General features: G+C 39.4%; 1 protein-coding gene and 1 pseudogene across 2 annotated transcripts; one reads left to right on the forward strand and one right to left on the reverse strand.

Annotated features, from left to right (window-relative positions):
- Positions 1-33,915: 33,915 nt before the first annotated feature.
- Positions 33,916-179,448, reverse strand: STIM2 (stromal interaction molecule 2). 2 transcript variants are annotated; one of them, XM_019743897.3, is made up of 13 exons: positions 178,801-179,448; positions 122,399-122,529; positions 98,034-98,148; positions 64,261-64,372; positions 60,617-60,732; positions 53,960-54,137; positions 53,138-53,315; positions 48,976-49,143; positions 48,698-48,721; positions 48,176-48,276; positions 47,708-47,946; positions 38,584-38,857; positions 33,916-35,606 (listed from the first exon to the last, which is right to left on the reverse strand). In XM_019743897.3, exons 1-13 carry the CDS (start codon positions 179,201-179,203, stop codon positions 35,129-35,131), a joined length of 2,517 nt encoding a protein of 838 aa, XP_019599456.2. In that variant the 5' UTR covers positions 179,204-179,448; the 3' UTR covers positions 33,916-35,128. The 2 variants fall into 2 exon arrangements, with proteins under 2 accessions (XP_019599456.2, XP_019599457.2); XM_019743898.3 differs by lacking the exon at positions 48,698-48,721 and having other exon boundaries at positions 178,801-179,446.
- Positions 179,449-195,237: 15,789 nt separating this feature from the next.
- LOC141568447 (DNA-directed RNA polymerases I, II, and III subunit RPABC4 pseudogene) lies at positions 195,238-195,485 on the forward strand (annotated as a pseudogene).
- The last annotated feature ends 60,607 nt before the right edge of the window (positions 195,486-256,092 follow it).

The following is a 256,092-nucleotide window of genomic DNA, read 5'->3' on the forward strand; positions in this document are numbered from 1 at the left end:
GCCTCTGACCCATCGGCTCTCAGACTTGAGCAGCTGCCAGAATGCGGTGCAGGGCTTGTTAAAGCAGATTGTGGCCCCAGCTCAGAGTCACTGGTTCAAGCAGGTGGGGCCCGGGAATTTGAATCCCTACCATGTTCCCAGAAAAGTGATTCAGCTGGAGCATGAACCATCCATGAGAATGGTGGCTCCAGTCAATTCAATTAAACCTGGTAAGACTCTCAAATACCATATGGCTGCCAGGCACTGTGGGGACAGATAAATAAATAAGACAGCGTCTATCCATCCAGGGACCTGAGAGCCAAACACCTTTCCTGCCTCCTGCCAAGATGCTTCTTATGCTTTTGAGATAAGGTCGTGTTTCCAGCACAATCACTCAGAAAGCTTGAAAATATACAGCCTGCTAGGCACCTCCTAGAAAATGCAGGATTCGTAGTAGGCTCTGATGGTATCTGGAATTTTCAACAAGCCCCCCAGAATGCCTAGAGTCATGAACATTTAAGACAGACTTGACTGAAGGCCTGGTTTTCCAGTAAGCTCAGAATTTCTGCTACAAGAGAGGTCGCAGGGTAACCCATGAGTGCTCCTGTAACACGGGGCGGCCTGCGGGGTCTCTAGTCCTACTCCCCACATAAGAATGCAGGACATGGTGAGGCCAAAAATGAACAGCCATGGAGCCATAGATAGGGGAGTCATACCACTATATTCTCGCTGGCAGCTGGGTTGGAGACACAGGAAGCAGGAGCCACACTATCTGCAAACTGCCATCCACTTCTCTCTGCCAACCAACCTCACTTGCTAACTGCAATCCGCTCTTGCTGGCTCAGCCACCATCTTCTTGCTAGCCCCCATTTTCTGCTAGCGTAGCCACGGCAGTTATATTAGTGGCCAATGGCTCACTGGTTACAGCTGACGGCCAACTAGCCACAGCTGATGGCCATGCAATCACAGTTGATGGCCATTTGCTACCTGAGCCAGCACCTTTCCACGTAAGGCCGAGAGCCTGGGAACTGCACTCCTGGCTCTGTCCCCACAGCTCCCACTTCCGTTATGTATTATCTGGCACAAATTATTCCAAATTAAGCTGGTTCTTTCCCATGAAGCATCCTGAATAAAGTGCTCTGGAATCACAAGGGAGGAGATTATAAAAAAGCAGTGAAACCAAGGAAAGGTACATTTTATTTAGCCTGGACAGGAGGCATGAGATGCTGAGAAGTGTCCGGAGGTAATCTGGTAGATTGCAAAATGGCCGCAATACTTTGTAGCTCCACCCCAAAAGAAGTGGAATCTATTCCAGGGGTGGAAAACCCCTGGTCTCTGAGCTGGCCTATGACCTGCTTTGATCAACAGAAAGTGGCAGAAGGGACTCTAGGAAAGTTCCAATCCTGTGCTTCACACAGGCCTGACAGGTTCCCTTCATGCTGTACTTGGAACCCTGCTGTCATCCTGAGAACAAGGCCAGCCAGTGGGCTGGAAGATGAGGGACCACATGAAGAAGCCCTAGTCAAAAGCCACTCTAATCCTGATAAACCAATAAGCACCAGCCATAGACCACAAATGCCTGAGCAAAGTGGGCCAGACTGGAACTGCCCTGCTGAGCCCAGTTCAAACTACCTGCAGAATTATGTGCTAAAGGGATGGCTGCTATTTTAAACTGCGATATTTTGGGGTGGTTTGTTACATAGCAAAAGTTAACTGAGACAGAAGGGAGGCCAGAAAGTGTCAGGGGGACCCCGAAACCCAGTTCCATCACTGGAGCATTTTGCTTAGTCCAGATCTAAGTATTGGGCGCCTGCTGTGTGATGAGGCTGCCTTCGGGCCACCCCCCCCGCCCCACCCTCAAATTCAGAGGTTTCCATTGAGTAGTGAACAGGAAGATCAGATCTTTCTAACATCTCAGCCTTGCTCATTCATGGTCCCATTGCCTTGGACTCAGTCCTCAGTTCAGTTTAGATGGGATGCAGCTGCCATTTCATCACTTGTCTCTATTGCCATCTAAGAAGGCAAAGCAGCTCAGTTCCCTGTACACACACATCAAACAAGTGTCCTGCAATGTCTTGTGGATAACTGAACCCTGAAGAACTCTCTTCAGTGGGCTAATTCTTAGCAAATGTGGTAGCTGAGAAGCAGGGGGTAAGGTGATGGAGAACAGCAAGCAAGGGACCAGGGTTCTGGAAACCAGTCCTGCCTGTTCCCACTGGGAATTGGGATAGGCACTCCACTTCCCTGGACTCCAGGTCTTCTGTGGTTGGAGTCGATCACCAACAAGTTTCTATGGATCTGGAGAACGGGGCATGAAGCTCAGCTATGAGATCTGGGCCGCAGTTCTGGGAACTGGCGCTGTGGGTGTGCAACCCGCACAGCCACACAGAGCCCAGGCCCAGAAGAGCCCCACAACTAGTATAATGCTCAACTGCTGTCATCTTGAAATTCTTTTTTATTCTCTCTCTCTTTTTAAGTTTTTATTGGGGAATATTGGGGAACAGTATGTTTTTTTCAGGACCCATTAGCTCCAAGTTAAGTCATAGTCCTTCAATCTAGTCGTGGAGGGCGCAGCTCAGCTCCAAGTCCAGTCGCCATTTTCAATCTAGTTGCAGGGGACACAGCCCACCATCCCAAGCGGGAATTGAACCGGTAACCTTGTTGTTGAAAGCTCACGCTCTAACCAACTGAGCCATCTGGCCGCCCCTCCAGAAGCTCAGCAGCAGCTCATTGTCTTCAGTCTAGTTGTGGAGGGTGCAGCTCACTGGCCCATGTGGAAATCGAACCAGCAACCCTGCTCTTAAGAGCTTGCGATCTAACCAACGGGGCCATCCGGTCACCCATCTTGAAATTCTTAATAATTGTATCTTTGAACTTGGGTTTTGTAAGCAAACTCCAAAGGGCCAATGAGCAGAGATCTACACAGTTCCTTGATGCCATATTCACATAATGCTCATGGTTCCCCATGAGCACAGACTGTCCGTTAACCAAAAGTGTGGGGACGTTAGCACGACTCATGTCTATGACTGAGTAATAGGGGCAGTGACAGCCCTGAGAGGTTATGCTTTCTGTTCAAACCAGAACTTGCTTCAAATACAGAAAGAAGGCAGTGAGTGCTAAGAAACATGAATGATGAGTTGAACGTGTATCCTCCCTCCCAAAACGCATGTGCTGCAATCCTGACCCTCAGAATGGGACCCTATTTGGAAATAGGGTCTTTGTAGATGTAAGTAGTTAACATGAGGTCATACTAGGGTAGGGTCGGCCCTACTCCAGTATAACTGGTATCTTTATATAAAGGGGACATTTGGGCACCGACATGCACACAGGAAGAGAGCCATGTGAAGATTGTAGCGATGCTGTCAAAAGCCAAGCCACTATCAGAAGCAGGAGAGAGATTTGGGAGGCCCTTCCCTAGAGCCTTCAGAGGGGGGTGGCACTGCCAGCACCTTGACCTCACACCTCTAACCTCCAGAACTGTGAGACGATACGTGTCTGTTGTTCAAGCCACTTGGTTTGTGGTACTTTGTTACGGCAGCCCCAGCAGAGCAAACCAGAGCCCTAGCTTATCCTTTCTTCTTCACATTATTTCCCTTCGTGAGTCAACCACTAATGCTGAAAGTGATGACACAGAAGGAAAGATAGGCAGCTCATAATTCCTTTTCCTTTCCGTCCTTCCTTACTCATCAGTAGGCCAAAGGTAGAGAGTATGGTACAACGGACATGTGTCAAGAAGTGCAATTTTAAAATAGCTGAGTTTGGTTTGCACAGCATTTCTACTGTTCTGGTCGGAACAAAATATATATGCAGATATCAGCTACAAAATAGGAATTATGTAATTTTGGTGATTAGATGAGTTAAATCCCTCTTATATTTGCATTTAAAAGAGGCATTGTACACTATAAAGATGAACAGTGAAATTCATGTTGATAATTAAAAGTTTAATTTTAACTTACTTAGAACAACATTAAGAGCATATATAAAACACCATGACAAGTTGAAAAAGAGACCATGAAAGAAAGGAAAAAACCTTTTTATTTTACTACCTTTAATGGCACTCTTTTCTTGCTTTAAAAAATAAAAAGAAAAGAAATCTGCATTTTCATTTCGCACTGGGCCTGCAAATTACATAGCTGGCCCAGTTTTAGAATCACCCAAGCACTGCAGGAAATGATATTTCTACTCAGGTGCTCTGAACTTTTGGCTTTTCCCCAACTCCAAAATCTGGATATCCCTGATATCATTTCTTATAACTATTTACATGTATATAGCAAACGCAAATGTTTACATAATCGCAGTGCTCAGGGGTATGAAATGTCACCTCATTCATATCTCCATAACTGATACAAACTTAGTTCTTGAGATTTGATTTACCACTGATGGCGGAGAAAAATTGCCGAGGTAAGGAAACTCAGTGTCTCGGAGGTTTGAACTCAGCCAATTCAGTATACTCTCCCTGCAAACTACACACACACACACACACACACACACACACACCCTCCCCAGGGAGAGATTAAAACCTGGGAAGAAATTCCCAGCCTGCCGTCACTAGCGTTCACCTATGCTGACTTGTAGAAACATAAAATTCCCTGTTAGTCTTTGTCTCCAGTCTTCATTCCTCCAGAGACGTAGCTGAAGTGTTGGAGGCCCGCCCTGCCCTCCAGTCTACACAGCTCCTTCTGCGTCTTCGTGCTCACTGCGAAGCCCTTCAGGGCCCAGGAGCCTCCGTCAGCCTCTTCTCACTTCTCCTGCGGCTGCTGGGTGCTGGGGACTCAGGGGTTTGACTCATGTCATAGCCTAGACCAGAGGAACAGCAAACATGCCCAGGGACCAAATCTGGCCCCCTGCCTATTTTTATAAATTAACTTTTGTTGGGACACAGTCAGACCCATTCATTTACACTTTGTCCATTGCTGCTTTCACTCTACAATGGCAGAGTTAAGTAGTTGTGACAGAGAATGTATGGTCCACAAGCAAAAAGACTTATCTGATTCTTTGCAGAAAGTTTGCCAACCCCTGGCAGAGACACACTGGCTGTTACTTCTACCTACTGTTATTTCAGTGCAGTAGATGTTCTTTTCTTCTTTGGCAAGTTTCCTGCCCCCTGAGGAAGCAAGGCTTATGTCTTCTCTGCTTTGTAGAACCCCCAAACATACCTAGAGTTTCCATCCACCCCTCTAGGAAGGCAGGGCATTCATCCATGTCCCAAGATGAAGGTCTATCTTGTCTTAACCTTGATGACATTCTCTCTGCTTTCCCCTACCACCAGTAAGCCATCAGATCACGTGCCCTCTCTGTTCAAGAAAACTGATTGTACGTCCTCATGCGTTGGCCATGTGTATTCGTTAGCTATTGCTGTATAACAAATGATCCTGTACTTAACAGCTCAGCCAAACAAACACTTATGATTTCGCAGTTTCTATGGGTCAGCAACCTGGGCATGGCTAACTTGGTGTCTCTGCCTCACAGTCTCTCCCAAGACTACAATCACACTGCTGTCAGCCGGGCTGCAGTCATCTCAAGGCTCAACTGGGGGAGGATCTGCTTCCAAGCTCCCTCAGGTGGATGTGACAGGCCTCAAAGACCACTTCCAAGGCCACACACATGGCCTCTCCACAGGGCAGCCTCACGGCACAGCAGCTGGCTTCCCACAGAGCATGCAATCCAGGAGAGAGAGTGAGAGACAGTTCCCAGAATGAAAGCCACAATCTTTCTCTATTATGTGCTTGGAGTGACATCACATCACTTCTGCCATATTCTATTCTATTTGATCTATGTGCCAGATTCCTTTGAAGGATGTGGCCTTAAAACCACCACATCCCTCTAAGGCTTTTGACAAACTCTGCCTTCAAAATACCTTTCGTCAAAAATAAAACCAAAAAACAAAACTCTTGCAGGAGAAAACCTGGCTATCAGACAATTGCGTCCACTACGATCTCTGAAATTGCATTCACAAAGTTGTTTGAAAACCATTCAGTGATGTCTTATCACGCCCCTGTATCCCACTCCTCCCCGGGTGGCAATGAAAACTTTGTGACAAAAACAAAACAAGAACCAGAAAGAAAAATCTAATTTCATCGTACCATATTTACTTGACAAGGCATTTTGGGTGTCTGAAATCTAGTTGTTCAAGCAAAGAAATCAAATAGATAAGATGAACCAAGTGAATAGGGATTGCCAAAACATGTGCCATAAATACTCCATGGTTCTGAGCACATGACTATTTGAGTAAATATTTAGAGCCACATAAACATCTTAGCAAGTCTTTCAGGAACAGAATTGGAAGACATTAGCTGAATAAAACCAAAGTCACTGCACAAATGGAGTCCATTCTACGGAGTCCATAGACATATATATTTTCTTCTCTCTGGCTATTCCAGGTTCCTTACTCAATCCCACGTCAGCAAAAGTATCACCCTGTCCACTCTGAAATCTCAGCCTTGATGAAGACTAAAGTTAAGTGGTCTTCTATCATCAGGATTAAAAACATTGTTCACAATAAGAATAAGTAATTAAAAATAACAGCTACTGTTTCTTCTGTACCTATTGTCACTTAACTTGGTTAGGCACTTTACATACATTATCTCATTTAATTCTGATCCTCACAACTACGTTGCCAGAGAAGTATTATCTTTATTTTCCAGATAAGATGACCAGCTTAGAGAAATTACTTTGTTTTTCCACAGATCATACAGCTCTAAAACGGGGAAGCCAGAATTCAAACCCATATCTGTCTGAATCCTGAGTCCATTCTCTCTACAATATTACCACTCAAGGAATAAAGCTGATACACAAATCTTACTGAAGCGTCAGCTATCTATAAAGATTTGGGGGGAAATATAATTTCTGTGTTAAAATAAACATGAATATATTATGCATAGGAAAAATTAATATGTATTGTTAAGATCAGATAAATGCATGCTTTTGGTCTGTAGGATTGGACCACACATTGAAATCTCTGGAGAGATGGGTTTCCTCTCAATTGCCCTTGAAGTTTTCACCATAAAAAAGTTCAAGAAGCATAATACTCCCCCACTACACCACGCCTCCCCACAAGTACGCAAACAGCAAGCTAAGGGCTAAGAGCAGCAATACACTAGATAAAAGTTTTTGATTTTTTTGTTTTTAATACAGTTTTGATTCCTTGTGGGGCTTTCTCAACACAGCAACTACTACTGTACAAATGAAAATGAATGATTGTTTTTTTGTTGGTGTTGTTTTTCCTGCCCCACCCTCCCTGCCTTTGAGTTCTGATACAATCCTACTGAGACATTTACAGGGGAATGAGACATTTTGATTTGTTTGTTGATTTCAGAGGCAAATCCCTGGGAAATACCACAGCAATTGTGTTCAAATTCACCTGAGTAAAATCTTTTTGCTTATTAGAAAACAATCTTTGCAACAGGAGGAAGCCATGCATAAGACGCAGAGATCAGGGAGGAGGGGGCCAAACAGAGTCGTTCTGAACGTTATTGATAATTTCTTGAGATGTACGAATGGGCCATATTTGACATGAAAGTGAAGGGAGCAAAGTGGGGCTATTTGAAAGAGTACAATGCAATAATTTAGAGTCCAGTCACTGATATTTTGGACATAGCCTGAATAGACAACTGCCATTGAGAGGGTGACTACATGCCACCAAAGCTACGTGTGTGGACCTCATCTATTCCTCACAACTCTTTCAGGTAATAATTGTTATTCCCATGTTACAGGTAAATAAAATGAGGCAAAAGGTCCAGCGCCTTCCCTCGGTCACTGAGCTACAATGTAGTATGGCGAAGCTCCCCGGGGGGTGGCACACCCAGGGCGGGAGGGCATGGAAGCTCCGTGCCCCTCCCCTCAATATCCTGTCTGTACAGCTCTTCTATTTGGCTGTTTCTGAACTGTACCCTTTATAACAAACCAGTACACATTAGAGAGAAAGAAAGCAGCAAAGTGAAGCCTCCTACTGGAGTCCGGTTCTGCAGAGACATCAGTCACAGACGCGTGCCATACCCTAGAAATTCCCTTATTATAACAGTCATCACATTCTAATGTCTGATGTAATTGGATATCCCCCCAACCAGAGGTTTACACATCTCAGGGGAAGCGAAGGTCAGGGAAGCAGCTGCTGGAGCTCATAAACCCAGCAAGTGCCCGGGCTGTGGAGTAGCTGCCTACAGCCCCCAGGGGGGTGATTTCTAAGGGTTCCGCCCAGAAACTGCTACAAACCTCATGCCAGCATCTGCCCACACTTCTGCCCACAACTGCCCTGAAGGACGATAGCTTCGCCTTCTCTTCCACTTTCCAAATCTCACTCGTGTACCTCTGATTGGCTGAACATAAGCTGGAACCGTATATGGAGCGGAATTGGGGGGCATGTAAGTTCCCACTTCTTCCCACAACACAGAAGCGAATGGACAAAGAGGCAGCAACGATACTGAGCTGATCACAGCCAATCCGGCCAAAATGCTAAACAGTCCACAGGTCACCAATTTATAATCCCAATGTGTATATACCTGGGACTATTAAAAGGAGCTTTTTAAAATGGACGCCATCAGTGTATTATTAATCTGTTGCTGCATAACAAACCACCCCAATCTTCGTGGTTTAAAGCAACAATCATTTGTTTGACTCACACATTTCTGGTCAACAATTTGGACTGCACACAGCTGGCCTCTCTCATTTGTCTACGATCAGTTTCCTTCCAAGAATTCAGATAGCTCTGTTGGGGGTGCGGGGGTTAGCTGGTTTCTGGTTGGGGCAGTGGGGGACACAGGGCCGCGTATCTTTCATTCTCCAGCAAATTGGCCCAGGTTCATTCCTCTAGAGGCTGGCAGGTTTCCAAGGGTGTGACTAGAAGTTGCAAAAACTCTTGGTGCCCAGGCTCAGAAATGGGACAATGTCATTTCAGCCACATTCTATTGGCCAAAGCAAGTCACAGCCCTGCCCAGATTTAAAAGGGTTGAGAAATCCACTGACCTACTGACCAGAGGAGCCAATGGAGTCACCTTGCAATGGAGGGGAGGGGCACGTACACGGAGCAGAATGTACACATTTTGTAAACTTCTGCAAGACGCATCAAATAATTTTGGAAGTGAGGTGATACAGCTCACCATGTCCTTAAAACCCCTCACAGGCCTTTAGCACATAAAAATAGATTTTCATCTCCAAGAGGATATGTGTAGTGTCCCCACAAAGCCCTTTAGGTTTTGTGCCTCCCGTGGGCCTGGTGCTCTGAGAATTGTCACTGGGGACACCACTCGACCTATTGTGACTCCCCAGCCAGAATCAAGGCACAGATCTGCTTTTATAAATTAGGGGATGGAACATCATCGAAGGGGCAGAGATTGTCGTGGGGGAGAATGAATGCCGGTTTAGAGTAGGGTTGACGGGAAATAAAGTTCCATGTAGCCCGTCCCTCAACCCTTGGTTTCCACGGCGTGTGTTCCCACAGGCTCCCTGAAGTCATTATTGCTTCAGAGCCAGCCGGACTGCTTGGTAATAACAATTCTCTGCACTTACAGAATGCGTTTCCTCTGAGGAGTGCCAAGTAATTTACAATCACTTATTAATTAATCCTCAGCCCCCACATGAGCTGAGGATGGGTTATTACACGTCTTTGACAGATGTGTGAAGTGAGCAAAGGGAGACAAAGTGACATTAAGCTTCTGCCCAAGGTCACTACGTTGTCAGACTCACTGGACACCTTCCCAGCTCCTCGGACCTCACCATTCATTTTGTGAGCCTCTCCCACAGCCGCATGAGAACTCCTCGGGGCTGGGTTCTGGCCATTTCAGAAAAGTCTGAAGTTTTCAGATCAAATGTGAGGATGTGGTTCCAGTTCGTGGGTGGGCGTCATGTCATTTTTCCTGTTCTGCTTTTGGTGTTGGTGTTGATACGAACAGCTTTAAATTCACCATTTAGGTGTCCATGAAGAGTTGGTTCTAAGTGCATTTCTTTTGCACTTTGTTCAGACGCGTCACTTACTCAGGCTGTGAGGTCCCATCAGATGCCGTGACAGCTCACATGGGGTGCAAGAGGGACTGAGGCAGGAGGAGGGAGGCACGCGTGGTCTATACAGGGATCGTATATTTCCACAGCATCGTCCAGTGAGGAGGTAAACACTCCTCGTAGAAGATTTGCTGTTCTAAACAGAATGCACTCACACCAACACTTCCCTTAGCAACTGAACACATTTGCAGAAAAAGCTACTAGCTACGGAGGAGTCTGTAAGATTACTTTCAGGCATTGTTTCCCATTTATTTGCAAAAGGATCTCTTAACTAAGTATGTGTTTTTCCACATACACAAACTAAACCAACCAGAGTGGGCTTGATTTTGTATCAGGAAGGAACAACCTGTCACATTGAAAGAAATGGTACACAGTCCTTTGAAAACCCAGAGACTGTGAGGTAAACAACCCGACGATGAGGCAGCGAGAGCCCCGGCCACCCTGCTAAGCTGTCCAACCCCAGCTGACATAAAAACCTAGGAGCCACTAAGGAGTATATACTAAGCTTGCTGCCTTTTAGGGTCAATTAATGGAAGAAAGCTTCGTCATGTTCAGAACTTTGAGAAAGACTTCCTGGGTTTGATACAAAGTTGTGACAACTGATGGGACTCTTTCTTTCCTTCCATCCTTTACTCGTTCATTAAATATGTATTGAACACTTACTTTGTTGAAGTCCCTGTTCTGCGCCTCTGGACTTAGGCACCCAAAACCGGCAGCCTGCAATAGAACATTCAATGAATTAATATTCTTGGGCTCTCTCTTCCTCCCACTCCTGTCCCTTCAGGCCTGTGTGTCATTTGGGCTCTGCCTGCGGATGGTATTAGTCCCATTCCTGGCAGCTTAGGATGTAAAGAAGAACCGTGTCCTAGGAAACAATCTACTAAGGCTTCGTGCAAGTCCCAAATACTTCAGGTCTCAAAAGAAGGAGGCCACGGTGGGGGAGTGGCAGTTAGAAGGGCTGCCCTTTTTGTAGAACAGAAGTGGGGTCACCCATGAGTCTAGATGTGGTAGGAGCACCTCAGCTGCCTGGGCGCATGGTGGGGAGCGGCATGGGGAGGGATTGGCCTGTAGCTTGCAGTTATTGGCTCATATCACGAGGTTCCTATGTGATCATACCAGCATCCCTTTATACTTTCTCACTGTGAGCTACAACACTTCTTTCTTATTCCTGAGTCCTCAAATTAATCTTGCATATGTCTGTGTATGACAGGTGACTGTATATCCTCACATGTGTTTTAACTAATTGCTCATTACTGAGTGAAATTTATTATCTTCAACACATCCTCTTCCCTCCCATCTGCCCGCACTTCCTAAATCCTCTTGATTATATCCCAAAGCCATATTTGGCTGGTTCCAATCTCAACTCGGAGGCGGCCTGTAGCTCAGTTGGTTAGAGTGCAGTGCTCATAACACCAAGGTCACTGGTTCCATTCCCACATGGGCCAGGGAGATGCGCCCTCCACAACTAGATTGAAAACAATGACTTAACTTGGAGCTGATGCATCCTGGAAAAAACACACTGTTCCCCAATATTCCCCAATTTAAAAAAAAAATTTTAAAAAGAAAAAAGTCTCAACGTGGCCACTGCATGACCCTGGGTGAAAGATTTAATTTCTGAGTCTCAGGGCTTGCATCTAATATCTGTTTTACAGGGTCATTGTGAAAGAGAAATGAAATGACCTGTGTAAAGCACTTGGCACAGAATCTGCCATCAGTAAATGTTAATTCTTTTTATCCGCTTTCCAACTTCTTTCTCTGTGTTCCTGTGGCAAGTGACTCATACAACTATACTTGACTTGGGTGATAGACCCTTTTTAGAAACGTTAGTGACAACTAGCCCTTTATTGATGATGAATAATTTAAAGAAATAGGAAGTAAAATCTATATTGACTATAAGGTAACAAAGATAGAAATAAGAGGCACAGTCTGGGCGGGGGTGTGGGAGTGGGGACAGGAATCATATTTGATTTACACATGCACATTTACCAGGGAGCCAGAAACCAGTCATTTGTTTATTATCAAATCCTATAATTTCAAATATTTACAAAGCATGTATCAAATCAACACAACTGTGTTTTGGAAGGTAATCTTCCAGAAATTTGCCACACAAAAATTTCAGTCTATATTTAGAAAGACAAAGGGAAATGACAGATAATGGAAAAAACAAGTTGCTACCAAAGGGGATATCAATATGATACAAAAGAACCCAAGAGAGAATAAATTTGTGACGTTGGGAAAGGATTTGCTGGCTTTGGGTAGATCTTTGAGTGACTGTCAATATCAATTTATATGTAAATTAATAAAACATGTGCCACATAAAAAGCCAAGTTTGGCAGACATCTGAGAAGTAGCAACTGGTGGATAATGAGTTAACGCATACTCTACTTGGAGACAACTCTATTTTTTCTGACCTATTTGGAAACGGAGGATCAAAAAGAAGAGCCTACAAGAAGCACAGAGAAATTCTAGCTCTTCACCAAAACCTAAGCTACAAAAGTGCCAGAGAAGGACTGACTAGCCAGCATCTAAATTATCCACCCCTCTCCCGAGTGACCAGCTGGGGCAAAGCCAGAAGCCAAGCTTTACCTATCCTCCTGCGTTGAGCCCTTCTCAATACAACAATATTTCTATAATTCTGTGCTCTGAGGGAAAGAAACGTATCTTCGCCTGAATGTTATGCTGAAGCAAATACACTTTGGGCAAATCGAAAAAATGATTACTCACTGTCCCCTCCATCCCCAGTAAGCAACAGGGTATGGCTTAATTAATGGCACTACAGACTCTGGGGGCAGAAAACACATTAGAATCCTAAGCCAGCCCTAGCCTCGCACTCTCTCACCAAGCAGGAATCAGGAAAAACAGTGAGAGAGAAAGACCAGACCAAAGGTCACCACACCAGGCGAAGGTGACCCCTCTCTGATTTTAAAAAGAGAAGCAGAAAAGACAGGAAACAGTAGCGGTTCGTCCCCAGAGCTGTATTTGTAGTTGACCAGGGAGACAGGGCCACACAGATGACAGACGTCCTTCCCACAAGCAATACACATGGTGGGCAAAATCAGGATATTTGTGTTGGTAAAGATGCTTGGGCTACACACACACACACACACACACCAGAAATACTTTCTTTAAAGAGATGTCTACAAATGAAAAAACTCTGATTTTTCTCAGCAAGTTCAGACCTCTCCCACCTTCTGCCTTGAAGGCTTCCTGTGATGAATCTGGGCAAACACAGCCTCATCCCGGTAAGGGCGCGTGCCAGCTTCAGGTGGGCAGACCTTCATTCAGTCCCCGTAATGATGGATGGTTGTGTGATTGCAGCTCCAGTTACGGGGCCCAGTGTCGAAATCCCCGGAGTGCCCACAGGTCCCCTTGCCATCTATCACCAACTACATTGTAGTGGGACAAACACAATAGATTTCATTCAAATCAACTGCAGAATTGGGAGGCAGTTTTAAATTTTGTTCAGTGACGAAGGTGGCTTTATTGTTGAAGCTACTGGAAGAATACAAATTGGCCAGAGTTCGGGTCCATAAAAAGGCCAGCATTAGAGTCCGGAATGTGAAGTTGAGACGAGGAACTCTTCTGAAGATTTATGTGCAAATGAAGTTAAAGTGCAAATCTGGGAAGCTGGGCTCTTTAATATGGCTCTTTTTTAGAAATATTTATACAAGCCTTTGAACTGAGCCCAACAATTCAGAGTTGCTACTGCGCAGTGTTCTCAAAAACTTATGAAATATTAAAAACCCCATTTTGCAGAAAAACAACACTTTACATGCTGAAAAGGCAGAGTCATATTTAAGCAAACTTCCTTTTGTTTTCTACCAACAGAAACTCGGGCATTTTTTCCACCCTTGACATTCTATGAAGGAAGATTTTTTTCTTTTTTTCTTTTTCCTTTTGTTGCAAAATCGGTAACAAGCTGGCAACCTAGAAATTTTTACTACATTCATCCTGGACTCGGCTACTGGATGTCAGTCAGCCTCTGAGCAGTTATGGAGCACAGCCCTGGGGACAGGCAGGGATACAGGAAGGATGGAACTGGTCTCCAGGGGTTTCCAGTCTCGCTCTGAAAGATTTAGGCAACGGCGGTGCTCATCTGTGTCCTGAGATTATCAGTGAAAGCTTTCAGAAGAAGGCAAGAATGTATTTAGCTGAGCCTTGAAGCAAAGGGAATGTGTAGATAGTCAACTGCTTCATATTTCCATGTCGTCACATACTATTCCTTCTACCTGGAGGCCCCTCTTCATTTCATCTTCTTGGAAATCACCTCTTCTCCTTTAAGAACCTCTAAGTCTACAGTCAGGCCACCTTCCACCAGGGCTGCCTCTCAGCCCAGTTCTTCCCTTTCTGTTCCCTCAAGTCATTCAGCCTCTGCAAATTTTGTCAATTACACCATGAGCATTTGACAGGAGACCAGGGTTTAACACAGGACTTCCAGACCTGAGGCGAGACCAGATTGTCCCAAAGTGGCAATGTAGACCTCATGTTTCCTCTAACAAGATCCCATTAGCCAAAGGCTATAGTGTTGAAAACACATGCTACCATGTTTCCCAGAAAATAAGAGTGGGTCTTATATTAATTTTTGCTCCAAAAGATGCGTTAGAGCTTATGTTCAGGGGATATCATCCTGAAAAATTATGCTAGGACTTATTTTCTGGTTAGGTCTTATTTTCGGGGAAACACAGTATGTATAAAAAGGTGACTTGTCTTGAAATTTTTCTTGAAACTAGAAAGGTTGCCAGAATTTTAAGTGCTCCGGAGAAAGTAGATATTTATATGCTCTCATTTAGATTCCATTTACCCAGGGGTTAGAGCCACTGAAAACCTGGAAAAAAAGATAGTCAGGCCTCATACCTGACTGGGGACTCTTTCAAATTATTTCTGATGGGGTAGATCGAGGACCTGGAGACATTCCAAAAAAGAGAAAATTATGTTGTGGAGAGAGAGGTGTGTCCAGGAAAGCTTGATTAAAGACATGCAGTCTTAACTTAGGCCCTGAGGGACAAAGAAGGGAGAGGTGGGAAAGATGCAGGAAGGGTGTTTGGAAGGGGCGGGGGTAGCAAAGTCAGTATTGATTCCGGGTCTGGCGGGGGTGGGAGCTGTATACACGGAAGTCAGGCTGCTTCTCTGATTTCACAGGGGTAGGATCCAGCTCATGCTAACAGAGGAGAGGCCTGAGAGCCGCAGCTACTCCTGATCTTTCCTCTGGACATCTTACGTGGGTGCTGCCAAGCTTGACCCAAAAGCCAGACTCGGGGTGGCTGCTTAGCTCAGTTGGTTAGAGCATGGTACTAATAATACCAAGGTTGCCGGTTCAATCCCCACATGGGCCACTGTGAGCTGCGCCCGCCTTAAAAAAAAAAAGAAAAAGCCAGATTCCATTCAAGATGTGCAAAGAGGGGTACGCCAGTAGTGGAACAATGGCAAAAGCCAGCACTTGGATCTAAGATTTAAGGCATTCATTTCAGGGGTGGGGGCGAGTCTGGCCCCTCGAAGTACAGCTGTGTCTCTTATATATAGTAGGACCAGATCACAGAGGACTCTGCAAGCTGATGCTGCATCAGCCCAGGAAGACCAGTGGGTGTCATCCCACAGAGCCATTTCTAGTGAAATCACAGTAACTGCCTGGGGGGCTGTATGGGAAGGTCCCAAATCCTGGAGGTGGCCTGCAGGGCTCTCTCTACGGGCAGCATCCTGCTCCGCTGTCTGCCTGCATTTCCTTCCTACTGCTGCCTTCCCCTTGGCTCCCTGAGGAAAAAGGTGTGAGGAGAAAGGCCCTCAGTTCTGTCCCTCATTGGGGCTAGTGTAGATGAAGGGGCCCCTGCAGAGATGAGAGAACCAGTCTGTTGGGAAAAGTGAAACACCTGAACACTGGATGAGAGAGGACCCCAGGGAGTTCTTCCAACACTAACATTTCAGGATGTACTCAAGGTGATGACAACAAGAAAGCTTAAATCCTCCTTAGGTTGGTCCAAGATGTAATTGACCAAGCTTGTACAAAAGGGGCCTGCAGCCTCCCTGTTTCACACTCAGCTGTCAAGTGGATTAACCAGAACTAAAAAGACGGAGCTTTCAAAACCCAAAGCACCAAAACCAAATAATTAAATCAGTGAAATATTAGTGGGTTGTGCTTGAAGATAAAAATGGAGTACTTAATATTTGTCTGTCGCATACCAAAGCAAATTACACAGAATAACTCAAAATGAAATATTTAATTAGCTGCTCTGAAATGGATTTGTCCTCAAACCATTAATCTAATTAACACACAAAACTTCCGTTTTGCAGCACTTGCCTTGTTTATGCATGAGGCCGACACACAGCTCACATTTGTCTACTTATGTATATGTATATCTCTAAGAGCCTCCCCTTTGTAGTACAGACTATTTTCTGCTCCCTTGCCTGCCATAATTGTGGGTAACATTCATTATCCACAAAATAAAATAAAGAAATTGCTCCAAATGAGAAACATTTGATGTTTCAAAATGCACAGAGAAGGGCTATTTTTCCAACGTGCACTGCAGATGTGGCGGCTGAATGCATATGCACACGCACACTCCAAATGAACAGCCTGCATAATCGTGACAATTACACATTGCAATATGTTCTGTTTCCACTAATCAATTCAGGAAGCTCCAAGAAAGGGGGGGGGGGGGGGGGCAGAGACTGTCTTTTTATTCTTTTAAATATTGCATCTTATGGACCCTAGCTATTTACTGATAAGTTTTACATTATTGAAAAAATACTGCAATAAATTTAGAAACAAAAATTATTCCCACTGAAAAATTATGTAATTAACATTTTGAAGGTGGCTGGAATGGGAAATAACCGAGATAATACCGGTGCGATGCTGCCATCTAGAGGAAATAATAAGAAACTACAGCCTCTCTTTTGTTTTTCTGAATGCTTTGTTCCAGAGACGTAAAACAAGCACAATAAAGGACTTTGCTGGCATATCTGATAATGACAGGAAAAGGAGACTCGAATTTATGCATAATGAGATCTCTATTATTCTAACACAGCTTACATCAGAGCTCTCTAAACTTTTTTTCACTTCCATGAACCCTGGGGTATTTGAGAGGTTGACAACCAGCAGAGGTTTTGACCACAAGTCACAAACTCTGACATCCAGCAGGATGGGCAGGAACCTAAATGAATGGCGGACCCAGGATACTAACGCTTGGTGTTCCTCTGTTTTTGTTCGTTTGTTTAAGGAAAGCTGAAAATTTGTGTTTGTAATATGAAACCTCAATATATTTTGATTTGGCAACTTTTAAAAAATGTAACTGTTTAGTCTGGATAAAACATGTCTGAGGGCCAACTTTGGCTCAAAGGGCAGTATGTTTATGACACTTGAAATGGATAAAAATATATTACTGGTGACCACTAACCAAACAAGAAAAGAAGAAAGAAGGTAGGAGGTTATTACCAGTCTGGAGATTTATAAAGTGAGAATTTGTGCCATATCCAAGAAATGCCAGTCAGTTAGGAAGACAATATTCTAACATAGTGTTAGCTTTAGCTATCCCACTCTGTCAGCCATTGACTTCTGTGGTAAAGGCCTTCATGAAATGTGCACAGCCTTCTACATGCAAATGCAATACCTATTTACCCACTTTGTCACACATGTAAAAGTGCCCATAATGCTGAATCATGAGTGTGTTAGCCCAGGCCTTTCTCCTAACCCTGGTAAATCTGACAAATCTCCCTCAAGAACTGCAAACCAGGTGATAGAAGACACAATGGGTAAGAAAAGAAGAAAGCTTAGGAAAAAAAATGCTAGAGGTGGCTGGTTAGCTCGTTGATTAGAGCGTGGTGCTCTTAACAACAAGGTTGCTGGTTCGATCGCCACATGGGCCATTGTAAGCTGTGCCCTCCACAACCAGATTGAAACAACTACTTGACTTGGAGCTGAAGGGTCCTGGAAAAACACACTTAAAATAAATAAAAAGTTTTTTTAAAAGAGAAAAAAAAAATGCCAAAGGCAGAGAAAACATGGGCCAAGAAGAAAACAGGGGTTTTTGTCCTGATATTGTTTTCAAATAATTGCAACGAACAAGTTAAAAACCCTAACTATGGCCACAATATCAAATGACCAAAAGAGAGTTTAAAAACAAAAAAGATTGTATACAAAGTGAGGCCAAACTCTGCATGTGTCTTTATAGAGCAAATACATTTTTGCAGGTGTCAAGCAAAACACCAGGCAAGCTGGGACGTTACAATTGATTTGCTCTCTTCAGCTGACTTGTTCCAAAGGGCTGAATGTTCTGTGTTTTCCCTCTTGATTAAATAATCTCAGGTTTATACTGTCACAGCACAAAGGGAACCATGACTTATGTTTCATAATTTATTTAGCTTATTCCACATACTTTTGATAAATAGAGGGATAAAGAATATTTCAAATGTATGTAAGGGAGAGACCAGGAGAAGGAAGGTCACGGCAGTGTAGGTGAGGGAGATATATCTCCCCTCCAACTTTCTTTTCTTTCTGTACTGTTTTTTGGGGTTCTTTGTTTGTTTGTTTGTTTGTTTGTTTTTGGGTTTTTTGTTTTGTTTTGTTTTTCTGTCTTCATCAATTTATTAAAACAAGGTGTTAAAATCTCCAATTAGAACAGATTTTTCTAGTTCTTGCTTTAATTCTGTGAGGTTTCCTCCCATGTATTTTAAAGCTCTAGTATCATGTGCATACATACATTTTTAGGATTCCTACACCTTCCCGGTGAATTAACTCATTAGTATGAAATGTCCTTAGATATGTCTTTGTCTTGAAGTCTACTTTGCGAAACAGGCTGGTCCCAAACCTCCATGTGGAGGTTGAGAACTGGGAGGGATATCTTGGCTGTGGAGTTCCCTGAGAAGCCAGGGACCCCAGCCGCAAACAAGTCTCCCCAGCCTGGAGTATTGGTGCCAGGAAGAGGAGCCCCACAACAACTGCCTCTGAAAATCAGTGGGGATTCTGACCACCAGGGTGGGACGAAAGGTTGCAGGAAACCCAGACATCCTCTTAAATGGCCCATGCACAGATTCTCACTCACAGGCACTCACCTTGTGTTCCAGCAGAGGGACAGTAACTCAAGGAGTGTTGGAGACTGAAGTGTGTGGCTTTGAAGCGAGGGCTGGAAGACAGTCGCCATTTTCCCTGTGTGGTGCCTTTCTCCTGTGCAGCTGGCAGGTGGGTGCCATCTTTCTTGTGTTGAGCCCACCCCTACATGGCCAAATCTGAATCTGATTGGCCTGGTGAGCTCTGCTGCTCCACCTTACTGACTCACTGGGACCTCGCTCCACCCAACTCACCCAACACCAGAGGTACTTTCTCTGCGAGCAACAAGCCCCGCCCTGCATTGCACTCTTTCTTGGAAAACTATCGATTCCACAGGTCCCAGGTTGGTGACAACTGGCCTCAGTGTGCTCTGAGACTTTTGCTGAGTAGCTCTAGGATCAACACTGGCACCAAATCTATATTAATCTGCCGACCACAACTCGTCCCACTCTAGTGACTCCCTGAGACCCTACTTCACCCAACTTGCACACCACACAAGGCTTTATCAGTGGCTGAATCTTAAGGGAGCTGGCAGGTGGCAGCAAGCCTTGGGGTTTCCTGCCATATTGCAGAGCTACCCCAGACTCAGTACAATAATTGAAATGAAGACTGCACTGGAAGGAATAACCAGCAGATTAGATGAAGCAGAGGATTGAATCAGCAATTTGGAAAACTAGGTAGCAGAAAATATCCAATTGGAACAGCAAAAAGAAAAAAAGAATTTAAAAAAATGAGGATAGTTTAAGAGACCTCTGAGATAACATCAAGCGTAACAACACTCTCATCATAGGGGTACCAGAAGGAGAAGAGAAAAAGCAAGGGATTGAGAACCTATGTGAACAAATAATGACTGAAAACTTTCCCAACCTGGTAAAGGAAACAGATATACAAGTCCAGGAAGTGCAGAGAGTTCTAAACAAGATGAACCCAAACAGGCCCACACTAAGGTACATTATAATTAAAGTAGCAAAGGTTAAAGACAAAGAGAGAATCATAAAAGCAGCAAAAGAAAGGTAACTAGTAGCTTATAAGGGAGCTCCCATAAGATTGTCAGCTGATTTCTCAACAGAAACTTTGCAGGCCAGAAGGGATTGGCACAAAATAGTCAACGTGAGGAAAAAACAAAGACTTACAATCAAGATTACTCTACCCAGCAAAGCTATCATTTAGAATTGAAGGACAGATAAAGAGCTTCCCAGACAAGAAAAAGCTAAAGGAGTTCATCACCACCAAACCAGTGTTACAAGAAATCTTAGAGGGACTTCTTTAAGATGGAGTGGGGGGGACGGGGGGAAAGATCAAAATTATGAATAAAATGGCCATAGCTACATATACATCAATAATTACTTTCAATGTCAATTTGTTTAAATGTTCTAATCAAAAGACATAGGAGGGCCAAATGGATAAGAAAACAAAACTCTTACATATGCTGCCTATAATAGAATCACTTCAGATTGAAAGACACACAGAGACAAAAAGTAAAGGAATGGAAAAAGATATTTCATGAAAATGAAAATGAAATTTAAAAAAAAAAAAAAAGCTGGGGTAGCTATATTTATACCAGACAAAATAGACTTTAAAAGAAAGGCTATAATAAGAGACAAAGAAGAACCCAGTAATTCCACTTCAGGGTATTTATCTGAAGAAACCCAAATGCTACTTTGAGGGGACATATACATCCATGTTCATTATAGCACTTTACAATGGCCAAGATGTGGAGGCAGCCTACATGTCTGTCAATGAAAGAATGGATAAAGAGTAGGTGGTACATATATAACAATGGAATATTGCTCAGCCATGGATGGGAATGGATTCTTGGCATTTGTGGTGGCATGGATGGACCTGGAGTATAAGATGAGAAAGACAGATGCAATGTGATTTTGCTTATATGTGGAATCTAAAGAACAAAATAAACAAAACAGAAACATACTCATAGATATAGAGAACATATTGATAGTTGCAGATGGGAGGGGGTTAGGGTAAGTGAAAAAGGGGAAAGGATTAAGAAGTACAAATTAGTTGTTACATAGTAATTCTGGGGATGTAGGGTATAGCATAAGGAATATAGTCAATAATATTGTAATAACTCTGTACAGTGTCAGATGGGTACTAGGTTTACTGGAGTGATAGATGGGAGGTGGGGTGGGGGACAGGGTGAAAAAGGTGAAGGGATTATGAAGTACAAATTGGTACTTACAAAATAGTCATTGGGATGTAAAACATAGAGAATATAGTCAATAATATGGTAATAACTATGCATAGTGTCAGGTGGGTACTAGACTAGTCAGGGGGATCACTTCTTACATTATATAAATGTCTAACCATATGCTGTACACCTGAAATAATATAAAATAATACGAATGCAACCGTAATTGAAAAATTAAAAGGGGGTGAAGGTGAAGGGGAATAAAAGGTTCAAATTTCAAGTTATAAAACACTTACGTCATGGAGATGCAATGCACAGCATAAAGACATTCCATTCTAGACTGGCCAAACTTCAGAGTCTCACAATGCTGTACAACTGCAAGCCCATCAGCAGCCATTCTGTCCTAAGCTTCATGAAGCCTCCCCGTTTACGTACGGTCCAGCTCTCAGCTATGGACACATAAGAAACCCCTAGGCACCCCCATACCCCATTGAAGCCCAATGAGTGCCCCAGGCAGAAAGCTGGTGACTGTGGTTCACTCAATGTTTCTCTTCTGTCAAGGAACAGTCTGGCATCACTTAGTTTTCAATGCCTGAAACTAATTTCCTTGTATGTATTTGACATGTTTTATATTCGCTTATGGCAGATCAGTTTCTCCATCAGGGTCAAAGAGGATGTTCCAACAAGTGCCATTTTAAACATGCTGAGTTTTTAATAATTCTTAGACCTACAGGTGGAGACGTCTAAGGGGCTGAGTATGAGGATGGGCATGATTTCAAAAACACAAATTGCTAATCTGTGACACTTGATATTAAATCAAGAGAGAAAAATCACTCCGAGAAAACACACAAATGATAAGAGAAACGGGCAAAGGATTGAGTCAAGAGGAAAAAACAAAGGTGAGAGCTAAATGCAAAGAGCTGTCAAGTGAAAGGGGCAGCTCAGACTTCCCTGGGGTAATTTTCTCTCTGAGGTCATACATTTTAGGAATGTCCCAAAGAGTGGTCAGTGTCCTCATTGTCTGTAAAATGTTCTTACCGCCAGGAAAAGCATTGATCCAAATCTTATAAAATAGTTATTCATTACATCATCCTTGCAGATATTGCTCTCCTCCATCCTAATATTGTTGAGTACTGTAAAAAAAAAAAAAAAAGAAAAGAAAAGAAAGAAAAAAAAAGTACCACCACCATTCACTCTTTACATCAACTTTCTGGCTTTCCTCTCATGCTTACCTGAAGAATTTGCTATAAGCTATAGGCTAAAAAGTAGGTGTTCAGCCAAAATGGACATCCTCAGAACTTCAATGCAAGGGACAAGGTAATCTTACCTACTGACATGTAAGTAATAGAGTCCTGGGTACAGACTTCAAACTGACACCATGTAGACAACTGCAGATCAGCAGGGGACTGGGCCAGGATTTCCAGGACTCTTTTTTAGTTGAAAATCAGCCACTTTGTAAAAGCAGACTGTAGACGCAACATCCAGTGCAACCAGTATTAGTCACATGGGGACTCAATTAACTGAAAAGATGACTATAACTGTGGCTATTGTATGGGGATATTCTTTACCTACTACGTGTGCATTGGTATTATTTTTAATGTTCTGTTTTCTTATAGGCACATGATAGAGCCCTTGCTCCTCTTTCCTGATCTGTTTCTAACCTTTATCTTAAACTGGGGATTAGCAAACTTATGGTACATGATTGAAATCCAGCTCAACACACGTCAAATCTAGTCCATGGCAAGCCCATTTGTTTACGTGTTGTCTATGGCGTCTTTCATGTTACACAGCAGATTGGAGCACAGATCTTGCAACAGAGACCCACGGTCCACAAAACTAAAACACTTATTATCTGGTCCTTTACAGAAAAAGTTGGCTGCTCCCTGTTTCAGACTATGCTTTTGCAAACTGAAATGAAACCTTATTTAAATAGTGTTTTGTTCTCTGACACCTTAAAATTTGGAGACATTACTGTCTCTTTGCTTTCAAAAGCAACGTAGTTTTCAAGGTATCAATAAATTGCTTTTGTTTTAAGCAGGGTATCGTTAGAAAAAATCAAATTTGTATCCAAATCTGTACTTAAAGTATCACATGAAAATAAATCTCATTTCATCAGGTATGATATACCTCCCATTGGGGACCTGGGGTGATGCTTCATATTTGGAACTAAGGCTCACAAAACCCTCCTAGGAGACTGTTCTGGTACCTGTTCTACAGCTTTTGGGGTCCAGAAATTTAGGTAGAGGAGAGAATCATTTCCTGGCAGACAAAGTACCTCAGCAGCTTTGTGAAACCTCACAGTGAAAGAGAAATTCATTTACATTTACAGGTATTCCAGGCAAAACAGGTAGAAATGAATTTCTTGGGTTTGTTTCTAGTCTCAAAACAGGGGTGCCAAAAAGAATAATAAAAACTTCTCTGGCTTATGGAAAAGAAAATATAGATGCCATGTAAGTTCTCCAGACAGAGGTTAATTTTTTGGCCTTAGTATTTGCTTAATACCTCATGGTACTGGATTTGCTGACCATACTTCAAGGAAATTTATATATTTAATTAACACTTCTGCCCCAATGTTAATGAATCAGAACAAAATAAGACTAGCCTTTGTGATGAAGAATAATCTTCAGGAATTATTTATGATCACAGAGGATGATACCTGTTAGAAAGTGTCCAAAACCTGGAAAAAGGTGAAGGGATTCCCACCTGTCATTTCAGTTTTGTGTTGAACGTTCTCTAGCAGCCCGCCCAGTTATTTCGATTCTCTAGGCGTGTACACCTTTATTTGACTTGCTGTTTCCTACTCAGGCTATTTTTCAACTCTGTAAGGGTAGATGTTAAGTCCTAGTAAACAGATAGAAATGTAAATTATACTTGTTCAATAGGAATGAAAATGAAATGTGTCTCTGGAGAGATGCAAATGAAAATATTATAACCCAAAAGTTATGGTTATGGTTTATTTTATACATTATTTAGCAAGCTTATCCCAGCATCCTTTCAGTGACTTTATATACCTAGTCCTTTAAATTTTCTTTGAACCAGCTTCACCATTCTGCTGAGTCCTACATTAATGAGTTAATAAATCTTTGACGCAGATTCAAATATATATATATATTCGACTTCCTTCCTAGATGCTTGGGTAAAATGGGAAAGCAAGAGAGAGTTAAGGATTTTGTTTTATTTTTCTTTTAAGATAATAAAGATTGGAGCCTGTTTCACCATGTAAAACAAATAAAAGCCATGGAAAGAGAGATATTGAAGATACAGTGAAGAGGAGACAGCTGATAGGTGTGCGTATGGCAGCTGCTCTATACACATCATCTCATTTAAGAGAACCATGATGAAGGACTCATTAGCATCCCGACTTAGATGAGCAAACGGCTCTGAGAGGATGTTATCTGCCCTGCATCACAGGTAGGATATGTCAGGGCTTGTACTGAGAGCTATCAAGACTCCAAAGTCCATTTCATAATTACTACAGCATATAGTCCTCCAAAGAATAAGGAAATAAGGAAACAGGATTCAGGAGAGGGAGAGAAGAGGGAAAAGGTACTTAATTTCTCAAGACATAAAACGGAAAGCAACAAACGAACACGACAAACAAAAACACATAGACAAACAACAGTACGGCGGTTACCAGAGGGTAAGGGGGACGGGGGTATAAGAGGGTAAATGGGTCAAATATACGGTGATGGAAGGAGAACTGACTCTGGGTGGTGAATATACAATGCAATATACAGATGATGTGTTATATAATTGAACACTTGAAACCTATATAAACTTATTAACCAATAACACCCCAAGAGACTTAATGAAACTTAAAAAAAGATGTATACTCAGGCATCCTGTTTTTTCCAAAGGGGAAGGAAATACCAGGTACCACGACGGTACATATCAATGTCCATACGAAGAAATTAAGATAAAAATATTGGAAATCCATAAAACAAACATACCTTGGAAATACAAAGACAAGCCAGGGATTTGTAGCTGTTTTTCCTAACTGCTCTGCCTCTGGCGCTCCTTTCCAGGTGTTTGCATGTCTTTGTCCCTCATTTCCTTCATGTAATTACCCAAATGCCATCTTCTTAAGGTTGGTCTTCCCTGAGCACTCAATGAAAACTGCAACCCACCACCTCAACCATCCCTTCATTTAAGGTATTACACACGTCATTTGTTTACTTCATCCCCCTCTAGAATATAAACTCCATGAGGGTGGAAGCTTTGTCTGGGTCTTTTTATTATTTACTTATTTATTTATTTATTTATTTATTTATTTATTTATTTACTGCCATATTCCCAGCATCTAGAATGGTTTCTGGCACGTAGTAGAAACTCAAATCGTTTAAAATTTATCTCAAGGTCAAGCAAGTGCCCAATGACACCCCCCTACACTCACACACACCTGTCCTAGAGAACAGAGTTCCGAGGTAAAGCCAGACATGAGAATTCAGCTTGTCCCTGTGGCAGGTATTTCTAATTCTTTACTCAAAATCCACCCACCACCTCTTTCTTATCAGTAGAATTGTGTTTGAGGGCAGCAGCATACGAAAATTAAATACAGGTACCCATAACAGCGTACTTCTATAACACGGTTTCGCTCTAACACAGTTTGAGACTTAGAGAAATCCCCGAACAACACGGAGCATAATAAGAGCTTTTATGAGCAAAAGATACCTCATTTGAAATTAGGGAAATCCCTGAACAACACGGAATGTAATAAGATCTTTTAAGAGCAAAAGATACCTCATTTGAAATTTTTCATTCAAGCGTGAATGTCATATCAGATTTGACTGCAGAATTTTAAAATTTATTAGAATTTTAAATCCATTTTGTTTGTGGAGTATTAAGTTCAGAAGATGAAGATATCTTGTCAAAAAGAAAATGCCCTCGGTTAATGGTGCTTAGTAGTGACGATGCTTAGTGCTTAGTAGTGACGATGAAAACATTATTTTATATTAATGTTATACTTTTGGTGAAAATTGCTTTAATAATTTCTCTTAATTATAAAATATAATAGTATTTTTTAAAATTTTTTGGAACCTAACCTCCTTTTTTGTGCTAGTTCTTTGTTTTGGATACATGGATTCGCATAACACGGCACTTTTTAAGGAACCTAACAACCGTATTATACGGGGGTTACCTGTACATACATACATATATATACACTAAACCACTCCATCTCCCAGCGTTCGAGCTGAGGATGGCTCTGTGGCGTTGTTCTGGCTGATGAGCTGGAAAAGGAGGTTGCTGGTGAGGCTTCTTGAAAAGCTCTTCACAAGGCGGTCAACAGGCACACACCACTGTGCTTTGCCATTCTGTCTGCCTGGCGTGTGACTGTGATGCCAGAGGTGGCAGTTACCTCGGGCCATGTGGCAGCTCAGGATGGCCAAGTGGAAAGAGCAGAGGAGCCTATGGCAGCACATGGCAGCTCACGCCAACCTCCGGCTGCTCACGACAGCCCAGCACCACGAAGAGTTGTTGTTCACCATCTTAGCTGTAGAGGGCGCAGCTCACTGGCCCATGTGGGAATTGAACTGGAGACATCGGCTTAGGAGTACCGTGCTCCCTACTTTCCTCTTCTCCACATCTAGTCCTTGCAATGCACTCGTGGGAAACTTAGGTGTGCTTGGCACCCACCCAGCCAACTATATGGAAGAGTGTGGTTTAACAACCTACCAGTCATGGCAGGACAAGTAATAGAGTACAAGAGAGTGAAAGGCCAGCTGCTTTTCCTGTGCAGGCCTATAAAATGTTGGGTTCTCTCAAATTTCTCTCATCAGGAAAAAAAAAAATCCCACAGAAAGCAGGAAGAAGAGATGAAATATCTCCCAAATGGAGAGAGGAAGGGAAGTGAGGGGAGGGGAGAGGGGCGAGTCCCTAGGTTTACAGGCAAGGAATAAAATGCAGAGATAATATTAAGTGCTCCCTGATGCAATCAGAATCATCTCAGGAAAAAATTTGAAACGTGTAGATTCTGACTCCCTAGCCTAAAATTGAATAAAACAGAAACTTCCAAGAGCAGTCACCTAAATGCCACTCTGAGGAAAGCTCCCTAGTGCGACCGACTTAAACCCTGGTTGAGAACCCCTGCTCCAGTGGTTTCATGAAACCTGTTACGGGGATGAATTGTGTTCCCCAAAGTTCATGTTGAAGCTCTAAGCGCCAATGTGATTCTATTTGGAGATAAGGCCCCCGAGGCGGTAATTAAGGTTAAATAAGGTCATAAGGTGGGGTCCTAATCTGATAGGACTGGAGCCTGTGCTCTCTCCCCCCCCCCCCCAATTCCCTCCCGCTGCTGCACATGCGCACGTGCTACCTCCCTGTGAGGACACAGCAAGAAGGCAGCTGCGTGCGAGCCAGGAACAGGACTCTCACGAGCACCCGACCAACCATTCTGACACCTTGACCTCAACTTCCAGCCTCCAAAACCAGGAAATAATTAAGCTTCTGTTGTTGAAGCCACCCAGGCTGTGGTATTCGGTGATGGCAGCCCTAGGTGACAGAGCTTCTAACTGAAGGTGGTGACCACCCTGCTTACTTTACTTCCCACTGCTCCCCACATTCTAAGTTCCTTCCTAGTCTCCCGGAAGATCCTGCTCATTCTCAACCTCATACACATCTCCCTCTGTTTAGAAATCAAATTGCTAAATATTTACTGAGAATCTAATTTAGTGACAGGTGCTAAAAGGGAATTTAAGGACATATAAACCAATGTGTTTACCCCTGAAACTATCTGGAAGTGATAGAGGTGTATAATTAAAGGAATTATTTTCCCCACGCTTACCCCTCTCAATGATTTCCCATTGAGCTCAGGTTCAAGAGTAAACTCTTCAATACGGCCTGCACGGCACTGCAGTCTTGCCCCTTTCTCTAGCTCCCTCGTTACAATCCAGTCCTACCAGCCTTCATTCAGCTTCCTGAACCCTCCAAGCATCTTTCCCTCTGGGAGCCTTCTCTACACATGCTGTTACCACTGCACGGGCCACTCAGAGACCTGTTCTCTTCTTTGTCTGCTTCCTACTAATTCTACAGGGTTAAGTGCAAATGTCACTTTCTCAGCAAGGCCCATCTTGACCTTCAAGGGAAGTTAGACCTCCACTGAATAATTCCATAGCCTCATGCACTTTTTCTTCATAGCACTAATAACACTCACGGTAATTTAAGTAATTACTTAGAGATTTGTTCAATAAGGTAGGCAAGGGCTATGTTTATCTTTGTTACTGTTATATGTCCAGCACTCAGCACATTCTATGTTCTCGCTGTATAACTACTGAAAGAATAAGATCTAATAACACAGAAATCACATTAATTGCCAGATATGCAGTAGAGCCATTAAACGCTGACCTCAGGAGAAGCAGTGGAGCACCAGAGGCTAAGTAATGGTACAGAACAAACACCTCAGTGCAGCCTGAAAGGAAAGCATCTGTGTGTCCTATTAGGCCTATTCAGACCACATTCATCATGCAGAGTCCAGCTCGAAGAATATGTTTCCCAAAGAAAACATACTAGTGACTCCATGCCATCCTCGGTCCCTTCCTTCCCTGGAACCCTCCGTAGAAGACAATGGAAAGAAAGCCTACAATGCTCATTTGTATTGGGCCATAATCTTGAACTGTTTTCTAATCATTAAACGTGGGAAATCCCTCAACAGTCTGAACCTTGCAGGCAGCAGGGTTTGTTATTCATTTGTTCCTTCCTCAGTCATGTTATGTATTCAATGCCAGTCCATGGGAGTTCATAGCTAGATAAGGCAGTGCCTGCACTCAAGCAGTTCAGTTTATTGGACAAACAAGTAAATAGGTCGTCGTGATATGACGTGACAAGTGCATAATAAACACAAAGTTCTAAGTGGTATCGCACCCAGGTCGGGGACGTGTATGGAAGGCTTCCTAGAGACACCTGAGTTAAAGGTTTAGTTAGTGGCCCAAGAATGGAGAGGACGGTCCAGGTAAAAGCAGCAGCCGGCGCAGGCAGGGAGGTGGGTGGGAGCAGCCTGGCTCGTTCAGGAAGCGGCCTGAAGTACCGAGTCACGGGTTGGTTATGTCCGTGCTGGCCACGACGCTGGAGGCTACAGGCCCAGAACATCATGGTCTTTTGCTAGTGGCCATTAAGTTTATATTTTATCCATAAGCAATGGAAAGGCATAGAAAGATTTTAATGAGAAAATCCATCATGAGGTTAAGAAAGCTCACTAACAAGAGGATGAAAGGGGTGAGGCTGGGTTGTTAGCTCGTTGAAGTGAATAAAATGAAAAATGAAGAAGGCAAGGCCCTGAGCAGTAGACAGGCATTAGCTGAGACTCAGGGATTAAATGGACAAGATTTGGTGATTTGACAATAAATGTACGCTTTCCCTCCCTACCTCCCCTCCTTTCCCAAATTCCGTATTTCCCCGAAAATAAGACCTAGCTGGAACATCAGCTCTAATGCGTCTTTTGGAGCAAACATTAATATAAGACCCAGTACTATTTTACTATAAGACCGGGTCTTATATTAATTTTTGCTCCAAAAGACACATTAGAGCTGATGGTCCGGCTAGGTCTTATTTTTGGGGAAGCATGGTTCCTATGCCCATCCTATTTCCACGTTTGTTTTCTTACGTTTACTTTAAAGGTCAAAGGCAACCTCGAGTACAGTAGTTCACTGTTGCACCCAGGTTTCGTTTTATCCACCTCCAACCCTACCTTTCTTTTAATTTCTTGTCACTGTACTTTTTGGCTACAGATGCATATCTTGAGTGTTAATAGAAACCTTTCTCAAGGAGAAAAATCCAAGTAGAATAGCTGGTACTTGGAAAACGAAACATAAAAGCTGCATTCACATTCTAGAAACCTTTTCCAGCTCCTAAGTGGATCCTTCAATCTCCTTAGAAGCCCTGAAAGTGCCATCACTTCCCAGGAACCACAAGTCTGTAAGAGTAGTTCAGAAATTAGCATTCCCACACGTGGAAATTAGCCCATGTGGATATTTTAGTGCTGAGATGCTTCCGTTAAAGAGTTGGTACTTAAGAAATAAACACAAGCTATTACTAACAGAACTGTGGCACTGGGATAGCTGCTATTTGAAACTAAAATGTGGCAATCTGAAGCAAGAGCTGGGTCCAATGTTGACCCAGATAAGAATTAAGAGTCCTGCTTTCACAGGGAACGAGCACCTGCCTGGGCAAACTGTGAGGAACGTGAGATGGGAAGCAGCACTGCCACTGCTCAAGGTCTGCGGACAGAATGGTTGAGCCCCTGGGGCTCGTTGGTACGGACGGACAGAGCTGCTCTCATGAGGTAGATGGAACCATCTGCCTTACCTTCTGGTCACTGCTCTGTTACTGTTGGAGGCTGATAAAGACATTGCAACATACCCAGTGAAAAATGGAACATCAGGGTAAATGGAGAACCTGGCAGCCAAAACTCTAACTCATGAAAGGATCCTGGGCATTCTGTTTCAATCTCTTCACAGGGACAAGAAATCAAGATTTGGACTGAGGTTCCCCTACAATGTCCTAGGGGACATGTCCTACAATGTTGCTGGGCCTGCAGCAAACACTGTCATACAGACGAACATAAAGGGCCACTTCGGAGACCTGTAGGTAACTTCAAGAGAATCCCAATCACAGGACCAAGGTAAATCCTGAAACTTGGCCTGAAGTCAAATTTCAAGATAGGATCTGAAAGTGATTCAAGATAGGATCACACTGACTTGGGTAAACCTGAAGGAGAGTATCTTTCAACAGAGAGTATCCTGATTTAGGGCTGGGGATGTGGAGGAGTCTTTTATTAGTACTATGAGGCTTATGTAGGGTCGCTCAAATGCTGTGTTTGTCTCTGGTGAACAATTTAGCTCCAAATAAGCAAGCTCACAGCTATGACTGGAACTCAGGAATTTCAAACTCATTTGCTACTAGACTACTATTTAGTAGAAGCCCTAAAACCAACTTGCCCATTTCTGCCATAGCAGAAACAGAGCCTGTATGTTTCTGCCATAGCAATTCTCTCCACATCTTTAGCAAATTAACACCTTTATTCTTCCCCCCCCCTTCTTCCACCTCCCCCTGCCCCACACTCCTGGTCTTATATTAATTTGTTTCTCAGTCTAGTTGTGTAGGACACAGCGCCAGTCGGCCATCGGCCGCTCAATGATGGCTGCCGGCCATTCACCCTGGCTGCCGGCCGCTCATGGCAGGACACAGGAGCCCGTGGCAGCACATAGCAGCTGGCAGCAGCTCACGCCAACCTCCACAGCAGCCCAGCTCCAGGGAGAGCTGTTGTTCACAATCTTAGCTGTAGAGGGCACAGCTCACTGGCCCATGTGGGAATCGAACAGCGTTAGGAGTGTGGCGCTCCAACCACCTGAGCCACCAGGCCGTCCCAAGTTATTCTTAATATATACTTATGAGCTACATAATCCCTCTACCTATTAGCTCCTATCTCCCCAACATTTGGTTTCTGTTTCCATTATTGCCCTTATTTTAAGGGAAATTTACTCTCTCATTCAAGACCTAAAAATAGCACAGTAATAAGACTAAAACTTAAATCTAAAGTTTTCTTTCAAAACCTAGATTTTTTAAAAATTAAAATGAGAAATACATATGATTTTAAAAATCAGTTTTAGTTGGTAAATAAAGAATACAAGAATTGCTACATTTGAAAGACTGTGTTAAAGACTTAGAAAAACACTAGGACGCCAAGAACTTAATGGGCAAAAGACATGAACAGACACCTCATTGAAACGAAAAATGTGTAACATGAAAAACTTTCCAACCATACTAGACATTATTTACTTATTAAATTAGCAGTTTGAACCAATTGGTAATTCAGAAATGATGGTGTGAAGTAAAAGGGTGCTCCTACACTCAAGTATTGGGTAAGATATAAACATAGCTATTTGGTTATACTCCAGTATGCGAGACTGTATGTGTGTACATAGATTCATATGTACTTATAAACTGAAAGTATTTTTATGCTTTTATATACACTTCTAAAACTATATATTCTAACAAATCAAAATGTTGACCAGAATTGATGTGACATAACTTGTAAATTAACAACATGGTTCTGCTACTTACTAGCTGTGTTGCCTTCAATAAATTATTAATTTTCTGGGCTGTTTCCTCATCAATAAAACAGTAATTTTAAAAAGCAAAGATAAAATAAAGTACCTACCTTACAAGGTTGGTGTAAAGATTAAATGAAAATATGTATTGATGAGTTTAGAACAGTGCCTGGAACACAGCGTGCTCAATAAATGTTAAATGCTATCAGTCCACATATCAGAAATTTAGAAATAGCCCAATGATTAGTAACAAAAGAATGATTAAAGAGATTTGGCTAATATATAAAATGGCATATTATAGTCATTAAAATGTTGTTCATGAAGAGTTCTTAATGACATTGGAGAAATGCTTAAGTGAAAAATCATGTTATAAATTAAATATATACAATCAACATATAGAAAATGATCTAGTAGAAAACATACCAAAATATTAAGAGCAATTATTTGGGCAGTAGAATCACACCTGCTTGCTATTGTTTTTCTTCTTTGTAGTTTCTATCATGAATTGTTTTTTATAATAAGGAGCTATTGCTTTAAAAATCAGAGAACCCCATGGTTTTATAATTAAAATAAGGTAACAAATAGGTAACTTTAAAAATGTATATTAATGTCCAATTCTTCAGATGTAAATGATGTAAGAGAAATTATCGTGGCTTTCCATAACTTATTTACTTTGTTGAATTTACAAATATAGAGCATTGTACTAATGCGAAGTAATTACAAGAAACATAAAGCAGTAAGTATTCCTTGGTTGGATTTGTTTATAAACGAGTGTGAAATTTAGCACAAACAATGCATTCGCTGACTTCAGATGGCACACCCTGTACTTAGGCCAGCCTCTCCGACCCCCCACCACAAGTTCTAGCATCCAGTGGTTCTGACCCGGAATTCCCTTCTAACCTTAGACAAGCCGCAAGCCACGCTGGAGCTCCTAGAGCCATTCCTCCTCCCAGATTCACTCCATGCTCCAGCGGCTTTTCCCTTTGCTAGTATCCGGCAAACTATAAAGTTCTCACCCCTTCTGCAGTTTTCAAAGGGAAGAACTCCTGTCTGGTTGTAAGAAGGAGAAAAAAAATAAAGTATTCCCTTCTCTGAAGAAACTTTCCAGAATGCTTTTCAATTCTTTATGTACAACTTTTCTTCTTCATAAACAGCTTTAAAAACCTATGCTCCTCAACTCTTGAGCTTTCAGATTATTTTACCTTATACTTAGTCTGAAACACTGTGTTCGTTTCAATCAATCAATTTTTGTCCTTACATCACTATTAAAAATATTAACATCCATGTATAAAAACAGCATTCAAGACCTCAACAGTTTTTATGAAGAGTATTAAAAAGAATACACAATCAACATTTACACACTTCAGGAAACTGTTCAGATTGTTAATAAAGTATTTTTTAGAAGCAAATCTCAAATAACCTTCCTGTTTATCAATTCAACATTTTCATCTAAATAAGACTGGGGTGGACATTCTGCATTTAAGCCATAATGATTATTCTAGCTGTTATGTTACCAGTTGTTCAGTCAAACATCCATCCACATTGTATTACCCAGATCATTGATGACTGCATTTTTAAAAGAAGCAGTTTAAGCAGAAACTCCCCCCATGTTAATATACTCTGCTGCTCTATGAGACAATCTTCACAGTAAAAACTACCCATAGAATAGCCTACCCATTTAATAAACCCCAAACTTTACAAATTAATACAACACAATCTAAATGCACCATAAATTTATATTTGTTAATCTTGGTATTAGAACATTTAAACATTTAAACTACATAAAAATATGACAAACAATATAAAATAGAAAGAAATTTGTTGACAACTTACTTCCAAAACATCACTATTTCTTTCTTATATTGCAGTTAAGCAACAAGACAGCTTACATAGCTCTCCAGAAACATGTAGTGTTTTTAGTGGAGTGTTATCAATGAAAATCAGCACAGTCCCACACAATGATGTCTCCGATTTATTATCTTTTCCACAGTACAAATTTTTCACAAACCGTAAATCCTTTGCAGTTATTCAAAGTCTGTAAACAAATGTCTGAATCCCCACAACCCCCACCTCAGTTTAAGCTTGTGAATGTTTGAAGTCCTTCAATCAAGTTTTAACTTCCACTTGCATAAGGAATCAAGAGCCTTCTCTCTTTAAATTATTTATATTTATCATACAGCCTGCAGTGCAGTAAATCACAGTGAAAGCCCTGGGGAAAACAAAACAACATGATCTTTACAGCAGGACTTGAAACTTTATAATATTAAATGCATTTAAAGAAGCTTCCCATAATAAAAGCGTGGGTTTTCATTTCCAGAAATCGAGTCAATTAGAAACCCTAGGTTCTACTTAAAAACCCATTTGATCTAAAAGTGAAAACAGTCCCCTATCCACAGTCATTTTATAAACTTTATACAGTTTCACTTGCAGAGATTTTTTTTTTTTTTCCAGTCTGGAAAACAGTAGTGCAATTAGTTTTACTTCTTTTAAGTTATTTAGTCCAGGATGTCAATAGCTCTGTGGAAAGATAAGAAGATGCTCTGGTAAACAAGAAATTTTTGCAAGCCCATGCTGGCTTACTAGTCCATTAAAGCTTGTAAGTCCATAGTGGCTTTCAACAAAATGTTGTATATACATCACTAATAACAAAGCAGAAATAAATAGGCAGAAATGACTGTAAACTGTCTCATCTCTTAATGACTTTTCAGTAAGAACTGGCTTGACAAATTGGTTCTAGAGTCATTTAAATAAGCAGACAGTAGACAGCTGCTCTGAAGGGCATTTCACTACGGCATCCGGTCTGGAAAGCCCCAATGGAGTTACATTCCTAAAATTAAAACAAGAAAATGGTGGGGGGAGGGGGGATTAGTGGTGGGAGCAGATAAAAGTTTAGAGATGCCACTTGAATGGAATTCCATCAAGGCAGCCAGTTCACTTAGATTTCTTCTTAAAAAGGCTTTTAATTTTTGATGGCTTTTTGCTTTTCTCGCCATTATGACAGAGGTCATGTGGGATGCTGCTGATCCTGGCCACATTTGGGGTTTCCTGAACTGGCTTACTGTCGTTGCCAGCGGAGGAACAGGACGTGTGGCGAGGTTTGGGCAGCGGGATGCCACTAGAAAGCTGGTTCATGCTACAGGATTTCTCCAAGATGCCATTGTACACTTTGCTTGCAGGACTGAAGATCATGCTCTTCGTTTCTGTCAGACCGACACAGTCAGGAGAACCCCGAGAGATATCCGCAGTTATGGGCGAGTCTCCCCTGGAGGAATCTTCTAGGGAAAGCTCATCTCTTGATATCTTCCGAGGAGACAATGTTTGGTACATCTCAAGGCTTGAAGGAGGAGACTGCTTCCTTCCAATGGAAGAATTTAAGGAGTCACATTCTGAAGCTGTGTCTGGCACTTCCCTGGATGAGACAGACGCAAAGATAAAATTCTAAGTCAGTGTGGTAAGAGCACCAGCAGACCCTCCAATCCTAATTAACACAACTTCCTCCATTTCATCTATCAAAATGCAAAAAGGGGAAATGCTAAAATGCATACATATTTCAACAAAATTAGAAAATTACTACTTTAATACAAGTTATCAAAACTCAATGTGTAATGTTTAACGTGAACTATAATAATGAAATCTTCCCATCCAAGAAACATTGTTACACCTTCTTCAACTGTCAGAGAAATGAAAATGTTTAAATTTTGCAGATTTAAAATTTGCAAATTAAAATCTGTCAGCTACTTTTGTGTTTAGTTTCAAATGAGCATTTTTCTTCCTAAATCACATACTTGACATTATAAATTTGAAAATATGAATTTTGGTCATTGCTTTGCCCTTTAACTTTTTAATCATTAAGTTGATGAAATATAGCTTCCTAAGGAAGAAAGAATTGTACTAAGCAAAAACATAAGTTCTCCCAAGTTTAAAAACAGAGGGAAGGATGTTGAGGTATAACAGCGTGGGGAAGTGAAAGGAAGGCTATAATGCTATGGTTTAAACAGCAGACATACAATAAACTCTCGCAGGTTTACGCCTGTGTGATTTTCCCTTCTCCACAGTGAAAAGAGAAGTAGAGGAATGAAACAATCAAGTTCACAACGCCAAAGGCAGCGATAGTAAATGCCATCAGCTGTTCCTTCGACCCCACTTCTGACTCCCCCACTACCAGCCCGAGTGCTACAGCTTCCTACTTGGTCTCCCTGCTTCCATTCTTGTTCCTCCCTCTTAGTTACTTCTTTATACAGACTTTAAAGTGGTTTTTAAAAACTCAATCAGAGCACATCTTTTCCTCGCTCAGAACTTTCCAATGCTTCCTCTCACACTCAGGCTCAAGTCCAAAGTCCGTGCCAGGTCCAAAGCCCTGTGTGCTCAGGGCTGTGCTGCCCCTCCAAGCTAGCTGCACACCCTGCCATCTCTGCCTTCTCCTGGTTCCTCCCATGTGCCACTCTTGTGACATCCTCAGGGCTTTGGCACTTGCTGTTTCCTCGGCCTCACATTTTCTTCCCCTCCATCTTTACGTGGCTTACTTCTCCATGTCATTCCGTCACTGCTCAAATGCTCTCCCCAGAGCTACCACCCCTAACCACCTGATCTAAAAGAGCATTCTTTTGCCTTCTACCTATCTTTGTTCAGCAACCCAGAATGTACCACGACCTAAAATGATATTTTACGTTAACCTGTTCACAGTCAGTTTCCCCAGAAGAAAGGAAACTTAATGAGGACAGGGTGTCTTCTTTACTTCTGTATTCTCTGCACTGGGATAGTGGCAAGCTCACAGTGGGTATTCAGTAAATATGTAATAAATGAATGGAAGGGTACAAAATCCCTTGGGCAAATAAAGACTTAAATAATGCTTTTTAACACAGTTACATGTGCTGCATAATTTTCAAATGCTTTTATAATTTGATAATGGGTAGTGCTCACAGACGGTAAAAGGCAGTTCTGATAGGGAGAAATGACTCAAAAATCAATCACTGGTAGGGAGTTTTCTGCTAGGCTTCTTTCTGGAGCACATGTCCATTAATCAAATACTACATATCACTGTTTTCTGAAGCTGTTCAGCTTCCAGAGTTAGAAGCTGATTTAGTTACAATTTTATCAATTTACTGTCTATTTTGCTATGTGGTTTGGCTACTGTGTGTGTGTGAAATTCAAAGCTAGGTTAAAAACATTTCAAAATCTAGTGCCTAAGGTCTAAAAAAATGTGTGAAAAGAATACTGATCTAGTTGGGAATACTGTCCTGGTCTTGCCATTAATTAGCTGTACAATCTCGGGCAAATCACTTAATTTAACCAGGTCTCAACTGTCCTATCTGTTAAAGTAAAATAATTTGATTAATCTCTAACATTACTTCTAGTTCTAACATTTTTATGCCAAACAAATACTCTGTATTGTCACTTCTTCTGCGTAACTTTTGGAGTGTACATATAGTATAGCTTAAGATCTCCCATTTTTTTCTAGAGCATTTATTTGGAATATTGAACTTAATTATGTGTACTATCTATGTTATTTTTCTGTTTCTCTTTTTTCCCCACAGTGACATGTAGCTGAATTCATTTAAGTTTAATGCACATATAACAAGGCTTAATTCAAGGTGAGATCTAAATGAACATATGTGTGCATAATGCACAGACTATAAAAGATCAGTAAATAGTAAATGTTGTTATTATTATTTTGCAAGGATTCTGGTGGTTCAACACTTAAGAGACTGAAAATGGAGAGTTTGACATTGTTATTTAAAATGAAGACTAAATATTTCCATCAACGTAAAAAGTTCTATCGGACAGCAGATCTCTAGAGTTTTCCTACTAATTTCCAGAAGCCATCCCAAATTAGTTTTGTCAGTAAAGCCATCTTGCTAGTGACGACAGTTATATAGCAAAGGTTACGCAAACAAGCTAATCATAAAGTACCAACCAAGCAGAACTGTGCCAAACTCTCCAGCTGCAATGAAAATACACAATGTGGACTATATCTCCTTAGCAATATGCTATAATGATCACTTGTGAATCACAGAACTTTCACTAGATGAAACTACTACGTATGAAAAGTGATTTGCTGATGATGTGACTAAAGAATCACACGACAGAGAGCTACATGGGATCAAGGAGAGTCAGCCAGCCCCATGCCCTCTGGTTTTGTTTCTCATATGAGAACAGTTAAGAACAAAGACCAGCAAAGACCTTGATTTTAGCCTTGTGTGACCATGAGCAGAAAACCCAGCCACACAGAACTGAGAGCTCATACAGGGGTGTTGCTTGAAGCCTCTAAGTTTGCGGTAACTTCCTGTGCAGCAACAGAACACACAGGACACGCCACTCCTCCCCACCCCACTCCCACCTCCCACACACCAGTCCGACATATATTGTAGCTTATTCGCTGCCAATACCATTGCTTTTCCGCCGAGAAGTAAATGGCCTCCTCCTCGTCGTCATTGCGATAAAGAGCTGGGCAACTTGACACCGAGAGGATATCTGGATCAGGGGAAGGCAAGGAGTGCTGTGAGTGCTGGGGGTGCGGCGGCAGCCGCGGGTGCGACGGGTGCGGCGCATGCGCAGCAAGCTGAGCGCGCTGGGACTGCGGGGACGACGGCATGATGCTGCGGCGAGAGCGGCACAAGCTGCTACTTCGGGCTAAGGATCCAGCAGGTTTAGCCATGGTCCCTGAAAACCAAACATAGATAAATAAAAACTGAAAATATCCAGTGCTCCTTTTACACACACGACAAATACCAAAAAGAGCTGACGTTACTAACATGTCACCATTTCATCGATCTTTATTGAAGTAAGCAACTGTATAATTACTACCATCCTCCATCACCTGTATGGCTTATCAGAAAAGTTAAGAAATAAAAAATGAAATGTAACAACAATGAAAGCAGATCTAAAAATAAACAAAAACAAATATAAACAAATGAGACTTAAAGATAAAATTTGCTATTACTAACCACAAAGACTTAAAAATTTACCCAAGATAACAACCCCCTAAATTAAAAAATCAATACAGTGTATTTATAAGGAATCTGGACTCTGCTGCAAAATGAATTTTAACACTAAAAGGAGAAAATTATCAGTAAAAAATAGGTTAGATTTTTCCACGGGTATCTCTTGAGATAGTGCAATTTATTTTAACTTCAAGTTTTAAATCAAGGATCATTTAAATACTGCATGTTTTAAATCAAGGATCATTTAAATACTGCATGCACAGTCTTAAAAGCGAGTTAGGCAGAGGTCAGATCAAAATTTGTTTCTTGAAAACTGATTATTGTGGAACTAACCACAAATCTTAGATCTTCTTGTTTCTGCTACCAGTCTCGGTCTAGCCCCACGCAGGTAGTACAGAAACTTCCTCCACACGCTTAATATCTCATTCAATGCACATTCCTTTTCTTTGCCTTAATTGAAGCACAGGTCTCCCAAGAACAACCTTCTCAAGCTGACCTTGTCCCCTCTTGTATACCTCACATACTGCAGCATTGGAACGAGGGGTTGATGGCCTTCTCGCTCCCTGGCCGGTATTGTCTGTGAACCGTTACCCCTACACCCTTTTGGCGCTCACAGTAGCAAGCCACGTGACTATTCCACCTCCCCTTCACTATTCACTTCCCAGTTATTCTATCTTAGCAATCCAACTTTTCATCAACTTGAGCCATCTCACTTTTAAGACCTAGCCCTCACCTTAACTAATTATGGCTTTCATCTCTTCTCACCAGACATTTACCTCTACTCTACTCCACCACCCATTTTCACACCTTGTATTGCCACCATTCAGAATTACTCCATTTTTGAACTTGTAAGTCCAAAACATCAATTTAGATTCTGACCAAGCTTCTACCTTTCAAGTTCACACATTCTGTTCCACTTATCTGTCCCATTCTCTACCCCAAACTCAAGGACTTTATTCTGTTGGCTATCCCTTCTGCTACATTTATTTTCATCTTCTCTCTTTCTACAGTATTTAAAAATCAATGCTTTAAAAAACAAACAGATAAACAACAGTAACAACAAAGAAACCTCCACACTCAGATTGTTTTTCAGCCAGCATATCTCTCTTCCCTTTTATGAAAAATAATTATCTGTTACTTTCTCCACCACTTCATCTTTACTCAATCGTGAAATTGTAAAGTGCTTACATTCAATTTCGCTGCAACTATTCTCAACAAAGTTGTGATCTACTTTCTTGTTGCTAAATTCAATGACTACCTCAATCCTTCTTTGACATTTGACCAGCACCTGACATTGAGTATTACTCTGTCCTTTCCTTGACTTCTCTATCCACAGTCTCACCTCTTCCTTTACCTGTCATCTTCCAAGTTCTGTCCTAGACCTTGTTCTATTCTCGTTCCACTTATTTATCCTGAGAAATGTTAACCACTTCCATGACTTCAGTTATCATTCACGGTGTATAGAAGCCTGAATCTGTAACTCCAGCTTTAATCCTTTTTCTAAACTTTACAACCTTATGTCCAACTACCTACTACTGGACATTCGATGCCCCACAGATACCCAAACAGCGTTCAACATTTTCCTCCCCAAACCCAGTCCTTCTTGTTCTGTATCTTGGTAAATAGCAACAGAACCCACCCAATTATCTAAATTGGAAACACAGACATTCTTGACTCTTCCTACATCATAACCCATATATAGTTAATCATAAAGTATTTTCAATTCTATCTCCTTGACATCTCTCAAATGTGTCCACTTGCCTGCATCCCCACTGCCCCTGTATGATGCAGGACTATTGTACCAGCCTAATAACTGCTCTTTCTCCTCCAATTTATTTTCCACACTACAGCCTGCATGATCACTCTAAAATGAAGAAGAAATATGACGTTTTATTGCTTAAAACCTTTAAATGGTTCCCCATTACTTTTAGGATTAAACGAAAGTCAAATTCCTTAAGATGACTTAGAATGCTCTATTTATCTAGCCTCTGTTTTGGAACTAGAGTCCCTCTTCTGTTACAGAAACACTAAAAACAGAGTTTCTACCTATCACAGCTCTCAGAAGTATATGCAATATTCTCTCTCTTGCCTCCACACCTCTTTTCTCCATCTCTCCCCTGACCTCTCATTTCAGGTCTTTGTTTAAATGGAAGTTCCTCCAGGAAGTTTCGTGACCCCTCCAAGTTGGAGGTCAGTGTTTGCTCTCTGGTGCTCACATAGCAATACCACAGTACATTTTCCCATCACATAACTTATCTCAATGCATTGCTCATGTCTGTCTTCCATTAAAGAGTAAATTCCATGAAGGCAATAATTGTGTATCATGTTCAACATTACATCTCAACAACTAGCACAATGCCAGGCAAAAAGTAGATGCACAATAAGCTTTTCCTGAGTAAATCAATGAATGATTCAAACAGGAAACATCACTAAAATAACCTGATGGATTGAAAAGGAGAAAATGAGGTAAATTAAAAGAAATATTTCCAGAATATTTGACTACCTCCCTCAATACTGTACAAAGCTTTTTCCAAACACAAATTACGTAATATAAAAATATCTGTAATTTAGTAGGCAAACATTAGAAATTTTCTCACTTACTTATAATTCACAAATTAGAGAATGAAGAGATCCTAGAAATCTTTAGTGTGATGTTCTCACTTTGCCAAAGAAACAATATCCTACCAATACTAAAAGAATGTGTCTAATGACACAGATAATTAAGTTCTACAACTCTCAGCATATGCTGTAGTCATTTTCATCAGTCACTTGTTATTTGGAATATGCAGCAAAAAGTTGCCATTCAGGCCTGACTGTAGGTATGATAAAAAGGACTGAAGAGAATCAGGATTTGCTGCTTGTGAAAATGAGTACTACTCACAGAAATGGGAAAATACTGCATGAAGAAGTTTTAAGAAGGAAGTAAATAGTTTATATAAGGAAAATTCTAAGTAATCCAATAAGGAATGTAACATAACGATGAGCATCAGTAAATAGGTCACATCTAGAAATTGTTTATAACTCTACAATCTTTTCCAAAAATTTTCTTCTTATATATGTTGCCATGTCTTCTGCCTGGAAAAAATGTATGAATCCCTGTATTAGAATTATATACACTTGGAGTTGAGCCCTTCTTCCTTGTTGCCTGAAGAAGCCTACACAGGGCTGAATACAGTTATAATACCATAAAACTCAAATAGTATTAAAAAAGAGTGCACTCTGACCTTATAATAAGCTTTCCTTTACATAATGTGAATACGTTTTATGATGTTCAGACTATTATTAATTCCAAATGAAGGCAGATGCCCACTCCACCTGTGATTTGTAAGAGTAGTTACATAAAACATTAAAGTTCACTATATAGAAATTCATTTCTGAGGTAATTTTTCATTTTGATATCAATAATTACATACAGACGCATAACAATTTAATATGATCCTATTTTGCAAAGTGTATTTTCTTATAGCAGAGAAAATATAATTTTATTTTGCAATAAGGGATTGCCTCTGCCACCAACAACAAAAAATAGTAATATATGGACTTCTGGTTCTAGCAACAGGCAGTCAAAGATTACCTGACGATCATTTCCCAGCCTCCAACAACACAGTTTAAATACCCTCAAACACTTTGGTATGATGAATGAAGTATAACAATAGTTTTAAATACACAGCTGAGTTTGCAAGGAAGAAGAGAAAATTCTCAGATGCCAAAACAGAGAGAATGAAAGTAAGAACTAACAGACCTGTGAGTGATACTGGAACTACTGTGGAGGTTATCAGACTCAGTAATTTAAGGGTTTGGGTTTTAATTTGGGGATACAAAAGACATCTTAGGCCCACATGAGGTAAGGAATAGGAATTGCAAGTGAGTGTTCTGAATAAAAGCCTGGGCCTAGATGGGCTATATTCCTCAGTGAAAGGTATATATTTTTTTTTAAAAAATCCCTTTAAAATAGCTCAAGAAAAAACTATAAAAGAGGAGAAAGGAATAGTTAAAAGTGGTCCTTAGAGGAAAATTCATAGCCATAAAAACATATATTAAGGAAAATAGGACTAAAAATTCATTAGCTAGATGTCTAAATATTAAAACAAACAAGAAATTAAATTTCAATAAAGGAAATAAAAGCAGAAATAAATGAAGAATATCAAGTGAACACCTTCAATTATGCAGAAAAAGAAGTTGGTAAAATTTAAATCCACTAATTTTATAAGAAAAATAATTTAGCAAAAAAAAAAAAATTCTTGGTAAAATAACAAAAATTAATTTCCTTAACTTAAAAGTAATCTGCCAAGGGCAGGCCCAGTGGCTCAGGCAGTTGGAGCTCTGTGCTCTTAACACCTAAGGTTGCCGGTTCGATTCCCACATGGGCCAGTGGACTCTCAACCACAAGGTTGCCTGTTCGACTCCTCAACTCCTGCAAGGGATGGTGGGCTGTGCCCCCTGCAACTAACAACAGCAACTGGACCTGGAGGTGAACTGTGCCCTCCACAACTACAATTAAAAGGACAACAACTTGACTTGGAAAAAATCCTGGAAGTACACACTATTCCCTAATAAACTCCTGTTCCCCCTTCCCCAATAAAATCTTTTTTTAAAAAAGTAATCTCCCAAAACCATAGAGAGAGAAAAAATCATATTTCATGATGAAATATTGGAAGCATTCTCTTTAAAGTCAAAAATAGCAATCACTATTGCCTGCAATCACCACTTTTATTCAACATTTTACTACAAGTCTTAGATTGGACAATAAGAGGGGAAAAGGCATAAGCGTTGGAAAGGAAGAAAAAACCCATTATTATTGCCCACACAAAACAAATCCAAAAGACTCTCATAAGAGAATTCTATGTTTCTGTATATAAGATCAGCATACCCAAATCAACAACATTTCTCAACATATCAGCCACAAGCAATTTGAAGTATTTTTTAAGAAAGATAATATCTGTAACTACAAAAAACAAGCTGTAAAGTACCTAGAAATTAATCTTTTAAAAAAGATATGCAAGAATTATACAAAGAAAATTATAAATTTTACTTAAAGATATAAAAGCAGATCTCAAATGGAATTTATGAATAACATTTCTTCCCAAATAAATCAATAAATTCAAAGAAATTCCAGTAAGAGACCAACAGAAATTTTCATGGACTAAGCTGATCCTAAAATTCATACCAATAGTAGCAATTCTGAATTTGAATAATAAATGAAGATTTCAACCTATCAAATACCAATACTTACTATGTATGAAGCTATAAATAGCAACTAAAGCAGAATGGGACCAATGGAACAGAAGCATTTCTATGTCTATGGAAAAAAGTGGTATCACAAATCAGCAGAGATAGAGCAGGAATGAGGCCGGGACTACTGTCGATCCATACATCAACGGATATATTTAGATTCCTAACCTCACAATATGAACACAAATAACTTCTAGGTAGATTAAAAGACTAAGGGATTAGAGAAGAAGGTCCAAGACGGCGGAACAAAATGAAAACAGAACAACAACATAAAAGACTAAAGGATTAAAGCAAAATTTAAAAACTTTTAGGAGAGCAAACAACAATCTACCATCTGCAAAAAGACATAAAAAGCATAAATCAGACTCATAAATTTGTCATTAAAATGTGTTTTAAAAACTCATACTCTTTTGATTACAAAAGAAAATAAACTACACAACAGAGTAAAAAAGTAAAGCCCAACTCTAGGAGAAGATACCTGCAACCCTCAAATAACCAGAAAATCATAACAAACTCTTCCAGATCAGTAAGAAATCTTGGAAGGATTCCATAGCAAGAAGGAACAAGCAACTCAGATGGAAGAAATCTGAACAAATGCCAATAAATGATATGGTACTCAATCTCAGTAGTCATCAAGGAAATACAAATTTTAGTAACAGTAAGGTATCATATGATACCCATTAAAGTTACAAAACAAACAGATCAGATCATTCCAAGTATTGGTGAGGATACAGGCAGACAGGCACTATTAAGTACTATGGGTGTGTAAACTGATAGCATCATTTTGAGAGCAACTTGGCAATGACTAGTAAGAGATACCTTCCTAACAACTTAGCAATCCATTTCTCGGTGTCCACGCAGAGACACTCTCAAAGCTATGCACATGGAGATAAAGAAAAGGATGCTCATTGCAGTATTGTTTTGTAAGGGCCAAAAAGTAGAAAGAACCTATCGTCGTAGAAAAATGGATTAACTGCAGCTTATTATTACAATAAATATTAATAGATAAACTGTGGTTAACTCAGACTAAACGGTTGCAGTGAATTTAATTTATATATAAACATGAAAAAAATTTAAAACATACTATGAGCAAAAAGGTTGCAAAACAATACCTGCAGTTTGATAGCATGAATGTATATTTTAAACAAACAACTGTATCTATTACTTATGGGTATATCTGCATGTAATTAAAGTACAACAGGCTTTAGAGGAGTGGGAAGGGGAGGCGATGTGGTGTTCTTCCTGTAATGGTTTATTTCAGAGAAAAAGAGAGATGAATAAAGCAAAATGTTAATATCTGTTTACCTTTATAGCATGTGAGCATATTATTTTCAGTATTTTTAGGTACATCTGAAGGGTTTTGTAAGCAATTTTAAATAAATGGCTGCCACATTCCCACTATGAACATTTAGCAGTACTGTAAAAGAACTAACAGGAAAACAAACTATCATCTGTTCTCCTACTGCCACACAGCTAACCTTTGATAGTATTTTCTTTACACATAATTAAACATAGACAATATTATGCTGTGTATGTATAGTTTTACAATTGTAACATATCACAGCTATGTTTCCTTGTCATTATTTCACACTTATACAATTTACATATCCATAGTACAAATTTAAAACCGCTCAGAGGGTATATTATGAAAGGCCTTACTCCTATCCTGGACCCTCATCCTACTGCCAAGAGGTTCTTCTTTATCAGGTCCAGAAATTATGTTTTTATAACTAAGCAGAGTGGAGTGTTACTATTGTGCCACTGGGTGGAGGCAGAGCTCTCCAAGTATAACCTTTGGCATGAGTTGTATTTCAGAGAAATAAACTTGATCACAGCATTTCTAAAACATTACACTAAATTTAAAATCAACTCTCATATATTTTTCCTATTTAAAAGTTCAAATTTCTCTTTACGTCACAAGCACTGAAAACTTCAGATAATTATTTGTATTTAGTGTTAGGTGTTTTAATGCACATGATTATCTTTTCCCCAAAAAAAAGTACTTAAAAAAGAAGCAAAGCAATAATCTAATTAATTTAGGGAATACATCGTCACACACACTTCTGATATTGAATAATTATGTTCTAAGGAGGAATTGCAACTTTCAAAAGCTTTACTTTTCAAACAAAATCATCTACTTATGAATCAGTGCTGCATCTGGCAAGCTTAGGGCATGCATTTCAAATAAACACAAGTTGACAATATGCAAACAGCAGAGCTGACCCAGATCTTTATGTCCGTAACTTTGCAACCATCATATCTTGCAGTATGGGGCCAATGAAATGAGTGAGGTCACACACTTCCGGTGTTCCTTATATTCACAATGTGTCCTCTCCTCCTTCCTCTGGTAAGTTGAACGCCTCCCCAATCTGCCTGCATTATCTGCCCGCCATTCAACCAGAGAATTAAAACCACAGAAATGAACACAATCACATAGTCACTGACTATTTACCTGCAAATTTAGAGCTTTATTTTATAAAATTGTTTTAAAAATTAAACCCTTTCTAAATCATAACCTCATGAAAGCTGTAACAATTGAATAGTAAAATTCAAACTGAAAAATGCTCATATATCATGATCTGACTCAGACTGAAATTTCCATGTAAGTTTTCAACCAATCAATGATTAAATTCTGTTCTTCATTCCTTGGAATCCTGTTCTATCTACACTGTTTCAAAAAAGTCAGAAAGATTAGGAAAGCTAATCACTCAGGCAATAAGGATAAAGAGTTTTTCCAACGATTTCTAACACATAAGATATACTATTTTAAATTCAAACTCTCTACAACTTTGCAAAAATTCCAAATATTAATAAACTATGAAATTTATTAATAAAATCTAAAATACTTAATTATCACTTCTCTACCAAAACGTATTCTTTACAATGTAAAAATTTTCAAAGAACAGAGCATAACAAAGGAATATAATGAAAATTGCTCATGTTAAAACCACCTTGGGGAGGAGCTCCACTTTCTAGCAACAAAAAAATATACAAAATTTTCTAAACATAAAGTTTTATTTTGTATGAAGGTAAATTGATTTAGTGCTTCATGAATTAATACTATTTCAATAAAAGGATAAAATTGGAAAAGCAAAATAAAATGATGACTTAGCATGTATGATGTCTTATTATATATGCATATATGTATACATACATGCACACATATACCTCATATAGTATTCTCAAACAATAGACACAAATTATAAACAACAAAAAGAGAAAATAAAAAAGGAACAAAATTTTTATCATAGATTTCAAAGGAAATGATCCATAAACGTCATGGTATGACGTTATTTTAAACACTGTACCAAATCTGCCTTTTGAACTCACCACTTACCAGGGAACTGTGATACTATTGGGGGTGTGTCTTCATCTAAGTCATCGACTCCCCCAGCGATAGGATAGGGAGGAATGGAGACTCTGGGCATCACCACCCAGCTGTGATCAGAGTAAAGGGAAGAGGTCAGGCTGGGGAGTCCCGAGTTGTGAGCGATCTGAAAGCCACAGATCTTCTCAATCTGTTGCCAGCGAAAAAGTCGTTCTCGTAAACAAGTCGTCAATTCCGAGAGAGCTTTCCTGGAAAAACCAATATAGGAATTATTGCTTCAAAGAGTCTTTTCTATGTCACTGAATAAAGGCAGCTAGAAGAACAGACCATGGCAATGAACTAATTTCCAGAAGAAATTAAGTACACTTAGAATGAGTATAAATTATGTAATTATACAAAGTTAAATGACAAATTAAAATATAAATTACACGTTTCAACACAATGAAAATAAACAAACACCTAAAATAGCATTCTTACTTTGCTTCCAGAATTTTGTGGTCTACCTCATCTAGGGAGGAGCTATGTGCAACATGCAGCGTCCCAAAGACTGTGCTTCTCTTCTTTTTAATTTTCTCTGCCTACAAACCAAAGGAGAGAAAAATTAGGTTAGGTCTGGGGATAAAACACACACACATACACACATACACACATATATGAATGAAGTTTGTTTTGTTTTAAATATATTAATAATCATAAAACCAGTGGAGAACATATAGCCATATTTTCCAAAAGAGAAAATAGATGAGGGGAAAAAAAGCATGCTTTCCTCAAGCCAATCAATATGATTCAAAACTTTGTTCTGGAGAATTTTCCTTATTTCTATGGTTCAGAAAGGCCTGAATTTTCCATTAAAACTAACAGAATGACATTATATCCTACTGTAATGGAGGTGTTAGTGAGTGAACCAAGCTTTTTTTTTTTACTAGAAATCAGATTAAGACTTAATCTTATTTCACACAATTTAATAAAGTCAGACATTAATTTCTAGTAACTACTGACCTGAATCAGATATGAGGCAGCAACCTGGAGGAGAAAAGCTCTGTATAAAACATTTATGATAATGATGATACGGAGATTTTTAAATGACACTGAGGTCATTCTGAAACGCACATACTACTCTAAATAATTTTACTTTATAGCCTGTGATTATGAGTCAATTTATGCACTAACTTTCAATTCAAGAAAAGAATCCACAATAATAAAATCTTATTCATTGTTGTATCCTAACCGGTTAATGTTCCTGGAAACTTAGTAAGTTTTGAAACATAATAGAGTACCTCATCCTTAGCAATTGCTAACTGCATTTCAGCATTCTGTCTTTTAATATTGTAGTACTGTACTTCTACTTCGTGTGTTAGCTGAAGCCATTTCTGAAGTGCATCTGGAACAGACCAGCTGCTTCTGAGTTCAAATTCTTTTTCAGCCTTTTTTAAAGCCATTCGAACCTAGGCAGAAGGGAGGGAGGGAAGAGGGGGAAAGAGAGAGAGAAAAATTTAAGATATTTAAATTTTTCAAAAGAAATTAATACATTTTTGTACCAAAATTATGAGAAAAAGCCATTTTAATTATGCTCCTTTAAGTATCTTAAAATCACAAAGTCTAAACAATATTATCTCTAACATTAAAACTAAAGCTGAAGTTTTAAGGGCACCTGAAATTCACTAAGCGAGCTGTAAAGCCAAAGGATAGATGGGGCTTACATATACCTTAAGTTGCAATATTAATTTTCATATCTTACAGCCAGACTCACTGAGAGAGAAAGGGCATATACAAACTAAAAATGATCACGCTTTTCTCATAAAACCCTACTACAGCCCCCTAACTATACACTCACTTTTTAAATCATACTATTTTTTGAAGTTTTTCATGACATCTTCTTTATGGCCAGTTATTTCTCACTGCTACAAGCCTATCTGCCTACTTCAGTGTCTTTTACCACTTCTATTTAATTCACTGCTTCTAATATACCGCAAAAATACTGGATAAATCAGCGTTGGCAGACCAAATGTAAATTTTGAGAAAACAGATTTGAGTGCGAGTCTGCTTGATTTCTGCCTGAGAAACTATGCAGAGCCTTTAGAGTCAAAGTCTTTCTTCCAGCTGCCCTTTAGGGGAGCCAGATAATAAACAGAAAACGAAAACGCTTAGTGTGTGAGGTGGTATTAAGTGCTAAGGAAAAAAAACTCTTAAGGCTCACTAAGTAAAGGGCACAGAATAAGGACAACCCATTCTAGGAAGGATTCAGTTCAACTAGCAAGAGTTCAAACCAAGGATATGCAAAGATACATGATGGAATTTATGGAATTATGAACACACGCTCAAGACCTTCAGACAGAGCGATGAGTGAACTATTCTACTTCTGGAACACCATAACTGCAAATCAATTTCCCTCGAAGTTAAGTAACTAAAACTCCATTTCTAAACGAATGTGCAGAAGAATGTTTGATCTGAACAAACACAACTTATTTAAATAAATTTTATCATGTGCCAGACTAAGCTAAGACGAGCACCATACACAAACTTCTGATAAAGAAATAGAACAGCTGTCAGATACTGTAGGAAAAGAATTACATAGAAAGTATTTTTTAAAACTCCAAGAATTAAAAAAAAAAAAAATTCACAACGGGATACCCAGTAGACAATTCAAAAAATAGACCTTCAAAGCCAGGATAAGGTAGCTCTTACTCACTGACAACAAATCCTAAGCGACATTTCCCTGACAATATGTGCAATGTGCTTGGGACAAGCCTGTTTAATAAGGCGGTTGGCTAAGCTGTGTGGCGTCCCTGCTAATCTCTCAGGAAGAGAGAATTTGAGCTCAGGTCCTGTGACAGGCAGGCCCATATAACACCACGAAGTGTAGGCCTCCATGTCCTTCTTCTTACAAGAGTTTAAGGCTAAAATTTCTATATAATTTTCATTGCCAAGGAAGTATCCAGGGAATCTGAACAGCTTCCACTCAAGTTTTTCTCTTTAAAGACTTTCCTTAGTGTTACACCCATACATTTAATTCTCATGAAAGAGCTCAATAAATACATTTCACATAATTGATATATTTCTAGCATAAACTGAGGTTGAACAATGTTTTGATTGACTGTCAAATAATGTCTCAAAAATTTAGAAACGCTGACCTTCCAATAATAGCAACTATTTTAACTATTTTCTCTGCTATTATTCAGATGTTTATCATTTGACCTAAATTCCAATGCTTAAGTTTGAATTACATTGTTATTTACAGGAAAATAGATACGGTGAAAATTAATAGCTTTTACAAATAATCATTAAATTGTTTTCAAAAACATAATTATTTATGTAATTTTTTTTTGTCTTAGGAATAAAATAGCAGTAAGTCAATACATGTTATCACAGAGGAAAAATAGCTTAAACAGCCTTTGAGAAGTTGATTAAGCCCCAGACAATATACAGTAATGCCTCAAACTATGTGGAATTATAAAATGACATATGTAAATAAATTAATTTCCCAGTTAAACGCTTGTATATAAACAAAGATTTAATAGCATTAGGGGAAAACATGGACTTTAGAATAAGACACACGATACCTTGCCTTTGCCACTTAATAGCTGTGTGACCTAAGGCAAGTTATTTAACCTTTTTACATATCTCATCTTTAAATGAGGGTAATATCTATGTAATGTAAAGATTAAAATTTAGGAGCAAACCATTTGCAATATGCATATGAACACTCATAAAATTGTGTTTCTTACTTCTATAATCATGTTGGACAGAGTTCTTAAATATCCATTTCTCTCCTTTTAAACCATCTCTTTCTGATTGTGGCTCTCATTAGGATTATTAGTTTGTACAGGGACATCATATAATGGCAATCTTAGGGTCTGCTAAGTATAAGTCTTTATGCCAAAAACCTCAGATGAGAATGTTAGTGATTCTCAAGTACTCTTTTATATTATGTCTTCTCTCTCACTGTGAGGCATTCACCTGCAAAATACTGCTACCAGGTATGTCTCCATAGAAGAATTCCCATACTGCTTTCTGATTTGCTCTTTCTTATCTACAGAGTTCAAAAAAACAGCTAGCCAGCTTTTCAGTTGAGTCACAGGAACAAAGCAAGAGTTAGACATCGCAGGGGGAAGAGGCAGGGAGTTCTCACAGGTGTAGAGGGCATCCTATCTAATTCTTGGGTACAGAATACATTTGGGTGGGCCTTTTTTGTTAACTTCCTGTTCTTTGCTACATTCTGTATAGAGGTTTGTCAGGTAAATAGGGCCTGACTGCAAAATATGTCTAGGAAGCAACTTAAGAGAACAAACTCCTTACAGGGAAAAGATTCAGAAAACAGACGTCTGGGGTTTGAGGGAGAGAATAGTTAACACTTAACAAAGAGACGGCTTCGCAATTCAGTCAAAAACAACAAACTTGAAGGAAACAGTAATGTACACTGAACATTTTCTCAGAAGCTGAACTGAAACTTGTTCATCACATAATTTTTATTTCGTATTCGGCACTTGACTGAGAAAGCAACAATGCGGAAAGCTAAGTGGGAGGCAGGAATACCTAGGTTCTGGGCCCTGCTGTACAGCTGAGTCACTCTCTAATCTTGAGCAAGTTTTCTCACCCTCATTTTGTTCCTCAGTTTTTTTATCAGTAATGAAAGAGTCAAAGTCAAAAGAAGCAGAGCCTGAAGTGACCTGATTTGAAGATGAAGGAAGGGGTCATGAGCCAAGAAATGTAGGCGGCCCCTAGAAGTTGGAAAAGACAAGGAAAGAGATCCTCCCTTGGAGCCTCCAGAAGGAATGCAGCCCTGCAGACCTATTTTAGACTCTGACTTCGAGGACTGTAAGGTAATAAATAGGTGTTATTTTAAAGCCATTAAATTTGTGGTAATTATTTTATAGCAGGAATAAAAAAGAAATACAACAGCCTATAATTAAATTCTCCCAGAACCACCCCCCTTTCCCAAAGGACTGTATAATGTCTATATGCCACCTTGAGGGAATGCATAGTAAAAGCAGGTATTAGACGACATCTTTTAGATAACCTCAGAATTTGTATCAGATTTTGTTCTAAAACCATTTAAAGGGTCCAAACGGATGTTTAATAGAGATTCCTTACCTTTGCAGAGAAGTTTAACATTACATATATTTTACTAGGTTACAGGTGGAAACTGAAATATATTATAGATGTTAACTTAAATGCCTTGAATTTACTCAAGACAATTAACATGGAATGGGGTAAGATTTCATGAATGAGTGAACAGGATGGCAACTTTATCTTTTAGTTACTAGTTTTTTATTTTGCTGTCTGGATTTTGATCAATGTTAACAATATGAACAAACGATTCTTTTATTAACTAAACAAGAGCATACAATGGAACCAAATGTGAGAGACTAAACAAAAACAAATAACTCCTCCGAGTGGCCATGCAAATATCCTAAGAGTACTTTTTTCCAGCATAAATACCTGTTCCAATTCCTGCTCTGCATACTGACGCCTGCTCAATTCACATTCAGCTCCCTCCCTCAGCTCTCTCAGACGGCAAGCCTCCTCCTTCGCGTAATTGATTTCATCCATCATTTTGCGCTCTAGATTTTGCTTCTCTACAGCAACATTTCTGTTTTCTTCTTGTGCCTTTTCAAGCCTTGTAAAACAATAATAATGAAAATTCCTCACAAGTTTCCAAAATTTCATTTTTTAAATGAAGAATAAATATGTATCAAGCAATAGGATACATGATTCAAACAAAATTCAAAGCATTTTATATTAATCTTAAATTGGGATAACAAAAACATCAGGTAGTCTACTACACAGCTGATTTGGTTATCTGGAGCTCAAAATACAGGGAGAACAGGGAAACACCTCAGCAAAAAAACTTTTAAGAAATACTCAATTATTCAGATGTTGTTAAAAAACATAACTCTGTAACGATAACGATATATACCGTATTAGGTTGGTGCAAAACAAATTTCAGTTTTTGCAATGGTCACTACCCGTTTAGTGCATACATACACTTATAATAACTCTGTAACGATAACTATATATACTGTATTAGGCTGGCGCAAAAGAAATTGCAGTTTTTGCAATTATTTTTAACCTTTTAAACTGCAATTACTTTTGCACCAACCTAACAATACTTTTTTAACAATATGAAATGAAGTGTACATACACTCCTGATGTGTGTACCGATCTACATATAAGTGTGTACACATGTGCCCACATTACGTTTTCACAAATTGCATTCTCCTACATAAAAAACAAGACTTACACCTTGTTTTACTTACTCACCTCTCTTGTAAGTCCATTAGACTTTGTTCTGCAGTTTGTAGACTCTCTAAGTCCTTCATCATTTTTGCAACATGTTCTTTTGATGTCTTATTCTGCGTGTAAGCAAACCAGCACCCTCCAACACCAATTACTATAGAAACTGTGAGGATAAAATCCTTCATCCAGTTATGAGGAGGTCCTACGAAGAGAATTACAGATGGTTAAATTAATCTTTGAGTGTAACAGAACCTCAATACAGAGGTTCTTTTAAAAAAAGTAGCAGGCATCTGAAAACAAAATGAAACAAAATGTGAAGACGTACCCCCAATATATAAGCTCTAGCTTTTTTAAAATTCTTTTGTCAAATAAGCAATATGTTTATTATAACTACCTGATATACTAGACTTACAGGAGGAAACAGATAAACCCTCATGGACACATCGTACCCTTGCTGATAGAGGAGGTAGTGACAAAAGTCCGGGGACCCCTGAAAAAGCATCTCCCATCACGCATTGTGAGAATGGTCCAGTGGGTGAAAGGTGTCATATAGAGTATTGCCATTATAATGTCAACTTCTTTCCTTTAGTAAAGTTAGGCAGCTGTCATGTTATGATACACAAACTGGAATCCTAATCATTCACCAAAAATCTTCCCCAAACATATAGCCATGTAACTAATTAAGATTAATCAGTGATTCTCAATCGAGGGTGATACTGCCCCCAGCATATTTTTGACAATTTTTACTTGTCACAATTGGGAGGGTGGAAGGGGGCGGAGGGAGTTGTTACTGGTGGGTAGAGGCCAGGGATGTTGCTAAACATTGAATAATGCACAAGACAATCACTTTCCCACCCCACCCCCTTCTGCAGGTAACAAAGAATTATCTAGGAATTATCCAACGCAAAATGTGAACAGTGCCAAGGTTAAGAAACCATGGGCTACATGACCATAGTAATAGTTTTAGGTGGCTCTTTGCCAGGGACATCTGAGTTAGAGAAGGAAAGACTAGGATAGCCTTCCGGCAGACGCCAGGCATGACAGTAACCCCCAGCATTGTTTCTAAGGAAGGAATAAGAAGCCAGGGCCTACTGTCTGCAATGATACAAAACACAGAAATCACTACTCAAATAATTTCCTAGTTTACTCAGAACTTTATTAGGACCATCAATACACACTAATTTTCAGGATAATCTCTCAAGGGAGACACAATAACTAATACAATAAAATGTATTATTTGCTCCAAAGAGATATCTGCTAAAAGTACCTAACTGCCCAGGCCTCCAGCAGGAAGACAGTTTGCATGTTTCATGGGATGAAGAGCTCTACAGAAATGACAAGTTCCTAAGCTTTTAAGTCTAGGGTTCGTACATGTTTATATAGTGTGGTAAAGAGCACAACTCTATGCCACAGACCCTTGGGGTCGCATATTTCCAGAGCGCACGCCCTCACCGACAGTGAAAGAGATGCACTACACAAGGCTCAAGGCTCAAAAAGATTTATTTTTATTTCTGCCTCAAACGGAGAGGTTCAGCTCAGGTTCTAGTTCAATGACGAGCACAGTTCAGGCTGAAATATAATCACTAGAAATAACAATAGCTAGATAGACAAGTCCCAAAGTACAGTAAACACCACAAACTGGAAAAGATTTCAGTGAAAATTCCTTTAAATGTATCTCTGCTTGACAATGCTCATTTTTAATACATCTAATGTGGGTGTTCCGACTGCAGGGCTCATTCTCTCACTAATAATCCTAAGACAAACACATTGAAGAGGTGATGCGTCATTAACTTCACTGGTTTGCTTATTAAAACATTTGTTTTCAACATTCTTCGGGACCAGTTTGGTTCCTTTTCAAATAATAACTTAATACTGTTTGGGCTTGCAGGGTGGTTTGTTCCTGGATTAATAAAATATAAATATTCCTGACCAAGTTATATATGGAGACAAATTCTATAGTTTAATTCCTATCTTCATCAGTAGGTCCTCTGAAAAAATTAGAACCTCACAGATGACAACCCCCTATAGATTCAGCTGGAAAATTAGAACAAGGAAAAGGTTAGAAAGGGTATTATCTCCGAGGAATGCTCAGCATTTCAGTAGTGTTCTATTTCCTAGGGTTTGTAATTTCCACCAACAGTGCATTTCCACCAACTTTCACAAAGGGAAGTTCCAGCTGTTTCACCAGCTGCTCTTTTAGCCTGTGCCAAAAAAGAACCACCAGTAAAGTCATGGAATCTATCCAACCATTCCAGTAACCTTTTTTAGCAGGGCCACCCCCAAGACAGTATCATGGAAAGCTACAAATCTCCCAACTCCAAGAACTAAGGTAAAACAAACATTAGTTTTCTAACTTATCATTTGTGGAAGCCATTTTTCATGTATTAGTTTTTGGATTCTGAAAAATAAAACATAATTCTTCTAAAATGTATACTCTTCAAATGCTTTTTCCCACAGCTTTCTGAAATTTGAAATTAAATGAAGTAAACATATTAAACTTTCCTTCTGAGAAAAAGTATTGTCAAATTAAAGAAAGACAGGTTTATTTTCTTGCCAAATATGACAGAGCAATTTCTTAACTGTTCTTCAAAACAATATAAAGAATAATCAAATAACATTCTCTACCTTGTGGTTCTGCCAGGATAGTCTGTCACTTTATATAAAGTTTCAAAGTGGGGTCTTTGCTTTTGATCTGTATCTAAAAAATTATTTTCTTCGTGATTAATGAAATCGAGTTAGGCTCTAACTTTATGCCATGAAGATGGTTAAACTGCACCATTTTTAAAGGCATTCTTCAATGAACATCCAGCTATAATAATAACATTAAAACTGCAAAAGTGCATTATATACCTACCTCAAGAAACAAGAAAAATCCCAAATAAACAACGAAAATTTCATAGTAAAGAACTAGAAAAAAGAACAAATAAAACCCAAAGTCAACAGAAGGAAGCAAATAATAAAAATTAGAGCGAAATTAAAAGAAATAGAGAAAAGATAACAGAAAAATTAATGTAATAAAGAGCTGGTTCTTTGAAAAGATTAATACAGTTGACAAACCTCTGGCTAGACCCACTAAGGAAAAAAGAGAAAAGACACCAACAAAATCAGAAATGAAAAGTGGAGAAGTTATGATGGAGACCAAAGAAATACAAAAGACCATAAAAGAATACTATGAAAGACTATATGCCACCAAATTCAATGTCCTAGAAAAAATGGACAAGTTTTAAGAAACATACGAGTATGACCTTCCTAGAGTGAATCACGAACAATTGGAAAATATAAAGACTGATCAACAGCAAGGAAATTGAAACAATCATCAAAAACCTCCCTAAAAGCAAAAGTCTAGAACCAGATGGCTTCACTAGTGAATTCTACCAAACATTCAAAGATGATTTAATACTGTCCTTCTCAAACTCTTCAAATTATTTGAAGAAGAAGCAATACTCCCTAACTCATTTTATGAGGACAACGTTATCCTGATACCAAAAATTGGTAAGAATAACACAAAAAAAGAAAACTATAGACCAGTATCTCTGATGCATACAGATGCAAAAATCCTGAACAAAATACTACCAAATCTACTAGCAATCTACTAGTAATATTACACATGAAAAAGATTATAAATCACAATCGAGAGGGGTTCATTCCATGGGCACAAGGATGGTTCAACATATGCAAATCAATCAATGCGATACACCATATAAACAAAATAAAAAATAAAAATCGTATGGTCATATCAATAGATGCAGAAAAAGTATTTGACAAGATACAAAATCCAGTTTTGATTAAAATACTTAATAAAATGGATACAGAAGGAATGTACCTCAACATAATAAGGGCCACATACTACAAACTGTTAGCTAACATCACACTTAATAGTGAAAAACTGAAAGCTTTTCCTCTAAGATAAGAAAAACTAGACAGGATGGCCCCTAGACAGTAACCCCTAGCACTGTTTCCAAGTAAGGAGTAAAGAGCCAGGGCCAACTGTCTTCAGCGACACAAAACACAGAAATCACCAATCAAATAATTTCACCACTGTTATTCAACATAGTATTGGAAGTCCTAGCCAGAGCAACCAGGCAAGAGACAGAAATAAAAGGCATCAAAATTGGGAATGAAATCAAACTGTTACTTTTCACAGACAACAAGATTCTTGACATAGAAAACTCTATAGAGATTGCACCAAAAATCTATTAGAAACAATAAACAAATACAGTAAAGTTGTAGGATACAAAATCAATGTACAAAAAATCCACTGCATTCCTATATACTAAAAATGAAATTTCAGGGAAAAAATTTCTTTTGCAATTGCAAAAAGGAATAAAATACCTAGGAATAAACATAACAAATTATGTGAAGGACCTATACACTGTAAAGTACATTAAAATAAATTGAAGATGACACAAAAATATGGAAAGATATTCCATGTCACGGACTGGAAGAATCAACATAGTTAAAATGGCCACATAACCCAAAGCAATATACAGGTTTAATGCAATTCCCATCAAAATCCCAATGGCACTATTTAAAGAAATACTACAAAAATTCATTAGATCTATATGTAATCACAAAAGACCCCGAACAGTCAAAACAATCCTGAGAAAAAAGAACAAAGATGGAGGTATCACACTCCCTGACTTCAATTTATACTACAAAGGGATAATAATCAAAACAGCATGGTATTGGCAGAAAAACAGATACACAGACCAATGGAACAGAATTCAGAACCCAGAAATAAATCCACATATATATAGGCAGACAATTTTTGAAAAAGGAGCCAAAAACACTCAATGGAGAAAAGAAAGCCTCTTCAATAAATGGTGCCAGGGAAATTGGAAAGCCACATGCAAAAAAATGAAACTAGACTGCTGTTGATTACCCTATACAAAAAGTAGCTCAAAATGGATCAAAGACCTAAATATAAGACCTGAAACAATAAAATACATAGAAGAAAATATAGATAGTAAACTTATGGTCCTCGGTCTTCAGATTTTATGAATTTGACCCCAAAGGCAAGGGAAGTAAAAACAAAACTAAATGAGTGAGACTATATCAAACTAAAAGGTTTCTGCACAGCAAAAGAAACCATCAACAAAACAAAAAGGCAACCAACCAAATGGGAGAAGATATTTGCAAACAATACCTATGATAAGGGGCTAATATCAAAAATATATAAAGAACTCATACAATTCAACAACAAAAACCAAACAATCCAATTAAAAAATGGGCAGAGGACCTGAACAGACCCTTCTCCCAAGAAGACATATGGACAACAGATACATGAAAAGATGCTCAACCTTACCAGCTATTAGGGAAATGCAAATCAAAACCACAATGAGATACCACCTTACACCTGTTAGAATGGCTATTATCATTAATAAGACAAGTAATAACAAGTCTTGAGAGGATCTGGAGAAAAAGGAACCCTCAAATACTGCTGGTGGGTATGTAAACGGGTACAGCCACTATGGAAAACAGTATGGAGGTTCCTCAGAAAATTAAGAACAGAACTACCATATGACCCAGCAATCCCTCTTCTGGGTATCTAACCCTAAAATTTGAAAACATTCATCTGGAAAGATATATGTACCCCTATATTCATTGCAGCATTATTAATGGTAGCCAAGACATGAAAACAACCTAAATGTCCTTCGACAGATGTCTGGATAAAGAAGATGTGGTACATATATGCAATGAAATATTACTCAGCCATAAGAAAAACTGAAATACTGCCATTTGCAACAACATGGCTGGATCTTGAGATAATCGTGCTAAGAGAAATAAGTCAGACAGAAAAAGTCAAGAACCATATGCTTTCACTCGTATGTGGGACATAAAACTGAAAGCAACAAACAAACAAAAACTCACAAACAGTTCAGTGGTTATTAGAAGGTAAGGGGAGAGGAGGGTGGTAGAAGAGAGTAAAAGGGTTCCAATATAAGGTGATGGAAGGAGAATTGACTTTGGGTGGTGAACACACAATACAATATACAGACAATGTATTATATGGAATTGTGCACTTGAAACCTATATAATTTTACTAATCTATGTCACCCCAATAAATTTAATTTTAAAAAAAGAAACCATCAACAAAACAAAGAGGCAACCAACCGAATGGAAAAAGATATTTGCAAAAAGCAAACAAACAAAAAAACCAAACTGCTATAAAGATCCAGAAATTCAAATCTAGAAATTTAATTCTACATTATCAACTAACATAATTTATGCAACTTTTTACATCAGTAACCAACTTTGAAAATTTCACAGTCTATATTTCAAGGACAAAAAATTTCACGCCAGATGGCTCAGTTGGTTAGAGCATGAGCTTTCAACAACAAGGTTGCCGGTTCAATTCCCGCATGGGATGGTGGGCTGCGCCCCTGCAACTAAAGAATGAAAACAGCAACTGGACTTGGAGCTGAGCTGCGCCCTCCACAACTAGACTGAAGGATGACGACTTGGAGCTGATGGGCCTTGGAGAAACACACTTCCCCAATATCCCCCGCCCTCCAAAAAAATTCACTCTATAAATCTCTTAAGAAGTATTACATTTCTTTTACACCTAATAGATGATTCTTCTTAGTGGGCTACTACCTTTCTTACTTTTTCTTTCTTTAGATAACAAATATGATGTGATTAATCTTTTTTGCATCGTACTCTGGGAGGGAGAATACTAACGTGTTAGAGGTCCAAACAAAACCACATCCAGTGCCTTGAGCTGAAGTTTTTGTCTGTGACTCCGGTCGCTGATTTTCAACTGAGAGATCATAAAGGAAGTTTCATGCACTGCTATCCTGTTCATTGAAAAAATACAAACATATTAAATGCAAATATTTCTAGTATGTAAATTTAAATATTTGAGCAACATATTTAATACTTTACATATTAGTGATGGTTACTGTAAGAGCTCTTCCATGTGTGACAGAATAGTTTATTACATGTATCAAAAACCTTGTCAGTGAAAACACAGCTGTACAAACACTCCGGTATATTAATAATTTCGTTGCTAGATTGATATTTTTGTTTTCTAAGGTTATTTTATGCTATAACTTACTATGATTTAAAAATTTATAAAATTCAAAATATTTTATATAATTATAATTACCTTTGACATTTTACTATCATTTCACAAAGAACAAGAAAATTGTAAGTAATTTACTTAACATCAATAGCTGACTTTAAAAAATATTTCTCAATTTAGATCATGTTGCTTTTCTTTGAAAGTATCTATAAAGTCCCCATCTTTACATTATCATGTTTAAACTATTTAACAGTTAAACAAAGTCCACCAAAGTCATAAGTGGAAAGTAAGAAGTCATCACTGGTTGGGGGAGTAAATTGAAGGATTTATGTAATAAGAAATACTGAACCATTTTATTAGCAATGAAGAAAGCATGTAAGAGGCCAAAGGCACAGGTAAAATAAGGAAACAAAGTCACTTTGTTTTAGACTTCAAATCCAAGTAACCCAGTAGTCAACTAAGATTCCTTAACAACCAAGTATGATGCTAATAAAGATCTTAATAACACAAGTCTAACAATAATAATATAACTGTTAATAACAATGACAATAAAAACAAGCATGTACTATGTGCCCGATCCTGTGTCAAGGGCTTAATTAAAATAAAATAAAAAACACCTATTAATATATATAAAATTCCCATTTTATAGATGAGGAAACTAAGGTAGTAAGAGATTGAGTAACTTGCCCAAGTTACATAATTAGTAAAAAGGCAGAGATTCAAACTCAAGTATGTATGATTCCAATGACTCTATCTGAACCACTACATTTTATTTAGGGCACCTCTGAGTACAGAGAAGTTACAGGAACTCCTATAAAGCTTTAGAAAGTAAAGAACTCTAACTTTCTTTTTACAAAATGCCTTCCTTCATCTTCTCCACAAGTACCTCACATGACGCTCTAGTCACTCCTTTAACAGGACACTCATCAAATACCCTGAAGGCAAAAACTCTTATCTCTGCATCCCCACACCTAGCACGGTGTTTGGCAAAAGTAGATGCTTGATAAATGTCTGTATAATAGATGAAGGAATGCATGGATGGATGCATGAATAAATTCATAGCCACACTATCAACAGACTAAATTTAAGAAAGACAATGAGATGTAGTAAAAAGGAAACTATATAACAGAATTTTATGCAAAGTTCAACAGGAGCCCAGAGGTGGAAGTGATTCTACCTGAGTGGGTGAGGATGTCAGGGAAGTTCACACAGGTCTGAAAGGAATGAGGAGGCATGTATCAGGTGAAGAGAGCCTTTATACGCTCTGCTAATAAGAATTACAGAGTATAGAAAATACAGTAAAAGGCTTCCGATAACCATCGCAACTAATACAAAACTCACAGAATCTGGGCTACCTATTCCAGAGGTAACAATATTTTAATGTCACAGAAATTTGGAAACATAATGAATTGTTTTAAGCATGTGTACATCCGGAATGTGTAAAACTTTGTCTTATACATTCTTATATCTAAAATTACCCCACAAAAAAACTCTGTAACTTACATTGTTGTTTAAGTTCATTGATAACTGCTCCTTTAAATTGACTCACTAATTGCATTACCATGTAGAGGGGCTTGATGAAGGGTATTCCAGTTTTCTTTTCTCTACCACTCAAAAAGGCTCCAGGGGGCTGACCTGAATACTTCTACATTTATAACTTTTCTTCTGTAGGAACATGTTCACTATTTTTAAAACTTGACCTTGATTAACTGTGTGATATTATCTCAACAATTCTACCAGAATTTGAGGTATCTCTGATAACCTTTCCTTAATCAAAAATGGCTACAACATTTATTGCCAAAACATAGAGCAGGCTGTTCATTTCATGTTGTTGTTATATAAAGAAACTTCCCAAAAGACAACATAAGAAAAATACTATGGGTTCCTCATGACCAAGGTAACATGCGTTAACTCGAAAAACCCTAATCCCATTTTAATGCTCCACTATCCTGTTCCGTTTTAACTTAGGAACCTGTCTTATTTAAAGGCAAGAACTCTCTCTTATTTAATTTTTACTTCTTTCCAGAAGCTATTTGCACCATGAACATAAAAGACACTCAATACGTATTTGTTGAATTGATTCTTAGCCCCATAATTTCATCACTATAGTCATGTGTGCAGTAAAATCAGAAATACTGATGTTGCTGTTCTGATCACATTTACGGAAATATGAAAACTTTCAACTTGATCCGAAATACAAACTTCAAAGCAACGAAAGCCACTTGTTTAAATAGGGTATGTAAGCAAATTGATTAGAAATACAATGCGCATTTCATCACATATGATTAGACAGTAAAAAGGGGATTAGAGTCTTTTTTGATATACTAAACAATCCAGAGAGGAGAGGAACATGAGTGATCTTGCAAGGGTCAAGTTCTGGTAGCAAATCACTGCCAATTTTAACACTTAAATCTAAAGATTATTTAGGTTAACTAATGAAGATATAGAAAATATAATTTAAAAAACTAGTAACAATTAACTCCAGACATCTAAAGAACAAATCAGCATCCTAAACTCTAGTATCAGATCTGCCTGGGTTCAAACACTGCCTTGGGCAAAATACTTAACTTGTTTCTGACTTGTTTTTTTTTAATCTGTAAAATGGAGCTAACACTTCATGTTAATCATGAAGCTTCAATGAGATAATACAGAGTACCTCTATGTAATATATCATTTAAAATGATTAGTATTGTTTACATTTTGTTTATTAAACTTCATTTTTTTGAGGTTTAATTTACGGCCACTAATATTAAGTGGTTATTGTTGTTATTAAAAGACTACCCATTAAGAAGGATCTGTAAGTTAATCCATTCAAATAGCTCTTTTCATAAAGTTGGACTGTATCAAATGAATGTTTTTTGCTATATTTACAAGGTGGTCAGAGGTGGGCCCTCTGATGTTATCTAAAAAAGATATAGCTGGCCCACCTTCTAATTCTCAAAATTACTTTCCTTGGGTATAAATATTTTAAAGGGCCTGATTATTTTGACAAGAAAAAGTGACTGAAACTTGTAAATTCATACCTTAAAAAAATTAAAGAATGGAGATACATATATATATATATATATATATATATATATATATATATATACACACACACACACATACATACATTATATGTATACATACACATATATGTATATGTGTGTATATATATACATATACATACATATATATACACACACATACATATATATAATATTTCCTTTGAGCTCTTAGCTACAGAAGTAACTTGTAGATTTGGCATTGAAAAATAATTCTCCATGAGTGGAATGACTACATTTGGATAATAAAGACTCACCTGGGAAGTGTTGTCCCTTTGACATTATTGTCTCTAAAATTCTTCTCATATTGGGGTAGTTCAACAAATTCTAGCAACCACTGAAGCGTGTCCTCAAGGGTCCAATTATGAACTACAAGAGATAAAAAGGGAAAGCATATTTTATACAAATCTGCTTTTCAGAACTTATATATAAATTATATCTATCTATATGTATACACACATACAGATATATATAGATATAGAGAGATATAATTACTATACATTCAGAGGAACTAAAAATGTTAGATTGAATTTTTCAATTCGATTCAATCAACAGTAAGTACTAAAATGGTACTTAGCATTCTGTGAGAAACTAAAAACAATGGAGACAAACCTCGTACCCTTACAGGCTTATAATCTAGAACAGAGAAAACACCTAAGAGAGACAAAATATTATTAGCATGGTTAATTCTAAAATAAGCATCTATGCGAAGTTTGTACAGGATAAAATAACCCATTATATCCCTGGTTGTAGAAAACTTACCATCCTTTCATTTAGCCATCCACCCACATAATACTGTAAACCCTCTGAGTATCAGGTTCCATTTTAAGCACTGAGAATATGGTAGTAAACAAGATTAATGAAGTCCTTGCCCCGAAGGAACTTAAATTATTTTGAGAGTGGGGAGGGGCAATCTATAAAAGAAAGAAAAAAGGGGGGTCAGAAATTTCAGGTACTGATAACTCTCAAGAAAGAAAGGAAAGATGCCAGGGTAAGCCTCCATGAGGACCTGTTACCTAAACTGAGACCTAAAAATTGCAAGAAGCCAACACTGTGACAATCTGGAGAAAAATATCCCAAACGGAGGGAAAAGCTAATGTAAAAAAGGCCTTAAGATAGGAATGAACTAGATGTATTTGAGACATAAGAAGAAAGCAGTCAGAGGGGTCCTAGGAGATTTTCAAAAATTCTCAGTATTTTTCTAATTTCAGTAAGGAGGAGGTAGGGAAAAGTAATCTCTGTTTCTAAAATCTTCAAAATGTGGAGAATGCATTATAGGAGACAAGACTGGAAACAAAAAGAAGAAGACTCTTCTTTACGTAACTGTCCAAGCCCTGTACTGTGGTGCTGCTGGGGAATCTGGTGACACGTGATCAGACTCAGGACACACGTAGTCTAGGGATAATGCTGCTAGATGGGCTGATGAACTACAGAGGGAGGTGTCATTAACTGAAATAGGAAAGAAGGGGGAGGAATAGACTGGGAAGGCAAGAAAGGGCAGGTGACAAAGATCCGAAGTTCTCTTTTTAGACATGTTACGTTGGAAGAATTTATTAGATATTTAAGTATAGATATACAGGAGCAGTCAGGTATACAGACCTGGAACTTAGTAAAGAGTGACGTTTGGAATAGAGATATAAACCGGGAGTCATCAGCATACAGATGGTCTTCAGACTGAATGAAACCTCCCAGAAGAGTGAAGATACAGCTATTAACGGATTCTAGGGGACTGGCTCTGTCTACAGCATGAGAAAATGATAGCTAACATCTCTTCTCCTGGACAGATTTTGAGTTAAGCCCTTCATATGCATTTTTTTTCCCTTTAAGCCTTAAAAAAACAAACAAACAAAAACCCAACAACAACAAAACCGTTGGCACCAACATGATTATCTCCATTTTGGAGATGAGAAACTGAGAAGTTAGTAGGACCAAGATAGTAGCAAGACTGGATATGAACCCAGGCCAACTGATCTTAGGACCTTACTCGATGCTACTCTGAGAGCAATAATATTAAACAACAGCAGAGATATAAACAAGCAGTTAAACATGAGAAACAACTCAGACTCTTCTGCTTGAAGAGTATGAAGGACAATGACAGTTTATCCAAAGGTAAGGATACAAGTGTGCTTGAAAAATGAAGAGCTCCATAATATCTTCATTTAATTCGAGGGTTTGGGGAAACGAAGCACCTATATACCACAAAAAAGGTTAAAGAAAGTGAAGAAAACAAGTGAGCAATCAAACCAGACCTGGGAATCCATCTGGGTAAAAATAAATCTGAGAAAGGTCTTTCTGATAAACTGCAGAAAATTATGAATTCACTTTTGCAAAACCAATTTTTCACAATCTACCTTTTTCACTGAGTTCTTTAGTGAAAAATCTTAAATCATTAATTAAAAATTAACAAAAATTCACTTTAAAATTACATATGATAACTGATAATTTTATACTGAGACAAAGCTTTGACTACTTTTTACATTCACTCCTTCATGTGTTCCGCCATAAGCTTGGACATGTGCCTGAGGCTGCTGTATCCATTTAGCCAAACAAAATATCAGCTAAAGGTTCAGGCCCTGGCTGCTTTCCACTGAAATTAATACAGTCAAAGTAGTCTTTTTACTTTTAAATTTCTTCCTATTCAAGATGAACTCCATTCAGAACTGGCCCTGTCTTGGCTGCCAAGAAACCGACAGTGCAGCTGCACCTCACACACCCACACAAAAACCTCAGCCAAGAAAACAGGATAAGATTCTCTCTGTCATTTCTAGGCTGTTCAACTGATCAACAGCAAAAGTCCCTGATGTAAACACTCAGGCTCATCAAAATATTCCCTCAATTCCCAATGGGCCAGGATAGAAAGAAAGTAAAATGAAATGGAAAAGAGTATCTATTACTCTGCCATCAAAAAGAATGAAACCTCAGGACCGGACCGGTGGCCCAGGTGGTTGGAGCTCCATGCTCCTAACTCCGAAAGCTGCCAGTTCAATTACTGCATGGGCCAGTGGGCTCTCAACCACAAGGTTGCCAGTTCAACTCCTCGAGTCCCGCAAGGGATGGTGGGCTCCACCCCCTGCAACTAAGATTGAACACAGCACCTTGAGCTGAGCTGCCTTCCCGATGGCTCAGTTGGTTGGAGCGCATCCTCTCAACCACAAGGTTGCCGGTTCGACTCCCGCAAGGGATGGTGGGCTGCGACCCCTGCAACTAGCAAAGGCAACTGGACCTGGAGCTGAGCTGCGCCCTCCACAACTAAGACTGAAAGGACAACAACTTGAAGCTGAACGGCACCCTCCACAACTAAGATTGAAAGGACAACAACTTGACTTGAAAAAAAGTCCTGGAAGTTCACACTGTTCCCCCAATAAAGTCCTGTTCCCCTTCCCCAATAAAATCTTTAAAAAAGAAAAAAAAAAAAAAAAAAAGAATGAAACCTCACCATTTGCGACAACATGGATGGATCTCGAGGGTTAGTATTATGCTAAGTGAAGTAAGTCAGACTGAGAAAGACAAATACCATATGATTTCACTTATATGTGGAATCTAAAGTACAAAATAAACAAACAAAACAAATAAACCCATATATACAGTCAACAAACTAATAGTTCCTAGATGGCAGGGGGCTAGAGGACTGGGTGACAAAGACGAAGCGGTTGGGAAGTATCTGCAGGAGCCACCATGATGTGGGGTGCAGTATGAGCCGTATAGTCAATGATACTGTAGAAACTGTGTGTGGTGCCAGATGGGTGCTGGACTTATCGCGGGATCACTTCACAAATTGTGTGGCTGCCTAAGCACTATGCAATACACCTGAAACTAATATAAAATACTATTGAATGTCAACTATAATTTTAAAAACAGTCACAGCAATATATAGTACAGCATAGGGAATATAGTCAATAATATTCTCATAACTATGTACAGTGTCAGGTGGGTAATAAGACTTATTGGGGTTATCACTTTGTGAGATATATAAATGTCTCATCACTGTGTTGTTTTGTACACCTAAAACTAAAAGGAAAAACAAAAACAAAAAACAAGAGTACATAGTATTACTCTACCTAGTAAATAGATCACTGTGGTTCTAACGTAATTTTCTTTGCAATGAATCTTTAAAACAACAAAATTCTAATATGAGCACACAGTTTACTTTAGGGGGCCGTTCACTTCTTGTGCTGTGTTTTCTTCAGTGATGCCTACTAAACACAAATACTTTCACTTCTCTTCTCACGACCAGGACTTGTATTTCGTATTAGCTTTTTCTGCTCCACATACACTGTGTCCTTGCTCCGGGCCTTCACACATGCTGTTTCCTCAGTATGAGACCCTTTTCTCAATCCCTGTGATTCATCTTCACCTATTTATTTTATTGGGTCTTCATATCTCAGTCAAAACTTTGATTCCTCAGGGGAACCTTCCCAAACATTGCTATATGATCAGAAATCACTTTGTACTTTTTATGCATAGCATTTAATTAGTACATAATTATTTATTTGTATAATATACTATTTCAACATCTGTATATTCCACTAAAGCATAAGCTTCTTGCTCACCATTCCATCCATAGCACTTAGTACACAAAATGTGTTCAACAAATTATGTGTTGTATCCTCTAGAACAAATGAAGTAGTGTGTAAATAACTAGTATGAAAATCTATTCTCACATTTTAGCAAGGAGACCCAAATAAACAGACATCTGTAGAAGTAGTTCTTGATGGCATCAAGTCACTCAGTTTAAGATTTATCCGGTTCCTTACTGCCTGTCTCACTGCTCTTTCACATGGGCTGCTGTTAAATAGCACTTCCACCAGAGGGTAGGCAGAGGATACGGTATTCCTTTTACAAACAGATTTCCCTACCTGCAAAGCTACAAAAATGCCAAAGCTACTGAAATACATTGTTGACTTACACTGTTTCCGCAATAACTTGTGGCCAACGCTATAGGTTCGTGTCTCTGAGTGATTCGGGGCAATGTATTCCAAGACCAATAGAAAGACGTCTGGAAAGGAAAAAGGCCTGATTCTAGTCCCCGCTGTACCACTAACTCACTGACATCACAGCCGACATCACAGCCAGGTTATTTAACTGTGACTCCGTTTCTTCACACACAAAATAATGAAATTGATTTAGATAATCTTTAAAATTCATTCAAATTCTGTTTCTATGATTCCATTATAACAAACAGAATTGGTGTTTAAAACATTGCTGAACGGCCTAGAACAGTAGGTAACAGGATACTGAGAGGGAAAAGGTAACTTTAAGAACTTCCAGAAGAGCAACGAAAACTGCTGCTAACGTTTATAATGTTGTTTATTAAACACCAGGAGATTTGCAAACATCATTTCAAATAATCCTTGCAACAACCCTCTGAAGTAGGTACCTGTATCATTATATTGAACCTAAAAGTTTATGAAGGTGAAGTTCTTAATTAGATATAACCGATTAGTAAATGGTCCAACCAGGTTTCAGACCAAGTCTGTTTCCAGAGTTGTTAGCTACAGCACAGTAACACTGCGTCTTTAGAGTTAGGTAAGTGGTCTCGATAATCAAAGTAAGCACTGCAGGTAGACAGTTTATGCTTCGGTCATCCTTGCAGCCACATTTGCAGCTTTCTGAATGTACCATATTGTCCCATGCCACTCCTGCAACGTGGGATGATCTGCCCTCCTTCTTCTTCCTTACCAGGTTTGTTCTTCCTTAGTCTTTAAGACTCAGATCAGGAACTCCCTCCTCCACAGTTTTCTCTATCCATCCATTTCCAGATTACAGCTGCTCCTCTTCATGCCTCTGATCACCTGTATGTATTTCTGCCCGAGGATTTATCACATACTCTAAATGTATTAGGTTGGTGCAAAAGTAATTGCAGTTTTTGTAATTATCAACCTTTTAAAGCTCAATCACTTATGCACCAACTTAATAACTGTTCATATCTGTCTTACATACTAGACAATGAGTTCCTAGAGGACAGGAATTTCTTTTACCTAATACAGTGATTATTAACACCATAATGCCACATCCTTTGATATATGATTTTACATTTTATTATAGCCTTTCACATACATTCCCATTTAACCACCACTCCCCAACCACATTTGAGAGAGAACCGTTACCTCTACAGTCTGTGCAGAGAACCTTGGCCAAGAGTCCCAGTAATCACACACGTGGTCACACATGTCTTGTAACTGGGAAAGCTACAATACGAACTCTATAATCTTCTGACTACAAGTTCAGTGCCAATATAGGTGGCTCTTGACTTGGAATAACTCACCGTTTAAAACTTGAAACACAGTTTCTCTTAGAAACAAACCTTCCAGACATAGAGTACTAACAGTAATACACGAGTCAAACATTAGATGTGAGCAATCTGTCATAGGCAACCCCATGAATGGATTCGGGACTCCACAAGAGACATCAAGTGCACACTGTGGGCTGCTGAGAGCCTGGAGCTAGTAACACACCTCCAGTTCTTCATTACAGGGACGACTCTGATGACTTAAAAAAAGGGCAAGACTGCAAAGAGCCAGGGGATTCAGAGCTGGAGCAGGGTTCAAGGGCAAAGGAGTCAGTGGGGGCAGGGGGCAGTGGGGACAGGATGGTGCGCAGAACCGAATCTCCAGGAGATGAGCAGGTGTGAGGACGCAGGGTGCATGAGTGGGACACACGTTTATGGATTTTCACAGGAACTGAGGCAAGAAGAGGAGTCTCCTTTTCATTTCCCTCCCTCTTGCTGCTATCAACAGGGCTATTTCTATCATAGGGAACAACGTTCCTGAGTCTGCACCAAAACCATGTCTTGTTCTTCCCTTACTCCTTGTTACTGGCAGTATAACACCTTATAAGTACTTTGGACCAGCACTTGAAAAAGATGAAAACTGATAACTGGGCCTAAGGGGAGAAAGCTTTTAGGCAGCAACAGTGTCTGTAGGAAGGGAGAGAATACAGAGACAGGAAGGGCTAGAAACAGCCAACACCCGAGAGGTAAGGAAACGAGCATTCCCGTGGTCACCGCAGCTACATCCTCCTTTGCTCAAACCAAGTTATCAGCATAAGAAACACTCCAACTGGAAGTGCTCTCTCCCTCCCCTGAATTTCTATAGTATCTACTATTAATATTTCTACCAAATGGCGTGTCATATGTGCTGCCTCATTTTGTAACTATTTGCATAATTACATCTTATGTTCCTACTGTATTGTAGCTTCCAGAAGACAGGCATCATGCAGCCCAACGTGAAGCTACCACTGAAGTATGAGCTGAGTGTACAACTGACTTTTTTCTTCCTTGAAGACAAGAACCTGCTTTGTGTTAATTGTCCACTTTTCCCTAGTTGTGTGAAAGACAAAACAATACTGTTTTCATGATATCTCATGTCAAAGCAACACTGGAAAATCCTTGACTCCAAAACAGGATCACAGGGACCTATGTAACATAATGGAGGTAGAAGGTGCCAATTTAGAGCTGTGTGTGTGAGAGTAGGAAGAGAGAAGAATCTGTGTGCTTCCAGTACAGCCCTGCCTGAAGCAAACGTGATACACAAAAATCAGTGTGAAAGATAAACTTCGAAGATTAGAATATCCATGTTACTTGCTCCTTTCATCTATAAAAGGCCATCTTAAAAAAACCCAATGTACTCAGTGCACTTATCCATATACTTGGATTAAGTTACAGGCCTAAAAATACAAACAGCTTAGTAAAGTACCACCATATAAGTTTTCATCTGTTATATCTCATATAAGTACATGCTGTCCTAAATCCCTTCAAATTTGTGAAAGCACCTAAAAATTGTGGGGGAAAACTACCTTGTAATTATAAAGCATTAGTGTGCACGTAGGGATATGTTAATAACAGCAGTAGTTAATGTTTTGTGAGTACGTGGCAATTTCCAGTAACTGTGTGAAATGCTTTACGTGAATTATCACATGAAATTGTTTCAACAACCCTATGAAACAGGTTTTCGAGGTAGTATTATAATCCTGGTTTGCAGATCAGGAAGCTGTGGCTCAGGGAGTATGAGCGGCTTGTCTAAATGCACACACCAAGTAAGTAGTGGAGACAGGTTTCAAAACTATGTCTGCTGACTTCAAAGCCCCAGCTCTTAACCATTAAGCTCCTCCTCTCCTTCCTCAGCATGCTCAGAAAACTTCAAAACACAGCCAAGTTCACCATCAGCTGTGTCAGACCGTGCGTATAACAGACACACCATTACATTAATTCTGCATTTCATAAGAGCTCTCCTACTCTTTAAAAACTGCTGCTCGTATATCATGAATTTATGAATAAAACAGCATTTATAATGTTCTTACAGTTAAGAAAGCAACTGGCATAACAGTTTCTTTTGGCAAACTAATGTATTTTAGAGAAATCAAAACCTGTGATATGGTAATGCAGTACCACATAGTTAGATAAAGTACAATGAAACATACACTCACTACTTTCTATGAAAGCCTGAAAACATCTTTGTAAGTACCAAAGGTCTGGTGGGAAATCAGGGAGGAGAAAGAATAAAGACTATTAACGAAAGTAACTGTGTTTAAAGTTGGCCATGTGAAGTGGTTACCGAAAGAAGTTCTGCATAGTGAAGATTTGCTGACAGACAAGTTAAAAACTATTCGCAGTTTGAAAGATATTTGAATTATTGGCATGTTTATATGAAGTACTGTATTCTAAAATATGGGTGCACGGCAGTATTCACCACTTTTCTAAATTCAATTTCAACTGAGAATTTCAAGTTATAAAAGCCTCAGAAGTTTTCTTTACAGTGACAGATATAACTCATCACGGGAAAATGCAATTAACCTAAGTTTCAATATAGCAGGACTTGGATGAAAAGCAACTTTCAATGTAATATAAACATTTAAAAAAGTAACTTTAAAACATGAAAGATGAAAAAGTTTCAAGCCTTCTGCATTTCATCTTCGCTCAGTCAGTTTATAGACTTGGTGGTGTCACTTCTGAGTTGAGACTTTAGATGAGCAGCTGCTCAGCAGTCAGGACAGGCTTATCTTTAGAACAGTGCCAGAATCTGTGAGCTCCTCGTCCGCACGCTGGTCAGCGCAGCTTGTCTTTGTAACGTGGACTAAATTCCTGTCTTTGTAACGTGTACTAAATTCCTGCTGTACGTTATTTGGACACCTAAAAGGCCCAGCCTGAACTTGGGAAAGTCCAAATATTAGGAGCTGTACCAAGGAGAACAAATACACACTTTCTTTACTTGTTACTATGCAAGAATTACATGAAATTTTTAGGCACACTAGGTAAATGCTGGTAACTGTCTGAACATTCAGAACTTAAAAACTACCAGGATGTTCTCTTCCCAACACTGGGACAATGGTCACTAAGGGAAGGCATCACTACTTTTTCTCTTGTAAACTACAATCTTATTATCATTAAACAGAGTGTACTATCAATACCTAGTTTTGTGAAGATGGTGAGAGACAACAAAGACGTATCTTAAAAACTGAAGTTGGAGAAACAATGAGTCTCAAAAGTGTATGACTGCTCAGAATGGTAAATGTCCTCTACAAATGTAAACTATTATCATAATAAAATATAGAATCAGAAATTTTTGTAATTAAGGAAATTCTAGGACTGCACTTTCTTTATAAATGATTCAACAAAACCAGTGGACTCAATGGCCATAAGGGAACTAGCTGTTTAATCAGTTGGTTCTCAATGTCTCATTATGTATTGACGATATCACCTTAGGGACAGAGTGGCTGAATCTCTCGTTATTCATTCTTTCGTTTTACACTCAGCCCTCAGCCACTATCATCTTTTAAAACAAAACAAAACACTAAACTGAGAATAAAAAGAATTAGTTCACATTAAATGAAAGTAAGTTCTTTAAGGACAAATTTCTTATTCATTTCTATATTCCCAACATATTATATAATGCCAAAAACTATAGCAGGCATTGAACAAATGTGGAATGGCAGATATATCGTAGGAATTCAAATAATGCATCAGTGACTGGATGACAAAATGATTCTATTAACCATGGCTGCCAGAAAAATGCCACTTTCATTCACTCTTTTTAGTGGCATTTCTAGATAAAGAGACACACTCTTTCATAAGTATGATTAAGCTTCATAAAACTGAGAGAATGTTGGTTTTCAAAGAATATGTTTAACAACAAAAATTCTACTTGTAAATTATAACTTCACAAAGATTTCCTTTAATTTTCTGCTATTAAAATTATCAAAAATGCTGTGTTTTTTTCTCTTGAAATTCAAAGTTTCTTCACAAGATTTTCTGTGCAAGTAAATAGGGATTACTTTATTCAGCACATATTTATTTAGTACATGGTAATTACTACTGGGCACCGGATAAAATAAATATCAAACATCAGGTCAAAGAATTATTGCCAAAACTAGCAGAAAGCTCAATGTTTAAAAAAAAAAAAATGAACCCCAGTTATTAAATACTTTCTTTCTAAATGGTATTAAAGGCCAGCTAAAAATTGAGCCTTCACAGTTTGTCACATAATCTCCAGGTAAGAAGAGACAGTACAGATTTATTAATCCTAATTTCTTCTAGAATAGAAAAGTTCACCAATTCCAATTAGAGAAACATTTTCAAGATAATTTTACTCAGGAAATTTTGTTTTGATCTGCAACTTTTTCTAGTGCACTTAACATTTAAAAATCTAACAGTTCACAAATACTACTGGCTGTATTTACTTGGTATATAGCATTTTCCAACTTACGCTTCACTTACTATACACAGTAGTGGTTTAACTGATTATTATTAATGCCAAAACAACCTTTAGGAAAACTTTGCTTGTTTTGTGAGTACTGGACCTATGGTTAAAACATTAAAATACTAAATAGGCTCCCCATTCACATAAGCTAGAGTTATGTGAGGAAGGAAAAATGTGAATAATGCGCTTTTGTAATAAAAATAAATTCCTAAAAATGGACTCATTCACACAGTGTCACTATATAGTGCTCACTCAGACTTCCCAGTTTTTCCAGCTTTCCAATTCATTTCAAAATCTCTCAACTGCCCAGCAATAGGCAGGTTGCACATGAGGATGGGAAGACAGGCTAGTGGTGGCCAGAGTCTGCCTAATGGGGACACTGGGGTGGTGGCTCTGGGAAGGCAGAGAGCCATACAGAGCAGCAGTCCTTTGGACAAGGTAACAGACCAATGGGGTCAGGAGACTGGCTACCTACGGGGGGACTGAGCAAATAAGAAAATATATTGATGGTAACAGAGCTAGGTTTTTCTGTCAGTGAAAGAAGTTACAAATAGGGAAAGAGGTTAAGCTAGAATTAACCCAATTAGCGTTGGAATCAGTGTGAACTGGTACCATGCATCAGTGTGAACTCATTACTTTCAATAGAGAGAAAGAAATATAGAGGTATGTGTTTCAGAGCTCTGTCAACTGAGAGGTCCTGAGAACAACAACATCTCGGTAGCAATAAGCACACCTAGTGTACAAATCTTGGTTTCTAACTATCATCTCAACTAAAAGTAAACAGGTCTCCTTGGAGAAATGGTTGTTTCCAGGGCTAGAGCTGAGAAATAACAAAATGAGCCTGGAACATCTTTTCATGCCAGAAAGTATGGAAGGGCTCAAAACAAATGATGGAGACATACATATAAAAGCATGTAAAAGCCAGCTTGAAAGGCTTCTCACTAGCCAAATTTGGAATAATTTGAGCCTCAGAATAATGGTAACAACAAATTATAACTCCACGAATAAAACAGGAATCCAGGAGTCCACACTGATGTAGATGAATAAACGCAGAAGCTCAATCTTCAGAACAGTCATGAGATTTTGAAACTATTTCTACAATTTCTCTTTTCCAGTCATGTCTGTTATCTACGACCATCTTCAAAGGAAAAGGGTTGATAATACACTCTGTTTAAATCTCTTCTTTACAGAATATAAATTAATAAATAGAAAGAATGATGGAATTTTAAAAATTGCAATTTGGCAACCATAAGAATAATTTAGGCAAGAAACATCCATGGATGCTAAAACTAGTGGGTAAAAATGATACAAGGCTGTGATTTTACAGTCTCCAAGTTTCTCTTCACAAACAAAAAAATACATATAATAATACAAAGGGGGGGAGGTAACTTTACATTTACAAAAATGTAGTAGATACTACACTTTTTTATTATTAGTTTCAGTTGTTCAAAACAACGTAATAGTTAGACATTTAAACCTCTCATAAAGGAATAACCCAACCCGCAAGCTACTACCCCTCTGACATCTTATATAGCTATTACAATACATCGACTATCTTCCTTATGCTGTACTCCACATCTCGTGACTAAATATACCTATATATTTAGTTATAGTTGACATTTAGTATTATTCTACTTCAGCTCTTCAGGTGTATAGCACATTGGTCAGGCATCTACACAGTCTATGACGTGATCCTCCTGATAAGTTCAGTGCCCATCTGGCCCTTACATGATCTTTACAACATTGTTGATTATAGTCTTCTTACTGTATTAGCTATCAATTTACATTTCTTAACACCTTCACCTTTTTCACCCTGACCCCAACCCCATTCCCATCTGTCACCCTGACTGATCTAGTACCTATCTGACACCATACTTAGTTATTACAATATTGGTGACTGTATTCCTTATGCTATAACCTACATCCCCACGACTACTGTATAACACCCAATTTGTTCTTAATCCCTTCCCCTTTCACCCGTCCTTAACCCCCTCCCATCTTAAAGAAGTCCCTCTAAAAGTCCTTGTAATACTAGTTTGGTGGCGATGAACTCCTTCAGCTTTTTCTTGTCTGGGAAGCTCCCTATCTGTCCTTCAATTCTAAATGACAGCCTTGCTGGGTAGAGCAATTTTGGTTGTATGTCATTGCTTTTCGTCATTTGGAATATTCCCTGCTACTCCCTTCTTGCCTGCAGTTTCTGTTAAGAAATCAGCTAAAAGTCTTATGGGGGCTCCCTTGTAGGTGACTAACTGTTTTTCTCTTGCTGTTTTAAGATACTCTCTTTGTATTTAACCTTTGGCATTTTAATTATGATTTATCTTGGTGTTGGCTTCTTTGGGTTTATCTTGTTTGGGACTCTGTGCTTCCTGGGCTTGTATGTCCAGTTCCTTCACCAGGTTAGGGAAGTTTTCTGTCATTATTTCTTCAAATAGGTTTTCAATTCCTTGCTCTCTCTCTTCCCCTTCTGGTACTGCTATAATGCAAATGTTGGTATATTTGATATTGTCCTGGAGGTCCCTTAAACTCTCAACTTTTTGGGTTCTATTTTCTTTCTGCTGTTCTGGTTGGGTGTTTTCTGCTACCTTATCTTTTACATCGCTAGTTGGATCCTCTGTTTCATCTAATCTACTATTGATTCCCTGTAATATATTCGTTTCCATTATTATAGGCCTTATTCCTGACTAGTTCTTTTTTATGGTTTCCAGCTCCGTTTTTATGAGATCAATGAGCATTCTTATAACCAGTGTTTGGAACTCTGTGTCTGATAGATTGCTTATCTCCGTTTCACTTAGTTTTTTCTGGAGCTTTGTTCTGTTCTTTCATTTAAGGCATGTGTCTTTGTCTCCTCATTTTGGCTGCCTCCCTGTGTTTGTTTCTATGTATTAGGTAGGACTGCTATGTATTCTGGTCTTAGTGAAGTGGCCTCATATATTAGATGTGTTGTGGGGTTCAGTGGCGCAGTCTTTCTGGTCTCCTGAGCCATGCACTCCAGGTGTGTCCCTTGTGTGGGTTGTGTGTGCCCTCCTCTTGTAGTTGAGTCTTGGTTAATAACTGCACATCAATTTGAGGGACTGACCCTTGGGCTCACTGGTTGTGAGGACTGGCCGTGACTACAGTGGAAGAGTTGTTGTGCAGGGGCTGATCCCACATAGCAGGATCTGCCTCAGAAGGGCTCTGGTGCCTGCCCAATCCGCCCCTTGGGTGTGTCGTACTTGGAGATGGCTAGGTGATGCTCCAGCTCGTTTTGAACCTGGACACTGCGGGTGCCAGCCCCAGGACCACCTTGGAGGGGATCCACTGTAGGTCTACTTCAGCCACAGCCTGTGCACCACCATGGCCAACTAGTGGGTGCCAGAAAGAAATCCGCAGATGTCTGCCACCCATGTTGCGTGTGGAAGAGACTTGAGAGGCCAAGCCATGAACCAACTGCCACTAGTGCCAGCTTAGAACTGCTCAGCCAGAGGTACAAGACACGCTCAAGCCAGATGCTGTTTGTCTGGGTTCCACATACCTTTGAGAGATCCTAGAAAAGAGCAGCTTGAGCCAAGGCAGGCGGTCTGCATGAAAAAGCCACTGAAAGGAGCCTGGGTGTGCCCAAAAGTTGGGTGGGGCCAGGTCTCAAATCACCAGGGGTGGCAAACAAACAGCTGAGACTCAGAAATGGTGGCCACCTGTGTTTGCGCAGCAAGGAAGGTGGAGGGCTCAACAAAGAAACAATGGCCCCCACCAGCTCCCCTGTCCAGAAGAACGTCTCTCCGGCCCGTCTGAAGCCAGACAACTGAATTCCCCACCATATGACCCTGCTGCCTTTCTAGCTGCTGCCTCAGCGCTGGAGCTCAGAGTGAGTGATTCCACTGATGGGTAAGTCCGTGCACAGTCCTTTTAAGAGAAGCGCCTGAGAGTCTCACTCAGTCATGATCTCTGCTGTTTTTCCCAACCAAATATTATGGGGACTTCTCTCCCTGTCACTGGAACCCTGGGTTGGGGTGGGGCTGGTATCTCTCACTTCTTTAGGGGTGAAATAGCACTCCCAATCTTTAATGGTCACACATGGATGTGGGACCAGCCCATGCCACATCTCTGACCTTCCTACCAGTCTGGAGGTGGCTTCTTCTGCAAATCCTTAGTTAAAAGGCTTTAGTTTAGGTTGTTTTTAGGCGGTTCTCAATAATGGCTGTTCTGTAGAGTCGTTGTAATTTTGACGTGATTGTGACAGAAGGTAAACACAACGTTTACCTACTGCACCATCTTGGTTGTCCAGCAGATATTATCTTAAGTGATCAAAGGTAATACCACCGGTAATAGGACAAACTGACACCATGCGCCACTCGAAAGACTGTAATGAAAAGAATCATTTCTGTAACAGTCCAGCCCAAAATGCATGACCTGGATATAATCATATGAAAACATGAAACAAATCCTAATTTAATTACAATCTACAGAATGACACTTTTGAAAATTAGTGACCAAAGACATGCAAGTCCAGAAAATACTAAGAAATTGTTCTGGATTACAGAAGGCTACAGAGCCAGGTAACTGGGTATAATGCCTACTGCTAGATCCTTTAGCTATAAAGGTCATCATTAGGACAAATGACTAAATTGGAATGAGGATCTCTGGACAAAGTGTGTATGAGAACTCTTTGTTCTGGTACTGCAACTTTTCACTAAATTTGAAATTGCTTTCAATTAAGATATTAAATTTTAAAAAGGAATCTTTCAATTCATTTTCAATTATGTAGGTAGAGAGTTCTAATAATTGCTAACTTCTCTATTATTTTGTAGCTTGTGGTTTTCGTCCAGAAAGTGTGGTAACCTTTTAACACTAGCAAATACCGTGTTTCCCCGAAAATAAGACCTAGCCGGACCATCAGCTCTAATGCGTCTTTTGGAGCAAAAATTAATATAAGACCCAGCCTTATTTTACTATAATATAAGACCAGGTATAATATAATATAATATAATATAATATAATATAATATAATATAATATAATATAATATAATATAATATAATATAATATAACATAACATAATATAATGTAATATACCAGGTATAATATAACATACCAGGTGTAATAATATACCAGATAATATAATATCATATCATATAATATAATATAATATAATATAATATAATATAATATAATATAATATAATATAATACCGGGTCTTATATTAATTTTTGCTGCAAAAGATGCAATAGAGCTGATGGTCCAGGTAGGTCTTATTTTGGGGAAACACGGTAGTAGGGACTTAGAATGTTTATCTAGCAAAAAACAAACAAACAAAAAAAGAATAAACTACTACAAAGTATTTAATACCCTTTGTAAACTAGACTTAAAGGAAAATCAATTCTTCTCTTGGCTTTAGTTGTATTCAATAGTAATCTGAAATTTTAGTAGTCTTTTTTGGGAACATTGTGATTACACTGGTTTAAATTACTAAAATATTTAAACTTTACTATTTCTCAATTTTTATGAGCTGGAGTTGAAATAATCTGTTCCATATTTATTTCGCCTTTTCTAATTGTCTATTCAACAATTCCCAGTTTTATTCATTTATATTTCTTTGTTCTCTTGCAATTAACTTATTTCCCAGATCCGGAAGTGCTTTCCTGTTTCAACTTTTTTTAAGGCCTCAGCTGTGCCAATGGGGAAGAAAGTAATTCTGCTTACTTTGGTGAAACAGTGCTGCAGACAAACCAACAAGTTATTACCAAATAATTAAATTCAGTGTTCTTAAATTACAAATTGCTGTTTCTTATACTTGTTTTCCATGTAAACAAAATACTTTATTATTTAGTAAGTAACGATTATTTATTTTAGTGGAAGTGCTGACAAACCAAAAACCATAAAAGTGACTTCTAAATCTTGCCTAACAAGATTTTTGCAATTTGCTTGCAAAATAAATTCTTATATTCTAGAAGACAAATACCATAGCCATTTGTGGTCTGTGAGTATACGTGCCTTCAGTCTTCACAAATGCTAATAAAAATACTGTACCAACTTTGTTTTTCAGAAAATTCTGCTCCTTGTTTCTTATTAATGTAAAGAAAAATCAAAGGTATTCATAATAACATCAAATTATTTTTTTTTAAAATACCACCTAAATTTTTCATTAACAAATATGGCAAAGACAGCACTTGTAAACTATAAAACTACCATTTCTTACAGTAGTCTAGGTCACATAAATGTATTGCTTTTCCTAGAACTGATAACATCAAGATATTACCTATATCTTAAGTCAATTAAACACTTCTTGTAATTTCACAAAGGCATATCCTCCTAGACAATTTTCTGGATGGCTTTATAAACTGTATATTTCTTGGTTCTCGAATGTTGTATTTGTTCATTTTCCCTATTGAGGCGGCCTCATTTGGCAAAAATTCATGAGTAACTCAAATGATAAGAATTACAGGACATCAAGACATAGCATTGCAAAAAGCTCCCATACTCTCAAGATGTACAGTAGTTGGTATCCGTAAACATTAATTGTGATTAATAGTATTTGCCTTTTGGGGGTGTTTAGGTCATGTGTCAACAATCTATTCCTTGAATGTACAGGCATTTGGAGGGCATCTCTTTCTCAAGATTTCTCAACTGATTCAGAATGGGCAGGGTCTAGTTTTTGCCACCTCAAATTCACTTTTCTGCTCCTCTAAAGATACTTTTAAAACCACCTATGATCCTCTTCGGCAGTACAGACATGTCTGGTGATCCTAGGTGAATGCAGTCAGTGTCACCTTGTCAAAATGGAAAGTGCTACGCAGTAGTGCAAATCTGTAATAGTCAGGAAGATTTTGGAAAGGGGAGAGGTGGAGCATATTTATAGTTTCCAGTGTTGAGAGCTATATTAGCTCATTTCATTAAAATAACAAAATGGGATTTAATAAGGCATCTATATTTGGAAAATAATATATACAACTTTCATAAAATTCAGAGTAAGCCCAAAAGAAGTCCATGAGAAAAACCTATTTACAGTCCCAAAGTTTTGGACTGCAAGTGTCAAGAACATATCAAATTTTTTCTGAAGGAATAGCTGTATATCACGTGACCCATGCTGCCAGACCCCACCCACCCACCCCTGAATCCAGAATAGCCTTTTAAGGTTTTCTTCTAGCTACTCTTCTCAAAGTCTAGTTTCTCTTGTTCATCAATCTGTTTTGGCTATTTGTCTGCTAGATACCCATTCTCTTCTCTCTGTCTTCTTCTGAGACACGACTCAAGATCACCGGTGAGGGGGGTCAGGGGAGGAAGTAATCACAGGACTCCATCCTGGAGGCCACAGTGATAGGTCTAGGTATGGCCACATAACCTAAGCCAGTTACTTCCTGAATGTTTTCTAACTAGAGCTGGAAGGAAAGACTCCTATTTCTCTTTGGTCACGATCCTGGGAAAACGTAAGCCTACAACTTCCAGTAACCACAGAGCTAGCCTCTAGGAAATGCAGTAGGAAAAAATAAAATCAAAATTCAGAAAGAAACAGAGAAACAGATAACCAGAGTGGATTAAGCCCCTGACTATACACCTACACCTTCCCACTTAAATAAGGATAGTTTTGTTGTTGTTTTTTAATTCAGGTAGTTTGATTTTTCTGCTACGTCAATTCATTCTCAACTGGGTCATTCATTAATATATAAACACACTATAAATCCTTCCATCTTTTAGAAAATAAAAAACTTCCTTCACATCAAACTTATCTTCAGGTATCATAGCTCCATTTCTCTTTTCCTTTTGAAAGTCAACAAAATTTACTATCTTCACTTTGGTTGTAATCAATTCCAATCAGACTTTCATTCCCACCACTATAGCACAACTGCTTTTCCCAACAACTTCAACCTCCACTTTGCCAATGCAATGGAAAGAGTCTCGTCATCTTATTTGCACTTCTTGAGCTGCGGACACTAACTGTACCCTCTTTCTTAGCACATGTCCTGCACAGGTTTCCAGGACCCTATATTATCCTGGTTCAGCTCATATCTAACTGGTCATTTCTTCTTTCTTCTTTCTGGCTCCTCCTGTTTCCTGACCTCTCAGAATTAAGTCCTTCACTTCTTTGCAGCATGATCTGTGTATTTTTCAACTTTTTTCTTTCATTATTGACCCCCTAACTCAGCCTGTTCAGACTTTTTTGCCCCCATCACCTCCATTTCCAAGTAATTTTAATACCACAGGTATATAAAACCTAGGCACTACCCTTAATTCCTGTCCCAACCCCCATCAACTTCCTGAATCCAACCCAACAGCAAATCTTATCAGCTATTCCTTCAAACTACAGCATAAATCAGACCTCTCTGCTATCTCCCTCTCACGTGTCACCACAGGAGCCCTAACAATCCTTCCTCCTCTACTGCTGTCCCTCCTCCTCCTCAAGAGTCTAATATCCATACAGTAACTACAATAATCTTTGCAAAAGATAAATCACATCACTACTTTGCTCAAAACTCCTAAATGAAGCTAGACTTGCAATACACATACATTATACTTACAATAAATCCCAAACTTTTTCATAGACCCTACAAGGTCCTGAGATGTGTCCATGTCTTTCACTGATCCTGTCTCCTACCACTCCCCTCACCCGTACCCCTTATGACCTTCTAGCTATAATGCCTTTTTTTCCCCCCTGGCTGCTTGTCGTTTATTTTCTGTACTGCCTTCTTACAGTCATGCCAGCCTCAGGATCTTAGCCTGGCTGATCCCTAAACCTGGAATATACTTCACCCAGACCTTTCCTTGGCTCACTCTCATCACTCAGATTTGTAACCAAATATCATTTCTTTGGGGAGTTCTTCCTTGACTACATTACTTAAACAGCCCTTGTCCTTCCTCGTCATTGTGTGTTACCCTGCTTTACTTTTATCATATCACTTATCTGTTACAGCAGTCATGTGAATGTGTATATATCTACATGTACACGTGCAAACTTGTTCACTTCTATCTTCTGAAAAGTGTTAACTTCATGAGGGCAGGATATCTACTTTGCCCAATGCTCTAGCTCCAAAACCCAGTATAATGCCTGTCTCACAGGAAGAACTAAATAAAATTTTGATGAGTTAATGAATGCATGGAGCAAGTGAGTCTGAATTTTGTCACTTGCAATTAACCAAATCATTGATGATAGAGTATCCTTACAACAAATTTTCCATTACTTAAGGTAATTTGAGTCTATCTCCAGTCACTAAAAAAAAAAAAAAAAAAAAATTTATTAAAACAGATAAACTGCTGAAACTTTAAAATAAAGATCTGTAGTAAAGTAAAAAAAAAAAAAAAAAAAAAAAGACATAGTATACTGCAATTTCAAGCCACTCAACAAAGCATATTGAACAATCAGTTATGCACGGGAATTTATTAAGCGTTTAGTTTTGTGATAAATTCAGCCTTCAATATTTAATATAGTGCAGGTTCCATTAGACACTGGAGTGATTACGTTTTTGGGCATTCCTGAAAACCACTCAGAGAATCTAGACACGGTCCTAAAATATATAACCACTAACTTACAACTTAGCCTTTCTTTTTCCAGAGCTTCCAATTACAGATCTACAAGAGAATGCAGTGTAATGTCATGGCCACATTCATGCAATTGAGCATGCTCATTAAAAACAGACGAGAGAAATTTAGACAATTACCAAAGCAGATCAATCTTCAACTATCTCACACTGCAATCTGGGACATACTTACCTTTGCTAAGGTCACAGGCTCTGGATCAGTGGGTATGCAGCTAGTACACAGAAACCTACTATTATTCACTGTAGGAGAGCTGTAGCACTATCATTAAGATTCTGCCACAAAATATTTGGTACTGGTCAAAACATGGAAAATAATGATGTTAGAATTCTATGTTCTTACAACATATAATTCAGAAATCAAACAAATGCACAAGCAAATTTGAAAGGTAAAGGATATCCCGGGCTTCCCCTCTCTAATTACTCTCCCATTTCCCCTACTCCCGGCCCACCTCCATCCCTTCCAACAAGTTCAAGACATGGTTTTAAAAGAATTGTGATTTGAATTCTTCATAGGAAATAAATTCTACGAAGGATCTGAAAATGGTTAGCGAAATATCTGTAAGTCAGCGCCATCGAGCAGCAACAAGCTTCTTGCCTCTATTAGCTTAAATTCATTTTTTATGTACCTAACAGTATCTTTTCAATCCACAAATCAACACAATCATCCATAAAGAAAATAAACGTGGACATTAAATGGAAAGATGTAATAAGATGCAATCCCAATTACCAACCCTTAAGCATAGTGGTAGTACTTTCTAAACAAAGTACTTGCTGACTTAAAAAAAATTTTCAAGTGTTCAACTTTTTAAAATGTCAGTAGAGTGCTTCTCTTTTTCTTAAGCATAGTCATATCAACCAATTATTAAGTGAACCTTTTACTTGATAATACTACCCATTTGTAACTACCATTCAATTCCCCTCCATTTTCTTGCCTATCCCGTAAGTAGGTTACCCCCAGTTTCTACTTCATACCTTGTTTCTACTTCATACCATGTTTCCCTGAAAATAAGACCTAGCTGGACCATTAGCTCAATGCGTTTTTGGAGCAAAATTAATGTAAGACCCGGTCTTATATAAGACATGGGATTAGATTAGATTAGATTAGATTAGATTAGATTAGATTAGATTAGATTAGATTAGATTAGGACCTGGTCTTATATTATATTAAAATAAGACTGTGTCTTATATTAATTTTTGCTCCAAAAGACGTATTAGAGCTGATGGTCCGGCTAGGTCTTATTTTCGGGGAAACACAGTATTTACTCATTCTCTTAAATTATTTGTTTAATGTGGTAAAATACAATATAAAATTTACCATTTTTAAGTGCAACGTTCAATGGTATTAAGTATTCATATTGTGGAACCATCACCACCATCCAACTCCAGAACTATTTTCATCTTGCAAAACTAAAACTCTGTATCTATGAAACAATAACTCTCCACTCCCCTCCCCCAGTCCCTGATAAACCACTATTTTCCTTTCCGTCTCTATGATTTTGACTGTTTTGGGTATCTCATATAAGTGAAATCATACTGTGTTTGTCTTTTTGTGATTGGCTCATTTCACTTAACATGATGTCTTCCAGGTTCATCCATGTTGTAACATGCAAGAATTTTCTTCCCTTTCAAGGCTGAATAATATTCCATCGTATGTATATACCGCATTTTGTTTATCCATTTATCTGTTGATGAACTGTTGGGTTGCTTCCACTTAAATCTTTAAGACTTATTTTTTGTGTGTATGCGACTCAATTCCCCATACTAATGTTTAAATTGATTTCCCGAAGGTTAATGATTTTCTTCTTGCCAAATCTAATGGCTTTTACCCAATACATTGTATTCTCTATATAAAAACTAGTGGTCACTTTTTGTCTCTCCTCTCTCTATCCTCCACTGAAAGAGAGAGAGAGAAGTGACTTAACAAAGATTCATATACTATTGACCCTTAAACAACACGGTTTGAACTGTGTGAATCCACATACATATATATTTTTTGCAATATATATATATATAGTCGGTCCTCCGCATCCCCAACTTTCGCTCTGTGGATTATACCAGCTGTAGATGGAAAACAGTATGTACCTTTGCTCCACAATTAGGAATCTGTGGACGCAAAGGCTGACTATCTGCACTGTTCTGTACCATTTTATATAAGGGACTTGAGATTTTGGTATATGAGGGGGGTCCTGGAACCAATCCCTGACAGACAATGCGGGATGACTGTAGTTAGTTAAGTTTCTGGGGAGTTAAAAGTTATACATGGGTAACTTGTGCAGGGGGTTGGTATCCCTAACTCCCATGTCGTTCAAGGGTCAACTGTAATATAAAGAGAATAAAACACAAATAATGTCAATGCACCAGGGAAATAAAATGAAACAAAGAGTATGTACTGAAAATATACATGAGATCCTTAATAACAAACAGCTACAAAGGAAACAAAACCAGTCACAGTGTTCGCATCTCCCCAGGAATATATGTTTTCTTATTACAGTAAGCTAAAAAGAACATTCTTCATGAGGGCTCTCGATACTTTGCAATATGGTGTACTATGACCTCAACTATACAACCATCCTTCACTTCCTGAAAACTCTTCTCTAAACTTTTAAGACACTGTACCTTCCTGATCCCATGTCTCTGATGGCCATTACTCATTTCATTAGCTAATCTTTTGTTTTGGCCTTATTGGCAGTATTCCCAAGGAGCTGTTCTTTCTCTTTCTTTCTCTTACTGAGCTATCAATTCATATGACTTTAACTACTATACGTTTATGAGATTGAAGCACAACTGTATTTTGTTATTTTGTTTTAGAACATAGCCCTTAAGCAGTCTAATCTTATAGTGATAAACACCTGTTTTATACTTTTTTAAAACTGATTACATGGTAAGGAAAAAAGATGATGAAGTAAACACTTAATTTCCTTCAACGAGATTGATATTTGCTGTTTCTTTTTATCAGACAGATCTGGAGTCTTAATTTTAAACTAGTAAGTAAGTAGCTGATTTTTAAATACTGTGAATCAAAAATATCTAAATGGTCCACCATTTTCAACATCCTGGAAGAATTCACACTGATGTAAAGAGAAAGAGAAACAGAAGACTGGCCAAATGTTAGAAGAATGCTTATTAAGAACCTCCAATTGACGAACACCTTGATCAGATGAGAAAGTTAGACAATAAGCTTTATTTGTATTTAGTACTCTATTTGAATAGAGTAATGATTCATCGAGTGAGAAGATTTGAGACATTATTACATATTATGTGATTTATCCTATTTTTTGGTCATTCATTCCCTCTAAGCCATAAATTTATACATATAACATAATGCGTGTGTGTGTAGTCCCGAATTATGGAAATGTTTAGAATTTTTAGAAATAAGCCATCTTCGTATTCAAATTGAAATAACTAATATCTTCGAAATTCTTATTTTCATTGTATTTATAATTTATATTATTCTATTACAGCTTTTTCTAAATTGCTAAATAATTCAATGGAATAGAAAAAAGTGACTGAAGGAAACGTAAGACTTGTTAGAAAAGTAAACAGATTTTTGTAAAACTGATCATCTTTGAAGAGAATAGTATCATCAACAAACAATTCCCTTATCCAAAAGAGGAGTAAAATATGCACTTGAGGGAGAATTTAATATAGTGAATCTCCTGCAATAACATAAATTTTAAAATCCTGAACTATAACCAGAGTCCCTCCTACCCAACCCCTTTCCAAACCAAGGATTGGTAAACCAAAATTTACCAGACATCCATATGGAATTGATTCCCAACAGATGGGGAAAGGGAGGAAAGAACAATAAGACGTTCAAGAAAGCCTACTGTTTTCTAGATAGTCCATCACAGTGAAAAGTGGACAGCCCTCATTTTTACCTCCTGCAGGAGGTTCTGTTACTGTACTCCAAACTTGAGGTATCCCTTGAGTCTGTGAACACAGTAGCAGAGGAGAAATGTAGAACTCAGGCGTATAGAAAACCATAATAAGGCAAATTCACAAACAATTTTAAAATAGTGCTTTCTTAAATTGTAAGAAAAGCTTTATCACACGATGAATTACATACTGGAAAATTTGTTATTTGAGGAAAAAAGAGGCTCACTTCACATCTATTTCACGTGTTCCTCCAGCATAGAAATTGTCACGTTTTCTAGAGCCCAACGTACAGAGAGATGTTATAGGCAGTTGGTCTCTGCATCCTATTCTAACAGGTGGTCTATTTCAGAATAAAACCAAGGAAAGATCTGTAACAGGTAGACAGAGCTGTCTGAAACTCGAGGATCTTCCACAGATTAAAAAGGCATAATTAATCCTAGCAAATCAGTCTATGCAATGACCCTAAATCTCCAAAAGTCAAATGTCAACAACCAAAGAGAAAGAGAAATAGCAAAGAAGACAACTGCTCCAACAAAAACCAGAACAGTTAGCCCTAAACGAATAGATTTGAAACGATGGGGACAGAGACGAAAATGCTAACACAGGATTCTGATGAAGAAGGATTAGAAACTCAGAGTGCCCTTAACTCACTTGAGTAATTTTATAATAAAAACAAAGCTATTTGATCACACAGGAATTAAGGACACACTGTATACAAAGTACAAAAATCAATGCTGATTAAAACAGAACAGTGTTTTGCAAATGGATCAAGTAATCTGCAAATCAAAGTAACATTTATGCTGCTCCTCGGGCAAAAGCCCACGTTAAGCGTACGGGTATCCCTGTTTTTCCAAAGTTCGCAGTTCGCTACTTTGCTTTTACGAAAGACCTACCCTAGTACCTGAGTTTGCTAACCAAAAGAAATGCGAAGATTTTCGCTTTTACGGAAAAAGGTGAAAAGCGAAAAAAGCGTTGGGTGTGTGTTGGCAACAGCAGTTACAGAGGCAGCGAGGTGTTGCAGAGCCCCTCCCCGGGAACTACACTCAGCAGGCGGCCACCACAGCTTTGAACCCTGCGAGCATCTGTGCTTCGTCCCAACTTACCTGGTGCATCCCTTAGCAAGATGTGTCCTAAGGTGTCAGAAAGCCCTAAAAGGGCTCGTCAGGGTGGTACACTTAGCCGCAAACTGGACTGGTAAGTAAGTATTTTAATTGTTGTGAATGAAATAAAGATACTGGACCTGCACTGAACTTGCCTGTGTCCTCCACTGGTACCACGTACAAGCAGAAAGAAAGACTCTTGGCAGCTCCAAAGATACCACGGGTTCTGCTAGTAGCAAAGCGGTCTCTTTAGGTAGGAATCCAGTAATGGATACAATGGAAAGTCTATTGTTTGAGTGAATACCTGGGTGTGTAAAGTGTGATGTGTATTTATCATATATCATTCCTGCTTTTACTACCTGTTAGTGTTATTTTAGGTTTAATGTGTTATTTGGGATGATTTGTTAGGTCATTTTGGGGGTCTGGGGATACTAAAAAAAAATTTCCATATAAATTAATGGTAATTGCTTCTTTGCTTTACTCCATTTCGGCTTATAAAAGGTTTCCTAGGAAGACTTAACTTTCAGATAGCTGGAAAAACCTGCACTGAAATGTTGGTTGATAGAGTAAGTGAGCAATACGTTTGAGTCACCTGTTCTCTACCCACAAGAAGCTGACGGCTTTTCTTAGTAGCACAAATAATGGTGTTTGTCATTCTGAAACTAGCCTCTACCTCGAGAACAGGCCTTCCCTTGTATAAACTGCTTTCCATGGACAATGAAAACTCCGTGGCTCTATAGGTGGCTAACAACAGCTTCTTCTAGAACTAACAGTATCGTATAAAAGTGGGAAAATGTAATAACCTGAGTTGAGAAAACAGCACAAGTGTTTGAAGCATACTAAGGGCCCTGTGTTTCTAAAATGTGCTGTATTAAATTACAAATATCCCGAAAGCTGGTCATCCAGCCGCGTGCCTCCCAGTGAGAGGGGACACGAGATGAAAAGCAAATTGCCTTTAATGCAACCACCTCCTCTGCCTTCTCTGACCTCAGTAGGCAGACCCACACACTTCTTCTATGGCCCCCTCCTGCCTCTTATGCATCTCGATTACAGAGCTTATCACATCCTTCAACTCCTTGTTAAGAGACCTTCCGCCAATAACAGACTACGGACGGATGGGAGACAGAAAACGTACTCTTTATCTGTGCATCTTCCGTACCTAGAACAACGCCTTGCTCGTAAATAAGCATTTACTAAAAATAATGCCCACTATATGAATCCGTTAAACGACTGTCCTCAAGCCGAATGGGTCCAAAAATCACAAGAAATATGAGGAAATGGAACTCACTCTGAGCAAAGGGGAAATGTTGGTTCAAGTCTTCCTTAACATTTCTCAGAATTCAACATTTTTCACTCTTCCCACGCAAATCCACATTCTAGTATTAAACTCAAAGCTAGTCTTCCCATTGAGTGAATTAATTATCCTATAACTCTTCTATATTATAGGCTTTCCAGAACAAGAAGCTGTAATAGCTCCTAATAGTGTGATGATGATAAAAATGCAAAAATACTCTATCACCTCCCACACATAATAAATACTGTTAAGCAAAAATTTCTAAAATATATTTCTCTTTGCTACTGAGACCAGACACAGGTCAAAAGCTTCCTTAACACAGTGCTGCTCTAGGCAACCACTCTCAAGAGACAGTCACCTAGTACTTGCTCTGTGTTAACCACAATTCTTGGCGCTTTACTTGTACAAATTCATTTCATCCTCAACGATTTGATGTTTAGGGCAGATGACTTTTAACCCCATTTAACAGATGACAAAACTAAGACACAGAAAGGTGAAGTACTACATGTTAATAGCAAAAAACATATTAAAACAGTAATTTATTCTTATCTCACACACACTAAAAAATTATTGTATTTCTGACTTGTGCTTATTTGACGGATTTCAGATTTAAGACTGAAATTACACTTATTCATTTACTCATTTTAATGTGCTAACCTGTATATCCCTCTGTAACTTTCCCATTTCTAAGACAAAATGTGTCTCTTTCCAATTCTTACTGAAGGTCATCTCCCTAATGAAGGCTTCCCTATAATACATTTGTCATTCTCTAAACTCCCAGCATAGCTCCACTTACCTAGTGTTTAATCAAACCTTCTTGCATTATTATTTAACATTTCATCTGTTATATTGTATTGTTATTTACTGTATTGCTATTTAACATTTCATCAATATTGTAAGCTCCTTGAGGAGAAAGGCCTTATCCTGTACTTCCTTTTAACCTACCACAGTGAATGCTATGCACTTTGTAAATATGCAAATAAATATTGTGTTGATGGATGTCACAAAGATAATGCTACCTTACTATCTGCAAGGCTTACATTTTGAATTACTCTTCTGAAAATGCTGAACAATATGTACTGATCCTTTTACTTTTTATTTTCATTCCAGTTTCATTGTAACCAATAGTATATACCAAAAAAACCTGGTACATTTCATCAATATTTAAAGATCCATTTACACTTTCAGACTCAGAAAAAAATCCTTACGAATATTAAGGATCTATACAAAGAAAACATTTATAATCCTCCTTTTATAAATTTAACATCCATGGCCAGGAATTTTTTTCCATTACCTATCCTTTTATGTAACATTTACATTTTTGTTTTCCTTAACAGAAGAAAATAGTTAGTCATCTCTCTAGCTAGTCTTTATATGCACTTGAAAACAGCCATTATTAAGTGCCTAACTCTCTCTTCTCTCAGCCAATTTCAGTTCTTTTAAATTTCTAATCCAAAAAAAAGTAAACCTTTTGCAAAATTTCCAAGTATCTATTCAATTTGTAAAGCCCAAAATTAAACAGTGACCTCAGGTGAGATAAGATCCCTGCTGAACAGGATGGAAAGATTACCTCATGGTTGTCATATGTTATAATAACTATTTAATCCAATGAGTTACCTTTTTAAAAACAGTATATTACCTAATCAGTTTTTTATACACTATGATCCCTAAATCTTATACATAACCAATAATTTTCTATCTACATTTTCCTTCATTAGGTATCTGGCTACTATTTAATTGCATTCACTAATTCTAACAACATATCCAGTTTATCAAAATCTATCTGAAATCTAATACTAGTTCTTAAAATAGCTCTCATCTGCATTGGACTGTTGCCCTTTGCGAACTGACCAAGCATTCTCTACAGAAACCCAAAAAAGTGCATTCGGGTCACACCGAAATTTTTCTCTGTGAAATCAGGATCAATTTCTGTGCAACACAATTTTACTTTTAGTATGCTGACAACACTTCATAAAGATCTTAGGCACATTTCACCCTCCAGAGAACTACATACTACGATGGTAAGTATTTATCCTAATAGGTCTGTTTATTTTATTAATAAGTATTATGAGATGAAATAGAAAACCTTACAAAACTTTAAATATAGCTGAAACATTCTAGTTTTTTCAGCTCTATTACAAAAATAAGTAAACATTTGCTGCGTACCAGGTGTTGCCAGGAATTACGCCAGGCACTTTTACTACATTACTAATTTATATCACGTAAGAATTGCACTTGATAAACGAATTTTACAATGTGCCCAATGTTTTAATGTTCATAAACAGAAGGGCAGGGAGGTAAATTTGTCCAGCTCGCAAGCCCACACTTCTTATATAGCATGCCGCCTCCACTCGCACTTGTAGCAAATGTTCAGGCACCTAAAAAGGAGGAGCCATGAGGGGCTACCACTTAGGGTCTACCCGTGCATTCCCTTCCAGAACTCCTGGTCAGCCCTCACAGACTATGCCAACACCGCCTTCTGTGCACGGTCCTTCCAGTGAGCTATCTCGGTATCCCACACTTCCTTCTATTACTGTATATATCACTATGTATTGTAATTATTTGTTTGCTTTGTCTTTTCCTTCTCAGGTATTTACTCCTTATAGCTCAGAGAACATTTTAACTCACACCATGAATACCCAGGCGCTCATGACTGCTTAGCACATAATAGACACATCCTGTTCTGCTAACTTGTGCTTCTGTGACATGACTTATCTCATGTGCGACTTATCTCATGTGTGACTGGTTAATAAGGGATCGTGTCAATATAATATAAAAGCCACATTGTTTCACATGTGACTTTTACTCACACATTATCACTTTACACTGTCAGGTAGCAGCAAATGGATACAAAGAATACAGAATGCCAAAACAGCAACCTATGAACTTCACGTCCCCTCACCACTCTTAGCTCAGTGTGGCCTCAGCCTCTGTCTTCCGAATGAATGTTTGTTGTCAGTTCTTGTCTTCAGGCACTTAGCCTTTGTCTTCGTAATTTAGCAACATCACCCCTACCTAACACCTCCTTCCATTAAGTTATCTTTACTTATTTTTTAAGGTAAAGTCCTACGTCTACTACAGTATTTACTGATAATGAATTTAACACATCCTTTCACCTGCGCTGGTATTTGTATTAGTACTGTTAGGTTCCGGTTACACAGTTGCGTAGGTTTTTAGTATTCTGCTTCAACTCCACTTTTTCCCATGAACTCTGTAATTAAGTTCATAATTTTGCAAAACATAAGTTTTTCAGGAATGCATATATTTCATTTTGACAGAAATGCCTGTACTCAAATAACGTTTGATGAGTTGAATATTTGATGAACGGAACTACTGAGTATCCAGTGCTCATCAGGCATGATACACTCATGCATTCAACAACTATTTTCTGAATATCAAATAAGGCACTGCTCTAGGCATGAGAGACACGACGACGATGCACAAAGTATAATTGTGTATGTTATATGCATGTGTGTGTGCACGTGTATATTTGTATTCATATTCAACTAAACAACCTTGAATTAAATAGTATTGCTAGAGGTACATTCTAATCTCTATATCAACAGTTTCTAAACCTTTACACAAGAATCATTTTCTGTTTCCCAAGAGAAGTCTTAAATAGAAACTAAATATACCAAATAAAGCAGAACCTTGCACATTCAGCATGCCTGGTCCCTGAGATATCTCCAGGCAACTGGGGCTTGTTAGGATATGATTTAAAAACCGGTGATCTAGCAACAAATGCCAAGCCTTTACATGCCCCGTTTAGTAAATAAAGACTCTGACGTGGGCTGAGAAAATGAATTGGGTCACTATAAAGCTTCTAGTGGAGGTTTATTTCACTTGCCTCCTCTCTCTTCCCTTTCATGCAGCTATTTGAGTAAGAGCCCCAAGACTTTTCTGCCCGTACCCTAATCCCCTAAAAAGGTTGTGTAAGATATGTTTGGACAAAAAGCAGCAGAGAGGAAATGAGACAGAAAAAACAGTCGGCAGTCAGGGACAGGGCCGCGGTGGAGGAGATTAAGGAGGAGACCATAACAAGGCCAGCGGAAATCACTTAAATAGCTCACAAAGCCATTCAGGCTGCAGAGCCCGCCAAAACTATCAGCTCAGGTGCAGGGGGAAGGGCCCATCAGCTTGTAGTCAACAATTTCAAACTGCAGAGAACTTGCGCAGTCTGAAGAGCTAAGGTAATAGTCCCATGTCATTCACAGGTGTCAATCAAGTGGTCCCACACCTGGACAGAAACAGCCCATCCCAGATAAACCCCCCCAGGCCCTTGCGAGCCACACCTTTTTGAGCCTTGCCTTTGCTTGGGGGCTGCTCCAAACCCTTTGGGATGTGCTTTCTCTTCTAATCATGGCCTTGAGCCACTGCTTTCTGCTCTGGCCCACTTTTTTGGAGTGTACTTTTCCTTCTAATAAACTGCTTTTTCACTAATGTACCTCGGTATCTCATTCGATTCTTAGCTCGAGATACCAAGAACCTGGACACGGCACCCAGGAGGGCCCCCTCGCCCATACACATCATTTAGGACAACTCTGTGGAGACTTAGGGGGAAATCTCGTCACCATAAATGTAAAATATTAGAGGGTGGAAATTAAGGTGAAAACATAGGGAAAAAGAGTTTCAAGAGACTTTTTTCAACTTGAAAAGGGCTTAAGCTAAAAAAACAAAAATAACATTTTTGTGTGATCTCACCAAGCTCACTAGGGTGGGATGCCAAAATGGGGCTTAAGGACAGAGATCCCTTGGGTTTGGGATACATTAATAAACAAAATAGACAAGACCCCTGGCCTTCTGAGGTTTACATTTTTGGAGGCAGGGGTGAGAGAGAAAGGAGACAAACATATCAAGTAAGTCAATTATATAATACCTTAGAAGGTGATACATGATATGGGTAAAAGAAAGTGTGGAGCTGAGTAACAGGGATCTAGAGTGCCAAAAAACAAGGGGGGAGGGAGTATGGTTTGCAATTTTAAATAGAGCGGTTAGGGCGGGCCTCAGGAGAGAACAGCCCTGATGCAGACTTTAATGAAAGAGGTAAGGGAGTTAGCCGTGAGCACATCAGCATTCCTGCAGTTACAGAATAGCTAGGAGTCTGGCTAAGGTAGAGCACAGTAAGGGAGAAAGACGGACTGGACAGAAAAGAGAGAACGGGGGGTGGGAGCAGCCAGGTCATAAAGGCTTACAGGTCTTTGTAAAGATTTTGGCTTTTACTCTGAGCCATTATAGGGAACTGAGCAGCTCTGATTTATAAATAGGTTGGTTACTCAGCTAAACTAAGACTAGACTACAGCAGAGCACGAGTATACACAGGGAGACCATTAAGTGGCTACTGCAGTTACCCAGGCAAGACATAGAGGCTGAACGAGGTGGTAGAATAACGGGATGAGAAGTGGTCAGATCTTTTTTCCTTCATTCAAATATGGTTAAGTGGGCTCTGTTCAACTCATCATGTAACAGTGACCCTGTATCTTCTATTTTTGAAATTTAAACCTCTGCTGTAATTGTTGTGGCTGCTCGCTCCTGGGCTGTGAAGGAATTCATAAGTCAGGTAGAAATACAGAAGGAAGATTTATTAAAGTAAGAGAAGGGTGGGCTGGGCAGAATCTGCTGGAAACTACTGCGTGGAGTCTTTGGTGTCAAGTTTTATATTTTCTAACCAGGATGTTACTGCTTTGGCCTGTAGTGGAGTTTTCTATTGAGTTCGGTTTTGTCCCTTGAAGTGGGGGAAGTGGTTAAACTGGTTATCACAACCTTTGCATACGTTATGTAGATTTAAGTTGGAGCTAGGAGTGGATCTCACATAGATGCAAAACCTTTCCCAAGTTCCAGGGCCAGCAGGCCGAGTAAACAGAAACATTGAAACTGGTATATATAATAAATGTATAGAAAGCAGAATCATTAACATTTGGTGGAAAGGAAGCCAAGAAAGAAAAGAAAACTTTCAAAAAGTCGCAAGTTAAATTACACTTGTTAAATTATACCAGAGATCCAAATCTCAAAATAGAAAATGTAGTGCCACCATTACAATCCCCCTGTCTTAACAGTAATTCAGTTTGACAGTGGTTTGGCTTGGGACTTTTTGAAAGTTTTTTTTCTTTTCTTTCTTTGCTTTTCTCTCCTCCCCCCAAACCTTGAAGACTCTGTTTACTGTGCATTTACTATGCAAACCAGTTTCAATGGCTCTGTTTACTTCGTACCAGTGGCTCAGTAATTTGGGAGTGGTTTTTTGCATCTCTATGGAGTTCACTCCTGACCCTGGGGCAGAACAGCCTCTAGAAAACACTTTTTCTGGAAGTTGCCAAGCCAACTTCTCCTTCCTTTGTTCTGCCTTTCTTTGCTTGTCTATAAAGCCTTTTGTCAATATTAAGAGAGGAAGGCAGTCTTCCTGACAGGTAGTCCACTGTCTTCCCTTAATGCTGGCATTTTGGAATAAAAACTACTTCTCTTTCCACCATGTCACCTCTCGAGTTTTGGGTTTTCTGGGTTTTGGGGTCCAAAAGGTTTTTTGGACCTTTTGCATGATAACAATCACATACACAAAATCTAAAATAGACTATTAGCAATAGGCTCTATAATGGATCTCCAATTCCTTTCGTAATATGTACATATTAAGATATTTTGTTTAGATAGATTATGCCTTACTGAGTTTCCCACTATTCTAGCACTTTCCCACATGAAATTTATATTCATTTATTCCTATCCCTAACCAAGTTCATATTACTTAAAAACGGTACCGGGAGGGAAAATGGAGAGACAGATTTCTAAAGTGTATGTATCTTTCATTTAAGTCAGTATTTTTTACCTTCTTTTTCTTCAACACATGCCTCGTTTAAAAAGTGAAAACAAAAATGTAAGGAAGATGCAAACATTTTACATAATAAAAACACAGCATTGGTGGGATGGTTTTTGTGTATTTTCCCATTTCTAAACATTATCATTGAGTCTAGTAAACTATATATTCTTTATATTCCCACTTTGTAATCAATTTTCTTTTGATTTCATTTCATTATTCAAACTTGCCGAGAAAAATATACAACATAATTATTTGCTGTAAAAACAGAAATACTAGAAAAAGACATTTTGGTTGACTCTTACTCAAAAATAATAATAATAAGCTTAATGGGCTGCTTAAAACTTTTTAGTAGCTTTCCCGTATTAGTGATCAAGTTGAGGTTTTAAGTCATGCACTTTTCCAGCCCTAAACAATTATTGTTCATAAAACAGTTTGAGGACTTAAGAGGTAAAAAAGGAATAAAATGTAAATTATACAACTTTATCATACAACTATGAGAAGACTTCATAAAGGGTTTATTTAAGGAAAAAGCTTAAAAGTTCTATGCCTTATAAAGACTTTAGGAACTGGTCTCTATAACTAAAGAGAAAACTTTGGAATCCATATGTTTATTTGATAAATGATTACTTACTAAAATAGAAATATCCTCACTGAAATGTTACTTTGATTTTCTGTAAGATCATATGCAATTAATGAGTTAACAATGGGAAGCACGGCAGAGGGCAGGGAAGGGATCCAGATCACAAATGGTCTTCTTACCTTCTGATGTTTTCCATCGTTTCCATAAATCTTCAACAGTTATGTGCTTATCTTCTCTGTGCAGATGGCTGTGTTTATTAGTAGCATCTTTGTATTTCATATCTTCTCTGATAAACTATAAAAGAGAAAACACTAAGTTAAGTATACAAGGTGTGATCAAAGCATACCGAGAATGCTGCTGCCAAGTGCCAACCAACAGAAAGGCAGGGATTTTCAATGAGGTAAGTGGCACGTCAAACCTTATTAACACTGTGTGACAAGTTTCAGCTTGTTCAGTGCAGTTAGTAGGATGTGCGCTACGGTTGAGAGAAGGTGTGTTTTAAAGTGTGCTGTAAATCACCCTCCATCATGACAACGCTCCGTGTCACACATCGCTTCTGGTATATGGCAATTTCTGTCAAATAAAAACATTTTGGTGTGTCCTCGTCCACCTTATTCACTGGATTGGGCACCGTGTAACGTCTGGCTCTTCCCCCAAGTCAAAATGATTCAGGACATGGAGGAAGCCATGACAGCATAACTAAAGACACTCACGAAAGAGGACTTCCAGAACTGCTTCAGAAAATGGCAAGAACGATGGGATAAGTGTGTTTGAAGCGAAGGGGAGTATTTTAAGAGGGATTAATGACAATGCGTCTTTTACTGTAATAATTTTTTTAATTTAAACATTCGCCATATTTTTTATCACACCTTGTACTGAAATTATTTTAGTCTCTATAAACTGAGAAAAGAAAAAAACTGAAATCCAGTGGGTGGTAATTTTCAGATAACAACTGGTTCATTTTTGGTATTTTATACTCCCATTATTTTTACATGTTTATATAATTTACTTAACGAAATGCCTTCTACTATTAATCATGAGAGCAGGAGCAGTAAAAGTACTTATTTAATGCTCATTATTTGCCAGGTACTACTCTAAATTATTTAATAAATGTCTATATACCTATAATAAAACACACGAGAAAGAGAGAGTTATTTAACTCTTAGAAGTTCAATATTATGCATCCCATTCTATAAATGAGAAAACCAAGGCTCAAAGGCGTTGCCCAAGGTTGAAAAACAACGAACAGCAGAAGTGAGATTCCAAACCAAGCAGTTTGGTTATGCTCAACAGCATAATATACTGCCTCAGTATTACACATTTCCACCCACACTTAGTAACAAGGGTGTTTCAAAACACACTAAATACTAATCTCAATTACTGCAGTCATATTTAGACAGGATAGTTAGTATGTTGCTAGGTAGACAGTGGGGTCCCTGGTGGAAGAAATGAAAAAGCAGCCATATTCTGAAACTCTAGGTCCTGGAGTGTCTCCTTCACTGCAGGACAGAGACATGAGAATACGCCTTGAGGCTAACAAATAATCCCAAATCCCTTCTGGCCAGAAAAAGGAACAGATCTGATAGATAAGAATGGCTTGGTTCGTTAATCCCTTCAGGATGAGCAAACAGGACAAACCTAATAGATGAATTCCATTAGAAGGCTCCAGCCCCCTTCCCCAAGCAGGCAGGGGAAGGTATAAAAGTAAAAGCCTTTGCCTTTGCTAGTGGGCTTCCCGGTTTCGGGGACCTCGTCCTGCTCGGGAGCTGCAACCTCTTCTCCTGCCTCTAATAAACTATCTCCCTTTACAACTCTTTGCCTCTCCCTGGTCCGTGTGTCCATTCTTTGGCTTCACAAGACTCGATCCCGGCCCTCACCCAGAAACTGTCGACAGATCCAACATCATTTACATCAGTATTTCTCTGTCCTCCTACCTTTTAAGCTATTACTTATAGTTGAGAGGAATTCAAAGAGTGTTTAGAACTAAAGTGAAGTAGATCCTAGATCCTCAATCTTATTTTAAAATAGCATAGAGAGAAAGAACTAAAATGTTCTTTGGTAAAAACCAGCCTGAAGTATATATTACTTCATTATATAAACATTTTTAATTGTTCCCCACTGCCTACCAAATAAAAAGCAAATCCTTTTTACGGCCTACATACCACCTCCCAGGCCTGTCCTTGACAATCTGTTAGGCCGTATCTCTTGACACTTTCCCCACATAAACTCATTAATCTAATTATATGAAACTAATCATTTTTAAAATTATTAATGCTTTTTCTACCTCAATATGTATGATTTTTCTTGTTTTGGTATTGTTTTACTTGGTATTTTTATTGATTTCCTTCTGATTCAAAAATATAAGATCATATGAAAGATTACTTCAGAAATCCACAACGCAGAAAGTAAAAATCCCCTATTGTCCCAAACCGCAGAAGCATATTTTTCTGACTTTTATATACTGACAATGAACATTACCTTCATATAAAAGACCAAATTTTGCTATTGACTAGAGTTGTTCTCTACCGAAACTAAAAAAGAAAATTGTAACAGTTGTATACTATTGAGCTAATTATTTCACTTTCCTGAGTTTCAATACCCTTGAGTGCAAAATGAAGAAGGTTTTAGGATGGAGAGTAGTAGCTATTTAGAAACCTCACAGCAATTAGACAATGTTTTCAAAGCATCTGACCCAAGCATATGATAAACGTACTTACCATGTATGAGTTGAAAATGAACACTGGTCCTTCACCATATATAATTTGAAAAGCACTAATCTAGAAGTTCTTTTCTAGCACTTATATATTCTGTTGTTCAAAATAGCATCTCATGTTTTTTTTCGTTCCATAATGCCCCCTTTTAAAGTTATTTTTAAAGGGCCCTGCCTCATTGACCCAACTTCTGTCTATTTCTATTTCCCTTTTTTCTGCCTACCCTTCCCGGTCTTCCGGACTGATACCTTCGGAATCCAGTACATATGCCTGGGAAAGTCACTGCCACTGAGATACTCTGCAACTGCCCTTATCTTTGAAAAGGTCCAAGAGTTAGAGATAAATTCTAAATTGAAAAACCACGATGATGGACACAGCAGGGAAGAAGCCTGTCTTGGAAATGGTCAAGTCAATTAGAACAATTGGCAACTGTTTCATTTATGTAATACATTAAAAAACAAACAAACAAACAAAAAAAAGTCCTAGGAAATTCTTTTCACTACATGAACACAAAGAACCCAGGAGCAGAGTTCTGTAGCTTCGGGATCAATATATTTCAGAAAATAAAGCTAATTTCCATATACAGACTAGAGGCGGCATTCTAGCTACTGAGCTATTTTACAAAGCCTAGAATGAGTGTATAGCTAGCTAGCTGCCAAAATATATGCTTAATGAAATAAAAGAATATATCCAAAAAAGCAAGTTGAAAAAAGCTTCTGAAGATATCTATAGCTCACTTTGTGTAAAAGAACTATCTGACTCCTAAGAAAGTTGACTGAAAACTGAAAAAGTACACTGAATTATATTTTCTCTGGAATTATCATTTAAAAATATTTACTTTTGTTTTAAAACATGAGCCCAAGATAACACAATTCACAACAAACCACATAAAAGTATATTCTATATCTCATACATCTTCAACATTTTGATCATAAAACGACTAGAAAACACTACGATTAAAGTTATGTTGAAACTAAAGTAGAAAATGTTTAACTGAACTTTAGTTATGCACTAAATATCATCAGCTTTCATTAAACCTCCTTCCTGATATCTGACAGAAGAGCAGATCATTCTGACCAGACTTTTCTAAAACTTCATAGAAAACCACAAATTTTAGAAATGAAGCAGGCTAGAGAAATTTTAAAAACCTGAAAATGCATAAGCAAATGACAAATACTTCTTATTCATTGAAATAGTGAATTAAGAAATTGGAAAACAGAATCTGAAATTCTTCAAAAAGAATCTTCAAATAACGTACAGCAAATAATGTAGAGATCCTTGGTAGCATATCCAATTATGCAAACCAACTATAGGAAAGCTTGACTTGATGATACAAACAAAAGAGTACTCAACAAATGACTACTGAATATTCTTTTCACCCAGATGATTCGTTAAAATAAATTCTTCTAGTTCCATTAAAGAAATTACTTACCCAGTTTTAGGAAGGTAGCTTTTAAATGATAAACCGATTTCAGTTTCTTCTACCTATCATGTATATATATTATTTTGTACTTTGCATTTGTGCTATTATTTTTGTTGTATTTATTTTTGTTGTTTATGTTTTATTTGTATGTTATGTTTGTTGTATTTGTATTTTGCATTTGTGCTGTTATTTTTATGACACTGCTTTAATATTATCTAATCATATTAGTACAGTAAGTCCTCATTTAACATCGTTGATAGACTGCAGTGAGACGACATGTAATGAAACCAATTTTACCACAGGCTAATTAATATAAACGAGAGTTAAATTCCTACGGCATCTCATCAACGTTATACTGAAATGACGCTGAATGACACGATGTATTCCAGGACCTATCACCAACAGACCTTTTCGGAGCTCTGTTCAGCCTATACCTCTTCTCCCGAGAACCACCTACCAAAATGGGTGTAAATCCCTGAATGTGCGCAGTCACCCCCTCCGGCAACCTATCACCCACTGCCACAGCTATATGATCAAAGCACAGACACCTGACCGGGAAGAAAACAATCCAGAGCCTGACCAGGTTGACTGGATTCTATCTCACAGGAAACTGTAATTCAGGTGATGAAAAAGGTCACTCGGCCATGGCTCTGGATTTTTAAGGTTATAAAGACACTGGTATTGAAGGTACCATTTTATGGGCAGTCAAGATGGGCCAGGTGATAAGGAGAACATTGGAAGCCAATATGATCAGAGAAAATAATGAAAGAGAACAAACAGAGGTGAGAACAGGGAGAGAAAAAAATGACACCAGGAACTGCCACAGTTCTTGATGATTTTCCACTTTCAGTTCCTCAGGAGGCCTGGGCTACACAATTCTTGTCCTGGTTTCCATGAGACAACAGTGATAAATCTGTTTCCTCTTTTATTTTTCAATACATAATTTTAAGACCTCAGTACCCAGGACAGGTGATTTACCATCGCACTTAGGCCCTTGGACTCTGCAGTCTGACAGACTATATTCAACATCAGACCACTACTTAGGGTCTCCTTAGCCTCATATTTCTCCTCTGTACAGTGAGAAAAATAAGACTGTCTACCACATATGGTTATGAAGATTAAATCAAAATGCATAGTGCATAAAAATGTTAGACAATAAAATTATATTAAATCAAAATATTTTGAGTGGTTTTTAAGTATCAATGTTGCTATTGCTGTTGAAGTTTAAAGCCTGAATAAGTGAGTTTCACCCTGACTATCCAGGCTTAATACACGTTTAGGGGAATACCAGACGTATTTTGTAAAGCTAATACTACCCAATATTCTTGAAGTACCATTTCAAATACTCTGAAACAACATATATAACAGAGATGGAGAGAAAAACCAGTTTTTTCCCTCACAATGAAAGCAGAGACATTTCCAAAGGACACATGTCATCAAAACAAAACAGGTCTGATATGTGAGTCAGTTAAAGCAGATGGGCTCCTTAAAAAAACTGCAGGATCTTCCTGTGTTGAAAGTAGTAAATTGCTAAGCATAATGTCTCAGAGGAAACAATGCATAACAAGTACTATTGCTATTCTCACTTTGAAAGAGGAAAAAGCAAAGGCTAAGGGAGAGTTAGTAATTTATTGTACTTCATATAACTAGGAGGCCTAAAACAGGAAGTAAACTCTAAAGAATTCCAAAGCTTAAGTTCTTCACCACCATCCTACCAGGGATGTTCTATAAAAATGATTCCCAAACTCTTAGAAGTGACAGCATGCTAAAAAAGTATGAATTGCCCACGTTGCTCTCTTCAACCCCAAACTGTTGTATCAAACAAGTTGCACAGTGGTTTAAAGCACAGACTCAGTCTCTAGACTGCATGCAACTATTAATATATCCCAAATCTATTATTTATTGTATGACCTAAGTAAGTTACTTTACTCTCCGTGCTTCAGTTTTCTATTCAGTAAAAATGGTAATAAGTCATACATCAAAGGGTTGTGAGGATTAAGTGATTTTTTTCACACGAAGTGTAAAAAACAGTGCTTGGCATAGCATAAACACTCAACGATGTCAGCCATGACATGTAAATCATTTATTTTTTTAAATTATGAGTTAAATTTTTTCCTTGACTTATACACTCTGTATCATATTTTGAACAACTGAGATATTTTGAGGTACTCTCTTAACTTCTAACCTAATACATTGCCAGAGTCTTACTGAGATTAAAATTCTGTCATGTGTTTAACCATTTGTATTTCTTTTATGAAATGTCTATTATATACTTAATTTATATCTGGGAATGTGTGCTGTTTTCCTCTCTGAGAAAACAAGAGAGATAGACATAAAGGGAGAACAATATCCCTTCAATCTGCTAACATTTGATGTTACCATGGGAGGATATACAATGCTTGGCGCTATTACAGCCATTTCCAAACAGGAGTAGAAAGCCAACGAGATGAAAGAAAAGCTAACACATCATTAAGCTTCTGAATTAACCTTGAAACCATTTACTCCCAGACTTATGGTAATGTGATTTCAAATATTAACCCCCCTGTTGTTTAAGCTACGTTAATTCAGGTATTCTATTAACTTGCAGCCAAAAAAAAATCATCCTAAAATACACAGTAGTCCCTCCTTACCCACAAGAGATACATTCCAAGACCCCTAGTGGATGCCTGAAACAGTGGATAGTACCAAACTCCCCCGTATATACTGTTTTTTTCCTATACATACATATCTACGACAAAGTTTAATTTATAAATTAGGCACAGTAAGAGATTAACAAATAATAAAACAGAATTATTATAACAATATGCTGTAATAAAAGTTATGTGAATGTGATCTCCCTCTGCCCCCTCCCCTTCTCCCTCTGTAAACTGATCTGATAACCAAGATGGCTATAAGTGACTAATGGTTAGGCAGCCTACACAGAATGCATATGTTGGACAAAAGGATGGTTCATGTCTGGGCAGGACGGAGGGGGACGGTGAGAGATTTCATCACACTACTCAGAACGACACACAACTTAAAACTTATGAATTATTTGTGAAATTTTCCATTTAATATTTTCATACCGTGGTTGCCCGTAGGTAACTAAAACCATGGAAAGTGAAACTGCAGATAAGGGGGGACGACTGTACAGTCCTCCAATAACAAAACTCCTAGAGCTTCCTGGTACCCACACCCAGTATCCAGAGTCTAGATTCATTTGATGGCAACTAATAAGCAAAGCTGGCTTTTGACACAGAAAAAGAAAGCAAGAGGCAAATATGGAATTATAAATATAAGGAACCACAAAATCAAATCGGTAAATTGACTTTAAGAACCAGATTATCCACCTGCATATAATTATGTCTGTATATCCTTTAACTAAAGACTAAGAGCTATGAAGCCACCCAAAATTTCTTACAGCTTTGTGGGAACTCAAAGAAAGCCATACGTCCACATGTGAGAGAAAGGAAAAAGAACGCGCATACATGCAAATACACAGAAGTAAACACACGCATGTCAGCCAATTAGATCAGCAAATAGTGAGAGACCTTCCTATGAAGAGAAGAAAAACAAAAAATTGAGCAATTCCTTCCATCTGACATTCTTTCTCCCTCACCAATCTTAAAGAACCAGTGTGTGATTAGAGTACACTAAGGAAACTGACAGGTTCTTATCAGAGCTCTAATAACTTCTAATAAGTATTCAATTGTATTTTCTTGTAATTTCTGTATGGTTTCACTTTTATTATTAAATTTTTTAATCAATATGGTTTATTTTTACGGAAAGTGAAAGGTTAGGATCTAATTATATTTTTCTCTAAATCTCAGTTATCCAAGCATTATTTATTGAAATAACTTTAATATCCCTAATGATCTGCAATGCTGCCTTTATATAATTTAAACATGGTCAAATATCAGTATTTTCACATGATTTACCTAGTCATACACATACACAGTTCTATTCCTGGGATAGTCATTCTATTAATTACACTTACTTGTTTCACCTTAATACTAACAGAAGAAAAATGATGATTTTTGCATGTACAACTTATAATAATGACATCATTTACAATGATTTTATATATAGCTCCTGGCACAAATCTCACTGACATCACTGTAACTTTGTAAATCTGCCATGAATCCCAGTACTAATAGTACTAAAATAGCATATGATTTTTTTAGAAGATTTAGGTTCACAGCAAAATTTAGCAGAAAAGTAGAGAGTTCCCAAATACCCTCTGCCCCCACAGGACATGCTTTTTTTCATTTAAACATTCTTCATGCACTGCTAGATTTAAAGATATATGTTGCGCCAAATCCACAAATAAGTATATATATGCACACATGTGCACAGAGCTACCAGCGTGTGGGGAAATATTTTTGGGTGATCAATGGGAAAAAAAGATATTCAGTGATTATTAAGTTAAAAGGAATATTTTGGGGCCGGCCCGGTGGCTCAGGTGGTTGGAGCACTGTGCTCCTAACGCCGAGGTAGCCAGTTTGATTCCCACATGGGCCAGTGAGCTGCGCCCTCTACAGCTAAGATTGTGAATAACAGCTCTCCCTGGAGCTGCGCTGCCATGAGCAGCCAGAGGTTGGCGTGTGTTGCCGTGGGCTGCTATGTGCTGCCATAGACTGCCGTGGGCTACCATGTGCTGCCATGGGCTACCATGTGCTGCTATGAACGCCGGCAACCAGCGAGAGCTGCCGTGAGCTGTTGTGAGCAGCCGACCAACGACCAGTGACCGACTGCCTCAGCCGGGGGTGGGGGGGGGGGGTAGAGGGGGCAAGGCCCATAATACCAGCATGGGCCAGGGAGCTGTGTCCTACACAACTAGACTGAGAAACAATGGCTTGAACCGGAGTTGGGGGGCAGGCAGAAGAAGAGGGGGGAAATAAATATTTTGTTACTTTCATTAAGAAACTATTTTCATTAGTTATGGGTCAGATTATTACACAGAAGTAAAAATAAACTTTTAGATATTAATTTGAGCTCTTCTGTATCTTGTCACTCTTAACTGGAGTATTTAGTAATGAATTATACTTTAACAAACACATTTTAATTGGCATTAAGATGAAACACCATGAAAGCACAATGCAATCACTTATTCACATAAATATTATCTGTTATGAGCCAGACCCTGTTCTGAGGGGTGAGAACATAGCAGTATAAGGCAAACAAACATCCCAACCCTCAAAGAATATACCTCCTAGCACAAAGAACCCAGAAATTAATAAAGTAAGTAAAATTAAAAGTATATTGTTACTTGAAACAAGCAAGGTTATTTTTTAAGAAAGGAGAATAAAAACATGTAGGTATTTGCTTATATTTAAAAAAAAAATTTAAAGGACAGGTAAACCAAGAAACTAGGAGGGGAAAGGTTACCTGTAACGAAGTGAACAAAATACTATATATGAAAGAGGGATAGAAGCTATATTCTTTGTATATACTTCTGTTTTACAGATAGGACTGTGCAACCATATATTTTTATAATTATAGAACAAAATTAATTTTTAAATGTAATCACTAAAAGTGATTACATTTCATTCACAATTTGAATGAAACCAATGAACCTAACTGTATATCTAGTAAGAAGTGTAATCATACAGTTAGGAACTATCTCCTAGTGGGATATACCCTATTGGCGGGGGCAGGGAGGGGGGTGAAGAACTGCAAGAGAAAAGGCTTAAACCGTTTTCGGTAACCACAGGTTGGCGTCAGTGTTGGCACTGCTATCCTGAGGCGCTGTGGGTGCTGTGGGAGCCACCTAATGATTGATCGTGCTGCACCGTTAAGCACTGTTCAGTGTGACTGTAGGAAGACACAGGGTAAGCCCAATGCAGTTAAATGAAAACCCTGTAGAATAAAATTTGGATCATAAATATCAGGCTGAATTTCTAGTGTATATCAACTTTCAAAAAGAAGTAACAAAGTGTTTCCTAGCTCCATCCACTGAAAAGACACAGAAACAATGACTGACCCAGAAGTGCCAGCACTGTGACTGTGGTCTGTCAGATACTGTTTTCCAGTAAAAGAAATCAAGGCTTCTTAGGGAAATGGTTAAAGACAGTGGAACTCTGGGACCAGAAATATACACGCTGAGCGTGGAACATCTTATCACAGTAGAAAGCAAGAAACCTACCAAAGACTACTAAGGTTGGGCCAAAAAGATCCAGGTGCGAGCTAAAATAAGCTTCCAGTAGCCAAATACAGGACAATTTAAACAAAATAAATCATAATAATGGCCTGAAATTCATTTAAATACACGTGTTCATGACATTACACACGGACATACACACACACACACACTCCTGTCTCCTTTGGAAGATCCCTGGAAACCACCTAATTAATTTGAAAACCTGTAAATAAGGGGAAAGAACCAAGCATTTATCCTGTCTTTCCTATAGAAATAGGAAACCAAATAATTGATATATTAAAATTTCTCTTTAAAGAAGCATTCCGACTAATGAAAAACATAATTAAAATATTGGCATTTGCAACCTCTAATAGATTAATGGATCTCGGCAATAATCAACAAAGGTGGCTAAGATCCCAAAACATCAAAGATGATGTCAAAATTTTTGGCCCACTTATGGAGTGTTATGATGCAGCTGTTTAAAGAGCAATTCCATTGTTAGAAATGAAGACAACAGAGAAAAAGAGATTTGGATCAAGCAGAAAATCAGGTCTCAATTTTTAATATTGCAAACCTAAGATCACTGTCAGAAATCCAAATGGAGATGTTCCCGCAGTTGAATATAGAATCCAGAGCTTAGGAATCCCATAAATAGAGGGTATTTAAAAGTCTTGAAATTCAGTGAGCTCACCAAGAGGGTAAGTAGGCAAGTGGGTGTAAGGACTAAGTTTGGGTGCCCTCCAACGTTAGGCGGTCAGGGAGAGGAAGAGGAAATCACCAAGGAAACTGAAAGGAAGCAACCAATGTAGCAGAAGGAAGAGAAGGAAAGTGAGGTTTCCTGGAATCCAAGTGAAAACAAAAAAGTGTTAAGATGGAAAGCATGTCCAGCTGTATCGTGATGCTGGTAAGTGATATGAAGACTGATAACTGACCACTGCATAGCAACATGACATCTCTGGGGAGCATAATAAGCACAGCTTTGGCGGCAGAATGGAGGCAATGGCTTAAGTGAATTCAAGAAAGAATGAGATGAAAGAAATAGTACACGAACTCCTTTTAAGAATCTTGTAAGGGAGGGATAAGGGAACTGGGCAATAACCAAAGGGAGAAGCAGCACTTCAGAGAAGCTTTTCTTTTGTTGTTTTTATAAGGTGGGAAAATAAAGGCAGGTTTGAGTCAGAGGGGAGAGATCCAGTAGAAAATCGAAAATACAGCTGTTGGAGAAGAGAAGTGCTAAATCACTGTCCTAGAGTGGTAAGAGGAGATGAGATCAAGTGCACACGTGGGGGAATTCACTTTTATTTCACAAGGAGCACAAACAGCGAATCCATGATAACAGCAGAGAAGACCGAGTTTATGGACACAAATGCAGGCGGATGAGACTCCAGTGGTATCACCTCTGACAATGAGCAAGGCAAAGCCTTAGGCCTTTTCCTAGACCTACTGAATCATGAAGTCTGAAGGCAGGCCCAGTCACCTGTGTGCTGACAAGGCGACCAGGTGACTCTGATGCACACTGTCATTGAAACCCATGGGATTATGAAGAGCCAACAGAAGTTTTTGAGTAGGGGGAGAGAATAACAAAATACCATGTTCTAAAACGTGCTAATTAAGTAATAATGGTCCAAATGAATTTTAAAGGAAGAAAAGACTAGCAATGGGAAGACCAGTTAGCAATGAAATCATAAGAATAAAGCTCAGAAACTCAGAGAGGGAAACAAGGCAGACAAAAATGAGTCTGCAGCATTAAACCTGAGTTGCAAGTAAAATCGTGATACCATCAATAAAAACAGCAACGTACTTAAGAGACAGGAAACATGTTTTTAAGGAAAACAGTGAGTGATTGGCTCAGCATGAGACTTTATAGACAGGAAAACAAGGACAGACAGCAATGCATTTTTTTTTTTTTTTTTTCCAATTTAGGACAGAGTTGGAGGTCCTAGCAGACAAAACGTGAGAATGGAATTCAGGACAACAGTCAGAATTGAACATACACAGAAGTGATAATAAAGCCATGAGCCTGAATAATGCTTCCTAGCTGAAAGAAAAGAAAAGAGGGCCACAGATAAAAATCTTATGGAATAGACTTTTGGTTTCTGGTTCTGCATGTAAGGAGCTTGGAAGTCACCACTCCATTCTAACAGGTAAAATGTTGAACTGATCAAACAGTAAAAAACTCTTTTTGGATCCATTAGAGAGGGGAGGACACAGGGCAAACCCCTGCCCAGTGCTGGGGTAGGAAAAAATCTGAACTGTAATTGACAAATTGCTGCCGGTTTAGTGCCAAAAAGTCTGAGAATTAAAAACTCCAGGGATACCCTATCATAAGGAGGGTACAGGGGTTCAGAATGAGTCACCCTAAGATGTGCCATTGAGATCTGTGAATTATTTTGAGCTAAAACCAATGGAGACCCTGTGGACTCAAGAGAAATTTCTTTGCCCCCCTCTTAATGACCTAGAAGAATTTGAATTCGAGATCTTGCCCATAAGAGATTATCAGAGATAAACTTTGTTGACCTATCTATATTGCAAGACAAACACTATTACTGAACACCTATCTGCTCTTCTTAATGTCCTGCAACAACCCTCTGAAGCCCCAAGGTGCCTTACATCTTCTAAAGTTCAGAATGTCATATGTACCTCATTGTCTCTTTCCGTCTCTGGTCTTATATGTGTGGGGTCTCTGACTCTCTCATGCATGTGGATTTCCATGCGTACATATGTAATTCAATTTGATTATTTTCTCTTGGTATTTAGTCTCATGCAGATTTAATTATTAGACCAGTCAAAAGAACCTAGGACAGTAGAGGAAAGTTTCTTCCTACCCTACAAGAGCCCCCACGATATTCTGAGATTTACCTCCAGGAGCTTGACCAGATTCCCACAGTAAATATTGGGGAATAAGTCACCTCCTGCTGAGCTAGTGGGTATACCAACAGAAAGCTCAAAAACCCAAAAGCAAAGAGAACAAAGACTGAAAAAAAGAGAGAACAGAATATCCAAAGGATGTGGGACAACAAAAAGTGTAACATACATGTAATGGGAATACCAAAAGGAGAAGAAGGAGCAAAAGGAACAGAAGAAATATCTGAAACAATAATGACTGAGGATTTTTAGGGCAGCATGATATTATAATGATGAATATATGTCACTATACATTTGTCCAAACCCACAGAATGTACAATACCAAGAATGAACCCTAAAGTAAACTATGGACTTGGGGTGATTATGATGTGTCAGTGTAGGTTCATTCTTGGTGAAAAATGTACCTCTGGTGAGTGATGGCTGTTAACGTGAGACTACACTTGTGTGGGGTACAGGGTATATGGAAATCTGTTCCTCCCTCTCAATTTTGTTGTAAACCTAAAACCACTCTGAAAAATTTAAGTCTTAAAAAAATAAATCTTGTGAAATACATACATTTAAGGGTGCAAGAAAAGCGGTAACAATGAAGAAATCAGAGGACAAGTAGCCAGAAGCAGGAAGGAAGACCAAGCAAGCTCTTTTCAATCCCATCCCCACAACACCACGCTGCAGTCAGACTGAATTATTCCCTACTGCATAAATTAGTACCCTACATTCTTGCTTTAATGCTTTTTCCATACCTTGACCTACCTTCATCTTAGTATGTCCTACCTACACCTGTAAAAACTATACCCATTTCCAAAAGTCCATCTCAAGGACTCCTTCCCAAGTTTTTCTTCATGTTCCCCAAACAGATGTGCCCTCTCTCTTCTGAAACACAAGAGCACTTTCAAAATTCATGTGGATTCCTACTACATAACTTGCCATGATATGTCTCGTATTATACATGTATGACATTATATGCCCTACTAGATGATGCACTCACGGAGGTCGATGCTTGATTGTTCGTTCTGCCCCATATTTAGTTCAGTGTGTATATACATAAATAGTAACTTTAAAACATTAGGTGTGCTTTGTTTTTCACTGAATAGTCAACAGTGCCCTTAGTCAAGAGTGTTGGCTTACTACCCAAGCCCTTGAGGGGACCAGGGAAAATAAAATAAAAAGAAAATGAGAACCAAACAACAATCAACTATTTGATTTTTTAAATAGTTTTACAAGATTGAAGACAATGAGCTGCCACTGAGCTGCCAGAGGGGCAGCCGGTTGGCCCAGATGGTTAGAGCGCGAACTCTCAACAACAAGGTTGCCAGTTCAATTCCCTCATGGGATGGTGGGCTGCGCCTCTGCAACTAAATTGAAAATGGTAACTGGACTTGATTCAATCTCCACAACTAGATTGAAGGACAACGACTTGGAGCTGATGGGCCCTGGAGAAACACACTGCTCCCCAATATTCCCCAATAAAATTTATTTAAAAATAAAAATAATTTTTTAAAGTCCATTAAAATTTTTGTATCTCCTCAGCTAAGATCTCAAAGAAATTTTAGGTACTTACGGGATACAAAAAAATTTTTAAAGGTCAGTTGGCAAGGATGAGCAATTAAAATGAAAAGGCTCTAAATATCTTTTATAATTATTTTAAACATTTTCAGGACCAAGGTAAAAATACTCTTTCAGTTTTATACAAGTGCTGTTTAGCAGTTGAGTGTAACAGCCCTATAGTTTCAGCCTCCAGACCTAATAACACTGTAAAAGGCCAGGGGGGTAGGAAAGAGCAAGTCATCGACACTTGGTTGTGCCAGGACTGGCTCATACACAGTATCAAGTCAGGCCAGCCCCAGAAGGCCAGGAGAGAAAGCCTAAATACGGTGAGGCAAGGTGGAGTCTCCATCCAAGCTTAAGATAACACTCAAGACATAAGTCAGAATGATTCAAACCAAATAAAAGAACACGCAGGTAGGAGGTCTTAGTGAAAGAGCTGCATCAATATCCAAAGGTTTCCAACTCAAACTGAGGTCACTAATAGAAACACAGTTCAAGAATGAGTACAGGGAGGTTCTTTCAGTGTTCTGGACTCAAAACTGATTACGAATCCTTAACACCTTGGAACTGTGTCTAAACCTTTCCTGGAGAGTACACGGAAGTTGGAATAGCTGAGCTCTAGTCCAGTTCTCCTCACACACACTATGGGTCCTAACATCTCCAACCTTCTGTTTCCTCATCTGTAAAACCAGGGATGCCACCTGTCCTGTCCTACCTATCTCAAAACAACATCGCTGAAGAGAAACGTGAGTCAGCATAAATGCTTTATAAAGCACTTTGTTGTAATGGACGCATGCTGAGGTTACCTAAGGCTAGAAACAATTCACCTTACATCTGTCTCCGATACAGAACACCTTACCTTAATACCACACACACAGCTTTCTCGAGCAAAATGGACTTCTGATAACCATGTGGTTAGTGACTGCAGCCCTAAGTCCTGGGAGAAATTCTGGCAGGCCGAACACTGGATAGGCCCACAGGAAAATTCTGACTATTATATAAGTCTTCAGATATGAAAATTTGGGAAAGCCAGCAAGCTTACTACTCAAAAGAAAAAAATTCTTTAAAAAAATCAAAGAAAGGGTCAATGAGTATTATTTTAAGTTAATACAGAAAATATTGTTAAGCTCTGCTATTTACAGAGACTAAAGACAAAAAAAAGCACTTTAAGAAAAAGGAATGAAAAAAAAAAAATACCCGAGTCTCTGTCACATTACTAGCAAAGTTGTACCATATAAAAAGACTATTCGATATCATGTATGTGATAAACTACTAGATCCAAGCTTTCCTAATAGCACAAACTATGGCACAACACTTAGATCAACTTCATAACAACGTAGTGAAGGAGCAAGATCCAGATAAAGGTAAGTTAATACAATGACAAGCTGACTGTGATAAGACAGAGAGAGAACTAATTATAAGGCCCCATTTGCCTGAGACAGCGCTCATTTACACTGTTGCCCTGGTGTAATTATTAATAGCACTCTCGCTTATTCTCCCAAGTATTCCAGTTTGGATGATGAATTCTACAGTCACCCCATCTAGAATGACAACAATATATGACATAGAGTTCATGCTAAAGGTACAATTTTATTTAATTCATTTGTGAAATGGGACTCAATAGCATCTGTACCCACCCGAACTCAGAGATCTTTTAGAAGAGGAGACAATATGTGAAATGTGCTGAAACTGAAAAAAATAGATTACATAAAGGCAGTGCCATGCTGTGATCCTGCAAAGGCCCAGGAGAGGAGGGGGAGGAGAGGAGCAGGACTGGCAGTCCTGGCAGGCGAGAAGCGAAGGAGCACAGATGCGGGTCCTGGTTCACACGCCTACTCCTCTGCCCCCTTCCCGTCTGCAACAGCATTTACTAGGAAGAAACGCTTGCTGAGGTAAATTCAAAAATAATGGAACAGGAATGCGAAACAATTGCTTTAATATAAAACTGCACATAGTTTTTACATTTTTTTTATTTTTCAATTAGATTTGACACTCAATATTATATTAGTTTCAGGTGTACAGCATGGTGGTCAGGCATTTATATCTCACGAAGTGATCCCCTTGACTAGTCTAGTACCCACCGGGCACCATACACAGTTACTGCAATATTATTGTGTTCCCTATGCTGCACTGTACATCTCTGTGACTATTTTGAAACTGCCAATTTGTTTTTCTTAATACTTTCTCCTTGTACACCCAGTCCCCCAACCCCCCTCTCATCAGGGAACCATCAGTTTGTTCTCTGTATCTATGAGTTTCTATTCTCTTTGTTCATTTATTTTGTTTCTCAGAATCCTTATGTAAGTAAAATCATATGGTATTTGTCTTTCTCTGTCTGACTTACTCCACTCAGCACAATACCCTCTAGGTCCATCCATGTTGTCACAAATGGTAAAATTTCATTCTTTTTGTGGCTGAGTAATACTACATTGTATATATGTACCACATCTCCTTTATCTAATTGTCTATCAATAGACACTTAGCTTGCTGCCATTTTAGCTATTGTAAATAATGCTGCAATGAACACAGGGATGCATGTATCTTTTTGAATTAGTGTTTTGGATTTCTTCAGATAAATACCCAGAAGTGGGTCTGCTGGGTCATATGGTAGTTCTATTTTTTAATGTTTTGAGGAACTTCCATACTGTTTCCATAGTGACTGCACTACCAACTGACATCTTAACTGCATGCCTGTGAGAGACCCAGAGACAGAAGACCCAGCTAAGCTGCACCTAGATTTCTGACCCACAGAAACCATGAGACAATAAATGCATACTGTTGTAAGCCATGACTGTTTCGGGTAAATTTGTTACACAGCAATAGATAACTAACACATAAGTTAAATTTTTAACTTAGAAAATTTCAGTAAAGAACACATCCATTTATTCTTTTAGAAACACTACTCCACATAATTCAAAACTCACTGATCCTATTTTTAAAAGTATTTTCTACTAGTTTTTTCCAACCCTACTTTCACTTCTTTTCATAAATGACTCTCCTTGTTTCAGATCAGATATGTCTGTGCTGTTAACTAAGTTTTCTGAGGTTAACAGACAACTGATGACAAAAGTGTTTTTCAGGCAAAACAGCTAATGTAAGAAAAATTGAAATACAAGGTACAATCAGATTTTTCATATAAGTTGGTCTTAAAACTGACTATATGAAACCAACTGGTAAGAAGTTGGTTTCTAGAACTATTCTGAAGGCCATCAATGAAAGGGAAGAACGGATAAAAAGGAAGAAAAATTAGAAAAAGAGAAGGAGTTGTTGTTTTTTTCAATTTTATTTAAAAGGAAAAAGTAAAAACAAAACAAAGTTCATACACATTAGAAACTGTAATAAATTTTTCAGTCACCGAGAAGGCAACAACAATGTGAATTCTCACTCGTTCCTACTGTTGTGCTCAGGGAACAAAACCATTCATATCTCTTACATTATTTGCTGATCAAGTACCTACACTTTCAAAAACATCTTCAATATTGACAGAACATTCAAACATGACTGTAATCAACAACTCAATCTAAACAGGTCACAGACTCAGCATATATTGACATCTTTTTGATCGTGGGGCAAAAGACAATGACCTAGAGAACAAAAGCTTTCCATCCTGTTCCTAATCTGAAACACCCCTAAATCCTCCAAACCCGGTTTTTGAATAGCTCTGGAAAATTGCCAGATACATATTCTCTTATTTGTACAAGTACTGCATACAGCACACTTTAACTGTTACCTTCTTATGAAGCCTACCATGTCCACCCTATTTAAAATTACAACCACCCATCATCTATCTGTCCTAATCCTCCTTTCCTGGCTTATTTAATTTTTTGTTTAGTTTGTCATCCCGCAAGCCCAAACAGAATGTTAGCTTGAGGGCTTAAAGATTGATGTGAAATATTGTCTGTTTGTTCCTGACATACTCCAAGACCTAGAGTATCTGGCATATAATAGACCTTCAAATATTAACTCCATATAAAAAGAATGAATAAATTAGAAAAGTAAATACTTTCTCATGTGAGAAAAAAAACAGAGGGCACAAAAGATAAAAAAAATTAAGTTTCGAACTAGCTTTTTGAAATGCTATTTTTCTAAATTTAAAAAAAGCAACATTTCAAACCAAACATTACAGTTAATAAAGTATTTTTAAATGTTTCACTAAGGTTTCCTATTAAAATTGTGGTTTCCTAATAATGGCTGCTAGAGGCCCACAATAGTATTACTACTTACTTCTTCAAAAAAGAGACACTTTAACAAGAAATACAAATCAAAATATAGCTATACTGAATTGAAGGTACCAAACTACTACCAGAACTGCAGAATTAAAAGGTCATTCCTTAAAACCTACATAGCACACCAGTTTCTAAATCAGTGCTGTCCAACAGACAGAAACTATGATCTATGTGATTTTAAGTTTTCTAGAAGTCATCTTAAAAAGTAAAAAGAAACAAGTAAAATTAATTTTATATATTTCATATAACCCAATATGTCCATAATAAAATCATTTCCTACATGCAGTCAGTATTTTAACATTTACCGTATTTTGCCATGCATAATGCGCACTTTTTGGTCCAAATTTGTGAGGGAAAAATAAGGATGCACATTACACATGAGTAGTGCTAATTCCAGAACTATATAAATGTTTTTAATTCTTTTATTTATGCTTATGAATGAGTTAAAAGTGTAACTCTAGAAATTAATAACAATGTCCGTATGCAAAATACCCTGGAATATGATCATCGGTGTTGTTGAACTTATGATGAACTTGCAACAGCGAAGAGTTCTTGGTCTTCTATGATGTGTAAATATCATAAATTTGTTACCGATACATAAATTTCTTGTACCTTGTGTCTGTTCTTGTGTTTTATAATTATTTGTTACATAAAATTTCTTGTATCATGTTAAAAAATAAATGCTAAAATTCCTTTAGAATACAAAAATCAAGTATCTAAATATAAACAAATAAAAATTTGAATTAAAAAATTAAAACGAATGATTTTTCCCCCTGAAAGTTTGGGCCAAAAATGTGGGTGTGTATTATACATGGGAGCACATTATACACGGCAAAATACGGTAGATATTTTACATTATTTTTCTCATATAAATCTTCAAAATTTGAAGTGCACTTTATACTCGTAACACTCCTCAGTTTTAAGTGCTCAACAGAAAATGGGACAGTGGATTTCCAGATTCTTTTAGGTACTAATAAAATATAAAGGTTTACTGTATTTGCTTTTAAATATTAATATTAAATACATAGAAAAGATATCATTTGTTTTTAAACAAAGTTCACCGATCAGACTGATAGAATCCTAAGCTCTTTTCATATACTTTTTAACATAAAGTTTTTAGAACTAAGTTTTTATTACAAATGTTTAGAATTCCACTGAAATTTAAAGGACTCTATAAGAATTCCATTGAAGTATAAAATATAGCCATGCACGCCTACTGTGTTTGGCACAGTGATGATGATAGCCCTTCACACATTTGAGCATTTAGTATCTGATGGTGAGGTAAAAATTAAAATAATTTGTAATTCTAGGAACTCGTATATAATCAAATACGTTAAATAGGCTGCCAAATATCTGCATAAGCTTCCTATTACCTCTCTATATATTACACACAATTTTAACAGATCTTTCCTTTGAAGGTATTTTTAATGATTAAGAAAATGTGAATTTTTGTTATTTTTTTCAGATTTAAACATTTTTGTAATTGTGATATAATAATGTATTTGGTCTTTGTCCCTGGTCCCAGCACAGAACCCTTAAAACTCCTGAAATTTCCTGAGTGATAGGAGTGTCTTTTGCCCCTTTGACTATACCTGAGTTCATGCTAATGAGATGACTCAGGGTTGGTCTCCCAAGCGCCTCAGGATGAGACTGGTCACCACAAAGACTGAGTGATTAGAGATTGGACCATTCAGTCCCACCCACATGACCTCTGGGGAAACTGAGCTCTATAAAAAAAGGAAAAAACAAAAAAAACAAAACCTCTTGAACTCTGAGATTCAGAGCACTTCCAGGTAGTGAACATACAGAGGTGGTGGGAGATGCTGGGAGGGAGGCAAACCCTGAGGGCATGGAAGCTCCTCACCTACCTCCTTCCATACCTTGTCCTATTCATCTCTTGTTCCGGAGTTGTATCCTTCATAATAAACCAGTAAACGCAAGTAAAGGGTTTTACTGAGTTTTGTGAGCCATTGCAGGAAATTATCAAACCTGAAAAGGGGGCTGTGGCAACAGTGGTTGAGGGTAGGTCAGTCAGAGGCATGGCCTGAGACTGTGACTGGCATGTGAAGTGGGGGGCAGTCTTGTGGGACAGAGCCCTTTAACCTGCGGGATGTGACATGACTCCAGGTAGACGCTGTCAGAATTGAATTGAGTTGGACACCCAGTTGGTGATGGAGAAATGAAGAACTGACTGGTGTCAGAAAACACCCCAGATTAGTAATATTTGTAACTTCGTACGTCAATGACAAAAGTAGTTTTTATTATGAAGATTTTTAAAATAAAGAATCTAGCCTAATTCTAGGCACAAAATTAACCAATCTCAGTAAGTTAGTTTTTAACTTCTGAAATGTGGCTATCTAAAACGATTCCAGCTTCAAAAGTGAAACTGTACACCCGTCTTTTCAAACATTTTGTAATACTAAGACTCTTAAGATTAACCATATATGCTTTCCCAGTTCCACCTCTCCCTCCCCACAAAATTATCACTCAGCATTAGTACATTTCTTAACCTAAAACAATGCTGAGCAATGATTAGGTCCACAAGCAATACCAAAATCAAAGGAAAAGGGGGCACCATCCGTGCAATAACTTAAAATCGTGTCCTTTCCACACAGTACCACAAAGTTTAATGTTAAAAGTTACCTCCAATTTAATTGCTAAACAATTATAAAACTGCACAGGCCATTCATACACTAAACACTACACACTTCAAAGCTGGCGTGGAATTTGATAAAACTAATACATTATACTATAAATGACTAAGAAAATGTACAACAATAATTTTAGGAAAGCTATTTAGCCTAGAAAATAATTTCCTCTATAAAAAGTATCAAATATGCCAACATAAATTCTATTTATTCCATAATTTATATGGACAGAAATAATTTATGGAGTAAACAGAATTTACGTTATAATAGTATATTTGACATTCAAATTCTTAAGCAATTATATTGGCAATATAATAATAAAACACTTAGACAATCTTGGGAAGATTAGAAAGAACAATTCATTGCTAGTAATTCCAAGTATTATTACTAAAAGTAATCTTATAGTTTCATTGTGTGTGTGTGGGTATTATGTGTGTAAAGAGACAGAATGATGATGATGTTGAATGAATTACTCAGTATAAGAAAATGACTCACGATAAATGACTACTTAATGGTTTCCAGTAATAGCAAAACTCAATAATCCACCAATTTCATTTCACTCATTCTACCTATGACAAACAGAATATATTTACATACTTCAAATCCTTTTTTAAATTGGAGACATAGTATAACAGTTGTCCTGTCATCTGTGGTTCCACAGATGTATGAAATAAATTGAACTATTTAGAACTAGAAACCACGAGTTTGATATTAATGGCACTGCAGTCTAACTAAAATGATTTAACCACAATGAGAAGAGGTTACCTCAGTAAGCAGAAGTCAGTAAATGCAGAGACATTAAATATAAGACTGATCTAATAAGCAATAAAAAAAAAATCAGTTATGTTTCTTCACTAGAGAAAAACACTCTCAAAGTGATGATATTCGTGATGGATTAAAGAAGAAAAACTTAGAGGCGATCATCTAGGCACAAGATACCTACATGAAAATGGAGCAAGCAAATAACTAGAACAGATAAGTGAGAAAGGAAGAAAAAGAGATGAATTTTAAGAACACGAGATTTTATTTATAGCCGGGGCTGGCAAACTAAAGCTACTGCTTGTTTTTGCAAGTCGAGTTTTACTGGAACACAGCCCTGCCCATTAGTTCACACACTTACTGTCACGGCTGCTTGGCACTACAATGGGGGAGCTGAGCAGTTACAACAGGAGGCCCACAAAATCTAAAATCTTTAGTAGCTGGCCTGTACTAGTTTCCTAGGGCTGCTGCAACAAAGTGCCACAAACTGGATGGCTTAAAACAACAGAAATTTATTTTCTCCCAGTTCTAGAGGCTGTAAGTCTGAACTCAAGGTGTCAGCAAGGCCACGCACTCCCCAAAGCCCCAAGGAAGACGCTGCCCCATGCCTTTCTTTCAGCCTCTGGTGTTACCAGCGATCCTTATCATTCCTGGACTTGGATCTGTGTAACTCCAATCTCCGCCTCCATTGCCATCGAGTCATCGAGTCACCTTCTCCCTGTGTGTCTCCACGTGACGTTCTCTCTTATCAGGACACAAGCACATCGGAGTAAGGGTCCATGCTCCTCGCGTATACCCTCATTTTAACTAATCACATCTGAAGTGACCCTGTTTCCAAGCAAGGTCACATTCTGAGATAACAGGGGTTAGGCCTTCAAAATACGCTTTTTGGATGGGACACACTTCAAGCCGCAGCATGGTCCTTTACAGAAAAAGCCTGCCGATTCCTGATTTGGAAGAAAAAGAATTGAGAAGTAGGTCCAGGGGTACCATTCAACAGAGAAGGATTTCAACGAGAAAAACTGGGATTTTGTTTTAGAGAAACTCTAAGTCGAAAGCAAAAGAGCCCTCAAAAGATGTCAGGCAGAAAACAATGCAAGTAAATCAGGAATCTGGACTGGCTGAGAGATGGAGGAATCAGCAGTAACCTAAAAATGAATGAACATTCTCACGGTAAATGCTTTATATAGCAGGCCCAGGACTGATCCTTAGAAAACGTTACTGCTAGATAATAACAATGTGATTAAATAACAATATGATTAGAGGACACCACTGCTATACAACATTACATAACAATGTGAAAAAGAACATAACTTAGTATCATATAAACTAAAAGAGAAGCATCTCAACAGTGACAAGTACAACAAAGAGGTTAGAGGCCTGAGAAATGACAGAATTTGGTTAGAATGAGACTGCAGCCGAATAAAGAAAACAACTTCTACGGAGAATGAAGCGAAACACCAGATCAGGAGGAAGAGGAGAATGCCTACGAAATGAAGCCTTATTTACCTGTACAGTGACTGCAGTGGATTATCACATAGGTGACCCCCAATAAACCGCATCTCCTGGAATTCATGCTCCTGTATAATCCTCTCCCACATGGACTCCGAGCTTAGCCAAAACTCGCTTTAGCCAACTGGATGTTAATAGGCATTGGCAAGCAGAGGCACGATAAGCACTTTCACACGGGAACTTGTTTTCTGGGAACACTAGCATCTGGAAGCCAGCTGCCATGCTGTAAGGGAGCTTGAGTGAGCCTCCCCGATGGTAAGATGCCACATGGAAAGAGACTCAAGGTTCAGAGGTCATCTTAGATATTCCAAGTGAATGGAACTGCCACAGTGACCCTGGCCCATACCCAGGGGAACAGAAAAGGTGCCCAGCTGAGCCCCATCAACTCAGAGAATTAGAATAAATAATAAACTATTGTCATTTTAAGCCATTAAATTGTGGTAGTTTGAAGGCAGCAAGTAACTGACAGAGTGAGAATAGCACGTACGTGTGAGAAATCCAAAAACATGAGACCAAGCATTCTTACAATACTGGGAAGCCTTGGTAATTACATGGAGAAAAAAAGAAAAGGAAAAAAAAAACACGTAAATACAAAGGGTAAAATTAAAAAGTAAAGAGAAACACTAAAAATGTTAAAGAAGTTGACTCATATGAGTAATGAGGAATAATGAGAAAATTTAGGACTAAAACCTCATTTTGTTTTATGAGAATACTAGGGAAAAAGTTTTTCCACCTACTTCATCACTTTCATCCACTTCAATTCCACCATCTTTGTCATCATCCATTTGTTTATGTATTGTTTGAAGAGCTTCCAGACTAAATCTGTCTTCTTCCGTGAAGCATGGTGGACTCAGTGACATACATGGATCTGAAATAGAACAAAGGGCAGTTACTAACTCCCCATACCAAAACATAGGCTGCAGTTAGAGAGTATAATTTTTTAAAAACCCAACGAATTAAATTTCAGACTAAGTCAAACGAAGAGGTTTTTAAAAGTCTAGCATAAGTAGAATATGTGAACACAATCGACTAAAAATAAATAATTCAATTTAATTGATATTAGGCAACTATATCCAGGAGTTACAGCAGTATTCAGGCTCTCTGCATTCTTCCACATTTTTAATCATTTTCTTCTTATGCAACCCATTATATTTACCAATTATTTTCCCCCAACACACACACACAAACCAAATGAATTCTTCCTTTAAAAAAGAGAAAACAACTAAAAATCACAGAATATAAGGTGCTAGTTTTTGTATAATCCAATTTAATTAAAAATGTAAATCCTGGGGAAATATCACAAAGAACACAAGAAAAGGAAATGCAGAGTATTCACATGATCCTTAAAAACGTTTTTTTCCTTTTTCTATTTAAGAGCATCCAAGAGTCAAGTCGACTCTTGGAATCCAAAAGTCAACAGTATGACTTTCTAAAATATGTAACTTCTTAGATTCAACAAGGAAAAGCCAAAAGAAAAAGAATGACTGAATTTTTAAAAATCTTGTTCCTCATGTTTTCTTTAATATATATATTTTTGGTTAACCTCTTCCTATGGAAAATGTGTGAATCCTCACATTCAGGTTGTCAAAAATTAACAGTGAAGAGAGAATGTGAGGTTTTTCATGGCTTAAAATCGAATAAATTCATTAAAAATTACCTCCTGTGGACTCAATGAGTAAACAGCCTCTATCCCAAAAGAGAAAAGAGGTGAAGGAATTAAGAAACACAAATTGGTAGTTACAAAAGAATTTCATGGATATAAAGTACAGCACAGAGAACAGTCAGTAATATTGCAACAACTACATATAGTGCCAGGGGGGTAATAGACTGGGGGGGGGGGGGTCACTGCAAAAGCTATATATATGTCTAACCATCATGATGTATACCTAAAACTAATATAAATAATATTGAATATCAACTATAATTGAAAAAAAGAAATAATTTTAAAAAAGAATACTCAGTAAAACATGTGAAAGTTAGGAAAAGTACTGCCAAAACTTCTCTCACAACCAATCTGGCTGTCTGGTGGATTGACAAATTTCAACAACTTACTTCTACTCTACCAGGTCACTAAAATAATATTCTTTTAAACTGTCTTCAGAATCATATATATTCCTAATAATAGCACAGCTCTAAATTTTAAAGAAGTTACGAGCATAATAGAGGGGTTAGCCAGCTTGGTTATCTGTTCAATAACAGTTAAAAATCCAGTTTATTGCTTTGGCCCTGTTATGAATTAAGTGTCTGATTGGACAAATCCCTCATCCCTGTATTTCAGCTACGTCACTTCTGAAATAAAGTAAATAGACTAGATGCTTACTAAATAGACCAGACACTTACTTACTAGGATCTACTTCAGCTATAATAACCTAAGAATATCTAATTCTGTGCTTAGGGGGAAAAGAATTGCAAGAAAAGAAACCAGTACTGGAGACCAACTAATAATTTCATTTTCTAAATAACAACATTAACCGATACCACCAGTTATAACCCATTTTGGTGATTTAACATTTTTAATAGTTTTAATTCCAAATCTAATTTTAATTTCCTTAGTCTTGAAAGAAAAAGAAACAAAAGGAAACTATAAAAATGGAAAAATAAGTTATGTGACATGTGTTTATGTATGCATGTAAATATTTAAAACTCTGATTAAGATTTGCTAAAATGTAAGAACTTCCAGACAAATGGTCAATTATGATCCCTAATTCACAAAACAACCAGAATCCTGATATGGCTATGAGTTCAAATTCATTTGTAATTATTTAAATGGAAGCAAACAACATATCTTAGGTATCATAACAACTTAAGATCTGTATACATCGTGTTATTGCCTCCAGCAGACCTATTTTTACCCATATTTTGCTAACAAACATGAAGTGCAAGTGTTACTGCAACAATTATATGATGAATGGGTCACACCACTCACTCTGGTTCAACAGATTTTGAAGTCAACAGTGAGGGCTATTCAAACCTTATAAAATTTTAAGAGAAAATTAGGAGGAACGTATGACCTGAAAAAATTCATATAAAAATAAAATGTGTAATTTTTTACTTAAATAAACTTATTTAATAAAACATCATCTTTCATGGTCTACTTCAGGAAGTAATTTCATGAATTATTTCATAAGTACCATCTCCTAATGATTACTTACTTCTCTGTACACCATTCCATCTATTCAATAAATACCTATTGAGCACCTACCATTTGTCAGACACTGGCAATACCCCAGTGAACAAGAGACAGAAATTCCTCATAAAACTTACATTCTAGTGGGACAGATGAGCATTAACAAGATAAACAAATAAAAAGTCTAACATGCTAGGAGTGGTAAATATTAAGGAGAAAAACAGAGTAAAGAGCAGATATAAAATGACAAGGGATTTGAAATTTTCTATTCTATCTTTATTCTCAAACCATTCGACCTGAGTCCTCATTTAATGTTGTACTTTATTAGTCTCTAATTACTTTATGAATCACTTCGTCCACACAGTTAAGCTTATGAGCAGGGCGGGGACCACATTCTTCCTTTTCTCACATGTTGACACAGTTGGACACATCTGGGCCTCGGATAAATTAACCATCATACATGAACTAAAGTTCTGGGCTTCCATACTGTGCAAACCAGTGACAAGCATTTGGAACTAAGAGACAATAAGAGTATCCTGTATTCAGAACCGAGCTCGCAGTCTAGTGAGAAAGAAGGCAAGTGGATAATGGACTGGATGAGATACCACAGAGAGCATTGTTTGGAGGGTGCTGTGCGAGCATGGAGGAGGGTATCTAATTCAGGCAGAAGAAGAAAAGTCAGAAGCTCTCCAGAGGTCACCTCGGGGAGTTTTAAATGACCTGCAGTCGATGACACTGGGAAGGAGAGAATAAAGCTTGCCTGGAAAAAGAAACAGCGTATGTTCAGTGGCATGAAAACGACATGGAACTTTCAGAGAAATCCAGCTGGTGAACATGTCTGGAGTACAGAAAACATGTAGAAAAGACTCAAAAGACCAAGTAGGAGATTGGCTAAGTGAGGCCAGGTCTCTAAAAGTTATTTCACTTACTAAGGAACTTGGATTTTTAATCCTGAAGACTCTGAGAAGCCCATAAAGAATTTCACAGAGAGGACTAACAATCAGATTCGCTATCGAAAGATCACTCTGGTGCCTGTGAAAGAGGCTGGAGACGCGACGTGGGGGCACAGCTGTCAGAGGTGCCACAGGAATCCAGCAGCGCTCAGCAGCAGTGCACGCCACGCAGTCGTGGAGGAGGCAACGATGAAGGCTGCTCTGGGGTTGGTTTTGCCAAGTTGGAGCAGCAGAAGGAAAGAAAAGACAGGAGTTGAGACTGTGGCAAGAGTAATCCATTTCTCCACATAAAATTTTACTTCCTTTTGGTACAGTGACGTAAGGCCTCGAAATCTAATGGAGGAGAGTTGGGAATTCTGAACTCCAACACCTGTTCTAAAGTCTTTCACATTTCTTTCTCAGCCGTTGCCCTTCTAGGTCAATTCAGCACAAGTGATTGTTTTAACTCACACTATCTGACTGAAATTTCTTTTACATACACAAACTGTTATAAAAGACCTGTGCCTGTAATGAACCAGGTATAATGGTTTCAGACAATGGCTGCGATACCATAATCCTCCTCCTCGCCAACGTCTCAGACGTCTGCCGGAGCCGCCCCAAATGCTCCAGTGCACCCCATGCACTGCACAGCCAGACCATGTCTCTCTGAACAGCCTTCCCTCATTCATTTAAACACGGTAGGAACTGTCTGAAATGCGCCGGGCCCTTGGCACCCAACGTGACAACTAAGACAGATTTCCTCCCCTCGGGGCCCTCACTTTGGTTAAATGAAACAGTGTGATGTCTCTTCTTAGCATTATACTCTGAGCATTCCTTTCTTTGCTCTGGATCAAGGCCAGCCCTTTCCACTGAGGGAAAAGGAATCGGCTAAAACAGAATAAGACTAAACCAAAGCAGCAACCAACAGCAATGGGTGAATTCCACCTTGTTTTCCTCTCCTCAAAGCCAAACAGATGCTCAGTCCGATTCTGCAGAAAGAGGCAAATGACTTAAAACGATGTCACCTAATAAGAAGCATCTGCTACATTCTAGAAGCCAATACTATTTCATGTACATAATTTAATCCCTACAGCCCAGGGTGAGGCACAGATTACCTCCATTATTCAGATGAGAAAAGGACACTCATGAGTAAATGGCTTAAGATTACACCCCTAAAAATGACAGAACTGAGATTCAAAGCAAGTCTCTGAAACTCCAATTCCCACTCAAATGTCAGTATAATGAACATAAATGGGTCAGTGTCACTAGTGTCAGAGAAGAATAAAGTCTGATATCGTAGATACTGCCAGGACCTGGCTGAGAAGCTGACAACACCAAGAAGCTTAAATGTGTCCCATGGACACTTCGGCAATCCAGAATACAAGCCTGTATTTGCTGCATTACTTTTCCTTTTGATAACAATGTATCTTCACTTCAATTCACACACCCTTGAACAAACCTTTATAATAAATATATTATTACCACAGAGATTGTTATGTTTGCTGAATAGTTTAAATATATATAAACATTAGAAGCCAAATAGATTAACTTCTGAATACATGTTATTTACCTAGTAAATACATAAACGTCACACTCTAGGTTAGAAACCAGGTATACAAAAAGTAAAAATAAATTAAGGTATGTCAGGTTCAATGACAAGACATATAACAAATATATACGATGGATGGCAAAACTAAGGGAGTCGTCCTGCCTACTTGCACAGCAAGAAAAGCTTCGAGGAGGAAGTGATATTTACACTGATTCTTAAAAGATGAGCAAGTGTCCTCTAGGAAGATATGTTTAGGCAAGAACATAAGCCACTAATAGTTATTACAGTAACAAAATAGTGACAATAACTATGGAAGGGGTTCAGAACAGGCCTCCCCGAGATGTGCTATTTTAGTATGTTGATTATTTTGAGCTGAAGGCAGCCGAGATTCCGTGGACTCACAAGCAACTTTTACCTCTCCCTTAAAAAATTTAAATTTGGGGACTTGCCCATAACAGTTCTACCAGAAATAACTTTTTATGACCTATGCATAGGGCAGGGCAAACTTCCAGTACTGAACATCTGCTCTTATTATCCCGAGAATGATCTTCCTCCCTTCGAAGCCCCAAGGTTCCTTACGTCATCCTTAGCTCAGAATGTCCCATATACCGCATCTTCCCTATCTGTCTCCGAACCTCTCCTGCATGTGGGGTTCCCATATGTACGTATATAACTGAATTGGGTTATTTTCGCTTGTTAATCTGTCTCAGGTAAATTTAATTATTAGACCAGCCGAAAGAACTATGCACAGCAGAGGACAGTTTCTTCCTCCCCCACACTACCAATTATAGAGTGTCTATTACACACACACACACACACACACACACACACACACACATACACACACAGAGGGAGCCAAAAAAAATGTATACATTTTAAGAGAGGAAAAAGCTGTATTAAAATTACACTGATGGTAACCACTTTGAGCACCTCTTGTAATTGCAGAAGTCAAACGTAACTTGTATTCATCTTTTATCAGCAGTATATACTGAGTATTACAATTTTAATACAGGTTTTTCCTTTCTTAAAATGTGTGGGCATTTTTTGGCACCCTCTGTATATAAATGATGTATCATCCATTTCATTTTGCCTATAAAGTAGGCATTATTATTCCCATTTAATATAAACATTAGAAGCCAAATAGATTAACTTCGAAATACATGTTATTTACCTAGTAAATTAAGAGAAAAGACTGAAATTAGTGAGGACCAGATTATGGAGGGATCTACAGCTTACCCTGAAGAGACTACAAAAAAGAAAAATAATAAATTACTCCCTGAAAGCCCCTACTGTCTACAAGTACACCCATGGTTGGATAACTCCTTTCATTCCAACTCAAATGCTTCTCCTCAGAGACCATTCTGCTTCCCTTTTGCTCTCTACTTGCTTTATTTTTCTCCACAACACTTTCCCACAGCATACTATATTATGTATCTCTTTAATTACTTACTGTCCAATTCCCCCACTACAATGCAATCATGAGATCTCAGGCTTTGTTTTGATCATTCTCCTCCCCAAGTGCCTAAAACAGTGTCTGACACATAGTTAGTGCTCAAAAAGTATTTGTTGGCTGAATTACTTACCTAACTGGTTTCAATACAAATGTCTGGAAGAGAAACACTCTTTAAGAACCTACCTGGCTGATTAGAAAACTAAGATGTACAAACTGACAATAGAACTCCTCACCTCTTTATGGCACTCAAGTTAAATCTAAGAGGTTAGCAGAAATCTAGTAACACTATTTCTCTGATTAAAACTATTCAGTGGTCTCCTAGGTCTTAAAGTATAAAATCTATTTACTCATTGTCAAATATGACTGTTTAAATACTTACTGAACAAAATATACAACATATTATGCAAAAATAATTGAGGGGAACTTTAAAATATTTAAGACAGTCATCCTCAAGTCTCTCATGCTCCAGCAGTAAAGATAAGACTTCATGAAGGGAAGGACGACGCCTGTTTTATTGATTACTCTGTTATTATTATTTTATACGTATGTTATTACCATACATTACTACACCTAACAAGTAATTATGCCTGACTTTTTTTTTTTTACATGCAAGTAATTGCATTTTTGGTGGCATTAGGAAACAGAAATTGGATTTTAATGAGTGGGGTTAGAAAAAGAGAAAACAGAACAAACAAACAGGAAATATGAGGGGCTCTGGGATCCACAGAGTATTCTGGCCGCTGACTGGTTCTCCACTGGGAGAGCTCCCTCCAGCTCAGCTCTCCTCCCACTGCTGGCACTGGCAGGCACTCATGGGGGGGGGTAAGCCAAAAACATTAATTTAAATAACTACAATGCACAGGCCAGTGGACACAAGGAAGAAGTGTCCTCTGCTATGCCAACAGCACTGGAGGAATGAAAACATTAGCAAGTGGTGGGTGGAGAGCAGCAGGATGTGAACATGGAGAGGGAAGGACCGTGAACCTCAGACAGGAGTCTAAAAGAAGCCACTCATGTTTTTATGTAGGACTGTAACATGATGACAGATGTAACAGAGAGGAATTAAAACATAGTTTGTGTGGTGCTTTCAAGTTCAAAAACTACTTTCCTATGTAGTCAGTTTTATTTTAATCTAGAGAAGAAGCTACAGCCTTATATTACATGCTTGTTCCCAACGAATGCCTATTCCAGCGGTCAGGGCAGACAGTAAGGGAATGTAAGCTACCATCATGGCAGTGAGGATAGAAAGAAAACATCACCAAAGTGACAGCTGAATATAGTGAAAGAAAGGTGACAAGCACAAGTATGACTGACACTGCAGGCCTCAAAGTGTAGGTAAAAACGAAGGTACATTTCTCGTCTATGTGGCTGAGCCAGACCAAACAAGAGAGTCAGAAAATGTGTCAAATGTGATTCCATTAAGCCTTCTTCACTAGAGGAATACATATTTATGCCATATTCTATATTTTGTCATCACAGTCAATTAATAAATGTAGGGCATACAGTTCAGAAATCTAAGAAAATAAGAGCTTAAAAAATAACACTGAAAAAGAAAATCCAGTCTTTATAGCTAATTTCCCTCCTATAATACCTTTAAGATCAGCAAATTTCATGCAGAAAAAAACTAAGAAGGGGAGCCAGCTGACTGCTAATCACAAGCCAATGACTGTAGCCCATCAGCAATGAGCTCTAGCACATACTGCCAAGAATGGCTTACCCCTCCTGGCAACCACTTAGGAGTCTCATGATTGGGATTTTCTTCATTACTACCACTCAGAGAAATTTTTTAAATAAATATTGTTTGTAGTACTTCCATTAATAGTTCAAGCACTTATCAAATCAAATCCTCTAACCTGAATATCGTGAGAGTAAATTTTCTCTTAAATTTTCAGAGATAATTCTTTGGTGTCCTTTTTCAATAAACCAACAATCCGATTCAAACTCAAAAAGAAAGTGAATGATGTCTTCTTTCTCTTCTGATATCCTCTTTAGGGCAGAGTCTGTCTTATTCCCTTCTATTTCCAGTGCCTAGCATGCCACCAACAACCAGTATGTAGTAGGATTCATGAATGATTCTCAAAAAAATCTAATAAATAATAAAGTCTGCTGCATACTTTTTTAGAAAGAAGTGAGTTTCAACACATTATTATATTATCTGGTATATAGTAGATATTCAAAATATGCTAACATTTATTGAGAGCATATTACATGTCAGAACAACAAATGAGAAAGGGAAAGTTGCAACTAGTATACACAATGCTGTACCTGGATGCTATAAAAATGCAGATAGAGGACTCCAGAATCTCTAATATTTACTCAAACTTATGAAAAATTCAACAGCTAAAGGAAATAGGCCTTACCGAGAGGGCTGAGAAACCACTGCAGATGTACTATTTACGGCTAAGTGTTGTACTGAACAGAACATAAAGGGCCTTTACTTTGAAACCCCCTCTGACTCATGACTATCTCTTGGAGCCCTGAATCTCTTTATAAAAAGTATCTCTTTATACACTCTGTATAAAAAGCATCTATTAATTAGTCTGGACTCTTATGAAAAGACAGAAGTTTCCCCTGATCGTTAGCTAAAAATTTCCCTAAAAATTGCTAAGTTCAACTATACCTTCCAAATGTTTTAAATAGGCTATCTGATACAAACCTAATTGTCTAGGTCCCTTCCACTTTCCAGGCGCATTTTTCAATTTACTATCTTCTGATTATTTCGCTCCCACCCATCCAAAACATCAAGTCCTTGCCACCTGAAAAAGTTCCTGCTGATCTTCTCAAAGAGCCTCTTCACAAGTTGGAGACAGAAGCTAATGCCTCTGCCTCAAAACTACCTCAATATGCAATTCATTTACCAACACACTCTGCTATCCGAAAATTATCTACACTATATTCACAGTTAACCAATATGTTCCTTCGATGTATTTAAATAGACGAGAAGGAGTATTTATGTGGCTGTACTTAACTCTATATTCACTGACAGCTGCCTAATTTTTTCCACTGTGTTTTATACTATAAGGTCCTAGAAAGCAATAATATGTTTACAACATCATTGCACCTGTCATATGTAGGAAAATATTGTTGACTAGGTGCAAAAAAGGTAAACAGGTGCATGACTACACTTATTTACCAACCCCTGGTTTCCCAACATGCTATAAAAACTTAATGAAAAATATTTTAAACAAAAGAATTTGGGTGCACACACACTCATAGAATGACTGAATCAACTCTACAAAGATCTTTTTGATATATACAAAAGCTACGTGACCAAAATAATTGGGAATCAAGATTCAAAAAAGCCCAGCCTCTTTCAAGACAGCATCTCATGCCACTAACATTTTCATTATCAACATTATGTGCACAGAATAGTGGAATAGTTTTGCTTATTTTTATTTATTTTGTGTTGTTTTGAAGGGAGGAATATAATTTAAAGTTACAACTAGAATACTGTGAATACACTAATGACACTAAATTGTGCAGTTAAAAACAGTTAAAATGATAAACTTTGTTATATGTATTTTATCACAATAAAAAAAGCTACAACCAATACACAAGCTATAATGAACAAAGGTCACTAATACTATCCTACCTGTATCAATACTTGGGAAATACAGAGAATGCTGTTGTACCCAGGAGCATGACACTGTTCCACTTATGTCACAATGCAAGAACGTTAACAACAATCACATAAAATAAAATTAGTGCCCCAATTTTGCAGATAAGAAAGGTTGAGCAGTCTGGAGTAGGAAGAAAAAGAACTTGTAATTCATTCTCCTCCTGCCACGTATAACCTCAGGAAAGTTCTTTAACTTCTTTGCCTTAACTTCCTCATCTGTAAGGTCCTGTAGAATGGGAACAGGAGCCACCTTGTAAGAGTGCTGTAGAATTAAATGAGCTATCTAGAAAACACCGAGGACCCTATGTGACACCTATTTGGAACTCAATAAACAACACTCAAAAGATACCTATTACTGTTACCTTCAAAAGTAACGTGCCCATTGGAATTAGCTACTAAACGGCACAGTAGCAATCCAATGCCGTTTCCTTCGCTCTAAGTCTACCCTTTCTATAATTACCATTACCTTAACGGATAACAAAAAAAATCACGTTTTTAATTAAACTTAACTCTAAATATCTTTTGGCTGATTCCAAAACCAAATACATAATAAATACAAAGAGAGGAGATAAAGAAGGAAGGGGAGCCTTATGGGCTGGCTATTATACGAGTGTACCAGGTGCTTTACTCAGTTACCTAACTCAATTTCTCTCAACACCCCTGCCCAGCAGGCCGTGATCCTGCTGCTGCTTCACACGATGAATAAGCCACGATTCTCACAGGCACAGCAACTCGCCCAAGGTCAGACAGCTGCTTAATCACGTTTTTGAACTTCAACCCAGGTTTGTCCAAATGCAAAGAACTTGTTTTTTCCCTATATCCCACAGTCTGTCAGAAACAACAAAAAAAGACTTCCCAGTTTAAAAAAAATGCCCAAAAAGAATATTCTGAAAGCAAATTCCAAAACAGGAATTCTAAAAGCAGGTGCATTAAAAGCAGTACTTACTACAAGTACATGATCTCCAAAGATAACTGCTTTGAAAACGAAAACGTTCATTTAGATATACGTTTTTGCTATGTGCTTAATGGACTTTTTTATTTGTTCAAACAATTATTTTAGATAGTTCTTAACGTTTCTAAGTGAAAACATTTGCAGTTCCAACTGGGAAGCAGAGTCCATTGCCCCACCAACTGGGTCTCGGCAACAAAAGGGGTAATTCCCGTTCCACATACCGTCCCATAGGAACAGAAGATTCACAGAGCTACGCTTCACTCAGTGGACGAGTGGGGAGCCAGGCGTATATATGTGCAACGTGATGGTGGCCACTGCAGAGACCCGATGTTTAGGACATTGGTAAATCATACTTCTAAGTTGGGAAGTGCCTATATAATGTAAAAAGAAACAGCCAACCAATCTTTTTTCTTATGAAAATCACCTCCAAAAACACACAGTGACTGGTTTGGTTCGGTGATTTTGTTTGGGGAAGGGAAAGTCTCATAATTCCCTCTATTAAAAGTTTGCAAATTCAGTTTCAAACACACAGGACTCCACAGTAATGTAGTTACAAATTACTGAAATCCTTATTGATAATTAAAACATCAAAGCAGAAAATATTATAACGGTGTGTCAATTTTTAAGCAAATATCTTCCTAGATTTTCTTTTTTTACTAGCCTCTTTAAGATCTCCAAGAGCAGCAGAGAAAAACTGAAAGGGCCTTCATGCAAAAAGCAGAATCAGGCAAAGCATTCGTTTAAGTTTATGAGAGAACTGACACCTAACTATGAAGATCATTAACTTCATCCTCCAATATAGTCTTTTCTATCTTTGTCACGATTTTTCACACCATAGCATTTTAACATCTATTTCTGCTTTAAAATATGTAGCAGAAGTAAAGGAAGTTCCGAGTTACGCAGAGGTTACTGGAGAGTCCTCATGTGTAGCAAACACTGTTTATAACAGGTATGGTAAACTAAATCACTCTAAAGTCTTTTCTCTGGACATGTTTACTTCAGCTCTTCAGTAGCAATGATTGGTTGTCACCAACTTTTAAGGTTCTCTCTCTCTCTAAATATCAGATTTTACTGCAGATAACACTAATAAGTACTGAAATGATTTAATCAATATATTGAAATATATGCACACAAATTAATACTGCCTTCCTAATTCAACGAATTCTCCTTAGGAAGGTATATATACATTTACTCCAAGAACTCTGCCACTGTCCAAAACTCAGGGCACTCATGACTTAACCAAAAGAATCACCCCAAAACATGTGAATTGTTTTCTGTATATTCTTGAAAATAGTATAATTTCTTCCATTTATGGTGGATTTAAATTTTGGAAACTGTTCAGGTAATCAATTGGCAGAGTATCATTTTTGGTCCAAACGTATCAGGTTCAGTAAAGAAAAACATTTTACTCATGTGGTTCATAAACTATAAAATAAATTCCAATTCATTAAACCTCAAGCTTACTTTTATGTTTTAATATTTTTTTAGAATAAGCCTTTAGTATCTTAAGTTATATTAAACAATCGTTAACTAAAAAATAACTGTGTGATAAGTTCCTGGAGAAAGAGTATTAAAAATATAAAACTGGCAGTTCATTTAGCAGTTCATTTAGCAGTTCATTTAGCAGTTCAATACAAAAATAATATAAATTTTTATTTACTGAGATATCATAATCCCTTTTATTTCATAAGTTTTCCAAAATTTCTCAATTTGAACTAAAACCAATATAAATCATTGATTTAACTATTTTTGTTCAATGTTATATTCCCACCACCTAAAACACCACCTGGAACATAGAGCAAGTACTTAAGTAAGTATTTACTAAATTAGTAAATAAATACAGAAATTTAAAGAGTGGTCTTTATAATGAGTGGTTTATAAGCTGATTTATATTTATATTTGCCCAGCTTAAGTATACTAGAAAATTTTCTCTTTTTATATGGAATAATCAATAAAATATAACCAAAGCATCCAATGTGATAAACTACCCAGCACTTCAGCTGACAGTAACTCCATTCTTACAACTGCTCAAGGCCAAAAATTCTAAGGTCATTCTTTTTTTTTAAATTTAAACAATTTTTCATTTGCATTTGACATTCAATACTATATTAATTTCAGGTGCACGGCATATTGGTTAGACATTTATATAACTTACGAAGTGACTCCCCCCAATTAGTCTAGTACTCCCTGACACCACACAAAGTTATTACAATATTATTGACTATGTTCCCTGTGCTGTACTTTACATTCCTGTGACTATTTTGTAACTGCCAATTTATACTTCTTAATCCCTCCACCTAAGGTCATTCTTGAATACTCCTCTTACATATATCCCCCCATCCGACCTCAGGAAATCTGTTGGCTCTACCCTCAAAATATTATCCACACTCTGCCCTATGCAGAGTCATTGTCTGTATGGATTACTGTCCCTCACCCTTTCATGTCTTCTCTCCCCTCCATGCACAGGTAAGCCTATGGCCACTGAGAATCACTCCCCTGCAAACACCCTCAACTCCCTTGCCCTTCTCTCACTTCATGAGGTTAGCAAAGCCATAACCTGGTAAAAATCTAATTCTCCACCTACTCCTGTGCGTCTAAATATGGCTGATCGTAATGCCTCGAAAGCTGGAACCACAGGCCTCAATGCACCCTTAATGCTGCCGGGCAATCATGCTGTAACTCCCTGATCTATTCACACTCCCACTCCGTTTCACACCTTGATCCTCAACCCTCAGTACCTCTCCCCATCCTTATTCACAGTGATGGCTTTTTTTTGCCCTACACTTCACCGAAAGAAAAAAAATTAAACAATCAGAAGAGAACTTCCATAAGCTCTCACAACCCACCGAACTACCTCCCATTTTCTGTACCTCACACTGTGTCTCTGGCCTACTGCCACAGAGGAATTCTCCAAGTTTCTGTACACCGCCAATCCCTACACCAATCCCTAGTGTGAACTAAATCGCATCCCATTTAGTCCCTCAAGAGCACTAACTCCAGAAATGCATCCTGAACATCTTGCTCTCAATGGATCACTGCCATCGGAATATAAACATCCATCCTTAAAAAAAAAAAAAAAAAAAGCACACATTCTCAGCCTCACTTCACTACTACCCTATTTCCTCACTCCCTTTTGCAGATACTTGCGATCTCCTTGAAAACATTGCTAACTGAAGTATCTCCAATTTCTCTCCTACCCTTCTCTTAAAATAGACTCCAATTAGGCTTGAGCTCTCACCTCTCCATCAAAACTGCCTAAGTCAAAATCACCAGTAATCGCTATGTGACTAAATTCAATGGTCGATTCGCATTTCTCACGTTACTTGGCCTATCAGTAAGCATCTGCCACAACTGATCATTCTCTTCTTTGTTCAGTTTCCAGGACAACACAATATTTTTGTTATTCTCCTCACTGACTATCCCTTCTCAGTCTCCACTTCCAAAGGGATGACAGTTATGTACATTGTATTGACTGGTGGTGGGGATGGTTTCATGGATATATACATATGTTAACACTTACCAACTTATACACTTTAAATAGGATAATAAATACACTTATATGTCAATTATCCTAAAAAAATGTTTTTAAAGAACCAGTCAGCCTTCACATACCATTCCTAGTCTCCAAAATTGCTCAGAGATCACGAAATAGGATTATTAAAGTTGTTTTTAGATCCTAAAATGAAAATATCCTGGCCACTGAGAACAGTTAGTTCTTTTCTCATCCTATTCTCTCAAAAACTTGGATCTACCATTTTCAATCAGTTATTTTCCTACAAAAGACAGAATCAAATAGGTAAAGAGTTTGACTTTATTTTGTCATCTATTAACATCACAGTATCAGAAATACTGTTTTTGTTTTTACTACAAATATAACATTCAAAAATGGCTTTTAATATAAGCACTCTTTGCAAGCCTCAGCTAAGTTACGTCTTTAGTATTATATAGTTTAGACAGATTATGCCATTTTCTTATTTACAATTGGTTATGTGTCCTATTTTCTAGCTTTTCCTGTCTCAATAGTTAACTATATCAAGTATTTTAACAAATACTATTAAGAAGTAATTAAGTAAAATAGTACTTAAAGCATATAGAAAGAAGAAATAAATTCATTAAAATATTTTACAAAAATCAAGTGTGTGCATACATATGTATGTGTGTAAGTGTAAGTGTAAAATTATTGAGCTGGTGAGACTTCATGGAAATTAAATGTTCAAGGAGCCGCTCTGATTATGCCACAACTCCAAGCATTTGGCAAAACTCAGCAGTAAGAGACTCAGAGACGTGGGTGGGACAGTGTCAGATTTGTGCAAGAGAAGGTTCGGGTCGCTGTAGAGAGCGGACTCTAGGACCACAGACTGGAGGTAGGGGAGACATTTTATTATCCCAAGCAACAAGGTGTAAACTAAGGCTGTGCCCATAAGGTGAGATGGAAGGGGGCACATTACAAAAATATTTACAAGGTAAAGTTTACTAATTCCTAGAATTCTCATTCATTGCACTACAGTATGCAGCCTCCATTAAATAGAGATGTAATCATTCAGGAAAAGACCTTATTCACTATCAAGCATAAAGATAACTATCATTTTCCTTTGTATATTCTAATTTTAGAGAAAGATACATCTAGATATATAAATGAAATTTCTGATTGATTAGATACTAAAAACTAAACTCGTGTTATTATAAACTTTTTTTCTTTTGCCCCATTAACAACAGGAGCACTGTTCTTGCAAAAGCCAAGAAAACTCCACCTACCACATGACAGACTGGAACAGTGCATCCGCTCCCTTCCAGCTCATGAGATGAGGAAAAGACAAGATGCAGGGTGGCACCAAATAGGTAGAAATCTGCCTAGGGGGACATGTTGTCAAAAAGACTGACAATTACTGCATTCTTTCTGTCTGCAGAACTCAATCAGAAATTTCTAAGAAATGACTTAGAATGATCTAGAGGGGAATGAAAGAAGTCATTCATAAAACAGTGCCGATCATTTTAAGTACTAATCAGCTTTGCTTCCTGAAATGATGCGACTGTGTAAATTCTATGCTGAAAAGTCTTATTTACATTATTACCATAATTCAGGCATAAATTTCGCTTTCATCTGAAGTTAAACAGCTTTGTAACCAAAAGACATAATTTCTATCCTAACTGTGGCTATACTCTTAACAATTGAAGCTGGTCACATCACCAGTCCTGCTGAAATCCTTCAGTACCTCCCAAGCCTCCAAAGGATAACGCCCACTCTCCACAGCATGAACGACAAGGCGCATTCTGATCCCTGAAGAACTACTTCACCAGTGATCCACCTCTAGAAAGCCTTCCTGACTTTCCCAACAGTTCGATGTTTCCTAGTCTCCACTCTTACAGCATTTGATGCGTAACTATTATAATTCCAAGTAACTGTTTACCTACCGACCCTCATTCTCCCTAAATAATCACACTACCACCAACTTTGCAGTCAGACCTGAGCTCAAATCTCAATTCTAGTACTTATGCTATTGTGTAATCTACAGCAAACCTCTTAACATCTTTGGTTCTTAGATTCCTCAGCTGTAAAATGACAAAAATATTCACACTTTCATGAGTTCGTATGAATAACAATGAAAAAATATATAAAGAATATAGTTCTAGAAAACCTATAGAACTGTAGTGCAGCTAATAACAGTCATAAAACCTAAACAGAAACTAACATTTATTATATAAGGGAACTAAACCTTCTCAGTGGCAACTACAAGTCTAGTTTTGTGATGAGGATACACGTACACACTCCCTGACTTAAGATGGCTCAACTTAATGATGTTTTGACTTTATGATGCTGCAAAAAGCAACACGCATTCAGTAGCAACTGTACTTCGAATTTTGATCTTTTTCCAGGCTGGCGATATTGCAGTGTGACATTCTCTGGTGATATCGGGCAGAGGCGGCAAGGTGCAGCTCCCAGTCAGCCACAAGGGTAAGCAGCTGATACTCTGCAGTGTATTGTGTTTTCCAGCACTTTCTGCATATTGTGTTTTCACATCCCATCATATCTACAAAAAGCCTGTGTCTCCCGCTTCTGGTAAGAAGGCGGCGGCAATTACTCTTGAGATGAAACTCAAGGTAATTGTGCAACTGTAAGCTAATGTTAGCGTTCTGAGTGCGTTTAAGGTAGGGTAGGCTAAGCTCTGATGTTTGGTAGGTTAGGTGTGTGAAATGCACTTTTTACATACAACATTTTCAATTTACAACGGGTTTACTGGGTCGTAACCCTATTAAGTCAAGGAAATGGTAATGAGTTTTACTTAAAGAAAATGTCCTATTTTTCAGAGGGAAAACAAAGTCACACGCCTAACATTAAATCTGATTTTAACTTTAAGTCAACAAAATTATAATTCATTTTATGTAAATTCTTACTGAATCCCCAAAGAAATTAGTATTTAAACAAAAAACAGCCCCAGTTCTTAGAAAGTTTTTATTCAAAATAACTACTGACAAATCTACTAGCATTTGATGACATTACCTCTAAAAAAATACAAGTAGGATTAAAATGACTTAAGCAAAATTTTTTACAAACTTATCTAAAATATGGGACACATATTTTCTACAAAGACTTTTAGGGTTTTAAATTGCCTCAGCAAACCTGGGCTCCTCTCTTCAGTGTGTCCCTATGTATCTCATCATTTCACAGGAAACAAACTTCCTAGGAGAGGAAGGGTAAAAAGGGAATTCTGAAATGAGAGCAGACAACAGAACTGGAGATAAGGATTAGCAATTGAAATATGCGCTGTACCTTTTGGAGGGGAAAGGGCAGAGGAGGCAAGGCTAGAAGGAACCTGGGATCTTCAGTACACTGCAGCAGTGGGAAAGAAAGAGGAAGGAAGTCCCTTCCTGAGGAGCAGACACCACAAACACTATACAATATATTGAACCTTCAAAGCTCAAGTATTAACAAACCTTTCAATTAGTAGTATCAAATTAAAAAATTGAAGGAAACAATTTTTTCCGGACTCTATTTAGAGAAAATAAGAAATTACATAGACAAATTAGATTTCAAGGAACTACCTTTTACAAACACAATTAGTTTAAAAGTTTTCATGTTCTTTATAAGGTAAGATTTCACTAAAGTTGCACTGAAGCAATGGTTTTTAAAGTACAATGTCAACTGAATCTCAAGTACAAAGTTATGCAGCAACCCCACACAGGGCCTTACTTCTTACTGTATTAGATGAATTTTAATCCCTGAGAAGTATAACAAGTTTCTCTTTGTCTAAATTCTGGGGGGGAAAAATTCAATAACTACTTTGACAGCAGTTTTAATTACTGGTAACTTAAGAAACTAAAGTCTTAAAATTCCTTTTTCTTCCTAATGTCACATGTACTTTTCTACCTAACCTCTTGTGAAGGATACACTCAGCTATGTACCTAAAGAAGTCAAGTTTCTCTCAAGTACCTAGTATTTAATTTGAAGGAAGGCAAACTAGGAAAAGCCCAGAAGCCAGGGCTGTGCAGTCAGTTCTGTACATACAAGAGTAGCGTCAGTTTCCTATAAAATGAAGGGGCTCGAACAGATCTCAAAGGTTCCTTCCAACGCTCTAACTTTTAATATCTTTAAAACCTTTCATTTATGGTTTATAAAGCATTTCTCAGTTTAACCTCATAAAAATTATGTGAAGGAGATATTTGTTTTATAAATGACAAATTTGAGACCCAGAAAGTAAGAGATATACCCAAGATAGTAACTGGCCAGAAATTGAATTTGGATATCTAACTCAAAGTCTTCTCAAGGCTCAGATTCATTATTCAGAAATCTGACAAACTTAAGAAGCTTAAAACACAAATCTAAACTGTATTAAAACAATATCGTGGATAACCTATTTTTTAAAATGTAATTGTATTCAATATAAGTGTAATTATTTACAGACAAAAAGTTTGTTGGACATACTTCAAACAATGGAGACAAAACAGCTCTTCTCACACCAGTCAGTAAAAAATATTACTCAGCAACTGAATTTTTCACTTGTGACTACTAGCTTGTCACCACAGGAAGATACTATGTTTACTTTACAATCTTCAAAGAACGAAAAACTAAACCACCTGGGAATTTTTCCCACAAAGAAAATTCCAAGCCCAGAGTTTTCATTAGAGAGTTCTAGCAATAATCAAGGAAAAAAGAATCCCACTCTTCACCTAAACTTTCACAGAGAACACAGAGAAGAAACTTCCCTAACTCGTTGCATGAGGGTAGCTTAACACTAGTACCACAACCAAGAAAACAGTAGTAAATATAAAAATTATAAAGCCAGCTTCACTCGTGAACATAAATGTAAATAAAAATCTGAAACTATTAGCAAATTAAATTAAACAAACTACAAAAAGGATAATAATATATTATGACAAAAGTTGAGTTTATTCCAGGAATGAAAGATTGGTTCAACATTAGAAAAACAATTAATGTAATTCAAATTAACAGATTAAAGGCAGAAAACTCATATGATCATGGGAACACAGGCAGAAAAGCATTCTATAAAATCAGACTTTAATACATGATGAAATGTATAGGAATATGAGGAAACATCCTTAATCTGATAAAGAACTTATAGCAAATCACATTCTTAATAATGAAATATGAAAAGCATTGCCTCTGAGGTAAGGAACAAGAACTGTACTGTCCCTCTTTTATTTAAATAGTACTAGAGTTCTACACTACTACAGTAAGGAAAGAAAAAGAAAGAAAAGGTATAAAGAGTTGAAAGGCAGAATTCTGAAAATGCCATCTGCAGAGGATAGAAATCTAAAAGTAAATTTAAATGAACAAGAATTCAGTAAGGTTGCTGGATTTAAAATACCAATATACAAAAAACAATTATATTTCTATATACCTACAAGTAGAAAGTGAAATTTTAAAGAAAATGTCATTGGAAAGCATCACATACCTTTTTAAAAAATCCACAAATTCGAAATGATCCACAAAGAAAATGATGGGGGGGGGGCACCTTATTGCTGTCTTCTATAGATGCTCAAGCACCAACTCATTACTGAGAATTGGTAAGTAAAGGGGGCTGGGGGGAACTGAGCATTTTCCAGCCTTTCCTGTTGAATGTATTTCATGAAAACCAAAAAGTTGATAAATGTGCTTGATGGTGTAGCAAATAAATGCAGAAATAACTAAATTGGAAAATTATCATTCTGCACCCCCAAATGAAATACTGAATCTAGGCAACAATCAATGGAAGCCATAACTATTAGGTGACAGATTAATGAAATTTTTTTAAAAGAATGGGGGTGAAAATATCTGAACCCACTGATCACACTTAGTCCAAAACGTGAGACAACCAAACAGTATATGCCTCATGATGTGATGCAATAGGGAGTACGCAGTATCCCTGGGAGTCCTCTTGTCTAAACACCTGAACCAATTTAACCAAGCCACTACATCTTACTTTCACTTTAGCCAGCGCAGGGGATACAACAAGTTAAAGGACAAAATGAGAAAGGAATCAGCCAAATCCAAGTTAGTCTAGAAGACAAACCAATTTCTCCAACAAATCAACTGCCTGAGGCAAAAAAGGAAGGACTGCTACCAAAAAGAGTACATAACTAACTGATCTTATATGAATTCTGATTCAGAACAATCATCTTTAAAAATACATCTCTGAAACAGAAAAATGTAACTATGGACTAAGTATTAGATTAGTTATCTATTATCTATATACTATGAATATACAAATTAAAAATATATACTATTACTGATATGTACTACGTATATACTAATATTATTAGGTATTAGTATTAGATATTAAGGAATTATTATTAAATATGATAATATCCTGATGATTATAGTTTTCAAAAGTCCTCACAAGATAGAAATGAAGTATGTACAAGTGAAATGTCATGGTATCTAAGTATCTGATTTGCTTTGAAATACTCAAAAGAAACAAAAGAACAAAATGTAGTAACTGCTGAAACTGGTAACAGAAGTTCGTTACACTATTGTCTCAACTTTATTTCTTTGAAAGTGCTCACAGTAAAACCAACTCAAATCCAATTTTATTTGTAATAGGCCCAAGCTGGAAACAAGCCAAATGTTCTTCAGTGGGTGAATGGCTAAACAAACTGTGGTACATCCATACAATGGAATACAACTCAGCAATAAAAAGGAACAAACTATTGTTATACTCAACTATTTGAATGGATTGTAAGGACATTATACTGAGTGAAAGGGCCAATCTCAAAAAATGACATAATCTAGGATTCCATTTAGACGACACCCTTGTAATGACAAAGGTGTAGAAGCAGAGAACAGAACAGTGGTTGCCAGAATTGATGAGAAGGGTCTTAATATACAAGGCGAGCACAAGGGAATCCCTTTGTGATGACAGCAGTTCTATATCTTGAACACAGTGGTTATATGAACCTATACACAGAATTATACACAAAGAGGTACCAAAATTTAAAACTTATTGCATATAAAAACTGGTGAAACTGGAGTAAAGTTTGTAGTCTATTTAACTGTATTACACTAATATTAATTTCCTGGGGTTTTTTAAAATTTTTTTTATTGGGGAACAGTATTTTTCCAGGATCCATCAGCTCCAAGTCAAGTCGTTGTTTTCAATCTAGTTGTGGAGGGCGTGCAGCTCACTGGCCAATGTGGGAATCGAACTGGCGACCTTGGTGTTATAAGCACAGCGCTCTACCCAACTGAGCCAACTGGCCGCCCTCCTGGTTTTGATAATGTACTATGTTTATGTAAGATGTCACCATTGGGGAAAACTTCCAATTTTTGGATTGGAAGATTCAGTATCAGGATGGGTATAAAAGACCTCTCTCTGCCACAGTTTTGCAACTTCTTGTGAGTCTATATATAGTTAGTTCAAAACAAAAGTATTGGGGGGGAAGGAAAAAAACAGCAATCCAGGTGAGAAGAACCAAGCATCATTTGACATGAGAAACTGAAACTGTCATGTATGGATCAGAGCATGGTAGACTGATTTCTAGACGGCTCCCAAGACTCCTGCTCCCTGGTTTATACACCCTGTATAATCCACTTCCCTTGAACGTGAGAACGTGAATATGATGAAATATCACTGTCATGATTATGTTACAATACATGGCAGAAAGAATTTTGCAGATACAATTCAGGTCCCTAATCAGGTGACTCTGAGTTCACTTCAAAAGAGAATTTACCCTGGGTGGGCATAATTTCATCCAGTGAGCCCTTGAAAGAGGTCAGAGAGACACAAGTGTAAGAGAGACTCACTTGCTGGCCTAGAACGTGCAAACTGCCAGGATGTGCAGAAAGCAAGCCTGGCCAAAGGGCATCAAGAGATCAAGGACCCCTGTGCTGCAGCCGCAAGGAGCGGCATTCTGCCAACAATCTGAACGAGTTTGGAAGAGGACTCCAAGCTCACGATAAGAAAGCAGCCCGACCAACACCTTGGTTTCAGCCTTGGGAGACTAAACAGAGAACCCAGGTAAGCCATGCCAAGCCACCTGACCAACACAAACTCTCAGATGTATGTTGTTTTTAGTGGCTAAGTTTGTGGGTTTACTATGTAGCAATACAAATAACTAATACACTGAGTTTAATGATTACTCCTCAAACACGACTGCAAAGAGAATGAGTTAAATAGATTCACTTTTTCAAACTAACTCAAAATTTGTCTAACCCTTAGGCCCTCATGTCTGGCTGAAAGTTTCCTAAGAACAAACTACCAGAAGAATCCATTGCATAGAATTGGGATTGCAATTCTAATTGGCCCTCATAAAAAGAAAAAGCAAGGTGACTTAAAACCAGTGAAATTTGGTTAGAGCCAAACTCCTGTTATTTACATTTCTCATCCCGAGTAGGTTTTCAAAACCCAATTTAAGGTCAAACTCTTGCCTTTTCCTAACCATACTAAAAATTTTCACGAAAAGGGAGAGAATATTTACAAATTCATGCTTCTTGAGGTACAACAAAATTTGTCATGAATGCATGACAATATTTGTTATCCTAAAGAGTAGAAACTGACAATCTCATTTTAAAAATAAAAATGAATTTTTTTTAAAAAGAAGGGGGATCAAAACATAAAATACCTAGGAATAACTACAACAATGTGCAAGACCTGTAGGGAAAAAATTATAAAACTGTATGAGAGCCATTAAAATAAACAAATACAGATAAGTACCAAATTTTTAGATTGGAAGACTGTCATAAAGATGTGAACTGTCTCCAAATCAATTTGAAAGAATCAAGGCAATTTCTGTCAAATTCCCAATAGGTTTTTCCCCCAGAGCTTGACAAAATGATTGTAAAATTTGTATGAATATGCAAAGGGAAAACAGCCAGAGAGTCTTGAAAAAAAAAACGAAAACTTGGTATACCAAATATTAAGACTGATAAGATGACAGTCACTTAAAAACACTGTGAGTATTGTCAAAACAACAAATAAATCAGTGGAAAAAACAAAGAGCTCAGAAACAGATCCGCACACAGACACTTGCTATATGACAGAACTGGCGATGCAAATTGGTGGGGAAAATTGAAACGTGTTAAATAAATGGTTCTAGAACTGGTTGAGCATCCACATATAGAAAAAAATGGAAATCAGACTTGATTCTCATAAAACATACAAAAATCAATTCCCACCAAATTAAAAACCTAGAACTGAAATGCAAATTACATAAATTTAAGAAGATAATATAGGGAAATACCATCTGAGTAGGGAAGGATTTCTTAATTAAGAAACAAAAAACATTTAACGATAAATGAAAAGCCTGGTTAATCTAACAATACTAACATGAAAAACTTCTGTTCATTACCATAGCATAAAGTAAATAAAAAGACATGCCACAAATTAAAAAGAAAGAATTGCAATTGTAACCAAAGGATAGAAACATAAAGAATTGCAAAAACATTGTAAGAAAAAAAAGGACCAAACCCAAAGGAAAAACAGAAGACTTGAACAGACAATCTCCAAAAGAAGGAATCCAAATAATCAATAATATGAAATGGTGCTCAATTTCAATAGCAATGAGCAAATTAAATTCACAGTAAGATACCATTATATGCCTACCATAGAAATTTTTTAAGTGTATTATATCAATGCTGGTGATGCTTTGTAAAGGAGATAATACACATCCCTTGCAAATAATTAGGCATTACTAAGTAAAGTTGATGCCATCTGACCCAGCAACCTCCTTGGTTACACACCCTTGAGAAACTCAGAGATGTGCAATACACAGAAGCATTTATCAGAAAAGGGCAAAACTGGAAACAAAATTTTCATTAGAAAAACTGATTAAACTGTGGAGTATTCATAACTGGAATATTGCAATGAAATGAATGAACTGCAGCTAACTGTTCTGGATAAAGTAGGGGAACAGAAAACAAAAGGAACAAAACTCACTTTTCCTGAGCAAAAGAAAAAGAGACAAAAAGTACATACGATTCTATTTATACTTCCAAACACAGTGAAACAATGTGGTTTAGGTACACATACACAAACGGTGAAAGTAAAAAGGAAGGAAATAAGCACCACAGAGACAATGGCACCTTCTGCAGTAAGAAGGGGAACACGGACGGAGGGGGCTTCTGGGGTGTTGGTCAAGTTCTAGTTCTTGACCTGATTGATGGTGGCCAAGGGTGACATTTCTGCCTGCCCTATAAATCTCAAACTTGCTAGCCCCCACAATCTTGAGGCCATTTTCTAAAAGACCTCTCTTCTTTTACGACCGTGTGTGTGTGTGTGTGTGTGTGTGTGTGTGTGTACGTACACATATACCCTCGTTCTGTTTCCTCGAAGAATCCTGACTGATGCTGATTTGGGTACCAAGAGTAGTTCTAGAGGAAAAGAATCTTAAGGATGAGTTTCCTGAAGTGGCTTCTGAAATTGGTGCTCTACTCTGATTCAATGTAAAGGCACTAATAACTTGGTTTCCAGTAAAACAGATAAAGAAGGCACTGGTAGTCCCTGGCATGACACGGCAATGGAGAGAGACACAACGTAACCCCGGGATACTCCTCATCAAATATGGAAAGCGAGGTGCTGGGTGATCGAGCAATTGAGACCTTAGAATATTTGTCAAACTAACAATTATAATGAGATTAGCTGGTGACTAACTGTGCTGGATAAAGTAGGGGAACAAAAGGATAAGCTCAGGGCTTAATATGCCCAGTGCAAATGCCACATAAATGACCTGAGAGAGCTCTGTCTGCCTTAAGAGAAACCCTTATCTACTGATGACTCAGAGTTGAGATTTCTGAAACCCAAAGTGTCATCCTGTGAGTGGCCGAATTGCAACACAAACTGAATTCCCAACCCCACACAATATTGTCTGTTAAAGTAAGGGTATTGATTAGAGAAATGGGATCCTGAAAACTGGAATGGGAACATGTGGGTAGATCTCTCTCAATGAAGATGGGCACTCTGAACCCCTAAATTCTGCTGGGCCTTTTTTGCTAGTAGAAGCTGACCTTCTACCCTCAACTGGGGTAAACTCTGCATCTGCATGAAGAATCTGTAATGGCCTCCCCTGAGGTACCGTGTTTCCCCGAAAATACGACCTAGCCGGGCAATCAGCTCTAATGCGTCTTTTGGTGTTAAAATTAATATAAGACCCAGTATTATATTACATTACATTATATTATATTAGACCCAGTCTCATAGTAAAATAAGACCGGTTAATGTTGCAGTCTTGAGTCCAAAATCTATAGAGCAGACCAGCAGGCTAGAAATTCAGGCAAGATTTCTAAGATACGGTTTTGAGGCAGAATTCCTTCTTTTCTGGGGAAATCTCAGGTTTTGCTTTTAAGGCCTTCAACTGATTGAGTGAGGCCCACCCACGATTTGAAAGAAAATCTGCTTTACTGCAAGAGTCACCTGACTGTAGGTGTTAATCACATCAACAAATTACCATCACAGCAACATCTCACTAGTGTTTGACAAAAAAACTGGGCACCTTAGCCCAACCAAGCTGACACATAACACTTATCCATCACACCAAGTGACCCAAAAAGCTACTAGTTTTGAGTATGGCCCAGAAGAAGACTCTGCAACGAGTAAGGTTCCCTTCCAGCCGCTCTGCCACTTGGGCACATGATCCAGCATGTCCAACGGTACTAAGTGTCAGAGCAGACAGAGACGCTCTTGGGAGCCTCTGGCAGCCCATCTGTACGATGATGACATAGTACAGAGCCTCGGGATTCTGGAGCAAAGCCCTGCCATGCTCTGTGGACGACGACTCTCCTTTGGAGAAACAGATCTGGGCTTGCTCCTGGGCCTTAGCAGAGACTGATGTTAAGTGTTAGCCACCAAGTCGCCACGTGAACTGAGCTGCGCATCGTGAAGCAGGTGCATCTGACCCACCAGGCCGTAGAGCTGGGCGCACACAACACTGCTTCATCAGCAGATGGAAGCGGCAGATGGACGTTCATGCTCACGCAGGCCCCGAAGGCACAAGTAAGTGACATGAAGAAGTGGTCCATTCCCGCTACATTATCTTCTCTCTCCCAGCCCACATTTTAACCTCTTGGAAAGTTCCCTACCATCAGTTGAATGAAGAAAACTTGGGGCTCATTTAGAGATCATGCTGCAAAACATGCAGGCCCTACCCGGAAGGGGAAAGCTGCAGCACGGCAGCCCCTTTCCAGCACTGCCCCAAAGGGCCGTGGTGACAAAACTCCTCCCAGTAGAAAGACCCTCGGCAGTATTTTCATGGGCTTGGAAGAAGAAATGCCCAGAGGTGCCACTGCAGACCAAGTCACAGGATGCAGCCAAAGGTTTATCTCAGTGGTCAGGAACTTGGAAGGACATGACTGAGAAACAGCTGCCAAGGCAATCTAGAGAAGAGAGATGTGAAAATGGGCCAAACACAGGAAAATATCTGTCTCCTGCGAACACTCATCAATGCATGACCTCAGCAGAGCAGGATTTTCATCATCGAGATGACCTGCTCTGTATACAGGTGCATCTCGTGTTACTGTACTTCACTTTATTGTGCTTCACAGATATTGTGTTTTTTACAAATTGAAGGGTTGTGGCAACTCTGCATTGAACAAGCCTACCGGCACCATTTTGCCAACAGTATTTGCTCACTTAGTGTCTCTGTCACATTTTGGAATTCTCACAATATTTCAAACTTTTGTTATGACATTTGTTATGGTTATCTGTGTCAGTGACCTTTGCTGTTACTACTGTAACTGGTTGGGGGTGTGCAAGAAACCGGCCCATAGACTGCGAACTTAATCAGTAAACGTCTGTACTGACTGGCCCTTCCTCCATCCCCCTCTCTTCCTCTCCTCAGGCCTCCCTACTCCCTGACACACAACAATATAGAAATTAATTTAAAAGGCCAATTAATTACAGTGAACTCTAAGTGATCAAGAGAAAGGAAGAGTTGCACATCTCTCATTTTAAATCAAAAGCTAGAAATGATTACGCTTCGTGAGGAAAGCCTGTAGAAAGCCGAGATGGGCTAAAAGCTAGACCTCTTTCACTAAACAGTTAGCCAAGCTGTGAATGCAAAGGAAAAGTTCTTGAAGAAAATTACAAGTGCTACTCCAATAAACACACAAATGATAAGAAACTGAAACAACCTTACTGCTGATACGGAAAAAGTTTTGTTGGTCTGGATAGAAGATTAAACCAGCCACAACATTCCCTTAAGCCAAAGCCTGATCCAGAGCAAGCCCCTAAATCTCTTCAATTCTGTGAAGGCTGAGAGAGGTGAAGAAGCTGCAGAAGAAAAGTGTGAAGCCAGCACAGGTTGGTTCATGAGGTTTAAGGAGAGAAGCCGTCTCCCTAAAACATGGAAGTGCAAGGTGAACAGCAAGTGCTGATGTAGAAGCTGCAGCAAGTTATCCAGAAGCTCCAGCTAAGATCCTTAATGAAGATGGCTACTCCAAACAACAGATTTTCAGTGGGGACAAAACAGCCTTATGTCGGAAGAAGATGCCATTCAGGACTTTCATAGCTACAGAGAAGTCAGCGCCTGGCTTCAAAGCTTTTAAGGATGGGGAGTCTTATTAGGGGCTAATGAAGCTGGTGACTATTATGTTTCCCCGAAAATAAGACCTAGCCGGACCATCAGCTCTGATGTGCCTTTTGACGCAAAAATTAATGTAAGACCCGGTCTTATTTTACTATAAGACCCGGTGTGATGTGATGTGTGATGTGATGTGTGATGTGATGTGTGATGTGATGTGTGATGTGATGTGTGATGTGATGTGTGACGTGATGTGTGACGTGATGTGTGACGTGATGTGTGACGTGATGTGTGACGTGATGTGTGACGTGATGTGTGACGTGATGTGTGACGTGATGTGTGACGTGATGTGTGACGTGATGTGTGACGTGATGTGTGACGTGATGTGTGACGTGATGTGTGACGTGATGTGTGACGTGATGTGTGACGTGATGTGTGACGTGATGTGTGACGTGATGTGTGACGTGATGTGTGACGTGATGTGATGTGATGTGATGTGATGTGATGTGATGTGATGTGATGTGATGTGATGTGATGTGATGTGATGTTAGACCGGGTCTTACATTAATTTTTGCTCCAAAAGGCGCATTAGAGCTCATGGTCCGGCTGGGTCTTATTCTTGGGGAAACACGGTAAGTTGAAGCCAATGCTCAGTCACCATTAGAATTATGCTAAATCCTAGGCCCCTTAGAATTATGCTAAATCTGTGCTCTATAAATGTAACATCAAAGCCTAGATGATAACACATCTGTTTACCACATGATTTCCTGAATATATTAAGCCCACTGTTGAGACCGATTGCTCAGAAAAGATTCCTTTCAAATTATTACTGCTCACTGATAACGCACCCAGTCACCCAAAAGCTTTGAGAGGTACAATGAGATTAATGTTGTTTTCATGCCTGCTAACACAACATCCAGTCTGCAGCCATCCATTCATCAAGGAGTAATTTCAACTTTCAAGTCTTACTATTTAAGAAATACATTTCATAAGGGTATCACGGCCATAGTTAGTAATTCCTCTCATGGATCTACGCGAAGTAAACTGAAAACCTTCTGGAAAGAATTCACCATTCTAGATGCCATTAAGACCATTGTGACTCAAGGGAAGAGGTCAAAATATCCACATTAACAGGTGTTTGGAAGAAACTGATTCTAACCCTCGTGAGGGGTCCAAGACTTTAGTGAAGGAAGTAACTGAAGATGTGGTGGAAACCGCGAGAGAACTAGAATCAGAAGTGGAGCCTAAAGATGGGACTGAATTTGCCATAATCTCATGATAAAACCTGAACGGATGAGGAGGCGCTTCTTATGGATGAGCAAAAAAGTGGCCTGAGATAAAATCAACTCCCAGTAACGAGGCTGTAAGATTACTGAAATGACAACAAAGGATTCAGAATATTATGTAAATTTAGTTGATAAAGCAGTGGCAGGGCTTGAGAGGATTGACTCCAATTTTGATAGACATTCTGTGGGTAAAATGCTATCAAAGTGCATCACATACTATAGAAAAATTATTCATGAAAGGAAGAGTCAATCGATGCAGCAAACCTCTCTTGTTGTCTTAAGAAATTGCCACAGCCACCCCAACCATCAGCAGCTATCAACATCGAGGCAAGACCCTCCACCAGCAAAAAGATTATGACTCATTGAAAGCTAAAATGATGTTTAGCATATTTTTAGCCACAAAGTATTTTCAAATTAAAGTATGTACGCTATTCTTTTAGACATAATGTTATTGCACACTAATATACAATGTGAGTTTTATATGCACTGGTAAACAAAAAATTTCATGTGACTCATTCATTGCAATATTCCCTTTATGGTAGTGGTCTGGAACTGAACCCACAGTATCTCCAAGGTGTGCCTATCTACCAGTCAGCCTCTCTCCCCAGCCGCTCCTATCACTGCCCAACGGGCTCATGAACAAAGTGGTCTGGGAAGGAGGAAGGTCATACATAGGCTCAGAAACATGAACTTCTACCCACGATGGCTGAACTGGCTACAGCCACTGCTGAATGCCCAATATGCCAGAGCGGCGATCAATACTGTCCCCAATATGGCACCATCCCCCAGGGTGACCATCCAGTCAGCTACCTGGTGGCAGGTTGATTACACTGAACTGCTTCCATCACAGAAGGGGAAAAGTTTTGTTCTCACTGGAATAGACATTCTGGATACAGATCTGCCCTTGCCGTACCCAATGTTTTTGCCAAACCTTCCACCCGGCCACCTTGGGCTCTTCTGCCCTCTGCATCAATAGGCAAAGAAGGCAAATACTTCACTGGTGTGATTGACTCTGATTACCAAGAGAAAACTGGACTATTATCAATGGCAGCATGAAACAGTAAGTCTGGAACACAGGCGAGCCCTCAAAGGGACGCGTAGTACTACCGAGCCCTGTGACTAAAGTCAACAGAAAACAGCAACAACCAAATTCAGGCAGGACTACAAATGACCCACACCCTTCAAGAATAGCTTTCAGTCATCCCACCAGGCAAAGAACCACAACCAGCTAAGGTGCTTGGGTAGTGGAAGAAGACAGTAAAACTACAACCACGTGACCAGTTACAGAACAAAAACTGTAACTGTTACCATGTTTCCCTGAAAATAAGACCTAGCCAGACCATCAGCTCTAATGCGTCTTTTGGAGCAAAAATTAATATAAGATCCGGTCTTATATTATATAAAACCCGGTCTTATATTACAGTAAAATTAAGACCGAGTCTTATATTAATTTTTGCTCCAAAAGACGCATTAGAGCTGATGGTCAGGCTACATCTTATTTTTGGGGAAACACGGTATGAGTATTTTTCCTTATTTTGTTATGAATCTGTTTATAGATTTACATATTAAGCAACTATCTTTGTTTTCCTCCCTCTCTTATTCCCTTACTACCTAACATAACATATATTAATAACAGTTAATGTTACGTCACAGATTTGCAGTTACAGGATATCAAGAAAAGTGAACAAGACTTCACATCCTCTCCTGAGAAAAGGTTGAACCATGTTTTCAATTCTACACAGCATAGCTATTATCATGTTAGGGGAACGCAGGACTCTGTTATTGTCTTTACTTGCAGATTAACTATGGTTTTTAGGAGATGTGTACAAGTGCCAAATTGACAAAGATAAAATGTGATGGTTAGTTTTATGTGTCTACCTGGCTAGATGATAGTATCCACTCTCTCAACCAAACACTAATCTAGGTGTTGCTGTGAAAGTATTTTGTAGACATAATTAACATCTACAATCACTTGACTTTAAAAAAGATTATTTCCATAATGTAAGTGAGCCTGATCCAATCAGTTGGTTTCCCTGAGAAAGAAAAATTCTGCCTCAAGGCATTAGCTCCTGCCCTACAGATTTTGGATTTAGCAGTTCCTACAATCATCTGTACCATTTCCCTAAAATTAATGTATCTCAATTATACATATATATAAACATATATCTCTATAATTTAATTTTTAATATTTAAATTTTAAGTAATTGTTAATTAAAACATCATTTATTCATATACATTTTCCTTCTTGTATTTATCTAGAGAGCCCTGACCGATACAAGGTCCTTCAAAATATTAAGAGAGAAAGCAGCCATATTTGCTTCAAATAAACAGATCTAGGACCCCCATAGAAGGAACTGAACGATGAAGTTCCCAGAAGCCAGAGCTGTCTCCTAACGGACAAGACTGCCCTGGAACCAGTGAGCTCCCAGTCACTGAAAGCATCTGAGGAGCTAATGTATTGGGTTGTACAGTATTGGGTTGGTGCAAAAGTAACTGCAGTTTAAAAGGTTAAAAATTGCAAAAACCACAATTACTTTTGCACCAACCTAACAGAAAATTGAGCTTTCAGGTTTGTCCATCTCTTCCAATTCAAAGTCTGTAACCGTTTGACAGCATGCTGTGATTTTAGAGTAGCAAAATTTTAAAAACCTCAACTAAAAACTACTTTTACTGCCTTTCTGAGACTTACTTATGAAAACCAAGTGATCCGCTTCTACTCATCTCACGAGTAGGTCCTAATGGACTTCTTTATCTGATGTGTTATGATTATCACAAGTCCAGAGAAGACTATCTCTGTAGTTCCTTCCAAAGGGACCAAGACAAAGAAAAAGAAAGAAGGAAAAAAGCAAAGGGAGTACCAACTAAAAGAAAATTCAAGGAAATGCTTCATATGTTTTGTCTCTGTTAACTGAGAAAATTAATCTAATGGCTTATAAGGGAAAAAGAGACAATAACCATTAGAGAGAATACTGCTGCCAGACACGTGCCAGGCACATTTCACCACCTTGAAAAGCAGGCATTGTGTTTCCCATTTTACAGGGAGTAAGAGAGACTCCGAAAACTCTGCCAACCTTATTAAATGGCAGAACCAATATTCTAACTCATATTGGTCTGACTGCAAAGCCTGGATATTTACCACAGACTAATAACTGGGATATACATATGTATGAGTTTTTAAATGTGTACGTGACATAATGAATAGTTTGCAACAGATAAGCGAATAAACAGAGTAAGGAGAAACTAATCCAAAGTCAATAAAGCAAAAGAAATTAATCATTTACTAACTATATTTATCTGCTGGACACTGATAATGATTCATTTTCTCTGCCTTTTCAGAATGAAATAAACTCTAGTTATATAACCAAGCAAAATAACTTAATGGTAGGTAGCAGAGACAATGATAAAAGTGTAAGAGAATTTAAGAGAGTATAGAAAATCAGGGAAGAAAGGTCGAAAACCTAATAAACTACTAAAGGAATACTAGCTCAAGTATAGACAAATAAAACAGATCAGGTATTTATTTGTAATTACATCAGCACACAAGAGGAAGGCTAAAAATCAGAAACTAAAGAGTTATGAAAAGCTATAACGACCAGAAGAGTAAGCAAATAAACTAAAATAAACACTATGCTTTAAAGGGATTGGAGACATGGAAATGTTTGGTGTTTATGCTAACCCATAATATCCAGCATTTGAAAACTACAATAAGTTTGTTACAATATTTTAACTCCTTATGTTATACAACATGGCAAAAGCTTTTACGTTTTTACATCACAATGAAGTTTATATTACAATGAACTTGATTTTCAGGACAACAAAACAGAAAGACTTTCACTGTGTATCTGGTTTCTGCATACGGCACCACCGCCCACCATCTCCAGCACTAGCCCTGCAGCTCCGCCACCCTCTCCCATGGCTAGAAGCCTCCTCACTAGTCTTGTCTGCTCAATGAGACTAGCCCTTCTAGTCTAATCTCAAAAGTAACAACTAACGTGACCTTTATAAAACACAAGTCAGACCATGTCACAACGCTTTTCAAAATCCATCACAGGCAGAGAAGTATCCTTATATTAGTCTGCAGGACCCTGTACATTCTGGCCTTGGCTACATGACAATCTCCTATTCCTCCCTCCACTGCTTACTCCACACGAGCCCGGTGGTCTCATTGGAATTTTCTCAAAAATTCAAGCATGTTCCACATTAGGGCCGATGATGCTGTTTCCTCCACCTAAGGGGTATCCCCATCAGTCTTTCTACCTTCCCTCTTCTCACCTATCACCTATGCTTTCTCCGACAGCTGTGTACAAAACAGCAAATACATGCATACACTCTGCACTGAAATTCTCTGGTCCCTCTAATTGAATTTTCCTCCATAGCATTTACCTCCTGACATATTCTGTATTTACTTGTCTACTTGTTTACTATCTCTTGCCCACTTAAATACAGCCTCATTGTTTTGTTTTGTTTTGTTTTACTCATTGCTCCACTGCCTAGAACATCTCTGTAAAGGCTCGATAACTACATGCTGAATACATTAGCCTTAAATTAAAAATTAAAACATTCTTCTCAATTAAGTGAATATACTGGTAAACAGTGAAAACTTTCAGCAGGAAAATGTGATATACTTTCTTATTTCTTCCATTCTTCTCACTGATTTGGTTTTACAATGAATATAAAAGGAAAGTGAATGTTCCCTTTGTATTTTTTTTCTTTTCCATTTAACCACAAATTATGAGCTTCCAGAGTCCCAACTTCCTTATTTGTGAAATAAGAGGAACTGGTCCATGGCAATCAGCTTCTAGAGATCTAGTATCTAAAATTCAGATTTAAAGCAAAGTTTATATGAATTTTTCAATAAATCATCATGGGATTTCTCAATACTTAGGATAAATCAACAATGTATACGTATATACAAATTACACATATGCATACCCTATCCATAACTTGAGGTCCTAAATTTAGCTTTATTCTCATAATGCAAATAAAAATGGACCTTACATTTTACATTCTCTGCTCTTAAACTACCTGAAGTCTAAAAAGCACAGTAAACAATCCAGTTAACTGAAAGCTCTTTCTGACCACATCTAGGCAAAATGCAGATATACCTGAAAACAGACAAATCCACGGAAATGAAAATAAATATCACACTGCAAAGGTGTGACAATTACTAAGTTCGCAAACTTGTTGCAACGATGTTACTAACCTTTTTTTGACATCAGAGATATTATTCTTTATGAATTTGTACCAACTGGATAAACAGTTAATTAACCAAGTTTACTATTTAGAAGTGCTGAAAAGGCTATGTGAAAAAGATGAAAACGACCTGAACTTTTCGCCAACAATTCATGGCTCTTGCATCACGACAATGCACCAGCTCACACAACACTGTCCGTGAGGCAGTTTTTAGCCAGTATACAAATAACTGTATTGGAACACCCTCCCTACTCACCTGATCTGGCCCCCAATGACTTGTTTCTTTACCCGAAGATAAAGGAAATATTGAAAGGAAGACATTTTGATGACATTCAGGACATCAAGGTAATATGACAACAGCTCTGATGGCCATTCCAGAAAAAAACTTCCAAAATTGCTTTGAGTGGTGGACTAGGTGCTGGCGTCGATGCATAGCTTCCCAAGGAGAGTACTTCGAAGGTGACCGCAGTGATATTCAGCAATATTCAGCAGTAAGCACTTTGTCAAGGATGAGTTCACGAACTTAATTGTCTGACCTCGTAAATATCACACTAAAACTATATACTTTGCTCAAAAGATCCTTTGTACTACCAATAGTTATGACAACTCGAGCTTTGATACTCATCTTCCAGCCTTAACGGATAACCAAAAAATTTTTTTAAATTATAGCTGTCCAGTGAATAAACTGTGACATAATCACGTGCTAATGATTCCACAGTGATGTTACATTCAAAAACAGGAAAGCTATTCTATGGTACTGAAGTAGAAGGATAGTGGTTCACCCTGGGCAGCGGCAGGCAGTGATTAGAAGGGATTTCAGGGAGGGAGGCAGTATTATGTTTCCTGATCTGGGTGCTGGGTAATAGAGGAGTATTCAATTGGTGAAAAATAGCGAAGCTGTATACTGATTTTGTGCCCTTTCTATACTGTCATCCTTAAGTAAAAAGCTCATGAATAAATAAGTACTACACAGCTCAAGGCCATGAAAGATAAGATTGAGCAGCTCATACAAGCCCACACCTGCAGAATGAGTGTGCTTTTGCACGTGCACCACCAGTAACACTGTGCCTGTTACGCTGCACTCAGTTCAAGGCAGGGAAGTGAGGAGCACATTTCAGAAATAATTTGCTTCCAAAATGCCTGCAATAAAACACGTTTATATTCAAAGGCGTTAGTCTGCAATTATTCAAGAGTCCAAAGAGTACTGGCCGAGGACGTGAGTCCTGCGGATAGAGTCCCATCTCCATCTCCACCACTTGCCAGCTCTGGGAATTGTACTTAGGTTTCGGGGCCTCCGTTACCTCTCTGGTAAAAATGGAGATCTACTCCTAAGCTTGTTGTGAGGACTAAATGAGTGGTTCTGTGTAAAGCATTTAGATCAGCACCTGACACACTGTAAGTACTCAATAAATGTTGGCTCTTCATTCATGTGGGATACTTAATCTCCCAATGATGCTAAATAAACAGGGTGTTTCCACCATAGCCAAATGACAGATGGGCACTGAAATGCAACAAACAGCTCCTTCTTGAAATAATTTGTACAGAACTCTTTCTATAAAGCAGGATCATTAACTACTAGCTTTCTTCATATTTGAATTTCCCAAAGTAGTTGCTATAGTAGCAATAATTCACACTCTAGTCCCATTCTGGTGCTGTTTTAATCCTTTATTCCAACTATCTTTAAAAATTAAATACATAACCATTTAGAGCACTGCAGCATCACAGGAAGAAACTGCAGGAATGTAAAATACTAATAGCTGACACTTTGAAAGCAGTACTACGTGGAAAAGATGCTAAACATTTTTATATTGCTCTTATTGTTCACAACAACCCTATTAAGTAGGTATCTTATTGTTCGACTTGACTAAAATGGCGTAAGTTCATTTCACTTCAGACACCATTTTATTTATCTCCTTCACCTTATTCTCTCGTAACTCTACATATACCTCAGATATGTTAACTTAAAAAGGCCTTTCAAATTGAGAGGCAAACAAGCATTTATTCAAGATGAATAATAATAGCTATTCGGGAATTATTAATTCAGGCAGAAGCCCAAATAATGTTTTGACCTGGAGACAAAGCCAGTGGGTATCTATGAAAATGGAAAGGGGGACAATTACAGCCATAAAAGGCAGGCGTTTCTATTGGTGCCAATAACATAGCATAGTAATGTTAATTCTAAATAATTCTAATTTTCAGTCCAGTCCTCATCTTGTTATCTTTGTAAACAGTTCTTTGGGAAACCAGGTTGCTTAGACCCAGTTCAAAGGTCATTGCGCCCTGTTTTAACATTCCAAAGGTTTAGGACAGAAGACCTGCAAGGCAGTAACTCTGACAGGGCAGCTCCTCTTTCAAGTGGCTCTGTTTATATCACTGTTAACGTTTATCACGACGTTTTGTAGTTATACCTGCACTTCCTCACTAGATTATAAATTCCTCAGCTCCCCATTCCCAGAGCTGGCAGAATAGGGCGCACAGACGGGGCTCAGGAGTGTCCACAAGCGGCTGGTTCACTATAAAGGTGAGATGTCGCAACTCTTTAAGCCTGACAGTGTTGGAGTGCGTTCTAGAGCGAGCACCCGCTCTTCCCGAGGAATATAAAGAATGGGTATCTACTCCCATTATTTCACTTGAGATCACTTTCTTAGTTTGCTGAGAGGTTTGTCCATTCGCCAGGTATTCATCTAGGCAGCAATTCCACAATCCTATGGTTAACAACTTCTCAAAGAAAAGATAAATGCTGAGGATCCAGTTGATGGGCATCCAATATGACATTAAGTTGTCAATGTTCTATCAAGAGACACGATCTTGCAGATTTACATGCCTTACTCAGTACAGCAACAACATTCTACTATCTTACACGCTGCTTTTTTCCTTCAGTTACAAAGAGGAGCATTATTTGATACAGCATTAAGTCTCTTTCAAAGAAACTAATAAATGTAGCAGAGAATTTTCATTTTAAATTAACCTTCAAAGAGTCTTTTCATACCTTATTTTAATTATACAATTCTACTTCCACTCCAGCGTGGTTACAGCGAACAAATCTGTTAAACTGCTTTGCCCATCACAATATAACTCATTGTGTATGTGCAGCACCTCAGGCAATGACCTGGCATATACTAGTATAACTCATACCTGTGTTTATATGACATGGGCTTCCCAGACGTTGTTAACAATCTCTATATTTCCCAAGGGAAAAAAAACAGCTAATTTACTGAACGCCAAATAATATATTATACAGCACAGGAATATGTATGTGTGTGTATAATTTAATCCTTACCATGACCTTAAAAGATAGGGATTATTAATTCCTTTTTTACCCAAAAGAGAAACGGAGGCACAGAAACTTTCAGTTAGTAAATAGTAAACAACTAAAATGCAGGTCTGTGTTATTGTAAAGCCTAGTTTTCCCTTTATTCCATGTTATCGTCCCCTCCGGAACCTGCTTCTTTCTCTCTGCAGTTTTCTCTGATCACCAGTCCCTATGGAAAAAGAGAATTTACATACTATATTTCAAGCCATAAGAGGTGATGCATAACACAACTTGACACTAAGTAATTATGCAATGAGGTATCCTGAACATCACAATACCTAACCACCTAATTACTTAGTGTCAAGTTGTGTTATTCATCACCTGTTTAGAGAAAAGGGTGAGTATTCAAGAGGAATTTGCAACAGAAAATAAAGGCAGCCAACATTTGTAATATTCATAGTAACTTACTCCTCATAAATCTGTTATTAAATTAAAAAATTCAAGAAACTAGTTTTCTGGATTAAACCAGAATTTAAAAGAGAAAAAAAAAAAGTGTACCAACAACTGAAACGTTAACAAAACTGGAGAAATGTAAGCACGATTAACCTATCAGAAAGCTCAACCCTTTTAACGACACCACCATTTTCATGAGTCCCCATAATGGAACGTCAGGAGAGAATCAGTCTTCATCCTCTCACTAGTTTAAGAGAAGAGATCTGTTGTCAGGACCGCTCCAACCTTTGATCACAAGAGACAATGTGTTTAACAGTATACAAAAGGAAAAATATTCAAGCTCAATAATAATTAAAGAAACGAAATATGAGATTTCACCCAAAGTAACAGATTCTTTATTTCAACGAAAACATCAATGGGCACTCAGAAACACAACCCTTCCAGAAAGCAACTTGGCAGTAGTAATATATATTACTCCAAGTAATATATATGTATTTTTTTAATCTTAAACTATTCACACCTTTTAATTTAATAGTATGCACTTAGGAAGGTACCTTTAAAATCCAAAATGCAGAAAAGGTTTTGTTATATGTTTATAACAATGTTTTTAACAGAAAAACTGAAAACAACCTACTCAACAATATGAATCTATCCAACAATAAAAATGTGAGAGAGGAAGAAACTTTCCTCTTAAGGTTCTTTCAGCTGGTCTAATAACCAAACAGACATGAGACAAATTAACGAGAGGAAAAATAACCAAATTCAATACATACATACTCATGGGAACCCCACATACATAAGAGATTCAGAGACCCCACATACATGGGAGGTTCCAAAACAGAAAGGGAAAAAGGAGGTATATGTGACATTCTGAGCTAAGAATCACTTTGGGGCTTCAGAGGGGAGGAAGGTTATTACAGGACAGTAAGAAGAGCAGATGTTCAGTAATTAGAAGCTTGACCTGCCCCTATAGATGGGTCAAAAAGTGTTATCTCTGATGATCCCTTATTATGGGCAAGGCCCCTAATTCAAATTCTACTAGGTAGTTAAGGTGGGCAGAAGTTTCTCTTGAACTCACAGGGTCTTGGTTGCTTTTAGTTCAAAAAATGCATATCTTGGGGTGACTCATTCTGAACCTCTACAAGAACAAGTAAATAATTTTTATCTTCTATTCCATTTAAGAGTTAAGGAAAAGCTCAGAATATGCTAGATTTTAAAAACTAAAGATGTAACACTGCATCTAAGATGATTGCAACTATACAAAATTACATTGTACATAAAAAAAGAACAATCCCAAAGTGGTTCTGAGAAACGAAATTTGTTTTTTTTCTCTTTGCTACACTTATCTGTATTCTCCAAGTTCATAAGAAAAGCTATTTATATAAAAGAAGATGAAAATTGAGATGGCATACACTCATTTTAAGGATAGGTAAGATCTAAAAACAACGGTGGGATCATTTCTGAAATGTTTATCATATATGTTTAAAAAATACTGAACATTTCCCTTAGCTTAATTCTACTTTGGCTTTCTACCTGGGGAGTGCAGGGGACATCAAAATATAGAAAAAAGTTTATGCACAAAAGGTATGAATGAAGACATTGTTTATCCACAAAGTTTTGTAGGTTACTTAAGACATACAAGACACTATCTAGGTAATAGTATATCAGCAAGAGAACAAGAATCCAATTCTCTAGAAGCTTACATTCCCATGGGTAAGTACAGATAGCAAGTTAATAAATATGTTAAAATATAATTTCTAGTTATAAGTGTAAGTAAGTGTTAAAAGAGCTTTGTATGTTTACTGGGAGAGGAAGGAGGGCGACTGCTCCCATACGTAGTCACCAAAAAAAGTCTTTCTGGGAAAAATACAAAACCCCAAACTAAAGTCAGCCATGCAAAAAGCTGATGAGGAAGAGAAGAAGAGTCAAGACAGAAAACTTCCAAGTGCCAAGATTCAGACACGGAAATAGAGTTTGGCACATTCTAGCTGCAGAAAGGGAGTCGGTGTTGGGGCAAATGGTAAAAGGCGCTGCATCTGGGAGGCAGACAGAGCCAGGCCATGCAGGGAAGTGCAGGCTGGGGTGAGAAGCTTCCATTTTATTGTAATTACAAACGGAAGCCACTGAAAGGGGAAGGAAACGATCGTATGTGCAATGTTACAGGCTTCTGGGAGAACAGATGGTAGAGTAGAAGGTCAAAAGCAACAAGAAGTTAGAAAGCTATGGCAGGATCCCGCTGAAAGGTCCCACTGAGAGTAACAGTGGCCTGGACTAGCGTGACGGCAATGGAAAAAGAGAAAGTAGAGAAACTCAAAATATATGTGGGTGGTTAGAAACCACAGTATTTACTAACAGATGGTCAGGATATGGGAGATGAAAACCCAGAGCAGTCAAGTACATCTCCTAGGAGTCTGGTTGAATCACTACTTATAAAACTAAAACTTAAAGTGTGTTGTTTCTAATAATAGAGGAATAGGTAAGTATATTCTGAAGTATCCATCAGATAGAACATTACTAATATTTGCGGAAGGTTTGCTTCTCTTACTATCTATGAGGTAACGGGCATGATACTTAATTATGCAGGCCATCAGTTTCCTAAAATAATTACACAATAATTCCTCAATTCATTACCGCAACTAATATACTACCTACTGCTCTCAGAGACTTGTTGGGAAGTCAAACGTGAACCTATGAAAAACACTAAAACTGCAACTGTGCCCAGTAGGTTAAAGCTGCCATAAGTCCCAGTAATGATTCTGCACCCACAGGAGAGAAGGTAGTCAGTCCATAAATGCTTTGTGAATAAATAAGCAAGCAAATAAAAGAAACGGTGGAGTTGGAATTTAAGCCCAGCTCATCTGACTCAATCTCTACAAAACCATGCACTCTTCATCCGAGGTGAGCAATGAAGATTAAAAACTGTAAGAACCATTAGATTGTGGAATCAACTAAGGAGAATTATGAAATCCTCATTAGAGGTTTCTGGTGTAAATTATATAACAATCCAAGGACTAAAGGGTTAGTATGGTATACAGTCAAGTAGATTAACCAGAATAATTGGTAATATCTGAATCACAAAATTAACTGAAAAGCTTTCTGACTTTTCAGTAGTAATTAAGTAAGGCTGAAACGCAACCTGAACACCATGCAAAGGAAGCACAAGACTAGGACGTGAGTTAGACCATGGGGGTCTAGGCAGCAAGCACTTATCAACAGGAAGTCAAGAGCTACACACGGGGAATACAAGTGAGTGCCAGCATAAGAGAAAAGAATCCAAAATCTGGAAGGAAAGCAATGGCCAAAAACCAGGATTAGTGAGTCTGAGAGATGAGCACAGACCTCCGGGATATTGTTAGAAAACCCGCCCACCCCAGGGCCCAGGCAAAGAGCCACTGCTCCTGGAGGAGAGGCAGAAGTAAAAGGCCACCACTTCAGGAGGGGGACAAGAAACCCTCTTGGCCCAGGATCCGCACCAGAACAAAGCAGTGAGCTACCACCGAGCAAAGGACGGAACCTCTCTCTGGCCTAAGTCCTCCCTCAGATACAGGGCAGAGTTTGGCTGGCGCTGAGCGAAGGGAAAGCAGACTGAGAAAGCCCAACTCCCAAGGCCCAGGCTCACACTCCCTTCCCCAAGTCTGAGGGTAGGTCAGAAGAACCGAGAACTCTGTCACTCCCGCGACAAACCTAGCACACACACTGAGCCCCTCTGATGTGCGCAGGCTGCTGACAGCTGCCAACGGAGCAGGAACACTCCTCAGGCCACACGAAGTCACAGCAATCCACCACTGGGGAAATTTCAAGTCTGGGGTGCACTGAAGGTGACAATGGTAACGACAGAGCCACACCCAGCTAGTGACAAAACTGACTCAACCTACCGTATCAACAGGCTGCCAGAAGAAGCATACCCATTTCTGGACAATATTCACTTCAGCTTCAACTGTTCTATCCTTCGATAAAAAAATTATGAAACATAAAAAAAAGGGGGGGAAAAAAAACTCATTGTCAAGAGATAAAGCAAATTACAGAACCAAACATAGAATGACTCAGATGTCACAACTATCAGACAGGGACACTAAAATAACCATGATTAATATGTTAAAAGACCAAGAGGAAAAGATTAACATGTTAAAGGATCTGGACAATATGTATGATCAGATGGGGAATTTCAGCAGAGATATGGAAACTATAAAAGAGGCAAACAGTAATAAAAAATAATGAACATTTTTTAAGAGACAATTTCAAAATTGAAGAATTTCTTTGACAGAATTATCAGTTAACTTAAAACAAATCAACAGGAATTACCCAAACTGAAACAAAAAAGAAAGAAAAAAGTATTTTCAAAAAAGAAACCGGAAGGGAGCACACAATTATAGGCCATCACATGGTGTAACATACACTTAATTGGAGTCCCAAAGGGAGAAGAAAGAAAAATTGAACAAAAGAATTATCTGAAAAGATAATGGCTGAGATTTTCCAAAATTATATACAACAAATCACAGAGCCAAGGATATCAGAAAACTCTTAAAATTGTGATGTTATCCTTAACTTAAATCAAGCAAATTAAAGAAAAAAGTTTAGACAAAAGGCATAGCTTGAAATAGTTAACTACTGAAAAGTACGTAATTTTCATATCGTAAAAATATTTTCTGTTATCTATAAAAATACAATGATATATTATTTATCATGTCCACATAAAAATGAACTAGAAGAAATGGATAAAACAGAAGAAAAGATAACAGGAGATGAAAAAGACCTGAACTATAAAGTATAACCCAATAACCACATATTATAGTTTCCTTCCAATAACACCAAACAAATGTAGATATTCAGACTATATTACGTTGACAAAACAAAAAAAGTTAATTTTCAGCAAGAACATTAAATAAGAGCACTTAGTTGTGAGCTGTAAAAACAATTATTACATATGAATTTAGTAAATCCTCTGGGATAATTCTACTTTGTGAAAACTGTATTACAAATTTATTTATAGTTTATCATTTCCACTACTGTGAGAATTTGTCTCAAGGATGACTAGGGAAAAACGAGGGATCTAGACACTGACAAAAATAAAGCAGAGAAGAGACAGACTAGAAACTTTCAAAATGCAATCCTGAGGAAACCTAGGTAAAGTCTACCTGGCCTTATAAAATATTCCCGTGTCCAAAAGCTAGGAAAATGCTAAGAGCCAAAGACTCACCTAGGTGGTGGAAACAGAGACAAGTCTCAATATTCAACATCCTCACGTCTCCTGATACAAGGTCCCTACAAGAATTCGAATTTTACCAATACCTTCAGACATTACTGAGGATGTCTGAGCCAAAGTAGTGGGGATATTTGAAGGTTTGCTAAATAAATTTACCCAAAGCTCTTCCCATTTTATTCATCCAAGTTAATCAGCATGTCTGAAACCACTGCTGACCCTAGGAGGTATGAGTCAACAATTCCAAGTAACAAAAAAAGGGTATGTCACTTTTCGAGGGACTGAACACTGAGGAGCACACTAATATGCTCCTTAGTGTACATAATATCTACTACAATGTAAAATGGGTTTTCAAGCATCTCACGAGCTACAGAAGGAAATTCTGGACGCTTCCTTATAAAAAAAGGATGATAAATGGAAATACCTTTTCTGAATTACTAATTCAGAACATGCAAACGATTCTTTACTATGGTATTTTCTTTTAGCAAATATAAATATTAGTAAAGACTTTCATTGGGCTATTGATCCTCACGTCACAGCCTATTTTTCCCCCACGATCTTAGCTCTTTAATTTTGAATTCTGCTATGGTAAGATCTTTCAGGAAAATCTTCAACATGATTGGAAAGAAATTATCTATAAACATTCCATGTCTTGCTCTGGAATTTGTATTTAATCAGAAACAGCTGCAGTTTATCCAGAAATCTTGAAAAACTAACGACCAAAAAATAGTTATTTATCTTACCATCATTTAATTCCTAAGCAGTCTGTCTATTCTCATGTTGTTTCATTATGAGTTAGAGGCCCTACAAAATCGTAACAACTTTTCACTTTTAGTAATCTAGAATATGAAGGTAAAAGCATTCTTAATTATCAACAGTTCAATATTCAAGGCTTTGATGAATATATCATGACTACCAGCCATCTACCTGAAAAAATTTTTTTAAAGACTTCAAAATGTAAATCTAAATTTTCAGTATAATTTAAAAATTAGTTGATAATTTAATAAACAAATTTAAACAATTTATCATAGATTTTCACCTATGCTTGACTAAATTCAGAGGACCAACATATTTACATGCTTCCATGACATTTCAAAACAGATCTCATAAAGAAATATTATATCACATATGGCAAAAAAAATATAAGGACTAGGATTTAATTGATTTGGGTTCGAGTTCTAGGTCAATTATATTGCATTAATGTTGATTTTAGAATACATGTATTGATATACGCTTTGTATACAACTCAGAGATTTATCGTCCCTTGTATAACTGATATTATGAGTAAAAAGAGTAAAAAATCAGCTTCAATTACAAAGGAGTCTGGGAACTAGTGAACACTGGGATCAGTGACAATCAAAAAATGAGGCAAGTTGCCAATTTGTTCAATTTTGTCTTTTTTATTGGATTCCTTACTAAGAATGTGAACAAAATCTTTGCTGATAAATAAGGAACTTAACTCTCTTTAGCTCCAAAAGAGAAAGGACACTTGCTCCTCCAACCCGAATAGCCAATGGGGTGACGACAGTTGTTCAGATCCCGGAATCCAGAATGGAGGAGATGGGCGCCAAGAGTCACCCAGTGTGGTAATGCAGCGATCCTGAGAAGCTAGAAGGAGCCTGGGGAGAAGGGCAGAGTGCCCTGGAATGGGTTTACTGAGAGAAGGGCCCAAGACAGGAGCTCATGCCTTGGAAAGCATCGCGGTTCCTGCAGCATCCAGTAAGCTATCGCTGGCCCTTGCTCAGGTATTCTTAGGTGACTAAGAATTGTCGTGGGACTGCCTGAAGAAAAATTTCCTCTAGGATGTAAAGCAATCTTACAGGGATATCCACAGCAATTGGTTCATCCGGAGACGTGTATATAAGGGCTGGTTTTCCCTATAAGTTTGTTCAGATTCTACAGATCTCAAAGTTAACGAGGGAAATCATGCCTCTGAGGCCAACAAGGCCTCCCATTTATAACTAAGATGGCCAAGATGAGAATCCTTTGATACGTCTACATTAATTTTTGCATGCACAACTAGAAAAAACTGGCTATAAAATTAGGCAGAATGAATGAAAAACATATTTAACTGGTCTCTTGAAGCTTCAAAAAGAGGATTTAGACAAAGAGATCAACCTATGATGTTGTTAGGTGGCAACCCAATTCTTTGAGGCATTGAAAATGGCCGTCCTTATTTTAAAAGGGGAAGGTCATTTGGAACTTGACAAGGACAGACAGAAATTGTAACTGCCTCCAGGGCAAAATTTGGATCTAACTGTTCTTTTTTCTCAGGGCTAAAAGGTCTCTGTCTGTATGTGTGTCTATATACGGGGGTGCCAAAAAAATGTATACACATTTTAAGCGATGTTATCTACGATATGTAGATACGTAGTTACCTCGTATGTATTACTTTTCGAAGTTGAATTGAATTACGCTAGCAATGTGTAGTATGACATTCGCTCCAAAGATGGCGTTAATCAAATGAATGCTAGTGTCACCAAGCAACAGGCAGGAGGACACAGAAAAATGGTGGAAGTACGGTTGTCGTTTGCACTTCCACCGAGACTGAGAGTTTACCTCGATGAGAATTTGCCAGGACAATGGATAGGATGAAGAGGTGTGGTTGAGTTTCCCCCATGTTCTCCTGACTTAAAACCCTTTGACTTCTACCTATGAGGGACCTTGAAGGATGTGGTATATCAGGAAACTGGCTGCAATGGCGGTATTTCGGTAAGAAACTGAAACGGCATGTGCAGCAATACTAGTGGACACTGGTTAACGTAGCTCAAGAAGTACTTTGTCATAATCAGAAGTGTCTGGATGCTGATGGTAACCACTTTGAGCATTTATTCCTTGCTAAGCACTTCAAATATACGATTTTATTTCATCTTCACACCATGAAGTAGTCATACTCCCATTTTACAAATAAGGCAAAAGAGGTCAAGATACTTCCCCAAAGCTCACAAAGCTGATGAGCTGTGTCACTCCCTCCCTCTTCCTTCCTAAGAGAGCCTCCATTTTCTTCAACTATGAAGCAGCAATGTGCTCAGGAAGGTGCGCCACTCCCCCAGCCCCAGGAAAATGAAACCCAATTGTTCTAAGCAAGGGAAATCCTATTTCCTTACCCAATGGCCCAGGCCTGACCTATGAGACATGAGAGGAAACATGTGGAGGGCTTCTGGGAAAGACTTTCCTACCAGCATTAGCTTCGTGGAGGTCGTTAGGGACTTAGAAGTCACCAATCTAAGAGCCGTCCTTGATTCCTCCCTTGTTTTCACTCCCATTTCCCAAACCATCAGCCCAATCAATTCTAATTCCAAAACATCCTGTTAACCCTTCTTCTTCTACCATCCTAGGCCAAGCCATCATTAACTCTCAACTGCACTCCTAATAATTACTTCCCTAGGCAATCTCCTTGTACTGCATTTCCCCGAAAATAAGACCTAGCTGACCATCAGCTCCAATGCGTCTTTTGAAGAAAAAATTATGTAATATAAGACCCAGTCTTATTATATTATATTGTATTATATTATATTATACCTGGTCTTGTATTATATTAAAATAAGACTGGGTCATATATTAATTTTTGCTCCATTAGAGCTGATGGTCCGGCTAGATCTTATTTTCAGGGAAACACTCTTGCTCCAACAATTCATTCCCCAAAGAGCAGCCAAAGAAATCTTTAAAATGTAAACCACGGAACAACTGGAACACTTGTGTTCTGCTGGTGGGATTGTAAAAAGATACAACCACCATGGGAAACAGTATGGCGGTTCCTCGAAAAATTGAAAACTAGAACTACGCTATGATCCAGCAATCCCACCTCTGAGTATCTACCCAAGAAAACTGAAAGCCGAGTCTTGAAGAGAGATTTGCACACCCGTGTTCATAGCAGCACCACTCACAAGAGCCAGGAGGTGGAAGCAACCCAAGTGTCTATCCACAGATGATGGATAAACAAAACGTAGGATACATACAATGGAATACTGTTCATCCTTAAGAAGGAAGGAGATTCTGTCCCATGCTACAACAAGAATGAACTTTGAGGACATTATACTAAGTGAAATAAGCCAGTCACAGAAAACAAATACTGCCTGACTCCACCTCCATGAGGCATCTTAAGTAGTCAAATTCACAGAAACAGAAAGCAGAAAGGTGCTTAGCAGGGGCGGCGAGGGCTGGGTGAGGTGTCGAGTTTCAGTTTTACAAGATGAAAATGTTCTGTTTCACAGTAAGAGTACACTTAATGCTACTGAACTATACACTTAAAAATGGTTACGATGATGGATTTCATGTAGTATTCCTCCCCCCAAAAAGTAAATCAATATTACTTCACCCCCTCCTTAAAGATGCTGCAACTGCTTCCTCTCACCCAGTGAATAACCCCCAAACACGGTCCATGAGGCTCTGTACCTTTCCCTCTTGTACAGCCAGGTCACATGCTACTCACCCCTCCCTGAAGACGTTCAGTCAAAATGATACTCTTTCACTTCTTCAAGTAATTCAGGTTCTTTCTTGCTAAGGGTCTCTTACTATCCCTGTGTCGAATGCTGTTCCCCAACTCTTCAGACTTGCTTGGCTCTTTATTATCCCTCAGATGTCACCTTACATGTGACCTCAGAAACCTGCCCTAACCAGTCTATCTAAATGAGCACGTGTCCCCACAGCATCCACATTATTTTCTGTCCTATGTCTCTTTTGTTCCTTGATAGCATTTCTCACAAATTGGAATACTTATTTTTCCTGTCTTCCCAACTGAAACGCAACTTCCACGAGGACACGGATCTCATCAACCTTGCTCATCATATGTTCCCAGTAATTATCAGATGTCTGGAATATTCAAATACTTAACATTCTAATACTGAGCCATTTCAGATTTCAAAAAAAACCACTCTATGAGCCTATCATTACATAGCTGTAAATATTCACGCAGATCCTAGAGACTAACTGATGTCACAGCTGTTATCTCTAGTTGTTGAGGTAGACGTATTTTCTACTTTATACTTTTAGTATGTTCTAACATTCAGTAATAAACCTTTATACTCAGAAACTGAAGATTTTTATGTCTGATATTTCAACTGCTAAATGCTTAAATCTTTTAATTATATAAAACAGTAAAGGTACAAAATGACTTAAGCTCACGATACAACCAACATTTTAAAAATACCACAGTACTCCTCAATCTCACTATCTACACTCAGTTTCATATTTCTACAAAGTTTTAAGTAATCTGAGGCCACTAATGATTATTTAGATCACAGAAATGACTAAAACTGTATCTTCATACTTCTTAAAATGCAACATAAAACATCTTAACAATAATTCTCAACATATGACAGCACACTTCTACAACTATCCTACGTCTCTATCTACAGCATAAAGCCAACAAAAATAGAACAATTGCTTGTGCCAGACTCTGTTGTAAGCATTTTACATAGATTACCTCATTCAAACTTCAAACTCATTTTAGAGATAAGGAAATTTAGGCACTAATAGATGAAACCACCTATCCAAAATTACAAAACCACTGTCAGACTGGGACTCAAGCCCAGGAAATTTTGCTGAAGTCATATATGCGCGCGCGCGCGCACACACACACACACACACACACACACACACAGATTCATCAAAATCTGACTTCCTCACTTTCAGATTATGCTCCACATTTCTTTTTAAGATTCATTTTGACAAACCTAGAACCAAACACTGGATGTACATCAGAGGACATATTTTAAAAAGCAAATTCACAAAATAGCAAAGTACCTATACCCGCAGTTAGACAAGATTTAAAGTAGATTTACCTTAATTTGTTACCAAGAAATACAGAAGAAAGAAATCTCAAGGATTAACAGTCTGAATGTTTGACAAAGTAGAAAGAACTACTGAAGATGACAGACAGTAGGGAAACAAAAAATTGCATACTTGTCATTAATGGAAAAGTTACAGGTTTATCAGCGGAGAATAAGAATAAAGACGAAGGATAAGATTATCTACTCCTCGACATCAGATATTTTCCTAAAGGAAAGAGAAATGACACATGGGCCTGTGAAATGTGGTGTGCTGAACCGCAGATTTAAATTTTCATATAAGGGTTTAAAAAACCTTTTTCACTTATTGAGAATCCTTTAAGAAACTACTACAAATCACTTCCATTACTCTAGGGATTTGTGATGAGGTAGTTTAATATTTTTTAATCACATAAATAAGATATTCAAGAATTTTTAAAATTAAAAACCCAGTACTTAATTTGGTAAAATAGCTTTTGAATTATTTCAGTTCCCTGTAACGGGCAACTTTAGGAAGATCAAAGAGAGAGGCAGAAAAACAGCGTGAAAGAGAGGAAAAAGAGAAAGTTACACAGGGGCAAAGACCCCTGGCTCTCATAAAGACAAGGTCATTTGCAAGAAACAGTGGGACAGACAGATACAGGCACTCGGGTTCTGAAATGAATGTCAGTCCAAGAAAATTATTCTTCTCATACACTGTGGTTCCCTGGTCCTCCCGAGGGGGGGGGGGGGGCGGGGGCGGGGATGATCTCAAGAAAACACTGAATAAGTCACTATTAAACATTCCAAAACTAGTATTAGCCTTATTCCTCAAGTTATTTCATTTGAGACAATGTGGCTGATGAAGCCTAGCAGAAAGGAAATTACCACGATGGTTATAAAGTATCACCTCAAGGGCCAAATGAAATAAAGCCAAAAAGTCAAATCAATCATTGGCTTGGGATTCCCTATCCCCAATTTAGAACTTTCCTAGTAATGAAGTTCTCTGAGGAGGAAATGTTCAGCTAGACTACAAGAACACTAGACTGAGAACAGATTTAGAGGAGAGAACCACTCTTAAAATCAGCAACAAGGAGAAAGCAGGATTAGAAAGTGACAAGAAAGATTAAATATGTAATACTTACTACTATAAAGATCTCAGAAGGACAAGGAAAAGAACAGATCAATTAGATCATCTACAGATCACATTTGAAGTTCACACAATGAAATTCAAAAGTTAATTTTGAAACAAATAATACCACTCTGATACACTGTTATTCAAAGTGAGGGTGGGCGGAGTTCAACGCCAACGCATTATGTCAGTTAAATGTGGAAATTGTTATCCTCTGCTAAGGAATAAACATGCATTTTTAACTATGGAATAATAAAATGCTCTCTATAAGCAACTTTGTAAATCATCACATAAGTCCAATCACATACAAAAATAATTTTTATACTAAATAGGCACATTGAAATAAAAGACAAGTTTTTCTTGCATATTTTCAAGGACTTGTACCAATTTAAAGCATTCTACAAACTTTAGGTGTTTTAAATTAAAACGTAATTTTGTTTCTTAAGTTTCCTATAGTCAGATTCCTTTATAATCTAACAGTAAAACAAATTTTATAAAGTTTCCTCTAAACATTTTCATGACCACTGCAAAATTTAAACTCTCAAGACCTCTACTTCTATATAGCTTCCTCACTGGCTTCTTTTTCTAATCTCTAGTATCTTCTCAGTTCCATCTACCCAGACCTTTCTCAAACAGAGGTCATGTGATTCCCATGTTCACAACCACACGACTACTCAACCCCTAACAGGATAACATTTTCAGAACTCTTAAGTTGATGAACAAAATACTCTGAAAAGTCAAAATAACTTTTTAAGTCTATTGTTTTATTTTAAAAATTAAATTTACATTCTCCATAACACATCCATATTTAGTATTGATAAATAAAACATTCTCAGATGTGTTGAATTACTATTGATTAAATATTTAATGTTCATTTCCAAATAATCTAGTAAAATGGATATACCAAGAAAATGCATCGTAATTTTCCTGTGGCTTTCCATACTCCCCAGCACATGGCTGAGTATCCATTTTAGATGTGTGGACATTTCAATATAGTGAATAAATTAGGGAATATTAAAGCCCTCAATAATCTGGCCCTAATCTTTCTCCTTGCATTTCCTACCACTTTACATACACCCTGTGCTTAACTAAAGAAAATTATTAATTTACTCCTTATTCTTGCATATGCCTCTTCCTAGAAAGCCCTTTTCCCTCAACTCCACAAGAAGTCCTGTCTCTATACCGGTACAAGTACGTCAAGGTCCAGCTCAAACCCCACCTTCCGCCAAGTAATATTCCAAATTGCCTTCCTTTCTCCACAATTTTGCAGTCCATTATGGTACTAATCACAGTCTAATTTATTATGTTTAGCTGTGTATATAAGGATGCATAATACATACCAGTTAATAATCAAAGCTTTGGAATCAGAGAAGCTCAGGTCAACATCTGACTGTTCCTTATTAGGTGCGACGTTGGACAAGTTACTTAAAATGATAGTATATTGGTTTCCTCGTTTCTTTTATATAGATAGCAGCTAACAGCGTTAATCTCAGAATCAGAAACAGTGATGTATATAAAGCACTTAGCACAATACGGACAGCTAATAATCGTTTAATAAATATATCTAGTATTCCCAGTAAGCAGACCCATGTCTTACTCATTTTTGTATTCTTTCCTATTCCTACCATGTAGTATTCTGCATGTGCTTAATAATTGCTTGGTTGATGAAATCTGATCAATTCAGAAGTAATTTCCTAAGCAGATCTTAATAAAGTCCAAATTCTAATGAATATCAAAAATAGCTCGCTTATCATATTATTAGCTGTTAATTTTAACATTAGCTAACCAGTTTATATTATACTTTAGCTACCATAAATACAGATCTCAAAGCATCATTTTGAAAGTGTTCCACACTGCATTATTATCATGAGTAGGCCAATATCCAAAATGCTTAACAGAGTTACTTAAAGATCCAAATTAATCTAAAAACATTAGCAAATATCCAATCACAAAGCAAGCCTCTAGCAAATTAAAGAATTTCCGTATGGATCCACCTATTAAAGTTATGCTAAATCCTGAACCCACTTTCCAACTGACTCTGAGTTATTCCTATGCCAGGGGATTCCCAACACAAACTGACATAGTCTCAAAAAGAAAACCGAGGGATGCAATGTTTCCAGACCAATAAGATTCCTACGAATTCTTAAATGTTCACTATAGACGAGATTAAAATGGGTATGAGTACATTTTTTAATCCAGTACTTAGCAACACCAAAAAACAAACAAACAAACAAAAAAACCCTACAGCAATGGCCAAAGATGATGAAGAAAAGGACTGACAATGGTAACTACAGGGAAGGAAAAAGAAGGTGCAGCAGAAGACCTAGCCATCAAAAGGCAGCTTCAGGAAATCATAAGCTCAATTCAGTAAGAGTCACTTCACAAGAGGAAAAACGGTTTCTAATGCTATGTGAACGACTCTGTTTAACTATTGCCACACTGTAAACATTAACAAGCGTAAATTCATAAAATATTCCTCAAAACATATATAAGTGACATTCAAGAAACCTATTAATACACAAAAAGGTGACATCTGCTGAGTACATGTTGTTACAAATGCAAGGTGACATAATTAAAAGTGAAGCTGAAGGTTTTTCCAGACAGTCATGCTCATGTAAGATGTTTTCATCTAAACGAACGAATGCTCCACAACATAGATGTGTTTCACGCTAGTGAGTAAAGTGGGTCTTCTAAACTTCCAAGCTAAGAATATTTTAAATTTTCATTGAAATCTTAATACTTCCAAAAGATATGTTTTTAAAATGTGTTTTAAAAATCAGTGAAAAGTATTATAGTTAAGATAAAATCTTTAGGTACTAAAGAAGGTCGCATTAATTCATTAAAAAACAATGATAAAAGCAAATATTTCCAAAGTTAAAATTTGTTTTAAAAATTCTGAAACAAGTAGCTCCTATAAGAAAAAAAAATTTAATTTCCATTAGTCTGCATATTTTGCAGAAATAAAGAACTGTGTTCTATACATATGCAATATATTTATGCATGTGTATTTGTGTGTGTGTGTGTATGCACACGTATGCACACAGGGACCATATCTGGATGAGATCAATTACTTCCCACGGGGATCACTTCATTAATTCTAAATCTGTTAGGCAAAAAAGAAAAAAAAAATAGTAATGTTTTAAATTATTAATGCACTGCTTTACATTATAGTCAACAAGCTCTCCGTCACCAATACCTAATATGCTTAAAATTTCAATTACTTTCAAAGTAAGAGCCCTAATTACAGAGGGCGCCAAAACAATGTATACATTTTAAGAAAGGAAAAAACTGTATTAAAATTGTAAACTCAATGTATACCGATAACAAAAGATGACTACAAGTCACGTTTGACTTCTGCCATTACCATCTTGTGAGCGAACGTCATACTACACATTGCTACCATAATTCAATTCAACTTCGAAAAGTAATACATAGATTAACATCTCTTAAAATGTATGTACTTTTTTTTTGGCACCCCCGGTATATAATTTAAGCCCTTACTACACAGCATTATAAATATTGGCTTCACCTTATCAAAATATTTGCATACTGAATCCTAAAAAGGAAATATAAACAGATATTCATTATGACAATGGATCTGTTTATTTTGATGATCTGTCATAGTCTCTCTCTTTAAAAGAACACTTGCTTACACAAAACTAAGTATGCAATAAATGATTTAAAGGCAATTTAGTCTTAAAATACACTAAGCCTCTAAAGTAAAACTCTTGAGAGGCAAACTTCAGTGGAAAAGAATGTTTCCTAGATTTTATTAGTAAGAGGCAAACCCTAATGAAGTTTCTAAAGATCAGTACGTATTACGATGCCTAATTTGCAGAGGAAAAAGAAAGATAAAGTGATTTTGGCTGTCATTTTCAGAGCTATCTAGGATAATCACAGTTAAATGACAACTTTAATATGGAGCTGGAGAGAACAATTCTCTCAGCATTCTTTCAAGAATTTTCCATTTTCAAAATGCACGTGAAGCTTAGTTTTATTACTGATGCTCTCTACTCCATTCCTAACCATTAACGCTGCCTAGAATATGATAACGCAGTGCGTTTTAAGTTCAGTTTATGGTTCTACTTCCTGAAATGTAAAACAGGAATAATTATGTTCTGGGTTTAGCACAACATTTACCAGTGGAAACAATAAAGGAAAGCACTATTCATACAATCAGAAGAATAGGAATGAACCCTGTAGAGATCATAGTTTAAAGAAATTTCCAATATGCTCTTACTCTGTCATGGACTTTCAATCTACCTTTTCCCAGATATCAGTGCTATTGAACTGTTATTTACATAAACTTATTAAAATGACTGCCATTTAACTTGTACATTGTGTAGTTTGATTATCTTAAACTTTAAATGGACATGTTTAACTTGTTAAAAATCTATAGTCTACCAAAAGCAAAGAACAAGAATATTAAAAAATAAATTCTGGGGTTAATGTTAGCTTAGTAAACTTATTTTAAATCACTAGAGCACAAATCCACTTTGTGTGATATATCAGATTTTTTATCCAGTAAGAATCAGCCTTCCTTTTTCACAACACCATAAATAACACAGAAAAATTTAAGTCTTCAAAAGGATTATAAACAGCTTACTAAAATAAAATTCCACCTGAAGTAATTTTCTTGATATAATCGACATATCAATATACTATTAGTGGTTAATAAATACCAAATTTTCTGAACCACGTGCTCTTCTACCAACTTCACATTAATAAGATATTAGCTAATTATTTTTAATCTAATTTTCTGCTCAAGAAACCAAGACCCGCACTTCCTATAGCTTCTAGAAGCCCAAATATTTCTGCTCCCTCCCTTCCTACATGAGGCATTAAACCTTCACATTATAGTTTTATTCTACTTTCCTAATAATCACTATTCTTCACATTTTCATATTCCACATTTTTATTTGAAGAATAAAGACTATTCAAGCATCAAACTATCCAATCTATCCTCTCACTCAAACTATAATATGCTCCTAATACTGATCATTGTCTAATAATTTTATCCAAATTACCCAGCGATAGGATTGATGTTTTAAATTCCATTTTTGAAAACTTGATATGTTTCAGGGTAGAGCCAGTGAAATATTCTGATCATTATGTTCTATACACTGCAACCGCCAAAGAGCTTGCAAAGTTTACCAACACCTTCCTCTCCAGTAAACATCCTGGGGCTCCTGAGCACTTCTCAGAGCAGCTGTTAGTAACTCTCAGATGCCCGTTGGACTATCATTTTGGTTAAATGATGTCATCTTGTTCCGCTTTACTTTTTCCTTTTGGGTCTTGAAATTAATGTAGAAAACCTACAGATTACTTGTAAAAATAACGTACGAAAGAATAAACAACAGCTCCACTACTTTTCCAAAAGAAAACATTTTAAGATCCTTATATCAGTATTTAAACCACAACCTATCAGTTGTACATGACACTAGAAGGTTTGAAAGGATTCAATTTTCTACCTAAACTTACCAAACATGTTTGCAAGTTTTCTATAATTTCGAGAATACTCTATATTAAAATGGTGGAGCCTATCAGAACTGTGCTGCTCATATACAAGCCCCGAATATCCTGCAATTGACAAATTTCAGGTACATTTCTTGTTACCTGCTGAGCTTTCTGCACCCTTTGTCACCCAATGATGCTCCCACAAGCAAACAGCTTCCAGTCTTTAAAACGTCCTTCCTCCCACCACCCAAAACACACATTAGACTTAGAGGTTTCAGCACACTAACACAGAGCCACCAACACCACTAGGTATTAAGTCTCTCAAAGAATCCTCTTTAGCAGCCTCCCCTGGGACACTGTGCTCAGCGGGGCTTTGAACCTGAAAACTTGCTGCCAGCTGCCTTTGCAAAAGCAGCACCAGAGGCAAACTCAATACCGCAGTGCTGCTGCTGACTTTTCTAGCAGCTTCAAAAAAAACAAAAAAAAACAAACTCAGCCCAGTACCCTGCAGACCCTGCCGGCAATCCTGCAGCACGGAAGACAATCGCTCCGCATTGCTCAGCGTGGAACCCCGGGGAGCCCTAGTGAAGGGCGGGGAAGCGAGTTCCGTCGAGAGTCTCTGTCGAAAGCCGGGTGTCCGCTTTCCAGGGGACGGTAAAGAGAAGGCGTCCGCAGTCCAGGGGACGGCGACGAAGCAGCGGCCAGGGCACTGGCGCTTGGAAGCCCGGCTCGGCATCGCGCACCGGCCGGGGCCGTCGAATAGCGACTCGGTCCCCTCCCGAGAATAGGGATCCCACAGCAGCCGGCCGAGCCCCGCCCGCCGCCCCCCGGGCCCTCACCTGTCATGAGCGCCGGGCTGTCGCCTGCCGCCGCGGCGGGAGAGGAGGTGGCTGTCGCTGCAGAGCCCGCCGCCCGCCGCCCACGGAGGTGCCTGGGCACCAGCTCGCATCCGTCCGCCGCGCCAGCCACCAGCAGCCCGAGCACCAGCAGCTCAGCCCAGCACTGCCGCCGCAGCCTGCCGGAGGCCGGGCCGGGAGTCGCGGCGGGATGAGGGCGCGGAGGAGGAGCGGGGAGAAATCGCCGCGGCGCCCCGGCCGCCTGCCACTCGCCCGCTCCGCCAGGCGCCGCCGCCGGCGACTCCTCGGGCTGTGCCCGCCGCCTCGGACGCGAGCTCCCGCCGGACGCCAGCCTGGTTCCCTCGGCACCGGCGGCCTCCGGAGCTCGGGTCCCGGCTGCGTTCATTGGTTCCGGTTATTAAAAAAAAAAAAAAGGTGGGGGGCAGAGAGGTACGGCGTCTTCAGGCCGCGCGCGACACCCCCGCTGCTGCGGCAGCGAGACCAGGATCCGCTGCTCTGGCGCCTCCAAACACCAGCTCCAGTTCCAGCGCCCGCGCCGCTGCCGCCGCCGCTGCCGCCGCCGCCACCGCGGCGCATCCCCCCGCCCCCTCCTGCCCGCGCGGGTCGTAGTACCACGCTCGGCCCCGACGCCTCCTCCCTCACACTCGCTCGCATACCAATCCCCCGCCTACTTCAGCCCCTCCAGAGCGCAGGCGCGGCGCTGCTGCACTGCGCCTGCGCGGCGCCCCAGCCCCGCCCCCGGGGCGCTCCCGGGAGGAGGGCAGTGCAGTGGGATCGTTTCTTAACGTTTTAGCTGAGCAGCAGAGATGGGGGTTGGCAAGGAAGATGGGCCTTCCCCCACCCCCACTAACGCCCCCACCGCGGTTGCGGGGGAGTTGTGGGACCAAGGGGACGGGTAGAAGAGTACGGACATCCCAAGTCTTTGGGGCGACTTACAGCCATGTAGACTGCAGCAAAATAATTGCTTGGGTCGGAAAACCTTGTAATCGGAAACAGCAGCGTCCCCAGAATTTCAATTTAGGTGGGGCTTCCAAAAGGCCAGCAGTGTAGAAGTGGAGGTTAGTCTAGCCCACCGTTTCATGAACATGTGAAACACTTAAAACGCTTGCCAATGTAAATACACTGTTCAGAGATCTTTACAAATTTACAAGTAACTCTTAAGGTTAGGTGGTGGATCCTTACTATCAAACTCATTTACAAAGTAAGAAACTAAAGCCCAGGAATGTTAAATAACTTGCCTTCAGGTCCCACAGCGAATAAAAGGAAACGGCCAGATTTAGCACCACCGAATGGAAATATTGAAAGGTATTTGCTCTAGCCTCTCCTACGTTCAAACATTACCTGAGCTCATCACCTCCTCCCAACCCACCCCATGGAGTCTTTGCTGTCGGTTGAATAGGTTGACAGCAGAAAGATGGTTTTGACTTGGTTTCACCTACCTCGAATGGAGCAACAGTTCTTGTGTGTGCAGGCGCGCGATTTCTCCTCCCCCCTTTCTCTCTCTCTCTCTCTCTCTCTCTCTCTCTCTCTCTCTCTCTCTCTCTCTGGCACAACGTTGTTTTAAGATTTGCACGTAGGGTTCTTAAGCACAAAGGTTTCTGTCTGGTACTGAGTTTTTGTTGTTTGCTTATGGGTTTGATTTTGTTTCTTACTGGTGTGTTTTCTCAAGTCAAGAAGATACTCAAATTACACAATCTCCCAAAGAATTTCTTAGGCAGCCTGGCCAACATAACCATGGATATCATTCCCTTTGGAAGTGTGGTGCACACTTTTAGAGAAGGATCAAGAATTTCTTTGAGGCTAATCAACCTATCAACAATTATTTCTTGACAGACTTCTTGGGGTCATGGTGTTCAGGTGGCAATTCTTTATAGGGCAACAAGGAGATTATATTTCCCAGGCTGAAAGGCAGAGCAATGAAATCACATGCTTGCTGAATGTCCACCAAAAGGACATAATTACGCTAGAGGACCAGGAAAATGTAAAGAAAATAATACTGTCTCCAGAAGGCAACATTTCATTCATTTAATATTTACTGGGTGCCTAGTATGTGCCAGGCAGGGTACTGAGTAGTGAGGATTCAACCCGAAATATGAGAGACATGAAAAAGTCACTTAAGTCAGTACTCATGGATACAAGATACAGAACATAGTCTTTGCCTGGGGAATCTTATGATCTTGCTTAGGAGATAAAATGTACACCCATTAAACAATTAGAGGCAAAGACATGGCAGTAATCAGTAGTTAAATTGGGTAGATAAGCTGTGTTATAGCAATAACAGCACTATAAAAACCACTAACAAATTAACAAACAACCGAGGCCAGCCTTCTTTAAACAAAGGTGATATGAGTTTTTTCTGTCTTTGAAAGAGAGGGAGGATGTTGACACTGAGAGGGTACTGGATTTGAGGCTATGATTGTTTATTCTTATCCTGGAGCCACAAAGGAGACAGGGAACCTGCAAACACTGAAGAGACCTCTCTCAGCAAGCCCGGGGTCCAGCAATAAATCCCCATCTTTGTCAGATACCGAAGTTTCCCACCATGAAATGAGGGGCCGGAATGCATCCTCTTGCTGAACAAAGGTAAAGTATCACTGTGCATTTAGCTAGTATCAATTTTAGTACAGAAAAGAGAAAGTCCATTGCTTCGGAAGACAAGCCTATCTCTGGAATTAGAGATGCACCTGTTTGCAAGCTGAACATAAACACAGGTTCCCGTTGAGGCAATCGCTTCCCTTTCTTTTCAGACTTCCTCTCCCACTTCCAAGCCTTTGCTTTCCTTTCCTTACCTCCCAAACGCTTTCTTCTCTCCTTTCCTCTTGCCAAATCCCAATTCAAAACCTACTTTGAGCGCCTTTTCCTTACCGCCTGTGTCCTACAGCGTGGTTTATACCTCTTAACATCCTAAATTCCCAAGTTGCTATTTATTTACAGAATGTCTTTACCGTCTAATTTCCACCCTTTCGTGACTTGAAGCGCCTGGTGGGCAGCACTGAGTTTCGGAATCAGACAAACCTGGTGGAAATGGCAACTCCACCCCTTTTCATCGGTGTAACCTGTAGACAAGTTAATCTGCCCTGGGTTTCCAGAGAAGAAATTAGGGATCATGTCATAACGCCTGCCCCACAAGGTGGTTGCTGGCGGCGGGAGAGTGAAATAACAGGTCAGCCTTTGTGCGGCACCTGGCAAACTGGTGCGTTGAATCCCTCGGGGAGAACTGGCCCTAGGCTCTGGGAGTACATTCTGAGCGAGTCCCAGGTTTAGACTAAATACATCGCACTTTGCGTGGTGGTTTGATTTCACCTTCCGACAAATAATTCCTTAACTCCGCGGGGCGCGCCTAGCACAGACGCGCAGCAGGATCAGTCCACCCGGCCCCTCCCCATCCCAGAAGCAAACCCGCCCTTCCCGAGGCCGGCTCCCTTCCCATCTCCTTCTTCTGCCCCTTCTCCCCCGCAGCCAGGACACCCCACGACGCCCCACCCGCTCCAACCGGGAGAACCGGATCTCCACCCGCGGGCGAGTCCAGCAGCGCGCCTGCGCTGCCGGCAGCCTCGCGCATGCCCGCTGTCTCCCGCCGCCTCTCCGCAGAGGTGCCAGCTCTCAGGCTCCCGCGGTTCCGGGACACCGCTCCACGCGGCTCGCCCGACTTCCGGCTTCCAGTCCGTGGGCGGTGGGTCGGGGAGCCCCGCCGCCGCGCGATGACGTCACCGCGCGGGCGGACGCGGCGAGCTGTGGGTGGGCGCGAGTCCAGCTGGGCTGGAGGTAGCAGAGTGGGAAATTCCGGCCGCGATTAACCCAGAGGGGCTTCCTCCTGCGTGTCGCCCGCCGGCCCACGGAGCTTTGACCCACAAAGCGGGTTGCAAGTAGGATTTGTCGGCTTCGACTCTGCCGCTGGAATATGGGATGCTGAGCACCATCCGAGATTCTTGTTTCATTTACTCATCACAATTAATCCCCCGGGAGAATGCAAAGAACTCCCATTGGTGGGAGCTCTGTTGTGTGCCGACCACTTTGTTCTCCCGCTAACGCCCACACAAGTTTACAAGGGAATTAAGGTCCAGAGAACTTTGGAAACATCTCCAACGCGGTATATGGGCGTCAGAATCCGAACAGTGAATAGAGAGCATCAGCATATAAACATGGTCCTCAAATTGTTGAGTAAATTACACTGAGAAAAAAAAGTGACACAGTTGAAGTAACTCATTAGCAAGATTCTTTCTCCCTAAAGGCAATAAGGCATGGGATATTCCTCAACTAGTTTAGTGAAGGTGGTAAACCTCATCTTTGCCTGAGGAGAACAAGTCTTTTAAAAGGTGTCCTGCATCTAGAGTATGAGATCAAAAACTCATTAAGAATTTTTAACTTATTTACATAGATTTTTAAAATCCGCACAACAGAGCAAAAGGAAGTTAAACTTTGTCCACCAAAGCCAAGGGAACCAGTGGGCTTGTGGGGTCACTTCTATTAAAGAGGATGTTGGCTCTGTTACTGCTTAATTTGAAGTGTTCCCTGAATGTTATTGATCACATAATACTTGATAAATGCTAAAGTAGTAGGAGTGCTGACATTTCCAGTAAAAAGAGTGGAATTGTGACGGAACCAAAAGTAGAGATACTTTAAATCCTCAGAAAATGAGAATTGCGTGTTTGCATGGAGATGAATCCTTGGATAGTAATGACAGTTGTGAAGATGAAAGGCAAATTATGCAACAGGTAAAACAATTATGCAACAGGTAAAACAATGTGCCAATGCTCTTGACAGCAAGAGACTGGAAAAGTGATTGATGGAATGAAAAAGCTTTTAAGTATGACGCAAGAGACGAAGCTTCTAAGTCAGATGCCTACTAACATAATCTTAAATCACATAAGACCAAGTGTTTCTTCTAGAACTAAAGTTCAGAATGGTGAAATGTATGTTTGGGGGAAAGTGTGGTTCCATAGGTCCAAAGCACCAAATATTCATGATATCTGTGAATTACGGGACACAAAGTTGCTAAAGGGTTCCTTACAACACTTGAAGAGATTATCTACGAATTACCTACCCTCAATTTCAAAGTATACAAAACATGTCTATTTTAGAAAAAGAGGCCATAAAACATACATGCTCAAGGAGGAGAAAGTAGACCTGTGTTAAAGTTGGAAAGAGTTGCCCATGTACCTCTCCTTTTGTGGAAAAATCATCCAGAGACTGCAAGTTTAAACCCCTGCTTTTTAAGTCTGAATGAATAAAAATGTGGCCCTGGGTGGCCGTTGGCTCTGTTGGTTAGAGTGCAGTGTTCATAACACCAAGGTTGCCAGTTCGATTCCCACATGGGCCAGTGAGTTGCACCCTCCACAACTAGATTGAAAACAACGACTTGATTTGGAGCAGAGCTGTGCCCTCCACAACCAGATTGAAAATGACTTGACTTGGAGCTGATGGGTCCTAGAAAAACACACTGTTCCCCAATATTCCCCAATAAAAGAAACAAACAAACAAACAAACATGGCCCTAAGCACAGCCATTTGGAATCTAAACCAAGAGGAGCTCACGTATCTTAGTTCCAGAAAAGCCAGGTCTTTGCTGGAGAATTATTTGAGGTATGATGTCTTTAAGAATATGGATTCTCAACACAGTTAAAGAGGCCATAATATCCAAAGAAATTTACAGATTTCATGCAATCCCCACCAAAATCCCAATGGCATTTTTAAAAGAAATAAAACAACAACAACAACAAAAATTTAATTTGTTTGGAACCACAAAAGACTGTGAATAAATAAAGCAATCCTGAGGAAAAAAAGAATAAAGCTGGATGTAACACACTCCCTGACTTCAAATTATGCTACAAAGTGACAATAATCGAAACAGCACAATAATGGCAGAAAACAGACACACAGGCCAATGGAACAGAATTGAGAGCCCAGAAATAAACCTTCATACATATATATGTTGGAAAATAATTTTCAACAAAGGAGCCAAAAATATATAATGGAAAAAAGAAAGCCTCTTTAATAAATGGTGCCAGGGAAATTGGAAAACCACATGCAAAAGAATGAAACTAGACTGCTGTTGATCACCATACATAAAAATTAACTCAAAATGGATCAAAGACCTAAATATAAGACCTGAAACAATAAAATACATATATGAAAACATAGGTATTAAACTTATGGTCCTTGGTCTTAGGATTTTATGAATTAGACCCCAAACGCAAGGGAAGTAAAAGCAAAAATAAATGAAAGGGACTATATCAAACTAAACGGTTTCTGCACAGCAAAAGAAACCATCAACAAAACAAAAAGGCAACCAACCAAATGGGAGAAGATATTTGCACACAATACCTCTGATAAGGGGCTAATATAAAAAATATGTAAAGAACTCATACAACTCAACAACAATAACAAAAAACAAGCAATCCAATTTTTAAAATGGGCAGAGGACCTGAATAGACACTTCTCCCAATAAGACATAAACTGCCAGTAGATATATGAAAACTCCTCAACTTCACTAGCTATTAGGGAGATACACATCAAAACCATAATGAGATACCACCTCACATCTGTTAGAATGGGTATTATCAATAAGACAAGAAATAACAAGTGTTGGAGAGGTTGTAGAGAAAAAGGAACCCTCATACACTGCTAATGGGGATGTAAACTGGTACAGCCATTAGGGAAAACAGTATGGAGTTTCCTAAAAAAAATTAAGACTAGAGCTACCATATGATGCAACAATACCTCTTTGGGGAATCTACCTGAAAATATTTATACAAAAAGCTATGTGTACCCCTATGTTCATTTCAGCATTATACATGGTGGCCAAGACGTGGAAACAAGCTGAGTGTACTTCAATGGATGATTGGATAAAGAAGATGTGGTACATATATATAATGGAATATTATTCAGCTATAAGAAAAAATGCAATACTGCCATTTGCGACAACATGGATGGATCTTTACAATATCATGCTAAATGAAATAAGTCAGACAGAAAAGGTCAAGAACCATATGATTTCACTCATGTGGGATATACAACAGAAAGCAGAAAACAAACAAATAAGACAAAGAAACAAAAACTCATTGACACAGACAACAGTTTGGTGGTTACCAGAAGGGAAGGGAGGTGGGAGGAAGTAGAAGAGGGTAAAGGGAGTCAAATATATGGTGACAGAAGGAAAACTTGATTTGGGGTGGTAAACACACAATGCAATATACAGATCCTGTATTATAGAATTGTACATTTGAAACATATAATTTTATTAACCAATGTCACCCCCAATAAATTTAATAAAATTAAAAAAGAATATGGATTCTGGAGTTCACACAGCCATTTACTAATTGTGTGGCTTTGGCCAATTATTAAACATCACGGGAATCTTCGTTTTTTCTGAGCCATGCGTTAAGGACGGATAACAAGAATTCTCGTTTTTACTGTTGACTCTTTTTACTTTGCACATTTTATTGAATTATTTGTGTTTCGTTAATAACAAAGGAAGCTGCTTTCTGCAGTATCACACCAGGAGGGATTACTAACATCATAGGTGAGTAAATCCTAAAAAATTCCATAGAAAAATAATAAATGACATAGAAGCATTTACACTTTAAAGAGAAGAGTGCATTTTAAAGTAGCTTCTTTTAAAAACCTGCCAGAACAGAGGGGTATGAGGGATTTAAACCCCGCCGTACGCAACGTGTTAACCTCAGTTTCCCCTATAAAATATAATAGTAATGGTACCTAGAAAGAGTTGTTGCGAGGTAAAAATGAATATGAAAGTTCCTGGTGCATGAATAGTGATTATTATCTAAGTGCTTGATGGTGTTAAGGAGAAGAGCTTGTTTTCAGTTAAACTGTGCAAAAGAGGAAAGTAGAAAGAAAGAACACAAGAAAAATACGTAAGAGCACGGACAACAAAAGTGAGCACATAAAGAACTCTACAGGGTCGTATGTCTGAGGGGACAATCAATAATGATATTTTAATCTAGGTTCCCAAGAACACAGGACCTGAGCTAAAGGCTTATATAATAACAATTCCTTAGGGAGTACAAACTCGGGGAAGCAAGACTGAAGGGAAAGGAGAAATGAGGCAGGGAAGGAGGTAGAAAAGAAAAACAAGATGACCTACTGAGAGGACCACAGCTTTGCAGCAGAGTGCTAGCTGCTCAGCCTCACATGCCATCTCCATAAAGGACTTGGGAGGTCATGGCATGTGGGAACCAAGAAGAGAGAACAAGGGAGCTCCTGGCTCCCATCAGTCAAAGGTTACTGTGGAGCCATGAACCCCCACCCCCCATACTTTTGAATCATGCCACTTGTCTTTCCAGGAAGCTTCCAGGGAAGGCAGATCCCTAAACAGCAGTTACATTATCCACCCATGAGCTGAGCCAGTAAGTGAAGGGGAGCCAATATCATTCCCCAGCTGTCCACCTGCAGCCTGCAGCTTCCAGCCAGGTCTACCACCTCTGTAGCAATAGAGAAGCCCCATAAAAAAAGGCTGGGGGTGCAAGGCATTCAGTAAGTCATTATTAAGTCATACCCAAAAGCAGCATGAGGGACCTGGAACAAGCAGAGCATCAAGACATCTCAGCCACTGCCACAGAGCTCAATAAGCCTCCTTCCAATGAAGACTGAAACATCCCTTCTGCACCCTGGAAAGATGCTGTTGCCGTGTAGCAGTGTTCCAATGGAAACAGTAGCATCGAACAGAAAACTAAGGCCAGGCAAACCCAGGAAGGCACATAAACTGGGTTCAATATAATCGTGATGGCAGAGACATAGGAGGACCAAGACATAAAAGGCATTGTGAGCTAAGAGAAGCCTTTGGTGCTTTCAACTACTCAATGCACTTTAGGGGTCAGGTACTATACTAGGTGCTAGGACCCTAGATGAATAAGGTGACCCCTATGTCCAGGATTGATAATCCTCATAGTCGCACAACAGTAATACAAAGGTAGATATTGATTTCATTCATTTATTCATGCTGTGTTGTTTAATAATATCCGTTACCATCAAATGTGGTTAAGTGTTCTAAGAAAAACAGTTTGTTTGAAGAAGTTTTTGCCTCCAAAAATTAATATCAAGGAGTTTATGAATGATCTCATACTGTACATAATGCAGCTGCCAGGAACTGGTGAAATGAGGTATTTGTCTGAATGTTTTAGTATTTACACAAAGGTGTTCCAGAATATGTCTGCAGTTGGGGGTATGGAATGATTAAAGGAGCATTTGGAAACAAGCCTTGTCTCTGAAGGAAAGGAAAGGAAGGAAAACAGACAGCTTGGAGACATGGAGGCTCAAATTATGCAGGAGCACATTCTCATAGCATTACTGCAAATTCAGAAGGAAGAAGAGGAGAACTTAATGTTCTCTCTCTAATGAAGACAAATTAGTGCTATTTGGCCAAAATTGACTATGTGGCAATAAAAAAGAAAAGAAAAGAAAACACACCTCATAGAATTACATTCTATTTTGGGAAGCTGACGATATGAGATAAATAAGTAAAATATGTCATGTGCTAGACACTAAGTGCTAAACGGAAAAAAGGCAAGGAAAATGAAGGTGACTTTTGAGTAATGAATTGAACAGTGAGATAACCATACAGATATCTGGGGAGAGAGGATCCCAGAATGCAGAAAGGTTTTTGGGAAATGGTATGTGCCTTATCCCAGGAATAACAAGGAGATAAGCATGGCTAGCATAGACCAACGGTGCATAGTAAAAGGTATGAGAGAAGTAATAGGGGCCAGAAAATGCAGGGCCTTCAAGATCATAGTAAAACCTTTAGCTTTTTCCTCCGGATGAGTTCAGAAACCAGAGAAAAGTTATGAGTATCGTGATGTGATATAACATGTTTTTATAGGATCATTCTAGTTGCTTCATGGCAGGATCAGGGACAACAGTTAGGAGGCTCCTGCAAAAAATCCAAACAAGACATGATGGCAGTTAGGGCCGGAAGAGTGGCAGAAGTGATGACAAAAAGTGGTATTCTTTGTAAATTTTGAAAGTAGAATCAACAGGCATGATGGACCAACTGAACACAATGTGTGCGAACAAAGTCAAGGCTAACACTAAAATTTTTGCCTTAAGCCACAGGAGGAATGAAATTGTCATCAACCAAGATGGCGGAGCTATGAGAAAAGCAGGACAGGGATGGGGGTGGGTGGGGACAAGAATAGAAGCTCAGTTTGGGATAGGTTTAATTTGACATGTTAGAGGCACCCAAGTGGAAACACCACTGAACAGTTCGATACACCGGCCTCGAGTTCAAAGGAAAAGCCCAGGCTGAAGATTTAAGTTTAGGAGTCATCAGCATTTGGTTTGAATTCAAAGACATGAGAGTATTCACACATTTCCCAAATTTACCCTTCCTGTCTTGATCTTCATGCACGAAACAGGTACAAATAAAAGAAATAGGACTTAGCACAGCAAGGGACACATTTATAGACTTCACTACCCATAGAAGTAGTACAAAATAAATATTTATATAACTACAAAGAAGGCTGAGTGAAATTAATGGTCAAATGACCCAAAGTGAGTTTGTTAAGGGAAATTCAGTAGCTTATGTTTACACTCTTGCACGGCTCACCCAAAGTTTGAAATGTCAAGAAGTATATTTCACCAAAACAGGAAGTCTTTGGAACCAATTAACCCTGGAATCAGTCTACTATGTTTGTCATTGAAAAAATTAATATATGTCTGTGTTAGTTTGCTAGGGCCAATTAACAAAGAATCACAGTCTGGGTGGCTTAAACAACAGAAATTTATTGTCACATAGTTCTGAAAGCTGGATGTCCAAACTCAAGTTGTCGGCAGAGCTGGTTCCTTGTGAGGGCCTCTTCCAGGCCTCTCCCCTTACCTGGTAGTTGGACATCTTCTCCCTATGTCTCTTCACATTGTCTTTCCTCAGTGCATTTCTATGTAGAAATCTCCCCCTTTTATAAGGACACCAGTCATATTGGATTAGGGCCCACCCTAATGACCTCACTTGAACTTGATCACCTCTGTAAAGACCCTATCTCCAAATAAGGTCACCGTCTGAGGTACTGGGGATTAGAACTTCAATATATGAATTTGGGGGAGAACACCATTCAACCCATAACAATACCTACATAAAATAAAAAACACAAATTTCAAGACTGCCTTGAAGTTTAAATAAGTACAGTATCTGATACAGTACCCGCACATCATAGACAGTCAAATTATGGGGTGACAGGAAATATGCTTTGACAAACCATAGTGATCTCATACAATCCCTAAAAGAACCTTCCATTAGCATGATACCAGACATGAGTTGGCTATAAAAATAAATGCAAATGTCACGCTCCTTCAGAGCCAACCAAAAGTTGAAGCTCTGAGGGTGTAGGCTGACTCTAAAACCTGCAAAATGATTTAGGATTTAAAGTTGGTGTGATTCAGATTTAGAGTCAATCCAACAACAAGACAATCTTAATTTTTCTATGTGGTAATGTCTCTTTTATTTGCAAAAGTCGTTCATTTTTCTTTTTGCCATGTACTCATATGTATCAATGGATTACAAATGCCAGTCACTTGCTACTTGCTGGATATCAGAGCTGAACAAGACAGATTGTCTGCTCCCAACAAACTTTCCACCTAGTGATGGAGACAGATGAATAAGGATTTACAGTAAAAATATGATAATAGGGATATAAATAGTATGCTACACAACCACAGTCCACTTGGGCTGCTAGGAAGACTTCTCAGAGAAGCTAAAAGTTGAGGTGGCTTTGAAAGACCAGAAGCTGTTACCAAGCTAAAGGCTAACTAGGTGAAGAGAAAGGGGAAGATATTCTCATTGGAAGTAATAGCATATGAACATTTTTTAAAATAAATAAACTAAAATCTTTCTTATAGAAGAATAAATACATGCTCTCTGGAGAACAACCATGTTTTGTTCAACATTAGCGTGTAAATCAATGAATACTACATCTTAGCCTGGGGAGGCCTCAAACTCATGGTGCGTGTATGTGTGTATGTGTATGTGTGTGTGTGTGTATATATCTCTGTGCATATGAGCATTTTAATGTTGAACCACTTAGAAAGTTCTTAGATCACTACATTATAATTTGAAAGATCGAAACCTAAATGCTTATTTCTAACCTAATAAGCAATGTGCTTAGACAGATGGGAGAAAGCCACAGTAATGTACACCCACAGGAGCAGAAATGGGTGGGAGAAGATCTTTGGAAAAGCTAGTGGCTTATTATTGTAAAGTAAAAGAAAGAAGTAACAATGGCAACAAGACTTCTGATAATTTCATAAGTAGTATTCATTCTTTGGCTGCTAGGAAGCTCAAAGCTAAATCCGCTGCAAGATTTTAACTCTCTTAGAGGAACTTAAGCCTATATAACAGATTACTCTTTTATCTTAGTTTTTATTGCTCTGTCTTTTCAAAATGGTGGTTCTATACATAGAAGGGAGAACAAAACAGGAAAGGCAATTGAATTTCGGATATGGTTAGTTTGAAATGCCTTGGTACATACAGGCGCAAAAACAAAATAAGCATTTAAATATGCGACAGCATGCTCAGAGATCAGTGTGTAGACCTCTTCTCAGCTATACTTACTCTGATAATTTCATCTAACCTCATGGCTTTAAATGCCATCATATTTTAATGACTTCCAAATTCATTTCTCCAGCTCAGAGCTATCTTGTGAACGTTAGACTCATCTTGACATCTCCATTAGGATATCTAATTAGCATCTCAAATTTACATGTTCAAAAACTGTGTTCCCATTATTCTCTCCCAAACCCCCTTCTCTCTACAGTCCCCATCCCAGTCAACGACTTAGATCCTTCCTTGCGTTCTCATGTCTAATCGCTCAGCAGATCCTGTTGACGCTATCATTTCTCATCACCTCTACCGCTACTACTGTGGTCCAAGCGACCCTTAACTCTTTCCCGGTTATTCCAATTGCCTCTTAACTGGTTCCCTGTTTTGCCCATGCTCTCCAAAGCCCATTCTTGACACCTCTGCAAGAGATCATGTGATTTTTCTCCTTAAACGCCTCAAACAGCCCACCTTCCTTGAAGCCATAAAATGGCCAACAGGGCCCTGCGTGATCTTGCCCCCATTAGCTTCTGACCTCATTTCCTATTGCTCTCCTCATTCCATTTGCACAAGCCCTTCAGTCTCCTCATTCCTCCTGGACCAAACCATGTTTTTGTTTGTCTCAGGCTTTTGCATTTGCATTTTCTTCTGCCTGGAATGTTGCCTCAGGTTTTGCTTTTGCTTTTTCTTCTGCCTGAAATGTTCTTTCAACAAATAGCCACAATGGTTGCTTCCTCCTCTATCTCCTTCAATGCTCTGCACAAATATCCCCTTCTCAGTGGGACCTTCCCTGACCACAAAATTTAAAATTGCCACCTTTACATCTATCCACAGACAGGATTTAACTTCCTTGCCTGCCCTGGTTTTCTCTGTAGCCCTTTAGACTACCTAAAATACTATATATTGTTTGTACCTACAATATTGTCAGACTATAAGTTCTATATGGGTAGACATTTTATTTCCTCAGCCTAGAAAAGTGCCGGATAGAGTAGGTGTTTAATTACTATTGGGTAAGTATTGAATGAATCAATGACTAAGCACACAAATCTGGGACCCAGGTAGGAGTTTGTACAGAAGATTTTTTTTTTTTAAAGGATGTCATTCACATATGGTTGGAAGATGGAATTGCGTCCAGTGGACAGATTACTCAGAAAGTATGTACCACATGAGGAGAATAAAGGGTGGAAATCAATCTTAGGAGAAGAGAAAGAAGGACAGTGAAAGGAGCCTGTAAACAAGTAATAAGAATGTAGAAGGAGAGCAAGAAGAGATTGAGCAAGGAAAAGGTAGACATACTTTCAAAAGGAGTGGTTAGCAGTGTCAGAGGTAACAGAAAGGTGAAGAAAGACTAGCAATAAAAAGTGTCTGTAGATGATGTAATACAGAATTGTACACCTGAAATCTATGTAATTTTACTAACAATTGTCACCCCAATAAATTTAATTAAAAAAAAAAAAAAGTGTCTGTAGAAATTGCTGAGCTATTTGGAAAAACTAAATGAATGTAGATCATCTCACACCATATATCCAACTCCAGATGGATAGTGTTGAATGTAAAAAATGAGTGAAGAAATATGCTCTTGATGGGAAAGAATTTTCTCAGCTGAAAATAAATTACATAGTTTACAAAGTACTAACTGATAAATTTGATTCCATTAAGATGAAAAATGTTCTCTATATCAAAAAGAGCTTAACCAAAATGAGAGGCTAAAATAAACTGGGAAAAATATGTGCAGTAAATTTGACAATGGGATATATTTTTATGCTAAAAAAACTCTTACAATAAGAAAAATCTTAAAATTCTAATATATGAAAGATGAAAAACAGGAACAGATTTTACACAGGTGGAAATATAAACAGTGCAAAATGGTCTGCTCGACAAATAGATGAGGAAATATCAATTAGGGCTGGCTCAGGTGGTTAGAGCTTCTTACTCCCAAGGCTGCTGGTTCGATTCCCACATGGGCCAGTGGGCTCTCAACCACAAGGTTGCTGGTTCAACTCCTTGACTCCCGCGGGGGATGGTGGGCTCCGCCCCCTGCAACTAAGATTGAACAGGGCACCTTGAGCTGAGCTGCCTCCCGGATGGCTCACTGGGTTGGAGCGCGGGCTCTCGGCCACGAGGTTGCCAGTTCGATTCCTCATCCCACAGGGGATGGTGGGCAGTACCCCCTGCAACTAGGATTGAGCACGGCACCTTGAGCTGAGATGCCGCTGAGCTCCCAGATGGCTCAGCTGGTTGGAGCGCATCCTCTCAACCACAGGGTTGCCGGTTCGCCTCCCACAAGGGATGGTGGGTTGCGCCCGCTGCAACTGGCAGCAGTGGCTGGACCTGGAGCTGAGCTGCTGAGCTGCGCCCTCCACAACTAAGACTGAAAAGACAACAACTTGAAGCTGGGCGGCACCCTCCAAGACTGGGATTGGAGGGACAACAGCTTGACTTGGAAAAAAAAAAAAAAGTCCTGGAAGTACACACTGTTCCCCAATTAAAAAAAAAAGTCCTGTTCCTCTTCCCCAATAAAATCTTTAAAAAAAAAAAAAAGAGAAATATCAATTAAAACAAGGCTAAGATGTTTTCACCTTTTAATTAACAAAGTTTAACAATATAATTATGAAAAAAATGTGAAAAATAATTACTTATATACTGTCAGTAGACCTAACCAGGTACAATCCATTTTAGAAAGCAATTTAAAAATAGAACGAAATATTCACAATGACCAAAAGGTGGAAACAATCCAAATGCCCATCAGATGAAGGGATAAACCAAATCAGGTATATACATATGATGGGATATTATTTAGCTTTAAAAAGGAATGAAATATGATATTTGCTACAATGTGGTTAAATCTAGAAAACATTATGTTAAGTGAAATAAGCCAGACATAGAAGGACAAATAGTGTATGATTCCACTTGTATGAGGGACCCAGAATAGTCAGTCGTAGAAAAAAAAGGTACAATGGTAGTTGCCAGGGTGTGGGGCATGAGGAGTGGGAAGTTATCATTTCATGGGTAGGGTTTCTATTTGGGATGATGAAAAGCTCTGGAGATGGCTAGTGGGATGACTGAGCAACATTGTGAATGTATCTAATGCCACTGAATTGTACACTTAAAAACTCAAAATTGGGCTGGCCCGGTGGCTCAGGCAGTTATTGCTCTGTGCTCCTAACTCCAAAGGCTGCTGGTTCGATTCCCACATTGGCCAGTGGGTTCTCAACCACAAGGTTGCCAGTTCAATTCCTCGAGTCCCGCAAGGGATGGTGGGCTCTGCCCCCTGCAACTAAGATTGAACACGGCACCTTGAGCTGAGCTGCCGCTGAGCTCCCGGAGGGCTCAGTTTGTTGGAGCGCGTCCTCTCAACCACAAGGTTGCCAGTTCAACTCCCGCAAGGGATGGTGGGCTGTGCCCCCTGCAACTAGTAACGGCAACTGGACCTGGAGCTGAGCTGCGCCCTCCACAACTAAGACTGAAAGAACAACAACTTGAAGCTGAACAGAACCCTCCACAACTAAGATTGAAAGGACAACAACTTGACTTGGAGAAAAGTCCTGAAAGTGCACACTGTTCCCCAATAAAGTCCTGTTCCCCTTCCCAAATAAAATCTTTTTTAAAAAAAACAACTCAAAATAGTGCATTTTATTTGTATTTAAATTTAAATAGTAAAATAATGATTAATATTAAATACTATATTATTAATACTAGTAAAATATTACTATTTTAATTATTAATAATAATTCATTATTATTATATATTATTTTTATGGTAAATCATTACTATTATTAAATAGTAAAATAGTTAAAATGGTAAATTTATTTGTATGTAAAAAAAAAATCTCGAGAGTGCGACGAGTTACTCCATGCTAAGTGGGGACTAACAATGGACACCCAGAGGGATATTCAACCCCCAAAGCAGCAGCCAATGATCTGTGGAGAATGTCACACAGAAAATGAAATAAAATCCAGGGATCCAATCAGATGCAGAGAATGTGGATACAGAATAATGTACAAGAAAAGGATTAAAAAATTGGTGCTCAGTGAAACATGGAATTCTGGGAATGTCTTTGTATTTGGATGTGCCATTAATGCTGTTGTATAGCTTTTGATTTGTGTACATACCTGTATGAATGCAACTATATACACGTGATTTCATTTAAAAAGCCATATTGTATTTAGGTATCTATTAATAGTTTATGTAAAGAAATTCTTTTTTGTTCAATTAAAAAAAATCTCAAAACAGATATGTATTAAGAACCTTAAAATGACCCAGTAATTCCACATTTAGAAACTATTCTTGTGGAAATAAGGCACAATTTAAGCAAAATGTTCGATGAGAATGTTATTTATCATTGCAAAACAACTCTTTGGAATCAAAACAATGGTCAAATAAATAACGGCATGTTCCTACAAAACTGAAAGCTCCTGGACTCCGGGAAGCAGGTCCCTTCTCACTCTCCATTTCATCTCCACCACCTTCTAGTGCTTGGCACATAGGAAATACAAAATATTTGTTGAATGAATTAATATGGTGAAATGTTATGTACAAGAATATTTAGAAAGGATTTTAATGGCATAGGAGATGGTGTGATGTAATTGAAAAAAGCAAGATAAAACTTGTGTATACCGTTTGATTTCAACTATTTGAACCAAGGATTCTTGTTATGGGAGATAATGAAGTCCCTTATTGTTTAAGCTGATCTGAGTTGTGGCTTTTTATCACAACCCAGAAGCATCTCAACTGATCTTTGCAGACACACCAGAACTTTAATCGAGAAGAGTTCCTCATGCTTCCCCAGAGCTTACTGAAGAGAAAAGCTGAAATTATCAAAAGTAATGTGACCATTAATAAGGCAAGGGAGAAACCGGGAAAATTATTTAAACAAAACACAAAAAGCAACTGTAGTACCGCAAAAAACACAGCTGGCTGGATCTAGTAGTGTAGGATGAGACAGTGTTACAGACTTCACAACTTTATAAGCTGTCCTTGTAATATTAGATATTTGTGATAATGATCCCGAGTCTCCAGTAACGATGCCCAGTTTGGGCAACATATTCTGTTTGAGAAAATGGTGCATTACATAACACAGTTTGGGAAGATTTTTCTCTTCCACTTTTTTTCCTTCATGACAAGGCTGTGCTTGAAATGAACTTCTAGCTACCCAGACTTGGGGTCTGCCTCCATTTTCTGTCCCCCTGGGCTCAGGTATCCCTAGAAAATAGGTTTACTCTCCACAAGAATCTGCTTTTTGTGGTACCCATAACTTCTATCTTATTTTTCCTGTACCAGTTAATCATTTACTGAGAGTCTCCAACATACTATGCTAGAGATAAAAAAAAAAATACAGATAAATAAATATATCTTGTTTTTGATTTGCTCACAGTCCAGTAGGGGAGACACACATATAAATGAATAATTACAATACAACATAATAAATTTTGTAAAAGCAGGTTGTTGATCACAGAAAAAAGAATGACTAATTCTGCCTGGGCAATTACAAAAAGGCTTCTTAAAATATGCTCTAGGTTTTAAACAGGTATTGAACAGGTATTCAGGCAGCATGGCCCATATATAGGTATGAAGATGTGAGAGGGCGTGGAGTGTTTGGTAGAACTGATGGAACTTGGTGACCGATTGGATATGGGAAGTTGAGAGAAAGAAGAGAATTGAAAATGTTTCTAAGATTCCATTCATCTATTCAACAGTTTAACACCTACTCTGTTACAAGGAAGTAATTGGATGATATTTTATTAAGAGAAAAAGGAAATATAAGGGGGAAAGCAGATTTGAACAGTGAGATGAAATGAGAGCATGTTGAGTTGGAGTTGCCTGTAATACCTCCCGGTGTACTGGGCTAGTATGCCCCCAGAAATATGGGTCTGAGAGGAAGAGCAGGGTCCAGACTGAAGATGAAAAGGTGGGAGCTATCAGCAAATGGAGAACTGGGCAGGACCAGACACCCAGTGAAAAATAAAAATGTGGGCCTCCTTGTTCAAAACGCAGGAAAAAATTGGCATTCATGGTATTAAATGTCCTAAGTTACTAACTAACATACAAAGTGTGTTCCTTTCTTCCACAGTCTCTCGACATGTCATGGTAGTTTTTATTTGCTATGTACTGTTGTTACAAATAAATAAAAAATTTTTGGCATGAATTTTACTATTTCTCTTTATATTATGCAATGCCAGATCTAAATGTAAATATCAGAACCTTTAACATGTATGTAGAATTACTGAAATTATGCAATTCATATTTCATGGCTTGACCCTAGAGGGGACCTCAAGCTGGTCTGAAGAAATGAATACAAGCCAGACTAGGGAAATTAGATGGAGGAAGAAAGGTATCCTTAGGCACAGCATGGGCTGAAAGGATCTGGGGATACTTGTGGGGTGAGTTCAGAGCATGGACCTGACGGCTGCCATGTTCCCCCTCCCACCAGCCCCCAAATCAATGCTTCATGCCTCAGTTGGGAGCTGGGAAGTCAAGCCAGTCATTTCCCCTTGCCCTGGGGCCAGCTGTCCCAACCCGCGGCAAATGGGCAGCTCTAAGGGCATTGCAACCTCTGTACCAGGATACACTAGGTAGTATTTGACTCAAGGGTGGACAGAGGCAGGCCCCAGACAACTTGCCCACTGCGTGAGATACAGTGGTGCCAGCCTGGGGTGGGGACAGCTGCCACCGCCAGGCCTTGCCCCCAGATGCCGTTGGTTGTGACCCCACCCCTCATCGCATCCACATTCAGATCCCTTCCAGAGCGGAGAGCAGCAGTAGTTTGGGAGGTGGGGTTTAGAGGGAGAGCAGGCAGGACCCAGGGCACAAGGGATTGGGAGCAGTGACAAGAACCCATCCCAGGCAGGTGGGGGAGGAGAGATTGCACTTGAAATGAGATGCCAAGCCCCCAGTCCATGCTCGGTTGCCCATTAGATTTCACTCTCAAAAAACAAATTCAAAAATGTTATAGGAAAGTCAGCCACAGAACATTAAAGCCCAAACATGGGGCCCTGTGCAGCTGCACTGGTTGCAAACCTGTGGCGCCTGCCCTAGAACTATGATATTGCCCATGAGGTTGAGAAAAACAGAAGAGGACCGTGGAGAACCCCAACATGTGAGGTGTGGGGGGGGAAGAAACCATAAGAGTGAAAACAAGGCCGAGATGAACAGGCAGAAGAGAGGGACAGAGGCAGGCCCTGAAGCCAGTAGAAGCGGAGAATCATCACAGCAGAGGCTTCTGGGAGGCCTGCAGATACGTTCACTTGCCCCACAAGCATTTGAACAATTGGAGCCAACATTTAAAAATTGGAAACATTCTCCTTAAAAACTAAGCTTTTCTCTCAAGGTAAAAGATTTAACAACGCTGTGTATATATTCCTCCATGGCCAGAATCAAACCAGAGGAGCAGCAGCTGCTCTCCCAGAAGGGGTATGTGCCCACGGTTTCACAGGCTCCCCGTGACTTACTCAGCATCTGCATGGGCAGCTATGTGGGACCAGCTTCGCCCATGTAGATTCCTGTGGGCACAGGAGTTCAGAAACTCGGGTCTGCACTGCGGGTCCAATGCTGCAGAAAGGTCAAGAAAGAGGAGCCTTTAAAATAGGTCATTGGATTTGGCAAGCAGGAAAACACTGGTAATGTCTTAATAAGAACAGTCTGAATGGCACGATGGGATGGAAGCCAGATGGCGGTGGGTTGGGAAGTGAATGGGAGGTGATGAAGCTGAGGCAGCAACGGTAGAGACTAATATTTCAAGCGTTTTTTCGTTGTTGTTATAAAGGAGGGTGATGCAAAATTACTTTGAACCCCCCAGCTATTCCTATTCCTCCCGCCTCCTCCTGCCCACACACTCTCTATAACTAAATACTGAAATAAAGCAACATGACGTGAAGCAAGATCTCTATTTGAAATTTTACACTTGAGAAAAAAAAAATTAATTCAAGAACAGAAGTGGAAATTAACTGGGATTTTCCATCCTCAGAGATACCAATCATGAGTATTTATTGCTACGGGTATTGGTGATTTGAAAAAACAAAATTAGGTTGTTTGAGACTAATTCAGAGGTTTAAATTACTTTGCCCCATTTTACTTTATTTTCATATCATTTATTTGTTTATTTATTATTTTATTTATTTTAAGCTATTTTATCCTATGACAACATAGTTTTAATGACAAGTTTCAGGAAAAAAATCAGTTTTGTGTATATGAACAACACAGTTCAGGAGCAACCTTAAAAATCCAGAGAACATTTTGACAGCCTTACATGATTTTAAAATAACAGGCAAACTACTCACATCCTAAGCTGTTATGTAAAATAAGCAACATCCCCCCTTTCCATTTTTCAATAAACTAATCTTAAAATAAAGGATAACATGGGTTTCCACCTACTGCGCCCTTGTTTGGATGTTTTCCAGGTTTGTTTGTTCATACAGAATGTAATTGAAAAGGCTGGTATTTTATCACGAACCTAGTTATGTTTGGATTTAGCAGGCTCTGCATTTTTATGAAAGGTCTAAATTGGTTAAGTATACCCTATATTCAAAGAAGAACTTAACAGAATTGTGAGGGCAGAATGCTTCTTGCTGGGTGCTATTGAAGATGCTCTGATTTGTTAATGAATTTCTATGAGGTGATGTAGGTCAAGTTCTGGAATCCTTCCAACGTAATCAGATTTTCACCTTGGCTTCCGCTAGTCTGTCAAAGTACAGGAAGCCTGTCCGCTCCCTCTGTGGTCTCCTCTCACTAACCGTTTAGAGTGTGGTTTGCAGAGTTCACCAGGGCCTTGTGAGATAGGCAGCTTTTAACATCTAATGGTGTGTGTTCAAGGTATTTTTGTGACTTCAAATGGATGTTAAGTACATAAGACACGCTACACTTATTTTAAAAGAAAGCAACAGGAAGGGAGGAGAATTGTATAATTCTTTTATGTTTATTTAGTGAAGTTATAGAAGGCAACTAGCTTTTATTTAATAAATTGCTAGATGTCCTTAAGGAAACCCCTTGAGCATAACTTTCAGCACCATTAATCTACAACTGTAAGTACCATTCTTTGACGCTAATAAATAACTTGGCCTCCACAATAAGCTGATAGTGTCTATATGACATCCAAACTTGCAAGTCCAGGAGCTAGCTTTGTATACACAATCCCAACAACTGGCCTATCCTAGACTTGGATGAAGGTGGTATAGGGAGTTCATGGGTGAGTATTTGAGGGTGTGGGAGGGAAGGGCTTTGTGGTAGGCAGAGGAAATGGATGCCAAAGGGGCCAAGAGGATGGTCATATAGGCCATGCTCACTGTCTTACTTCCTCATATTCAAGCACTCTTTGGCCACTAGAAGTCTAGTTTCTGTCCCCACTACATCATTGAAACTGAGATCTGCAAACCCCAGGGATTTTTCTTCAATCTTTATTCTCCTTAACACCGTGCAGGAGGTGACAGCCAGAACAGGACTCTTCTCTTTTGGCTGCCTTTGGATTTCCCTCTGGGCCCGGCTGGCAAGGGAGCCTGGGAAATGTCGTTTTCAGATACCCAGCCCTGCCCCTACAAAGTCCAGTGGGGCTGTGAGATAACAGGCAAATAACTGGACAAGGGACCGATTCAAACACCGTGTGTTTCCTGAAGTATTTCTTGATTCCTTACTCTTCCTTGCACATCCACCATCCTCAGGTAAAAGAAACTTCTCCCTCTTCTGATTTTTGTCTGGATTCGGTGTATCTCTTTGACTGAATGTAAAGTATAATTATTGCTTTGTGCCAGGCACTGTGCTAGATGCTGAAAATACAGCTATGAGGAAGACGGACTTGGCTTCCTTGGCTGTTCCCTTAGAACGTCACGGAGTTTAAGGTCTAGTTGGGGAGACACAAAATTGAACACGCAATTACAGTGTAGTTTGATAAGCATTCAGACAGGGGAAGTTCAAGTGTCGTAGTCGTGAAGAATGACGTTGAAACCAAACTGGGAGGGTCCGGAAGTGCTTCCACAGGAAGCCAAGGTCTGAAGCCAAAGAGGCAGAAGTCAAGGGAAAATACTCTCGTTAGAAACAAAATCATGCACAAAGGCCCAGCGGTGAGAGAGAGTGGACTCACGCAAAGAAGCAGAACAGAGTAGCCAGCACATAGATTTTGAAGCAGAGAATGCGAAAGAGAATAGTGGGGAGAGAAAAGGCTGAGAGGGCGATAGGGGTCATATCATCACGCAAGGCCCTGCGTGCCACATTAAAGAGTTTGGATTTTATCCTAAAGACAATGGAAAACCACTGAAGGTTTATAGTACGGATGTGACATGATCAGGTGTTCATTTTCGGAAGTCTGTGTTAAATAACATCTCCGCACAAGTTCCATTTTCCACGGCTGTTTTTATAGCACAAGCTGCCCCATCTGTCTTAAGGTGCCTTCGAGACATTTGATCTCTGAAAAGCTCCTCTTTGTTTGAGATTAATATCTCACCCTTCCTGCTACTAACTATAGGATTCCATTTATCTGATGTTCTGGAAAAGGCAAAACTATCAGGACAGAAACCAAATCAGTGGTTGCCAGGGGCTGGGAGTGGCCAGAGAGGATGACTGCAAAAGGGCATAAGGGAATGTTTTGTGATGATGGAAATATGTTTTCACGACTGTAAATGTATGCCAAAACTTGTGGAACTATACACTAAAAAGGATGATGTCACTGCTTGTAAATTATGCCTCAATAACCGTAACTTTAAAAAAGACAAGGACATCCTTCCTTCTTACTGACTCTCGCACATTCACTGTACCCTTCTTTTCTCTGTTGTGCCACTTTCTACCTTGACATTTGTGACATCTAATTACTTGTGTCCATTTAAATCAGTTACCTAGCAACGTGAAGTCTTTCCTTGCCTGTCAGTCAGTGTGTCTGTAACTACGATTTAAGCTCCCCCAGGACAGTGGGCAAAGGTTACTTTTTGTTTTCTGTCTTTCCTGCAGGTAACTCAGCACTCACTAATTAGGAGGGGGTATGTTTTAATCCAGAAGAGTGATTTCAGTTTGGATAGCCTCTTTGCTAGACTTTTGGTGGACTTCCGTCTGGCTCGCTTGCCAGCGCTTTCCCTTTTCCTCTTACTTCATTAGTTTAAACCTCACTATCTGTTCCGGTGCAGATACGAAAGTTTTTAACCGGACAACATGAAAAACTAATTATTGAACAGGAAGATAAAAAAACTAATTATTTCAAAGGTGGAAAGTAAAAGGAGCACCAGTTTCTACCCTTTTGCCTTGGAAATGAAAGAAACTACAAACTTTTGGAGCAGCACCAGGATTTCTTTTCTCCCCAACTGGACAAGCAGCAGCCTGAAGCCTGCCTGCTTGTTTGCAATGCCAGAAATCTGTGCTTCTAAAAGATATTATGTTTTTAGAAAACACAGAAGTCTACCTGTGGAGGGATCTGGGAGGGATTTCCAACCTGGAGTGAGCCTTAAGGTAAAAGGATTATTTTTCCATGATCATTTGCCAAAAATCTGATTTCCTTGAGTTGCACGGAAAGACAAATCATGGTTTAAAGAATCCAGTTTTATCTTTGTCTTATGCCCTGCAAAAATATGACATGTGGAGTTCTAATTTCAACTATTAGGTGTTTAACATCACTCATAGCTTGCCCAGCATGTAAAAATACTCGTTGAAATCACTTTCGTTACAACACGACAACCAACAGAATAGTAGTCAGGCATTTTGGTTTTGTGAAGTGGCTTCGAGTTGGTATACAACATAAACCTGGCAGAGATGTGCGCTTTATTGTTTTCATTCAATAGCATCTTCAAACCATGAAGGGATCCACAAACTGCTGCAGTGGGCCAAATCTGGCCTACTACCTATTTTTGTAAATAAAGTTTTATTAACACACCACCATTCTCATTTGTTTACATATTGTCGGTGGCTGCTTTCCACACAACAGCAGAGCTGTGACGTTATGGCAGAAACAATGTGGCCTGAAAAGCCAGAGATATTTACTATCTAACTCTTTACAGAAGAAGTTTGGTCACCTGTGCTCTAAGAAACAACATTTTCCAGAGTCGGTTTCAGGGTCCCCGTCAGGCCTGTGCTCAGGCCTTACTGCTGAAGTTAAGAATGGAAACGTGGCGTCTGTGTGGTGATCCTCTGTCTCACTAATACAGTTATTTTATTTTGAATGACAAATAGGAAAAAAGTTAATAAAATTATCGTTGCATTTTGTTCCTAGAAAATAGGCAGTTTCCAGCTGGCCCTCTTGTGATATAGAACATGTATGGGCCATGTGTTTATGTGTTTTCATGCATCCTCAATAGTAAATAACTTAAAACAGCTTATCAGAAAAAGCAATTATTCTTAAACCTTTGATGGGTTACTGACTTGTTTGGATACCAGCAAAGACCTAAAGATTGACGCTTCAGGGCTAAAAATGGGCAAACTCTGTATATAATTTCAATAGTTCCCAGAGGTCTGAAGCCTACTTGTACAGTTCAGGTAAATTCTTCCTTTCCTGAGGATGATTTGTTACTGGCAGAACTCCAGGCACAAGCCAGTGTGAGGAGGGGGATATAGAAGGTGTCAGTCCCAACACATGAAAAAACGCACCTCATATAGGCTGTCACTTTGTTTTATAAGACTGAAGCCGTAAAGGGTTTTTAGGCTGCAGATGCTAGAGTCTGGGTCCTGGTCCTATGTGATCTTAGGTATAAACAGCCACCTTTGTGAGCCTCTGAATGGCAGATGTCGCAATCTGGTGGTTAGGGAATCCCCAGTAATGGAAGACAAATGTTTGATCAGAGGTAGTAAGTGTCCCAGAATTATGCGAGCACCGCACAACTCTGAGAGCAGCTCCCTGAGAGCCGGACAACTAATTGCAATGACCCATCTCTTCTCTCTTTCAGTTTTGTCTACCCATTAGTAAGTCATTGCTTGCAGAAACATCTACTCTGCAGAGGTAGGATGTCACATACACTTCAAGTAACTGAGATAACTAAAAGATAACTCTGGCAAGTTAAAGATGGGAGCCAGAAATGCTGTGATGAAGTCTCCACTGGCATGTTGACCCACAGTGCTCAGGAGTCCTGTCCAAACATAGATGATTATCACTTGCATAGAAGCATTGTTTGTTCATAGATGAAACAGAATAGACGATTTGCATGTACAGTTGACCAGTGAACAATGGTTGGAGGAGGGTTCGGGGTGCTGACTAACCCCTGCGCAACTGAAAATCCATGTATAACATTTGACTTCCCCCCCAAATTAACTAACAGCCTAATTGTTAACAGAAAGCCTTACTGATAACATAAACAGTCAAGTAACACATATTTTGTATATGTATTACGTACTGTTGCTACATACTGTTATTATATAGTAGATACTGTATCACAATAAAGTAACCTAGAGAAAAAATATTAAGAAAATCATAAGGAAGAGAGAATACATTTATAGTACTTATTGAAAACAATCCATGTGTAAGTGGCCCCGTGCAGTTCAAACCTGTGTTGTTCAAGAGTCAACAGTACCTGTCAAGTTGAGTGAACAGTTATGTAATCTTCCTGCCAAAATTCAAACGTGAGATTGAGTGCCCCTCTGGTAGGGTCAGCTTCTTCCAGGAATTTGTTTTGTGGGCCATGGCCACCATAGGATGGAATGGCCAAAATCACCAAGGCCCTATTTCTCGAGTTCAGCTCCTGGATGGTTCTTGTCCTGCTTTATGGCTGTGGAAAAGATTACAGAAGGAATTCCCAAAAAATAAGCTATAACCACCCTGAGAGCCCTGTAATATGGGGAAACTCTGAGTTGGCCCTGTGTCAGGTTACATGGCTTGCTAGAATAATTCTGGGAATGCAAAACCCCACCTACTGGGTAGTCTGTTATGCTATTTGTCTACAGGCCTCACAAAATGCTGCCTGGACCCAACATAGCAACAGGTTTTAGTCCTGATGAAGTAAAAATAAACCAACAAAAACATCTTACCTGCCTCATAAACTTTCACCTTGAAAGCCTGTTGATTCATTTCTTAGCCTGGGTACTTTCTCTGAAAAAGCATAATTGTTCCTGCAGGTATGTGATCAATTTATCTTTTGTTCTGTGTGAAAGGGGGAAAAAAATTGGAGAATTCCCCATGCGCATGTAGCAGCTTCTTCTCCCCTCCCCCTCTCCCTCCCTCTTCCTGTAAGATCGGAGATGTGTCAGTGGAAAGGGACCGAACTAGGAGGTAAAGAAAGTGGGTGTTGATATTAGCTCTGCAGTTGCTGAGTGGCTTCGACAAATCTAACCCCCTTGGATTTGTTTCTTCAGCTATAAAAAGAGAACATAGGAGGAGATGATTTCTAAATTGTCTCCTTGCTCTAAAATGTGATATTGTGATTGCTTTGAAATGCCTTGGGACATTCAAAGAAACTTTGACTCCCACAGAGGGAACAAAGTCCCAGAAGGGACATGGCCTGGGTATTATTAAAAGAACTGAATTGCAATAAGGCTTTTCCCATTAAGGCAGTTGGTACAGGCAAGCATTTAATAATAAACTTCCCATGAACTCATTTAAAGCTCCATTAAAAAGCAAACATTTTTTAAAAAGTGATCTCCTTCTAATTACCTGTTATTTGAGCTTCACGTTTCCTTCCAATATGGAGTTCTGGGCATCTATGGATGCCCAGGCAAAGTCCATAGCACTAAAGGATGATAATTGGTTTGATAAAAATTCTAGATACAATGACTAAGGGGTACAAACTAAATGGATTTGTTCTAATCTCCATTCCCGAGTTCTTCCCACTCTCCTGCATCTCAGTCTCTATCATCTAAAACAGTACTGTAAAAGCTAACATTTACTCAGTGCCCACTAATTGTCAAACACTGTTTTAAGAGCTAACACCACTCAAAACACTTTTAATTTTCCAGGCACCATTCTATGTCCTTTAAATGTATTAATTTTGCTAATTCTCTGTACAATCCCATAAAGGAGGTGCTCTTATTATCCCTATGTACCAATGAGTTAACTGAAATACAGAGAGGTCAAGTAACTTATCCAAGGTCACACAGCTAAAAAGTGGCAAAAGCAGGATTTGAAGGTGATCAGGCTCCAGAGTTCATACTCTTAACTAACTGGGTCATAGTGCATTAGACTTGGGCATGAGTGGATTTGGGGGGAAATGTCTTATAATAGAAGTTTTTAAAATGTCATTTCATCAAGTATTTACCATCCAAGCAAAGGCTAATTGAAAGATGATTTGGAATGACAAAATGGTTTCCTTTTGTACGTATTTCTGCACAAAAGCCACAGTTCCAAGGTTATATGGAACAGCCAAATATGTTTCAGTCCTGTCTTTTCATCTCGGCTCCCATAATGAATTTCTGGGGGGGAAAAAAACTGCCAGAAGAGTTTACTTTAGGTTAAGCTCGAGTTCGCAGGTCAGGCTGCCTCCGTTTAAGACAGCTGAGGCTACAACTTAGGAGGCAGAAATTGATTGCCCCAGTTGATGAACATCAAGTCTACTTGGAGCAGTAATCGCAGTGGCATCCCTGCCATTCGCGTGCATAGTCTGTTGCTCCTCTGCCAAACCCATTTTTCAGAAAAGGAAACAGGCTCAGAGTACTTGATAATTCTCCTGGGGGCCACATACTTAGTGATACGCAGAGCTGAGGGATTCTGACTGCAGTGCTGGGCAGTTTCCATCCGACCCTTTAAACCCACAGCTGCCAAAGCATCTGCCAAACTAGATCTTGGAGGAACCAAAGAATTCAAAGTTCATTCTCTTAAGAATCTTCAGATACAGATTTGTTGGGTGGCCTCTGTTCACCTCAAAGCCCAGTGAAATGGTCCCATCCTCAAAAAACATTTGCTTGGATTTAGGGCTGGGTAAGTGGGTGCCAGCCTAATGTTTCTGACCCAAATGATGGATTTGGTGACGAAGATGAGAGATCATTTGAACAGTAATACATTGAAAGCTGAGTATGTTAATCATGTGAAAGTGAAAATAAAGAGTGCTCAATCTTTGTATTTTTCATTTATTGTGATCAAATTTGTGATTAGGAGTGAAAGAGGTTATGGAACACCAGAGTTACAATGTGAAGGTCAAGCTACCCGGGTGAAAGTTAAAAATTACATAGCTTTCTCCATGATACAATTGAATAAGCACATTAACAGTTTCTAGAAGAGGTTGTGAAACCTCCTAAGGAAAAGAAATATTATGTAACCAGTTTAGCAGAGACTTGCCTCGCCCCACATCTCAGTAGGGGGTTGAACTACATAACTGGGAGGTTCATTCCTGTTTCATAACTATTATTATTTCTCTGGAAGGGCTTATCTTTTATTGCTAATAACACTTCACTCCCCACTTTCTCTGCTCTGTCCCCTCAATCTACGTCACCACCCACACCCAGAGCCATTATAAACATCTAAAACAGCACTGTCTTTTCTGCCTACCAACAGAGTTATAAACCCTGAAATGTCATGCCAAGCTTTACTGGATCTTGTTGTTGGGTTGTTGAATATCTAGCTGAACCCAGCCTAACAAAATACGTGTGGACATTAACTATCAATGACTCTCAAAGTGAGCATTTTGGAAAGTATGTTACGAAAGAGAAATAAGAAGTATTTCTGGTATAACAGGCCTAATACTTTAATAAGGATAGTCTGTTTGTTTAGAATTTAAAACATGGTTAGTAGTAACAACATTCATTTATTTTTTTTCTAAATAATGGTCACCTACTATAAGCAGACAGTAAGGGAACTAATACATATAAACTTTAAATTGTTTTAAATGTCCTGCTTTTCATGGTTATTGTCACCATTACATATATATTAGGTTGCTGAGCACAAATGCTCTAATACTAGATTTACGTGACAGACAAGCAGACTATAAAGTTCTACCTGCACTGGGAATAAAATTTTCCTTTTATAACAAAAATATAGTCTTCAAATAAGAAAAAAACGTTTTAAACGCAAATATTTGTCCTCTGTATTCTCCCAGATGCAATAGAGGTGGGCTCCAGTCCTAGTCCCACATATCACTAAAGAGATTTTGGCTCAGATATTTTTCTGTGTCTTAGTTTCTTCATTTACAAAATCAACATAACAAAGGAAGTTGCTCCAGGGAACTAGCAAAGATCAAATGGGATGTTTATATCATTCAATAGGTTTATTACATTCTGTTACTAATAGTTTATTGAGGGCTTAAGTTGCAGGAGGAGGCCCTGTGACGAGTGGTTGACTCATCTTACTGATAACATAACAACCCTATGAAGTAGGCACTACTATCTCCGTTTTACAGATGAGGAAAATGACGCATAGAGATTTTCAGCAATTGGTCCTGTGTCACACAACTGCTTAGCGATAGAGCTGGATTTCAAACCCAGAAAGTCTAGCTTCAAACACCTTTCAGTTCACCAGTATAACTACACAACAGTGTCTCTCAAATCATTATACTTAACTCATAGCAGGTCAGTGATGCATAAAATTATTGGCAAAAACTCAAAGCAATGGGCAATGGGTGTTTCTAATTACCATGCATCCACTAGGGCCTGGAGTCTTTTGGCACATACAGAAAATGTCTTTGGGAAAAGAACCAAAATGACTGATAACGAGCAGCCAGTTACTCTGGGAAGACCAGTCAAAGAATTCCAAAGTTTTGGACGTGACGAGGCAAATGAAGAACACATCAATACAAAGAGCCAACCCACATATGAAGAGAATGTTCGTTTTGATCAGTAACTGAGGTAATAGTAACACCCAGTGTGTGTGGTTGTGCAAAGGAGAAGCACAGGGACCCATGCAAACAACCTCTACAGGGAGATGTGGTGACACGTATCAAAAGCCTTATACAGGCATGCCCTCTATCCAGCAGTTCCACTTCCAAGAACTTAGTTCATACAAAGGAACACATAAACCTGTTCATTTACACATTATTCATAATCAAAACATTTTGAAACAACCTAATGAATTTATTATGTGTATGGCCATGTGAATGTACTCTAAGGAAATGGCCATGGATATGTGCAAAGATTGACCAAAACAGATGTTCGTGATGGTAAGTAGTAAATAACAGCGAGAGAATGTGGAGGAGAGAGAGAAAGACACTTCACCTGTTATAAAAAAGGAACTAAATTGTAATGCACCTACACAATTTGGGAGTTATGTTGTCAGAGTCCATAAATATGTACATTAAGAAGACTCAAGAGAATATACTCCAAGAGGGTAGCAGGCATAATCTCAGAGCTTATAGGACTAAAAGTAAATTTTGCTTTATTTCCCTTTGTGCTTTCCAGACTTTCTGCGTTCAGCATGTGTTACTTTGCATGTAGGGAAAAACTAAAAATATTATTATAAATAGAAAGAAATATTTATTTTAGTGTGAAAAAATTTCTGGTCTGTATTAATCAAGATTCTAAAGTGCAAGTGACAGAAAACCCAGATCAAACTGTCTTAACAAGGAGGAAGTTATTGCTTTACAAACTTCAGGCATGGCTGGATCCAGGCCTTAGACACTGTTGTTAGGACTTGGTCCTTCTTTCACCATCTTTTTATTTCTTGTCTTTCTTTCCTCTCTATTGCTTCATTATCAGAAAAGTCCTCTCCATGTGTCAACATTTCTGCGAAGATGTTTATATCCATCTCCCTCAGCAAACCCTCCAACTGCCTTTTCAATAAGACTTAAAAGTCCTGGATCCTATTTTCACTGGTCATCTTGGGATCTAATCAATAGCCCCTTGAACGAAATGCCCTGATTGGTTATGCCTGGGTCACATGTCCACTACCAGAGCCAGGAGTCGGGGTCAGCTAGGATGGCATGGAGTGAGTGGGAGAAGGGTAGTTCCCTAAGAGACAATGGGGTTCCATGTAGAGAAAAGAAGAACGAAGAATGCTGATGAGGTAAAAACCACAACAACAAAGATACAAAGACACATTCACTACAAGATTTCAGCGTTTCTTTAGATCCTGGCTATGCATGGCTAGGAGTAGCATTAGCAGCCTTGAATCATTTAGGTCTCTTGTGCCATAGAATTCAGTTAGACCTGGCTGAAACAATCAAGTGAATTGATTTGCTTATGTATCTGAAAAGTCCTGAGGTAGGGTTGGCTTCGACTGAGTCTAAGCCACCCGAGGATGTGGCTCCTGCAATCTCCCCACTGGTGACATTTCCATCTCTAGATTGCACACAAAGGCTCCTGGTAACTAGGCTCCCAGGGTAGCAGATTGCTCTGGAAGTGCCACACCTCAAATCCTCACACAATGTCCGGTGTGGCCCAGGGACATAGAATCTCTTTTAATATGTTCCATACAAGGCCTGGGATTGTCACCTCTCTCGCTGGCTCAAATTGAAACAATTTAAGAAGGATGTATATTAATTCTTCTCTAAATGTTTCGTAGAATTCACCCGTGAAGCAAGCTGATCCTTGGCTTTTCTTTGTTGGTAGTTTTTTGATTACTAATTCAATCTCCTTAGTAGAAATAGGTCTATGCAGACCTATTTTTTCACAATTCAGTCTTGGTAGGTTGTATGCTTTATCCATTTCTTCTAGGTTGTCCATTTTTTGACATATAATTATTCATAGTAATCTCTTATGATCCTTTGTATTTCTGTGGTATTAGTTGTAATGTCTCCTCTTTCATTTCTAATTTTATTTATTTGAGTTCTCTCTCTTTTTTTCTTGGTAAGTCTAGCTAAAAGTTTGTCTGTTTTGTTTATCTTTTCAAAAAACCAGCTCTTAGTTTTATTGATCTTTTCTTTTGTCTTTTTATTCTCTATTTCATTTATAATTTCTGTTCTGATCCATGTTATTTCCTTACTTCTACTAACTTTGGGCTTAGTTTGTTCTGCTTTTTCTAGTTCCTTGAGATGTAAAGTTAGATTGTTTTTTGAGCGCTTTCTTTTTTCTTAATGTAGGCGTTTATTACTATGAATCATTGGCCCAAATTAAATCACGAGCTCATCCCTGACTTATCTGTGTGGCTTGAGGAATGGATACATGGATTGGTTTGAACCAATTATAGTCCATTTTTGGTGCTGGAGGAAAGGTCGACCACATCTAGATCACCAGTGAGAAGAGAAGAGGGGACGGAAGAATGTATACTGCAGAGGTAAATAACAACTGTCTATCACAACTCTTTCAGAATCTGACATGTCTTAAACACTATCTAGTTGTTCATTTTTGATTGGGAACTATTTTTTTTTAATTGGGAAATATTGGGGAACAGTGTGTTTCTCCAGGGCCCATCAGCTCCAAGTTGTTGTCCTTCAATCTCGTTGTGGAGGACGCAGCTCAGCTCCAGGTCCAGTCGCCATTTTCAATCTTAGTTGCAAGGGCCATAGCCCACCATCCCATGCAGGAATTGAACCGGCAACCTTGTTGTTAAAAGCTCACGCTCTAACAAACTGAGCCATCTGGCTGCCCCTCCAGCAGCTCAGCAGCAGCTCATTGTCTTCAATCTAGCTGTGGAGGGCACAGCTCACTGGCCCATGTGGGAATCAAACAGGCAACCCTGTTAAGAGCTTGCTTTCTAACCAGCTGAGCCATCAGGCCGCCCCTTGAATGGGAACTATTTCTTGAAACTACATCCAACTTGTGGCTTGGTTGCAGAATTTTGCTAATAACTTACATGGCTAAAGGCAAAATCATACATTTATTGTATGACTTCAAATGTCCTGTCCCATTTTCAACCTTTCAAATGTGTCTGCTGTTATCTAGAGGGGTGGAGACAATCACAGCATCCTGTAAACTGTCCTAGTAGCTATAGGCAGCCCTTCTTCTCTTGGGCTGTAATAACCTGAAAACAGTTGTTTTTTTTAAAAAAAAACCACGTACTTTCATGAAACTTTGTTTAGGGAAACATATGGAGCTGTGAAATGTCAGCACACTGGGAGGAAAGCAGGAAGTGTAAAGAGTTCTGTGTTCCTGGCTCTCTTATTTACAGAGCTGGTTCAAAGTCATGCAGGGTTAGCCAGAAAAACAAAACGATCCAGGCTTGCTTTGGGTGACATCTGTCCACTAGGACAGTCACTAGCTTTTGGGTTGGAAAGGTTTTCAATTGATGGTGAGGCTAGGAATGAGGTGTTTTCTTTTCATCTCCAAAGGGAAGTTTGCACAAATCCTTTCAGAGGCGGCCTTTTCTGTGATAAATAAATGTGCCTCTGCCAGAGACAGCAATACGAAAGCCTCAGTAACTGACAGCTTCAGAGGGGGGGAAATGTCACCACGGCGTATGTTATTGCAAATGAGGGACAGCTTTGGAATTTACATGATTAAAATTGCTCTGCACATATAACAGCAGGGCTTGGCATATGATGTGACTAAGTGATCTGTTTTCCCATGTGACAACTACTGCAGAAAAATCCCCCATCTTGTCTCACATGAGTCAACAGAATTCTGCAAAAGTGTCATAAAATGTCAGTGAAAATATTTTTTCCATCAGGGCCCAGGAAATGATGGAAATGGGGAGAGGAGGGTCACAGAGGGAAGTGGTCCGTCCGCCTGGCCATCAGAGGTCTGCCACACATACAGAGAGGGTACCCAGCTGTCTTATGCGCGACAGCACATAGGGCCAGAGACTTCCAGCACAACATGGCAAGCCCTGCCATGGTTTCCTGGCTTCCCTCTACACTCACAGAATATCGGCCACTAATCAGGGAGCTGCATTATCAGGCAGTAAACAGAGACTTCCTGTTTTGAACCTCTGATTCTTTTTTTCTTTTTCTTTGTTTTTCACCCCCAGCCCTCTCCCTTGAATCTCTGATTCTTGCTGCATTACTATTTTAGCCACTGGTCTTTCTTGGCCCAAGAAGACCCAGATCCTATGCAATTCAAGGGGCCCAAATGGCTGAGTCCCCAAAGAAAACAATTATCGGCTCTAATATACACAAGGAGCATTGCAAGATCTGAATTAACGAGTGCTTACAAAGTCCCACAAAGCATAGAATTATCCCAAATTTCATTAACTATCAAATTGATTATTCATAAAAATTTCATTACATTTGAAAACCATTCAACGGTTAGATTTGATTTCACTTCAAAAGAACTCCCCAGTGTGCATGATGACTGCCGAAAGTCAGAGCCAATTGCAAATTAACTGCATCACTCCCTGCCAAATGATTCCAAAAGCACAATTACAATCATCTCTTTTTTAGCCAAAATTATGTTTAAAGTGGGAGGTTGGTGCATTTAAATATACAGAGGGTGCCAAAAAAAACAACAACGTATACACATTTTAAGAAAGGAAAAACCTGTGTTAAAATGGTAATACCAGGAATGATACGTGCATTCATTTGTTTAACGCCATCATTTGAGCAAACGTCAGACTACACGTTACTACCGTAATTCAATTCAACTTCAAAAAATAATACATAGATAACATCTCTTAAAATGTGTGTACATTTTTTTGGCACCCCCGGCACTTGCTAAGAGGTAAGGGAAGATGTCAGACCTTGAACTCTCAAACAGTCTGGAACCTGCTGGGTGTTTATTCACGTCATGCTTAAATAGCAAAGTTCCTGTCTTCTTCCCACGCCTTGCATTAGGGTTACGCCTCCCTACACTGCAGGCAGCACAGGGCTTAGGGTCTGCAGGAACTTGAGTGGAGTGGTTCCTGTTCACGTAGCAGCCAGTCAACAGGTATTTAGGTGCCTGCTATATTCCAGGAGATGCCCTAGGCACTCAGACTACAGGCAGGAAAACAAAATAAATCCCTACACGGTTGGATTTTTCAGTCTAAAGGGGCCAAAGACTATCACCAAATAAGTTAAATGCGTAATATATTAGGAGGTAGTAAGTGCAAAGGAGAAAAGTAACGCAGAGAGAGTATGGTGAAAGGTTTCAGTTTTAGACATAGTGGCAAGAGAAGGCCTCATTGAGAAGGGATTATTTGAGCAAAGAACCGAAATTGGTGAGGAAGAAAGTCAGGCATTTATCTGAGGGAAAGCATTCAGGCTATGGGAAGGGCGAGTACAGATGCCCAGAGGAATGAAATGTTTGGGTAGTTTGAGGGAGAGCAAGAGGCCAGGGCAGTTAGAGGGGAGTCATCAAGGCTGGGACTAGCAGTGAGGAGGTCAGAGAGGTGACTGAGAACCAGACTGGGTAGGGCCTTGGGAGCCATCGTAATGAGTGTGGACTTTATTCCAAGCGAGATAGAAAGCCTTTGGAGGCAAAAGGGTGGCATGACTGGATTTACATATTAACAAGATGACTAGGGCTGCAATGTTGAGGACAGACGGAAAGTGATAAGAGCAGAAACGGAGGTATCATAGCTTTTGCTATTGCTGTGGCCCTATCTGTGGCTATTCAGTCATCAGGTGAGAGACACTGGCAGCTGGACCAGTGTGTACGTGAAGGAAACGATGAGAAATGATATGGTGCTGAATCCACTTAGACTTTCAATGCTTAGTTTGCTTGTTTTTTTCCTGTATAACCCGTTCCCTCCTCTCTCCACTATTCCCCACTCTGTTCAGAGGAAACAGAAGCAACACCGAGCAGGAATGAGTTCTCCAGGGCCGCAGAAGCGTCAGCACACCTTTGACTTATTCCATTAGAGGTTCTGTCCCAGCCACCTTGATCTCCATGCTCCATGTCTGGTCCCCATGGGCCACTGTCCTGGGAGAGGAAACAGAGAGCCCAGCGTAGAGCAAGCTGCTCACAAACACTAAAGGAAAAACACCCAGCCAGTCTTTTGTTTGAGGAACCAGTTTGTCACTGGGGATTCCTTTGTCCTTGCTTCCAGCAGCCACCCTGGGAGGTCACCACCTGCTTTGTTGAGTGTTGGTCTCCCTGGCACCCATTTCTTCGGGCATGCCACAGCCATTGTTTCCCTAAACTCCGATGACTTTTCTACATATGGGCTAAGTACTGGGCTTTCCCTTGAGTCTGACATCAGGAAGGACACACTTTTATAGGATGGTCTCACCGTGTTCTGCTTCCCCTGGGGCTTAGGTACCAGCTGAGGCCGCGGGCTGGTCTTGAGTCCAGTAGCTGGTCAAGTAGTGGTGGGTTTGTGGTAAGAGGTCTGGTGTCAGGGTAGGAGTTACAGATAAACTTGAATAGTATAAAAATGGTACATGCCTATTTAAAAATATTCATACAGTACAAACATTTAAAAAGTGCAAATTAAAAATTCCTACTCTCTAGGTGAAACCTTTGGAAATAGTTTGATTCTAGGTGTTTGTTGGAAATGCAGATTCATGGATCCCCTTCTTTAGTGGGGATCTACTTCTTTAGTGGAAGCAGAGTGTTGTATTAATATGCATTTTAACAAGTTCACCAGGTTTCTGTTATGAACTCTAGAGTTTGAGAGGCCTATGGTCCGTCACCTTTCCATTAATACAAAATGTGGGTATGTATATCATTTTACACACTCACACACGCACACACACACACACACTCACACACTCTTACAGATTAAACATGTACCCTCATGCACAAAGGGATTCATACAACACAAACTGAATGTAGCTGGGCTAATTTGACTCCACAGTACAGCCTGGATAACCCTCCATATCAGTAGTGTATGCAGCAATATTTCCTATTTTAAAACAGTTCCTATTCCACAGCAGGGATGGACATACACTATTCCCCTGGACCTCCATTGTTAACCATGTGTGTTGTCTTCAGTAACTTAGAGCTGGTTTTGGATTCCTGCTTGACCAGTTTGTAGCTGTGTACTCTTGGTCAAGTATTTAACACTTTTATGGCTCTTTTTTTTTCCTTTTGTTTGTAAAACGAACTTACTAACAGTCTTCCTGGGTTTGTTGTGAGGATTGACAGAGCTTACCTGAAGGAAAGTACGTGACATTGTGCCCGATGCAGGACAGGTAATGACATAACTAACTTTCAATCATTTTCTGATTGGCCTGGAGGAGGGGGAAGTCCAGTTGGGTGTGTGTGTTCCTGCTCTAGAACCTAGTAATGTGTAGGGCTACCCCCTACTGTGTAGGTCACCACACACACTACAGAGGTGTCATGCCATGTCTTACTAAGAGATTAACTCTGGTTTATTTTTTAAGTATAAGTTATCAAGAAGAAGGAAAATTCATAATAATTTGCCAAGTCATAATAATTAAGTACAATTACCATAATTAGCCTGACCACAATCTTTGCATATCCAAGTATTGCCAAGTCCCATTAGAATGCCCTCTGTATTTCTAGCAAATATTTGGTACTACAAAACTCCAGGGATCAGAAGAATTTGAACAACTCTCAAAGTGTGTAACAGGAAGACAGACTCTGTTTTGGCACTAGATTTGGTAAAGATAAATAATATGGGTTATCGGGAGGGTAAAAGTATCAATTAGTCATTTACATGTGGAATCACTTTTATTTCCAGAACGTGTCTTGTTCACTAAAGCTCCGGGCAGGATTAGGCTAAACTGAGTGTGTTGCTCAGAAGGCTATGTTTTGTGATAGGAAGAGGAAGTTCTGGAAAATCAATTAAGAACTCAAAGTAACTTAATCTTGTTGATTGTTCCCTCTTAATGGGGGAACACCCATGCAATGCTGGAATGACCAGCTCCAGGAAAAGATCAGGCTTTTAGGCCAAGCCTGTATGATTAAAGTAAGGGAGAGAGTTAAATATCTTTCTGGTGAATTTTGGCCACACACACACACACACACACACACACACACACACACACACACACCCCAATCTAGATTTTTCTAAAACCAAAGGCAACAATTTCTTATTGCTAAAAACTATATATAGAAGGTTCCTGTTTGAAATAGTGTTGGGATGAGGAGGTGAAGAGAATTTTAGTGAGTGACAGGGTTTTTACTAAAAATGATGACTTTGAGCCAGATAAAGCCACCCCCAAATGGGACAGAGCGCTGAAGATATGGAAGAACATAAAAATGAAGCCCCACATGATGACAAGATGGCCGAGGATAGAAAAGAACAAGTAGGGTGATCAGTGTGAGACCAAAGCACAGAAGCTTCTACCCAAGATAATCACTGAGGGTGGATGATAGAAATTAGGCTCAGGCAGCAAAAGAACGGAAATGGGCATCCAGGAAGGAGAGAGGGCAGACCTGGGCTTTCCTCTTCCTAGCGACCTCTGGTCTCAGCACAGGGCATAGGTATACTTTGCTTTAAAGGGTTATGAACTGAATGTCTGTGTCCCCCCAAATTCATGTGTGAAACCCTAACCCCAGTGGGGTGGTAGGAGGCAGTGAGGCCTTCAGGAGGTATTTATGGTTAAATGAGGTCATGAGGGTGGGCCTCTCCCGATGGGATGAAAGCCCTTATCAAACGAGGAGGCCACACAGGATCTTGCCCTGCGCCCTGTGCCCTGTGCTCTGCCATGTGAGGCTACAAGGAGAAGGTGGCCTCTGCAGACCAGGAAGCGGGTCCTCACCAGACACCAGATCTGCAGACGTATGAACCTTGGACTTCCAGCCTCATGACTGTGAGAAACATGTCTGTCGTTAAGCCACCCAGTCTATGGTGTGTTTGTTACAGCAGCCCTCATGCACTACGATGCACAGCAAACACTCTCTTATGCAGAAAAGTTAGAGGGATAGGCTGTTCTGAATAATTGAATACTGTAGTTTCCTGAGAGTTCTTGAATTCTTTTGCATTTTTTTTTCAGAGTTTCCTAGACATGCTCATATACGCTGATCTGTGCTATTATCAGAGCACACTCTGAAATAGGCATTATCAGCCCCTTTTTACAGATAGAAAAGCTAAGTTCCAGAAAAGTAAATTTTGGCCCCAAAAGAAAACAAAATTCCATGAGACATGATCACGTGTTACGTCTGGTTATTCAGAGAGAATGCTTCCTCTCTCTGCTCCTCGTCCTCTTCCTTGCCACTGCCAGCTCTCCCTGTCCTCCACAACCAGAAAAGGGGAGTGACTCGCTCAGTTACCCAATCCTCAAACTCAGGCCTCGTGAGCTAAGATCAGTGCACTTCACAGGATACTAAGGGGACTCTGACTTGTTACCGCATTCGTCGGTGTGCAGCAGGAGACAGTGTTCACTCCAGATGGTTCAAATGGAGAGACTCTACTAGAGGGGCTGCTTACAAAGTGTGGGCAGGGTACTGAGAACAAACATGGAGGTGGGTGCTTCTGCCTCCTGCAATAGCGAAGAACAGTTACTACCCCTAAGAGCTGGAGGAGGAGCGGGGGCGGGGTGGGGTATAGCTGTCCCCAGTTCAAAGGGCGTTGGAGCGGTGGGTGTGCAGTGGGCTTCACTGGGAAGGAGGCAGGTAGTGCCAGGGGTGTGTGCTGAAGGCAGAGGAAGTGGAGAAGAAACACCCCAACCTCCCTCTCCCTAGGCCCTCAGCTCTCCAGCTGGTACCTACCAATGGCCAGCAAGGGGGTCAGCCAAAATGAGGCCAGCTACGTGTGTAGCCTTTCTGAGCAAAGAGCAGGGCAGCAGAGAATGGATGCAGGAGGGAACAGGAAGGAGACAGGCAATAAAAAAGGGAATAACAGCCAGCACTCCAACTTTACAAGGTTGGAGTTCCCCGAAAACGCCTAAAACAAAAATAAAGTTGAACGTAATTTATATAGGCTCAGGTCCATAATCTCTTATTGGAAGTCCTTTGGGCCAGATGTGTTCTGGAATTCAGATTATTTTGTATTCTAGAAAGATAACAATGTACATAAACTATATCATTTATATATAGCAGGGTCTCGGGCAGCACTTTGTGGTAAAAACATTTATAGTCTTCAGCAAACGGTATGAGTAAAATAAAGGAATATAAATACCTTCTTATTTGTTCAGGTCATTTTTTGCTACCAAACAAATTTTGGAATTGCAGATAAGGGATTATTGATCCAGTAGTTCAATTTTCAGAAGGCACCGTAGGATTGGGTGGCATTTTATGGTCATTATTATGAATGCTGATTGTCCTTATTTAGTCTTTCTTTTACTACCTAGTTATTTCTAGTATTTTTTGGACCCCAGAAAAACAGAAAATTGCCATGTATAAGTTTTTTTTTTTTTAATGTTAATTTTAAAATAGGGGTGGCCGGTTAGCTCAGTTGGTTAGAGCATAGTGTTGATGGCACCAAAGTTATTGGTTTGATCCGCACATGGACCACTGTGAGTTGCGCCCTTTTTAAATAAATAAATCAATCAATAAATTTTAAATAAGTTATTTAAAAAAGGAGCACGACGATTGATTCGCTCTGCAGAAGAGTCTCTGTCCTGGAAATGATTCACAGCAGGATTCAACTTTAAATAGCAAGCATCCTGGTAGTTACAATTCGGCTTTGTTGATAAAGAGCAGGGGAGACGCTACTTTTCCTGAGTGGCTTTGAATGGTGTGTCAAGGACGGCCCCTGAAAGTGAACAGGACATCTTCCCGGCTCTGTCCTCTGGGGGTTGGCGCCCTCTGGAAGGCCCAGGTTAGCAGTGTGAGGAATGGTTTCTTGGAATTCAGTGGGGACCTTTAGTGGTAAATTTGCTGGCAGGTATTCCTGGTCTTTAAGCTCTGAAAACCACAGTTCTCAGAACGACTTAACAGGAAGCCTCACCCAGTAACAGAGGAAGCTGAGGAAGGAAGGAAAGATGGCAGTGCTGGGGGAGGGTCGGTATATTAAACAATAAGCAACGTCACATGCCTTGGGACTGTGGCTCTGTGGTCAGAGGAAACACCCCCATTCACACCTTTGCTGCCCCCAACGCTCTCCCGGGAACCCTACGCTCAGCTGGCCTGGATCATTCCTCACTGTCAAGGCTGACGCAGAAACGTCCGGCCTTAGGACACTTACGCTCAGGGTTCCTTGTCTCTGGACTGCTTCCTCCCCCTGCACCTCATCCTCTCTGTTTCCATTGCCAACTCTCACTGTCCCATTCACCACCTTCAAAGTCTCTTGGACAAGGAAGTAAGTGCTGCTTTCTTTCGACTCTGGCAGCCAGACTTTCCAGATGACTCTCCCGTATTTCACCTTAAATTAGGGAAGTGGTCATATTCTCTTTCCACAATTAAAAGCTTTGTTTATTTACTACTTTTCTTCATTAATTCATCAAGCCTTTATTCGAAACCTACTCTGTGTAGGTATGGTGTCAGGCTTGGAATTTGAAATAAAGAAAATAGGTTGCCTGCCACACCGAGCTTTCCTACAATCCAGCCAGAGAAAACAGGCAATATCAGAATGGAGTCGCTGGGGAGCGCATCAGAGGGGTGTGTCACCCCGCTTGGGTGTGTGCTTGTGGGGGGTGGTCACGGAAGCTGAAACCTCAAAGTCAAGTGGGAGGTGAATGAATGAATGGTGGGAAAGGACGTTCCTGGCAAAGAGAACAACATGGCAAGGGGCCAGAGGCTTGAGGACTGGAATACATTCCAAGAACTGCAAATAACTGAGCACAACTGGTATATGCAAGTCAAGCAGGAGGGTGCAGTGAAGAAAGTATTGGGGAAAGGTGGAGCTGGACACAGAGCAGTGGCAGGAAGGATCGTGGTCTTAACAACTCTGCCGTGGAATTTAGGTCAGTCTGTGGTGGCCCTACGTGACCTGCTAGATGAGGCACTCAACGATGCCGCAGGTCACGAGAGGATCACCTGGTACCTTCGGTTGAGTTCCCACAGAAGCAGATTCTGAGACCAAGATTGAAGTGGAAGCAGGTTATTTGGGAGGAGACCCCAAGGACTGTCAGAGGAGTGGGGACGTGCATCAGGAAAGGGAAGGCGGGCGCTACAGGGAGCACCGACAGCCATCATTGCTGTGAGCATCTGGGTTCGGGCGTCTGGAAGGCTAGAACATGCTTTGGAGTCATTCCACTCGATGGGGGAGGAGGCTGGGGTAATACCCACCAGCTGGCCTCAGTCTGCTCAAGGGCTGCTCTCCAGGGCTTTCACCCCCCAGCACTGTGGTCTGCCCTGTGTGAGGGCCCCAGGAGCCTTCAGCTGGAGAAAACCTGCAGATGTGTGAAGAAGGAACAGTGAGTGACAAGGGATGGGGTGAGACATGAGCATCTGCTCCGTCTGCTTACTCAGATGGAATAATTTGGAAAAACATGGCAGATTTGGGAGTCAGGGTACGAAAGAGACGTCCCACTCAAGGGGTCAGTGAAGAGTGTTGGATGAAAGGGTGAGTGACAGAGGTGGGGGCAGTCACAAGTGAAGGCAAAGCCAGGAGCTGGCATCGGTACTCTCAGCACCAGAAACCTGAAGGGTCTCTTTTAACCTGCGCTATTCCGATTAGTATCTACGCTGCCAGAAAAGTCACCGTTTCATGGCAAACCCAACTTTGTGCAACAATGCCTCACATTTGTCAGCTCCTCAGAGTCACGATTTCTCTTCATTGACCCCATACTGTTTTTGCCACAAAATAGCTAGGTCGGCTGGGTGAGCAGGTTGAGTTAATACCTATTCCCTATTGAGCCAGGAGTCCAAATCTTATCTTTTGCTCCAAAGTCCAGCGTTCAGTCCAGTACACTAGGCCTTCCCAGGAAATACGGTCACTGGCAGTGACCACGTTCTGAGTGTTTTCATACATCTTTGTACATGTTTAGTTGGCGCTTAGAGTCAGTAACCAAACTTCTCGACTCCTGAAGGTCCCTTTTAGCTTCAAATTTCTTACTTTAATAATGATCTGACTTAAATTAGATGTGAGCTAGGGTGGTGCTATCAATGGAATGGTTTTGTACCCGTCCTCCCAAATGCACGTGTTGAAATCCTTACCCGCAGGTGATGGTATTAGGAGGTGGGGCCTTTGGAAGGTGATTAGATCATGAGGGTGGAGCCCTCAAAAGTGGGATTAGTGCCCTTTCTGTTTTTATTAAGCCACCCCATCTACAGTATTCTGTTATAGCAGCTAGGGTGGACTAAGACAAATGGGTAGATAGATCTCCTTAACTGTGGAATTTCATGTAACATATACTTAGGCAGAAAGAGGCTGATAGAACTAAGCTTGTTGAATGCCTACTATGTGCCAGACAACTTGTAAATGTCATTACTTTACATATGGAGAAACCGGGGCCCAGAGAGGCTGAGTAACTCACTCAAGGTTACAAATCTAGTAGGGCACAGCCAGAAATGGAATCCATGTCTCACCAACTCTAAACTCTATATTCTTCTATGCTTCAAGAAAGGTTTTAAGTGCGTCATTGCCAAGAAAATTGATACGAGTTATTTTTAGAAACGCAACAAACAAGGTAAGCATGCCCACAGGAATCATTTTTGGGGGCCTCAATGGTGGCGTGATATGCCTCTTACAAAGACACGTCCTTCAGCTGCGCTGTCAGCAGTGGCTGGGAGCCTGGGCTCTGGGGCCAGACCACCCTCATCACACTCTAGTTTGTTATTCATTCCTTACTGACTGTGTAACCGTGGGTAAGTTATTCAACCTTTCTGTGCCTCAGTTTCCCCATCATCAAAGTTAATAATAGCGCTTACACTGAGGGATGTAATGAACATTAAATGAACCTCATGGTGCCTGGTGCAGAATAAGCACTCAGTGAGATCAGCTGTGATTTCTTATGCCTTCAACTTATGACCTGGTCTAAAGCAAGTAGGGGTTGACCTGAAAAGTCCAGGAATCCAGGGCCCAGAGAGAGAGAGAGAGACCCACAGGGGCCAAGTGCTTTTGTGTCCTGAGCAAACTGACAGTGTCCTCTAGGGATGGGAGAGGATGAACTCGCCAAGCAAGTGGAACGTTGAAGGGTGGGCGGTGGTTCTTGTCACGATGTATTTTGGTCTGTGGTTTCTCTGAGCCATTTTTATCTTTGCCAAATGACCCCCTTGGGAAAATGAGGCAGCTTGACATGTATAAATAACCAAGATTTGAGAGAGGAAGTCAGAGGTTTCCCAAAAGAGGACAGAGTAGTGGTTGTGGGAGCTCAGAGCTGGGCCAGCACCTGGCCCATGGTGGGTACTCAGTCAGCATCATGGAACCAAGGGATGGATGTAAATGACTTTTGCGGTGGAAGACCTTCCTCGTTCCTTGGACAGAGGTCATTGTCTTGATGGCAGGTGGCAGGTGGCAGGTGGCAATTTATGTTGGGCTGACCTTAGCTGAAGCAGGATGGTTGCTGGGCTCCCCACCTCCAAGTCAAGAGTGCAAAGGGTGCTGGATCCCCACTGCATCTCCTAAGGGAACCCTGCCTGCCCACACCCCTAAAAGCTCCCTGGTAACGTTATAGGGAAAAGGAGAAGGAAGGCTTTGCCTTCTCATTGGGGTCAGAGTACGGGGGGAAGTGGGTGAATTATTCTCTCACTCCCTCTCTACCTCTCTCACTCACTCATCAGTTATTGGGTGCTGTAGTAGCTTCCTAGCGCTGCCATAACAAAGCACCATAAAGCGGATGGCTTGAAACACAGATATCTTCTCTTGTAGTTCTGGAAAATAGAAGCGCAGAATCACAGTGTCAGTAGGGCCACACGCTCTGAAGGCTCTGGGGATGATCCTTCCTTGCCTCTCCCTGGCTCCTGGCACTTGCCAGCAACCTTTGGTGTTCCTTGGCTTAGAGTGACTTCAGTCCAATCTCTCCTCTGTCATCACATGGCTTCCTTCCCTCTGTGCCTGTGTCTGTATGTACATTCACACGTTTTCTTATAAGGACACCAGTCATGGGGTTTAGGTTCCACCTTAATTCAGTATGAGCTCACCTTAGCTAACTACACCTGCAAAGACTCTATTTCCAAATAAGGTCATATTCTGAGGTTCCTTGTGGACATGAATTGGGGGGGTGGGGAATACTATTCAACCCATATAGGTGTTTTCTTTATGTCAGATACCCTGTCGGTTGGCCTAGCTATAAAGACGAGTAAGAGAGGTAGGCACGTACGTAAATTATTGTAATTCCATGAGATAAACATGAGCTAACTTTATATTTATTGAGCACTTACTAAGAGCCTGGAACTATTTTAAACAATGTACATTTTCCATCGATAGATGAATGGATAAAGAAAATGTGGTATACATACAATGGAATTTTATTCAGTCATAAAAAAGAAAGAAATCCTGCCATTTGTAACAACATTGATGGGTCTTGAGGGCATTCTGCTAAGTGAAATAAGTCAGACAGAGAAAGACAAATACTGAATGATCTCACTTATATGTAGAATCTCAAAAAAACAACAACAATAAAAACCTGAACTCATCGATACAGAGAACAAATTAGTGGTTGCCAGAGACGAGGGGTGAGAGTGGGTGGGAGTGGATGGGACAGTGGCCAGTTGGGAAATAGGTGAAGGTGGTCAAAAGGTACAAACATCCAGTTATAAGATAAGTTCTGGAGGTGAAATGTACAACATGGGGACAAATGCTTCCTTCTCCTTCTCCCTACAGCATTACCAGGGAGCTCTGAGTGCTGTTGGCAGACAGTATTCCCTCAGGAGACACAGCGGGCACCCAGAGTTCATTCCACTCTCGACTTGGAGGTGGGAAGACCAGTAACCGCCCTGCCTCAGCCAAGGGCAGCCTGCATAAACGGAGGTGCCACTGGAGTTACCAATATTGTATATGTATTTGAAAGTTGCTAAGCGACTACATCTTAAAAGTTCTCATCACAAGAAAAAAATATTATCACTATGTGAGGTGATGAATGTTCACTAGACTTATTGTGGTGATCATTTTGCAATATATACATAAGGCAAATGTGTACATTGTACACCTTAAACTAATACAATGTTATGTGTCAATTGTATCTCAATAAAACTGGAAAAAATAAAATTAAAAAAATGTTACATACGCACTTAAACTCATATAATCCTCACAATAAACCTAAGAGGTAGGTAGTATTATTACCTCTGTGTTCCAGGTAAGAAAACTCGAGTTCCAGAAAAGCTAAGTAACCTGCCAAAGGTCACAGAGCAAGTTCCTTTGGCTGTGGCAGTCAGGGCATACCTCTCTGAGGACGTGGCATGCAAGCAGAGACTTGGGTGAGGAGAAAGCAGCAGGCTCAGGAAGGCTGGGGGCGGATGGGCTGAGGTAAGTGTTTCAGGCAGAGAGCAAAGGCCCTGAGTCCAGTTCAGCATGCGTAAGTTCAGCACGTGTAAGGGTGGGGAGAAGAGACTTCTGTGGCCGAAGCCTAGCGCAAGGCATCCAGGAGAGGAGGCCCTTGGGAGCAGGGACGCCTGTGGCCTGATTGGTCTTTATAAAGGTCTCTGGCTGTGAATGGAGAATGGTCCACAGGGGGCAATAGGGGCAGCTGGGAGACCGAGCAGGTAAGGGAGAGTTGGGAGGAAAGGCTGCTGCCAGGACCTGCTGATGTATATAAAAGGGGAAAGGGAAAGAGAAGCACTAGCTTGCAGCCTGAGCACCTGGGTGAATGGGGATGCCATAAGGAGATGGGCAAGACGGGAGCAGGCGGGACTCGGGACATGAGGAAGTAGTGAGTTTAATACTATATGTCCATTAAGCATTCATTGGTCTTTGAAGCCAGGGGACTGAATCTGAATGAGGACCTCTGGGTTGAGACTCCTGCTGCTATCCACCGTAGGGGTGGGGCCACTTCTGCACGAGCTCATGGGACTCTGGTCCCCAAACCTGGTTGCGCAGTAGAAAACCCCAGAGGGCATTTTCAAAATACAGATTCCTGGGCCTTACTCAGACTCACTGAGTCTTCATTTAAGAGGGCCCAGGAATCTGTAGTTTTAATAGGCCTAGTATAGACTTAAACAATAATAGCTTCTATTAAGTGCTTCTGATGTGCAAGCACTTTACATTCCTTGTTTTTTCAATCTCATAATAAATCTATGAGATAGATACTCCCCCCACCCCACTCCCTGCACGTGTAACAGATGAAAACATGCAGAAGGCTTAGAACAGCTAAGCAATTTGCTCAAAATGTCAGAGCAAGTCCAACCAAGCATCTGTGGGATGAGGAGATGGGCCACATGACTCAACCCATAAGTTGATTTTTCATGAATCTCCTGAACGGTCAGGCCCCCTTTCTTTCCCTCAACCAGGGGATTTCTCTACATACTGCCCATGGCTTACTTCAGAAAAGCTCTCTTCAGCGTCTTGTCCCGAGTCTAAGTTAGAATGTTTCAGCTGTCTGTCCATCTCCTCTTTGAGTAAATATTTAAATCAGATTTCAATTTTTCCTCTTTAACCTTTCTAAATAAAAATAAACCTTGCCCTCTGGACTGTGTCTGCCACTTCCCGTTTATTTAAGAGCTCCATGTATCGCACACAGCTCGAGTGCTGGTGAAGTGGAACACCAGCAAAGAGCGGGTAGCTGTGGTCAAGTGTGGAGAAAGGAAGGCTCCGCCAGCCTCAGCTGACCTCTTCCACATCTGCTCAAAGCCGTACCACAGGCCTTCCTGATGCTTCGGGCCCATCAGAGCCCCTTTTAGGGAAACAAGGTTGCTTCCCAGCTCTTTCACAAGCTTTCATTTGGCTCAGGTCCACCAGCATCCCCCCCAGGTGAAAACCTTGAGAGGGAGTGACATCCCAGACAGACTTCCAGACAGCAGGCTACAGCTACTGCTGATGGTCAAGACAGCACAAGCTGTGAACTTTTTAATAACACAGAAAAAGGTGGCTGCTCACTTGGTGTTTTGTTTGTTCTGTTTTTTAGGAGGTAGCTCCCTGGGCCCTCAGAGACAAGTCAACTAAATGAGAAATTGACACTGTCCATTCAATTCCACGTGAATTCGTATGAACCCACTGAATTCCAGAAAATTCTCTTTCTTACCTCAACTCCCGCCCCCTTCTCTTTATTTATAATTTAGCTGAAATTTACCAAGACACTCAGCAGGCAAGATTCTTGTTCGGAAGGCCCTGCAAAATCAAAAGTGAAAAAGAGACCTTTCCCTCTCCTTTCCTCAACAGTCTTCTCTCTGTTCGGCCAGAAGCCCCGCACCAGCCAGCTTGCCAAGAGCCACCCAGGCACAGATTTGCTCTCTAATCTGTTGCATCTGTTCACCCACTCCTACTCCCTGTTAATCCCCAACATGCACTGTTTGCCACAAAAGCGCTGCAGACAACTGGGAGCGAGACCCTGGCGCTGATTCACGGGCTCCAGCCACACTCCCATTTGTTCTGTTTCTTTTAGAAACACAAGAGGCAGCCACCTTCACTCCCTGCAGCGAGATGACGCTGGATAATTCTCTTTGGTCACAGCGCCCGTTCCAAACTCCCAGGCTGTGAAGCTGAGCCTTCCTCATTTATGTGTTTGCGTTCATCGATTTCATGCTGATGACTTGGTTCTATTTATCTGGGAATGGTTCTGATTCAAGCCATGGGAAAGTCAGGAGGCTTGGGTGGTCTTTATGGTTCAGTAATTGCCTTGCTGTGGGGTCCTGGCTCAGGAAATCATCCTCTCAGAACCTGCGTGTCTCCGTTTTGAAAACAGGGAGAAATCTTCCATGCTACAGCTATTTGTACTGATAGAAGATAAATCTTTATTTAACAGATAGATCTTGTGATTGATTTTCTTCTTTCCCCCCTTTTTCCTTTTTAGTTGTTCCATAGCATCCCAGTGCATCTTTGATACCCTGGCAATCTTTATAGACAACTTAGTTCTTATCTATTATAGCCTGGATGATTATGTGCTCCCAAATTCACATGTTGAAGTGCTAACTGAATGTGAAGGTATCAGGAGGTGGGACCTGTGGGAGGTAACCAGGATTAGACGAAGTAATGAGGGTGGAGACCCCATGGTGGAATTAGTGTCCCGGGAGGAAGAGGAAAAGAGACAGCTTCCTCTCTTGGCCATATGGATAGAAGGTGATAGTGTTAGTTTACACTAATTACCTATTTTTAACACTTAAAACTCAACTGTGACATTATCTAGTCTTGCTATCTGTTTCAACGGTGGTTTTAAAGTCACCTTTTCCATCTCCTCTGTGATAATGAATGTTTATTTGATTTTTCTAATTCTTTTATCATTAATTTTGAGATTTTTGTAGTTTGTTTAAAAAATGATACATTTCAATTGTGCATCCATTTGTGATTTTGGTATATGTGGTTGTGTCTGCTTTTTTATTTATAAACTCGCATGTTTTGCTCTCTTTCATCTTTAATAAAGCTCATGAAATCTGTTTATTAGTCTTTCCAAGTAATTCAATTTTGGATTTATTTTTTTCCCTTTCATTGTTTTATTGATTTGTTAGATTTTTGTCTTTATTAATTTTATTTTCCTAGTTTTATTTGGCTTGTTTTCTTACTTTTTAAAAACTTAATTTCAAGTCCCAAATCATCATCAAAATAAGCTCCCAAAATATGAACAGCTAAGCAATAATAATTCTTGACTAAAATAGGAATTTGTTTTCTTCAAAAATAAATGGAAGTTAGTAGTGTAAAATGGACATTAATATTTAGTTTTGCTCCTGTAATATGTATCCCCCTTCTTTTTGGCAACAGAACATTAATTTCCCGCTGGGGACAACCTCTTCCTCATCCTCAGTCTATGAGATCTCAGCTCCACGCTCAAGGTGGAGGCACATGACTCAGTCCTAGCCAATCAGAGTTCTGCGTCTACCGGGCCATAGTCATTGGTCCAGGAATGGGCACATGACCCAAGATGGGCCCATCAAAGCTAGAATTACTGGGAAAGAGACTCTCTCTGTCCTTCTGAGATTTCAGGTGCTATGAAGCAAAGGAGTCTGCAGTGCTAGAGGCCACGTTTATTGCCACTAGAAAGCGACTGTCTGAGAATGAAGTCAACACAGAAGCAAAGAGATGGATTCTTAATGACATCAGCTGAACTCTTGATCATCATGTCTGAAGCTGGTTCACCCCCTTGGAACATTCTAGTTATGCGAGTAACCTCCCACTTTTGTTCAGTGAGTTTGAAGGGCTTCGTTCACACACCATAAGAGGAACCCTGATAGATTCGGACTATGTCACACTATTTTCCATGAGAAGCGGGTCCCTGCATCTCCCTTGGCAGAGAGGCGTCAAGTTACCACGGCAGAGTCAACCCACACACTTTAGGCTACGAGTCTCTGGTCTCTTGGCTGCGTCCCTCAATGTTCCTAATTCCCTCCTTGGAAACGCTCACCCCCTTGGCCTCTTCAGCATGCATCTCCACATTATTTGGTTCTCCAAGTCTTCTAGTTGAACCCACCTTCTCTGAATGGGGCATGCATATCCTTTGCAAGGCAATAGGACAAATACAGCATTTTTTTTGGGGGGGGGGGTACATTTTACTGAAAGATTTGGGGACGATAGATTACTTGTAAATTAAAATGAATATTCTTCAAAATAAAAGGAAAAATTGATGTGAATCTTTAAGATTTCAAAGAAATCTTATGCTGATGACAGGGTGCTTTATCCAACACATCCTTCATTTTCTGGTGACATACACTTAGGAAGTAATTTCTCCCATTTTAAGGAAAACCCTCTCTTGACTCCATATTCTCCTCCAGCTACAGACCCTTTAATCAACTTTCTTCTTTTTTTTTTTTTAAAGATTTTATAGGGGAAGGGGAACAGGACTTTATTGGGGAACAGTGTGTACTTCCAGGCCTTTTTTTCCAAGTCAAGTTGTTGTCCTTTCAATCTTAGTTGTGGAGGGCGCAGCTCAACTCCAGGTCCAGTTGCTATTGCTGGTTGCAGGGGGTGCAGCCCACCATCCCTTGCGGGAGTCGAACTGGCAACCTTGTGATTGAGAGGACAGGCTCCAACCAACTGAGCCATCCGGGAGCTCAGCAGCAGCTCAGCTCAAGGTGCCATGTTCAATCTTAGTTGCAAGGGGTGGAGCCCACCATCCCTTGCGGGACTCGAGGAGTTGAACCGGCAACCTTGTGGTTCAGAGCCCACAGGCCCATATGGGAATCAAACCGGCAGCCTTTGGAGTTAGGAGCACTGAGCTCTAACCACCTGAGCCACCTGGCCGGCCCAATCAACTTTCTTTATAGCAAAACTCACTGAAAGAGTTATGTGTAAATTTACTGTCTCTATGTCTCTTCATCCTGGTCTCTTCTGAACCCACCCCAGTCAGTCTTTTGCTACCACTTTGCTCTTGTTAAGTCCCCAGTAGATTCCATGTTGTGAAATCCAATGGCCAATTGTCTGCCCTCTGCTTATTTGAATACTCCAGAGGTAAATATATAATAGCCTCTCCTCCTGGAAACACTCTTCACTTGGCTTCCAGGACCTTCATTCTGCTGGGGTCTCATCTCTCACAGTGGCCGCTCCTTTCAACCTCTTTTGCTGGTTTTTCTCATGTCTCAGACCACTTAATATGGGGGACCCCCCAGGTCTCAGCCCTTTAATGTTTTCCCTGTCTATGTGTTCTTCTTTTTTTCTTTTTCCATTACAGTTGACATTCAATATTCTGTTGTATTAGTTTCATCTATCCACATGTTCTGATGGGGTGGTCTCATCCAGTTTCATGGCTTTTATGCATTTTATATGCTGATAACTTCCAAATTCATTTCTCTGGCCTGGACCTTTCCCCTGAATTCCAGCTGCATACTTGCCATCCCCACTTGGCTACCTAATATGCATCTCAGATTTAAACACACCTTAAAAGGAAATTCCTAATCTTTCTAAAATAAGCCTGTTCTTTCCCCACCTCATTGAATAACAACTCTATCTTTTATATTTTTAGGCTTCAAACTATGGAGTCAGGATTGATTCCTCTTTTATTCTTATAGCCCACATCCAATCAATCAGGCAATGTCTTGGTTCCAGATCCAGAATCTCCACTGGGACCACCATGGTCTACGTTGCCATCACCCATCATCTCTTGCTCACTTATATTACTACCTTAGGCTCCTTACCAGTCTCCTGGTTTCTATCTTGGCCCACCTAGCAAACAGAGTGATTCTCCTCCTAGCACCAAGAGTGATCACTTCAATACGTAAGTGAGATCAAGCCCTTCTTCCATTTGGAACCCTCCAGTGGCTTCCTCATTCACTCAGGGTAAAAGCCAAACTCCATCTCATAGTTCTCAAGTCTTCCCTGGATCTAGCCTCTTCTTCATCTTTACTCATTCCACACCAGCCATACTAGAGTCCTTGCTGCCCCTCAAACATTCCAGGCCTGCTCTTGGCCCACATTTCTTCCTGCTGCAATGCTCTTTCTCAGGTTTGCACATACTTGCTCCCTCACCTTCTCAGCTCTTGGGCTAAATATCACTTTTCAGTGATTCCTTCCCCGACCACCTTACTTAAAATGGCATTCTTCTGCCCTCACTCCTGGTACCTACTACTATTCATCCCTGAGTTTTTTCCCCCTTATTCTTATCACTATTTCTTGCACCATGATTTAACTTAGGTATTCATTTATTCTCTATCTTCTTACACTCTAGAGTAAGCTAATGAAGGAAGACTTTTTTTTTTTTTTTTTGCCTTATTTTGCTCACTATTGTGTAAACTGATTCATAGCAGGTACTCAAAAATATTATTTGAATGAATTGAATCAATTATTAAAGAACAAATGACACCAGTTAGTTCTCCTCTGTCGTGATGGCTCTTCTCTAAAAAGTTTGAGATTCTCTGTTAGGAAGTAGCCAAGAGCAATGCAGGGTTTGGAACAGGAAAAAAAAAGAGGTGACAAAGGAGGATTTGGGGCAACTGTCCTGGGAAAGTGTGCTGGATGGATTTGAGGGTGGGCAGAGAAGCATGGGGAGGAAACTGGGGGCAGGTCGGCCAGTAGGAGGACATTTTAATAGCCATGAAAAGAACAAACAATGACTTTGGGGTTTAAGCCTTTGTGACTGGGACACAAAAGACAAATACCAATATCTAGAGAGGGAGCTGCCTGAGGCAGGCTGAGGTACAACTTTCCTTTCCTTTCCTCCCTCCCTCTCTCCGTCTTTTCCTTCCTTCCTTCCTTCCTTCCTTCCTTCCTTCCTTCCTTCCTTCCTTCCTTCCTTCCTTCCCCTTTCCTTCTTATTCCCCATTTAAACAAATGACTTTAATGATTATTTAAAGTGGAAAACTGAAACTATTATTTTTGCATAAACACCATATTTGGTTGAAAAAATTTTTGTCAGTCTCATCCAGACTGTATCTCTTTGAGGAAAGGGGTAGTCTTGTTTTTCCTCAAGAAACATGGGAAGGTACTAATAAACGCCTTAACACATTTTTATGCAATGCCATCTTTTGGCCCCAAAAGTAAAAATATATTTTTAATATTATCTTGGTGATAATTTAAGAAACAAGACTGGCCTAAGTGAGATAAATCAGAGAAAGACAAATAATGTATTAACTCACTTATCTTTGGAATATAAAACAAACAAACAAACAAAACTCAAAGAAAAAGAAATCAGATTTGTGGTTAGCAGAGGTGGCGTTGGGGGAGGAGAATTGGATACAGGTGGTCAAAAGGTACAAACTTCCAGCTATAAGGTAAATAAGCACTCGTGTTGTAAAGTATGATGACTGTAATACGGTATATTTATGTGACTTCTGTATGGTGTATTTAAAAGGGAAGAGAGTAGATCCCAAGAGTTCTTATCACAAGAAAAAAACCACTTTTTTTTCCTTTTTTTATATCTAGATGAGATGATGGATGTTAACTAAACTCATTGTGGTAATCATTTCACAATACATAGAAGTCAAATCATTATGTTGTACACCTTAAACTTATACAGTACTGTAAGTCAATTATATCTCAATAAAACTGGGGCGGGGAAAGAAAACAAAACTTCTGTGGCCAACCACCTTTGCAACCCTTAAAGATAATTCTTGCAGTTTTTCTTTCTCTCTCAATATCCCTTTGTCTTTCTATCCATCCATCCATCATGATAATAGCAATCATGTATATAGCTCACTTACATATACATTCCAGGCACTGTTTTTGGAGCTTTGCATATGTTAATTCATTGAATTCTTACAATAACCTTATGAAGTAGGCTAACTGCTGTAGAAACCCGTCATAGCAATAGCTGAAGGCGGGTGTTTGGCAGGCAACCTTCCACAAGGCGATTCAGGGGCCCCATCATCCCCCAGGACTTGAGTCCCCTTAGGCACGCTTAGCCAGCCGATGGGAGAAGAGAAAATATGGAGGACGACCTGGAAAATCTTTATGGCCACGCCTGGAAGCAGAGCACATCACTTGCCCTCACATACCACTTACTAGAGGATTCAATCGCCCAACAGATCTGAGAACAAGAGAGGTTGGGCTGGGAAGAATAGCCCTACTGTGTGAAAAGTTGGCACATATGCATCTTTACCAAATGTGGATACTAGTATGCTATTTTACACACAGGCAAATCAAGGTCTGGAAGGTTAAGAAACTTGCCTAAAGTTGTACCAGTAATAAGTGATGGAGCCAGGATGCAAACCTAAGCTGTCAGCCTGCAGAGTATGGGCTCTTTATCATTACAACTATGATGATGTTCCACGGAAGTTAGGTCAAAGTGAAAACCAATCATCCAAATAAATGGGGGAAAAAAAAAAAAAAAAAAGGCAGCAATGACTCCCAGGCCCCCAGACGCTCCCATTTTCCTGCTGTTTCCCCTGAGTATACAGCCAAGAGGGCACGAAACTCAGACACAATCCTGCCCCCCCCCCAGGTACGTGATAATCAGGGAGCCAGTTTCAGCAATCCGCCCACGACAATGCCTGTCACCGAGCATGTTGTCCTCTTACTAGGAAGCCTGCCTGACAGGTGGGTGGGGCTATGCGAGAGGGGTTAACTGGAAGGAGGAGAGGGGCTGGTGGCCAAAAGACTCTCAAAGTTGTCCTTGGCACATTTCTGCCTAGGGGGCCGTGTCCAGAATGTCACAGAATGTCGCCTTGTTTTAGGCTCTCTCATGGGGTCAGGGAAACAGAAAGGACCCTGGAGAGTTTGCTTCCACTCTCTGCTCTGCTACCCATGGGTGGGGTGACTTCCGGCAAGTCACCCAATCGTGCTCTCAGGGCAAAATAAGGAGGTTTAGGCATAATTGGGACGTAAAAAGGGTCTTAGAACCAAAAGTATCTGATTAAAACTATGGGTCCTCTCCCCACGAAATGCACAAACCCACCTAATTTTGCAGGAACCTACAGACTTCCGGAAGGGTATCCTGGAAGCACTAGTTAAGATCAATGGGATTTCAGGCACATTTTAGCTCTAATGCCCTTGTTTTCCAAAAGCAGTGAAGAAAGAACTGCTTCCTTTGACTCTGCTGCCTCCTATGGAAGGAAACCTTCCAGACACCTCCTAGGTTCCTGTGTCAGCCTTCCTGTGGTCTGCTTGGACCTCCCCACGAGCCAAAGGTCTCTGGTTGCCTGGAACTGAGTCCCCAGACCTGCTGGCAGACGGCCTTCTCCACGCAGCCCTATGAAAGCATGAGTCATGGCAGATCGCTTTTCTGATTCAGAGGTAGTTTTTATTTGACTAAGGAGGTTTAAGCGGCCTTGTTTCCCTTTGTTCCCGCTCATCTTTAAAAATCATTTGCTTCTTAACTGTCAGGGAAGAGTTTCTATATGCAGCCCAGCCCCCGGGAGATGGAGGAGAGGCTGGCTGGGAGCGTCCTGCAGCTGCTCTGAGCACAGGAAGTCCAGCAGCTATTGTAAAAGGTAAAGGGAACTATAAATACTGTTAAAAATGAAAGCCTCCAAGTTCAAAGGAAGTCCGGATGTTGTCCAGTTCGGGCTGAGGAAGAAAGGGGGCCTCCCGAGGGAACCTTTCTGCTTCCTTCTGAACCGTTGGTATTCCCTGCTGACCTCCAGGGAAAAGCCAGAACTCCTTAGCATTTCAAATCCTCTAAACTCAGGCCCCAATTCGCCTTTCCAACCCACGGACCTAGGGCTCCAGTTAGCCTTCCAGAGTGACACCGAATGTGCCTCCAGCTTTTCTAGGTACACACTGTCATCATGCTGCTCTGGAGACCGCCCTTTTCCTCCTTTGCATCCACCTCAGCCCCATCCTTTCTTCCAGCCTGCCTCTGATGCCTGCAAACTTTTCCAGACCGTTACTAATATAAACAAGCATAGCTGCTCTTTATTGAGCGCCTACCACATGCCAAGTGTCTCATCAACCTTAACACATCTGACTCCTTCAACAAGCTTTTCAGGCGAGTATTATCATCTGTATTGTATAGATGAGGAAATTGGGTACCAAGGGGTTAATTAAGCCTCTTGACGTCAGGAAGCTAGTCAATGACAGAACAGCAACTCTTATCCAATTGGCGCGGAAACCACCAAGGCTTACCCTGCTTTTACGGGCAGGCTGAGGAGGTACCAGCCATGTCCTCAGGTGACAGGAGCCAGGATGCCGTGTGTCTTCAGGTGACCAGGGCCAGGAAAGGCCATTCAAGGAAGGTCAACAGGTGAAGGGCCACGTCAGAATCTTGAGCCAGTCTCCTGGAACCCAAAAGAACCCTCGTTTTATATTCTTTCAAACCCTTTTGAGAGGTACACACTGCTGTCAAGAAAATCTTGCAGTGAGCATGGAACTTTTGCCTTGAGATTGTAATCGCAGGAAATGCAGTGTTTAGTTTCCTAAGCAACCATAATTCTTTTTCTTTCCATCCTGCCTGTCCCTTTGTATTACTACAGTGGGATCTCTGATGCCTGCAGTACCAATCCAAAATACTCTTTAGTAACATCCAAAGTGGTATTTCAAAAAAGCTCCTGGAGAGCCTGGCCCTAGGTAGCACAGGGAAAAGGCAATGACAAAAGCCGCAGTTGCTGAAACTCACGCTGTCCCTATGTACACACACCGATGAGCAGACCAGCAGTCATTCTGCAGTCATACATGCACACACACACTGGACGTCTGCATGTGACCGAATGCTGCAGTCCCACCCGCACCCCTGCTCCCGTCTACGGTGAGGTCTCCTCTCTCAGCCCTGGTCACACTTCCTGCGTTCTTCTTACCTCACTGTTTTATGAGCATCTGTTTACTTGAATGCTTCCTCCACTAACCTGTGAGCTCCTTGGGAGCAATAACCATGTCTGTCGTCATCATCACCATCGTCATCATTACCGTGGTGATAGTAACATTTTTCCAGCTCACTGTGTGACAGACGTTGTACTAAGGGTCCCCGTGCATTGCTGAAATCCAATCAAAACAATCCTGTGAGGTAGGTGCTCTCAGAGTTCCCTGGGGCCATTTGATTCTTTGCAGTCTCAACATGTATAGTTCAGTGCGGGTCTACCTTAACTGAAAAGGCTCATAAGAAAAAAGCCATTTAAGAGAAATCCTTCCCCCCTTTAGTGCAAAAGAACTCTTGTCATACCCACATAGGAACTTTTTGAAGGGAATCGTAGGTTGCCAATGCAATGTCAAAATACCACTAGAAGGAGTGGGGAGATAAAAGACAGGCAGACCTGGATGTGAAATGCCTCTACCAGGCTCTGTGACCTTGGACAAGTTCCCTCACCACTCTGAGCTCTGTTTTAACAAATGTGAAGTGGGAGAGATAACAATTGTCTTAGGGTGCTGGGAAAACGAGGGAGAACGGACGTAGACACAGGATCTGGCATGGCATGTGACCCAAAGTAGCTGTGTCGTAAATTGTGGTTGTTATCAGCATTATATTCATGGTCAAGATTCACCCTTTGATATTAGAGAGTAATACAAGCTGGGGTTTAGCCTGCATTGATGTCAAGGCAGTTTTTAGTGCTCTACAAATAATTAGCTAGTGTCCCCCAAGGCAGAGAACTATTTCTCTCCTCATAAATTCAGAAATTGCTTAATATTAGAACATGAACTCGCCATACTAGAAATATGAGAATACTCAAAACATATTATTTGGTCTAGGGTTAAGGTCCTTCACATCTTCAGAAGATTTCGCGGGACCGACTTGAGATTAGGGTCACCAAGAAAACTGCTGTTCTGGGTCAGGAGACACCCCCACCCCTCGTAGCTCACTCCACCGTAACTGCAGCTCTGCAGGTGGAGGGAAGGAGGCAGACACAGAGCCCTTGGGAATATCTCTAAGGCATATCACAACGCAAACTTCGGGAATGCTCCTAAACAAAGATGGCTGTTGTGCTTTGGGTTGCTACTGGGTGGTTTGCCCAGTCGTTCGCTGGCTGGGGCTTTTGCCAGTAGCCTGCAGAGACAAGGTGGTGATGAAGCCGGCCAGATGCAGCCTAGGATTTCAGGCTGGGCTCCTGGGCTCCTGCCAAGCGCCTTGGGCAGTCACGAGATGTCTTTGGGCCAGGAGATAAGAGGCTTAGACAAAGTCTTTAATCTCTCTCTGGCTTCCCCATACCACATTTATGGAGCACAAAGCTGCTAGCAAAGAACCAGCCTCTAAGATTCTTTACTGGGGGAACCACTGGGGCTGCAAGACCCCTGGGATTCTTGGGGAGCCTTGCTCTGCCGCTGTCAGCCACCACAGCAGGCTTAGTCTCAGCCTGGGCAGAAGAGAAGGGAGAGGGTTAGGCTCTCTCCCCCCAGCTCAGTGTGAACCAATTCACTCAGGTTGCTTTCTATACCGGTAAGGATGGCGATGTTCTTACCGAGGGTGGAAAACAGCAGAGGCAAGTTGAAGCCAAAGCCACTGAATGGCTAAAAACCTGAATAAGGTTAGCACAATAAGGGCTCCCTGGAGGACTTGGCTCCCAGGTGACAGGTACAGAAGCTGGGGGAAGCTTCCTGGAGATGGTCACCTTCACAAGGCATGCCGCAGGAACCTTTCTGCCATGGCTGATGAACCATACCTCTTAGGGGATGTATGAGGAGCACCACTTTCTCTAAATTAAAAACTGTGGGGGTGGCCGGTTAGCTCAGTTGGCTAGAGCGCGGTGCTCTTAACAATCAGGTCGCTGGTTTGATCGGTTTGATCGCCACATGGGCCACTGTGAGCTGCGCCCTCCACAACTAGATGGAAACAACTACCTGACTTGGAGCTGATGGGTCCTGGAAAAACACACTTAAAAAAAAGAAGAAAAAAAAAGTTAAATAAAAAAACTGTGAAGAACATTCCTTCTCGTTTAGTTACTGCCACCTCCACTCTCTCTCCTGTCTTTTATCTCTCCCCCATCTAGCTATTATTTTGACATTGTATTGCCAATCTTTACAATTCAGTTCAAAAAGCATAACCCACATTATTTCTTGAGGATGACAAGACCTTTTGCATTAAAGGGGGAAAAAAGGATTGGCTGATGTTTCTACTAAATATCTTTTTTTTCTTTTTTAAGTGCTTTTTAAATATCTTGGAATAAGATACTCTGTTTTGTTCTGGTGTTCCTGGTCTGTTCAAAATGTTTTTCAGTAGGCCTTCAATCTGAAAGCAGATTTTTTTTTCCCCCTCATATATTTCAATAGGTGTTTCTCTAATGAATGGCAAGTCATCTTCAGTGATCAGCATCTAGAATCAATCACTCCTCAGGCCCTTAATTAAATCTTCAAGTTGGAAACCATGTAGTGAGATCCTTTATTCAGAATACCAAAAGAAAACATAAGCAGGCTTGATTTCTTATTGTAACGGTGCCAGTTTTCCATAATCTGACCTTCGCTTGACATCAGTGGACCAGAACCTTTCTTCAAAGTAGTGTATATATTTTTATAGCCTCGATGCTCAAGATGACGACAGAGGATTATCTTCGGTCATTAAAGATGCTGGAACATTCTTTATTACAGATGGGAAAAAAATAGCCCTGTGGTTAGTTATGACTCCCATTTGAAGCTGACTTGTCTTTTGTTGTCACAAGGTGTGGACTCCAAATATAGGATTATAAGAAACTACGTTCTTTAAGACCAATATTTAAAATCAGATTAGATATGTGACTCACACATTTTGCAGTCATATTTTACAGAACAGTGAAAGGCACGTGTGATCATAAAAATGCAAATATGCTCACAAACAAGAAAATGGTCTGTATTCTCTTCCCTGAGCAAGCTGTATTTATGATCAAGAAAAATTTATTGATGCATTGCTTTCAGGATATGTGCTATGTTTTATTCTTCCATGACCTTTTTTGTGTGTTTGTTTTGTAAGAAAAAAATCAATTTGTTTTTAATCCACAAAATCCTTCTAGGACATAAATAAATAAATGATCAGTTACAGGGAAAACGGACATCGTCACAAAATGCCCAAGTCAAAAAAAAATTTAATTTGACAATGAAGCTTTAGGTCACCCTTAAACATAAAACATACAATGGTAAATTTAAAACAAAGGTGCAAAACTGTGCGAGTAATAGTCTCACTCAATTTTGATGTTTGCCTGCTGAGCACTTTCAAGTCCACCTTTCCCATTTCCCTTTCTACCCCACATCTGGGCAAACTGATGAGAAAGCCCGGGTGCTTTGTCCTTTGGCACCACTGGCAAGTTCAGACCACGCGTGGCCTGGTCTGTGTGCAGGGGTGTGCAGGAACCCTCACCCACCCCCACCTTCTAACCACACGAAAACCCCAAGCCAGTCTCCTCGCCCTGCTCTCTCTCGAGACATTTCTGGACCTCCTTGTATTCCCCTAAAAGTTTCATAACGTGAGTAATAAAGCTTTTCATGTCCTCTTGGTATGTGTGTGTCGTTATCAGCTTTGACAACTGAACCAGATTTTGTGGTGGGGGGGTCATGCCCATCTCACTTCTGCAGGGTGATCACACTGCACAAAGCTTTCACCTGTGTACACATATTAGTAATTACACCTGTGAGCAAAAAACAAAACCACAAAGAAATAGACTGAGACGTTAACAGGAATCATCTCTGAGTAGTAGGATATGGATGTGTTCTTTCCTCTTCAAACTTCCTGCTATGTACACATACTTTTTTATATATAATCAAAAAACAATGTCGCACGCAATATAGTGAAACATAGTCTGTCTTAAGAGAAAAGAAGGAAAATGCTCAAAGCATTTTGATTAGTTTTGTTAACTACGAATCCTGAAGTACATACACAACAAAACCAAATCAAGCCTCCCACGATCAGCTTTTTCAATCTCTCCTAAAAAGAAAAAAGAGAAAGCAAAAAGAGGAAGTATAACTGCATGCAGTAAAGTTTTACTTTTTAGGAAAGTTCTAATTTAATCTTTGAAACCACTTGGATGAAATCAGCATGAGGAAACATATTTCTGCTAAAACACACACACGCACACATCACTTATCCTCAGGACTCAAAGTCTGAATTGAACTCTTTTAAACCTAGAACCATTTTAAAATGTTAATTAAAAATGTATTAACATTAGCATCCTGTACATGTGTGGCCATTCCCCGTCTTGCAGATTTTCACTCTAGGGATAGGAAGTCTTGTTCTGTGAATTTCCTGTTAGAAAAATTGGAGTGGGAAAGGGCCGAAACTATTATATCCCGTACACGCAGGCCCTCCTGTGGATGATGTGTGATTTCCCCCATCTTATGGCTGAGGAAACTGATGTACCATGTCACATGACCAGGAAGTTGCAGAGCTAATAATCAGAACCAGGCAATGTGACTTGAAAGCCCCACTTTATAACCCAATGTCATGCGAGGCGGCCTGAGGTGCCTCTAGTCCCTCTTCCCACCTAAGAACGCAGGATGTGGCTAGGCCAAAAAGGAACACCCACGGAGCATAGGTAGGGGAATCATACCACTATAGTCTCACTGGAGGCTGGAGCCACACGACCTGCAAACTGCTGTCCGCTTTTCAGCCTGCCAACTGACCGACTCCCCAACCAACGCAGCCGTGGCAGTTATATCAGTGGCTAATTGGCTCACTGGTTACAGCTGATGGCCATCTACTACCTGAGCCAGCATCTTTCCACGTGAGGCCAAGAGCCTGGAAACTGCTTTCTGGGACTCTGTCCCCATACCCAACCCCCCCTTACCTTTGGATGGTCTTGATGCAGACTGATGTAAAGGGGCTGAACAAACGATGATGTTTCCCACGAGAGCAGTGAGCTGCAAAATGGAGCCTTCAGAATCACCTGGAAGATTTGTTAGGACAGATTGCTGGATCTAACCACCAGAGATGCGGACACAGATATCCGGGATGGTGCCTGAGAATGTGCATTTCTAACGCGTTCCTAGTTGATGCTGCTTCCTGGCCACTACACTCAGAACCAGTGTGGGAGAGCAGGACCTTACCTCTGGGGCTTTCCTAGGCAGAAGGTTCAAGCCCTGGGTCTTAGAACCCTGGAGGAGTTCCTCTGATTTATGGGATGTTTAAGGCTGACAGAGGGCCAGAGTGGCCACACTGAAACTTCCAGTCCTGTAGGCGGCCAATCTCCACACACTGGGCTGCCTCCACTAGTCAGGGCCTTCCCTCCAGAGCTGCTTCCTCCTCTGCTCTCTGTTGGTTAAATAGCTACTCCCCAGGTGAGGTTTCCCTAGGCCAATTACTCACTTAGGGGCCAGGAAATGTCTTCTTTTGTTTCGGTCCTCAAATCCCTGCATTTAAATAGTCCCCCCAAGGGGCTGTTATTAGGCTTGGGGAAGTGAAGAAAGGAACTTACTCTCCTTAGTCTCTTCATGGGAGAACAGAGGCTGGGTCCAACACACAGGCACTGTGGTACTTGGCCACTTACCAGGTGGGAGAATCTTGGGGAGGTTTTTGAACTACCTCATCTGGGGAATGAAGCGTTCCCTTGCCTGTCGTTTGGGGAACTATGAGGATTAATTATGCTACCAGTAGAGAGGAGAATCCTGCTCAGCCTTTAAGGTACATTAACAATTTGACCAGAATGGCTTTCTCTGAATCCTTAAATACTGGCAGGAAGTTAAAGAGAGTCTCAAGAATCCGGGGGAAGGAAAGTGTTATTCCAGAGGGTAAACAGTTTGTGTTCTGATGACCAGTTTTATCTGGCAGGTGGTGAAATGCCTTGGAAGCAGTGCTTAGAAAAATGTCAGTGCACAGGCCCCAAATAAAAAACATGGATGATTCCAACGCAGAACTGAGATTTAAAGAACCCCCTACTTGGCTGCCTTTGTACATGATGTCCTAAGATCTCAGGTTTTCCCCCACCCTTCCCATGGTTCTTTTCTGTCAAACCTAGAGAAAAATCAATTAGTTTGTTCTGTTGTAGAGGTCAACATTTGGACTACTGCAATTCTGGGTAAGTGTTCCATCATCTCAGAAACAGGGCCAGTTAAGGCTGTCAGGGGGATGCCTCCAGAGGGAAGCCCTTACTCAGCCTTTGCTTGACACAAAACCATCCCCGTTCTGCCACAGGCCAAGGAATTTGAGTCAGAACTCTGGGCACCAGCTGAACCCAATACAGGCCCGCCTCACATTCGGCATGGCCCACACAACTTGCTGATGACAGTAGCCTGGGTCTTGCCAAGAGGAGAAAAATATGTAAATTATAAGCTGAAGTGAGAACAGTGCGTGTTAAGTCCTGTCAAGTTACAGTTGTCGGACCAAATCTTGCACGTCACGAGTGGAGCCAGGATGAAAAACAAATCAAGTTCTGTCATGCTATGTCTCTTAGGCACTCATCCCCGTGGCCCTGATTCTTCTGGCTTAAGTTTCTCGGTGTTAAGGCCTGAGCTTTTGCAGTTTTGACCTAGTCTAAAGCCCAAGGTAGCACACAGGGGACGGAGCACGTGCTCTAGGGATTCCTGGAATGCCTAGACACAGGACCCCAGAGAAAAGTGACAGAAGGATAGATTAGGGGAAGAAAAGGTGGACAGACTGCTGGTGAAGGCACAGGCAGCCAGAAGGAAGTGTGTGCATGCAAGAGCTCTTGCCCTGGGGCTGCAGTTGATGCTGGTGGCCTCACAGCCTCAGGAACCATAGACCCACTCAGCTAGGTGCAGCTGCCTGGCCCAGCCGCAGGTGTGAAGTAACCTGGAAGGCTGGCGGAAGACCTGCAGCACCCCTCGCTTCCACAGAGTTCCTTATTTTATCTCACTCAGAGATAAGCAGGCCAGGACTGTGCCTTAGGGAAGTTTGTCTTGATTCTGTTCTATCTGTACTTATTGATATTGTTGAAGGAAGCACCAGGTAGTTTCATTTTACTTCAGAAACAACTCAAACCAGCAGCATCTGTCATCTGGGGACTTGGCAGAAATGCAGAACCTCAGGCCCTACTCTGGATCCACTGAATCAACATCTGCAATCTAAGATGCTCCCAGGCAACTCCTACAAACATTAAGGACTGAACCAGAGCTTAATCATTGGTTCCCAACTTGGCTGTATTTTTGGAGAGTTTTAAAATATACTGATGCCTGGGCTCCATCTCCAGAGATTCTGACTTACCTCATAGGGGTTGTGGCCACAAGATCAGGATTTTTTAAATGATTTCAAGGTGACTGTAACATGCAGTAAAGTTTGAGAACCACAGCCTAAAGTACATTCCTATTTTTCTCCTAGGCCAGTGCTTCTCAAATTTTAATGGGCATGGGAATCATCAGGGGAGCTTGTAAAAAATCAGATTCTCATTCAGTAGTCCTAAGAAACAGAAATTCTGCAGTTCTAACGAGCCCCCAGGGACTGCCAATGCTGTTGGTCCAAGGACCTTACTTTAAGAAGCAAGGTTTTAAGACATATCAGAGTGACCACTAGAAAGAAAGGCAGGAAAATATACACAGGAAAAATCCAATTGTGTATTACCTGGACCCGGGCAGCAGAGTAGTGTGGGAGAAAGAGCTCAGATTCAGAGTTAAGCAGACCAGAGTTCTAGTGTTCTCCCTACCAATTTACATAATCTTTCCTTGACTAATTTTTGTAATCATTCTGATCATTAGTTTCCTTAACTGAAAAATGGCGATAAGAAGCCTATCTAGTAGAGCTACGTAAAGCTATAAGGTGACCTACCATTCCAGGGTTTTCTGTAGAAGACCTAAACAAGGAAACAAAACAAACACTAAAAACCATATTACAAAATAAATTTTATTGATATTAAAAAATATTTGAAATTACATGTCAAAAGAGCACACCACAAACCTCAGAAGATCAACATAAAATAACATTATGATCTATTTTAGTTAATTACTTGGCTTTAAAGAAAAATGTAAAAATCATTAGGAAATATAGGCAAAAACAAGTGACTTATTAGAAAAAGAATATTAGATTATCATGTCATTTTTAGGTGGAAGAAAATGGAGTAATAGATTTAAGATATGCAATAAAAAAAATCTGAGCCAAGGATTTTTTTTTTTTAAGCCAAGGATTTTATATCCAGCCAAACGTACTCTCTAGTTAAAAGGATGCATACAAGCTTGTCAGCAACATGCAGACTTTGGGTATTATTGGTTTTCCCATGCGCCCTTATTAAGCGTTCCACTAGAAAATAAGCATCAGTCAACCAAAACAATTAGTAAGACATTAGCATCAGTACTGAAGGTTAGTATTCAATATAGTAACTTGTAAAACTAAGACTAAATAAAGGTTAAAAGAAAGAGGGTATGTTCTGACTTCGTGTTAGGGTGATACTTTTGAGACGATGGTATGTGAAATGTTAGATAAAGTAAATAAGTGATTACAGATATTTTATTCCATCATCTCTTGTGTCCTTGCGAACCATAATTATCAGTGTTGAGGAAAGGATATATAGATATAACACAAAAGAGCTAAAGTAAAAATATTATCATCTGTATTTGAATTGGAAAATACTTCTGAACACTTGAAAGACCTAGTAGCAATGACTAAGCTAGTAGCAATGAATTGTCCTAACAGCCAGACTGTGGCTTTGAAATATTGTTTTCCACTAAAAGATACCAGGACTTCTTGGAGAACTGGCCAATTTCAGGTTTGGTGTGGGAAACGTACAAAATGAACCTGGAACATCTTGTCATACTAGATAGCAAGCAAGAGTCATGTCACAAGGACTTAGCAGCCTCCTTGAAGGGGCTATCATTGACCAAAAATGGGCAACTTGAGTTTCAATAAGGATAAATTGCAATGGATTGAAACTCAAAAAATATCAGATTTAAACCCATGAAGTCCATAATGATATTTTAAAAAACTACTGACCATCTTTGAAGAATAATAAGGAACCAATCCATTGCCTTGATAATTGATAAAGGTAAAGAATCAAACATTATTCTGGCTTTCCTAGATATATTATACAAAATATTCAAATCCAATTCACCATATGAACACACTAAAAGAGCAAAACCATATGATTACCTCAGTAGATGTACAAAAGGCATTTTATAAAACTTAACATCAATTCTTAATAAAAACTATCAGCAAAGTTGGAATAGAAGCTAACCTCCTTAGCCTGACAAAAGGTATCTATAAAAAAAACCTACTGTAACACCATATTTAATGGAGAAATAGTGAATGCTTTCTTCCTAAGATTAGGAACAAGGGGGACTGTCCACTCTTACAGCTTCAACTCAACATTTTATCAGAAGTTTTAGCCAATGCAAAAAGGCCAGAAAAAGAAACAAAAGTCATCCATATTGGAAAGGAAGAAGTAAAACTGTCTTTATTCACAGACGTTATCATTTACATGGAAAATCATAGGGAATCTACAAAAAGCTACTAGAACTAATAAGTGAGTTTAGGGAGGTCTCAGTATATAAGATCAATATACAAAAATCAATTGTATTTCTATACACTTGCAACAATGAGTAGTTGAAATGAAACAATAACATTTACAATAGCATCAAAAATAATGAAAAACTCTTGACAAAGGATGCACAAGACCTATAGACTGACAATAATATTGCTGAGTGAAATTTAAAAAGACTCAAGTAAACTGAGACATACACCATGTTCATGGATTGGAAGATTCAATATTGTTGAGATGTCAGTTCTACCCAAATTGATCTATGGATTCAATGAAATCTCGATCAAAATCTCTGAAGACTTTTTTGTAGAAACTAACAAGCTGATTCTATAATCCATCTGTATCAAGAGCTCAGGTGAGCTGAGAGAGCACTGAGCTGCCAGGTAAGGCAACAAGCCAAACGAAAGTAATAAGCCTTCCATCACTTACTGCAAATACCATAAGTAAGAAGCTGAAATGACAAAAATGCCACCCTGCTCTTCCATTTTTTTCCCCATGAAACAGCTCTGGTAGAAGGTCAGGTAGATCAGCACTGAGGTGGGGAACTATCTGAATGCTCCGGGAATCTCAGACAAAAGGCTCCTGCAGTGTTATGGTACAGGGACCAGGAAGAGATAAGAGTGGAAGAGTACTGAGCACTGTGTCAGAGTGGGAAAAAAGTGCCTTCCAGTCCTTCCCGCCCCCACCACCCTGATAAGGTCTTCACAGAGGCATCTGATGAAGGTTTCTGTGGAAGGCCCTGATGAAGAATACTTAAGAACATGGCCAGCCCGGGGGCCTGAGTCAATGACTGCAACTCCTTTAAAGGTTGCACTACATTGGCTATCACTAAGTCTGGTGTAGGGAGGGTAGCACTCCCCCATGAGGCCTTCCAGGTAAAGCTTTTGTAATTGCGGATGGTTGACCTGAAAAAAAAGAAAAAAAAAGAATCACATGTAGGTTGTCAGCCAGGAACCGGACTCCTAAGTAAAAAGATGCAGAGATGCCAGAAGAGCCAAAACAACTTTGAAAAAGAACAAAGTTGGAGGGCGAAAACTATTCGATGTCCAATTTATAGGCCTGAAGTTCATAGTATTTACTGTAGTTATTTATAGCATTGCTCTCATTTCTGGTATTGATAATTTTTGTATTGTTTTTTCCTGATCAGTCTGGATAGAGGTTTATCAATTTTACTGATATTGTCAAAGAACATATTTTTTGTTGTTTTATTGATTTTTCTCTATTATTTTTGTTCTCTATTTCATTGATTTCTGCTCTGATCTTTATTATTTCCTTTTTCCTACTTATTTTTGGTTTAATTTTCTCTTATTTTTTTTCTAGTTTTTTAATGGAAGCTAAGATCATTGATTTGAGACCTTTCTCCTTTTCTAATATAGATGTTAAAGTATGAATTTCCCACTGAATACTGCTTTAGCTGCATTCCAAAAATTTCAATATGTTGTGTTTTCTTTCAGCTCAAATACTTTCTAATTTCCCTTTTGATCTATTCTTCGATCCATGGGTTATTTAGTAGTCCGTTAGTTTCTAAATAGTTCAAGATTTTTCCAGATAACTGTTATTGATTTCTAAGATAATTCCATTGTAATCAGAGAACAAACTTTATATGGCTTAACTCTTTTTACATGCATTGAGACTTGTTTTATTGCCCCAAACATGTTCATATTCATAAAAATTTTGTGTGCACTTGAAATGATTATGAATTTTGCTATTGTTGGATGAGTACTCTGTAAATATAATTAGATGAAGTTGGTTAATAATATTGCTTATATCCTAACTGATTTTTCTGCCTATTTTTTCTATAAATAATTGAAAGAGGGGTGTAGAAATATCTATGATTTTTAGATTTCTCTAATTTTCCTTGCACTTCTATCAGTTTTAATTCCTGTATTTAGGACTGTTACGTCTTCTTGAGGAATTCCCCTTTCATCATTATGGTAATGTTTTCTGCTTTGAAATCTAATTTGTCTGATATTAATATAGCCAATCCTGGCTCATTTTTGATTAGTGTTAGCATATCTTTTATTACCCTTTTAGTTTTAACATAATTATGTCTTCATATTAAAATGGGTTTATTGTAGGGAGCACATAGGCTTCTTTGGGTAGTTTCTCCCCTCACCCCCACCCCCGGCCTTGTGTCCTTTCTTCTTATGCATGATATTGAGGAGGACTTTTGCAGATCCTTAATTTTCTCTCTGTTCCATCTCTTCATCTCAGGGAAGGCTACCAAGTTCTTACAGGCTTCCTCCTTCTTGCGTTGCATCATGAAAGCTTTCCATTGGCAGTAAGCTGGGGCAATTTGTAAGGCTCAATGTCCTTAGCACTTGATGTCCCCTGCCTTAAGAACTGTTGTTTTGTCTGTTTACTTTGGTTTTTTAGTTGTTTCAGGTGAAGAGTAAATCTGATTCCAGTTACTCCATTATTTTAGCCTTCTTGCTCTGCTGTAACAAAATATCTAACACAATAAATTGGGTTGATTAAACAATAGAAATTTATTTCTCACAGTTCTGGAAGCTGGGAAGCCCACGATCAAGTTACTGGCAATGTAGGTTTCATCCTGAGGTCTCTTGTCTTGGCTTGTAGGCAGCAGCTATAGCTTGGTGTGCTCACCTGACTTTTTCTTTGTTGCCTGTGTCTGCAGAGAGTTTAGTCTCTTCCTGTTCTTCTAAGGACATTAATGCCGTCATGGAAGCTCCTCCCTCATAACCTCATCTAACCTAATTGGTTCTCTTGGGTCTCGCCTCCTAATACCATCGCATTCAAGGTTAGGTCTTCCACGTAGGAACTTTGTGGCCACATAAACATTCAGTCCACTACATCCATGTTGGACAGAAGCAGAAGTCTCCCCCAAATTGTATTTTAAAGAAGATTAAACCTGCAAGATGTTAATAGTTTGTGTGTATATAATTGACAAACTCGGGTAAAACAGGTAGTTAGGTTGTTTTACTGCAAGAATTCTCTATCTCTAATGGACTAATGTGCAGTATAAATCTCCAAAAGGAAAGGACAGCACTAAACATTTCCCAGATTTATTGATCATGAAACCCTAAACATGGCAAAGACCTTTGATGGGTCCTACTATTCTGGACTAGCTATTTTTTGCATGACTATGTACCTATTAGTTGTAAATCTCTTGTGGACAAGAACAGTTTCTTTTCTTCTTGGTAGTTAAAATGTTTGGTGTTAAACGTTTTATATGCATGATCTTATTTCATCTTCAGAGTAGTCAGCTCTATTTGGCACTAATTAGAATTTTATAGATGAAGAAATTAAGGCTATAAAAAGGTTAGGTAATTTTACCAAGGTTGCAACAGTGGAGTTTGGATTTAAGTCTATGTCTAGCAGAGCTTAAAGAAAAAATATGGGATATTATAGAAATATTTGTTTTTAGCACTGGTGTCTATTCCCTCTGTGGGGACAGAGCCCCAGAGAGCAGTTTCCAGGCTCTCGGCCTCACGTGGAAAGGTGCTGGCTCAGGTAGTAGATGGTCATCAGCTGTGACTAGTTGGCCATCGGCTGTTACCGGTTAGCCATTAGCCACCGATATAACTGCCGTGGCTAAGCTAGCAAAGTGTGGCGTGGTGTGGCACAGTGTGGATTGCGGATTGCAGAGAGGCGGATTGCAGTTAGCAAATGAGGTTTGTTGGCAGAGACAAGTGGACGGCAGGTTGCGGATAGTATGGCTCCTGCTTCCTGTGTCTCCAACCCAGTCACCAGTGAGAATATAGTGGTATGACTCCCCTATCTATGGCTCCGTTTGTGTTCCTTTTTGGCCTAGCCATATCCTGCATTCTTATGTGGGGAGTGGGACTAGAGACCCCGCATGCCACCCGGCATGACACCCTCTCTTTTCAGTACAGGAGTTACTAGCATACATGGTTATGTACAAAGCACAGGTATAGGAACTCTCCCCCCTTCCTTCCAACTGTCTCACATTAAATAGGTGTCAGGTGGATCCTTAGGAGTAGGGTCCTGAGGATAATGCTGGGAGGTGTTCTCACACAGTGGTTGAGTCTTTATATAGGTAAGAGAAGTCTGGACGGTCAGGGAGGGTGTTGTTCCCACCCTCTGGATTATGCCACGGACCTTGTCCTACAGCAGAAGCCCTGGGTTTGCCTTCTGTCTAGGGGCCCTTACATTTCTGTACTGAGCCCCAACCTGACAACATCCAGATCTCTGACAGTGTTGGGGACCTCTCCCAAGATGGAGTCCTAGCAGCCTGTCCTCTGACCTCAGTCTTTCTTTCCATACAAGTATTTGGGTCTTTCCATTTTCTTTAGGCTCTCACACATGAAATACTCAATCACTAGCCACTTTTCTCCCGCACAGGGGAGAAAGCCCATCAACACCACAATTGTATGCCTTTCTTTGAGGGTAAGGCAGACACCGTCCTATGAACGGTGACAGAGGGGAAGAGAAAACCTATTACTTCCCGTAGAGTCTCACCATTGACGTTCTAGTCCTCTCATTCAGTCACATTCTTCTATCCACTGTCCCCTCCATGGGTCAGTCCATCATTGTGCATCCTGTGCGTGCAAATAAAATTGGATTTTGGTCATACTTTGTATATTGGAAATAATGTTTTGCTTTCTATTTCATGAAAACTTTGCAGTGATTCCATTTAAAAGGGAGGGATCCTTTTGTCTGAGTAATTAAAATACTCTTCCCCTAGTCATGAATAAATTGAAAGAATGAATAGACAGAAGCAAAAGAGGGAGAGAGGATGTGAAAAAATAAAGCTAAGCCACCAAACTGCAGTGCTAGACCTATAACTACACCCTACCAGCCTCACGCTGCCTGAGGGAGCAGCTGCCAGCCCCACCGCAGAGACAAAGGGTCTGGACCACAACACAGCTGACTGTTCATCACCTCTGAGAGGATCGGCCCATCCACACATCCCTGCTTATCCCACTCTCCATGAGAATTCCACTTCCTGGTCATCAATTATCTAAACTTTCTTCCTTAATCTGGTGGAATTCCCACCCATCCCTACCCCGCTCCCTTCTACCTCTTGGAATTCCCAATGTGAGGTCAATAAACACCTGTATTTTTCAACCTCTTCGCTGAAGGTTCTATTCCCCTCACTTCACTAAAAGCAGGGTGTATCCTGGGGATGTGGGTTCTCTGCAGCCCTCTCAGATGCATTGCTTTCCTCTTGTCCCCCAAGTGCTTTGGCACCAGCCTTGCTTGTCAATGCCACCCTCAGAATACTATTCCCCCTTCCGTCTTGCACACCCTGCTGCTCCTTCTGCTCACACCATCTGGTTACACCACTCTTCTTCCTCCATCCTGGGTCTTCCCTCCTCATTCTCAGTGATAAAACTAACTTTTATAAGCAACTCAGTTTTCTTCTTCCTCCTTCCTCCTGTCATTCTGCTTGGTGACTTCCACATGCAGGCTGATGATTCATCCAACACCACGGCCTCTTGGTTTGTTGACTTACTCAGATTTGCAATAATGTTTTCTTCTACTTTACCTCAGCTTATGCATCATGTCTTGGATCTTGGCATCAACATGGTACTAAAATTTCAAATGCAAATATCTCATTCTGACTACAAATATCAGCCTTCCCAGTTCCTCGCAGAAGTAGCCTGCCTTCAAAAGTGCTTTTACTTTTTTGTTGTGACCTTCAATCCTTCCCTCCCTCCCTCTTTAACATACCCATCACCAACCCCTCATTGCCCTTCATTTCTTTTCTTTTCTTATATTCCTTGACTCATCATTAATAGTTTCTTCCTTACAACGCTTAACGTCCTTGCCCTGCTGAATAAGGGTTAGGGGTCCAATAAATAGCACCCTTCTTCGGCCTGAGTTCCAAGTTCTTCAGAGAGAAAATTAAAACCCAAGCAGATGAAAGCAGATGATGTCATCTTTCTTACTGATAAAGTTAATCCCAGGGAATAGGACTTAGTTTTGTAGCAAAGATGGGCTTTTAAAAACCAAGTCTCGGGGCCGGCCCAGTGGCTCAGGTGGTAGGCTGCTGGTTCGATTCCCACATTGGCCAATAGGCTCTCAACCACAAGGTTGCTGGTTCAACTCCTCAAGTCCCATAAGGGATGGTAGGCAGCGCCCCCTGCAACTAAGATTGAACACGGCACCTTGAGCTGAGCTGCCACTGAGCTCCCGAATGGCTCAGTTGTTTGGAGTGCGTCCTCTCAACCACAAGGTTGCCGGTTTGACTCCCACAAGGGATGGTGGGCTGTGCCCCCTGCAACTAGCAATGGTAACTGGACCTGGAGCTGAGCTGCGTCCTCCACAACTAAGATTGAAAGGACAACAACTTGACTTGGGACTTTGTCCTGGAAGTACACACTATTCCCAATAAAGTCCTGTTCCCTTCCCTAATAAAATCTTAAAAAAAAAACCAAACAAACAAAAAAACAAGTCTCAGGCTTATGCACTCAGTGATTCTCTGAACAACTACGGCCACCCCGTTACCCCGTCATCTCCCATTCCACAGGGTCCAGACTTTCTAAACCTCAGAGCATCGAGGAGCAGGACACCAGCGAACTCCCTCTACATGGAAAGAAGCATTAGGCCTTGGTGATACACTTCCCCCAATACCTCTCTTCCTCCATTACACTGGTCTTATAAAAGCCCAACTTTCTGGGGATCTTTTCCCTATCAGCACTAGAGCAGTAGAAGGTAGTCTTCAAAACACTTTTACATCTTTTATCTTACTAATCATTATGAAAACCACAGGAGAGAAATGGGACAGGTAGTATCACCTATTTTATAGGTAAGCGAATTGAAGCAATGTGAACTGACTGTCATATTTACAGTTGAAATGGTAAACCCAATTTATCTCAGAGGAGGTAGATTATAGTAAAGTAACTTTTGTCATGTAGGGTAACATTCATAGGACCCAAGGACTGGGACATAAACCATTATTTTTCTTACCATAGAACAGGTAGTACCATAACTTCAAAAAAGAGGTGTGAGTATTCTAGTTCCATAAAATGTATTGTCTCTTATCACATTTGTTACTGAAAAGGCAAACATACAAATATATGTAAACATTGAATTCCCAGCACAGTACCTTGCTCAGAGTAAGCATTTGTTGTGTGTTGAATAAATACATGCACACCACATATCTAAAAAACAAAGTTTTAAGAATAAAGAGAGTACAAAAACAATAACCTAATTAACATGGGAAAGGCATTGAAACCAACTGGTTAAATTAAAAAAATGATTTGAAGAAGCTATTTGGATGATCAGCAACCGAAGAATTACCCCATTTATCCTCACTGAGTATCAGTGTCTCTCCCCACCTCATTCTGCATCTGCCTGTTTCCTTTCTTCCCACTGTTTTATCCCTAACTTGGCCAAACTATTAAACACACACACACACACACCAGATATTAACTTCACAAACGCATCCTAGAAAAAGTGCTACATACCTTATTGATGAATATCACTAGGGTCACCTTCAAAGTACTCCCCTTGGGAAGCTCTATGCACTGACACCAGTGCCTAGTCCACCCTTCAAAGCAATTTTGAAACTCTTTCTGGAATGGCCATCAGAGCTGTCGTCATATTATCCTTGATGTCCTGAGTGTCATCAAATGTCTTCCTTTCAATATTTCCTTTATCTTCAGGTAAAGAAAGAAGTCATTGGGGTCCAGATGAGGTGAGTAGGGAGGGTGTTCCAATACTGTTATTTGTTTACTGGCTAAAAACTCCCTCAGAGACAGTGCCATGTGAGCTGGTGCATTGTCGTGATGCAAGAGCCATGAATTGTTGGTGAAAAGTTCAGGTTGTCTAATGTTTTCAGGCAGCCTTTTCAGCACTGCCAAGTAGTAAACTTGGTTAACTGTTTGCCCAGTTGGTACAAATTCATAATGAATAATCCCTCTGATATCATAAAAGATTAGCAACATCGCTGCAACAAATTCGCGAACTTAATTGTCTGACCTCGTGCGTGTGTGTGTGTGTGTGTGTGTGTGTGTATTTAAAATACATGTACTTATTCAAGAAATAAGTACATTTAATTTAAAATTAGGTGAACTGCAACATTTTTGTATATCCCATTGCAGGTTCTGGTCAGTAAATAAAGGGAAAAAAAGAAGTAAAAGGCATATAGATTTGAAAACCAGAAGTAAAATTGTCTTTATTTATAGATGACATACTGTATACGTAGAAAATCCTAGGGAAGCTACAAAAAAGGATACTAGAAGTAATAAATTTAGCAAGGTCTCGGATACAAGATCAATATAAAAAATCAATTGTATTTCTATATATTAACAAAGCATTAGAAATTGAAATTAAAAATACCATTTACAATAACATAACAATGTGAAATAATTAGGAATAATTTTAACAAAACATGTGCAAGACCTGTACATGGAGAACTATAAAATATTGCTGAGTGAAATAAAAACGACCGAAATAAATGGAGAGAAATACCATGTTCATAGATTGGAAGACTCAATATTGTTAAGATTCCAATTGTCCCCAAAATGATTTTTAGATTCAATGCTATTTCAGGAAAAATCCCAGCAGCTTTTTAAGAAAAAGTACTGATTAGAAAAATAACTGATTCTAAAAGTTATTTAGTGATGCAAAGAACTTAGAATAGCCAAAATATTTTTGACATGAAAAATTAGAGGACTACACTACTTGATTTCAAGACTTATTCTAAAGCTATAAAAATCAAGACAGTGTGATACTGGAATAAGGATAGACATAAATCCATGCAACAAAATAGAGTCCAGAAATCAGCCCACATGTATACAACCAATTGATTTTATAGAGCGGTGCTGGCATAAAAGGGAAAGGATAATTTTTGGGGCAAATGGTGTGGGAACAACTGTATAGCTATATGCAAAAACAACCCACAACTTGCTCATACACAAAAATTAGTTAAAAAAAAAAAAAAAAAGGTTCACAGGCCAAAAAGTAAAACCAAAAATGACAAAGATTTTTAGAAGAAAACATGAAAAAAAAAATCTTCATGACTTTGAGTTATGCAAAGATTTCTTAGAGAGGACAAAAGAATATGAACCATAAAAGAAAAAAATGGAGACTTCAAACTCAACAAAATTTAAACTTTTGTTCTTTAAAACATAGTTAAGAAAATTAAGAGGCAAGCCATAGGGTGGGAGAAAAATTTTACAAACCATAAGTACATCCAGAATAAACAATTCTTACAACTTAAAAAGACATTGATTAAACATGAGCAAAAGATCTGAACAGAAACTTTGCAAAAGAATATGCATGTATGGCAAATACGCCTGACAAGATGCTCAACCTCGTTAGTAACTAGGGACATGCAAATTAACATCACCTATTAGAATGACTAACATGATAATAGCAAGTGTTGGTAAGGATTTGGAGCAAACAGAGCTCTTGTACATAGCTAGTGGGAATGTAAAATGGTAGGACACTTCCGAAAGAGTCTGGAGGGCTCTTAGAAAGTTAAATTTGTGCATATATGTGACCCATAAATTCTACTCTTAGGTATTTACCACAATGACATGGAGATATATGTCCGCATGAAGGCTTGTGCACAAATGTTTATAGTAGCTGTATCCATAATACACCAAAACATGAGAACAACATATCTATTAACGATGATACATAAACAAACTGTGTAATAGTCATACACTAAAATATTACTCAGTGATGAAAAGGAATGGACTACTATTTATATAACAGCACGCATGAATCTCAAAACATTATGCTGAGCAAAGGAAGCCAGAAACCAATCATATATATATATACATATATGATTCCATTTACATGAAACTCCAGAAAAGACCAATCTAATCTTCAGGGACAGAAGCTTATCAGTAGTTATCTGGAGTGAATGTGTATATGGGAGATTGAACGGGAAGGGGCATAAAGGGAATTGATTTAGGTGATGGAAACGTGCCGTACCTTGACTGTGGTAATAGTGATACAAGTACATACATTTGTCAAGCCCTAGAGAACTGTCTACTTAAAATGCATACATCTTATTGTACATAAATGATACCTTAATATTGAGAGAGCTGAAGCATTTACATTTTTTTCTCTTGAATTATTCTTCCCTTTTGGACTTCCACAGGCAACTCCTCAAACCAATTTAGTGGGTAAAATAGTTGTGTGACACTGGACAAGTAAGTTATTACTTTGAACTGAGCAAGTTTCCTCCTCAGCAGAATGAGTGGACTATATATTAGATGACCTTGTTCATTCATTCCATACACATTTACGAAAGCCACTATGGGACAAGCCCTACTCTGTGCTCTAGAGATAGAAAGCTGAAAAAGAAATCATTTTTGTCCTTGAAGAGTCACACTCTAGTAGAAGAAAAAGACAAGCTTCTACTATGATTATGATACAGCTTTATGCACATTTAGGGTGTGAGAATTCCTAAGAGGAGCAGTATTCCCTGATGATGCAACACCTGAGGTGGGTTTTGAGGTACAAGTAAGAGTTAGGTAAAGAGGGAAGCGAAGGCATTCCAAGTAGAGGTGCTGTACAGGCACCACAGAGAGACATACTATGTGTTCAAGGTACTTCAGGTAGCTTAGTAGGTCTGGTACATAGGATTCATCTTTATAAGGCCAAGGTGTGTCTTGATTGAAAAAGTTAAAAAGATTCCTCTTTAAGCAGCATGTACATAGGATCCTGTATGAAAAAAATGAT

The sequence above is a fragment of the Rhinolophus sinicus genome, chromosome 1, assembly GCF_057876585.1.
Source record: "Rhinolophus sinicus isolate RSI-liver-muscle chromosome 1, RSI-T2T, whole genome shotgun sequence".
Taxonomy (NCBI): domain Eukaryota; kingdom Metazoa; phylum Chordata; class Mammalia; order Chiroptera; family Rhinolophidae; genus Rhinolophus; species Rhinolophus sinicus.

Bases quoted from the DNA above. Each gene is read 5' to 3' on its own strand.
- STIM2 (XM_019743897.3), bottom strand. From the start codon at position 179,203: ATGAACGCAGCCGGGACCCGAGCTCCGGAGGCCGCCGGTGCCGAGGGA. The intron at 64,373-98,033 runs GTAAGAAGACCA...TATCTCTTGTAG, and splicing joins ACGATGGAAAACATCAGAAG to TTCATAATTGGACCCTTGAG. The intron at 48,722-48,975 runs GTACTCTATTAT...TTTCTCCTCCAG, and splicing joins TAGCAATTGCTAAGGATGAG to GTTGCTGCCTCATATCTGAT.